The 288,358-nt window shown below is 44.7% G+C and overlaps 4 protein-coding genes and 1 long non-coding RNA gene across 9 annotated transcripts; 2 read left to right on the top strand and 3 right to left on the bottom strand.

Moving 5' to 3' along the window:
* The first annotated feature begins 9,954 nt into the window (after positions 1 to 9,954).
* On the top strand, positions 9,955 to 11,456 carry LOC146058968 (uncharacterized). The gene is made up of 3 exons (XR_014470068.1): positions 9,955 to 10,026; positions 11,030 to 11,134; positions 11,389 to 11,456. It is a non-coding gene; the product is annotated as an uncharacterized LOC146058968 (long non-coding RNA).
* Positions 11,457 to 24,881: 13,425 nt separating this feature from the next.
* PEF1 (penta-EF-hand domain containing 1) lies at positions 24,882 to 36,094 on the bottom strand. Its single transcript, XM_083173684.1, has 5 exons — positions 35,825 to 36,094; positions 30,794 to 31,088; positions 30,512 to 30,667; positions 28,497 to 28,640; positions 24,882 to 27,129 (listed from the first exon to the last, which is right to left on the bottom strand). The coding sequence occupies exons 1-5, from the start codon at positions 35,846 to 35,848 to the stop codon at positions 26,900 to 26,902; spliced, it is 849 nt and encodes a 282-aa protein (XP_083029810.1). The 5' UTR covers positions 35,849 to 36,094; the 3' UTR covers positions 24,882 to 26,899.
* Positions 36,095 to 36,162: 68 nt separating this feature from the next.
* Positions 36,163 to 37,186, top strand: IMP3 (IMP U3 small nucleolar ribonucleoprotein 3). Its single transcript, XM_083173685.1, has one exon. It carries the CDS (start codon positions 36,264 to 36,266, stop codon positions 36,813 to 36,815), a length of 552 nt encoding a protein of 183 aa, XP_083029811.1. The 5' UTR covers positions 36,163 to 36,263; the 3' UTR covers positions 36,816 to 37,186.
* An 18,952-nt stretch (positions 37,187 to 56,138) lies between these two features.
* On the bottom strand, positions 56,139 to 220,421 carry COL16A1 (collagen type XVI alpha 1 chain). 5 transcript variants are annotated; one of them, XM_083173686.1, is made up of 71 exons: positions 220,272 to 220,421; positions 212,037 to 212,146; positions 195,566 to 195,634; positions 189,063 to 189,180; positions 184,465 to 184,588; positions 183,269 to 183,544; positions 183,104 to 183,184; positions 181,156 to 181,299; positions 161,838 to 161,882; positions 159,872 to 159,907; positions 157,673 to 157,699; positions 146,448 to 146,510; positions 143,447 to 143,488; positions 143,266 to 143,310; positions 140,975 to 141,019; positions 140,839 to 140,901; positions 138,668 to 138,712; positions 137,273 to 137,368; positions 132,065 to 132,103; positions 131,858 to 131,902; positions 130,741 to 130,776; positions 130,111 to 130,233; positions 128,207 to 128,242; positions 125,645 to 125,680; positions 123,619 to 123,732; positions 119,729 to 119,773; positions 117,255 to 117,290; positions 116,233 to 116,286; positions 116,011 to 116,142; positions 114,131 to 114,166; positions 113,908 to 114,015; positions 111,108 to 111,230; positions 110,978 to 111,031; positions 109,677 to 109,718; positions 109,546 to 109,581; positions 108,112 to 108,165; positions 107,857 to 107,925; positions 103,978 to 104,031; positions 102,688 to 102,714; positions 101,944 to 101,985; positions 101,830 to 101,868; positions 99,981 to 100,034; positions 98,725 to 98,778; positions 98,448 to 98,486; positions 98,169 to 98,276; positions 96,539 to 96,565; positions 95,884 to 95,964; positions 94,352 to 94,396; positions 93,226 to 93,270; positions 90,853 to 90,906; positions 85,209 to 85,262; positions 85,037 to 85,090; positions 84,606 to 84,650; positions 84,471 to 84,524; positions 79,326 to 79,361; positions 78,680 to 78,742; positions 76,632 to 76,703; positions 76,499 to 76,552; positions 76,170 to 76,214; positions 74,971 to 75,015; positions 74,819 to 74,872; positions 74,676 to 74,729; positions 74,542 to 74,592; positions 74,365 to 74,454; positions 73,987 to 74,022; positions 70,304 to 70,348; positions 70,028 to 70,216; positions 61,723 to 61,789; positions 60,387 to 60,563; positions 59,801 to 59,878; positions 56,139 to 59,706 (listed from the first exon to the last, which is right to left on the bottom strand). In XM_083173686.1, exons 2-71 carry the CDS (start codon positions 212,113 to 212,115, stop codon positions 59,510 to 59,512), a joined length of 4,845 nt encoding a protein of 1,614 aa, XP_083029812.1. In that variant the 5' UTR covers positions 212,116 to 212,146; positions 220,272 to 220,421; the 3' UTR covers positions 56,139 to 59,509. The 5 variants fall into 5 exon arrangements, with proteins under 5 accessions (XP_083029812.1, XP_083029814.1, XP_083029815.1 ...); XM_083173688.1 differs by lacking the exon at positions 98,725 to 98,778; XM_083173689.1 differs by lacking the exon at positions 98,169 to 98,276.
* LOC146059293 (uncharacterized) lies at positions 200,336 to 203,436 on the bottom strand. Its single transcript, XM_083171404.1, has 3 exons — positions 203,169 to 203,436; positions 202,742 to 203,084; positions 200,336 to 200,426 (listed from the first exon to the last, which is right to left on the bottom strand). Exons 1-3 carry the CDS (start codon positions 203,341 to 203,343, stop codon positions 200,336 to 200,338), a joined length of 609 nt encoding a protein of 202 aa, XP_083027530.1. The 5' UTR covers positions 203,344 to 203,436.
* Positions 220,422 to 288,358: the final 67,937 nt, after the last annotated feature.

Raw genomic sequence — 288,358 nt, forward strand, 5'->3', positions numbered from 1 at the left:
AATGTAAAGCAGTCCTGTAAAGAATTCTGAAAATGGCCTTATGTAGGCTTTGTCAAATCAACAATGGGTGGAACCCAGAACAAACAGGCTGGGGTTAGCAAACCATTATCCCCAGCCATAATACATCCACATAACCACCATACAATGCATACATCATCCACATGACTGACATATATTTCAGAAACCATCCCAGTGACCGCCATGCACTAGAGCAGGGGTGGCCAAACCTGTCCTCAAGATCTACCAACAATTCATGTTTTTCAGGCAACCTGTGGATCTATAGCAGGAATGAATGCAGCATGTTTGAAAATGTGAGAGTTAGTAATGACTACAACTGTGCTGCAGCTAGGTGATCTTGAAAATGTGAACCATTGGTAGATCTCGAGGACCGGTTCGGCCACCCCTGCACTAGAGCAAGCATCCTAGTGACCAACATGCACTGGAGTGAGCATCCCAGTGGCATCCTTGCACTAAAGTAAGCATCCCAATGGCTGCAATGCACTACAAAGAGCATATTAAAGACCACTATACAATAAAGAGAATATCCTATTGACATTTTCAATGCAGTGAGCATTCCATATTGATACGCATTAAAATGACTGTAATAAAATATATTGAGAATGCCAGTGACCACTGTACAGTAAATTAAGCATTCTAGCATCTGCTATACAGCACACTTAGGATCTAAAGTACATCCCACTGACCACCATAAAGTAAATAAGAATTACAGTGCCTGCCATACAGTGCAGACAGCATCCCAGGGCCTGTTATACAGTACATTGAGTATCCCATTGACAATGCTACAAAATGCATAACTGTCAGAGCCATCCTGATGTGCCTTAACCATTCAGATATATGTAAAAGAACAAGCAGTCCCCTTAGATATCAGACAGAGGAAGGCCATGAAAATTCTCAGTGAAGCCTAAGATTAATCAACTCCTGATTATGTTAGACAATCTTCGCCATAGAGGTGTACTAATGATATTGGTTACAAAGCATGTTTTCTTAATTGTTCTGTTTTGTGAGCCTCCCTGCTATTCCGGGAAGGTAGGCAACCCTGACACAGAGGAAGCCCACACAAACACTGGAAGAATGTACGAACTCCACACAGGGCCATGGAGGGAATGAAACCTAAGTGCTGTGAAGCAGTAATGCTGACCATTACACCAAACATGCTGCCCAGATTTACTCCTTTAAATGGTCGACATACTCAAGGTTGACAGTGACAGAAAGTCAACATGAGCAAAATGTCAACATACGCATGGTTGACACATAAAAGGTTGAGCTGAGTATGTCAACCATTAAAAGGTGTCGACCTACCCACCGTCAACCTAGAGTCAATCTATTATGAATCCGGATACTGATCAGTATATCAGTATAACACAGTGATGCTCTTAAAAGCGTACCTTAGGACAAGAAGTAATTGTCTCTGTAGGTTTCTTAACACAGCTTTGAAATACAGCGTGGCACAATTGCAATGTAAGTGCTATAAAACAGGGCCTGCCATGTTTCTTTCATCTCCATGCAGCATGTACAGTATCATTGCTTTTCAGGTGGATATCATTTGAGCACGTCGGGTATGGATCATAGCGTTCACATGCATTAGGTCAACCAATGAAGGTCGACATGCATCAAGGTTGACATGTTTAAAGGTACACATGGTGTTAGGTCAACAGGGTCATTAGGTCGACACAATCATTAGGTTGACATGGCCATTGTCGACATGGAGTTTTTTACCTTATTATTCCGAATATCGACACAGTCGACATGGATACTAAAAAAGTGCACCGTGTCAACTCGTATGGCTCGCCGTGCTTCGCTACACTTGGTACACTAGTGGATGGTAGGGCATGAAATACCACCTGAATAAAAAGGCATGAAAACCCCCATTTTGGCATTTTAACTGTTGACCTAACCCATGGCGACCTAATGCATGTGTCGACCTAATGTCCCTGTTGACTTAACCCCATGTCAACCTTGATGCATGTCGACCTTCAGTGGTCAACCCAATGCACGCCAGCCTTCCTCTTGTCGACCTAGTGACCACCTACTGAGCACGTCTATAGCCAGGAGAGAACGAGGATGTGATGAAGGGAAATGAGCAGTTAGCAATTATTACTCCATAAACTCTGGTTCAAGGCTTATTTAGTAAACTATTAAAGTCCTAGAAATCTGTCTCGCTCTATCCAGGCAACAAACAGAGTCAGATCACACTAGAGGGCCGTCTATGGGGAGGCAACTTCTGCAAGGAGTGACAGTTGAACTATATATTCAGGGAGGCCCAAAAGCGGGGGTGACAAATAGGGTCTATGAAGTGGGACTTGTGGGGTGAAGGGATCTCTGTTCCAGTTGAGGTAAACCTTCACTGGTCACTGTGTAACCCTCATAGGGACTGCTAGTGTGGGCGCCAGGAGTTGCCACAATCAGCTGCACAGAACCTCTGGCTGTCGGTTCGCACCACTGTGAAGTATAGGGTCTTGGCTGGGGCAAACTGTCATGCGACCATGGGTTCTCAGGTGTCTATGGGCATCTCACATACCCGGCAGGCAGTCTGGGTTGGGATGGTAAGTGTGAGGTGATGGGGGCAGGGTGAGGTGAAGTACCTGTAACAACTGCGGTTGCCAGCTCCTGCCCGTCTCGGTCCCTGGCCTCCACCACAGGTGGGCCATCCACTGCGTTGTGTCACTGTGGAGGATACAAAGGGGCGGTCAGGGGGTGCCTCTCTGAGTACCTGTGCTACACAGCGTTTTCCCACTTGAGAAGTTGTATTGGTGACAGAAGTGATTTATAGCCAACCACTGTCTTGCTGAAGTTTTATGATTATTTTTATCATTTGTAAAATAGGTGGTCCAGAAACTACTTTCATTACTGCACTTACAGTGTAACTGCAATACCAAATATTTTGCTCTAAAGGACATACCATCTCCACTCCTACTAGATGATCTATTGCCTCTGGAGATTTATTCATTGCCCCTGATGAAGTCCTGAAGGATGAAATGCATTGGGCTGCGGATTGATCTTTTATGTGATACCTTTGAAAATGCTGATGAAATTACACATATTTGAAAATCTCTAATACATGTCCATTTTTTCTTTACTACAGTAATTATTGATTTATTGAAATTGAGTCACCATTTAAAGAATTGGTATTGGTGATACAGCACACCTCTATTCTGTGTGTATATATATTATATATAGGGTGGTCAATCCTGGGATCGGGATCGGCGGGATCCCGGGATTTGGCCCTAAAAATGCCGGGATTTGAATCCCGGGATTGGATCTTCCAATCCCGGTATTGCGGGATTGTCCTGCGCATGCGCAAATCTAATGTCGGGCAGCGCTGAGACCAGCTCAGACGCTGCCCGGCTTCTCACAAACCCCGGCGCGCAGCTCTGCGGCTGCGTGCAGCGTGACCTGATGTCAGAGGTCACGCTGCGCAGCCTGTCTGCGGCTCCGTGCCCGCCCACCGCCCGGTACCCGTGCCGCCTTCACTGCCGCCCGGCTACTCCAAGTCAGCCTCCAGTCCCAGGGAATTAGGCATTTTTCAATCCCGAATCCCGGGATTGAAAAATAGCCCCGGGATTGGCATCCCTAATTATATATATATATATATATATATATATATATATATATATATATATATATATATATCAGGTAGACGACCCCCAGAGTAAACTCCAGGAATAAAGAGTGGCACTCTCCGGGCTTTAGTAAAGTCAAATCAAGTTTTAGTGCAAATAAATTGTCATCGTCATCGTCAACGTTTCAAGGCCCAATGCCTTTTCATCAGGACGGGTGTACAAATAAAGTGCAGTAAGTGCTGTGCAAAGAGTTAGTAGAAGTCTTCTAACTCTTTGCACAGCACTTACTGCACTTTATTTGTACACCCGTCCTGATGAAAAGGCATTGGGCCTTGAAACGTTGACGATGACGATGACAATTTATTTGCACTAAAACTTGATTTGACTTTACTAAAGCCCGGAGAGTGCCACTCTTTATTCCTGGAGTTTACTCTGGGGGTCGTCTACCTGATATTATCTACTTGTGGAGGCACCCCGGCCCTTGCCTGTTTTAGCCCAGAGTGCCAAACAGCAACCCTCTCTATATATATATATATATATATATATATATGTGTGTGTGTGTGTCCAAAAGAGAAGGCACTCGGAGACTGTATAATAAGCAGAAAGTTCCTGTATTGTCAGTTAAGTATTTTCGGAAGTGTACTCCCGTCCTCAGAACCACCTACAGCAAAGGAACACTACAAACAATGCACATATAAATACCTGTAGCCAGATTAAGGTCTAAATGGGCCTGGAGCTGAAAATGATCATGGGCCTATTATGTGCAATAATAGGGGTTGTGGCCAGCACCTAACCAGTGTTCTGGTTGGGTGGTCTGCTCATGGGTGTGTCTATTTGTGTAAATACTTTCAACTAATTATATATGCCTGGAAAAGGCAGGGGGCTGGCATAAGAAAAATGCAGGGAGATATATTGGCGGGTGCCCTCCAAAGGTGCACCCGCAGGATGCCGATGTCCTAAGATACTTGCGGGGTGAGGCGGCACTCCAGTCATAAAAAAAATACTGAAAGCTGAAACTTGGTGGACAATATTTCAGCACCTTTTATGTGGTCACCTAAATTTACCACACCATATACCCCTTATACAAATCATGCAACACAATAGTAACCCCCTTATACTGTACTTGCCTCTTCCACATTATGCCACATGGATTGAGCCAAAATTCACACTATGGCACACAGATTAAGGCAAAATTCACATTGTGCCACATGGATTGAGTCAAAATACACACTATACCAGACATATCCAAACAGTGGCCCTCCAGCTGTTGTGAAACTACATGTCCCAGCATGCCTTGACATAGTTTTAGCATTCCCTAATAGCAAAGCTGTGACAATGCATGATGGGATTTGTAGTTTCACAACAGCTGGAGGGCCATAGTTTGGACATGCCTGCACTATACCAAACAGATTGAGCAATAATGCACAATATGCTTCATAAATAGGGGCATTGCGCGCCAAAGGCGCGCATTAAAAATTTACACCATAATGCCCATTACATGTTAAGACACACACCATAATCTCTGCTGCGCAACTCTGCCACGTACCACAGAGGGTAAGAGGTAAGGTAGTGGGACGCCGCTACTTACCATCCTTTACCCACAGCGTCCCATTGACTTTATTGCAAGCAGCACCGGACATACAACCCCCCCCCCCCCCCGGTCACAACACCCCCACCTTGGACTCACAGCCACCTCTATAAGACATTAAGACATAAGCCCATGGGCTTATGGTAGAAAGGGTTCTGCTGACACCCTGATACCCATCAGGGTTTATCTGAGGCACGCTGTTCCCCATCCACTGACACCTGCATGAGACATAAGCCCACACAGGTTAATGGTAAAAAGGGGCCTGCTGACACCCTGATTCCCCACGGGGCTCATCTCAGGCACTTTCACACCCCGTGTCCCCTTACCACACAATTTATATCTACCTGTACCCCATTACCACGTTATTGTGTTATGTTATGAATTAATAAACACCACTTGGTACAGAAACCAACATTGTGTCACGTACTGTACCCACGCACCACACACACCCTAGGCACCAGCTTAGCGCTTAACTATCATCCTAAACCAGTAGACCCTTGAGTCTGACCAACTCAGTTAAGCAGCTCCCGCCACACATACGACCAGAGCGCTGTAACCAACCAAAAACCAGCACACCATAATCTCCATTACATATTATGCCAAACACCATAATGCCTATTAAAATTTATGCTATATAAGTGTTGCTTACCTACATGCTCATTGCCAGGGGTTTCATGTTCATTGCCAGGGGTTCCATGCTCATTGCCAGGGGTTCCATGCTTGTTGCCATGTGGGATTACATGCTCATTTACAAGGGGGAATACATGCTCGTGGTAACTGGGGGACAGCCGCCGCCGGGCAGAAATGACAGCTATTGACAGCCAGCAGGGGGCTGCCGGCTGTATTCAGAGCACTGCTATTTTTAATAATACCCCTTTCACATGACCTGGGAATATGGTCCCAGGATCATGCAGGGACATTCCCGGACTGGCCCCTTTTACACCAGCCTAGTCCCTGCATTTTCTGGTGTGAGGGGGAGAGAAAACCACCCCCGCCCCCCTTTAAACAACCAGCTATATCTTCGGAACAAACTGACCCATTTACATGTAGACTTCGAATGATTTTGGTCCCGTGAAACTGGGCCATTTAGTTCCAGAGAAATCTGTCCTCAAACAACATGAACAGCCATGAAATTATATTTCAGAAATGAAAAAAAAATTGGTTTACCCGCAATATCTCTAGAACCAATGAACCCATATGGACCAGGTATCAGATTGAAGGCCCAGCGATTTGAGTCGACTGAGATCAACCTCGAGCTTCTGTGGTCTCGGAGAGGGAACTGGCAGCCCTTGGAATCCGGGTGGAGGTCGGAATTAGCGGGCCCCATGTTATCCTATGGGGAAAATGTTCCAGGTTTGCCTGGCGGTATCTCCGGTTCCCGGGGGGCTAGCAATGCGGGGCTGGGCTCGTTGGAAAGCCCTGGCCCTCAGATACAAAATGGGCATATTTGGAGAGTGGGCCCATTGTTAATCCGGCCCTGTAAATACCCCACTTCTTACCCGTTCACGGCGTCTCTCCCGCCGCACGGACATCCTCCCGGAAGCCTCCTTAGCCGAACTTCCAGTCTCCTGCACAGTGTTACCATGGCAACAACAAGCATGTGTTCCAGGGGCTCCAACTGTGCGTTTCACCGCCTAAAACAGTCAGATCAGGCTGGGCGGGATTAGGTGTCTAATCGTCAGGCTGGGAGTGACAAGCTGTCAGGGCAGCCTGTGGGTTACACACGGCACATACATGTACATCTCATATAAACATCTAAACAACCCAAACAAAAAAATGGTTATGAAAAAGACGGAAAAAAACCAGAAAAAAACTGTAAATATTCACAATACACCAAAAGCAAAAAAAAAAAAAAAGCTCGCTTATATGCTAATGCTCCATATCAGACAGTACACAGTGCACAGTACATAAAATATATTTCATACCAAGCTATTCCATGCGATCCGTTGTAATGGATCGCATGCATCCCTGCTTCCCGCCCACCTCGCCGCCATGAGGAAGGGGTGGTCGGAAGGCCTGCCGGTCCGACCACCTGGTCGGGTCCGATGTGCACGGGACCGCGCATCGGACCCGACAGCATGTCAGGAAGAGACGATTTGGTTCGATTTAACGGGCCGATTGGTCGCAGTGTATGGGGGGGCCTTTAGTCCTTTGTTCAAGACTTTCATCTCAGTCGGTGTCAATGTCCTGTATGATAGATTGAAAATCAAGTTTTCGTCACTGTTCCGGTTTTGATGGCCTCTCTTGTTTTGAACCCCCCTCCTGGTGGGAGCATATTTTTGTTTGCAGCACACTGTGAGCCCTCCGACCGGAAGGGAGGGGTTTGCCTGGGTCCTCTGTTTCCGAGAACAAAAAGTCACTGTCACTACTGGTTTTGTACTGATCACCTCTGTTCCCCGGTTTTCTAGATTTCCAAGGTCTGCGTGTCCTCCCCTTGGAAGGCAGAGAATGTGTCACTGCCTCCATATAGCCACGAGTAGATTTTATTTTCCTCGTAATCATTGTCCACTGCCATTTTTTTTATTACGTTTAAAATGTAACAAATCTGTGCGATATTGATTACATAGGGTTTCCAATTTTGTCATCCAATTGCTGTCCTTTTCTTCTCGCAAGATGTTAATGCATTCACTTTCCAAAGTGGCAATTTTGGTAGGAATAAGTTCCAGTTTCCTATTGGCTTCATTGACTTCTAAAACCATTAATCAAACGCACACTTGTTTAAAATCGTGATCCACTGCCGGACAAACTCAGGATTGCTCTTGCCAATAGTGGCAGGAGCAATCCTGCCACTTTTTTAACCCTAAACCCACACGGTATCTTATGGTCGATGATAGTTTGAAAGAGAAATACTGTGCAACGGATAGTCAATTTCTCGTTTTTTAGTTTTAAGTAACTGGTAGTATGCATTTTCTGTATTATATCCTGGGTCTCTGTGAACAACAGATTATTTAGATAAAATATCCTCAATTTCTGCAGATGAGAAACTAAGGGTGACATTCTATGGGATGAGATCTGCGTTTTTTTGGCGTTAATTAGACCACAAAATGGCGATATCGCATTTTTCCATCAAATCGCCAATTTAATGGGATGCGCTAAGGGACTGAAATCGCATATTATGTGCGTTAACGCATGCGGACCAAAAGTGCGAGATTAATTCGCATTTTTATCGCATTCAGATGTTTTCGTATAGAAAAGTATACAAATCGCTTATTTAATGCAATGCGTTTTCGCAAATCGCACTTTTTAGGTGTCTAATTATCGCACTTATTTCAGACCAGGTTCTGTTTGGCGATTTGGCCCAGAACTCATTTTGGTCAAGTGCACACATGGTTAATTTCACCACAGGTGCCCTCATTTTCACTCACAAACACCCCTACATAAACCCCAACATCTTTAAGGACACCTGTGAGGGTTTGAGACATGGAGATTTTGCAGAGTGGTTTGGAGTTGATGATTTGTGATGTGGCCCATTTGGAGGAGCTGCGCAGGAGGGAGGAAGCTGCGCACCAGATCCAGGTAGCCCCCCGACTACTGCGTACCCCATGTATGTATCGTGCTCGGCTGTACCTGGACTCCCTCTCGGATCAACAGGTTGTGGGGATGTTTAGGCTGAACCGCATTAACCTGTTGGACTTATATGAGCAGGTGAGAGATGATTTGGACCCTTTTGGGGAAGGCAACTATGCAGTGTCTGGGCTGCACAAATTAATGTGTGCCCTCTACTATTTGGCCACAGGCTCCACTCAGTCTGTGACCTCATGGGCCTTGGGGGTATCACAGGCCACTTTCTCTAAGCATTTCACTCAAGTGTTACTTGCTTTAAAGAAGTTGTGACGGACATACATCAGATTCCCCAGTTCTGAGCAGGAGTGGCAGGACCACAAGTTGGCTTTCTATAGACTCTCAGCATTCCCTCGCGTGCTGGGAGCTATAGACTGCACACACATTGGGATTAGGGCACCGCACGTGCGGGGACACGTCTACGTCAATAGGCGTGGGCGGCACTCCCTGAACGTGCAGGTTGTATCCAATGCTCATTTGAAAATCCTGAGTGTTGTGGCAGGCTTTCCGGGAAACTGCCATGACGCCTATATTCTGAGACACTCAGCCCTCTGGAACAGATTTACCAACCACCAAATGCCAGAGGGCTGGCTACTAGGTAAGTACCTTTTAACATATTACCCTGTCTGTCCCTAATTGTACCTGCTGCATTGTGTGTGTTTCCTCTTTCACAAGCATATTGCTCTTCTACCAGTGTGTCCTGTTTGGAAGAAACACATACCTTACCATATAAGGCAATCACTTCCTATCTGTGTTTTAGGTGACTCAGGATATGGTTGTGTTTCCTGGCTCATGACACCTTTGCGCACCCCAGAGGGCCCTGCACAGCACCGGTATAATGAAGCCCACATTGCAACCCGCAATGTGGTGGAGCACACATTTGGCGTCTTGAAGAGTCGCTTCCGGTGTTTGGACAGGTCGTCGGGTACACTGCTTTACCACCCTGCCAAAGTAGTCATGATTATCCAGGCTTGCTGCATGCTGCATAACATAGCCCTGTCCCAACCTGCCTATGTGGAGGAGGAACATGCAGCAGTCGTGCAGGAAGCCCAACCTACCACACCTCGGGTAGTGAGGGGTACGCAGAAGGGGAATCTGGTGCGCACACACATCATCAGCCGATACTTTTCTGGTAAGCACATGTGCCCTGTAATCCGAAATGTACCTGTGCTGTAAGTGTACTCATTAACTAATGTGTGACCAATACCATCTGCTTCCACCCACTTTTAGCCTAATACACAGAGCCCAACGGATGCAGATGGTGGTGCTGACCTATCCCTTGCTGATATCTAGCTTGTAAGTACATTTGATACATGTATGAATGATGTATGCAGTCAAACATGGCTCACTGGTGTTGTGGAACTACACGTGCCAGCATGCCCTGACACACTCTAAGCATTACAGTCCAAACCATGAGTGTCAGAGCCTGCTGGAATATGTAGATGCACAACCTTTGCCGGCCAAGGAGATACCCCACACTACTTTAGTGCAATCCCATTGTCATATACCATTGCAATATTTTATACTGCACACAATAATTGGTTTAAAAATAATACACAAACACAATGGTATGCGGCTAGACATTTTTACTTCTGTCTACTTTGTCAGACGCAATCTGCATTTTTGCAGGTGAAAAATAACAACTCTGGGGGCATGTTACAAGATGATTGGGAATAGAAAAAATAAAGAAACATATGTATGAGCTACCTTCTCCCAGCATCAGGCACCCCTACACCACTTCTAGACCCTGTACCAAGCCCACCACGGGTCCTAATACTCCGACGGGTTGGGGAAGTGGGGGAGCCACTTATTGGGGTGCTGGATACACTGTTGAGGGTGGATGCTGCGCCACCTCCCACATTGGCTTCCAGCTGCTGGATTTGGGCCTGCATAGCTAGTAACGCATTAGTCTGCGCTGTGCATGATTGGGTTAGTGCAGCAATACTTTGCGCCAGGCTGCCAATATGCCTATTCTGCTCCCTTACAGCAGCAGTTTGCTCAGCAAAACGGGTCAATGCTGTTAGCAATGCGCACATGAGTGCCTACACCTACCCGTACACTACGTGCCATTTTGCGTAACTGAAGGAAGGTGTCACGCATGTACCCCTGGATATTACCTATTTGGAGGCTTTGGGAGGCCATGAATTCTATCTGTTTTTCCTTGAAATTGACCAAGGAGTTAGCTACTTGGGAAGCAGAAGCTGCTGTATGGGGTGTGTGGGTGGGTGGGGGTGGGTTGGGAGACAACCCACTTGGGGGAAGATCACTCGAGGTCTGTATTTCTTCCTCTGCCGCAAAGGTGTCGACTGGTTCAAGAATGATGTCCATTTCGTCTAGCACCATCATTGAAGAATCTGTTTGGTTTGACCCTAGTTGTATAGCACCTGTGGATACAGATGAAGAGGTAAGTACTGATGCATATATAGGCCACACTGTCGTCTATACTGTTTTACATAGGGCTTGAGATGCTGGACGCACATACCTAGGGGTGTTATGTACTTACACATGTACCCCGATACAGCATGTAACATTGACATTAATAATATGTCACATGCCTAGCTCAGATGACATTCATTTCCGTTGCAATGTAGCAGCAGGAGATGAATGTGGTGTGAGATGTGTATGGCGTGTTTTTTGTTCATTTACCTGCTTCCGCAGATTCTGCAGCAACGGGCCTTCTGGTCTTGGATGCCGCAGCACTTCGGGATGGACAATCTGTACAAGGAAAGATGGGCAGGCATTATGGACCTTGCAATGGTGAAGCATTTTCTGCAAACATGCATTGAGATGACAATAATGGACAATACCCTTTGGACAAGGACTGCTTTATTTCTTCTCCACCATTTTTTTTATTTTAAACCAAAGATTTTTGTGTTACATTATTATTATTAAACTATTGTATACATGACAACTATTGGATAATCTGTGGTATGTAGGCATGGCAGCTAAACCACCAGTACACCTCTGGGTTTTTGTCCACATACATGTTAGGCTGCTAGAAAGAATGTTACAGTGTTAATCAATATGAGCAGTTGTGGAACTACAAGGCCCAGCATTATCAGCAATTTAAAAGTACTAGCAGGCAATTTCTTGTGCATGACCTTGCTGGGCTATGTAGTTCCACAGCAGCACTTTACTTAGCATAACAATACAAGTGAACATTATAGTTATAATACATTGGCATGTATGTTTAGGATTGCATGTGGTCACACTTACCAGCTCTAGATGGCGTTTGCGGCCTATCGGAATCCGCCACGTGCATGCCAGGCAGGACCTCAGGGGGTATGATGCGCTTCAGCTTCACCTCATACGCATTGTAGCACACAGTGGTGGGGCTTCCTCCTCCAGTCTTGGTGGCCTCCTCCAACTCCATGGCCATTTTATTTTTCAACTGCCTTTTGATGTCGTTAAATCTTTTTTTTCACATTGCGGACCAGGCGCTTGTGCTGACTGACAGCGTTCACCGCCTGGGTGATGTCCTTCCACATAGCCCTTTTGCGCTGTGCAGTGGTCTTGTGGTGAGATTTGCCAAGCAAACGGTCAAACACTGGCAGGATAGCCCGGACAAGTGCTGCATTTTCTTCATATGAAAAGCGGACCTTTCGGCCACTTTTTGTGCGGCCAGCTTCCACCTCCTCCTCCTCATTTTCAACACCAGCCATGTAGCACTTTTCAGCCTCCAAAACGCATCACATTACATATGCGAATTATGACTGAAAAGTGCGATTTCAAAAAGTGCGATTTGCGGCGATGTGGTGCGCTAAAAAAACATGCGCATTTATGTCAAAGCATAGAATGTCACCCATTATGTCTCCCCTGCTGGCATGGATATAGGTCCAAAACTGCAACTGGCTCCTTGTGAAGGAGTAAAATCAGTGTCCTGATCCATATTGGAAGCTCACTGACCTCAAATAAAAAAATTCCCCCCAAAAATTAGAAAATTACAAAAACTTAAAAGTTAAAAACAACACACACCACACTATGGAGGTTATTCTGATCGGAGCGGCCAAACGTGCGTACGGTCACTATTAGCGTACGCTCTCCGTACGCGGCCGTTGGGGTTAAGTCCACCCACAACTCAGCCGCATACGTACGGGCAGAAACAACGTCGAAGGGGAGTGGCGTACAATTGAGCGTACGCCAACGTACACGGACGGACCAGCCCTTACACTCCGACAACTGGCGTACAATTGAGCGTACGCCACCGTTTACGGACGTCTCTCGTCCGTCTTCCCACCGACTTCTTGCGGCTATCTGAGCGTACGCCAGCTTGCACGGACGGGTCCCTATTGTTTTCAATAGAAAACTCAGCTTATGTCACCGCTCGTGAGAGTGAGCGTACGTCCGTGTACGCTGGCATACCCTTCACATATATGGACCTGCAAATCTTGCCTTTCAATTATAATTATGAAAATTAATTAATTGATTGAATTAATTAATGTGCAAAATAGTGGGCATGGGCTTAAACCATTGCTGAAACATCCTTTGTAGGTGTTAGATGTGGTTTATGTTATTGTATCATAAATACAAAACCTATGTTTGTATTAGAGTGAACATGTTGACACATGTCGACTTGTGTAGATTGAGTGTGCTACTGTGTAAAGTCTATGAAAGCACGTAGTGAATGTGTATAACTGTTTAACAAATACCTACCTTAGCATATATAAGCAGGTCTTAAAAAGATTCTTACCTTAAATTAAACAAACCTTTAAATGTCGAGAAGTATAGAAAGATAAGCTTCCAATGTGTTTGAGTGCTGTGTGTGGCTTGCAGGTAGTGAAATCATGGTTTGGACTTAATAGACTGCAGCATTGCTTATTACATTCAGGTGTATGTGTTTGAGTAGTAATCAGCGTAAATTAGCAAACCCAGGCGCACGCTGGCATGCGGTATCTGTAGGGGTGGTCTGAGGTGGCGGTTGGCGGCCGCCTGTTTTGTGTCCGAAATGAACGGTGCTTTAGTCGATCGTGCGGTAGTAGCACCGTTAATTTTTGGTGCACACCCCCGTGTACGCCCATGTTTACGCCCATTTTCCCTCATTATTTCAGCCGCTCCCCTCAACACGCCCCTATGCCGCCCCCAATGCCCGTACTCTCGCGTACAGGTTTTTTCGCACGGAGAGACCCGTCCGTAAGCGTTGTGGAGTGTTCGCGCCTGCGCATTAGCGAATGTACGCATGCGCAGATCATGAAAAACCCCGGAACGTACGCGTACGGCCCGGCCGCACCAACCAGAATAAGGCCCTCTATATAGGGGGGTATTCAATCTGAGGGTCACGGCAGTCGAGCTTGCTCAACCGCCATGACCCAATCCTGTTCTTGGTCAGCTCGACCGAGAACATCAAAAGAGAATAAAGTAGCGCTTGTATATGAGGAATTTTTGAATAAAAAAATCACAATTTATTATACAATCATTACAATAAAAAACATGAAATATATGAACACTTCAGCAATAAATGAAAAGAAAATGGGGGGGGGGGGGGGGGTGAAGTTAAAAGAGAAATCTCTGTCAGTGCCCTCTGGTTGCCACTTTTCTGTATGGTTTAAGGATCCGCTCCTATGTAAACCGCCTGGGTGATAGAACAATGTGAAGGAAACTTTTCAAATTGGGAGAATGGATGGTAATATCCACTGGATTCAAACAATTGTAGGTAGGTATAATTACCACTGCGGGTCGCCATGGAGTCTTGTATCCATTTAGGATTGCTTCTGTAGCTGTAATCTCCTTGTGGTAATAAAGAAGAAACTCTCTCCGCTTTGGAATCACGATGCTGTGGACAAGAAGTTCTGTAGTTCCCAGAATAAAGTCACCAATATCAAAGATGGAATTAGGCGGCTGGTTGGATCCAAAACCTGTATACTGCATAAGTGGCAGTTAGGGGCCTGAGGGGTAGCAGCTCCAATGCGTTTCGCTGCCTCTAGGGGCAGCTTTTTTTGGGGGGGAGGGGCTCATTAGCATATGGGAAGGCCCAGCGTGCCATGGTCCTTCACATGAGAACGCTGGCCGTTCCCAGGCTCATACGGCTATGACGGACATGCGGGAGGCGGCCAGCTGACATCACCGGATGTCAGCTGCCCGCCCTGTCCTTGCACAGGGCGCCTGCAGTTTAGAGTGACTATATAGGTCACTCTGAACTGGATGCACGGGAGAAATCATTTGATGGTTGGCGGCCATCGAATGACTTCACAGCCTGCAAATGGATGATTATGTAAATCATACATTCACAGCCGGTTTGGGGCACGGCATGTGAGGAGGAGGCAGCCGGCACTGCGGGCAGAGGGCGGCGTCTGATGGACTTGCAAGGCTGCAGAATTCACAGCCTTGCAAGGCAATCAGAATAAGGCCCACTGTGCACGTTGGGTGCACTAGTAATGTATTTTTGTTTGGCATGTTACTTTTGAAGTTTTGTGTCTCCACCTTGCAGAATGTTTTCAGCCGAGCATTGTAAGCATAGTGTTCCCGTAGCAGGCCTGGATAGTTACCGAGCTGTTCCCCTGAGCAGAAGCTCTGGCCCCAGCGTCCCTGGCAAGCCTAGTTAGTGCCACTCACACAGCGCCGGAAACTGACCGGAGACCCTGCGTCAGCGTATGTCCCCCACTGAGACAGAATCATGGAAAGTGAACACAGGACACGTGCCTGAAGTGTGGCAAGCGCAGCAATACACATCAAGTAATCCATGTCCTCTCATGGGGCCTTATTTTGGTTCATTCTTTCTGACAAAATTCCTTCTTAGATGGACAAAACCATGTGCACTGCAGGGGGGGCAGATGTAACATGTGCAGAGATAATTAGATTTGGGTGAGTAATTTTGTTTCTGTGCAGGGAAAATACTGACTGCTTTATTTTTACACTGCAATATAGATCTCACTTTGAAGTAAAACCCCACCCAAATCTAATTCTCTCTGTACATGTTACATCTGCCCCACCTGCAGTGCACATGGTTTTGCCCATCTAAGAAGGATTTTGTCAGAAAGAATGAACCAAAATAAGGCCCATGGGCATTTGCTGCTTTAGCCATGCTTTTTGCTTGGTTCAGATGTCCGCTCACCACACTTCAGGCTGACTTGGATAGTGGGTGTGTTTCAGGAGCACATTCACTCCTGTCAAGTCAGGAAGGTTAAAAAGAGCTTTGCTTTGCCCACAATGTAATAATTTTTTTTTTAAATAAAGTTTTTATTAAGGCTTTGTGAAATAAACGGTACAGCGTTGCAGATACATGCAAGTAGAAAAAAGACATTGGCCCTTATTCTGGTTGGTGCGTATATTTCCGATTTATTTTGGAGAGGTCCGCACGCCACGCTGTGCGGACATCGTACGAAGAAACGTTCGGACGGACTCACTCTTTAAGAAGAGGGCGTGTTTACGGACGATATCCAAACCTTTGCATGTGCGGTGGACACACACATATTCTGCACGGTCTTACAGCGTCTGCACGGTCTTACCGCGTCAGAACGGACGGGAACGTGCCCGTACGCACCGATGTTATTGGTGAATGTAAAAGTGACGTGTATATTTATATTAGTGATAGGAAGTTCTGTCCATTGCTTGCAGTGTAAATGTGTGTCAAAAATGCAGCATATATTTGTGTGTTTAGTAATGGTCCATTTAAGCTGCAATGGTTCCAATTGAAGCAATGACAATAGTGTAATTAATGAGTAATGAGTAGAGGAGTGGATTGTATTGTGTTCAGCTGACATTGGTTGAGGTGCGCCCGTACTGATTGGGCGTTCCGAATGCCTAGCGCATGACCGAGTGGTGTCCACAAAGCAATACTTGCTTATGAAGACCGCATGTTTCCTGCCTTTTTGTTCGCGTGCATTCAGTGTCCGTACCATAATTAGTGCACTCCCTCGTGTACGCCCATGTTTACGCCCAGTTTAGCCCACTTTGAAACTACGCCCCTGTGTAGTTCCGACTGACGCCCATATTATGCCCATATTTCCCGAGTGAATGCGGTGCACATTTCTGTACGGTATTGGTGAGAACAAGTACGGAGACCTTGCGTGGCACATGCGCATAGCGTTGCCCACGCATGCGCAGACGGCTAAAAAACGCCATCCGAAAGAGTGCACCAAAGTACGCACAGAGCAGAATAAGGCCCATTGTTACAGTTATATGATTGTACAAAGAATTAAGGTGTGTATTATTTGTTATGATAAAGAAAGTTCACAAAATCTTTAAGAGTTTAATAAAATATGTAAAACATAATGAACCGTGTCAAAGTTGTATTATTACACCGGGGATTAAGAAGTACACTGTTGGTTTTGGTAGTTAGTAAAGACAAGGTAATAACTTTTAAGCGATGACACAACACTGAAGGACTATGCCATAACTGTGTCCCTCCATCTGTATTGAAACTACATGTCCCAGCATGACTTGCCATACTTTTAGTATTCTGTAAAAGCAAACCTGAGGCAAGCCATGATGGGACTTGTAGTTTCACAAAAGCTGCTGGGCCATAGTTTGAGCTTGCATGGACTTCGTTAACTGCATAATGCTGCACAAAGGGACACCCAGTCGCAGACACAAATGAATCAGTAACCATTATTTTTGATCAGTGCAAAAATGCATATAGGACATTATATAGTAAATAGTATAATTGAATATATTTGTTAGTTGTGTAAATATTTGGGTATTGTGATGTGATAGTGTACAATAGTGTTAGGTTCCATGAACATGCCTGATGGTGAAGAATAAGATATACTGTATAGTCAATTGTTTCTTATAATTAAACTGCAGTGAGTGGTTCCTCATAAGGTTGTTAGTAATAGTGTCTGGATTCTATATGACATTGTGCAAAACTATGAATAAGCATTCTCAAAAAAACGCTGGAAAACGTGTAAAAGGTGCAAAAACCGCGAAGGATCAGTATTACAGAGACACAAACAGGAGAAATTCTATTTTTACTGTTTTCGTATTATGAGTGGGAGAACTGAAGAAAAAATGCTATCCCAGTGATAACGAATGTTATTGATAATTGATAATCTTAAGGTTCATATGTATATATAAAAAAGGATGTATTCATCATTATATATATATTTGGGTTCTTCTGGCTGTATAGAGATTTATACTCTCCAAAGAGTGGATGCATGTAATAATTGATATAGCGGAGATATATTACTGACTAGAGTCATATTAGGCACACATAGCCTTCATGGGGATTGGATTTCAGTTATATGTAGTTTAGTATTAGTTTTAATATAAGGAAATATTAAAAATAACAGCTATCATATATTCCAGTAACGTCATAACATATATTTTGAGTATAGATCCTCTCAAGTATGCCCATTAACCCCTTGAGTGGTGGGTTTTGCTGGGGCAGGACAAACCTACCAGGGCAGGTTTGTCCTGCCCCAGCAAAACTCACCACAGGACTTAGGAAGGCGCACCCCCTTCACCTCCGGCGTACACCGCTGCCCCAGCCGCCAGTCACAGTCAGCAGTGGTGAAGGCAGCAGGTTCCGGGATGTTCGCAGCGGTTCGGGAGGAGTCGGATTTCCTGAGTGCTCCCGAGTCCCCCCGAGCCTGCCGCCGATATCACTGCTGTAAAATGAATGACGGCTGGGTCATGGGAGCTCCAGCGTACGATCGCCGGAGCAGAGGTGATGGGGGGGGGGGGGGGTGTTCAGGGGGCTGTGGCTCTAGAGGTGGTGCACACCTGGACACCACTGGCGCGCACCTATTCTATATTAGTGGTATGCCCAGAAATTATCCGGGACAGCCCACTGCGGCAGCGCAGCTGAGCACAGAAAATTTCCGGGCATACCACCCAAGGGGTTAATATATGGGGCTGGGTGTCATCATATATTGTTTGAAACTGGGGGAGGGAATATATTGGAGGATGAGAGTGTAGATTTCAGAAAATTATGGAACATTTTTATAAAAAGGCTGAATAATTATTCTCTTCATTAAGGGGGTTATTCTAGTTCATTCTTTCTGACAAATTTCTTCTTAGATGGGCAAAACCATGTGCACTGCAGGTGGGGCAGATGTAACATGTGCAGAGAGAATTAGATTTGGGTGGGGTTTTACTTCAAAGTGAGATCTACATTGCAGTGTAATATAATACAGCCAGTATTTACCCTGCACAGAAACAAAATAACTCACCCAAATCTTATTCTCTCTGCACATGTTACATCTGCCCCACCTGCAGTGCACATGGTTTTGTCTGTCTAAGAAGGAATTTGTCAGAAAGAATGAACTAGAATAAGGGGCTAAGTCCTTTTGGAGTTATGGTATCTATAAGGAAGATGAGTTCACTTTCTTGCTTGATTAGCTCTTTGTCTAAGTTCACCTTTCTTATACCCATCTCCACCTTTAACATTCCAAATGCCTGGAGTCCAGATGGATTTCCATGATGTTTTTGAGGAAATGTTTGGCAATGGGTGTTAGGGGTTTCATATTTCGTCAGTCTTTTTCTGCATTTTTGATTGTTATGTGCTCTAACATTCTTTTTTTCAAGGGCCTTTTAGTTTCCCCTATACAGTATATCAAAAACTGCAAAGACATTGTAGATGGTATACAATGCCTGCAGTGTTACAGGTAATGTACTCCTGAATGTTCCATCGTTTGTTGAACTTATCAACATAAGAGGTAGTTGTCACCATGATTGTGCATGCCTTACAAGTTCCACACTTATAGGATCCTTTCTTCCAGATCCTAGGTGTGTGGATTTTCTCGAAATAGCTGTGTACCAAAATGTCATTAAGATTGTTACTTCGTTGCCAACTGATCTGTATACGCTCTTCTAATATTTTGGCTACATCTTTGTCGGTTCTCAAGATATCGGCGTGTTTATTTAGGATGGTTTGTATCTCCCTCCATTCCCGGCAGAAAGTGCCAATAAAGTGTACAGTATCTTTAGTTTGTCCTTTTTGTTTGTCTCTGGGTACAAGTAGTTGTTCCCTGTTGTAATTCTCTGTTTCTTTAGCAGCCTTTTTATCTCTCGGTTGCTGTATTCCCTGTCCCTCAGTCTGTTGCCCAGTTGCTTTGCTCTTCTCTCATATGTCTCAGGTTGGAAGCAATTTCTCTTAGTTCGGAGAAATTCTCCCTTGGGTAATCCTTTAATGACCGACGGATAGTGGCGGTTATGAAGGAGTCAGTAATGTGGTAGGTATAGAGGTGTCAGTAGTGTAGTGGTGGGTATGGAGGAGTCAGTAATGTGGTGGGTATAGAGGTGTCAGTAGTGTAGTGGTGGGTATGGAGGAGTCAGTAATGTGGTGGGTATAGAGGGTCAGTAATGTAATGTAGTGGCGGGTATGGAGGAGTCAGTAATGTGGTAGGTATAGAAGGGTCAGTAGTGTAGTGGCAGGTTTGGAGGAGGCAGTAATGTGGTGGGTATAGAGGGGTCAGTACTGTAGTGGAGGGTATGGAGAAGTCATTAATGTGGTGGGTGCAGGCAGCAGGCTTACCCCCACTGCTTGTTATTATGAGGCTGTCGTCCAGCTTGGATGAAATATCCCCGGGAGGCCGGCGTCACTTTACTGTCAGAGCTAGCCGCAAGGCCTGATCTACGTTAGAGGAGTCCGTAGTGTAGGATAAAGAGGGGGTTCAGGTATGGAGGAGTCAGTAATGTGGCGGGTATAGAGGGGTCAGTAGTGTAGTGTAGGGCATAGAGGGGTCAGTAGTGTAGTGGCGGGTGTGGAGGAGTCAGTAATGTGGCATGTATAGAGGGGTCAGTAGTGTAGTGGCGGGTATGAAGGATTCAGTAATGTGGTGGGTATAGTGGAGTAACTAGTGTAGTGTAGGGCATAGAGGGGTCAGTAGTGTAGTGGCGGGTATTGAGGAGTCAGTAATGTGTCAGGTATAGAGGGGTCAGTAGTGCAGTGGCGGGTATGGAGGAGTCGGTAATGTTGCGGGTATAGAGGGTTCAGTAGTGTAGTGGCGGGTATTGAGGAGTCAGTAATGTGGCAGGTATAGAGGGGTCAGTAGTGCAGTGGCGGGTATGGAGGAGTTAGTAATGTTGCGGGTATAGAGGGGTCAGTAGTGTAGTGGCGGGTATAGAGGGGTCAGTAATGTGTCAGGTATAGAGGGGTCAGTAGTGCAGTGGCGGGTATGGAGGAGTCAGTAATGTCGCGGGTATAGAGGGTTCAGTAGTGTAGTGGCGGGTATTGAGGAGTCAGTAATGTGGCAGGTATAGAGGGGTCAGTAGTGCAGTGGCGGGTATGGAGGAGTCAGTAATGTCGCGGGTATGGAGGAGTCAGTAGTGTAGTGGCGGGTATGAAGGAGTCAGTGTGTGAAAAAGGGTGTTGGAAAACTGCGCTGTATACTTTAAGCGGGCCTGCTGCAAAGTGTGGGAGGTACACTACAAGATACCTCCGTGAGAAACAGTGTTTAGAAATTACACCTTATGGTGTCACCTTGCGCTTGAACCCACTTGAAACGAATGCCCCTTTCCCACTGCAGCTCTTAAACGGTAATTTGCCATTTTTTTTCGCCTTTTTAAACGGGTAGAGCTGCAGTGGGAAAGCTCCAGGTTGCTTTACCCGGTTAAAAATACCGGGTTTTTTTAAACGGGTGAAAACCAGAGTTTTACCCGTTTAAAAGCCTTTTTTTTTGGCAGTGGAAAGGGGTACCCCTTTTACCCGTTAAAAAAAAAACGGCGTGGGGTCCCCCCCCACTGCCGTAACCAGCACCAGGCTGAAAGAGCCGGGGCTGGTATTAAAAAATCAGGAAACCCGACAAATAGGGCTTCGCTGATTTTTTAAAACCAGCCCCAGGCTCCAGGTCCGGGACTGGTTCCCAAAATACGGGGGACCCCTAGTCATTTTGTCCCCCGTATTTTGGCTCCTGATTGGCCGCTAGGCCGCAAGGCGGCCAATAGCGGCATTCGGGGGCGGAGCCGCACGATGTAAACAAACACCGTGCGGCTCCTGCTCACAGTCCGTGGGTTTCGCGTTAAGCCGGTTTGTTATTTTGACAAGTCCCTGGGATGCTACATGGAAAGAAGAGGATGTGATCTTCGCCGGAGGACACTTGTAAGTATAGTTTCCTTCCACAGCTACACCTATGGATTGCGTCGGAACCGGACACCGACACCGGAGGAGGATGCCGACACCGACTGAAGGCTACCTACGGGCTCAAGATAGTTAAGTATCAGTGTGTTTGTGTAATGGATGTATTAAACTTTTATTTTTCACGTGTCAGTGTGTGTTTATTTAACTATTTCTTTTACTGTGGAACTACAAGTGCCAGCGGGCCCTTTAATGCCCCGCAGGCTGGGACTTGTGGTTCTCCAAGTCCCAGCCTGTGGGGGAGGCTTGCTGGGACTCATAGTTCCACAGTAAAAGACAATAGTTTTTATTCTATTTTTTAAACCATTCCATCAGCCCGATGCCCACCGCCCAGGGGCATCGGGGACAGCACCAGGCTTCAGCCTGGTCAGGTAAGTCCTGGAGGGGGGGGACCCCTTCATTGGGGGGGTCCCCACTCCCCCAGGCCAGGCTGACTGGTCAGTAGGGTTGAATGCTTTGGCCGCGGGAACTTATATCATAAGTGTCCCCCGGCTGTGGCATTACCCTGCTGGCTGGTTTGGCCTGGGGCTGGTTCTTAAAATACGGGGGACCCCTAGTCATTTTGTCCCCCATATTTTGGGAACCAGCCCCGGACCTGGAGCCGGTTTTAAAAAATCAGGGAACCCCTATTTGTCGGGTTTCCTGATTTTTTAATACCAGCCCCGGCTCTGTCAGCCTGGTGCTGGTTACGGCAGTGGGGGGGGACCCCACGTCGTTTTTTATTAACCCCCCCCCCTCCATCTTTACTATAATTTTAAACGGGTCTTTAAACGGGTAAGTGGGAATGGGACAAAAACGGCTTTTAAACGGTAATTTACCGTTTAAAAGCTGCAGTGGAAAAGGGGCTTTATGGCTCTTACACGTTTAAAGACCCGTTTAAAAAAACCGGGTCTTTACCCGTGTAGGCAATGGGAAAGCAGCATTATAATAATAGAAATATGCACATTTGTTTTTACTAATGAAAGATCAATTATTTATTTATGGCGTACATAAATCTCACTCTGGGTTTTAAAAAATATAGAAATATATAGGTATCCATATATAGATTATATTCTATCAATTTGATATTTAAAAATATATAAATAAAAATAAATGAATAGGTATAAATATATATATATATTGGATAATATGAGTAATTTCACACATGGAGTAAATAAATGGATGCTATCTGATACTGGTATACATACATACACACACACACACACACACACAAGGATAGGGTATGGGAAAGGGTCACAAACTAATGATGTGTACACACGGGGGCGATAGGGGCTATAATCGCTGGGAATATGGTCGCAGGCGACCATATTGCCAGTGATGGAAGTGTGCCCCGGCGATAAATCGCCGGGTGCGCGCTCCCGTTTTCTGCCCCATTGCTCCTGAGACCAGCTAATTACCTCTGTGGCTCCCCCAGCAGAGGTTCCTTTTCATCAGCAACCATCTCTGGTCGCTGATGAAAAGGAGACACTGAGCAATATATTGCTCAGTAATATATTGCAAGCAATATATTGCTAGCAATATATCTCCCCCCCGTGTGTACGCACCTTTAGACTGATAGTGGGATGGGATCCAAAAGAGAAAGAAAAAACTCATGAGCACACTCCTTTGTATTATGTACACACACACACACAAAAACATTTTTTTTAAGAGCAGTTGTAGTTGTAAAAAATCATGAAATTAAAAATTGGACAATTCAGAAGGTCTTTGCACAACATAGTCTTAGTCCTCTTTTAAAAGTCAGATTATACACACACACACACACATTCACGTATAATACAATATATGCACACATGATATATGTATAATTTAAACCTATATACTAGATGCAAACTAAGTAGAAACCTGGGACTGTGGCCCAATGAATCCCACTGCTAAGGAGACCGGACAGACCTGTAAGGGGAGGAACAAGGTAAGCATGTTAGGGGGGTAGGAACGGTGCTATGAAAAAGGGGTCAGCACAGCAGCGTGGAGGCTGGGCCTGACAGAGTGGAGAGCAGGGCAACTGTTATACTAATGGAAGTACCACTTGCATAATGCCAATAATTCCCTACCGAATACAGCAAATTAAATTTTAAAGTATATATACTCTTTTAGTGTTCCTTCTAGGAACAGGGGCGGGCAGGGCACTGCAGCACGGGGGCAGCGTCAAGAGAGCCACGCCGTGACGAAAAGGGACGGGCCTGGCCGCCATCAAGAAAAGGGGCGGGCCCGGCCTCCCTGAAGGCTCTCCACTGCCGGACAAGAGCCGGGCAACGCTATATACTGCGACGCTGGGCTTCCCCGGTATCACCATAAGAGTAGGAGGCAGGCTGTTTTAGCAGGGCGCTGCCAGAGGGGCAGGGCGCATTTTGCCCTTTAAAAATCGGGCAGGGCGCAGTGCCCCGCTAAAACAGTCTAGCGGGAACACTACCTTTAGATTCTAAGCATGTCTGTTGATTAATGCCCAGCCTTTGTTTCAAGTTGTTAAACAGTAGACTTTGCAAGTGCTATATAAAAAATTAAAGTAACATTTTCCATAGTGTCTTAGGGCTTGGTTGGTGGCCATTGCAGCTCTGACCCCGTACGCAGCTGTTTTGTGAACATATACAAGTGTTGCAGCCCCTGGGACTGCACAGAGGCACCCACTGTTGCCATCTCTGAACCACTGTTTTAGTAAGAACAAGCAACTAAAATTCGATGATCAACTTTCTGAGTAATCCTATGGTTGCACATAACATTGAAGCTTATCAAATTAGTAATGTCCCTCAAGTGATGAAAGGGAGGGTGTTCTAGACTAAAAAAGTACACAAAATAGGTTCTCCCAAAACATGGTTCCCTATAGTCGTACAACATGGCTGTCACAAGAAAGACTTCAGAGCCATTTAACTGCGTTCATGAACACAAACTGTGGCAGGTCACAGAACCGGCTGCAACATCTCCACCCCTCCCATACCGCTCACATTTGTACCATGTCACCCACTTTGTGAATAAATCCTCACTGTGACCATCCTCACAAAACCATCACAGCACATGCCCAGTGGCGAAAATGCAAAATAATGCATTGCATCTATCTCCGAATCAGGCCCATGGTACACATACTATAGGGTAGCTTACAGTATTTCTCGTGGAGAAAAAAAAATCCAGCTTTCGCCAAGACACATTTCCTTAACAACATATTTATTTCCTTGGCAATATTCAGTTCCTGATAAAGTAATGGATTTTTATTTATTTTTTTCATTTTTTTTTTTACAAAGCTTTTGCAGATTCAAAATATGGCAAATGTTACTAGGAAATGTACAAAGAGTATAGCTATTATAAAACAAATAACAAGGCTACATTATATCCCTCTCTCCACCTCACATACTGGTCAGGTGTGTGAACATAAAGCTGGAATGAAAGCTGGAATACAGAAAATCTTATTTAATGTAGGAATTTAAGTGTTAAAACCCAAAGATGCGTTCATTAGCCCGGTGCAATCTGGAAAATCGACCCACTAAACACTAACAAATAGTTGATTTCCAAGAAGAAAATTATATATTAGTAATCCTACAACAGGCAATGTCAAATTATAACATTTTAATAAATGTTTTAATGGTGTATATGGGTCACTAGAGTATTATTGCAAATTATTTAACCCTTTGAGTGCTGTTCAGCTAATGTGTTTTGTGTGTGTGTGTGTGTGTGGACGCAATATTTTAGTAAACTTCAATCAATTGACCTCAGATTATTTACCGGCAATAAATAAAGTGATTCATATTCCTTTATTACAGCCCTGGCATTTTTTTTAGGATATTTAGCGCTTCTCTGACAGCAACGCTGGCTCTCAAACGGTTAAATTATCTTTATACTCTATCAATCTGTAAGAGCCTGGTATAGGAATACTTTTTCTATGGGATTCTTTCGAATTCTATTCCTGGGTGCAAATCCCTGTTATAGTTGTAAGAGTATTTGGTATTGCTATCATCCTATATAGTAAAAGCCCAAAATCCCATACACACCGGCCAAATTTTTTCAGCTTGAAAGCCGCCCTGTGTGTATGGGGGCAGTGATGAGTGCTGATGTATTCTCCCACATCATTGCTGGCAGCCGCCGTTTGTCTGCTGGTGTTACCAGCAGACTGAACGGCTTTCCATCGTATCCTGCTACGGAAAACCGGTTACAGCAACGAAAATGGCTGGGCAGGGGGACAATCGGTCAGTGTGTATGCGCCGAGCGATTTTCAGCCCAGCGTTTTCATTGATCATCGCTATCCATACACAGAGGGCAAAGTGGCCCAGTGTGTATGGACCTTTACACTACTCCTCCCTATTGCTTCCTTCAGACGGGCATGGCCATTGCTGCTGACATTACTGTTATTTTGTTCCGTCTTTCTGCAGGACTGGTAACTATTATGATAGAATATCGGGGAAGGATGAAATTGATTATTCATGTTTTTAGAGAATTTTTCTTTTTCCCACTATAGATAGGTGTTCTGAATGGGGAACAACGTTCCATTGTGATTTCCAACTAGATTTTAAATGACAAGAGCTTAGATATATGCTGTGAATGTTACTGGCATGCATGCTAAATGGTATAACCTGTATTGCATGCTAGATTAAATGGGATTATTGAATTTAATATTTTTTACTTAATGTTATATTGGAATTTATTATCTAAATAGGTTGTAATTCTAAAGATGTACTGTTCAAATAAAAGTATCTATAATCTATGAGTATATTTGTACCAATGTCAAATGAAAAGAATAAAAGTTAAACCCCTCCCTTCCCCCCAAAATAAAGGAAACACCAAAGCATACATTTTCATGAATCATAAAAAATAAAATGTACATTTTTTTTCCAATGACATTATTCTAACTATGTCTCCCTCTAGTGGGTAAAGGTTACATGGCAACTGAGTAATACATATTTGTAAAATAACTCAAAATAAGTTCTACACGGCAAATAAAAAAAAGATTAGCTATACAGTACCATAGTACATAGGATGGTATGGGCACAGACAGTGGGGAAGAAGGCTGACAATTATTATGTCTGGATGTAGTAATCAGTCTGATTATGCCAAAGAATGTAACTTTGTGGGTATAAGAATTGTAGCAGCACCTCCTTCGTCTTGAACACTTTTTCAACACAAGAGGCAAGAACGGGAACGTGACGTGTGAAAGGTGTGCAGAGTCCGATGCCATTAAAGAAGACGTCCCACCGCCATGGTGAGGAAATCGTCATAGCTGAGCTTGGCATTGCCTGACCGCTCTGTATCCTTCTCCCGAAATGCTTCAGTCATACTCTGCAGTTTGGTACAAATCTGTATAAAGTGGTCAAGCTGCAACGTTGGGTTGTTAGACCGTGGAGCATACATGGACATTATATGCTGCACAAACTGTGGGCTGAGTTTATATCCCATCTGTGCGAGAGCTGAACAGAGACCAGAGAAGCATGGTTAGAGGCTGCAAACAAGGATCACACGGATATGAACAATGCATTCATCAAAGCAGGAAATGTGTACACAAATAAAAACAATAATAAAAAATATCAGGTAGAGTTAACAGGAAGACTTAAGGCCCCCATACACTATGTGACTTCTCCAAGGGGAGACGTTGCATACGATCCCCTTTGAGCCGTCTGGTACTTCCTGGCTGGGAGGATAAATCACATGCATTCTTCTGCATTCAATGCATTGTATGCAATCCCGCTGCTGAGAATGGGTCCGACTCAGAGGTTGGACGTGCAGCGCACCCGACCTCCAACTCCGATGCACATGGGACCGTGCATTGGATCGCATATGATACACATGCAATTTGGGCCGATTTCACACGATTTCTCGGCACGATCCGCAGGGCGCAAATTACATAGTGTATGGGGGCCTTCAGTGAAAATACTATTTATCGTTTCTAGAAAACATTATTTTCAATTCATGTAATTTGCTTAGCAGTTCTTTTTGTTTGGAAAATGGTGCAGAAAAAGATGAAGGGACACTGGGAACAAGGCATAGTTTGGTCACTGCAACGGCAAGACGTGAAGCACACAGGAGTAGATGTATTAAGCCTGGTGAAGTGATAAAGTGAAAGGTGAGCAAGTCAGCGGTTTGAAAAAAAAAATAAGGTTAAAAGTTGATTGGCTAGTGCATTATCACCTTAGATTTCACTTCACTAGGCTTAATACATCTGCCCCACAAGTAGATAAAATATCATGAACTTGTAACATTTTGTGTTGTAAGGCATAAATCTAATGGGTACTTGTTTCCTAGCACGGCGCCCATCGCATCGTATACCATAAGCCTTACAATGGTATGCAATGCGACGTGATGGCACCCAATGTTATACAATTTCAAATTGTATACCATTGTATATGGCATACAATGCAATGGTATACAATTTTAAATTGTATAAGCACCCTAATGGGTGCTTTCAATGTTAAATGCCCCCCCCCCCCCCCCCCCCCCCCAATAAGGTTATTAATTGTATAAGTACTGTAATGGGTGCTTACAATGTTAAAAGCACCCCCACTATCAACGCCAACCCTGCGCTGAATTTAGGACCCAGCTCATTCGGCTTTTGTAAACCGGTAAAATGGTTCTGCACCTTTCAGACCGCACAGATTACCGTTTTTAAGTGCGGTCTGAAAGGGGGCATCATTAAAAATCAAACATTTAACATGGGTAATTCTCAGATTCATATGTTAAGGCAGGAGAATGAAATACATACATTAAGAAAAAAGGCTATTGTTCCTATCAAAATATCCTATTGGTACAGGGAGAACTTCCTCTGGAATGTATGGTTTACCTTGGTACAATTCTGCATGGCTAATACTTCCAGACCTATCTCGGTCATATTGCTGGAATAGGTTCCTCCATTGCTGAATGTATGTCCACAGACCAGAAAATCCAGGAAGATCAATCCGGCCAGATTGACTTTTGTCAAACATATCTGCAAAAAAGCAACGTAACTGCTCAGTATAATCATACACACGCAAAAATAAATTGCTATGAATCACAACAGGATACACAATATATTGTACATATTGAAATAGACGTTTTGGGAATGATTGTAAGGAATGGGATAGATCGTGTGGTCAACACCCAATCTCGCACCCTTCGTGGGCTGATATCAGACTGCATTCCCACAAAATTGATGGGACCTCTATGGGGTGGCAAGCACTTTAGTGTGAATTTGGGCCATCGCAAAGTGTGGCCGTTGTTGCAAGAATTTGCACCCACTAATAGGATTGACCCCGAAGATTGGTTTATACATAAACTAAAAACACTAACAAATGCAAGCGTTAAAAATAACAGCAGGATATAAAAGACTGTTCCACCTCCCTCCATCTTATACCCCAGCACCTCTCTCTGTGATGCCAACTACATTCACATTTTAGACTGTTAATACAGTTTATATAGGTGCGTCTGCGGCTTCCTCTGAGGAAGCCGCCAACGCACCAGAGGCGGAGAAACGCGTATGTAAGCCTCAAGGAAGGTTACCAAATACCGCTGCTAACCGCAAATCATCCTGCACTGAGGAAATGTGTGGGGATATAAACTATCACCACTAGGTGGCGCTGCTCCACTCAACAATGAATTAACAATGAGGCAATATTGAAAAAGTAAAAAATCCTTCTTTTAATAAAAAGGTCATATATTATACAATAAAAATGCGCATTTCATGACACTCAAATAAGACCTACAAGACAGTTGGTGATTTTTCACCAATTCCTACTCCAAAAAAGTTTCTCTAGAGTCACAAAAACCTCTGACTAGGGGCAACTTGGACCCGGGTAATAAAAGTATCCCCCCATTTTTAATAGGAAATATCAGCGCTCGTGTGACATATTGTCACTCCCCCCAACCCAGCAGATGCGGTATGCCAAATATAGAAGCGATTCGGCAGCACTCAGTCCAAAAACAAAACAAAACAAAAAAAACACAGGGAACGCCAACGTTTCAATGTTTATCACATTTTCTGCCCTGACGAAAACATGATAAACATTGAAACGTTGGCGTCTATTGGCGTTCCCTGTGTTTTTTTTCTGAGTGCCGCCGAATTGCATATAATTATTATATAAATAGAATATCATTGCCTTTATTTGCCCTGCTGATGTTTGCTATTTAGCATTATTATAGATAAAATGTATAATGAATAGGATATTGAGTGCTGGAACAAAATAATAAGATTTAAGATGATTAGCAATGAATAGTTCACAGTACACACGTATGTATAGAATCATGCCAACCAATCATTTTTACCCGTGACCCAAAATCTGGTTGCCATGGCAACTTGGCCCCTGGGATATTTCTAACCATGTCTTACACAAAACATATTATACATAAAATAATCGAGCAATTCAGTTATCATACCAGCACCCCGACATTGCTCCTCATGTCAGTATCCCAAACATGTATGCGAGGGAAGGTTAAGGTTAGGCTGCGGGCGGGGATGGTTGGGCTCCAAGGGACATGGATTAGCATACTTACCTAAAAGGTGCCTGGATCCTGACCATCGGGATGCCGCTGTCAGTCTACTAACCACTGGCAACCCGATACCATCCCCTTTTCAGAAGTGGAACATTGGCAATTTGGAAAGGTCAAAAGAAATTGGCAGAAGATGTGGTGGAAAAACATTTACATTTAATTTGAATAAACACAATGGGCAACCTTCTGGGATGGTGGTGAAAAGACCGTACTAACAGTTAGTGTATAGTATGCCATGTTGTACAATGACAGCGAGTGAGGTTTTAAATGTTAACCTTCAATCCACCGCTTCATAAATAAAGCCCAACATCTTAGGTAGCCCCACTGACTTACTCATCATCATTATACATGTTTCATCATTAAATGTTGACCAGTTGGAATTGACCAGTGCTTGCTTCAGTTCTTTTAAGGTAATGTAACCACTTCTGTCGGTGTCCACTGTCTGGAACCAAGAAAAAGCTTCTGGGTCTACTCCAGGGGGTAAATTGCCTGTTGGAAATAAAACATACCATGATAAAAAATATAAATAAATGGGAGACACAACATATCACTCCTGGTGCACTGTTAAACACTTTGATAAGCACTATCTGACGGAACCAGTTGCACACAACTTACCAGGAACTCTTTGTCCATATTGGCTTTGTTGACCCCAATAAGGGTTGGATCCTGGTGTCTGATAAGGGCCACCCGGAGCATGGCCTCCATAACTCCCACCTGGACCACCTGGTGCAGTACCACCTGGTACTGGCTGTCCATAGCCACCACCTGAAGATGGTGATCCATATGGTGCTCCCGGTGCAGGTCCACCATAGGCAGGCTGACCTGGATGACTCCCTCCTCCATACTGCTGTCCAGCATAATAGCCTCCTTGGGGAGCACCAGGTGTCTGGCCTGCAGAGCCAGAATATCCCTGCAAAAACAAGACATCACCAAACCAATTTCACGTTAGGAGAACAAGAGGTAAGGGTTTTGTAAATTAATTTCAAAGATCAGCATAAAACAATATTCTTAGGTCTGCAGAAATGATATTTCAATAGTACGTTCATTAATTTAACTAACCTTGGTACTTGTGAGTTATCTGGGCGTCCGATTTTGGTACTAGATCGCATGCGATATCGCATGCGATTTGCGATTTGCATGCGATTTAGCATGCGATTTGCATAAGATTTGCTATTCATTTCATTACCCCACTATCCCCAAAGTGTGTCTATCAACGTGAACCCGAAGCGTGGCGAGCGCAGCGAGCCCGCGAGGGGCGGCGGTACGCGTCCTCCGACCTTTTCATGCCCTACTATCCACTAGGGCGTGGAGTGAGAATAGAATAGTGTGGCGAGCGCAGCGAGCCACCGAGCCCGAAGCGTGGCGAGCGCAGCGAGCCCCGCGAGGGGACGCGGACACCTTCACAGGTATCCGCGTGCCCTTGCGGGCTTCACAGGTGTCCGCGTCCCCTCGCTGCGCTCGCCACACTATTCTATTCTCACTCCACGCCCTAGTGGATAGTAGGGCATGAAAAGGTCGGAGGACGCGTACCGCCGCCCCTCGCGGGCTCGCTGCGCTCGCCACACTTCGGGTTCACGTTGATAGACACACTTTGGGGATAGTGGGGTAATGAAATGAATAGCAAATCTTATGCAAATCGCATGCTAAATCGCATGCAAATCGTAAATCGCATGCGATATCGCATGCGATATCGCATGCAAATCGTAAGTACCCAAATCGGACGCCCAGATAACTCACAAGTACCCTAACCTTTTCTAGCATCCTTTTTTTACGCATTGAGTTTGGTTACCGAAGATTGAAAAGCAAGAATTGGTATGCATATACTTATCCACCGTGATGTTAACTGAATACATGTATTAACCACTGTTTTATTACCCCAGGAGGTTTGGGATTTTATTGCAAACATAAATGTGTTATATTTAATTTATTAATTTGTGGTTCCTTTATAGTTGAGTGCCACTTGGTCTTTGCTTTATATTGAGTTTGGTGTGTCAGATATTTATTCAAAATATTTTACAGACTTAGGGGTATTCATGGGCAGCAAAACTTCTGGTTTTTTTTCTGAGACACATTCACGCGAAAACACATACATTCAGTGAAACCTGTGTTTTGGGCTGCTAAAGACCCTTTTGCGATATAAACGGCCTGCTTTCAGGAATTTTTATGTGCTTGCCAGAGGCAGGTGAAACAAAATCTCTGATAAGCCGGCGCAGGGCTAATACGATAGCTCCTGTAGGGGGCCAATTACCCATGGTCACCGATAATGGGTGACTGAATATCACTCATAAACTTTAAACATCTAGAGCAGGCATGTCCAAACTATGGCCCTCCAGCTGTTATGAAAGTACACATCCCAGTATGCCTTGCCATACTTTTAGCATTCCCTAATAGCAAAACTGTGGCAAGGCATGATTGGACTTGTAGTTTCACAACAGCTGGACGGGCCATAGTTTGGACATGCATGATCTAGAGCAGGCATGTCCAAACTGTGGCCCTCCAGCTGTTATGAAAGTACACATCCCAGCATGCCTTGCCATACTTTTAGCATTCCCTAATAGCAAAACTGTGGCAAGGCATGATGGGACTTTTAGTTTCACAAAAGCTGGAGGGCCATAGTTTGGACATGCATGATCTAGAGCACGGGTGTCAAACACAAGGCCCGCGGGCCAAATCCGGCCCGCCAGACCTCGTCTTGTGGCCCGCGCGAGGAGATAGCACGCAGGGGCAGTGTGTCTAAAACAGGAGTGCTGCGGGCCGCGTCCACGTCCACGGCCGCCTTACCTGTTCCTCCACTGCCGGCGGCTATGTTCCTGTAGGCACATATGTATGCGGCTACAGAAACATGGCCGCCGGCCTCCACGGCTACGTGGAGGAGGGCCCGGCCACCTGTTCCCTCTGATGCCCGGCAGTGACAGACACTGGGTGGGGACGTCATGACGATGACGCCGCCCGCCCATGCGTCTGTAGAGAAGTAGGAGCAGGCAGGGAAGCTGGACCGGGAGTCGGGGACAGTGTGGCCGCAGCATGCGGTGAAGAAAAGCTGGAAGCCGCAGCAGCTGCACGACAGACGGAGAAACAGTAAGTGAGGATGAGGATCACACTCACAATAAAAAAATATATATATCTGCTGTTTCCTGAGGTGTCCCCGTGTATAATAATAATAATGCCATGACACCACAGGCTGCTCCTCCTGTATAATCATTTATGTGTCATGGCATTACTTTTATTATATTATACAGGGGGAGCAGTCTGTGGTGTCATGGCATTATTATTATACAGGGGGAGCAGCCTGTGGTGTCATGGCATTCATTTTATATTATACAGGGGGAGCAGCCTGTGGTGTCATGGCATTATAATTATACAGGGGGACCTACAGATACAACCGGCCCTTTGAGGGTGACCAAACTGCTGATGCGGCCCCCGATGAATTTGAGTTTGACACCCCTGATCTAGAGACTTGTAACCACATTTCAAACTACTCAGATATGATAAAATAATTGAAAACAGATATGAGACGAGAATGAGGGAATTTCTCTTACATATTTGTTTTCAAATCTATTTGTCCATTGCAATGCAAAGCTCATTTTCCAGAATCTTCACATTAACAATACAGTTACATAATACTGGGATAGTACCTCCAAGTCATGTTTTGATAATTTCCTTCCATAGGAAAAGATAGATTCTGTGTAAAAAGAATTACTCATTTATTGCTTCACCCTCCTCGTATATGGCATTCACCTCATAGAACGGTCCCTATTTCATTCCACCCAAGTATTAAATACCTCTCTCACTGCGACACTCCGCAAAGACCCGATTAGGCTACCTATACCTTTCGAAAATCAAATCACCTTTAAAGTCCTCAATAAAACCATCCCTCCATAAATCTGAAACCTGGAAATACACTATCTTATACACTCTGAGCTTTGCCTTGCTTCCTTCTCTGAATCCATCTACAACACTTCTGTGTCACTACCCTTGGAATCCCCTACCAGGCCTGATCCGACTGTTCCCCATCATGTATTTAGACATTCCTTGAAAACCCATAATATTACTGTACCCTACTCCCACAATGATGTACCCTCACACCTGTCCCTGTGTCCCCTCTGAACCACAACTGTTTCCTTTCAGGGGCAGGGCCCTCTCTCTCCTGTGGATTCATGCATGCATTTGCCTAGCATGTGAATTGCCCACTTATCCTTCAACGGGATCTGCTGGGAGCTCTCATACGCGCCCATTCTTCATTCATTACGATCGCTAAAAAGCTTACGTCTTCAACTAATTTATAGGTATGACGTATTAAAAGCAGTCATTAAAAAGATAACAAAGAAGAAAGGAAGGATGTCTAAAGCTTACCTTTCATACCAAAAGTGGCCTACCATCCCTATGCACTAGTATTGTATTGGAACAAGCATCATCTATAACACGGGTTCTCAAAGTCGGTCCTCAGGACCCCACACAGTGCATGCTTTTCAGGTCTCCTCACATAATCAAGTGAAATAATTAGCTCCACCTGTAGATATTTAAAATTTGTTACACCTGCCAAGTGACCAGGAAAATGTGACCTGTGTGGGGTCCTAAAGACCGCTAAGAACCACTGATCTATAAGTTTTGGGAATCGAACTATAGTACCTGCATGTTTGTTCCTGAACCCCTGCTCCTCCAAAAGGACGAGAGAGCTGACCTGTGACCGCTCCAGCATGTATGTACTGAAACCTGGCATTGTTAAAGATTTTGGGACAGATGCTTTCGGCCCAAGCACAGGAGTGATACAGAACCATTTTGGTTATGGAAATATAGTGCAGTAGTACTATGTCACTCACATCCACTTCCAGTGAATCTGATAAAGAAAGTGTGCCAAACCGAAAATAAAGAATCTCAGTTTTCCGTTACTACAAATGCATCCAACTTGGATGTAAGGCATACTTGACTACCCTCCTGCATTCTGCAGGAGACTCCCTGAAACAGCAGCAATCTCCCTCATTAGTCTAGCAATCTCCCTCATTTCACCTAACCCACATTACACTGTTACATTTTGGGAGGAAAAAGGAATGAGAGCTAGATCCATTTACATTGAATTATCAGTACTATTTCCCAGCACTTTACCAAGTATAGTATCTCTTCCTAACTGCTTTGGTGATCATCTACATTTTAAAATATACCTGTCAGATATAGCACTACACGCCCACACTTCTAGGTGCCACATTCACAATCTCTCCATATATGGAACTAAACACGCCCTTTGGGCGGAGCCTGACACCCCCCCCCCCCCCCCCCCCTCAATGGGGCTCTATGCAAAATTATATTACCAACTATAATCTCCCAGAAACTAGTTTTCAAAAGTAGGCAAGTATGATGTAAGGGGGTAAATAAGGGGCAAAGTGCGGAAGAGTAATATAGGATTCATGTTTACTATTGTTCAAATATTCTTGCCCCCCGGCCTTACACACAGTACACATGCTCCTTGTATAAAGCTTTATAATGGGAGCAGCATAACTCAGGGATTGCAGGCTGGCGATCCCCCCGACCAGAGTAAGCGCCGCTCCCCCTCCCTGCTCCGCCCGTCCCCCGCCCAGCAGCCACTCTGACAGCACGGAACACACAGGCTTCTGCTCCTGTCAGTGCCCCGCACACCTGAGGCACCCTCACCTGGCCGTAGTGATATCCCGCCATCCCCACTCTCCCGGCGCTGGTTCGGGAAGCTGGGCGGCTGTGCTGCTGCTAGGAAGTGGCCACAGGAAAGGAAAGTCGGTCTCTCGCAGGCAGCTGCTCTGTACTCCTGACTCAGTGTGTGATGTAATACCCACCTAATTAATGTTACTGCCCTGTCCCGCACAGAGGCGCCATTTTCCCAGAGACACAGCCCTATTAAAGTTTAGAGAAACTGGTCTTTATAAATATGGCCGCTGACGCCTTCCAGTAAACCTTATGTAACCGGTCCCAGCAGTGCGCTGGGGCTCAAGAGAAGCGGAAGTAGCGTCATCTCCCGGCGCCTGCCTCACCGCACATGCTGCTGCTGCTGCTGCTGCTGACTGTCGGTCCGCTGCTACACTGACTGTGTGTGCTGTGAGAGTCTCCAGGCGGCGCCATGGTGCGGAAGCTGAAGTACCACGAGCAGAAGCTGCTGAAGAAAACAGACTTCATCAACTGGGAGGTGGACAACAACGTGCAGGAGGTGAGGGTGCTGCGAAAGTTCCGGCTGTCCCGGCGGGAGGACTACACCGTCTACAACAAGCTGAGCCGGGCGGTGCGGGAGCTGGCGCACAAGATCTCCGAGCTGGACGAGAAGGAGCCGTTCCGTGCGCAGAGCACCGCCCGCCTGCTAGAGAAACTCTACGCCCTGGGCCTGCTCCCCACCCGACAGAACCTGCAGCTTTGCGACACTGTCTCGGCCTCGTCCTTCTGCCGCCGGCGGCTGCCCAGCATCGTGGTGAAGCTCCGAATGGCCCAAAACCTGAAGACCGCCATCACCTTTATCGAGCAGGGCCACATCCGCGTGGGGCCCGAGGTGGTTTCTGACCCGGCCTTTCTGGTGACCCGCAACATGGAGGACTTCGTAACCTGGGTCGACTCCTCCAAGATCAGGCAGCACGTCCTGGAGTACAACGAGGAGAGGGATGACTTTGATCTGGGGGTGTAGCGTGGGCTCCCGGCTGTGCGGACACATGTGCTGCAGTGCAGAGCCCTGTCTGCGCTGGCACCTGTATAGCAGGCATGCTTACTGTGCGGTCTCTTCTAACGAGGATTTGGTTCCCTGTCTCCTATCCCGCATAGCCAGTGACAATAAACAGAACTGACATTCATACTGATCACTACTTATGATCGCGTTCATTATTCTAATAGTCATTTGCTGCCTGATGTGAGGCAGAAGTTGGCTGCTTATTTGCCATGCTACTTGTATGTTCTCCTGCTGCTTATTTATGTTATAACCGATACTTATATCGCACCATTATAGTCTGAAGTGCTTGGCACTAGGGAACAAACAGTAATAAAGTATAATTATAGACTAGAGGCACCAGCTCGCAATCTTATAATCTATTGGGAAATAGATAATTCTATACAAGCATAGGTGCTACACATGGCATATTGGTCCAGCTAAATTGCAGGTGTTCTTGGTCTGTATGAACCAGTCACACAGGTATATTGGCCAAGGGTCAGGAAGCTATGAAGAAAGAAAATATGTAGTGTTGAGTACTGTTTTTATTCTAGCACCCTGCTAATTTTAGAACCATAGTTGCTAGATCCTAATGGGCTGCTGCTGACTAGACATGTGAGGACAAGTTTGTTGGCCTAGCACTATCGCTAGCCACATCACCATCTATTGCCTTTAGTAACTGTTTGGCAAGTAGAGTGACTCATGCCTGAAATGTGGCAGGGTTACATTTCTCCTCCCATTGTTGTGCAATGCCATGTGCTTGTGACATCGGGTCCTTTAGCCCACTAGGATTTAGACTTAACCCTTTTAAAACCCAGGCAGTTCCTCTTTATTAGAAGAGATACAGAATATACACCCCAGCAAGGAAAGAGGAACTGCATGGTTTTTGAAAGGTACAGGGTGCTAGAATGGACACTGTAGAGTTAATGTAGTGTTCAAGCTAGGCTGTTCTGCAGCTGTTAAACAGCCTACCTGTGCCAACATGTGAATAAATATCTATTCACATGAACTAGAGAGCTTGGGGGAAGCTCAGCACCTATGTAGGGTCATGGGGGTGCCGCAAATCGCGGGGGGAATTGCGGGGGGTCCCGCGAATCGCGCGGGGTCGTCGTCGTCGCGGGAGTAATGGTGGCTGGGGAGAAATGGTGGGCGTGTACTGTAGCCCTGGCTGGGCAGGGGGAGGTGATGTCAAGGGGGTGGGGTGAGTAGAAAACTGGTCTTTTCCTTAGGGGGGGCGGGTTTGTGTATAACGTGGGCGGGAATGTTATACACATAGAACACTGGTCTTTTCCCTAAGGGGGCGGGTTTGTGTATCCCGCTAGGCGCGAACATTATATACACAGGGGATGAGTGACAGATCTGGCTAAATATTTAAGAGATGGGAGCAGGTAATGTGTGTGGATGAGACAGAGGTTGGTTAAATTTAAGCAGTGAGATGTATGTTAGTGTAATTTTGCTAATAGCCTTATGTGTAAGTAAAAGTATTTTGCCTTGAATTCAGTAGAATACAGGTAAACATTGGAGGGGACTGATGGTGTAGAATAGCAGAAGATGAATGTTTAGAAATGATCAGCCTTGCAGGTGCATTCAGTTTTATAGTAGTTGTGATAATCTATTTTCGGGAAGACCAACAATGTGATAATTGCAATAATCCATGTAGGTTATAACGAGCACAATAATATGTTTTTGCAATCTCTTGTATAAGATATGTGGCGGGATATGATGTAGTCAAATTTCGCCACGGTGTGGGATGCTGGCCAGACACTGACATTTCTTTAATGTGGCAATCATTTACAAAGTTGCTCTTGCCAAATGATTGCTGCTTTATAAAACATCCAGGTTTGCAAAGCATAATGCTTCTTTGGTATACTCTGACTGTATTACATCTGCCAATGGTATTTTGAATAAGATTCCTAGATTGAATTGTGACATGATTTGGAGACAGATGAATGTGGGGAACAAAGTACAGTTTGAGTCAAGGATGAGAACCAGGCAGTGAGCTTGTGGGGTCATGTTGGTTGTTGAGTTAAATGTGATAGTGACCAGCTTGGTAACTACTATTGGTCAGTGGAAATATTTGGGTTACACATAAGTGGTGGTGGGGGTTAGACTGCAGGAATGTAGGGATAAGGTAAGATTTTGGGAGGGGATTAGGTTTAGACAATGGGATAAGGAATAGGCACTATTGGGGAAGGGTTGGGGCACTACCTGTCATCTCTATGTGGTTTCAGAGGGCCCTACCTGTCTGCTGCTCTGGGGGGTGTAATAATGATGTGTGGCATCAGATTTTATTAGCTGATCTGCTGATTGTTTGTGGCCTTCTGCACGCTATTCACCCTCGACACAGTTATTCCCACTGCTGCCAGCAAACTAAGCATGACAGCAGCAGTGATTTGGACTGCCGCAGCTGTGCGTATAGTTAGGGGTAGGCTGCTGGGAGTGGTGGTGTATTGCCCCTGGGTATGTAGCTACAGCTGACACTAAAGTAGATTGCCCCAGAGATAGTAGACAGGCATAGGAAAATGATGAGCATGGTCAGTAAACTGGCAGCAGCATGGACTGGCATCAGTACTAGGTCAACTAGATTGGGGGGGCGGGGGCAGTCTGGAGTTGGTCACTGAGGTTGTTAACTGGTGGTAGGAGGATGTAAACCTTAAATACCCAGCACAAGCGAGTGCCCTTTGCGGACTAGGGTGGGGAATTATTGTTTGCTCTCACACACAAGATCATTTCATTCCAACCCACTAACTGGTTGGAACAGTAATGTTTGGACGTGTGGCCAGCATGAAGCCCCGTACACATTAGGCAACCCTGGCTGCTGCCGATATTTTATAGTTAATATGGTCTGTGGGTGATATTGAATGCACACACTGAACGATATTGGTGAACTGTATCGTTCAGTGACATCACTGGGTCCTGCTGAACATGTGGGTCGTTTGGCTATACAGATAAATTGACCTGCATGTTGAGCAGATATCCATGGTTAAGGATGAGCAGGAGTGTGCTTCATTAAAAATATTGAGTGTACCAGTGACGTGCGGTGAGGTTACTGGTCAGTGAGGCACTGTCTTGGTGGAGCCAGCACCGACGGACTCTGTGGGGAACGCTGGGTCCTGGTTGCTTCTGTGCTGACAGGCAGGTGTAGGAGCTGCCACCTGCATAAGCAGCAGAGACAGGCAAAACAGCTACTGCCTGTCAGCGCAGAAGCAACTTGGACCCAACGCTCTCCACAGACCCCGTCAGCGCAGGCTCCACCAAGCCGCCACCAAAATGCACTTAATACAGTATGTTACCTATAATAATTAGGCCCCATGTTCTCACACTATCCTCACAAGCTAAACCGCTAGTAGTACAGGTCGAGTATCCCGTATCCGAATATCCGTTATCCGAATTATTCCGAAATACGGACATTCCAGAAAGTGAAAAAAAAATTTTTTTTTGCTAAAAACTCACTGGGGACATATGTAACAGCATCACTGGGGACATGATATGTAACTGGCACTATATATGTGCAAGACAATGATTGCTTGGCATTCAAATTCAGTGCTGAGATAGTACACACATTTTGTTTCACGTTTTGAAACCTTGTTTTTTGAACAATTAAAATATGTTTATGTGTATTTTATGTGGTAATAAAATATATTTGTGTGTATATTATGTGTTTATACAGCATAAATGCAAGATACTTCAAAATACATCATTGAAATATTAAAATATTCCGAAATACGGAATAATCCGTTATCCAAAATTCTCCTGGTCCCGAGCATTTTGGATACGGGATACTCAACCTGTACCACTTACATATTATATAACCCTTATAAACTAGAAACCTACCACCCCTCAGCAGCTGCAGCAGAACATCAGCAGCTCACAAAAAAACTTGGGCTGTGAGAGGGTTTCTGGGCAACCAGAATGCCACCTCTGTGGGCTACAGCCCCTTATATAATACATAACAATCACCCCTAAAAAATACTACATACTACATACTTAAATACTACATATATTTCACCCAACACAACATACAGTATATATGACCCCTCCATTAAGTTTATACTACATTTATATCACCCCTACACACCCCTTGTATCCTAGATACCTATCCCCCCAAAAAACATCTCAAATACTGTATACCTATCACTCGCCCACACACTAATTTATATAATATATACCTCTAACCCCTCCACCACTGTGCCCCTTTTGTACAATATACAGTAACTTTCACCTTACCCCATATACCACACACCACCTACATGATGTGGCTGCTCTGCTCTCTCCCTAAAGGGCAGGAGGCGGAGCCAGACGGGTGATAATAAAATGAATGGGAGCCCAGCCAGGACTAGTGACGCTGGGTTAGTGCAATATGAATTGCTGCAGGCGCCTAGCCGGCGTCTGGCACCCATCGGCATCGTTAGGTAAGCCACAGAACTTCCCTGCTGCCAGCCCCCACTGCCTGCAATCCACACAGTGAGCCGCTTGAGCCGGCGGCGGTGACAAGGAGCGGGCGGCGAGTAGACAGCAGGCGGTGAGGAGCAGTCATCCAAAGGCAGTTGAGCAGCCTTGGATGCCAGCCTGTAGATACTCCACTGGAAGTGCCTCGGTGACAGACTTCAGGGACGTGCTTTCTCCGTTATGAAAGCACGCCCCTGTCACAGAGGCAGATGTGCCTGCCCAATCACATCTACCTCAGTGACAGAGGCGTACTTTCATATAGGCAGAAAAGCACGTCCCCGTCACTGAGGCACTGCTACAGGTGCCGTTTCTACAGCTTTTTTGAATGGGCTTTTACAGCCCAGTGCTCGGCTTCGCCCACTGCCCGCCCCCCTGAGTCTGGACATTTATCATTGTTAGCGGGAGGCACCGCACTTGGTGCCTCCTAGACCAATATATATATATATATATTTATTTTTTTAAAGGGGTAAAAATGATTATAATATAAAGCATATACTTATGACATATAATATGTGTCATAAGTATTTTCTTTGTATTACCCGTATATACTCGAGTATAAGTCGACCCGAATATAAGCCGAGGCACCTAATTTTACAACAAAAAACTGGAAAAACGTATTGACTCAAATTGGACTCTCACTCGAGTATAAGCCGAGGGGGGCTTTTTCAGCATAAAAAATGTTCTGAAAAAGTAGGCTTATACTCGAGTATATATGGTATTTTAATTATGGTTAATCATTAATGACAGGGGAGGCTCTGCCTCCCCTGACTGCACGTCCCTGGAGTGTACATAGTGGTAGTGCTGCTGCTTGGCCATGCTGAAACTGTGGCAAGGCATGCTGGGATGTGTAGTTCATCCACAGCTGGAGGGCCGTTTATTGTCCACCCCTGTTCTAGTGTATATAAGGCTTTAGACTAATTGGTGCTTTGTTTCCTACATCCAGTCCTAACCGCACTGATATCAGATCTGCCAACATAAGCCACTTTCAAATTTCCACTTACAATACTATCTGCACTGGGGACTATAAAGCTGCTTATGTGTGTGTGCACTGTATTTAAAAAAGTTTACCCATCAAGTGTGTAAAGGTCCATACACACTGGGTGACTATGCCCAGCGTGTATGGATAGCGATGATAGCCGCTCAGTGCATACACACTGAGCGGCTTTCCCCCTGCCCAGTGCCGTTGGAGGGGCGAGGACGGCGTTGCATAGCGCAGAGTTATGCAATGCCGTCCTCAACGCCGCTCATCTGCTGGTATAACCAGCGGATGAGCGGCTTTCCCGGCGATGATGCGGGAGTGCGCAGCAGTGCTCATCCCTGGGGCATACACACTGGGCGGCTTTCAGCTCCCAGTGTGTATGGGCCTTAACTCAACATTATTAATTGTGTGCTCCCGCAAATTAACCCCCTCCTTCTGCTACAGAGGAGGGGAGGACCTATTTAAGAAGTATACACTCCCCCCCCCTCCTCCTCCTTGCTGTCATCGCCAAGTTATTATGCACTTGCTGATGTTGAAGATGCACTGAGTAACAACTCCCTCCCAATATTGCTGGGGGCACACACCGCCTAGAGCTGGGGTAGCCAACTCCAGTCCTCGAGAGCTACCAACAGTTAATGTTTTCCAGATCTCCTCACAGAATCACAAGTGACGTAATTAGTTCCATCTGTGGATCTTTGAAAATGTTTCAGCGAGTAATGAGTGCACCTGTGCAGCAGCTAGGTTGTCTGGAAATGTGAACTGTTGGGGCTGTTTCACACAGTACGGTTCCTGCCGCACGGTGAAATCCCGTACGGCCAGGGAGCCGTGCCGCACTCAGCAGTTGTGAATGGACACTATTGTGTCCATTCACACGGGACGGCCACGGCCCGGCCGCACGGCTGCAGCCGGATCCCCCCACTGGAAGGGACGGCTGCCGGGCTGTGGCCATCCCTGCCATTATAAAATTCTGAGTGCGGCGCGGCTCCCTGACCGTACGGGATTTCACCGTGCGGCAGGAACCGTACTGTGTGAAACAGCCCTTGGTGTACGGCAATAAATATACTTAAAATGTATACATAAAAAATGTATCTAGCTAAATAGTTATGCTTCATATCAGACAGGAGTGTTATAATTATACAGTGTGGCTCAGACCAGATTCCAAATAAGTCAACAGAGTCCTGCTCAGTGAATTAAAAACACATACACAGTGTATTAAAACCACATAAGAGTTGAGTTCTACTGACTGGATGAAAAACATACTCAAACTTGGCATACTTTAGCTATGCAAATGTGCAACTACACAATGGAAGAACACCTGGTACCAACAACTTCATGTTAATCACAAAAGCAGATAACATCTGTATTTGATCTAAATTTGGCCATACACTTGGGTAAAAAAATAAAAAAAAAACGCGGGATGACAGAGCCAGCCGTGCACAGCTTCTGCACATGCGCCATGCCGCCATGAAGCCTGCAGGGAACCAGGCTGTTTGGGAGATGCTCTGTACCTCAAGGTGCGTACACACGTACAGATTTTCTGATCTATCTGGTGGGAACAAAAACCTGGAAATGTATGGGAGCATATGACGATCAAAAATTTCCAACCAAATGTAGGAAAACAAAAAAAAGATATGCTTTGATAATTTTGTTATATCAGAACGATTAAACAATTTCTGACTGATCACTGTCTGTTTTCAAGTGTTTGGGAACAATTTTTTGAATGTCAGTTGCTCCCATACATTTCCAGGTTTTTGTTCCCACCAGATAGATCAGACAGAAAATCTGTATGTGTGTACGCACCTTAAGTCTCACTGGTGCCTTGCCTGCATGACTGCTGTGTCCTCTCTGGTGCTGATCCTTGCGCTGGGCTACCTGAGCAGCTGACTGATCCACTCTGCTCCTATGCCTGCTAATATTTTGCCAACCATGTCCCAGGCAGCCTCAGTGAGTCATCCAACAGGTTGCTGTGCCCATAGACAGCTGCCTAATGGAAGCGCTGGTTATAGGGTTAGACTCGGGATGTGGGGTTTGGTTTAGGTGACTGGCTAGGAGGTTTAGGAACTAGTGCTTAAGGTCAGGCTGCAGGGAGGAAAGATTAGTATACCTGTCAGGATTCCCTCTGGGCAGTGTGGCAGTGGTCCCGGATCGAGCTGCAGCCCATCAGCTCCCCAGCACTGCCAGCAGAGGCCAACCTGGATTAAGCCGCAGTGTGTACCAGCTCTGTCATGGAGGAGAGGCTGTTGTACCGGTGCCTTAGTGAGTTGGAAGCGGAGGGGGCATCGGTCTGCAGTCCCCACGATCTTGCTCTCAAAAGGTGCACTCCCTGGCAAACAAGTTCGATGAGCTGTCCCTCCTCATGGGAAGCACAAGGTCGAGCATTGCAGGATCACCTCTCCTATGCTTCACAGACACGTGGCTGGATGACCACATTGCTGACCCCCCGGAGTCCCTGAAAGGATTTGGTCTCTACAGAGCTGATCGCTCCACGGTTCTCTAAGGGAAAACAAAGGGCGGCGGCATCTGCTCCTACATCAATGATAGATGGTGCACCAATGTCATGATCCTAGGCAAATCACGCAGCCCTCACCTGGAGATGCAATGTATCAACTGCAAACCCTTCTATTCCCCCCCGGGAATTTGCCTCAATTGTCCTAGTGGGAGTGTACATCCCCCCCAAAGTCTGCGCAAAGGAAGCCCTGCACCACCTGGCCACCAGCCTATCTGACATGGAGCAATAACACCTGGACTCTGTTCATAGTGCTGGGTGACTTCAACAGAACTAATCTAAGCCAAGAGCAACAAGTCACGTGCCCCACCAGGGAAGGCCGTAGCTTTGACCACTGCTACACCATTTTTAAGTCTGCCTTCTGGTCAAACCCCCGTGCTGCACTCGGACTATCTGACCACTGCCTCATCCACCTACTCACTAACTATACGCAAAAGTTGAGAGCGGCTAAGCCTGTCATCAAGACAGTTAAGAAATGGACTAACGAGGTTAAGCTGAAACTCCAGTCCTGCCTCGACTGCATAGACTAGACGCAGGCATGTCCAACGTTGGCCCTCCAGACGTTGAGAAACTACACATCCCAGCATGCTTTGCAATAGTTTTAGCATTCTCTAATAGCAAAACTGTGGCAAAGCATGCTGGGATGTGTAGTTTCACAACATCTGGAGGGCCAACTTTGGAAATGTCTGGACTAGAGGGTCTTTGAAGCCATCCTACACAACACATTTATGGCAAGCTGCTCAATCAGATTGTGATGTCACTCAGGTGCTAAAAGGGAGGGGTAATTCTGGTTAGGGGAAAAAAAAAATTTGTATCCAAATTGCACAATGAGTGAGAAATAACTACATAATAATCAGATAATACAGAGATCTTGGTTTCATATATCTGCAGATATAGGGCTAAAGCCCCAGGCCGTACGTCAAGGCGTCTGTGTCACTGGGGGTCCCTAATACTGGGTATGGGTGTGGGCCCCCATCATGCCGGCACAGGCTGATCACTCCAGGGCAGCACACAAATGAAGATTAGTGGGGGTTAATAAAAAGCACACAAGTGCTATGTAAGGAAGTGAAAGGTGTGATTAAAATACTAAATATATACAATGTGATAGGGAAAACATAAGTGTTAATAAAGTGTTAGGGTGTGCTAACCTCAAGTAGCCCAGCCATACCTAAACAGGGGGCACCACACCCCCAAACCTATCCCATAAACAGTAACAAATATGTCTGGGTCTAATAGCCCAGTGTAAGGCCACATGATAATGGCTTACAACATCAGGCGGCAGCATGGCCGCGCGCTACTTCCGGGTCGGCGTCCCCTCGCGCTCGCCACACTTTCTAAAATAAACTCCATGCCAATGTGGATAGTTCATACCCCCACTATCCACGTTGGCGTGGAGTTGATTTTAGATAGTGTGGTTAGCCACCGAGTACGAAGCGTGGGCGAGCCCCGCAAGGGGAAACAGACCCGGAAGTAGCACACAGCCATGCTGCCGCCGTGAAACTAAACAAGTACCAAACATTTTGTATCCCAATTGCACACTTAGGGGTAGATTTATTAAGCTTGGTGAAGTGATAAAGTGTCTAATTTTTATCACCGGCCAATCAGCTCCTACCTGTCATTTTTCAAAAGTTTATCACTTCGCCGAGCTTAATAAATCTGCCCCTCAGTGAGAAATAACTACATGACATCCCGCTGGAGCCGGAAAGTCACGGACTCCAGCAAGCGCACACAGCGGTCAGCCTGCCTAACTATAGGGTAAGCTAGGGAAAGTATCCCAGCACTACTCCAGCTATCTGGTGTGCTCCCCAACAAAATATCTCCAAAAGGTGTGTAAACATTTAAAGTGATACCATTTTTTATATACGTTTTGATTGATTAATTTTTACATTTATTTTTACATTATTTCTATTTATTATTTATTTTGCATTTAACCCCTTACTTTATATTGATTTATTTTTATTATTATTATTATTAATAATAATAATTTTATTTATTTTTATTATTTTTTTACAAGTGTTATCTATTTCCTCTTCTTTTAAAAACTGTTTTACACAGCCTTTTTACAAATATTAGAAACCAATTATCCGAGCAGCTACTGACTAACCGCAATCCTACCAAAGGAAATATTCCTTTCATCTACGTGAACTCATGAACACCTCACTGTCTAGTCATTTTATAACCCTTTGCACATAATCTAACATGGTGTCCCCTCGGAATAACTTTCTGTATGACTGTACATGTTCCCCCACCTGTTTATATTGTTTATACTGTTTACTTGTTACCCCCCTGGCTGTTGCACAGCAAACCGAAAACAAGTTCCTAGCATATGCAAATGTAAGAGGCACAGGGGCTGGGCCTGCACCAACACTTGCTGCACGTACACACCTCGCTATCCTCCGTCTCTCACCTTTGGGGCGACGATGGTCCTGGTACTTCCCTCTTGCTCCGCTGGGCTCCGATGCGACACTACCTGTAGGCAAAACGGGGGTGGAGAATCCCATTATGGGGGGGGAGGGGATGTAATCACAGGCACTGCTGGCCTCAGACTGGTTACACCCACTTGTGGAACCCGGCGGGTGTAACCCGAGTGGGGAAACGCTCCAGGGGAGGGGAAGGAGCATGAACAACGCAACACAGATTATACTCACCAGCCGTCTACCAGTCCCCTGACTCACTAAGGATACTGGTACCGGCACCTGGAAATGAACACAAGTAACCTCTTGCTCCCTAGGGCAGGGCAATACGCAAACTCACCTGCGGCTTAATACCCACAAAACCTGCGGCCGGAAGCTGTCTTACACAACCTGCGACCTAGTGCCGGACCCTTAGATACCACTGCCTAGCATTGCGCAACCTGGCGCCTAACGCCCACGCAACCTAATGCCGGCGCAACCTGTAAAAGAACACACTTTGCACAGGGACACAATTGCATGAACTAAAGTTCAGAGGAAGGATCAGCATGCAATACACAAATAACAAGACAGTGCAAGACAATCCTGCACCAAACACTAGAGAGGGCATACTTCCCTCTGGCTGCTCCCAGCCATACCACAGTAGCCACTGTGGTGATACCTGAGCCCATGGCCTGCTGCCGCAGGCCTGCTACCCCAGGCCTGCTACCCCTTCTGAGAGGCCTTAGACCTATGAGGGTCTAGGCCTAATACAGAAAAATGGCCTGAAGGCCTAAGTTACTTGGGTGCGGGCCAGGAGGGCCCCAACGGTCCTTGCCCACGGTCCTAAAGGACCACGCTGCCACCTACACATGCCAATGGGAATGAACATGCCTACGGCCTAATGCCCAAAACCCCACGGGCCTAATGCCCGACTATCTGGACCCAATGCCCAACCCAATGTAATATCCCCACGGGCCTTGTGCCCTCCTCCCATGCCACAGGCCTGGTGCCTGAAATGGGCCCGCGGATCTACTGCCCGGACACCTGGTGATCTAGGGAGGGCCACACATGGACTTACCTGTCCTAGGGGTGGCTGCCAGACCAAGCCTGGTCGGGCCACGTGTTCCGCCTTGTCTTCGCCGGAGGTGGGATGATTCCCACCACCTCTGGGCTTCCTGTAGTCTTCACCGTGGCAGCTTCCAGCGTCCCCGCTGATGGTTTCTGACTCCTTGTACTTTGCCCGGTGGGCGGCAGCATGTAGCACTTCTGCGCACACAGCTGTCGCTTTCCAGGGCTTCTGGCGCTGGCTGCCTTCATTCTTCAGGAGCTCTTCTCTGCTCCCTCTCGGCCGCCGAACTGAGATCTCGTGCCCGGTGCTGGCTAATCCAAACCAGTGCCAGGGGGTAGGGCTATGATGTGGTGAGCCATGATTGGCTTGCCACCGCCACTCCTGATTGGCCGCCAGGGCGGGAGCCGTGATTGGCTCCCCTTTTAGCGCCAGATTTGAATCGGCGCGCCGTGATTGGCGGGCTTGGATCCTGGAGGATGCAGGCCCGCCGCCATTGTCCACGCGGGGCAGCAGTGGGAATTAACCACTGCGCACACGCTTGCCAGCTGGCCGGCCGCCTTAACTGGGGACCTGCCTCCGGCTCCTCAGGATGGCTCCGGACCACCCCAGATAAGGAGGCAGGCACCCACCAGCAGCAGGGCCAGTGACCACACGAGTACACTGGCCCCGGCTGCAGGGTGCGGCGCCACACGGTGGGGGCACCGCTCCGGTGCAGGAGAAAGTCCCTGCACTGGGGTGTATTTCTACACAAGTATACCTTGCCAATAAAGTTGATTCTGATACTTGCATTGGTATTCTGACCACTGATATTCCATTTGCTGACAAACCATATATATCCTGTTCTAAAAAGTTAGCTTGGTTAACTTTTGGACTAGAGGTGCCTTGAAATAATTGATGACACTCTGGGGTGCCATGGTTTAATACAATTTGGAACCACTGACTTACTGAATAAAATAACCACAGTAGTATGGTTCTGATGTGAAGTATCCATATTGACTCCTTTTATAAACTCATTAGACTACTAATGGAACTTAATGCAATGAAATAAAGGTATTTTATTGCCCCAAATGTAGTTTCAAAGAGCTACAGGAGTAGATTAATCCTGAGGACATTGTGAGTGCATCTAAAGTAACAGCCATATACCAGTGTTTAATGCATGGCTTTTGTTGTTATTAAAAGCAGTTTCAAAGTAATTAGCATTGTGGAGCCTATTTAGCATTGATCTTACTGTTCTTTACACTCTGGATTTATATATAGATAAAATACAACATAATATTTTGTCAGTTGGACACAGTGCAATATCTTTTTACAGAATGGCGTCCATTAGGTTAATAATGAGACTCAACCCAAAATGTGCCCTAAAATAATTGGATATTCACAAAAAGACACACAGTGCATACCTACCTACTGGTGTTTTGGGTTGTCAGCACAGGTTGGCTCAATAAAAAAGTGAAAAACCCATGTCCACTTTTTGACTGTCAACCTAATACTTGTGTCGACCTTCAATCCATGGCAACCTGAAGAATGTCTACCTATTTCAGGTGTTGACCTAACCCATGTCGACATTCAGTGGTTGACCCAATGCATTTTGACCATATACCTCCCCAGTTCATCACAGTTTTGCTTGTATGTGCTCATGTGTGTTAACACCAGAGAAGGCAGCTGCTGTCCCTGCCACCAATGCACTGAACGCCTGGCCTCTATATAACTTACTATATTGATTCACAGAGTATACTTATCTATATTATATGATGATGCTTCAAAAATCTTATAGTCACAATCGATCTTTAGCGTCAGCGTGATCAGCTTGTACATGGCTGCAGGGCAGGTGACAGGGGGGTCAAGTGTGACGGGCCCCAGAGATCTGAAGGGCCCCAGAGTTTCCATGGACCGGTATGGCCACTGCCTGTACTAGCTGGCCTGTTAGTGACCTTGTGTGACTTACTCACTGTGTGCCACTGCCATCTACTGTGTGTGCACCCTGCCACTCGGCGCGCAGAGCCATCTACTCTATGTGTGCGCACAGCCTGGGGCCGCAGGCGCACAGCTGTACCCCCCCCCGCTGGTGCTGTGGCCTCAGTCTCTGGCTCCTGTACCATAGTTACCTACCCTCCTGAATTCTGCAGGAGACTCCCTGAAATAGCAGCAATCTCCCTCTCTCCCTGATTAGTCTAGCAATCTCCCTCATGTCACCTAGCCCACATTACACTATTACATTTTTAGGGAAAAAAGAATGAGAAACAGATACATTTACATTGCATCATAAGCACCATTTCCCAGCACTTTACCAAGCATAGTAGCTCTTTCTAACTGCTTTAGGGCTCATCTACATTTGAATATAAGTCATTTTAAAAGATTGGTACTTGTTTCCTAGCACGGCCACAATCTTATGGATCGTGTACCTTTAAGTTAAGGTACACGATCCACACGATGGACCCGATTTCCTTTGAAATCAGGTCCATTTGGCCGGCTAAGACACAATATCGGGGGCATCGCGTCGGTCGGGACCATTAACATTGGTCCCGACGCGATGCCCCCGATTTTTCCATAGGCTTCAATGTTAAAATATTTTTTAACATTGAAATCGTGAGAAAATGTGAAAAATGTGAAATGGGCCAATATGACCCATTTCACATTATAGATGTCCCCGTCGTCACCCCACGATAGACGCCAACCCGAAGCGTGGCGAGCGCAGCGAGCCCGCGAGGGGCGGCGGTGCGCGTCCTCCAACCTTTTCATTCCCCTACTATCCACGTCGGCGTGGAGTTGAGAATAGAATAGTGTGGCGAGCGCAGCGAGCCACTGAGCCCGAAGCGTGGCGAGCGGTCGCGTCGGGTCGGTCGCGTCGATCGCATCGCATGCGACCAAATCGCATGCGATGCGATCGACCCGATTTTTCCGACACGACCACCCCGATGTAAATCGGTGTGGCCGTGCTAGGAAACAAGTACCAAAAGATTCCTCTCAGATGTAGCAGTACACACTCACACTTCTAGGTGACACCTTCAAAATCTCTCTATATATGGAACTAGACACGCCCTCTGGGTGGAACATGACACGTCCCCTCAATGGAGCGCTGCGCAAAATTGTACTACCAACTATAATCTCCCTGAAACTAGTATTCAAAAGTAGGCAAGTATGTCCTGTACTTTTACTGCGCATACGCGGGTCATCTGTTCCGCACTCTGTGAAAGACCTGCCCTGCCTGCTCGTAGTGCTCAGCGTTCTTTTGTGAAGTGACAGGCCAGCAGGACTGAGAATGAGAGAAGTCTGCACCTGAAAGCAGGATCTGGAGCAGAGAAAGGTTAAATGAGGATCATGCAGAAGAGCGTTGTGTGGATTTGGGATTAGGTGGGGGGCCCCAGAAATATCATTGTACAGGGCCCCAAGATTTATGTTGCCGACCCTGAAGGCTGAAGTAGTGCCAGGCAGCTCTAGTGCGTGGGAACATCACATTTGTTGCAGTTTATTTTTCCCCACCCAGGGCCAGGTTAACAATGGGGAGAATGGAGCTGCAGCTCCAGGCCTACACAAAAAAAGGCCCACCACTATGTCAGTATGATTATCACCAGACAGAGACCAGCTGGCCACATGGTTACACATAAATCATAAGTATTAAAACTATGCAATTTTTGTACATTTATGCGAACACCAATGCGATAACACAGGTATAGGAGGGCGGGTAGGGGCTGGTGCAGGGGAATGTCCAGCGGCAGCGCCCACCCTGTTCGGTGGACTCCGTTGGAAATAAAAGTCACTTTGCACTGACTTTCATTTCCGAGGAGGGGTGGGGTCATTTGGGCGGGTGGCATTTAGTGGCGTAGAGAGCGGTCCTGAATCACCTCCTTAATCATGGTCCCATGAACAGAGGTTGTGAGAGCCCTGTGCTGCAGTCACAAAAAGGGTTAATCTCTGCTGATTGTCATAGGTACTGTACATTGTTGCAATGTTTGCAGAAACTGAGCTGAGAGCTGTAAGCAGTGACCAGCTGCACCTTACCAATTACTCATGTATAGGGATGCCAATCCCATAGGCTTCTATTGGGTAAAGCCAGCTTTTTGCTGTGTTACCCTCGGGGGCTCTGGTGCAATTGGAAATGCCGTAAAAACCCTGAAAATGGGGGGTTTACTGTATTTTCCCTTTAGCGCATCCTGACCATTTTGAGAAGTGGATGAGAGGAGGCCAATGCCATGTAGCCATGTATATAACCCATACACTTAAAGCTCCAGTGTCATTGCTGTGCTATGTACAGGAGTAGGGTGGCCCCCAAAATGCCCCCGGAATTTCGGGATTAGACTGCAGATGCGCAGTCTAATGCCGGGCAGCGCCTGAGCGGGTGCTCAGCAGCTGCCCGGCTTCTCCCGTCCCGGGCAGCGCGGCTCTGTGCAGCGTGATCAGAGGTCACGCTGCGCAGGCTGCACAGGCTGCCTGGCACCAACAGACCAGACCCTGCAGCAGACAAGGCAGACCACGGACCAGCCCGCTCACCTGCCCACAAGGCGACCAGCCCGGGCTGCATAAACCCAGCTTGTCCCTCCCACCCTGGCTCCATCTCCCCGTTTTGACCACCCGCACCACGCATCTGTATGTAAATATGCGGCACGGCCAAGGCGGGTTTTTTTTATTAGGGAAGCCAATACCAGGATCTCGGGAATCCAGGGATTGGGCATTTTTCAATCCCGAATTCTGGGATTGAAAAAATGCCCTGGGCTTCACTTTGAAACTCTGTCAGTGGGATCCGTCATGGATCCTCCAAGACTTTGACTGTGGTGCTACCCAACAGGCCCTTGAACATTTTCAGGTTCAGGCCCACGAGACCCTTAATCTGACCCTGCCCCCACCAGAGTACAATGGAACAAGAATAATCATGTTCTCCTATATTTAATACTTTGTCTAGGGAAATAATATAAATGTGCAAAATGTCATGCATGTAGCATTATCATAAGGATAAATGCAGCTCAGCTACTGATGAGAAATAAATCAATTAGCAATATACCGTACACTCACAGAGCCTGGCCAACAACTCAGTCTCTGCTCTACTGGTATACTGCCTACAATATACAGAGAAGAGTTTGGTGTAACCTTAATAAGAAATAAATCTAGTTTTCCCCTATCTCTAGCTCAACAAATGCGATTTTTTTTTTTTTGGACCTCAGAACAAATGTTATCCAGTACCACCATCTTGTGGCCAAAAGTGGTATAGACTGTTAAATGTATATAGCCCACTTGCTATGAGAGTATTAATGTAGTGACCACTGGATAAAGCCAATACTTGTTACTACATTGAATAAAGAGAGAGGCATGAGTTTTAAAGGAACACAGATAGTTTCCAGTTTCCAAATTTCCAGTACTTCATAGTAAGCCCAAAAATGGGCCATGTTAGCTATTAAGGGGCATACACACAGGTGGATTTTAGCCTGTTTTCTAAGCGATCTCATTGTTTAAAAATTAAGCACGGATCACTCCATGTGTATGCCTCCGAGCAATGGTGATGCACGGTCCCGCTCGTCGCCATCGCCTGACTACACTGACTAACACTGGTTAGCACAGATTGCCCATACACACATCGCTACAGGTGGATCTTGCTGCAGGGACATTAATGGGAAGTTGTCCTTCCGTAGTTGTCCTTTTAAAGCGCAACGGAATATGCTGCGCTATATAAGAAACTGTTAATAAATAATAAATACTAGAACTAGGGTTGCCACCTCGAACGGTCAGTACAGAGGGGCATATGTGTTCGCCCCTTACAGTATAACCAGAAACTATTTCCATGTCCCAGTGAAACTGCATTCACTGAGGATTTACAGACTGGAGTTCTTCTTTACTTTTCTATGCTGGGAAATGTGTGTGTGTGTGTGTGTGTGTGTGTGTGTGTGTTCCTTTATTTATGATTTCTAATAATGTGTCTGTGTTTTTTTAATAGAGTAAAGCAAATAATTTGCATACATGCCAATGGATATGCTGTACATTCAATTATCCAGGTTCTAGACATGTATAGAACAATGAAGTGAAAGTTATTGTTATCATTTATTTCCCTCTTACAGAAGATCGAACAGTTGAAACCTTGGCCCATGTCATTTGCAGGTTACAGTGCCACTATGTGGTTATCTGTGATACTGCAATCATTCTACACCAGCAAATGGCTCTCAGACCTTTGATGTTCTTTCCTCCGTGAAAGATTACAGTAGTAACCAGTAACAAGAGCTGCACTATTCCTACATTTAAACAAAACCTGCTTTGTTGTTGAGGCTTTATGTTCTACATTAGTATCAACATTTTAAGGCCAATTATTAAAGAATGCAGAAAGTGGCACCTCTGAGTATTTGGCATATTTGCATTTGCAATTGCATACCTCCCAACTCTTTTATCTCCAGAAGAGGGACACTTGTGCGGCGGAGCCAAAAGGGGGTGTGGCCTATGCAAATGAGGACGTGCCATTGCAAATCGGTGCCATCGGGCCATGCCTCCATTTTACGGAGGCATGGACCTTTACAGTAAGTGAACAACACTTAACATGTACACTTTCACACGTTTCCCACCTATTGTTCAGAAGGTTTGGATACAGGAAACCTGAAGTCAGGGTGACAATATTCAGAACACCATAACCAGCATGCCGACTGCCTGAACTCCCGGTAGGGGTCCTTATCCCTAACTCTCACTCAGAAACATGTTAATGTTCATTCTGATATCTATATCAGGGTTGCCGACCCTCCCGGAATTTGCGGGAGTCTCCCGAAAATCGGGTCCTTCCTCCCGGCCCCCGGAAGGGTGGGCAACCCTCCCGGAATCAGGGGGACCCCCACTGAGCCCCCCGATCGCGGCATTTATATGCCGCAATCCGCGGGTCTCAGGGGAGGGGGCGGAGCTAAAACGGCACAATCGTGTCGTTTTAGCCCCGCCCCCTCCATGAATATCAGTTATTTCTGCTATTTGATGTAATGGGGGCGGGGCTTAATGACGGCACAGTTAAGCCCCGCCCCCAAAACTCGTAATGCAAGATTCCTCTCCGGGCTTCTCCCGGAGAGGATTTTTTTAAAGTCGGCAACCCTGATCTATATTGTAGTGTAAAAATAAAGCAGCCAGTATTTACCCTGCACAGAAACAATAAGACACCCAAATCTAACTCTCTCTGCACATGTTACATCAGCCCCACCTGCAGTGCATATGGTTTTGCCCATTAGAGAGTGATTGTGCCTTTCCGAGTAAATCAGAATAACCCCCATACACTGATAGAATTTTCAGGGCATCAACACTGACTTGTTTAAACTGCTTTCTTTATGAAGGTATAAAGGTACAAAAAGCATTAGTACATGCTGCTACTCTCTGCCTCCTTGCTTATCCACAGAGCCTTCATTACAAATATTCTGTAATAATTATTAATAATAATTCTGGTTTATATGTAGAAGCATTTTTGTGTGCGCAGGGTAAATGATGGCTGCTTTTGCATGTAGCCCACAAAGATTAGAGCTTTATTCTTATGCTGCAATAAAGATTTCAGTTTGGACATACCCCACCCAAATCTAAATCTTTGCACACATTTGGGAAATGTAATAGGATGAGAGATTCAGGAAGTGAGAGATTTGGTACGAAATCTCCATTTTTTTTAAAGCGGCAATCATTTACACTGCAAAGCCAGTTTTATTTTGAAGTGTAAATGATTGCCGCTTTAAAGAAACTAGAGCTTTCTTACCAAATCACTCACTTTCTGAATCTCTCATCCTATTAAGTGTCACCCATTACATCTACCTCACCTGCAGTGCAGAATAGCTTTGCCCAATTGCTTGCTTTTTTTGCTGTACTTACAAACATGAACTCAGCCCTAACATGAACTCAGCCCTCTGTCGCCTACATTAGTGCATACACAACATGGACAGATACAAGTCATAAGATAATAAATAAACTGAAGACCAAGTTCCAGAATAATATAAATTATATTTTATAGATTGCTTTTTGTAGCGGAACAAGTATCTACATAACACGTGATTTTCTCCACAGAAATGCACATGTAGAACATTGGTACTGTATACAGCTGATACACAAATATCTCCTTGACAATAAGCTGGGGATACAGCAGGTTGCCACAATTGTACTGGAGGCCAACACTTATTTGGCAGCCAGTGACATCCAATGCTGTATGGGCTGGAGCAAAATGACATGAAGGCTGACATACTAGGGTATACGCTCTCTGTAGAAGTGGAAGCAGCCTCTTTGCAGAATGGCTGGTAAAGTACACCAGATGTAAGAGATGAGGACCATAGAAAGATACAGATCAGCAAAAAGTACAGTATAATGCCAGGCTCATTGGGAAGGATGTTACAAACTGTTTACTTATATTTACATGCTTTCTGCATTCATTGTTAACACATTTTACTGCAGCTCCTCACTGAGTTATAGATTGAGGGCCTTATTTTGGTTCATTCTTTCTGACAAAATCCTTCTTAGATGGACAAAACCATGTGCACTGCAGGGGGGGCAGATGTAACTTGTGCAGAGAGAATTAGATTTGGGTGAGTAATTTTGTTTCTGTGCAGGGAAAATACTGACTGCTTTATTGTTACACTGCAATATAGATCTCACTTTGAAGTAAAACCCCACCCAAATCTAATTCTCTCTGCACAAGTAACACCTGCCCCCCCTGCAGTGCACATGGTTTTGCCCATCTAAGAAGGATTTTGTCAGAAAGAATGAACCAAAATAAGACTCCTTTAACTAACCTGACAACATAGTTTTGATCATTTTCTAAGCAGACTCGGAGAAAAACAAATAACATTTTTATTTATGAAACACCCATACATTCATATCAGAGAAGGGACATTTTTTGGCCTTTAAAATGATGGCACTATCGTTTTATACACTATTAAATTAATAATTTTCCAGTATAAATCAATTCAAATATATATAATATTTATACAGCTTTTTGCTCTGTTTTACTAATGCCGGAAATACATTATGCAATTTTCAGCCTTATCCATAGATTTTGAGCACATTGAGTTAATGATGATCAGTCAGGTGTGCTGAAATCTTCCAAAATGCCCAATTGATTTGATAAAGTGTCAGCAGCATCTGGCAGTGTATGGACCGCCATTTCCCCTATTCCTTCACAGGGAGGGACGCAGATATCGTGAGATCATACACTATGAAATATCTCACAGTGTATGGCCACACTATCTGAGGGGTTTAGCCTGTCTGTCAGATAAGATGTCTGTCAGGCATTGTCCAGAGCTCAGGTGGTCCATAAATGACCTCCTAGGTGTGAACTCATTGGTCAGCTCTCAGTGGCTGCTGAAGGTGATACAGTAAGTGAGCCTATGCATTTATTTTACTAATGTATATACTATATACAAAATGGAGATGATCCAACCTATGGCTACTATGTGTCTTGCTTTTCCCAGTATAGTCCTGTATTGCACCCACAATATTTAACTTAAAATATATTACCATCGTGTGTTAAGTTTCTACAACTATGTTACCTCATTAGGAACCTAAAAGAAGTATTGGGTTTACTTTTTGTTCTGAGCAATCATCAAATCATATGGGCATCATTGTGTAGATAAGCATATATATACATGACCTTTTTTCCATTGAACAATAACTTGATATAGTTTGAGCACAGCAGAAAAGTTTCCCTGGGAAGTATAGTCAAATTACATCTGATATTACATAAAGTGCTTTGAACTGTTAGTGGCTCTCCTCCAATGGCGGCTGAGGGTTTGCAGGTGGCAGATTGTAGAGAATAACGCCATTTTTCTTGTGTATTATTGGCTGCAGATTGGCTATTAAAGAATTTCAGTAATTCAACAGATCAACTGCAAAGTGTCTGATACAGGTTAATGCAAACCTGGAAAACCTGGGGCTCTACAGGTGCTGTGAAACTGCAAGTCCCAGCATACCCTGCAAGGTATCAGCTTATTATAGTTTCACAACACCTGGAAAGCCAATAAGTTCCTGTTGAAAACTAGCACTGGTTTTAGCAACTGAAAAGGAAGTCACCCCCTTCCTTAAAACAATGGTCACTTTTGTTCTTAGGACACTAAAGGGCTGAGAAAAGATCTCTGTAAGAGCCTCACTTAAGCAAACTCTAATACTACTTATACCCCTTTCACTCCACACCTCAGGCCCATGGTAATTGGCGGGTACGTGATACGTCAACTCAGGTGTAGGTGAGGTATGAAACACCAAAGCTTATCACCCAGGTTAACCAACCCGGCAATTTGACCTGGGTTATAAGAAAGGTTATACCCGGGATGCCCTCTTTATAATGGCCAACCTGGGTTTAATGTGAAAGGGCTGGACCCAGGTCAGACCCGGGATTAAAATCCTGGCTCCGACCCGGTATAGCAATGTGAAAGGGGTATTAGGCATGAATGGGCTTCTCTCTGGTGAATGTAAGGCATATTATCCCCCTTGAAGACGGACATGAGCATCCAGATGATAACAGAGGAAGATTCTTATGGGCATTTAATGTAGTAGACAGAGCTCCGAGACTCAGTATTATAATTATGATCGTGTTCAGAGATTATCTTCCATTTACAAAGCACAAGGAATTAGGATGCCTGATACAAATATTAATGAGCTTGGACAATGGGCTTGTGTGTTCTTATGAAAAATGAACATCAAACATGATGTAGAATGGCTATAAAAGAAAAATATAAAAAGATAATTTTAAGGAAACATTGGCAACAACTCATAAGATATTTCAGTTCCATTGAATGATAACAATTTGTCTCCTTAAGGGAAAATGTCCAGAAAACACAATAAATTGAGAATAAGAACAATTAATTTACATCATGTAGGTAGAAGAACAGGCGGAATTGTCTGAGTGCTCAAAAAGAAAGGAAGCAAGAAGAGAAAGGGTCCTCACTCATCTGAAACTTTAGGCAAGAGGAATATCTACATTAGAGCTACAGCATAGAAGGGAATCACTATGTGACTGCAAGTAAACATTTCCGTTCTGAAGCACCTGACCAGTCAAATATTTTATGAAGCAATGAGGTCTAGTTTGTTCCATCATGGGCAGGGATACAGTTGTCTCAAGTGCTATGAGACAATGAAGGCACCAAAGAAAACAATCACAGAGGGAAAAAAAAGGAATTAAAACTTATACAAGGTGCATGGACATATCCTTCCACTTCTTTGCCAGAAAATCCTGCATCTCGATAAGGAGCAATATATAGAAATCAGTATATCGAGAAAAGTGCTGTTGGTCACTCCAGCAAGGAAACAGAATATTTCTTTGAAGATGCTCCAGTGAGACAGTTGGTGGGGTCTGAGGATTGGGGCAGATTATCGCCCTGGGCCTTTCATGCTCTTTGGTTGGTACTCTTGCACTGACATCATGCTGTAACAGTCCGATGGGTTGCATCTCCCTTCTTTGCCTGTGTTACCTTTTGGCCCAGTAGGTCCTGGGATACCAGGGATTCCTTGTTGTCCCATTGGTCCAGGTAAACCCACTTTGCCATATCCAGGGGGGCCCTGAATTCCTGATACAAGAAGAAAGGTTATAAATCAGTGATGGAAATTACAGGATGATGCTTCTCTAAATAAATGAAAACACCAAACTAAAAGTAATCATACCTGGTGGTCCAGGAGGGCCCACGTCACCCATAATACCAATACCATTGGTCCCCTTCTCTCCCTTTGTTCCAGGTTCCCCTGCAAATAAAAATTATAATTAAATGAGTATATGTAACTTAAATATGTGAAGTACACATATGTATTATCTCCATACTGATGTTCATATGTACATTTCACAGGTAAAACTTTTTTCAGCAGACATGAAGTATACTGTAATATTTCTAAATTAATATACAGTCATAGAGGGATATTCAATCCCGGGTAATGACTCTCGGCTGGCTCGACTGGTAATCAGCAGGCAGGAGTCAATGTCCCACCTGCCGAACGCCAAATAGGGGGCATGGCCGCGAGATACGGCAAAATGGGCCCAACTGCTTCTAAAGTCGTTTCCGTTCTGCTGAGATCCCTGTTCAATGCTGTTGGGAAAGACAGCATTGCATAGGGCCCTGATGCTATTTCCCCATCGGGAATAGTGGCGGGAGATTGAATGAGATAAGGATACATGAGATAAGGATACATCATTTGGACATATGTCTAGGTACACCAGTTAAAAGTTTCCACAATTCTACATGTACTTTTACTTCACCTCTCATTCCAGGGACACCTGGTCTTCCCTCACGTCCAATCTGTCCTGGGGATCCAGGAGCTCCTGGGTTACCTGGACGTCCAGGAGTTCCATCCTTCCCTGGAGTACCTGGTCTTCCAGGTGAGCCAGCCATCTCTACTGGTGCCTGCATACGTGATGTGTAATATGCCATCCTCTCTGTGGGTAAAAGGCCATCAGTCACAAACAAATACTGTATATAAGAAATAATTACTAATGCTGCTTTCCCACTGCAGACCCGTTTTAAGTACTGGTATTTTTAAACGGTATTTAAAACGGTATTAGCATTCCCACTGCAGCAGATTACCGTTTTAAATACAGTTTAAGTGCTATTCCCATCGCAGTGAACCATTCAAAAAAGAGTGCCTGTCTTTCATAACCCCCCCCCCCTCCCCTGGTACCTTTCCTGGACCCACCCTCCCTCCCCTGGCACTTGCCCTGCACCCCCCCTCCCTCCCCTGGTACCTGCCCTGCACCCCCTCCCTCCCGTGGTACCTACCCTGCACCCACCCCCTCCCCTGGCACTTACCTGCGTGGGGGATCCGGGCAGCGGGGTCCGGCATCATGGCGTGGGCACAGCACTTCAGGTCCCTCCCTGTGGCTGGTGATGGATGCAGGGCAGTGGGGAGGCAGCAGGGTGGGGTCCATTTGGGATCCGGGCAGTCCCTGGGGCTGATGGTAACTAGTAGTTCCCACTATGCGCATGTGTATTGAGCTCCCTGCATATAAATGAGCTGCTCATTACATATGTGCATATGTAATGAGCGGCTCATTTATATGCACGGCGCTCAATACACATGCGCATAGTGGGAACTACTAGTTACCATCAGCCCCAGGGACTGCCCGGATCCCAAATGGACCCCACCCCGCTGCCCTGCATCCATCACCAGCCACAGGGAGGGACCTGAAGTGCTGTGCCCATGCCATGATGCCGGACCCCGCTGCCCGGATCCCCCACGCAGGTAAGTGCCAGGGGAGGGGGAATTAGTGTGGGATTTTTAAATACCGTTTAAGAGGCATTCCCACTGCCTTAAAAACGGTATTTAAACTCTGCTTTTAAAACGGGTTGAAATACCGGTTAACTTTAACAGGTATTTCAACTCTGGCGCTTTCCCACTGCAGCCTTAAACGGTAAATTGTGGGGAAAAAACGGCAATATACCGTTTAAGAGCTGCAGTGGGAAAGGGGCATTTGCCTACCACTCATACTTTTTATTATTATTATTATTATTGTTATTATTATTGTTATTATGTGTTAGGTTTGGAGAAGTCACTTACATATTACAGATATGAATTCTGCCACATACAGTTAAACATACCATCAAAGAGCTTGAACATCTCTTGTCGAATCATCCTCTTAATCTCATCATAATTGATGGGGTCAGCCTAGTAATGGGAAAGCACAAAATATATTTTAATTGTGGAAAAATAGAAAATAAATAAGGCAGTTACTGTTTCATTTGTATTCCGCAGCTAATATCACCTTTAGTGTTGAATTTGGCCGTGGCATAGTATGCATACGTGCATGAAGCTAGCAGAATTCCCAAGCTTTACCGCTATATGTTATTGCTGTGACAATTGTCCTGTCTCCATCACAGTGTTAATTTAGACTAAAACTATTTGTTGACGAAGGTTATTCTGTGACTAAAGTTTGACAATAAAGAAAATAGGAATTTCTTAATAACAAAAATGTTGGCTATATATTAGTCCAAGTCGATGAAATGGACTAGACAAAAATGCTGTATCATTTTCGTATTGGCACCTCCAGGTTGTATTGTTCGGGATACGGTCATTTGGTCACCAGCATGAATCACTCAAACAATGGGTGTGGATCATTAGGTCACCAGCATGTTGGTCGACAGTCAGTAGGTCGACACCATTAGGTTGACAAGAGTCTAGGTCGACATGGGGTTTTTCAAAATTTTTTGGAGCCGGCATGTGCCGACAGGTGGTATTTCATGCCCTACCCTCCACTAGAGCATGGTGGGAGAATAAGATAGTGTGCCAAGCGTAGCGAGGCACTGTGCCCAAAGCATGGTGAGCGTAGCGCAGTGCTAAGTTTTTTTTTAAATTCCAACTTTATTTAAACATTTTTCATTGTACATGCTATAATTAAAATATTGATTTGAACATTTCTGGCGATGCTTAATTGTCTGTCCGTCTACATTGCAAACTCCAATCTATCGCATAGCGAGCTCCACACTCTCTCTTCTTATTTAGTTCTATTTTGTGTTTATACATTAATATCTTACATTTGAGCTAATCTCGAGTCCTTTACTAGATTGTTTTATTCAGTGCTTTAAGTGACACCTTACCTCTATTTCTATTTTTAAGTTTAAATATTTGCAAAGGTGCATAGTCTAATAGTGCATAGAAGAAAAATTACATATTTGTGTTAATTACACTACTCCTGTGATTTCGTTGTGTGATTTATATTTTCTTGTGCATTTGTTATATCCTTCCCTCTATTTGAGAGCCGTGGAGTTCGCCATGCAATTTCCATCTTATATCCAGCCAGGAGATCGCATGGTAAAGGATATTTTATTCCTCCTCAGGGGATCTCCCTGGTCTATATCTTTCAATTTCCGGGCAGGCTAGAGTGTCCCATATTTATTGTTTCAAATCATACCAAACATTATATAATTTATTTCCTACAATAACAATTCTTTATTTCCTCCTTCCCCCTCCCCCTCCCCCCTCCCTATACCCTCCCCTGTTAGGCTAATATCTATTCCCCTACTCTCAGATTCTCTGTCTCCAGAGTTCCTTATTCGATCATGTCTATATTCTTATTTCTAGGGGGTGCTCTCCTACCGAATCTTCCAGTTATTCCATACCCTATGGAAGGTGGGCTCCGTACCTCTTGCTAAGTGTGTAAATTTTTCATGTGACATGGTGGTCTTTACCAGGGCTTTCCATGTTTCTATATCTGGGCCTTCTTTGGCTAACCATTTTCTGGCTATACAGGTCTTTGCCAAAGTGCATACATTGATAACAATTGTTTTAAATACTTGTCCATTGAACCCCTTTCAATTATGGATATTATACAGGCTGGGGGAGTACATCTCTCCTTGGGGAATCCCATAGCACTCAACTCTTTGATTACAGCCTTCCAGAACCCAGCTACTTCTGGTCATGACCATATCAAATGCCAGAATGAGCCTACATTGCCAGTGCACTTAGGGCAGTTGGCATTTTGCCTCCCCCTATCCTGTATAATAGTTCAGAGGTTATGTAGGTTCTATGCACTTTATAAAGCTGGATTTATTGTAAACTCGCTTGATTGGTGGCTAAACGTATATCTGCTAAGGCCCCCTGCCATTCCTCCAGCGAAATAGGTCCTATATCCGTCTCCCATTTAGTTTTTAATTCTAATAGACCATCAACTTGGAGTTCCTGGCGAAGGGCCCTGTATAGAAAAGATGTTTCGTGTCTCCTGGGGCACCTTATTAATAACTTTTTAGTCATTGAGGGCTCGAGGTTAGGGATATCCTTACTTAATTGGACATTACAAGCATGACGTAATTGTATGTACCTAAACAGATATTTATTGGGAAGGGAAAATTCCTCCTTCAATGACTGAAAAGACCTGAACTCCTCATTCTCGTAAAGCTGCCCCACAGTGCTAATTCCTTTCGCTTCCAAAACTCTGGTTACTGGCAATTTCTTTAGTTCTTTTAGTACTTTTGCATTATTCAGAGGTGTTTCTGGGTCTATACCCTGACTCCCCAATAGTCCTTCCATTTGTTTCCAAACCAGAATCATCTGTTTAACTATTGGGGGCCAGTTACGTTTCATGTTGCCACTTAACAATAACTGCAAAGGTGTGTGGCCTGAGGACAAGATTTTAACCATTTCTATGATACTGTCATCTCTTGGCTCCCCTTGAATCAGATTTTTTAGATGGGCCGCCTGCACTGTGAGGTAATACAGCCAAAGGTTCGGCAGCGCCAGCCCTCCCTCATCTTTTGGCCTAGTAAGGGTTTTTAATTTTAGTCTAGATCTCTTATTGGACCAAATCAGAGAAGAAATCAGCCCCTCGATTTGCCTGAATATTCGTCGTGGAAGATAGACAGGGGAGTGCTGTAATACATACAGAACCTTCGGCTGTATAATCATCTTTACTAGATTTACCTTTCCAGTAACTGTGAGCGGAAGCCGACCCCAGGATTCTATTTTGGACTTTATATATTCTATTTGTGGGGTTACATTTAGTGCTTTAAATTTACAGGTGTCCCTTGCAACCCAAATGCCCAAATACAGGAACTCCTCCACCCATTTTAAAGGACCCGGGGCAGCTACAGCTGGAGGGCAGGGGCCCTCCAGGGGTAGAATGTCTGACTTATTCCAATTGATCTTCAGGCCCGAATGTCCCCCGAACCTCTCCACCATCTTCACCACCTCCGGCACTGCCTCAAGGTGATTGTGTACAAATAAAAGAATATCATCTGCATACAGTGCGATTCTGTCTTCCTTTGTTCCGATCTTAATACCCTCAATTGTTATACTCTCCCTTATGAGGCATGCCAAGGGCTCAATGGCCAGGGCAAAAAGGCCGGGGGACATCGGGCAACCCTGACGCGTTCCTCTTTCGATCTCAAATCTAGGGGAGATATAGCTGTTAACTGCAACTCTCGCAACTGGGGACTGGTATAACAGCTTAGTCCAGCTGATGAATGCTGGGCCAATCCCTATCCAGTCCATAACCTCCCATAAGTAGCCCCATTCGATGGTATCGAAGGCTTTGGCCGCATCAAGTGTGATAACAGCTGCATCCTCCATACCATCTTGCTGGGCTTGTAAATGTAAGAACAGCCTTCTCAGATTGGAAGTTATGGACCTTCCAGGGATAAAGCCAGCCTGGTCGCTGTGTATCACCTCTGTTATGACCTGATTTAATCTTTTTGATAACACTTTTACAAGTATTTTGACATCGTTAGTCAATAATGAGATTGGCCTATAGGATTCAACTTCTCTCGGATCTTTATCCTTTTTTAGGATTACGGTAATCAATGCCTCAGACATTGATGCAGGCAATTTCCCATATTTATACATATCATTAAATAGGGCCAGGAATTTAAAAGAGAAGAATTTACTGTGTTTTTTATATAGTTCCTGGGGAATCCCATCCATCCCTGGGGCTTTACCTCCTGGGATTGTCCTGATAGCATCCTCAATCTCTTCTATGGTAATAGGGGCATCCAATATCTCCCTTGATGTCAAAGACAGGGTGGGGTGGGTTATAGTAGAGAGATAGCTACGGGTTTCTTCAGCTGTATATAATTTGCACGACCTGTATAGTTGATGGTAAAATTGTCTAAATTTTTCCACTATCTCTGGAGTTTGGTATACTGAACTACCTCCACTTGTTTTGATCTCTGTTACCGTATTAGCTAGTCTTTCCTGTCTAACAATTCCCGCGAGGAAGCTTCCGGGTCTGTCCCCCTCTAAGTATCTCCTATGACCTGCATATAGCTCCCGATATTTCTCTTTGTCAGACAGATGTTAGCTCTTGGACAGGCACTGTGTCCATGCGTCTTGAGCCTCCCTCCATCTGATCTTATCTTCTTCTTTATCATCCTGAAGATATTTCCTCTCTAGACTACAACACATTGCTTCCATTTTCATTTCCTTAGCTCTAAATGATGCCTTAAGGCCGGCTATTTCTCTTATTCGAGTTCCCCTAATATTCGCTTTAAAGGCATGCCATATAACTTTTACTGGGGCAGAACCTTCATTGGCCGCAAGAAATTCATGCCACCTGGCCTCCATTTTCTCCCCCATCTCTAGTTGTGTTAGCCAAAACGTATTTAACTTCCAAAATGAGTACCCCTTTTTCTCTCCCAAATCTATTTGAATTAATAGTGGGGAGTGATCTGATATGCCACGTGTTAAATAGCTAACTTCCTGAATATTAGGGATACGTGACCAAGGCCATATCAATCCTTGAGAAGGAGCTAAAGGAGCTGGAGAAGCAAGAAAATTGTTGCTCGTCTGGGAATTTTTCCCTCCAGGCATCCCTCAACCCCATCTCCTTTTTCATATCAGCAAAGCCAGTCCTCCGCACTGCACTCCCAGTACTTTTCCTATCCAGTATCGGATCCATGATATTATTAAAATCCCCCATCATTATGACCGGGATACCGGAGTACGCTGCGGAGAACTCTGCCGCCGCCGCCTTAAGTACATCATAACTAAACGGTGGGGGTATGTATACCGACATTATCAAGATGGTCCTTGGACCTAACAGACACTTTATAAACACATATCTTCCCCACTGGTCCACTGTAACTTTGCCATAGAAAAGGGAACCCCCCTTCGGACCAGCACAGAGACACCCCTGGAAGCGGAGGTATGGGTAGAATGATAGGCCCAGCCTATCCATGATTTCTTTAGAGCTAATACCTTCCCCCCACCAGATGGGTCTCTTGTAGACATATTATGTCTGCTGCATGTTTATGGATATATCGCATAATCAAAGACCTTTTAATTTTATTGTTCATTCCCCTCACATTCCACGTGAACAGATTATAAATTTACAGACATCTGGCTTTCCTTTTTTTCCTTTTCCCTTCCCCCTTCCCCGGGGACCGACCTGCGAGTAGTTTTATCAGCCTAACTTCCCCCCTCCTTTTTCCCTCCCTACCCCTCCTCCCCCTCCCTGCATGACCCCTTCCTCCCTTGGCATGCCTCTTCCTATTCCCTCCCTCCCCCCACCTAATAATATACAGAAAAAAATGAAAAAAGAATACATCTGGTTGCGGGACAATCAATAAATGACCACCAGCTGGAGGTGCTCCCCCGCTCCTACTTTTAACTCGTTCATATTCTCCATTTCCCCGCCCCACCTTACGCCCTCCACCACCTCTATAGCTTTGACCCGAAGGGTCGTAATAATATCTTGTGGCTACATCAGACCCCATATCTTGGGTTACATTGGATCAGTTGGATCAATTCCCCCCCCCCCCCCCCCAAAGGAAAAATAAATAAATAAAAAAAATAAAAAATAAAAAACCAAAGGGCAGCAAAAGGAAGCAGCCCCTCAAAGTTTCCCTGAGTTCCTTTTTTTTTTAATATGTATTTTTTCCTTTGTTTTTCTCAAGTCTTTATCGGATCTAAAGGTGTTGGGATCTGACAGATAAAAGTTTTGGGAGTTAATATTTGACAGTAGCTAGTATCGCTAAAGGGGTGGAGTCATGGTGCAAGGGCAGGGCGATATTCACAAAGGGCGGTATTCACAAAGCCGATTTTGACTCGCCATGGGCAATTTTGACTAAGCCTGTAGGTGATTTTGACTAAGCCTGTAGGTGATTTTGACTAAGCTTATTTTGGCTTAGTCAAAATACACCGTAAATAGCGCTTAGTCAAGATTGTCTTGCCTGCACATTCTATTTGGCCAGGCGATAGCAACACCACGGGGCTTCACATTGCTATCGCCTACAGGGCAAAAGCATTGTACACATGGTGCAATTCTATCGAGTTAAAATTGCCCTGCCAGTCAAACCTTGTGCACACCCTTAAACTGCCTTCAGTGATGAAGAAGTTCTAGATTCATTATGATTGGTACTTTAGCTCTTGCAGTCATTTTCACTCATTAAGGCATACCTTTTTCATTAACAATCACTAGATCTTTATGGGCAATAGCACTGGCATGTTAGCTCTTGGACAGGCATAAGAATACCTTGCTGTTTACTGCCAGTGGAGGTAGTTGCCATGATTACGGTCCACTGAACAACCAAAACATCAGCTGAAGAATTGCATTATGTCATTTAAAGGAATAAATGAACCACTGTAAACTGCTTGGAGTTTGGTGAGTACCCTGTGTCTGAATTATTATGGATTAGCACCATTTAATGGAGACATCTATCTACTGTCATCTGCCGGGGCACCCCACGAGGATGATTTATAAACCGAGAATGCATTGGTATTTCAAGATATATATATATATATATATATATATATATATATATATATATATATATATATATATATATACCATATATCTATCCTTTTATTTTAGATATATATATATTTGTTGCAGAATTATACCGTTGCATTTTCTAGCTTGCATAAGTGCATGAATTGCTAAAAAAAAATTATATTTTCATGTTTACATTTCTTAAATAAACTTCTATCTACATAATTCCCATTTTTTTATCTACCTTTAGGGGGATATTCAATCTCCCGCAGCCATGGGAGATGGCTGCGGGGCCCTATTCAATGCTCTCTTCCCCAACAGCATTGAACAGGGGATCTTGGCAGAACAAGCCCGACTTCACAAGCAGTCGGGCTCGTTCTGCTGAGAACGGCCGGGAATTGACAAGCTCCCGGCTGCAGCTCGATGATTTCCGGCCGCAGCTCGCAGCCATGCCCCCTTCTCGTCCCACGGCAGGCAGGACATTGAATTCCACCTACAAATTCTCAGTCGAGCAGACCGAGAATGGGGCAAGGACATGGCTGTCGAGCTGGCCCAACAGCCGTGACCCTTGAATTCCCCCCTTAATCTGTTCATAACCAGGGCTATTTTTCAGCAGGCTCCAGCAGGAACTGAGGCCCTTATTCTAGTTCACTCTTTCTGACAAAATATTTCTTAGTTGGACAAAACCATGTGCACTGCAGGTGAGGCAGGTGTTACTTGTGCAGAGATAATTAGATTTGGGTGGGGTTTTACTTCAAAGTGAGATCTATATTGCAGTGTAAAAATAAAGCAGCCAGTATTTACCATGCACAGAAACAAAATGACTCACCCAAATCTAATTCTCTCTGCACATTTTAAATCTGCCCCCCCCTGCAGTGCACATGGTTTTGTCCATCTAAGAAAGATTTTGTCAGAAAGAGTGAACTAGAATAAGGGCCTCAGTTCCTGCTGGAGCCTACTGAAAAAAAGCCCTGTTCATAACCAATAGCGGTTTCTGCACAATAGGAGCGGCGAGCCCTGCGAGGGGATGCGGAATACATGTAAAGTAATACGCATCCCCTCACGCTTCGGGCTTGGTGGCTCGCTGTGCTCGCCACACTATATAAAGTCAACTCCACGCCGACGTGGATAGTGGGGGTATGAAAAAGGTCGGAGGACGCGTACAGCCGCCCCGCGGGGGCTCGCTGCGCTCGCCACGCTTCGGGTTGGCGTTCATACTGGGGGTGGTGTGGGGGTGCATTTAACATTAGGGTGCTTATACAATTTAAAATCGTATAGGGGGCTTATACAATTTTTAATCGCATCGGTGTGCATTCGGTGTATGGCATGCAATGCGATGCGATTAAAAGTCGTGCAACTTAATATCAGGGGCGCCGTGATAATACACAAGTACCGTCCGAACATCCCTGTGTTGTCCGGATAGCATCCTAAAATGCTGTGTTGCTGCCCATTAAACAGCGATTGCACTTTGAGCTTCACGCATGCATGCTGTGGGTGCTGCGCATGTGCATATGTGCGAAAATGGCTGTATGCAATTTCCGCACTTCTTCATGGGTTATTGAATTAGCCCTAATATTAATGTCATTGTTTTTCCTAAGGGGAGGTGCATTGGAATACTCAATGCTCCAGAATTCCACATTAACTTTCCAACTACCGAGACTACAAAATTCCACTTTACCCAAACAATTGTGTTACGCCATTATTACCATTATTCCAGGAGTTCCTGGGGTTCCTGGAGTGCCAGGTTGTCCTGGAGAGCCAGGAGGACCTCTCTCTCCAGAAGGTCCTCTAGGCCCCACAACTGCAGCAGAACTTTTTCCATAGCCATCTCCAGGTGGTCCAGGTCTTCCTCTCTCTCCCTGAGGTCCTGAAGGACCCGGAGCTCCAGCTTCACCCTAATGTAAGAGTGCAAACAAAACATACTTAAATGAGGTTACCATGTCTACTAAATGGCAAATACCTTATTATGAATATCTCCTTACCTTTTCGCCATTGGCTCCAGGTATTCCAGGCTTCCCAGAAGCACCCTTATAGAGAGATTGGAAATAGGCATGAGCAGAAATACAAATACAAATCAAAAGGAGCATCAAAAGCAAAACATTTTTACTAAACTCATAGATTACATAAAAAAGGGAAATACAAAATTATTGTAGATTTTTTTGTTTTGATCATTTTCTTAAATAGATGTTAATAAAATTGACCATGTAGATACTGGCATGTACCATGTACAGTACATAAATGCTGATGTACTGTCAATTACAGTGCTCTGAATAAGTATATTTCCTTGTCCGATTTTCTGCAATACCACATTTTCTGTTGTGTGTTATTAGATAAACAAATATTATGTGAAAGGGATCCTGGATTACCAGTCAAGAAAATATTGACTTTTTTTTTATATATATTTTATAAAAATATATAGAATACCCTTTGGAACTTGAAATTGTAACTAGATGGCACATGGACCTTTGTGAGTGTGGGCAGGTCCATGTGAAGTCATATAATCACGCATTAATACTGTCGCTCAATGCTCCTCTGGGAACATTTTGGATGGCCAGGTATATCTATTTGGGGACCCTTGGGACCTGCTGGGCCCTAGGCAGGCACCTAGGTTAACTTGCGGAAAATTTACCTCTGGGCAGCACTACAGCTTTTCTTCATATGTTGCATAATAAATCTGTATAGAAATTAGATTCCGTGCATGGGATACATACTGATCCCTGGCAGTCAGGATACTGATGCCAGCATCCCGAAAAAGGGACAGTCGACAGTCGCCCATAATCCTCCCTTATAGCAGCCTAACCCCCTGCAGCCTGTCCCTAACCTTCCCTGCAAGTGTCTAACCCTAACCCCCGTTGCCTAAACTTAACCCCCCCCCCCCCCACAGCGTATCCCCTCCTTTTTGGTGCCTAATCCTAACCCTACCTCCCCGCAGCCTAAACCTAACCGTTCCCTCCCTGCAGCCTAACCCTAAGCCCCCCACTAGTCCCTAAACACCCCCATCCCCAGCTGCACGCTACCCTGGCCTGCATACCAACTGATCGGAATGTCGGCTGACGGTAACCCGTGCAATGTCCCAACACTGGTCTTCTGAAGGTAGTTGGGATGCTGGTGTTGGTATACCATAGGTATAATTCCCATCAGCAAATGCCCATGGGAGAAGGAACCCATGGTAAGATGTGTGTACTGTTGCTCATTATTTAAGCTACTACAGTGCATAACAAAGCTAATGAGTTACTATTAAGCTTTAATACTAGTTATGAGCATTTGGCTGGCCTCCCAGCCACTGGTACTCAGTAGTACTAATGTTTGGGATGATACTGGGAATTAGTGCTACCGCTGGGGTTGTTCCAGCTGGGCTATACAGTAATATTGAGCATTACTGCTTCTGCTGGACATGTTACCCAGAATTATAATGAATTCTTTAGCTCTTGCAGTCATTTTCACTTTTGTATGGTATTATCACTAGCATATCTTATTTATTAACAATCACTAGACTTTGATGGGCAATATCATTGGCATGTTAGCTCCTGACTAGGCATATGAATACTGCTATTGTATTATATCTAGATAGGAATCATCCTCAATGGCATATTACATCTTGTAGTGCAGTCCCCGCAGGCTGACTGACCAAAGTCTAGAAACTGCAAACACAAATGTGGGTCGCGCAGTGGAATAAAATGCTTTTGTATCTTGAAAATAGATTTTTTTTTAAGCTAAACTGGCTACAGTGCCTCTAACTGTTCTGCAATATGGACTATGGGTCGACATGTATTAGGTCGACAGTCAATATGTTGACCACTATTGGTCGACATGCACTAGGTTGACATGGACAATCAATCCTCAGATGAAAAGGTTGACATGTAAATAGTTAACAGATGAAAAGGGTGACATGAGATTTTCATTTTTTTTTATTTTTTTAGAACTTTATCGTACTTTACCATCCACATGGGTTACAATTAGGAACAGTAACGTGGCCCAGAGCATGGCGAGAGACGCAGTATACTAATTGTGGGGTCTGTTTTCACATATCTAGAAACGGACTCAAAAAAGTAAAGCACTCATGTCGACCTTTTGATGTGTTGTCCATTTTCGTGGTGGCCTTTTCCTTGTGTCAATTTTCCACTTGTGTCCACCTTATGCATGTCGACCAATACACTCATGAAATATGTCAACATTCTTCTAGCCATACAATAGGTCTTATATAATATGAGACAGTAACACAATTGCACTCTGTTGTGGAAGGGATAAAAAAAAACCCCATCCATAATGTTTCATTCTTTCTTCCTCTCTTATCTCTTAGGTTTTAATACAGGTTGTTAAAGGTTACAGTGTGCATGTGCCACATACTCTAATTATATCTCAGAAGAGTAATCGTTTAGGTCTAAAATCTCTACACTGATAATGTAAAAGAAGGCATATTCATAATTTACAATATTCAGTTAGTGATTCAAAGAAATCTTTTGATTAGAGATCTAGAATGTGAAAAGTTCAGGAAACCACAAAGCACAATGTAAGTGATTGCTTCTGATCAGGGATAATGGTATTTGCATGAAATCACTGCAGAAGGTAATGCAGTGGAAAGGCAAGCAGACACAGGTTATATTTAAATGTATTTTGCTATATTTTAGACATAGGGCTCCAAATTACAGAAATACCCTTATTAGAAATTCACAAGTTCCACAAGCTTTCTGGAAAAAAAAGATTCTATGGCTGGTATCCAATTACTGTAGCTGTGGTAATTTTCTGCAATAAATGGATCGGCATGGAGCTATCCAATTAGCCCTGATAAGTAGAGTTATCGGGGGAATATGATTCCTACTATTATCTGTGATAAGCAGCTGCTTAGTGCTAACGCATGGGTCTGTGAACTTGGGTCACTACCCCTCAGATGATCTCTCCTCAAGTCCCAGTGGTGAATAACTCCAAAAGGCCCACAGCTCCTCTACCCAGGACTTGAGTAGGCATGTTGCCTGAGGAGTGGTGATCTGGATAACAACCTTCACCAGTCAACCTGAATTAGGACCAAAAATTGTGACCTAAAAGTCTATACTAAGAGTCTATCACTATTCGTGGGTTATTGGCTCAATGGGTGCTAACCATTTAGCCACTACAAGCCGGGGCTGCAGATGATCTGGTATTATGGGCCTGATTCTGATTGATTCCCTAAGCAGTGTATATTTGCTGCTTAGCGAGCCATCTAACATCACCCGCTGGGCGAGTGAATGCCCGTTCTCCCGCCGCAATGCAAATTTCTCCGCTGTAGTGCAAATGGATGTTTTGCATAAACATCCATTGGTAGGGGAGCGTACGGGGGCAAAATAATTTGATGGTCACCAACCATCGAATTATTTTTTCCCTGATCGCAAATATAAGTCAGTCTTGATGGACCTATATTTGCACCGTCGTGGTCTGAGAATGGGGCGGAAGGCTGACATCCTTTTTTTGCTCCCGATATTATATAGGGATAATTTTTATACTTGGATAACTTTCAAGTATAATATGTGTGTATTTGATGTTAAGCTTTATTGGAAAATGTTTATATGATATATTTATATCATGTTTAGAACAGGTATCTATAGTAATTATAGTCTTGTTACAGTCCTGTACATGTGGGGTACATAGGTTTGCATATATGTGAACAGAAGGGCTTATCATCAGTACATACCTCTTTTCCAGGTGATCCATCTGCTCCCATTTCACCCTAATGCGAGACACAAACATAACATTTAAAAATATTTTCTTAGTCTCTATTCATGATCTAGAATTTCGATACTTATATGTTAGTTGGGCGCCCACTATAGTTAGTACGCTCATACCCCCACTATCCATGTCGGCATAGAGTTGATTTTATATAATGTGGCGAGCGTAGCGAGCCCCGCGAGGGGGCAAGGAAAACTAAGCAAATAGCTTAGTGGGCGCCCAACTAACATATAAGTACCATCATTTCCTCTTTATTATTAAACAATATTGGGCTGTGCACACGCATCTTAGATTTAACTCAAATATATTATTTGATGACTGCAGTGATGATTGCTATACTTACAGCAGGTCCAGGATGTCCTGGGGTTCCTGGTTCACCTGGAAGACCCAATGGACCCCGCTCACCAGTGGAACCTCGTTCACCCTTTATGCCCTAGAACACAAAAGATTCAGTCAGGCAGATGTGGTTTGTATATAAATATATGTCTTTTGATATACCAAAGCATTACAAATGATTTACCAGTCCTGGAGATCCCGGGCTTCCTGATTGTCCAGGGCTTCCTGCAGGTCCCTAACAGAGAGGTGCCAAATATAGTGTAAGGTGGACAGTCGTTGTTGTTGTTGTGTCAGAATAAATTATATTCCTTTACTTACAATGTGCCCTGGAGGTCCTGGACGTCCTTGTGGACCCACGGGACCAGGGTCACCCTAAAATTAAACATAATTTTTTTTATCACAGGTATTGATAAATCAAGTTACATTTTAATAACAAGTGGCCAATGTTGCATTGAGCTTACCTCTGCTCCTGGCCTCCCAGCACTTCCTGGTGGTCCTATAGGTCCACAGTCTCCCTATGACATAAAGATCATCCAATAACTTTGTTCATCTAGTAACTAAGAGGGGTTACATAAAAAAGAACCGGAATCCTAAATATATTTATAAAATTTACCTTGGGGCCTGGCAGTCCTGTATGACCTGTTTTTCCTTTAAATCCCTGCAAATAACAAATAAAAATCAGGTTCTAAAAGCTAAAATAGCAGCAAATCCAGAAACCGACGATGTTCAGTACTCCACATAGAGCCGCGTAAATCTGTTCTACATTTGAGGGCCTCTACCACAATCTAATATTACAAAAAAAAGAGACAGTATGCATCAGCTTCATTGTATAAGCAAAATCTGCTACTGACCACCTTTAAATGAAAAAACAAACAAAGAAACAAAACCCCAGTAATTTATTGTGTGAGATACCTTAAAGCCTTTATAAATGATACAGTTCCAGACCTGCATGAGACCTTATAAGGCTGGCAGCAGGCCCGCCATCAGGAATTTTGAGGCCCAGGACTCATTTCCAGTCTGACTCCCGGCCCCCCTTGACTTACCGTAACCCCGCTCCTACTCCCCCATCTCCTCTTCCGCTGAGCTGAAGCCCGGAGGTCCCGGAGCGCAGGCTTTTTCAACTCAGGATGCCAGCGGCCAATTAAAATGCAGCACCAGCTGCTGAGCCAATCATAGCTTGCGTACCAGCAGCCACTCTGATTGGTTGCCGGTATGTGAGCTCTGATTGGCTCAAAAGCTGATGCAGCATTTTAATTGGCCGCCGGCTTCCTGGGTTGAATAAGCCTGCCCTCCGGGACCTGCAGTCGGGGGGGGGGGGGGGGGCAAAATTTGCTGCCCGGGCCCTTCCAGAGGCCGGGACGTGGGACAGCTGTACCCACAGCATCCCCCTATTGGCGGCCCTGGCTGGCAGTATCGGACTAAGACATGATGGGATAAACCAGGAAATGCAGTAGTAGGGGCTCAAACTTAATGTCGGATTTGACCAGCCATTTGCAAGACATGCAAAGACACTGTCCTTTTTATAAAGGAGGTGGCAGGGGTGTGTTAGGATTTTGATTGGCAAGAGAGTGTATCTTGGTGTACTTTCAAAAGAAACAAATCAATCAACTAAATATATCCATGATCCTGATTCACCAAGTTATTATAGATCTATAGTAACGTAACAATGTATAATAAAGTCCATCACCTGGAACCTGACCCTAAATAAAGGGGTGGCCTTCAGACAGTGGGTATACCTGGGATTTCCACTGTACCCTTTTGGACCAATCTGATTCTGCTGGCAGGACATAAAACATTTTTGTGTTAACTCACCGGTATACCGTTACGTCCAGGCGGCCCTGGAGGACCTGATTCTCCCTGCGTATAGAAGACATGGCAGGATAAATACACAGAACTAGCACTTTAATATGAAGTAATACAGTCATACCAAACATATAATACAATATAGGCTGCAGTCTAGTATAGATCTAAGCAGTTTAACAGTACTTCTACTTGTAACACCTGTAAAGGTTTCTGAGAGGCAAAAATTTAAACCAAAACTTTACATAATAATGTATTAACTGCTATATGATCTTCCAACAACGTGTTTAATCCATAGAATAAATGTTTCCACCATTGATTGTGTTTTATTTGGTACATACCCTTGCTCCAGGCTTCCCATCCTTCCCATCAAGTCCTTCAATTCCAGGTGGCCCCTGAAGAATTATATAGGATGGATTTTAGATTATTCTGACCTATCATGTTGTAGTTTTTTCCAAACCAAGTTGTACTCACTTGTATTCCAGGAATTCCTGGAGGCCCAGGTGGACCACTAAGTCCTGGAGAACCACGCTGTCCCTCAATGCCCTGCAAACAGGTAGAACGTAAAATGGAGATATTAAGGGTTTGAATGAATGGAAAATGAATACCTTTATAAATAATAAATAGTTTAAATTAGTATAATAGCTCTTTAGTACTCTACATTGCTTTCATTTTATTTTATTGACTCAAAATATGAAACCTTTAACTATGTCTCTATGGTAATCAACAGAACTCTTTGTATTACATAGTTTTACTTGTTAACATGTTTTACTTATAAATCATTTCCTAACACTGAGCTATTAGTGGATGACATTGATCTGTCAATTTCTCTGCTACAGTCACAATGAATGAAAGCAACAACAGAAATGCAGTGTACAAAGCTGGTTTTAATTGTCACATAAAGCAACTGCTTTCTCCTCAGGCTTATGTAACAGAACATAAAGTGGGTGTATTTAGTAAAAGAACAGAAGGCATTATGGATCATTTGCAAAATGTGGAAACAGCAAATTTACACAATGCAGCCCTGAAAATGCTGTTATATTGCTTCTTTCACCATGTTTTATACTAACTAGGTTTTATTTCACATGGGATGTTGCTATGGGCAACCAATCTGAATCTACTTCTTATTTATTTAGCACCTTCTAGAAGATAATAGATACTGTAGCAACATTCCATGTGAAGTAGAACTCCAATTTTAGTAAATTTCCCCCTGTGTGTCAAGACAATGGAGAATAGGAATTAGGGGAATCAATGGTTAGGTAGCCACTGGAAAGGATTCAACATCTGGTAAGAACAGTTCATCAGTATATACTTCCAGAGATGGAGTGAGCGTTTTTACTCTCTCTACACATGTTACATCTGCCCCATCTGCAGTGCACATGGTTTTTCCCATTTTGAAAACAAATTTGTCCTGCGACCACATCTGAATTAGACCCAATAGCCACTGTGACGTGCCCTGTCTAAGGCCAAAAGGAACCATCCATTTCCCCAATCAACTGATAATTGGATAGATAAAGCGATGAGATTTTTGCCCAAATGCTATATATTTGTAGATGATGCCCCCAAACTTAGTAACATTGATTTTAAAGTGCAGAACTTTACTCATTGCTACTTCCTCACTATTACTGAACTATAATCTAGCTTAGTCTAGTCATGTTTTCTTTCCATACTGCCAGTAATGCCATATGTTGACTAAGATAACACATTAGGTATTTTACCTATTGGCTGCAGTCCTGCAGCCCCCAGAGGTATAATCCGCTAACTTGCTTAGTGTCAGTGAAGCCATTTACAGTCCGTGGCTTTACTGTGACTGGCAGTGACTTACTATTGTAGAGTCTGTCAGTCACAGATACTACAGGCAGTCCTAGGGCGGGATGTTGTAACATCCGCGCCCATTATCGCCGGCTACCGCATTATTAATAACGGCAAATGCTGTAACATATGCCGTTATTAACGCAAGGGACAGCTCTTGCGATAAGAGCTGTCCCTTGCGATGCACGCTGGGAGGGATCCGTGACGGATCCCTCAAACAGCGCTGCGGTAAGAAGCCCATAGGCTTCTGCAGGGAATCGCCGCAGTGCCAGGGCATATAGCATATAGAAATGCGGTAAAAACCCCGAAAACTGGGTTTTTACCGCATTTCTGCTTTACAGAATCTCCCCCCCTAATGAGAGATGTTTCCTCCCTCTGGGACAACCAGACTGGGTCTGCATTAAGCAGAGAGCTGACTTTTTTTGGAAGCCACTGCCTGTCTTTTGCTCAGCCCATTCTGGCTTCTATGGGCTGCAGTCAAAGCAGTGCATAGATGCCGGGGGTTTGCATAGGCGCTGTAACTACATGCATCTGCGCATGCATCATTCCCAACACCTGCCAGATCCATTGAGCAGGTTACAGGACCAGGGGTTCACTTTCTCCCCTCCAGGCACAGGGGTAGTGGTAACTAAAAAATAAGTAGGAGCCACTGCTGATTAGGCTGCTGTCTAGTATAATATCAACAAATCCTACAAGAATATATAACTTACCTTCTCAGCGGGAGGCCCTGGTGGTCCAGTGGATCCAGCTTTTCCTGGAAACCCAGGAGGTCCCTGAAAGAAGAAAACACAGTCACATTAGTTTATTGCACTAGTATATTGACGAATTACTATATTATGCTGACAATGTCTTTCTCTGGTTCTCATTTCTTATACAGGTAGTAAGTTTATTTACCAATAGAGGGCCTGATTCAGAGGTACACACAATGTCAATGTTGTACTCAGTGGAGTGATTTTCTGCACTGCGCATTCCAGGCAACTGATGAGTGATGGTGGACACAGGAAGGGTTAATTCACAATGTGTGTCACAGCTAATGATCGTTTAGGGGAAGCAAAAACACTGGTGCATCACCAACATGACCTAGATATTTCTACTGTCCTCAGCATCTTCGTTGAGATGGACATTCTGAGATACCACTGGGTTAATGTTCTTAATGTTGCATCTTTTAAATGTACGTGTCGGATCTGAGATGCCGGCATTAAGATCCTCTGTAGACAAGACATTGACGGAATCATTAGCAAGTTTTCTGACTCCTAACTGTGAGCACCATTGAATCAGGCCGAGATTAATATATCAGAGGTCATATTATATATTAACTGCAATTCCCCATTTTAATGAACCCAATCTTTTACTTACAGGAGGCCCAGGAAATCCAGGTGGACCTGAAAATCCCTGTGTGGGAAAAAAAAACAGCAAAAGTTAGGGATTCATGAAATAAATAAAAGGTCCATAAACACTGGGTGTTTTTGCCCACCGTGTATGGCCAGCGATGAAGTGCACATCGCTGTCTGGAAAATTGCTCAGTGCATACACACTGAGCGATTTTCACAGGGGTGAACGACTTTCCATAGTAGGAGACTATGAAAATCCGTTCACTCTTCCTGTCAAACTGGATGACACCCGGTGATGATGCGGGAGTGTGCAACAGTGCTCACCGCCCGTCACTCAGCCATACACTAGGCGCTATTGAGGGTTATGGTATAGGGCAGTGGTGGCCAACCTGTGGCTCTTGAGCCTCATGCGGCTCTCCCCCTTGTAAAGTGCGGCTCCTGCTCCCACTGCTGCCCGCCGCCCACCGTCTGTCCAAGCCCCCCCGGCTGCCGGTTCCCTGAATCCCTTCTCCTTCTGAGGGGAGGAGAGCGCGCATCTCTCCTACCCCTTACTGTGCATCCTTGTGACTGGGCCGTCCGCCAATCAGAGCTCGTGGGCCAGAAGCCAATCAGGAGCCAGCCAGCGAGCTTTGATTGGTGGGTGGCCCAGTCACAGGGAAGTGAGGGGGAAGGAGACGCACTGTGTGCTGTGCTCTCCTCCCATCGGTGACATGACAGGAGGACTGCAGGGGGACACCAGACTGTCCTCTCCTAGCGTGGCAGCAGCAGCAACAACGGTGAGTGCTGCTGCTGGGAAATTTGCACTGTGGGGGCATAGCAGTTTGTGGCACTGTGGGGGCATAGCAGTTTGTGGCACTGTGGGGGCATAGCAGCTTTTTGGCACTGTGGGGGCATACCCGGCACCGTGTGGTGCATACCTGGCACCGTGGGGGGCATATGTGTATCTGGCACTATTGGGGGAATATGTGTATATGGCACTGCACTATTGGAGACATATTTGTATCACACCCACCCAAGGGGTCAAAATAGACTATGCCCCTTTTTTTGGCGCGTGCGCATGCTGTCGGCTCTTTAGCTTGACTACCGATATTTTTCGGCTCTTTACCTCTGACCGGTTGGCCACCCCTGGTATAGGGGGTCGACAATGTCTAGGTTGACAGTCACTAGGTTGACCAGTAATGCTTGACAGTGACTAGGTCGACAACTAAGAATGGTCGACGGTCAACATTTACAGAAGGTCGACGTAAACTTAAGATCGACATGGACATGGTCGACACTGACAAGGTCAACATTCCGTTTCTTGGGTTTTTGGTATCTATGGACACCGGGCACCGTATAAGTGTTCTGCATCCCCCCGCATGCTACGGGCACTATTATATTCTCACTCTATGCCCACTTGTAGAGTAAAGTATGAACCAAATTTGTATGAACCAAAACTTGTGTCAACCTTAACCTTCTGTTGACTTTCTGTCATTGTCAACAAGGAACAAGGCATGTTGACAATTCCAAGTTGTTAACCTAGTCACTGTCGTCCAATAGTGGTCGACCTAGTGACTGTCGACCTAGACATTGTTGACCCAGGGACTTGATACCAGTTTGGAACTGAAAGCAGCTTAAACGGCAAAAAGTGAAGGGCCTTAAGTGTGATCCATTCTCATGCATTTATCCTGATAGTCACAGCCTGAATAATAAGTGAAGCTTGCCAGTATCCCACCAGTGGTTCGTCCGAAGGTCTGTGTAGGACTCAATACAGTTAGGAACAGTTAATTTAAAAAAAAAAAAAGGCTGAAAATAGCATGCAGTATTTATTGGTATAGTGAAATACAGTTTATTTAACCCTTTTCGGAACAGGATTGCAATTTGTGGAAAATAATCTTAAGCAGCACTTGGAGGCTTTTTTTTTTAATTTACTTCCAGTATTTGCAGTGACTGTGCTAATGGGCCAGATGTGTCAAGCTTCAAAAAGTGATAAAATGGAGAGTGATAAACAGCCAGCCCATCAGCTCCTGCCTGTTATTTTTCAAACACAGTCTGACATGACAGGTAGGAACTGATTGGCTGGCTGTTTATCACTCTCCATTTTATCACTTTTGAAGCTTGACACATCTGGCCCAATGTCTTAAGGCCCCATACACTACCGCGCTTTGGTCCGATTCGCTCTCATTCTGGTTTGGTCACACAGCTGCGAATTTGCAACGGCACCCAGGAAATTGCGAAAGAGGGCAGCTTCCTGCGATATGTGGGTGGGCAGCTGATATCACCGGATGCAGTGGCAAATGCAGGATTTTTAGAGGGGGGTTTTCCGAATGTGATCCCCAATCTCCCACTCTGCAGCACATTGGAGTAAGTACGGGAATCTTGGGGAGCGGTAACAGCCATGAAAATTGATCTTTTTATACACAGGATACTATATGGAATATATGAACAGTACGGATGGTCTATAGCTGGGTTAGCCAACTCCAGTCCTCGAGAGCTACCAACAGTTAATGTTTTCCAGATCTCCTCACGGAAGTAATTAGCTACACCTTTGGATCTTTTAAAATGTGTTAGTGAGTAATGAGTGCACCTGTGCAGCAGCTAGGTTGTCTGGAAAGTGTGAACTGTTGGTTGCTCTCGAGGACTGGAGTTGGCTACCACTGGTCTATAGTATAGGTTGTTTCAAACAATTGAAGTGGTCAGGAAATGTTTAAATATATCATAATAAATAAATATTATATACCAGTGCTATTGTTTCGTAATTTAAGGAACTTGTAAAGAGTAGGGGGGTTTCCGGGCAAACAGAACCCCCCCCCCCCCTGCGTTTGCCTATGGGATGTCAGCTGCTCACCCTGTACACGGAGCAGAGCGCCGATAATCTAGGTCACCAGAGAGTTGCCCAATACATCAGAGTTTGCACACAGACTAAAATCTACCTGGACTCTACCCTTTCATTGGCTGGATATTTGACAGGGACCAGAGGCGTAGGGAGGGCGGAGCCACCGGAGCACACGCTCCGGGCGCAGTTTGGGCGCAGGGCGCCGCCCCCCTCCGCAAATGAGGTGGAGTCCAGTGCTGCCCTGCAATGATTAATTTCACACACGCAGGGCAGCGTGTGCCAGTGGCTGCCCTGTCTGGCGCCTTCCCCTGTCTGCCTGCTCACCTGGTCCCGGCCTGCCACCGCGAAAACGATGAGGTCACGTCACGTGACTCACTGCTCCAGTCCCTAACCAAGCTGCTGCTGCTGCTCGGGCCGGCTCCCGGGCAGCGCTGAACTGCAGACATAAGGAAGACTCCTCCCAGTCCCCTGCCTCTACACAGAATGTCTGTGCTGTGCTCCTTAAGGTAGATTTATTGTTTTTAAAAAAAAAAATAAAGATAAAGAATTGAGGGAATAATCATGGGGTCTGGGGGTTTGGTGGGGTCTGGGGAGGGGGGTCTCTCTAGTTTCTGCTGCCACCCTGCTCTTCTCAAGGTGGATTTTAGTATTTTACTAAAGATAAATAATTATGGGAATAATCATGGGGTTTGGGGGATATGTGGGGGAGGGGGGGGTGAATCTCTCTTATATGTGTCTTATATAGCGCAGCAGATTCTGTTACAGTGTCTTATATAGCGCAGCAGATTCCGTTACAGCGTGTTATATAGCGCAACAGATTCCGTTACAGTGTCTTATATAGCGCAGCAGATTCCGTTACAGTGCCTTATATAGCGCAGCACATTCCGTTACAGTGTCTTATATAGCGCAGCAGATTCCGTTACAGCGTCTTATATAGCGCAGCAGATTCAGTTACAGTGTCTTATATAGCGCAGCAGATTCCTTTAGTGTCTTATATAGCGCAGCAGATTCCGTTACAGTGTCTTATATAGCGCAGCAGATTCCTTTAGTGTCTTATATAGCGCAGCAGATTCCGTTACAGCGTCTTATATAGCGCAGCAGATTCTGTTACCGCGTCTTATATAGCGCAGCAGATTCCATTACAGCGTCTTATATAGCGCAGCAGATTCTGCCACAGTATCATATATTTCAAATGTAACATGCCAACACATGTTAGCCACGCCCCCAATTCCTTACCGGGGGGGGGGCGTGAAATATGACCTTGCTCCGGGCACCATGGCACCTAGCTACACCACTGACAGGGACTCCCATTTGGTTGATTACAAAATTGATTGCCATTTACTTTCAGGAGGTGCAGTATACAGCTAACTATACCCACAGTAATGTTTAAGGCTCTTTTTATATTAACTCATTTATGCATGTAATTTTAATACTATATCCCAATGTAATGCATTTTTATTTTGTTACCTAGCCGTGTTTAGTACTATTTTATATCTCAACATAGCAAAAGCGCTGTTCTTTTTCTTTTCATATTTTTTGATCTATATACAGCTGCTACATTGAATGTGCCAAGGTCTCTTTTGTTGCGTGTCTGAAATAATAACCATATTGAAGTGTATAAAGGGTGCACTAAGGGCCGCCGCCTGATTATGGTTCACTCGCAAAAGCAAATTCTCTAATGATGGACACAGCCATATGCACTGCAGATGGGGCAGATGTAACATATGCAGAGAGAGTTAGATTTGGGCGGGGTTTGTACTTCAAACTGATATCTACTGTATATTACAGTGTAAAATAAAGCAGCCAGTATTTACTTGTCCATTAGAGAGAGAATTTGCTTTTGCAAGTGAACCAAAATCAGGCCCTAAGTGTAAACATATTCTCAGATGTGTAAATAGAAATAGTGCAAGATATACACAGCAAGGGGAAGGAAAGAGTAGCCCATAATATTTATGTATAAAAGAATACATTTGTTATCTTCCAGAATGTTTTAAAACGAAGCCGACAAATTTACACAGCTATGTAATATTAAATGAGGCTATTAGACAATGCAACAATGTGACAAAGCATCTAAAAGACAAATAATGAAAATATAATTTTTGGGGATTTAAACAATTGTTTGACTGATGGAAGGAAATCTCTAATCAGAGCTTTTGTATGTTTTCTAAATAGTGTTTTTGGTCTATTTACCAAATAATTAGCCAATGTATAAAAACTGTTACACATTACACATATCGGACCTGCACAACATTGGGAGACCATGCTTGTAACATATAAATGTATTCTACTTTAGTAAAAGTGCTGCATGTAGAACCGTGCACAGCACAATGATTGGTAAGTACATCAGCTACTCACCTGGTCACCTTTCTCCCCAGAGCTTCCTGATAATCCTCGTTCTCCTCTTGGTCCCTGAACAAAAAGATGAGATCATCAAACAATCTGAACGTTGAAAAAAAGCACACCAGGAGGACATGCTGTATAAGAACTTACCGCAGGTCCAGCCGGGCCAGGAATGCCAGGAATACCAGGAGGACCCTTAGATGGCAAAAAGGTAATATTATGAAAAATGACATTTTATAAACATCATTATATTGTATGTGTCCAATTAAAGTTATATAAACTTCTGTTTGTAATTTACATAGATTAAGTACCGTAAGTGTATGCCCTAATCTTTTAGGTTTTCCCCATGTCATGTAAGACAATTGTTCAATCTGTAGGTCATGCAAATTATTTTACAAGAACATTCTTAGCCCAGATCAGACTGCAATATAAGGTGGTTCACTGCAGTATAAATCATATGCATCTTACTATTAGGCGAGTCAACTTTGACCCTAAGAAAGCATTTATTTTGACCCAGAAAGGCCTTAAATATGATATATAACTACTGGCTCTGCTCAGTAACTTAGGAAGTGTCCACTCACCGACTCTCCTTTCTCTCCTGCTGGGCCATGGTATCCTCTCTCCCCCTTTAGTCCCTGAAAACAATATTGGTTCAGAGCATTCAGTCATCCTGCACTTAAAGATTCTACATTATTCCTTCCTACATTATTCGATGCTCTTTTCATTTAACTCTTTTACAAAAAAAATACTTACAGGAAGTCCTGGGGGACCCAAAGCTCCAGGATATCCAGGAAGACCAGGAGGTCCCTAAATCAGAATGGAGAAAATGCAATAAATATTATAAAAAATATTACAGTATTACTTTATACATATACACAAGTATACATACTGTAGACTTATTTGTCCATTTGTACATCATGATGTGTTACTTTGGGGGTTATTCTAGTTCACTCTTTCTGACAATATCCTTCTTAGATGGACAAAACCATGTGCACTGCAGGTGGGACAGATGTAACATGTGCAGAGAGAATTAGATTTGGATGGGGTTTTACTTCAAAGTGAGATCTATATTGTAGTGTAGAAATAAAGCAGCCAGTATTTACCCTGCACAGAAACAAAATAACTCACCCAAATCTAATTCTCTCTGCACATTTTAGATCTGCCCCCTGCAGTGCACATGGTTTTGTCCATCTAAGAAGGATTTTGTCAGAAAGAGTGAACCAGAATAAGGCCCTTTGAGTCATTTATAAACCTAGCAGAACAGAGTAAAGTCTTTTTGATTTTGTAGTTATGCCACCTCCGTAATGGAGCCTACACAGGTAGAAACGTATCAGCATTATCTAAGCAATCTCACTAGATCGCTTAGAAAATGCCGCTACATCGCTCCGTGTGTGTGGGCATAGCGATAGTGATACGCACCAGCAGGGCAGCCGAGAGAGGGGGGGAGCAGGTACAAATTACCCGGGCCCAGGCTTGCTGGGGGGGCCCCGCAGGGGCCCTGGTCCGACCCCTCCCTTCCCCCTCCGTCCCTCCCGGGTAGCAACAGCAGCACACACTTTTACAGCATGTGCTGTGCATGTGTGCTGCTGCTGAGATTACAGTTTTTAGAGTTTTCTTTCACCCTCCTTAAAACATTTGGGGGCGTGGTCTAAGTGCGGGAGGTGCCCACACCTCCCACACTTAGGCCACGCCCCAAAATTTTTACCGGGGCCCGGAATTCCTCTCGGCTGCCCTGCGCACCAGCGATTAATATCCAGCATGCTGGAAAAATGTAGTAATATCGGTGGACAGATTTACCCAGCATGCCAGCGAACACTGAACCTCTGGAGAACACTGGCCCTGACACATCGCAGTGCGCTGCGCAATCTTGCTGAGCGTTCTGAGCAATCTAGCATCGCTCAGAACGCTCAGCAAATCGTTACTTGTGTAGGACCCTTTAGTGTGTTGTGCGTGTAGACTGCAAAATAAAAATGTGATGTGGTGGGCATATTTTGAGGTATTTATTTATCCAGGTATAGTAACATAGTATGGTCACATTGCTTCACCACCCTATAGTTGGCTTCAGACTCTATATTTACTGGGAAGCCTTATGTACAATGTAGGTGCATTTCTTAGCAGACAGATATCAGGGCCGGCGCCACCACTAGGCAAATCTAGGCATTTGCCTAGGGCGCCGGCCACTGGAGGGCGGTATTTCGTCCCCCCTTGCCGCCCGGGTACCTGTCCTGCGGCGTATATGTGCGTAAAAGCTGGCGGCGGCGGCAGCGGGGGGTCCCTGCAGTCAATAAGAAATAACGAGCGCTATCCGCCAGGCTATGCAGAAGCGCTTCTGTTTTGGAAACACTGGCCGCTGCCGCCGCCATCTTTACAGCGCCGCAGGACAGGTACCCTGGCGGCAGACAACGGGGCGCCCCCAACCCGACTTGCCTGGGGTGCTCTGGTGCCTTGCACCGGCCCTGACAGATAATAATCTATAGAGGTATGGGGGAGTGAAAATGACATCCTGAGGTGCAAGAATATCCAGTTGATAGAGCTACAGTGTCTAGATAGACAGTCAATGGGTCAGCACCAAAAAGCTGACATGGTCATAAGGTTGACAAAAGGACAACATGAAAAGGGTATCGATACATGATATGAGTTTTTCCAAATTGTTTTCATTTTTTGTACTTTTTCATCCACATGGACTACAATTGAGAATGGTAGTCAACCGAGTGAAGCGAGACACCAGGCCCGAAGCATGGTGAGTGAAGTGAGCCATGCAAGGGTACGCATTACGCTAATTGGGGTCCATGTCAACAGGTTGTTAACATCGACATGATAAATATTAGAAAAACTCATGGGGACCTTTTTATGTGTCTTTTCTGGTATTAGTTTATAGTGATGTTTTGGTGTATCAAGTTGAATGTAGTAGAGTTTGGAAATATCGTGTCGGCATCTGTGAGTGATTCTCCAAAACAGAGGCATCGGCACTGGTGCAGTTCTATAGAATATGATGAAGCTAAAGAGAATAGTAAGACAATGATAAGATGGTTGTCGGGTCACCTCCTGATATTCGAGATCCCTACCTTCAGTATAACGACATCAGAATCCCTACTGTTGAAATGCCTGGCAGTCAGGATCCCGACTGACAGGGGCTATTCTCCTGCAACCTCCATAGAGGGAGAATAGAAGCTAGCTCGCAGCATGGTGAGTGCAAGGGGCGTCTTTGTGCTTTCCTCCCTGTCAGAGTACCGGCGGTCAGGATTCCAATATCGGTATACTGTCCATCAGAACCCTGACTGTCAGCCCGTCATACCACACCCGGTAAGACCTGCATGTGTGTAGAGTGTTAAGTAAGGACTACACAATTTGGCTAAACCCTAAGTGCAGTTGAAATCAATATAAAATACTTTTACGTTGAGCATATGAGCATGATAATATAATGGATGCAGTGCATAATGAGCAGAGATAAAGCAAGAGAGTGATAATCTCACAATGAGTGTGTGAAGTGATGTACTACAGCCATAGGCGTGCACAGCACATTTCATTAGGGGGTGCACATTTCATTAGGGGGTGTCTTACAAGCCCATTGGGTGTGTCTAACACCACCAATCAGACGTGTCTACCATCAGCTATTGGCACTCACTACAATATAAAACATCTCTCAGTCACACCATAATCTTCTGCCTAGTTCAGTTTTAATCTTCTAATTACTCTGTGTAACAGTACATGCAAATAAAGTCATAAATATATATGGATGACGCAGGTATGTAGTGATATGACAATGGTCTGTTACAATTACCAATGCAAAACACACATACTTGATTGATGGGCGCTCGTTTTAATGCAATACCAGTTCAAAAAAGCAAAAGTATATAAGGGTGGGCACAGCATTAGGGGGTGCCTGTGCACCCCTAACACTCTATGTCCGCACGCCTATGCCTACAGCATGTGAAGTGCTAATTTGATTACTACTACCATGTGATATGATGAGACAGTGTGCACAGAGATGTAAAGCAATCTAACTGAACAACTTACTGCAAATAACTGATTTCAGCTGGAGAGGAAAATTGATATTAAACAGTAAATAAATACATGTTTATCATCCATTTATCAAATCATAAAATGTACATCATTTCCCTGCTCCGTCTGTGAATACCATCTCTTCTCTGGTAAATAAACCTACATGTGCTGAGACACCTAATGTGGACCCACAGGATCCTAAGGTGGGAGACATAGGTACAGTTGGGTGGTTAACATAAGGATGCTATAAAGTAGGAATTAAACCCAGGCACTCCAAGAAGATTTTTTGCATTATCACAATTTTGATTTTTTTTTTTGTATTGTTATGACATAAGGGCCTGATTCAGGCCTGAGTATAGAAATGTATCAAAATCCACATGCAAGAACAAGGTCTCTGACAAAGCTAATCCCTGCGATTTGTTAGAATAGTGGTCACTCCACTTTTGTTTTGTGCCGGATGGAGTTCCAGAGTAACCCTCTCCATGGCCTGTAGTGAATAATGCCATCTTCAGATGATGTTAGCTGCAAGAGGCAATCCCACAGAATGGAGCTTCACAGTTTCTATAGAAATGAAGGGGGCTGCAGCTGCTGTCAGAAATGGAGGGACTACGGCAGATATTGGATATATGTTATGCCTAACTCATTCATAAATTCAAGTGATCATTAAGACTAGTGTTTTAAGGCAATATGCCACAACAATTGGATGTAAGTAGGCCCCTTAGTGAGAAATACACTGTAGCAGATTTGCGTTTGCTTCAGACTGATATGTTGTCCAGAGTGCATAGGAATAGGAGAGAAGAGATGAGATTGAAGTAAAAACATTTGTAGGTTCATGTAAATAAGAAACAAACAGTAATTATATAGTAATGTTCATTCATCTTACAAAGCCTTCTTTATTTTTAATTGTTATATTCCTATAGTGTTCAATATGAGTGCAATTCTGTTCACAATGAGAAGGGTATTCAATGCTTTGATGGCGAGCTATGAAGTCGAGCAGTTCTGATAGCTCACCGTCAGAGTATTCAACTCCCTCCCCTTCACTCGCCGTTTCCACCTCGCTGGTTCCTTTCGGCGAGGTGGAAATGGCGAGTGTGGCCATTAAAACGGCGGGGTTCGCCACAAAATGCGGTGTACACGCTGCGTTTGTGGCAAACCTCCCCGTTTATGGGGATCCTCACCGTGATTGCTTTTCCTTGCCGAAAATAAGCCATCCGCGCAGTAAAAATACCCTCACCATGGCATTAAATACCACCCTTAGGAGAAAATTTAAGATGTGTATTCTACTTCACATGTGATGTTGCTATTATTATTTATTTAGCACCCTCTAGAAGATAGTATTAATATTATAATTGTATTTATAAGGTGCCACAAGTGTTTCGCAGCGCCGTACAAAGGAACAGTACAGGGGGACAAAACTTGGCATAACATAGAATAAATAACATAAATAGAGTACAAATAAAGAGCGCCACAGTTATATACACATTACAGCTTTAATATAAGTAGTGAGGACTCAATCAACATACTATAAGGGGCTTGAGGCCAATGATGGAGATGAGTATGCGGACGAAGATGGTCACTGAGTGTTTGAGTATAGGAGAGCTGTGAGTGAAGTGTGAAGAGAAGAGGACTTTGACAACAGGAGGGAAGAGGGCCCTGCTCTGAGGAGCTTACAATCATAGTAGACAGGATCTGATTGGTTGCACACAGCAACATCACATGTGAAGTAGAATACACATCTTAGTAAATTTCCCCCTTAATGTTATTCTCTTTCCCGACACTATGCGAAAAGAGACTCTCTTCTATATTCAAACTGAAGGGAGGCTCTATGGATAGGCTCTGTGGAGCACTAGTGGACCCATGGTGATGATCATAAAAGGAAACCTACTAGCAGTAGCTATATTATATAGTAATTTCACATATAATATGATAAAAAAATATTACAATATATATAAAAATCTAAATCTAAATGCAAGTAATTTCTTCTTCATAGAGACCTAAATTGAAGAAAATAAATGTAATTCTTTTCTACTATAATCTGAATCAATGATGCCAGCACAGTATTACTTTGCAAATAAAAATAAAATGCACATAAAACGAAATACAGTATCGCAACACTTGCCTCGCTTGCAAAATGCAAACAATAAAAGTGTTATATTACTTTAATTAGGTTCAGAGTTTTGAAGCAACTAATTTGCATAAACATAATCATAAGTGATCAGCGTGAAAGTGAGTTACAACCAGCACATATCATGCAGGATCGTAATGGCAGATTAGGAATTCAATTTTTACACGTATTAGAGTTCATACAGCTGTTTTCAGATGTTAATCATGTTCTTTTCCCCCCTAAACACAAAACAATCCTTTTTTGAATTCTACAACTTTACTCGCATCGTACCTGTTCTCCCTTATCTCCGCTAGGTCCAGGTGATCCTCTTTCCCCTTGCATGCCCTTGAAACAGGTAAAAAGTTAGTTAGATTGCTCTGTTGCGCTATACAGCCAGCACATTCCAGATACCGCCATTCCTCTGGGGTCAGATTCCACACAGGGACAGAAGCAATACTCACCTATTTAAATGATTGGGAGAGAGAAGACCCTTTCTTGGAATAAAACTCTTAAAGACACATATTTTGCTATGAAACCACTAACATTAATAAGTGGCACATTAATATCTTCTTTTAAACCCAGGAGAAAATACGTTTTTAAGACAATTTGATGACTGCACCATCGGGTGAAAGAGATACCTTTTTCTTTTGAATGCAAAATTTAAATATTAGTATCTAATCTAATATCGGTCATAGAGGTGAGAGGAAACATTTTAGCCAAAAGAACATCAGCGATACATACGTGAGTTAACAACAAAACAAGTTGTGTAGTGTGCGTAGCATAAGTTATAGTGGAAGAGGGATGGAGGGATATGTATCAGGCTGCAGTTAATTGTTGTAGAAGGCATTTATATGATAAATAAAAGCTTTGATCCCATTTATCAATACACAAAACTCTATGGGGTTTATGTACTAAGATGGGAGTTCTATTGAAGATATGGAATTTGCCCATAGCAACCAAGCAGATTCTATCTATTATCTTCTTCTAAAAGGTGCTATATGAAGAGGTTTCTGATTGGTTGCTATGGGCAACATTCTATCTTCAATAGAACATCCCATTTTCAATAGAATAAACCCCTATGCATCAGTCTGGTCTATCAATTATAATATATTTGAGAATTTTTTTTTTTACACTTGAATTATATCCTACCATTCCACACAATGTACCAGTACTAACCTCACTGGCTCACAAATCCTGGGACAGATCTATTAGACTAGATTTAGATCTGTCAAAGGTTTTGAGAGATAATAGACAACAGCCAATCACATAAAACTTTGCTTGATACAGACCCCTGTGATGCAGTATAGTAAAAGATACACCAAGCGGGCAGTGTAGGTAAGTCCCGCTCACCATAAACATATGCAAAACACAGCTAGGACAGTTTGGGGAATACAAATAAGAGTGACTAGGACAATGAGACAGTGGGCTCACATGAACACAGAACACATCAGGACAAAACGGTGCTCTCAGGTTAGGGGAGTGATGTAACACAGGACAGGCTGGTGTGCAGATGGGGTAAGAGGTTCTAGTGCATGGGTTACATATATTGTACAGTCATTAAAGGAATTTCTGGGAAAACCTACATATGTATATAGGGACTGATTCTGGTTTGCCAAGACACCACCCCACCGAATGACCCCCCCCCACGTGCCACTGATTCCCCTCGGGACCATGCTATGGGATGTGTAACAAAAGCACATACCGTCGCATGCCTCTGCTGCAACCATCAAATGATTTCTCCTGCCTTCACAAACAGAAGTCAGTGAACACTGACTTTTATTTGTGTGCGCCTGGCCGAAGATTGGGTGGGGGCGACTAACTTTCCTGTGACTTCAGCCACCCGCCCACCGGCAGGCATCGGCCAGCCCACGTGGGAATGCCCAGCATTTTCACAGGGATGCCCATATAGGCGCGCCCCATTCCTGCCACCATCCGCCCCTGGCCCACCCCAATGTTTGCGAACGGCTCAGCGACTATGCAAGTCGCCAATGCCATTTGCCAAGGGGCGCTGCACATACACAGCCCCATCCCCAAAACATCGCTAAACTCACTAGAGAATATGGGGAAAAGCATTCCTACAAAGTAATGTTATTACAAAATATGACACAGCTCTTGTCTGTACCCCTATAGGTATGGCTCACATGTGTACTAGTATTTACAACTGGTTGTCATCATGATGCCCAGAGTCATAAAGCATCTGAATTAAGAGAATAACACAAATATTACTGCAACTGTGCCAAATTGTCTAGCAACTCATACTGCATATATCTTTAGTATCTACAACTACTGTATATTAATATTAGTTCCTACATCACTGACCTGCCTACCACCTTTTCTCTTATCGTATATATATGTATATATTTGTATGGATGTATTTTCAAACCCACATATGACCTGGGCAAAGTGGCATGAAGGCTTACAATCTGAAAGTGCAGAGTGGGTGGCAGTTTGGGGAGGCTTTCAGAACACAGAAGGAGGGAATCTACATACACAAGGGGTGAAGACTGTCTCACAAGTGATAAGACTGTGGGCACACAAGGGGTGAAATTTGAAATCAGGTGTGGCACAAGAGACAGGTTTATTGGCACAGCATTGGTGAAGTTATATGGCACATTGGGATGAGAGTAAGCGAGCTAGCAGTTGGGAGGCGTGTTACTTTCTTACAGGTAATCCGGGGGAGCCAGGAGAGCCTGGAAAACCTGGGGGCCCCTGAGGGAAAAAATAGGGGTATCAATTTCCAAAAGCGACTGCTGGTGGAAGGAGGAGAAGAGCACCTGTATCCAAGACAGTGAAATGGCCTAACTCACTAGAGAGAGAGGAGCATTAACACTGTGATTAATATTGTTAGAATTGTTACATTTTGTTATACATAATTGTTATTAGAAAGAATCCCCATTAAAACTCTGTATAAATTGAGGTTCTCATGTCTTGCTTTGTGATGGGTGAGCTTATATTTTTGCAACCAAATAGTCATGTGACCATGACTTAAAGAACCCAAACTAGTGTTATTTCAACAGGATTTCCATTCAAACGTAGCCTTTGGATGGTAGCCTCTCCCCTTCACAACTATAGCTACATCCCAACTATAGCTACATCCCAGACTTTTTGATGCAGGAGTCACAGTGCCCATAAATAAGCTCGGGGCGATCCTCCAATCCACCATCAGGATGTGCCGATGGGCCGGCATTGATGCTCAGCTACGATGTCCTGATTGCACTATCAGTGCCATGATCGGTGGGATTGGGATTTTGAGACATGTGTAATATCCCTAATCCTATGACGTGACCATCAGGGGAACGGGAGATTGCCACAATACATTGTAGATGTATGGACACCTTTACTCAACTCAGTCCAGACTGCAAAATGCTGACAGCCAGGAAGTTTAGAGGTGAACAGAAGAAATTGTAGCTACTTATAAAAGCTGATGCAGCCAACCAGGACAAGTGATCCAGTGGTTTTAATAGTTGTAAAGAGGAGGTATTTGTGCAAATATTAAACTGAAGATGTAGTTCCCCTGTAAATGTATTTGATAATATTCTTTCATAATATTACTAATTTATGATTAACATTTAGTAGTTAGTAATATCTGCAAAGAATGTCAGGCCTGCCGAGATGATGTCACTTTGCTACCCCAACAATGCCAATTGTGCCTCACATCCCATAAAGGTACTGTATGCAGAAAATTGGTGATGTTGGGGTACCATATTTTATCTCAATGTGTGCGCACTGCTGAGATCTAAATGCGGGTCTAACAGTTGTATACATTATGAATTATAAAAACATGACTTACAGCTGGTCCTGGAGCTCCAGGAAATCCTCGTGCACCAGGAGGTCCCTGAAATTAGACAAAGAAGGAGTGGAACTAAGGGCCTTATTCTGGTTCGTGCGGCTGGGCCGTACGCGTACGTTCCGGGGTTTTTAATGATCTGCGCATGCGTACCATCTCCAATGCGCAGGCGCGAACACTCCACAACGCTTACGGACGGGTCTCTCCGTGCGAAAAAACCTGTACGCGAGAGTACGGTCATTGGGGGCGGCATAGGGGCGTGTTGAGGGGAGCGGCCGAAATAATGAGGGAAAATGGGCGTAAACATGGGCGTTCACGGGGGTGTGCACCAAAAATGAACGGTGCTACTACCGCTCGATCGGCTAAAGCACCGTTCATTTCGGACACAAAACAGGCGGCCGCCAACCGCCACCTCAGACCACCCCTACAGATACCGCATGACAGCGGACGCCTGGGTTTGCTAATTTACGCTGATTACTACTCAAACACATACACCTGAATGTAATAAGCAATGCTGCAGTCTATTAAGTCCAAACCATTATTTCACTACCTGCAAGCCACACACAGCACTGAAACACCTTGGAAGCTTATCTTTCTATACTTCTCGACATTTAAAGGTTTGTTTAAGTTAAGGTAAGAATCTTTTTAAGACCTGCTTATATATGCTAAGGTAGGTATTTGTTAAACATTTATACACATTGACTACGTGTTTTCATATACTTTACACAGTAGCACACTCAATCTACACAAGTCGACATGTGTCAACGTGTTCACTCTAATACAAACATATGTTTTGTATTTATGATACAAATACATAAACCACATCTAACAGCTACAAAGGATGTTTCAGCAATGTTTTCAGCCCATGCCCACTATTTTGCACACAATCTTTGTATAGTACCCAAAATACAGAACTGTACCACTTTCTGATCTGCTATGAATTTAATAAACAATAGAGACCCATCCGTGCACGGTGGCGTACGCTCAGATAGCCGCAAGAAGTCGGTGGGAAGACGGACGAGAGACGTCCGTAAACGGTGGCGTACGCTCTGTTGTACGCCAGTTGTCGGAGTCTAAGGGCTGATCCGTCCGTGTACGTTGGCGTACGCTCAATTGTACGCCACTCCCCTTCGATGTTGTTTCTGGCCGTACGTATGCGGCTGATTTGTGGGTGGACTTAACCTCACCGGCCGCGTACGGAGAGCGTACGCTAATATGGAACGTACGCACGTTTGGCCGCACCAACCAGAATAACCCCCTAAGAGACTCAATTAAAGGTAGGTGCAAATACAACAAAAAAATGCAATTTTACGTTGCACAAATCACAGTGTTAAAATAAAGTTGGCCAGTATGTATGTACTACAGTATGTGCCAATGCCGGGAGTATTTTCTCTACAAGACAAGAAAATATGCATCCAACAAATGGTTTGTCAGGTGCACATTTATAATGTTTATTGTTTGCGCCTAATTCTAAATGAAATCACAAGAGATAATAATCAATCACGAGTTCCCATAGCAGGATTTAGTGTCCTTACCTCTTCTCCCTTTAGTCCAGGTAATCCTGGGATTCCCGGGTGTCCTGGCCCACCTGCACAACCAGGATCAGGTTCATCTCCCTAAAAAGTGATAAATGGGTAAATATTTGGCAGGACAACACCGTGGCCCATGCACTCCCATGCATATTTGCACAGGAGCATGATGATTCCTAACTACGAATGCGCTGTGTGTGAGCGGCAAACAGCCAAATCGCCGGGGATGCACCCATGGGAATGCCCAGTGTTTCATGGGCATTCCCATGAAAACGCTGGGCATTCTCATGCTAATGCCTCAGTGATGCGGGTACCGGGGGTGGGCAGATGACATCACTGGATGTCCTCACGCAGGACACACGCAAGCCTAAGACACCTGAGAGTGTCTTAGATTTGCGTGTGCACAACACATCATTCGATGGTCGGCAACCATCAAATGATGTGGGTGTCACCCCATAGGCTGTGATTGGATGTTTATGCAAAACATTAATTCGCAGCTGTGCGGGCAAATCCACCCTGCGTAGGGGGGTGGGGGTGTGCGTGAACAGCGGGCAGACTAAAAAAGACACGCAGCACTGCAAACTTCGCAGCTCTGCCTGTCAATCAGAAAAACCTCCCATGTGTACAGGAAGACCAAAGCAGATGACAGTATAATACTCACCACTTCATCAGTCTTTTCCATATTACACTAGAAAAAAAAGCAATATAGACAGGTATAGACATTACATACAGTAGTAGAGAGAGACACATAAAACACATTGCATAATGGGGTTCTCATATTCCATCTCATTGTTAGTTATTACATGAAATATCCCAAATGATAACAGGTTAACATTGAATGTAAACATATGGTTAGACAGAGAGCTAACACAACGTGACGGAACACCGTATCAGTTTGTTTCTTATGATATACAATTATACATTACATTATTGGACAATATCACACACAGAACATCACAAAAGTGGACAGAAGGCTTTACACATAATGCATATTAACATTCAGTGCCATTCAATCTCACTATAAGTACAAAACAGCTCAGTCACAAAGCAAAACGGTGCCGGTGTGCCTAGATTTCCAGCAATGTAGGTGGATTGTGGAATAAAAATGGTGGCATTTGGAGTGGAGCAGAAATGTGCACGTGCTGTTAACAGTTAGGTAGGGCAATCCCATCTTTATAAATTGTGAGCAAGCATTGCATGATGATAAACATAATTTATTGGAGCGCTAATGCAACTAATCAGTGCCAGATTGACATAATAAGATACATGTGTGGACTGGGTGCATTTTGTTTCCAAAAGACCTCAGGGCACATTTTGCACCTTCTTCTTGCAATACAGCAGAAGAGCCCATTACCCAATTTAAACCAATCCACACACAAAAATGCCACAGGCATTCATTTCTTGATGTTCTCCCACTCGTGCTTAATTTAAGCCATAACTATGGATAAACTATATGAAGTTCTTTTGCTCAGTGTGCCACCAGTTTTTCCAACAATTTTAAGCTCCGTCCTAGGCAGATAGTAAAACCATAGTAGTATAATTTGCAGAGCATGGCGAGTGTGCTTCAGACATGATTTCCTCTGTATCATATAACAGCCACACAACCATGTCACTCAGATAAAGTCTCACCAAAAATGGTGGCCATTGTTCAAATTCTTCATACAACCATATCAATGTACACTGGTATTAAACAGGGCATTCAATCAACTGTGGTAAATTACCACATATAATTAATCCCTAAGTATATAGCCAGCACTATCAGGATTTTGTTTTACCTATCTGGAGGGTGTAGAAACAAAATCCCTAATAAGTGCTCTGTTTTCATGGCTACAAAAACACAAAGATCTGGCAACTTATACCAAATCATGTGTATTTTATTTTTTTGCAGGATTTTTTTTTTTTTTTGCATGATAGCGGTAAATTTAACCACAAAAAAAAGGCTTTAATGGAGTTGCTTGAAAAAAACCACATGGCAAAACATTGTGGTAAGATTTACAGTAATCAATTGAATTATTCCTAAATAGAATTGTTTCTGGTTTGTCAAGGTAGAGCAATAATTAAATTAATAAAACTCTGGTCAACAGAAGTAAATAACTTTATAGGTCTGATCAGTGATATGTTTGTTCAAGTGCCAGCAATTTCCTTATGAATAATGGAACTGCTGAACATATGCAGAGGTCATGCAGCCTTAAAACAACATCCATATTCCTCACAACAACAAGCTACAGCTGCAGCAGTCTCTGTAACAGCGCGTATTCCTAGTTATAGTCCCTTGTACAGCATCTGCATACCCTCTCACAGTCCTCCGCTCCGGAATTCCCAGGTTGGCCTTGCTCTCCCTTCTCTCCTTTCACGGCGGATGGAGTGTTCTGCCCATTGGCACAGTCCCCACAAATACTCTGTATGAAGCAGGGGGGTATCAGATAAACTATATCACCTCCAATAAAGAAACTGGTCCAATGTTCCAAGAATTTCCCACTAGACACACAAACTTAAAAAAGGTACTAAAATATATTAGACCTTTGTTGTAGTCCCACAATCCTTTTTGTCTTTCCCTATGACATCCTCACCTTCAGGATATCAATATTTCTCTCTGCAGCCAGGGGTCCCTGTGAGAGAAAATCAGATTGTTAGAAACTTGTAGGGGAGATGGAGGACACATGAGACACACAAAACTGCACAATGACCCTGCAAAGCAAAGTGACAAGATGAGGACACCAGAAAAGGGGAGGGAAGCTGTGAACTTGTCACAACTGCCCAAATTTCTCTGTGTGACAGGGGTTAGGGGTACATGTAGAGAGCGTGGCACTAACACACAGCAAAAGCACACCAGCGCTCTTTACCTACCAGTTCTCCTGGCACTCCAGGTGGTCCTGGCATACCATTGTGTCCGGGCAAACCCTATGGTCAAGGAAGAAATCTGGGGCTAAAGAATATGCGATGGGTCTCCTTCATCTGCACTGTGGGTCTCCTGCACCAACATAACGCACTTCTAATTCCAATGACACTGTGCTAGCAGGACACACAATGCAGAAATGAAGGGGGAGAGTACCCCTGTTGCCCCTTTTAATGGCTGACTGGCAACGTACTTGTTCTCAAGTGTTCTTTCCTTTGTATCTATGTCTGTGTTGACATCTGTGTGGGACTTCGTGCAAGCCCATCTGTATTTTTAAAGCGGCAACCATTTACAACCTGATTTTGCCATGTAAATGATTGCCTCTTTAAAAAATAAGGGCAAGCGGGCTTGAAGTCTTGCACAGCATGCAACTTGCTAGCTATTACATTTTACCCCTAGTATTTTTAGTTTTAGGTAAAGTTTTCTTACAGTAATTAAATAATTAAGGATGGCCTGAATGACCTGTATAGGTAGGGCATTACTAACTTTGTCTAAGGTATGTTAATACATGAAAACCAACAAGTTTAGCTTTAATTGCCCTTAAATGATTATGTATATATATATATAGATGTGTCCACATACATCTTTATTTATTTACAGATTCTTATATAGCGCAGCATATTCCGTTGCACTTTACAGTTGGAAACAACAGTGATTAAACATACTGGGTAGATACAAACAGACATGGAGGTAGGATGGCCCAGCTCGCAAGCTTACAATCTTTGTTTTATTGTGCCATGTATGGCATAATTTGGAACGCCTTGAACTCTGCAAAAGTCACACTTTATGATATTTCTAAAAATGTGTTTGTTTAATCTATCACTTTATAGATATACTACTGCTGCTGCTGCTGCAAAAAAAAAAAAAAAACAGAATCCATCTACTTGCTACATTTGGAAAAAAAGCTAAGCCTTGTTTTGCCTGTTGTGCCAAATTGAGAATAATAATCAAGATGTATGTGGACACATATATATACACCTCCATTGTATAACTAGATGGAAACTTACCTGTAATGTGATATGTAAAGTCATGCATCATGTGAATACCTTCTGTAATATATCTATTCGAGTCCCCTCTGTGATCAATGTGTATGTCAGGCTTTCTGGGGAAATTATGCTAGTAATCATATTAGCATGCATGGACATTGCTACTGTGGAGTAAGAAGAGGGCAATTTATCTTCCTAGTTAAATTAAGAGTACATCTCACCTGGTGACCGGGTAGTCCAGGAGGGCCGGGAGGCCCAGGTGGTCCTGGAGGTCCCTGATATAACACAATTAAAAAAACAACGAAGGGTAAGAAAGAAGCGTTGGTCTATAAAGATCTATTGATGAATGGGAGACAAAAATAATGCAAAATATGTACATATAAAAGGGAGAAAACATAGGAACAAGTGAAGGATCCCTTAATAGTGTTTCAGAGTATAAAATTGTTTCACCATATAGGTCTGGATATGTCACTAGGATTTCTATATAAAAGTAGGAAAGAGTTACCATGGTTTTTAAATGTTCTTAAAGTTTCTCACCATTCTAGTACTATAAACTTTAATGTTTTTGTACTTTTACTGGACTTTGTGTCAGGCCATTGTTCAGCAGCCAACTGAGATTCTGTGAGGATGGTTGCAATGTTCATAGGCAGGCTACCAAACAGGGGCATGATTCTGAGTTAGACACAGAAGTAAATGAAGCAGTGTCTATTGGCATTGGTTGCCCATCTGCAACTTCAAATGCTTTCCCTTGTGTAAATCCATGCAGTTGAATGTCTAAGGACGAAGAAGTCCACATTAAGCCTCTGTACACGCTATACTTCTGACTGGTGTGTCCTTAGATGCCACCATTGGTCACCCTATCAAAACTTGCACTATCCCTATGGCATCCATGTATAGCCATCTATGTGAGAGATCAAGTGTCTGTGTACGTGTGTCTGTGATACTCCCATAACATGGCCACTGAACACTGGTTATGTGCACACTACTATCCATCTCCCAGTTACCGCTTATCACTTTTCTACAACACTTCTGATACCATGCTTCTTGATCACAACAGCACCTTTGTGCATACACTTTGTGTAACGCATGCACCATAGGAGGTTTTAAGAATGTTGGTGTTACTGCTCTGGAATTGAGGCTATAAAGAACTGGATGGGAGCGTAAATTTCCTTGAATGCAGAGAGATCTTTTGCTCCAAGGATAGGGCTAATAAGTGTTCTCTGATGGTGATGACAGGTATGGAACCAAGTATACGTATGCTGAGCCTACATATAGGGATGGTCTTTCAGCAGAGATGTATATAATTCTACATAAGGGCTTTCACTTATTTATTTGAGAATGGTACTTTTTAAAATAAATACTTGATGTATTCACCTACAGTATTTCATCACGAGTGCCCTGTGTGAGCAGTCCAATTAATCAATTAACAATTTCTATGGTACTGTACTACTGACTTTATGGGGGTGATTCTAATCACCACACTCCCCTGCGTGTCCATGCAGCGGAGCGATGGTGAGCGACTGCGCATGTGCATATACTTTAATGCACATGTGCAGCCGCTTGGTGCGAGTGTGCATGGCAAACTGCTTGTTCGCCATCCCTCTTGCACCTAACAGTGCATGCCGGGGGCGGTGGTGAGGAGCTGCGCCCATGGGAATGCCCAACGTTTCATGGGCGTTCCCATGAAAACAATGGGTGTTCCGATGTAAATGGGTCAGTGACACAGGTGCGGGGGGGGCGGGCAGCTGATGTCAGCGGATGTAAGCTGCCTGCCCACTTCCTGCGACTAGCAGCGGTAAAATGACATGCAAACCTGTGAATTTCCCAGCTTTGCGTGTCAACCAGAATAACCTCCTATAGGTATATATGAGTACATAGCTCTTTGGCAATCCTACTATACATATCATTTAGGATACCACAGTGCACTGTCCAACACCAGCATGTGCTGGTACTAGCCATGCATTTTCCTTCCTAATATGATGATGGAATGAGTAAAGAATCAATGACAATAATAATTTTACAGAAACATATAAGTGGAAGAAGTTCAGAAAAGGGCATTCCAAAACCGACCTGAATTCCTAATCGAAAGAAATCATTCGTTGATGATTCCTGATAAACAAAAATAGGTTCTGTTAGGTAAAAAGTAATTGATGTCAGGCATTATCAATAGCAAGAGATACCTACCATCCATGGTCCAGGAGGACAGGAACAGACTCCACCCTCTCCCTAAAATGAGAAACACAACCCATCATGAAAATATACTACTACTTGTCTCAGATTAAGAGAAACAAAATGTGTTACTACAAATTTTAGATAAATACAGGTTTAGATTTGTTTGTAGACATTGTATTTATCTAAAGAAACTAATTGCAATGATAATACAATGATAATACAGACAATGCAAATGTCTGTTAGTGATCATTATTTAATGCCCTCAATAGCAGCTTTCTCAAAGGTCACCTTTGAAAAAACTGCTATTAAGGGGAGTGAAATGCATTAGTTGGTGACCTATTGAAATATCTTCACGTGAACCAGCCTGGAACATATTGCTGCCAGTTATGTTGAGGAGGGACATTAACCCAAGCGGGGACTTTCTCTATAATTTGGACTCAGTAATGTCTGCCATTATCTACTGGACACTTACTATTCAAACTGTTGCCTACAATGTATTTATTATTATCTGACACAATCTCTGAACTTGTCCCTGATCCTGTATGTTATCACCCAAAAACGGTCCATTTACAGCACAGTAAAAATAGGCTGTAATTCGATAACTACAGTAGATAGTACTATAGTGCAAAATTCAGTTTTTACTATGCGGTATATTGCCACATGTAATAAGATATCCCCTCTTATCTGTAATCAGCACAAAATGCCATTGAATGCTTAACACAAAAAAGATATTAAGGTATGACAGAATGCACTTACTTTATCACCTCTGTCTCCTTTGCTGCCCTGTATAGACATATGAAAGAAATTATAAGCACAGAGTAATCATAGCGATTAGCAATAACAAGCAGACCAGCAGTAATGGTCACAGAGTAGATACTGTATGAAGGATACAGCAAAGTTAATTTGGCTTTTTATACCAGGTTTATTTTCAGCTTCACAACTTAAAAACTGATAGATAATTCCTGATACCAAATGCTATTAATTAATGCTAATTATATAGTTACAGTCACTTTGGGGCAGATGTATTAACTTAAGCCTAGATAAAAGTGAGGGTGATAAATAGGGATAAATGTCCAGCCAACCAGCTCCTAACTGCAATTTCCAAAACACAGTCTGTAACATGACAGTTGGGGACTGTTTGGGTGGTCGTTTACCTCTCTTTATCACCCTCACGTTTATCTCCTTTTAAGGCTTACTGGGGCAGATGTATTAAGCCAGATGAAGAGATAAACTGGAGATAAAGTGGAAGGAGATAACACACCAGCCAATCAGCTTTGTTTGAAATATGACAGTTGGGAGTTGATTGGCTGGTGCGTTATCTCCTTCCACTTTATCTCCAGTTTATCTCCTCACCAGGCTTAATACATCTGCCCAAATATGTCTGCCCCACTAGTTTTATTACGAGTCCGCCCAAATACTCAATTTGGGCGGACTCATTAAGGCACCTTTACACATGTGCAGTGAGATTTCGGTGTTTGCTCTGTCTGCTGATGAGCAGGGCTGTAACTAGGTGTGTGCCAGCGGTGCCTTGCCCACAGCGCGCATCTGCCAGCACACACCCTCCAGCTCTGTCAGTGACATCTCCTCTGGGCTGCAATGTGTTTCCCAATAGCCTGCTGAGCAGAGCTCTGAGTCTAGGACACAGGGGGAGCTCCCTTCTGTATCCTAAACTTGGCGCTCTGCTCGACAGGTGGTTCTGTGATTGATTGAGGACTTTGAGTCACCAGTGGCTGGGAAACAGTGCAGAGTAGAGGGGATGCATAATGGAGGGGACATCACTACCATTGGAGAGCAGCAACAAGTGGCAACTGGTGCGTGACCCAACACAAGGGGGGGCACCAAAATATCTAGTTACGGCACCGACCATGAGTTACAGCTTTCCACACATCTTTCTTAGAATTCATACACATCTAGCTCTACAACAAGCCTTTGCAACAATGAGTTATGTAGGAAATGATAGAATGAGAAGACTGCTGAAAGTATAGTGATAAAAGCCTAAAAGCAAAATAAAGGTTATAATATACTATATGCAAGTGTGCTACTTACTGGTCTGCCATCACTTCCCATATATCCTGGTTTCCCTGGTGTTCCATCACGACCCTGTTGGAGGTACTATATTATTAGGAACTCATGGCATAACATTTGTTGAACATTTTCTAAAGAGTGCCAGTGTTTGGTGTTTAAACTTGTTTTGTCCATTTACCAACAAGGACGGCAACTTGGGTGCTGGCTGCAGCCACACATCGGCCCACAATCCTCAGTGCGCAGGCACCAGGTAATAACAATCATTTATTACCCTCTACAATATTATAAATATAAAGTATGTTGTAGGCAGGGCTGACTAAACAACATTGTAAGCCCCAGGCAAAGCAATGCACTTGGAGCCCCTACACACCCATTCACGGGACAAAATGGAAAAAAAAAATCATAACACATCCCTCCTGTGGTCCCATGCTATCTCTCTACTTGATCCATACAGCGAATTGCTGTCAGCACTCTGATTGGTGGATAGCTCCAGTCATCCACCAATCAGCATGTTGGAATAACATAGTTCAGTTCATAAGGGGAACAAACAGAAAGGTGAACAGTAATTAATGGATGGATCCTGCTCCCTATTCATACTGTGTCACATTAGAGTGCCCATCAGTTAAAAATATGCAAAATGTCAGTGCCCCGGTTTATATTATGCCTCACTATAGGGCATCTTTTTCATAATCTGCCACAATGTACCGTCCTCAGTTCTAAAGTAATATTGCAGATTCCTCCACATTGCAACAAGCAAATCAGATAATATAACACATTACTCTCCTTCATATCCTCCAGTGCATATTGTGCCATGTTACAGTGTCCTAAAGTTCAAATTATGCCACATATCAGTTCCACCATATCATTATAACATCTCCTACACACTCCTCTCACTGAAAACGTAATGTCACACAATTCAGGCTGTGCAGTGGATCAGACCCAATTGCTTAATCTGGAAAATGTATAATGTGGATCCAGGCCATCCTAAACCACTGGGCCCCATAGCAATGGCACACCCTGCACCCAACATAATTATGTCCATGCCCCTAGACTATGCAAAACATTAGGATTAATTTAAATCTGTATAATGTAGCAGGATATGACACCGGGATCATAAGTCTGGTAATGTATGCAAGCAAATGAAAATCAACCATGTGCTCCCAATCACTGGAGAAGAGACAAAAATGGTAAATCATCTTTGTTCTCTGTAATCTTTCTTTCTTACTTTTTGCAGGAAGTTTTGAGGCATCTTATTGTCTGTGTTTTATAATGTGCAAAGGTATAGATTTCTCTGTTAGGTTAAGCTTGGCTCTTCTTAATTACTTTGTTATATGATTTAGCGCTCTACATGTTGTTTTTGTGTGGTTATAATAAACAGATGTTTTTATTGCAAACACAGCATGAAACAATGAAAGAGCTGCAGAGCAACAACGATATATGTACAAATGGCAAAGGAGATGAGCAATGACTGCTTAGCGTAGTAATCCTATATGCGAGAATATGGAGAGTGGATAAATACATTTAGCCATGATGTGGGCCCCCCCTCCACTGCCGCCACTGTGCTCTTCGCTGCTGCCGGTCCCATCCGCCGGTCCCCTGCACGGGGCCAGCGCATGTGCAGTAACTTTATACATACTGCGTATGCACTAGCCCAAGCCTCCATCGGCTGCCTTTGGAGCAGCCCCCGGAGGCTTAATCAGATTCCCGAGTCCGTCGCACATTTGCGCACAGAGAGGCATCCTGGAGGGAGGGAACACCTCCAAATGGGACTGCCTTGAGTGACTGGTAGGTCGGACTTCCAATAGGAAGTCACTGCCAGTCACATTGAAGCCAGAGCAGTTTCACAGAATGCGTCTGGCTTTATAGGCAGAGAACAGTGGCGGATTTTACCTGGGGGGGCTGCAGGAGCTGCAGCCCATAGGTAAAAACCACCACTGCATTTAGTGCATACAGATAAAAACAGGACAGCATTCTATTGAAGTCATTGTAACAAGCCAGCTTTATTTAAATAATTATGCTAAAATGTAATAGACCCACATGATGGTAAATGCAAATAAATAGTATAAAACCACACTTAGGCCCTTATTCTGGTTGGTGCGGCCGGAGCCGCATATGCGGCTCCAACGCACCAGGCGAATCCCCGCCTTCCATACGGATCGCCACGGCCGTCCGTACGCGGATATGTGGCGATCCGCATGAAATTGGACGGGGATACGCCTCCTCCATGGTGGGAGCAGCCCCTGCATTCGATGGTCGCCGAACATCGAATGCAGGGCCGCACGCTCCACCAGGTCCCGCAACACAAGACCACACGGACACTTGTCCGTGTGAAATCTTGTATGGGGGCGGGCAGCTGACATCCGGCGATGTCAGATGCCCGCCCCGTACCAACGCGTCACGGCCTCATTACCATGCATACGCCCCGCGTTTGCATGGGAACGCCCATGAAACGCGGGGCGTATGCATAGGGTAATGAGGATAAGTAGACCCTCACGCCCCTCTACGCCCCCTGTGCGGCGTATAGAGAATCCTTGCGGCGAAATCGCCTGCACATGCGCAGAGTGACCTCTGCACATGCGCAGAAGATAAACATCGGCGGCCCGTACGCAAGCGGGAATATCCGCACCAACCAGAATAAGGGCCTTAGTTTGCATCATTGGTTAGATGTAATGGCTTGCAGAAAGAATGCAAGAGGAGCCTGATCGTGATCAAATTTAAGAGGTCTAATGGGCCCTACACACGGGGCGTCAGGAGGCAACTCCAGTGATCTGACTAGATTTTGACTGCATGCAGTCAAGATCTAGTCAGTCGATGGCGATGTGCACTGTTGCTCCAGCCTCCAGGGTATACACACAGAGCAATCCATGCTTAATTTGTAAGCGATCTGGTCAGATTGCTTAGAAATAGGGATGAAATTGATCTGTGTGTATGGGCCTTAACTGTTTATTTGTGTGTATTTGCCTAGAGCCACTGAACTATTATTTATGTGCCCATCTGCGGCTCAGCCCATTCCATGTGCACACCTGTCGACAGTCAAAAGGTCAACATGGAGTTTATAACTTTTTTTGTCCCGAATGTCAACACAGTTGACATGGACCATAATAAAGTACACCTCATCCCCTCGCATGGTTCGTTGAGCTCGGCATGCTTCGGGAACGGTGCCTCACTGTGCTCGGCACACAATTTTATTCTCCCACCACACCCTAGTGGATGGTAGGGCATGGAATACCGCCTGTCGGCACATGTCGACCTTCCCCATGTTGACTTTCAGTCATGTCGACCTAGTGATGTCGACTTAATGCTTTTCAACCTATTTGTTGTAGACCTAGTGACTATATCCCCTCTGCTGCAGCTGTGTGCTCTCACATAGGATAAGGGGGTTATTGTAGTCCATTTGCACGGGCCATTCGTTTGCATGGGGATTGGGCATATGCGCATGCGCAGCTGCATTTCTGCAGACAGACTGTTCGCTTGGTGCACACACCCAAGGTTGCGTCCGGGGGGCCAGTGACGTGGGCGCCGTCCATGTCCAAGCACATCTAAGGTTACCTCAGAGTAAGCTTAGATGTGCACGTGCCTTCGACATCATTCGATGGTCAGCGATCATTGAATGATGTGCGTGTTCCCCCACAGCCTGCAAATCGATGTTTATGATAAACATCGATTCTATCGCCAGCTGCCAGCTGAATGAGAGGCGCTACATTTGTATTCAGAGGAGTATATGCAGAGATCTGTCTGATTTCACAAGGCTTCTTTGCACTATGGATATGGTTAATGTGGATGCACGCTGGGAGTGATGGCAGCTGCTCTAACAAGCGTATGCATAGGTGGAGATCTGTATGTAGTTTGGATTCTGTACAGGGTCTCCGATCTATTTTTAAGAGGATTCACTGTACTCACCGGAGGTCCCATGGAACCCACGCCGGGAAGTCCAGGGCTTCCTGTTGCTCCTTTTTGTCCAATGTCACCCTAGGAATGAATCATTGTCATTAACATTTCACCAAATATCACTGTCAGTTACAGCTGTATTAGGGATGCAGTGAGAGTAATGGTATGGCATTAGGTGCAGCAAGTGGTGTGCACACTCACACAACACTGTACATTCATTACGGACCATGGTACGTGCATTCTGCTTCCACAACACTGTGTGCTCACCTTTTCACCTCCGGGTCCGGTAAACCCAGGGGGCCCCTGAGGTCCTGGTGGTCCCTATTATAATAAATGCAACAATTATGATATCATTTAATGTCATCTATATAATTGTTAATCATTACGTGGATAGATATTTCTTTATGAGACACTAGATTGCCTAGATTGCCAAAACCAACCCCCAAAAGTCAAACATGAAAATCTACAAAACTATACACTAAAAAAGTGACAGAGGTTTTTTACTTCTAAAACACATTCTTTTGCCAACACCCACATTATGGTGCCTAAAAAGAGTAGCAATTATTTTGTAGTTGAGTGGTTATTGGTAAATTACCCACTGCACTTGTGCCAACTCTAACAGCGATGCTGGTCACAGAGCATACTTTCATGCAGAGCGATTGACAGTCAGGCACCATTTATTGGCATTGACAGGCGAGTGGGGGTAACTCTGCAGGTGTGACTATGGCTGCACCTGCAAATTCATATTCAAACAGCATGGTTCCAACGTCTCTATTAATGTTATCATGCTACATGGCCACTTATTTATTCAAGCTCCTGATTATTGAAGGATCTGCAAGAGTGCTGCAAAAGTGTATATAGTTCTTGTGCCTTTGTGATGCTCCAGTAGACGTCTTTGTACCTTTCAGGCCTGCTGTGTTTTTTTTTTTTTTCATATTTCAGCATGGATAATCGCTTCAGAGATGGCTATAGTAAAGGCTCTATGTGACAGGTCCAAAATACAGGATTTTTTAAGAAATCAAGAAACACTTTAGTATCTGCACACATTTCTAATGCAAATCCAACCATGTGGTTCCCTGTGGCTGCAGGAATCACAGGTGTCATTCAGAGATGGAAGCAGTGCACATCATGGCTGTATCTTTGAATTCTCTCTCCCCTCCCCCCTCCCCAAATGGTGACAGTCTGCAACTTAGGGACCACTGCGTGCGATGATGCAGGACTTATTATACACATGCGCAGCAACTGTACTTCACAGTCAAGAATGTACACAAACCATCACAGGTACCCAATCATCAGATATGTACGCAAACCACTGCAGGGCTGTTTGAAAACCATCGAAGGTGCCCCATCATCAGATTTACGCAAACCAGAATTAGGGGAATCACAGCAGCATCTTGCATGTGGTATGTTTTGGCCAATACAAAATAAGTAGGAAGTGGTAGTCAATTTATGGACAATTTTTCAGTCTATTTGCTGTTGAATTGGAATTGAACTGACTTTACTAAAAACTAACTAACATCAGTTTTAAACAAAAAAATGATATTAATAATAAAATCAATTTTAAAATCAGTTGTTTAGTAAGTATGGAATTCAGACCGTGAAACATGCTGTTGATAGTGATCAATTTTAGATAATCTAAAATCGATCTTTAGTACCCCTTAGAGGCTCTATGTGGAAGAGAAGAGATAATACAGTACATACTGTTTTTCCTGTTGGCCCGCGTTCTCCTGTCTCCCCCTAAAAGCAGAGCAATGTATCAATACAGTGTCAAGAATGAATGTATTGCAGTATGCTGTATTATTGCAAACAATAATGACCACCCATTTACTCACCTGTGGGCCTCTCTTTCCTTCTCCTGGATACCCTGGCTCTCCCTGAAGGTCAAAATACATACAACATTACCACAAATTATATATTTATATGTCATTTGGAGCATGGAAAAAAGTAGTTAAAATACTGAAGGGACATGCTGTGTTCATGAAGGAAAGACTTAAATAGAATTGTCTGCACATTTGGAATGAAATAAAAATTGTTTGAATATTGTGCATTGTTTGTCATACATATTACTACCCATTAATGTTTCTTTAGACAAAGAGTGTCCTTATTTTATGAACACATGGTTAAATGAGTATTTTTTAGTGACTGGTGAATAAGCAGCATATGAGCTGATGAGTTCTGGATAGTTCTATATAAGCTCAGTACCACCACACCTTCCCATTTCTTACTGATATTAAACCAAAGACATGCCCCTTGATTGGAGGTTAAAAAGTAATTAATTTACTAATGACAATTACATAAAGCAGCATGGCTGACCAATCATAAGCATAGAAAAAATAAGACACAACAGAAAGACATACTTTTGCCAGTCAAACAGACTGAATAGGTGATAATCACCACCTCACTTTACTAGGCCAGTTCAAGCGTTATCCATGGAAGTGCCTCAATTCTCATCACAAGAGCAGGACCACACAACATACATACACACCACAAGCATCTGTGGGAATTAGAGGGTGGGGATCTCCAGTAAGAAGAGACACAGCCGTCCTTCCTCTTGACAATCAGAATCCTACAGCTCTCTCCTTAGCCTATCCTGGTTGGCTGCCTCAATTGAATGAAACATATTTACATCATTATGATATGAATATTGATATTGAGGTTGCCACTGAACCTACTGACACTTACATAATGTTAATCTGTTCAATATGTCGATATTATGAATGACATCATAATATTGATACTCCTAGTTTAGCCTAACCTTTACTACAACCTAAGACTTACTGCATCCTAATCCTAACCCTAATCCTAACTGCAGACTCATTTCAGCCTTACCCTAATGTCATGTAATCAACATTTGACTTTCAGAACAGACTGACATCCTGAGTTTCTCCTTGCGATTATTTAATTGCTTTGAAGCTATTAATAACTAATTGTTACCACTAGCATTTATATAATAATCAAGCATTGTAAACGTTTTAATCTACCGAAGATAAAGTTATGCTCAGGGTAAGTTTAGGGGCAGGAGAGAATAAAGGGAAGAAAGACCATTCGACCCAGCATTCAAAGTGTGTAATATATGATTAGACAATACAATTAATTTTGCTTGTGTAACAGTCAGTCAGTTTCCTTCACTTACCGCCTCACCCTTAATTCCTGGTAGCCCCTGAACTCCGGGTAGACCAGGTTGGCCCTAAAGACAGAAAGATTGGTTACAGAGAAGGCTCAGGGAGCTAACAGACAATATTATATATTAAATTGCAACTCACTGGTCTTCCTGTCTGACCCACTCCGGGAGGTCCCTGGTCTCCCTTAGCTCCGGGATTTCCGGGTATACCAATAGCACCAGAGAGTTCATCCAGAGATACTGGGCAAGAGGCACAGGCATCTCCCTGTAAACAAAAACATTGATGAGTAGTGGTACAAATCAGACAATATACTGTACATATCTGGCAACGCACATAATTTAAAGTCCTTATAATGTATATGTGGTGTTTACCCATTATTGATGTTACTACTGTCGTAAATTGTTCTACCCACATATGTACAGTATGTTCCTATGGATCAATGAATTGTCAAAGGCTACAGCCAGCACCAAACACTAGTAAAACTCAAATAAAAACCTTAAGGCCCCCATACACTAATCTGTGGTATCACATGCGGCCTTGCATGCAATACCTTCGCAACTGCCTGCTGGGGTGCCAAGTTCCCTGGCGGCTGGACCGCATATGATACATCGTATGCAGACTTTTAGCATATGATATATTGTATGTGACCCCTTAGCATCCGACAAATCTTATGTGCAGGGCCAGCTGTATGAACCTTCAAAAAGTGATAAAATGGGTAGTGATAAATAGCCAGCCAATCAGCTCCTAAATGTCATGTTACAGGCTGGCTTTGTATATCAACCTCCGCTTTATCTTTTTTGAAGCTTGATACATCTGGTTCCCCAGTCTGATATGCACAGGACCTTGCATCGGAATTGAATCGGAGGTTAGGCACATATGATTTGGGCACTTTACACCCAATTTCTCAGCCCGATCTGACGGAATCAGGTGAAAAGAGTCCAAATCATATAAGTGTATGGCCAGCTTTAGTTTAGTTTTTATGTGCCTGACGTGTTTTCACTTGTGTCAAACAATGCTAACACAACACTTATTGGTACCTGGCCAAACAAAAGTCATCTACAAAACTATGCAAATCCTCCACAGGCAGTCATCATGCAATGGGTAAGTCTACACTAATCTTGTTTTATTGGCTTAAACATCCATAGATTGAAGAAAAGAAAAAGCTAATTTACATTTCTAAATATGTATAACCGCTGTTAAAGCTATCAGCTGCTTCTTTGACAGGGCTGATTCAATCCTGCACAAAAGCAAAAATAGCAAAACTGCAACTGGTTCAGCAAATTCAGCATCATCACTGCCCAGTAAACTGTGATCACAACCTGAATTAGCCCCAATAAAAGTAATATTTGCAGCCCTCATGCTTCCGCTACAGCAGGGGAGAGCCAGCGTTTAACAGTCTGCACTGCTAAAGTAGACATAAATAAGCAATACCTTGGTGTTAAATTAGATAGGCATGGTATATTAGACAATGTCTAGGTCGACACTGGAAAAAGGTTGACACAAGCAACATGTCACAGGGCCACCTTAACATTGGCGGGGGCCCTTGGGCAAAAAATTACACCCCACATACACCCCCCTCCCTCCACATGACTACTGTATGTGCAGCGGTTTCTGGGTCGTGGTTATTTGCTGGGCGGAAAGCGCTGCTGATTTTGAAAAGACTGACTGGACGCTGATTGGCTGAGAGAATTATGGCTACAAGCTTCCAGTTGCCGATGCCTGAACCCCGCAGACGGCGGGTAGCCTGTGGCGCTATTTGGCGGGTGGCGGGGCGGGAAGCGCTGCTGAATTTGAAAAGACTGTCCGGACGCTGATTGGCTGAGAGAATTCAGCCAATCAGCGTCTGGACAGTCTTTTCTACTGTCTTCCCCATTGAGGTGGGCCCCATAGAATCCTTGGGCCCCTGGGCAACTGCCCACTAAACCTAATGGGAAAGACGGCACTGACATGTCAATACGAAAATGTTCGACATGTTCGACATTTTTTTTGTGTGTCAATGTCGACACCTGAGCATGTGGACCCGCAATTAGTGTACCACTTCCTCTTGCATGCTTTGAACCTCGCTGCGCTCGACACACTTTAACGTTCCCAATCGGAGCACATGCAAAAGTTAAAAAAATCACAAAAAACTGTACTTTTGCATATATAAAATTGACATTACATGCAATGGTAATGGGTAGTCATATCATGTATTACAAAAAACAATTAAGCAATGAGGTGACATTTATAATATAAAGGGACACGGATACGCTGTGAGGGGCAGTTGTGTGGCATCACCATCGTCTTCATTATAGTGTACAGTTGCAATGCCTTTTGCAGGTTCCTTGCATTTGGGTAACCCAGGATGCATGTTAACTGCCTTCATTGTGATGTGGGCATAAAGGGTTTTTAGAGTTAAAGGTATCACCTTTCATGTGGGACCCATTCACACTGTTTCCTTGCTAAGCAACACTATGGGGGTTATTTAATCCCCCGGAGGGGGAAATAGCAGCGTCTCTGCTGTCGTGATCCCGGCCACAGATCGCCAATCCGTGGCCTTTTTCTTGGCCATGCCCCCTTTGGGACAATTGGCAGATGGGACATTGAATCCCACCTGTCGTTCAGCTGTCGGGCTGACCGCAAACGGGCCAAGATCACAGCTGTCTGCAGGGGTCAACAGCTGTGATCCTAAATTGAATACCCCCTAAAATAGCGCTAAGCTATGTTTGGGTGATTTGTGAAAAGCACCGATGAAGAAAGGATCAAATGAAAACAGTAACATGGCTCTTACAATAGAAAAGTGCTAGACAGGCTGACTGTTCACATACACAATTTTACATTCTGACCATGTTGACAACTTTGTGCACGTCAATCGATTACATCCATGTCGACATTCTGGATGTCTGCATTAATATGAACAAAACATACTGTATGACAATTCCCCTGTACATCATACTCTTACCTTCTCGCCTTTGAAACCAATGGGTCCCAGAAGTCCTTGCTCACCAGGCAAACCTGGAACACCTGCCACCCCAGGGATGCCAGGATCTCCTTGCTTGCCAGACTCACCCTGTATAAGAAGCAAACAGTGCTGGTTACAGCAGTCTCGCACAACAGAAACTCGGCCAGAAGAAAGAACAAAGGTTTCATACAGTGGTATAGAAATCATTTCTGTCACCACTCACCTTCTGACCTTTCATCCCCTGGTCACCTGTCATTCCCTAAGGACATACAAATAAATAATGCTTATCATTAAGAAGATATTTAGTCAATGAAATACTCATTAATATACTACGTTATCAAAAGAAATCAATGCATAAAAATACACATTAAAGCATTTATAGTTGATAATATGGTATGCAGTTAAATTGCTGAAGGTTGCTGACGGAATCCCAGCACCAGAATCCCGGCTGCTATAAGAACACCAGAGCTGGAACTTTGACATGGATGAGTATATCAATGCTGGAATAACGACAGCCAGCATCCTGAAAGTAAGTATGCAGGGGCGGGTAAGGGTCAGGCCGGAAAAGGGGAGGTTAGGTTATATACTAGGGGGAACTTAGAGTTAGGCTGCAGAGGGGAGGTTAGGGTTAGACAGTGGGAATGGAGGGTTAGATATAGGCACTTACAAAGGGGGCTAGGGTTAGGCTGCAGGGTGGGATGGTTAGGTTTTTCTGCAGGGTAGAGGGGTTAGTGTTAGAAACTTTCATAGAGTGTTAGATTCAGGCTGCAAGCAGGGTATTATATAATTCCAATGGTAGGTACTTATCAAATTAACACAATATGAAAGAGATAGTTTCTATGTTTTCATTATACTTCAATAGTAGTAACTCATATATTCTCCCTCATTGCTTCCATCATCTACTATTAATGGTTGCAAATCAGGCCCTATGTGCATACACCTTCTGCATCTTATTCTCCCACCTGACATGCAGCATATCAGATGCTACTGTATGTAATAAATGACAGCTGAAATTAAGTATTGGGGGTACACTAAAAGATGTCCATCCATATTGGAACTATCTACGAGACTTTTTAAATAGATCCCACTATATTCACAAGACACCACGAGACTCCTGTAGGATTGATGAGAAAACTTGCAAGGGCATTTCTGCACCAAACAGGCTCCAAGGTGGGTAAGCAATGGTAGCACTGATAGATGCTATGGAGATTGAAATCAACAAGGAAGCCAATTTAAACCAATGGTGGAACTAGAAGAATAAGGCAGTCAGGAACAACACAAAAGTACACCAGATAAAACCAGTAAGTTGTTTCCATTGAGCCTTTTACATCTAGATTACCAGGAGGCGCAGAGTGAAAAAAAAAAATAACTTTAAAAAAAAACCTATTAAATGGTTAAAAAATGAACAATAAATTAAAAATGAAAAAAATCATTAAGTGCAACAAATAGCCATCACCCACTATCAGGGGATCTAAATGAAGGTGCATGTTCATCTTCTCTGCAAATGATTTTACTAAATAACCCTAACTCAATCCTAACCTCAACCCTCTCTCTCACCATAAACCCTAACCCTAATATCTTAACCCAAACCAGTAAACTAACCCTAATATCCTATTCCTAATACCCTAACACCTATCCCACTAATGCCCTAACTCTTAAACCAACTAACCCTAATACCCTATCTATAATACCCTAGCCCCATCCCCTAAAATACCCTAACCCAAACCCAACCTACTACATCAGGCCTGGCCAACCTGTGGCTCTCCAGATGTTGTGACACCACAAATCTCATCAAGCCCTGCCACAGTTTTCCTAAAAGTTAGTGTTAAAACTGTGGCAAGGCATGCTGGGATTTGCAGTTTCACATCTGGAGAGCCACAGGTTGGCCAGGCCTGTACTACATCATCCCTAATAGCCTATCCCTAATACCCTAGTCCAATCCCCTAAACTACCCTAACCCAAACCACTACATCATCCCTAATACCCTAACCTAGAAGGGCAGACTGGACAGGCCATTTGGTTCTTATCTGCCATATTCTCTATTTCTTTGTTTGTCATTGCCTTTAGTGTTGTAATTGAATCACTAGTGTACATGGCACTTACGTTTTTTCCTGGCTTTCCAATTCCAGGCTCCCCTGGTTCACCTTTGGCTCCTGGCTCCCCTGGAACAGCAAGGACTGTCTGAGGCTTAGGTAGTTCAGCTGGGAGAGATGGACAAAGAGTGCAAGGTTCCCCCTACAATTGTATGAGAGGCAGTGTCATACTTTATCAGTTCTTCCACCTGAACAAAATATTGTAGCTATAGGAAAATCAATGATTTCTGACCTTTTCTCCTTTCGATCCAACAGATCCTTTGCTCCCCAGTTCTCCTGGTAAGCCCTGAGGAATAGTCATATTGCTGAGGGTGTTGCTTAATCAAAAGTGCGAAACATATTTTCCTACTCTTGCAGGAGACACCTGATTTTCTGGGTATTTCCCTGCACCCCTGGAAAACTGGTAACATCCCAAATTCTGCCCACTTCCTAGAAAAGTGGTCTGAATGTGGAAATAAATACAGTAAATCTGCTGCCCCCGCTGAGGGGTGAGACCCAAGTACATGATTCTGTGCTAATCATGTCATTTTAGCCCTGCCCTCTATGCAAGTAGGATTTTTCCCCATCAGGGTGCGGCCTAATGACAATTAGCCAGACACTGGCCACCCCCATCTGCTTTTTTGGTAGATGCCCACAGAGAAAATATTAACTGTGGGTAAGTACATTGTAAAACCATTCCCACTGTGTTTGTATCTATCCCACTGACAACGTGGTGCTGATGCAGAATATGCTAAGTTGTGTAGTGTTATCTTTTGTGTAAAATATGCACTGTATATGCCTAAAAAAGTGAAAGCATCCATTTAAAACCTTACGAACAAAGGGGCGGAACAGGATGGAGAAGAGCTTTCTCATTTAGAAAATGTCCTGCAAGGGAATATTCATTCAAATTTGGCTTATGCCGGCCAACAATTATAGGACAGTTTCAAGTACACGTGGTAAAAATGATTTGTCATAAACTATGCACATTCTGCTGAAGTAGATGTATACGACTCTGCAGATGGCAGAGAAAATGCTATACCTGTATTTCTGAGTACTTATTATTGGAGTCATTTATGCCCTTACTAAAGCAGTATCAGACCCAGTGCCTTCAATTTAGACACCCTTATAACTAGAATGCCAGTTATGCATTTTTAAATACTGTATTCAGGTGTAATAAAAGGCAGGACACTACAACATCCCTCTCGGTTTCCCACAATTGGCAATGATGCCACTGAATGGCAAAGTATTAACAATGGAATGCAATATTGTACTTACTGGTACCCCAGCTGGTCCTCGTTCACCATAGTCTCCCTATAAAGAACATCATATAAATGTCTGACATATGTACTGTACATCTCAATATGTGAGACATGATAGCATAGCACATAAACTACTGGTGTAAAGAAAAAAAGTCACATTCACTAATTTAGTGCAGGTTATTTCTATTCACAAACAAACAGTGCCAGTCTGAAATGTTATTAACAGTGAAAATAGTTAAGGTGACTGATTGTCTGGTCAGTCATTTCCTCGCTGGGGCAATGTTGCGTTAAATACTTAACTAACAGGTTCCATTTACTGCCGAACATTTAAAACATGCCCATAGTGATCATGCACTGGCATCATACATAGGGGGTATCCTATAAGCTGTGTTAATCTTTCACATAGAAAAATGGACTTTTATATGAAACATGTAAGGCTACATGTTTAGTTTCACGGTGCCAGTAAATCGCATGCGATTTGCATGCAATATCGCATGCGATGCGATTTATTACCTGTTCATACCTCCACTATCCACTACGGCATGGAGTTGATTTTATATAGTGTGGCGAGCGCAAGAGCCACCGTGCCCGAAGCATGGCGAGCGTAGCGAGCTCCGCGAGGGGGCATGGATTACTGGACATGTATTCACTGAGCCCGAAGCGTGGCGAGCGCAGTGAGCCCCGCGAGGGGCAGTGGAATACATGTCTAGTAATCCGTGTCCCCTAGCATGCGATTTACTGGCGCCGTGAAACTACAAAAGTACCCACATAAGATCTGTGAAAACCTGTGGACCTAAGGGTTTTTTTGTGGCAGTGCTTGAACAAAAAAAATACATCCTTATCAGGAAATTGATTTTCCAAAAAGTGCCTGCTAATAAAAAACTCCTCTGTAATTTACCACGGCTTATTGGATACCACTCATATGGGGGCCATGCATAGATTTTCTCACTAATAGCTATCATGTGCATGTATCTGTCAGATATTGATCACTTACATGTCTCTGTCATATAATGATCATGTATCGGCCAGTACATGTACAGTATGTGTCATGTACAGATATCCTTATCTACTAATCTTTAATAGATCTCTCAACTAATGATCATTCACAGGTATCTCCCAACTAGTTATCATATACGGGTACTGTATCTCCCAAGTAGACATCACTCAGATTTATCTCTCATCTAGCAGATGCATACAGATATTTCTCATCTGTTGGCCCTATGCAGGTATCTCCAACCACATACATATACCAGTTAAGGTCCTCATACACTAGTGTAATCTGGTCCGATTTCACCCGACTCCAATGGATCGGGCCGAGAAATAAGGTGAAATTGGACCGTCACTTCTGCCGCCGGGGGGGTCTGTCTGTCCAGTTGCCTAGAAAACAGAGGATGCTGGGTGGCGCGGCTTTGAGACCTGGCTATTACTAAGCAGCCAGGATGCCGCTGTGTGTGCCCAGTGGCAGGTGAATTAATTAGGACATAGGAGGCTGGTCTGCTGGGCGGCTTCTTCCCACTGGCCAGGGGCTTCCTTTTAATGAAGCCAGGCCTGGCAGCAGACGCCGGTGATATTGGCTGTTCCTAGCTACTGGGTTGTTCCTCCTGGAGCTACTGCCTGCTGGTTATTTGCCTTTCCACTCCATCCTGTGGTTTCACCACCTCTGCCACCTGCTGGCAACTTCATCCACTGACTTGTTCTTCAGTCTGTGAGTTACCCATGTTCTGTGGGTTGTTGCCGTCTCTTTTGTGTGGTGTTATTTGGGTGTATTGTGTGGTGTATCATTATTATTGTATTTTGGCGTGGTATATCTATCTTGTGTATTGCGGGGGTTACATCCTCTGATATTGAGCAGCGATTAATCTTGTGTTGGCAACGAGGTTGCAGGTTTAACAAGTTATTGCGACGAGGTTGCAGTATTTTCAGTTGTTTGCGACGAGGTCGCTGCATTGTCTCTTGTTTGCGAGGAGGTCGCTTGTTAGTTAGCTTCCGCCCTTTTTGTGAGTAGCATTTAGTTAGTTCTCCTCTTGACAACCTCCAGGGAATTCCAGATCCTTGTACCACATAAGACCTGGTGGCACCGGAGTTGGAGCGGACCTAATTTTCCCCTTCAGATGTGGCTATTATAGGTGAAGCCTAGCACTGCAGGATCTGGTTGCCCCTGGGGAGATGCAATAGAGGTACAGTAGAGTAGGGTTTCGCTGTGGCTGTTCTAAACAGCGGTCATGGCTGCAGGGTTCACACCCTGGATCATAACAATAACCTTCATCATGTTGGAGGAGCTGGAGCACCCATTCAAAAAATATGCAAACACTAAGAGAACATAAAACCTCCACACAGATATAGCCTGGACTGCAATCATATCGATGACCCCAACTTTTGTAAAAAGATAATATGATACAGAAATTGTATTATATGAGATACAGAATTTGCACTTCAAAACTACAGGAGTAAGGATATGTCTAAATTAATTATACTGCACATGTATGTCACCTTTTCTCCTTTGGGCCCTGCAAGTCCAGCAACACCAGGTTTTCCCTGTTTAAAAAAAAATAACATATTAATTAATAGTCAGAATTTGTGCATTTTATAAACTGTGAATAATATTAGTTAAAAGATTGTTCACATTTGACTCAAAGTATGTTTCTTATAAACTTAAAAAGGGTTGGCCAGAATCCTGACACATCCTGACAAGTATTTTTACCCTATTTTTAATCTGAACTCTAACAGGTGCCCGTACACTTATCTGATCTGGGCCATTTTCCCTGAATCCCAACATATCGGGACGAGAAATCATCCCACATCGGATGTTTTTGACATCCCCTCAAACCCGATGCGCTGTCCCATACACATCGGATCAGAGTTGGACGGGCTGCTCCAAATCTATCGAATCGGACCCATCAGTGGCACATCGTGGGTACTTTTTTAGCATCCTCAATGTGTTGGGTCATATCCGTTGGTGTGTCAGATCCGTAGGTGAGTGCGTATCGTTTGTACACATGTAACAATATGTACCTAGTCATAGATGGCATAGGCATAATTTGACTGCATGTGCAGACGAGAAAGGGGGACGATAATAACCCGCAGGAGCATGCATAGTTATTGTTCGTACACACTGAACAATATGCACTATAATATCGATAATGATATCGTTATCCTGCATATTGTCTGCCTTTTTCACATAGGCCTTTATTCAGATCTGAGCGCAATACAAATTTGTTTGGAAAATGGGCAAAACCATATACACTGCAGGTGGGGCAGATGTATAGAGAGAGTTAGATTTGTGTGAGTTATTTTGTTTCTGTGCAGGGTAAATACTGGCTGCATTATTTTTACACTGCAATTTAGATTTCAGTTTCAACACACTCCACCCAAATGTAACTCTCTCTCTGCACATGTTACATCTGTCCCACCTGCAGTGCACATGGTTATGGACATTTTCCAAACAAATTTGTACTGGGCTCAGATCTGAATAAGGGCCATAGTGTGTACGGGGTTTAAGTTTTCATTTGGAAAATTAGGGCAATTCAAAGGTGGAGAATATTGAACCACAGTGATCAGGGAGAAATTACCGCAGGAGAAAAATGGTGGTAGCCTCAGGCTTTAATGCTAGAGGCTATTCAAGTAGATTACCTTTTTCTTACACTGTAAATTACCCTAATGATATGCGTTAACCCATAGAATCTGGGATAAGTTCCTAGACATTTGGTCACATGTTCACTGCACGCACAAATAGGCCCTTTAACTGCTCAGACTCAATAAGAAATCCTGGTAATCCATACCTGCCGACTTTTGAGCTGCCCTCCTGGGAGAGGGCAGCCATCTCTGTTAGGCAGGGGGCGGGGCCATATCCCGGAGTGAAAAAGAGGAGGTTCGGGGGCGTGACCACACAGATGCTGCCCTGTTGGGGGGCTTGCCTACAGCGTTGTGTCATTTTAGCCCAGCCCCCCGCCGTGCAATGTCAGTATTTCAGGCATTGCACGGCAGGGGGCGGGGCTAAAATGCAGCGATCGTGGCATTTTACCCGTGGACCCCCCCTTCGCCGGACACATCGTGGGAGCTGGGGGGGGGGATATGTGGGAGGATTGCCACCAATTTCCGGGACCCTCCCGGCCATTCCGGAAGGGTAGGCGACCCTGTGGTAAACTGATGTCTGCTGTTCACTGCTGGACCTATATGAATAGCCCCTCTTTAACTTTCTCCACTAAAGCATCATTTCAAATACAGATATAGTAAATGTTGCAGTAAATGTATGGCTTTGATAAGGAATTTGAAAATTGGATAGATGGGCCATTAGTTGTACACTGAGACAGAGAGTGAGGCAACATCAGAATTAATTTGTTTACTATTTTGTCATGCACATAAAGATGTGAAGTGCATTTTAATACTAGTATTAGTAATACTAGCATCAGCTAGGAACACATGCTGCATCAGAGGAGGATCACCCTCACAACCATCACTTGTGATTCCCAATGGTTACAAGCACACATAGAATGGCCGTAGGATACAGACACAACAGTCCAGGAAGTGTGGGTCTGACGACACAGACCATGGACTTATCACTCCTTAAAAATCTGTGCAACATCCCAGTTTTGAAGAACAGTGTCAGATGCCGCCCCCAAATGCCACAGCATGCTAATTATGCTGCAGGTGATTGGGCTACAGGACCCGTTCTGCACATATGCAGAATGGATACTGAGTCTGTGCAGACACCCAAACAAATAAGACATATTGTAGGTAAACATATGGAAAATAATAGCCGGTCCAAGTTGTATAGCATGCCTACTGACAGCTAATATGTTTTACATAAAAAACACATATTAAATCAATATACAGTACATTTCACAATTAGCCATTTCGTCCCTGGCTGAATTGTTTATGGTTTCTACCATAGGACGTGACAGGAGTAATAATGGTGTTACACAGGCGCTTTTCATCTCATGTTTAAAGAGCAGCATTTACAGGTTCCAAATGGAAATCAATAATTTACTTAAGTAAAATGGAGAATATGTGACACAGGCACTTTAGTCACTAAGGTGGTTTTATAATCCTGGCAGCTCTTCAGCTGAAGGGAAATATATTCCTACAGACCCTCTGCATGTATATAAAGAGTGAGATTTTATAGATGCAATAAAAAGGCTATAAACATTAGACATGCATAAAAAGTTCCCTCGTGGCACCTTACTTAAGCTTAGGTTTATATATTGGATACAATTGTGTCTACAAATGCAATACAAATATATTGGCATGGAAAACAGTAATACTCACTTTTGCCTATACTAGAGGCCTTACGCAGTGCACCCAAACTGGTTGCCTTGGAAGGTTCCCCCATGAGCAGGATGTGCTTCACGTGGATGTTTCCATACACTATATATCATACAACAAGCATCCCCTCTCCCATATATGCATTGTGTCCTTATATGGATCACTTCCCACAGTGTAACCTTCGTAGTGCACCCAACATGGCTGCCTCATCTGGTACACTTGTGGATGGGATGAGAACTACAAGGACCTGACTGTCTTAATGGTACCTTAAACTACACAGCAATCACTTCATTTTGTGTCATTTCTTCTAGAGGTAACCTACTCCACCCTGGGTAATCCTACGCAGTGCGCCTAAGATGGCTGCCTCACCTGGTACATTGTACACCAGTGGAAGCTATTAACCAAAAAGCCTGCACCAAAACTGCATTGTACCTACTGTGCTCTCAATGCTTTCTTTTATGTCTGTGTGACTTATCTATTGTTGTACTACCCAAATCCTATGTATTATGTGCGTTGTTTTGATGTCTGTGAAGCGCCTTGAGTCCTGTTGGAGAAAGTGCACTATATAAATGAAACTTACTTTTTGCCTTCACAACTATTATTAGAAATATAATCGGTTACAATTGGCCCTCAGAACTTAACATTTTTAGTATCCTATATAATAAAAGGCTGCTCTTTACGTCAATTGGGGGAATCCAAGTGTTTTCTTTGCACAGCTAACCACTAGATGGGGCCCGACAGAGCCATTCAATTGTTGCTCCATTCGGTCATGCACAGCCTCTGACACTGACATTACTGTTATGTTGTTACATAGTTACATAGTAGGTGAGCCTGAATAAAGACTTGCGTCCATCTAGTTCAACCTATGTTTACAGTAGCTAATCCTTTGTTGTATAGTATGTTCTGATACGACAGATTGTTTTGTCTAGTAGTTTATGCAACTAGTTTTCATAATGCTCCCTAATGAAGGTGAAAGTGGCATTTTCCTGTTCGGAGCAATCTTCCAACAGAGGATATTGTGTTCAAAATATCAGCTAGATAGATGGATGGCACGGAATGCAGTTGCTGAGAAGAAAGGAGAATATAGAATCAGCTAAATGGCTCACTACTTAACTAACCGTGAGGCCAACTAGACCAATTCCAGGGTCTCCGCGTTCACCCTTAGGACCACTTGGAAGAAGCTGTAAATTGGCTGCACCAGGAGATGTTAGGCAGGATGTGCAGGACTCTCCCTAGAAGAGAAATAAAGGGTGTACAGTAAGAAGCTTATGATTCCCTCTTAATGCAGATCAGAGGGTGAGAGGAAAAATGAAGCTTACATGCATCATGTGACCTCAGCTGCTGCCCCAAACAGGCATGGACTCGCCTGTGTTCTGATGCGCTCACTAAGCGTTTCTATGGGCACACCAATGAAACCCTTGGTGGACCCCAGCGACCTCTCACTGCCCACCACTTGGCTGCCCATCAATAAGCGGCCAGTTCGACATGCACTAGGTTCACATGGTGAAATGCTCGACTCAAGCAATATGTTGACATGGAAAAGGTAGATGTTAAAAAGGTCAACATGCCCAGCGTGTTTGGACAGCGATGATCACTGTTATCGCTGAGGGGGAAAGACACTCAGTGCATACACACTGAGCAGCTTTCCCACTGCCCGGCATTGTCAGCGGGGGAGAGCGGACAGCTTTGCATAGCGGAGCGTTATGCAAAGCCATCCACAAAGCTGCTCATCTGCTGGTAATACCAGCAGATGAACGGCTTTCCCGGCGATGATGCGGGAGGGCGCATCACTGCCGACCGCTCTTCGCCGGCCGTACACTGGGCTGATTTCATGCTAAAAGCCACTCAAATGAGAAAACTGAGCAGCTTTCATGTGAAAGTGGCCAAGAGTGCTCGGCATACTACTATAACCTTACTCTATGCCCACTTGAATAGTAAAGTATGAAAAATCACCTTTTAAAAAAAAAGTGAAAAACTCATGTCCACCTTTTTCACGTCAACCCTTTTCATGTTGACCTAATGCATGTCAACGTTTTCATGTGTTGACCTTTGTATAATAAGTGACCAATTTCAAAGCGCTAGACCCGGGCCGGCCCAGGATCCATATCCCAGGTCTGACCAGGTTTGCAATGCTGCACATTCCCCCACAATGACGTGGCTCGTGTTTGCGGCATTCCCATGAAGCTGCACCACCTTTTGCCAAGATCATGTCCCCTTTTTGAGCATGACAGGACTTGTGCACCCACCATGCTGAGAGGTATGATGTTGCAATGCAAGTGGTGCAAATACATACATTCTTTAAAATGCAGGATAGATACTGTCTGCTTTTGCATGTAGCCCTCAAATACTGAGCATTTTTTATTTTCACACAGTCTGGACATACCTCTTACAAATCTAAATAACTGCACATTTTCCATCTACCCATCCAGCAGTGCAACATGGTTTTCAAAGCTCTTTGTTGCTTTACTAACCTCTGGCCGTGGCCTTAGCCATGGAATGGAATTACTGACCACAAATGAATGGTCTATAACCAGAAATGTCATGCTTTTTGACCAAGCATTTCATTTTGTCTATTATACCATATCATTTCAGCTGGATTATTCATGTTCTTAAACATCAGCCTGGGCACAAGATTTAGCAAATTATATAGTAAATCCAATCTTGAATTTATAAGCTCAAATAGAGTCTTTTTTTGTGTGTGCAATTTATGTATTTCTAACCTGCTTGATATTATAGGGTATTTTCAATGTCCTTAAGGCGAGCTAGGACTACGAGCAGTGCAGATAGTTTGCTATCGTAGCTCGCCATCAGTATTCAACTGGCCCCCCTTCACTCGCCGTTTCCATCTTGCTGGTTCTTTTTAGCGAGGTGGAAATGGCAAGTGCGGCCATCAACGTGGCGGGGCTCTTCATGTGCTGCATTTGCGGCGAAACTCGCTGTTTAAGGGAGTCCTCGCCGTCCTCTGAAAGCAAGGATTTTCCCAGAACATTGAATACGATGAGAGGCCAGCAAAGGGGTTGGGCGGGAGGTTGGCATTTCCCCGCAAAAATATCCATCCTTGCCGTACAAACCCCCCTCACCACCGCTCGCTGACGACATTGAAAATACCCCTATATAGCCCCATGTAATAATGCCCTTTCTTACCTTTTCTCCTTTCAAGCCATTAAAGCCAGGTGATCCCTGCATCCAAAGGATAATAAAAAAAGATAGGGAACATTATTTAATGCTAGTGCAGTGTAATAAAGAGAACGTCTGTAAGTAAATTACAATGACAAACATCGTAATATCTTGAATTTATTGCCTTTTGCATGTCATCCTGAAGCTTCAACTAAACCATTACGTATAGCCTGAGGGCCGTGCGAAGAGGTGGAAATCCACTCACCATCAAATGGATTTTCCCCATGTGTCAATACTCTGGGCTTCGAAGGCCATGGGGGGAGATCAGGCCCTCGCAACGGCCGGGCATGTCTGCATTTTTATGCCGCACTCTCAGAAAGCGCTGGGATGCGGCCCAGAAATGACGGCTGGCTGTCAATCAGCCAGTGTATGGCCTACAATCACAGACCGTCGCTGGCTGTGGCCACACAGAGGGCTCATGCATGCACACTGCGGACCATGCTCATGCACGGTCCTCCGATAATCACCAAGGCTGCAAATTCCCAGCCCTGTGACCAGGGCTGAATCGGGCACTAAATCCCTTGATTATTTCATTGCAGCTTTGAAGCCTAGCACAAGCCAGCTATATTTTGGGCCTCAGCAGCTTCTGCTTGTGATGTCAAGCAGCCACCGCACCCCTCCCCCAAAGTGGCCCAGACACACCTGTGTTTTCTGGGCCACTCGCAGATAACATTAATGCCTGCCCCCCATCCATCCATCCATCCATCACATTCCCATTGCGGTCCGTCTGGCACGTGTGTGCGCATGTGCAGGTCTCTGAAAATTGCAATTTGCAATTCTCCGAGATTTGCTAATGGATTTGAATTAGGCCCTGTGCCCAGCACACAGATATGTGCTGTTCCTTACCCAAGAGACACACACATAAAACTCCTAGAAAAAACCTAGATTATAATCAGCTCCTACAAATCTATTTAAAAGAAGTTACTTGAGAACATGAACAAATTAATAACTTATGCAACAGTTAAAAATCTATATACGATTAGATAATTACAATATGCTATACTAATACCCATTCTAAATAATGTTCTTTGTTATCCATTGTGCTACAGTTACAATCAGGTGATTTTAAATGTACTTTCTATATTAGCAGTTTCCTTAATGATGTTTGTATCCAGTCAATGGGACGGCCAATGTATCAATACATCAGCCACCCCATATATATCAGTCACCCCAATGATATATCGTTCAGAGACACATTCCAATTCAAGCCATTGTTTACTGGGCCATCCCATCAAGTGAGCAGCATGCATGCAGTTACAGGCTTGGGGGGAGATTCTCTAAAGCGTTATCAGGGTTTTTACCGCATTTTATATGCAGCAAAACCTGCACGGCGGGTTTTCGCTGTGGGGGGTATCGCTAGCAAAAGCTGGCGATACCCCATAGAAGCCTATGGGCTTCTTAACGCACCCACGCCACCCCGAATGGACCCCCGCCGCCTCGCACCGACACCCCCCCCTCACCTGTGTCCAGGCAGCACAGCGCTGTGCTGCCTGGACCTATGACCTTCTCCTCCCTGCACTGTATCCTCTTCCGGGTGAGGGAGGAGGAGGAGAGCCCACACACGCATGCAGCAGCAGCCCCGGGTAATGGAGGGAGCCACCGGGACCCGCAGCACATCGCCGGCAAGATCGCAAAAGACAGCTCTTAACGCAAGAGCTGTCCTTTGCCATAATTATCACATATGTTAGAGCATATGCGACAATTAGGTCTGTGGTAGCCGGCAATGTGTGGCGGACAGGGGGCGCGGATGTTACAGCATCCCGCCCTTGGTTTGAAAAATGACAGATAGGAGCTGTGATAAAAACCAGACACTTCACCGAGCTTAATAAATCTACCCCATAGTCTAAGGTGTGCCCATTACTGTGGGCTTCCGTGGGTTATTTGGTGGGTCGGTTTGTCAGCATGCTGCTCACTTGATGGTATGGCCCAGCAAACAATGGCTTGAATTGGAATGTGTCTCTGAGCGATATATCATTGGGGTGACTGATATTTATGGGGTGGCTGATGTATTGATACATTGGCCGTCCCATTGACTGGGTATAAACATTAAGGAAACTGCTAATATAGAAAGTACATTTAAAATCACCTGATTATACTGTAATTATGGCACCCAAAAGTATTATCATGTTTTTATACATGATAATACTTTTGGGTGCCATAATTTAAGAAAGTTGGGAATCATTGTCCTATAGGGTAGGTACAACTGTTTGATCATGATATCGTGAGCATCAATACCCACTGAACTGCAACGGTTCTGAGATAACATCACATTCTACAGATTTCTACTTTCAGTACTGACTCCTTGATGTTGGATTACACAGAATTATGAATAATAAACCCATGCAGTGCAAAGGAGAACTTTCCATAATGTGTTAAAACCATCCATCCATATTTGTCATTGTAATCCCTATGCTAACACATAACTTGAATAATGCCAGTTTACAGGGAATGTAAAGTGATCTTCAGGCACTGCTCATGCCTAAAAAAGAATTGCCTGTTCTTTTCCTCTGCAAACCACGCCAGGTATACCTGTTCACCTTTTGGTCCTAGTCCGCCTGTTGTTCCCTGAAAGAGATACATATATTACAGTGTGAAAGGAGAAGGGGAAATGGGATATTATATTGGTGAGCCTGCAACTACAGATACTGTATAAAGGCATATGTAGTCAGAGCCGGCCCTAGCCTAAATGACGCCCTAGGCAAGATTTTGGATGGTGCCCCCTAGCACCGTCACTAGTTCCGCCCTGACCCTTCTCCCCTTTCCCAGCACCATCAACCCTCATCATACTCTAGCAGTCATCATTTTGGTGCTCCTACCTGCAATATTTTAAATAGAAACAGGGCACACATTTGGTGCGCAGCCCAAACAGAGGTGTGTTCTTGCTGGGAAGGGGCATGGCCACCCAATAGTACCCCCAATTCAAATTATGCCACACAGTAGTGCCACTTTAGTCACATTATATCATGTGATGGTGTCCCTTATTCACGTTACATCACACAGTGATACCACTTTACCTTATGTACATTACTCCTCACATTATACCCTTAGAAAAGAATCCTGAGAAAATATTGTATTATAAGCACCTCCATGGCCACACTGCAACCCAGCACAAAGCAGTGTGTGCTGGGCAGAGGAGAAGAGCTGCAGCTGCTGCTGTCACTTAAGGGGAGGGGGCCTGGGGCCCCCACTGGGCCCTTCCATCAGACTTTGGCCTGGGTACTTTGTACCCCCTACCCCTTTCTCTAGGCACTCCTGATAATACCACACAGTAATGCCCCTTACACATAACACACATTATTAATGTCCTTATAACCATAATGCCCCTTACACATTATGCAAACCTTTATTAATGCCGTTCATACACATAAAGACACACATAATGCCCCTTACACATATGTTGCACATTATTAATGCCCTTATACACATGACACACATAATGTATGTTACACATATGTTGCACATTATTAATGCATTTATACATGACACACATAATGCCCTTTACATATGCTGAACACTATTGCACAACCAACCCACCCGCAGACAGCACTCGCACAGCCGCTAACACTGTGACCTCTGCCTCTGCTTGGATACAGATGTTTCCTCATACATCTTGCCTCAATAGTCCATGCAGCTCCTGACCAGTTCTGCTAACGTTGGGTGCCTTTTTTGCTGAAAATTCATCTTATTTGCATTGTTATGACCAGCACACACAAGGAGCTTCCGATGATTAAAATGATATGCGGCATGCCTATATTCTGTGTGCGACTGTGGCTGTACCTCCATACAGAATGCTACATTACAGTGATTTCCACAAATACATTATGCAGATACAGCCTCACTCACACACAGAATATAGGCATGCCACATATCATTTTAATCAGCAGAAGCTGCTGATGCCCCTAGGCATTTCAAATGCCCTAGGCAATTGCCTAGTTTGCCTATGCCTAAGGCCGGCTCTGTATGTAGTAGGGTTCGAATATGCCAGAGGTGCAGTATGCTTACCAATCCCTAACACCTTTTTAAAGCGGCAATCATTTACAAGGCAAATCCATGCCACGTAAATAATTGCTGCTTTAAAAAAAATGTCCACAATATGCTGGCATCCAGCACCTGCAACAGACACAGACCCTATTTTATATACCCTATGGTTTCGTTTATAGGCTTGCGTATAGTATTCAGTATTAGAAGCCCACATAACCTGGGCGATTCTCTTTAAAGACAGCATATATATTGTATGATATTCATTTTCTTTTTTTTATTACTAGATGGTCTGTATAATGCAATTATTTCTGCAGTTGCAAGAGGCGGCGATGGTATGTATGGACATATTTGACAGATCAACTCATTTAGGCCATACCAATTTCCAGTTGGCTCTTGAAGTAACATATGTTAGACAATAACATAGCATTATGCAACATATCCTGGGTACTCACAGGTTTTCCTGGCTCTCCAATCCCAGGGAGACCAGTCTGTCCTTTCTGCCCCTTGGCACCTGGCAGACTCATAACCTTTGCCCCATCCTCACTTAGGGCTGGGCAAACCTCACAAGGATCACCCTGTAAGAGACAAAGAACATTGGTTGTACATGTTATTGTATGTAAGTTTAAGTCAATGGGCGGTATTCAATTCCGTGGTAAGGGGGTTTTCTACGGTGAGGATGGTTTATTTTGGGCAAAAAAATCTAACCCTCTCGCCATATTCAAAGTTTGGCCAGAATCCTCACCATCAAAGGCCAGCAAGGATCCCCTTAAACTGCGAGGTTCGCCACAAATGCAGTGAGTCTACTGCATTTTGTGGTGAGCCCCGCCATTTTAGTGGCCACATTTGCCATTTCCACCTTGCCAAAGGGAACCAGCGAGGTGGAAATGGCAAGAGAAGGGGAGGGAGTTGAATACTTCACTTTGAGCTATCTGCACTGCTCGCCATCATAGCTCGCCATCAGGAACATTGAATATACCTCTATAAGTACAGCTTATATAGTAGTTGCTGCAAAGAGCAACATCTGTTCAGATCCCAAAACTGTTATATACAAACATAAATGTATGTAGAAAATTATAGATTACCTTCTCCCCTTTCAGTCCTGATGTGCCTGGTTTTCCCTGCAAAAATGACACATTATAAACATTATAACATAAAAATGCAAATAAAAATATCAGTACATATACATATTGTAGCAAATGTACATTGGGTCTGCTCCATTGCCTAGCCCGAATTGTGCGACATTAATTTTTTCAGTGAGAACTGTATAATTTGAACTGGAGACCACTTTAATGTAGCACAGTATGAACTGGATGGCACTGTAATGTGTCATAATCTGATCTGCTTATTGTTATGTGGATGGCACTATACTGTAACATAAAAACTGGGCAGTGTAATGTGGCACATCATGAAATAGGCACTATAGTGTGATATAAAATGAACTTGGGCGCAGTTACGTGACATAATTGGAGGGCACTGTAACGTGGCACAGTATGCACTGGGGGCAATGTAATGTGACATAATATGAACTGGGGCCACTGTGTGCGAATGTGAATTGGAATATCATGTGGCATAATGTGTACTGGCTGCACTACAATGTGACATCATGTAAACTAGGGCTCTACTATTGGGCATAATATTGACTAGGGAACTAATATGGTTCAGAAACTTAACCAGGGCACTATTATGGGGCATAAAATGAATAACTGCTGTGGAGAGGTGTCTCCCACGAAGCAATGGGATGGGGGACCTTAAATATGTTGCTATGGGGCCTGCAAAGTTCTGGTTATGCCTCTGATATTAGAGATATGAAAAGGGAACAAAAATAAAGATATGTGGATTTTTCTAACTGGTTAACTTGAGAAAGCCTCAAAGCCTTTAATTAATTTACATGCTGGAATCCCAAATGTGCAAAGTATAAGCACAAAGGTCTTATAAATAAGTTTCAAAGTAAAACCAATTCTTTGCATTTTGTTGGTATACAGTATGCACAAGTATTACATATACTGTAATTGACAGTTGTTTATAACCTGAAAACAGTAGGTAGATGCTTATCTAATAACACAGAGCTGAGAGAAAATATGTTTATTTGGTAACCGATGACAACTGGTTTACAGTACAAAAAGCTCTATAGTAATTCCCCATGGAGTTCGGCATCAATGCGATGTATATTTTATAGGTAGACAATCACTGGATACTGACCGGTTTTCCTACAGGACCCTCATTCCCAGAATTTCCGGGTGGACCCTGGTCAAGAGAAGAAAATAATAAGTACTAAAAATACTTGACAGGCTATATTGTCATTAAGCCTATCCTTACCGTGCATGTTAGAATATGACATTTTACTTTTGAAACTTCTAAGATCTCAGAAATAATCCTTTTATTTTAGCAATGGACAGGTTTTCGTACCTTATCTCCTGGAAGACCAGGTGGACCACCGGGATTACCCTGAAAACATAAAAGGACACATAAAATGATTTGTTACAAGTGTGTATATCTGTAATATAAATATATTGAATATTTAACAATGCTGAATGTTTTAGATCAATTGAGATCAAGTGAGCAAAATGAAGGGTACTTGTGTATTTTGGCGGCGCCCATCGCATCGCATACCATAACGCATACGATGGTATGCGATGCAACGCGATATCGTACGATAGTGCACGATGGCATACAATTTTGAAATTGTATGCCATTGTACATGGCATACAATGCCATACGATGCGATGCGATTAAACATTGTATAAGCACCCTAATGGGTGCTTATACAATGTTAAGCACCCAAATGGGTGCTTACAATGTTAAATGCACCCCCACGCCACCCCCCCACTATAAACGTGAACCCGAAGCGTGGCGAGCGCAGCGAGCCCGTGAGGGGCGGCGGTACGCGTCCTACGACCTTTTCATACCCCCACTATCCACGAAGCGTGGTGAGCGCAGCGAGCCCCGCGAGGGGACGCGGATACCTGTGAAGCCCGCGAAGGGACGCGTTTATCTGTGAAGGTATCCGCGTCCCCTCGCGGGGCTCGCTGCGCTCGCCACGCTTCGGGCTCGGTGGCTCGCTGCGCTCGCCACACTATTCTATTCTCATCTCCACGCCGACGTGGATAGTGGGGGTATGAAAAGGTCGTAGGACGCGTACCGCCGTCCCTCGCGGGCTCGCTGCGCTCGCCACGCTTCGGGTTCACGTTTATAGTGGGGGGGTGGCGTGGGGGTGCATTTAACATTGTAAGCACCCATTTGAGTGCTCAAAAGCACCCTTTAGGGTGCTTATACGATTTTTGGTCGTATAGGGGGTCAAAATCGCGTCGCATCGCATCGTATGCCATCGGGTGCATGGCATGCGATGCGATCTGTTCGTCGTACGACGGACATCGGGGGCGCCGCCAAAATACACAAGTACCAAATTAAGTCAAAATTAATATATCTAAAATAAAATCTACATACTTTTTGAAAGTTTTATGTGGGGTACACACCAGGACGACCCGCTCACGATGCACATCGTGGATGAGTTGTCAGTGTTTCTTTCGACCAGCTCACAATGACGCAGGGTGCACGACACGCTCACGATGTGCACCGTGAGCGGGTCCGATCCGATGGCGACCCGCACCCAGGAGAATGGTTGTTTCCAGATCCTACCTGCTGCAGGTAGGATCTGAATAATGACCGACTGACCCATCCACGGGACCGCGCATCAGATCGGTATCGGACCACACCAGGACAGAAAAGGGCCCAATCACCACACACAATCGGTCAGAATTTGATCTAGATTGATGGGATCGGACCCTTGTCGTCCTGGTGTGTACCCAGCATTAGGCTCGGTACACACTAGAACAATCTTGGCCAGATACTGTATGTTGTTTCCTACCAAATCCGGATGACATATTGGCAAGATCGTGTACACATGATTGCACACTCCACTGCTGCAGGGCCAACCAGAAGACATTTATAATGATACCATGCTGCCAAATGCAGCATGACATAGTCCATTGCTCTGTTTTACCCTGCATTGTGCAGGTGCATAGGCACTTGCCGATACAAGGCCCTATCACCTGCCGGATCAGCTGACTGCACGTTGTTCTAATGTGAAGATGGCCTTTATTTTACATATTGTAGCATGATCTATTTGACTCTCGATAACTTTGAGGAGATTGAGACTTTTACTTTTCTTGACTGATTTGGACTGGACTTTATAAAAGCCCAGCACTATATTATCTCTGTACTGTAATTACTACAAATGCAGATTGCAGCAACCCTCCTGATGTTCTCCTTCTCAAGCCGCCTCAGATGTGTAGAAATATATTTTTTCATTATGGATTTTATGTGTCTTTTTAGTTCACTCAACCCTTAAAATAGGCATTACCCAATGACTGGTGCACTTACCTAATCTGACAACGGAGTCTGGCCCTATGATTGCCTTCCCTTCTGCTATGTGCACCAGGATTACCTTTAGCTGCATAGGGTATTCTTAATAGTCTTGTTAGACAGCCCTGCATGCTGCAAAACTACTGTTGACCTGTGTTGAGTTTTAGGAATCATATATATCTCTTATCCCAATAATAATGATTGAGAGTGAAATATTATATAAAATATATTTATTATATCTGGTATTGATATAACAACATATATATTTGACATCTGTAATTATATTCTAATAGACTTTACAATACAATAAGCAGAATACTGGACGTAACCTGATTCCCAAAATATAATATGGTAACACCCGTACCACTGCTTCTGGGTCTGTCTCAGTGGCGGATCCACCAAGGGGCGACTAGGGGCGGTCACCCTGGGCCCCCACACATCAGGGGCCCCCACACTCCAGGTGGGTGGGTAGCAGGCAGTGGGGTCCGGGCAGCGCGTCCCTGGGGCCCAGGCACCGCAGGGCGGCCAGGGGGTCCCTGCGGCGCCTGGACAGTCAGCAACCTGCTCTCTTGTCACACTGTGTCCAGAGGGACCTACCCGCCTGATCACTCTGTGTCCCAGGCGCCATGAAGTGGCCATGCCTGTGCAGCAGCTCAGATTCCAATGGGCAGTGAGAATAAGTACTCCGTTGAGTGCTGCGTGAGGGGGGGGGGGTGTGAGAGGAGAGGAGGGGGAGTGAGCGGAGGGGGAGGATGAGAGGAGGGGGCTCCCACAATTTTTGTTGTCCAGGGCCCCCATAGACCTTAATCCGGCCCTGGTCTGTCTGAGTCTGAGACTTAGATGCTGTTGTTTCAATGTCCCAATATTGATGGGACAGTCCCGAATCTAGCCAGAACTTTTTGTCTTTACAGTTGGGACTGTTGGGAGATTTGCCATTTGCTACTGCTGAAGACAGATATACAGGGGTATTTTATACTTTGAATAGAGGAGTTTGATAGCAGCCTATGAAAGTATATTTGAAAGCATACCCCTTGTGTAAGCAGCATGCCCCACTGAATGATTATGTGTGAAAAACAAAAATATTGTTACTCTAGTGAATATTAAGCTTTTGATGCAGAGTATACAGACTAGTTATTATGAAGGATTCAGTATTGAATCCCGGCGGTCGGGATCCCGGCGTTCAGAATCCCGACGCCGGAATCCCAACAGCCGAAATGCCGACAAGGGGGGACGTGGATCGCCCCCCCTTGCGGGCTCGCTGCGCTCGCCACGCAGCGGGCCCGGTGCCTCGCTATGCTCGGCACACTAATTTATTCTCCCTCCAGGGGTGTCGTGGACACCCACGGAGGGAGAATGTGTCGGCATTTCGGCGGTCGGGATTCCGGCGTCGGGATTCTGAAGCCGGGATCCCGACCGCCGGGATTGTAACTGCATCCCATTATGAGTATTGCAGCAGATGTCAATGATACCTGAATAATCCTTGAATTTTTGATTGAAGAACCAATACTTTCTATAGGAACTGTATCAATTTACCAAGCTCCAAAATACTTTGGATCTCTCTCCAACAGCCTATACCTGCACCTGTTTGGCCCAATAGCCACATAGGCTCACTGGGCCAACCAGATCTGGAAGCGTCAGTAAGGTGATAGTCAGCTATCGATTTATTATTTCCTGCATCTTCTTTATTCTGTTATTAGCCCATATTGGTGCAATAAGAAACGATATTGACGGCAATTGCATTGTTGATAAATCATAGTAGGTAATGAGTGACTAAAATGCACTTTAGAATTCCTGTCCAGTAAACATAGTTAAGCGCATTGAACAACTTACAATGCATAATTATTATTATTATTTTATTTATAAGGCGTCACAAGTGTTTGGCAGCGCCGTACAAAGGAGCAGTACATGGAGACAAACTTAACATTACAGTAAATGAATAACAAAATGTAGTATAGGTAAAATGAATGCCACAATTATTCTATACACATTACAGCTTAATTGTAGGTAGTGAGGACTTGACCAATGTGCTACTAGGGGCTGGTGGCCAAAGATGGAGATGAGTATGTGAACAAAGATGGTCACTGAGTGTTGGAGTATAGGAGAGCTGTGAGTGAAATGTGAAGAGAAGTGGGCTTTGACAACAGGAGGGAAGAGAGCCCTGCTCTGAGGAGATTACCATCTAGTAGGAAGGGGAGACAGACAGATTACATTAGGAGCAATGGAGTGGAAGGTGGCTTGATGGCAGGATGTAAGCAGGCAGAGATTGTCAAGGCGTGTGGCAGGGGTCGGAGAACAAACCTCAGAACTAAGGCCCTTATTCTGGTTGGTGCGGTAATATCCGCGTGCGTTCGGGCCGCCGATGTTTTGTGTCTGCGCATGTGCAGAGGCGTTTCTGCGCATGTGCGAGCGGGGCGTACGGCCAAATCCCGCATGAAATGTGAACACTCCGAACAGGGGGTGGAGAGGGGCGTGAAGGGCTATTTGGGCTCATTACCATATGCATACGCCCCGCGTTTCATGGGCGTTCCCATGCAAACGCTGGGCGTACGCATGGTAATGCGGCCGTGACGCACGTGTAGGGGGCGGACATATGACATCGCCGGATGTCAGCTGCCCGCCCAGATCCCTGCTTTTGCACGGAAAAATATCCGTGTGGTCTGAGGTTGCGGGAGCTGGTGGACCATTCGGTCCTGCAGTCGATGAACTGCGACCATCGCATGATGGGGGAGGTTCCCTGAGATGGAGGAGGCGTATTCCATGAAAAATACACGTGCGGTCCGTTCGGCCAGCTTCTTACCGCATTCGGACGGAGTGAGCGATCCGTACGGAAGGCGGGGTTTCGCGCGCGCGGTCCTGGCCGCATATTCGGATCCGGCCGCACCGATCAGAATAAGGGCCTAAGTTATGCAGTGGAAGGGTACGCTTTGATGAATAGGTGAGTTTTCAGTACCCGTTTGAAGCTTTGCAAAGTCAGAGAGAGACTAATGGAGTGAGGGAGTGCGCTCCACTTAAGGGGTACACAGGTTTGCACTAAGCTACATGTACACAGGTTTGCACTAAGCTACATGGAATACATAAATACAATGTGGAATTGCAGCTGTTGATGTCTGCTACAAAGGGTCTGCAATAAGCAATTATGGTGTGCAATATATATCCTATATGTCAATACTGAGGGATTAGGGAAATATTCAGTGACATACTATGAATACAAGAATGTTCTGACTGAGCATACAGGAATATTATGCAACTTACAGGTTTGCCTGGTTGTCCGATCCCAGGGAGTCCTGGTTTTCCTGGAGGTCCAGGTTCTCCAGCAAGACCCTCAGGGCCAACTATTCCAGTTTCCCCCTAATATAAAGGAATGCAAATTCATGGTTAATTAAAATGCTATAAGTATCAGTATGTGTTAGCTATATATGTAATAAAGTTTTAGTATTATGGTAGTGTGTTTATTTTACTATTTGTATTACTGTGGAACTATAAGTTCCAGTGGGCCCTTTAATGCCCCACATGCTGGGACTTGTGGTTCTCCAAGTCCCTGCATGCGGGGCAGGCTTGCTGGGACTCATAGTTCACCAGCAATATACAATAGTTTCTTCAATTTTTTACAACAAAATTAGCCTGCTGCCCACCACCCAGGGGCAACGGGGACAGCCCCAGGCTTCAGCCTGGGCAGGAAAATTCTGGAGAGGGGACCCCTTCATTAAAAGGGGGGGGGGGGGTCCCCACTCCCCCAGAACCCCTGCCCAGGATGACTGGTCAGGGGGTTAATTCTTGGCCAGGATGCCTTGTATAAAAAGTCTCTTCCCGGCTGTGGTATTACCCTGCTGACTGGTTGGGCTTGGTGCTGGTTCTTTAAATACGGGGCACCCCTAGTCATTTTGTCCCCCATATTTTGGGAACCAGGATTGGCCCTTGGGCCTGGTGCTGGTTTTAAAAAATCAAGTGAACCCTAGTCGTTTTTTCCCCTGATTTTTTACAACCAGGACCGGATCTGTGAGCCTGGGGCTGGTTACGGCTGTGGGGGGCGGGTGAACCCACACCGGTTTTTTTTTTTATTTTCTTACTTTTCTTTTTTTTTACACACTGAAACCTGCATGGATCTGACTGATCCGTGCAGGCTTCTGCCAAATACACCACAAAAATGAAGTGTATTTTCCTGGCGTATTTGGCAGGCAATTAGTGTCCGTATCATTTAGCGGCCATATTTTCAATACGCTTAGTAAATTAGGAATCAACATTCTTTTGAATGGTGATTCCTATTTGTATTCTGTCAAAGGTGTATACATTCATATTTGTAAATACAAATACGAATGTGCCATGAATACGAATTAGCGTATTTTCAGGATAGTAAATCCTGAAAATACGAATACGCCTAAAAAAATAGTATTTTACTATACAAATAAGATTTTTTTGAGTGCTGCTCCTTGATATACTACCTATGTAAGAGGGGACCAGGCAAAGATAACTATGGATTAAAGGAACAGAGTGTCGGACATACATTGTATCTATCTAACTATGTAGATCATGTACTGCATAGAATATCATGTATAGTTGTGTACTGGTGAGTCGCTGTGAGCATATACTCGTGTGTTTAGCAGGGGAGCTACATGTGTATTAGCCTAGTGTTTGCATGCTGTCACTTACCTTTTGTCCTTTCGGTCCCACAACGCAAATTTCACCTGGTCTTCCCTAAATTAAAAAGGTACGGTTATATAATGCATTGTAAAGTATATATGTACACACACACACGCGCGTTTACAAGGCCATTGTACACCCATTTTAACATGACTTAAAGCTAGGTTTGCTTCAAGTTTAATTGAATGAGTTATCTCATTTTGACAATGCAAACAAATATTACTTTATATTCCTACCTTACATTTGATATCTACCAACTTCAGAATGATACCAGGATAGACACCCGCATGCGCCGAAGACACATGTCCGCAATTTGGGTGCGTGACCTAGTGGCAAGGGGCTTGACCTATAAATCACATCACTCCCGCGAGGCCATGCCCCAGTTTTGCCGCTGTGGGGGGCATGGCCAACGGCTCTGTGAGCTGCTGGCCATGCCCCCAGCCCCGCTGCCTGCGGGAATAGTATGTGCATACAGATGGAGCTGCTGTAGTCTTTGTAGGGGCTGGCGAAACTATCGCCAGCCCCCACCAGCGGCCAGCTCCCGCCAGGTGGCGCACGAGATGCTTGCGCACCTCGTTACAACGGAGCTGCCCACTGCCATCCGCCGCTTCCCCCGCCGCCCCGACCCCCCCTAACCCTGCCCGTCTCCCCGAAACTCCATGATACTGGGACGCATGTGCACGTGAGACGCACGCGCGTCCAAGTTCCTGTCCGCCGGCGCTTGCCAGAGGGGAGGATATGGCCGGTGCCGGCAAAGGATTACAGTGACTCCTTCTGTATATTCATATGCGTGTATTCACTGCTGCTCTAGTTAGCAGAGCAGAAAGTAACAGTGGGACCGTCCCCATAAAAACAGGACGGTCCCATACCTCCCAACTTCAGTCCGGACGAAAAAGGGACCGAAAAGGAGGCGGGCGTATGCAAATGAGGGCGCGGCTTATGCTAATTAGCCGCGACCTCATTTTCATACGAGAATAGACGCTGTGCGCATGCGCACAGCGTCTATTCTACTACATTGGGGGGTCTCCCAACTGCCACCCCCCGCAGCGGGACAATGCCTGCCGCGGGTGGGACAGCGGGACAGGACCCGAAAATCGGGACTGTCCCGCTGTAATCGTGACAGTTGGGAGGTATGCGGTCCTGTGAAAATTGGGAGAGTTAGGAGGTATGCATTTGCTATAGTAATGCTTACATTAAATAAAGGGTAATACTAATAGACAATCTCCCTCCCCATGCAATTTCACTATGGGAGGATTTTCCCACTGATTTTTGAGAAGAGAATGCAAACAATTTCAGCACTGCTGAAGCATGAGCTCTGTGTGCATGCTTTATAGCACCCTCACAATAACTAGGTAAAGATACAATTTAGAAAAAAGTGTCAGGAAGCAGTGGCTAGGTATTTTGACATTTAGTTATTTATTAACAGGTTCTTATATACTGTAGCTTACACGTATTCAGCAGTGCTTTAAAAGCCAATTGAAAGCAAATTGAAAGCAAATAGGCAAACTAAGCCATTGTTTGAGGCCTTCACAAATGAATTTGTAATTTAGCATAATTACATGGTTATGGCATAATAATGTAGTTGGACTTAAAGGTTATCTTTCTGTGCAGAGGTGGATTTTCCACATATGGGGCTCCGATAAAGATATCCTGGCCATCCAAAACATTCTCAGAGGAGCATTGCACAATTTATCATTTATTGGTTGACTGTGAATGCGCCAACGTACTCTATCGATGCTGACTGAGATCAGCAGCAGAAATATAGTGCTATGGATTGTTTTAGCAAGATAGGCCCCAAATTGGTATCTTGCTTAGTGCCCCATGAGGTCTAAATCCACCTCTGCTTCTGTGTATTAAGATGGTCTTTGCTATATCTACAGTATATCAAATCATGAAAGAGCAGGGAGTGGTGCAGTATCCTTAGGCACAAGCCTTGGCCAACCCTTCCTAGTATCAGCACTTTCTTCTCTGTATACATGAAAGGAAAGCCAAGTGGAGGAAGGTCAGTCAGATACTACTCTATTCCAAACAAAAACCTTGCAGAAATGCTGCAAAGCCTCTTGCCCAAATATATTTAGTATATCTAAGTTATGAAGGATGTGATAGGGAGTCTTATCAAAAGAGAATTAATCATAACCATGATGAATAGAGGATAAAAGAAAAAAGTACCAGATACTCACATCTCGACCTGGAGAACCTGCGAATCCTCTCACTCCTGTGTCTCCCTTATCGCCCTTCTGCCCCTAGGTAAAAGGAATTACTTTATGAACATCTGATGTGCAATATAATTGTGATGTTCCAACAAATGTAACTTACTTTCTCTCCATCTGGTCCAGATGGTCCCTCAAATCCTTGTGGCCCCTGTTGGCAATAAGACAATCATTTTGGTATCTGTAAATTGATTTTATTACAAATGCTAACCAAAGCACTTCTGAGAGCAAGCTGATTCCTCTAGATGAGAGGCTCCGAGCATTATTTTGCTACAGTCCTAGTTCTGATTCGAAATCTACATGTCAGTGTGGTTGTCATGACAATGGAAAGGATACTGAGTAAAAGGTGTAGAATATCTGTCTGATGCGCCTTCCAGGCAGTCTCTGATGATCGGTTTAATCTTGTTTAATCATATTCAACCTCAATATTAAAGAGTTATTAAAATAACTCATGCATATGACATTTTCTATGTTAATGGTCTGCTGCGTTAAGTCATACTATACATTGGGGCTGATTCATACCTGCTCGTTCAGGTCCAAATTTGGCCCCACCTCCAATGGTGGGATCTGCACGGAGGTGCTAATGTGCATGTGCAAGCCCCTGCAGCAAATGCCTTCCGCAAGAGTTTCCTGGCGTATTTGGCAGGCAATTGTTGTAAAAGTGAGGTGTGTGTGTGTGTATGTAATAAAGTTTTACTTTTCTGTGTGTGTGTTTTCTTTTAACATTCTTTTTACAGGTGGACTACAAGTCCCAGCGGGCCCATTAATGCTCCGCATGCTGGGACTTGTGGTTCTCCAAGTCCCAGCCTGCCGGGGAGGTCTGCTGGTACTTGTAGTTCTCCTGTATAAAGCAATGTTAGGATTGAAAGATTTAACCCCATCAGGCCGGCGTCCACTGGCCAGGGACGCCGGTGACAGCCCCGGGCTTCAGCCCTGGATGGGTGAAACCTGGGGGGGGACCGCTTTATTGGGGGGGTCACCACTCCTCCAGGTACCCCGTCCAAGGCTGACCAGCCACGGTGCTCATGGTACGGCCGGGGGACCTTATGTAAAAAGTGTCCCCCGGCTGTGGCATGACACTGTGGGCTGTTGGAGCCCGGTGCTGGTTTCAAAATACGGGGGACCCCCAGTTTTTTTGGAACCAGGACCGGTCCAAGAGTCCAGGGCTGGTTTCAGAAATACGGGGGACCCCTACGCTTTTTGTCCCCCCGTATTTTTGGAACCAGGTCTGGCTCAATGAGCCCGGGGCTGGTTATGCTCAGGAGGGGGACCCCACGCAATTTAAAAAAAAAAACAAAAAAAAAAAAACACATTTTTTACCACAGAACCATGCACAGATCTCAATGATCTGTGCAGGGTTCTGGCCAACTCGCATATCAGAACCTGGTCTGATTTTTTGGCGAATTTAAGACACATTTCCCAAATTCACATCTCATTAAATATGCGATTTGTATACTTTTCAAAGGGAAAACATCTGGATGCGAGTTCTCATTAAATATGCGAAAACGGGATTTCAGCCGTTTTTTGCAAAAATTTCGCCAAATAACACAAATCTCATCCCATAGAATGTCACCCACAGCATCTGATCAGCATAGTTACCATCACGGAAAACCTTGGACCTCTGAGCAAAGTTTGCTCTGAATCACCACTACAACCAGTTGAGGCCAGTAAATCTATGTCTGCAGACACAGTCCATGTCTGGGTTGGGCAAAATCTTATAGCATGTGCATAACTTAATTCATAATTCTTAATGGAATAGCTTAGAAAGTATTTTATGTGGATATGATTAGTGAGAAATGCATTTTATTACAGTTGTCAACATCTGAAATTCATTTTAGGAACATGTTACGCTGCTTCTTTACTCGTCACATGTGCTATAAGCAAAACAGAGAACGTGGGACAATGTCATGCCCCACGTGATCATTACACTATTTTATTGTATATCAAATATTACACAAGTCATTTAAAAACACCAAATACAGCCTAAAGAAAACTGAGACCTGCACCTACTGTAAGTGCTTATTCAAAGATGGACATATGCCAGTTTTGTTGCGTAAAACACTGTACACATATCTGCATTTCATATATTATGTGTAATAATTTATTTATATACAGGTTTTTTTTGTTATTGTTGTCTTAAAATTGTATGGCCATTTAATTATTGGTTTTGAGCTGTACCCATTAGCAAGTACAGTATGTATTTTTGCGTGATTATTTTCCTACATTTTGGAGCACAGATGCGTCCAATTCCCGAGAGTACAGTATTAGAGAAGTTTTATTGGTCAATATGAAAAGTACATAGACTTCCAGAGACTAAACAGCAGACACTGTCCTGAAAAACAGGGACATTTGGCAAGACTGTTTAATGATTTCTTCAAATATACAACACAAGCTCACCTCCACTCCTCGCTCGCCCTTTTCCCCTTTTACACCCTCAGCACACTGTGAAAAAGATAAGAATAATGCTTAGATTTGTCTCCCTTATAAACATGCTTGTATTCAGAATATTATACCACTTACAGCAGCTGCAAAACACCATCTGTAGGGGAATGGGGGAATGCCAGTGTGGGGCACTTACCTGTAGAGGTCCTCCTGGTGATGTCTGGATGCAGTCTGCTCCCTGATGTGAAAAGGAGGAGAATTAGGGTGAGAATGATAGAGGCAAAGGCATATATCCTATGTTTCACATCACATAGCATGGGGACCCCCAGTGTTTCCTGGGCAGTCCTACAAGAAAAGGTGGGTACACCCAGAAAATGCTTGGCATCATGTGAACGCAGGCGTGCCGAAGCCTACTCGGGGCAGGCGGCTGATGTCACAGGACGTCAGACGCCGGCCCTTCTTTGACCAGATGCTCGCAAAGAAAAAGTCAGCATAGACTGACTTTTATTTGCGAACGGGTGGCACAATCATTCGATGGTCGCCGACCATCAAATGATTTTTTTCACCCGTACACTTGCATGAGAATGGATGTGTGAGCATACACATCCATTCACATGCAAATATGACCATATGCTCGGCGAAGGGGGGGATGGCCGTTCGCAAAGCTCACATAAAACTAGTGACAGCAAGAGCTGGCTGCCAGTGCCAGTGTTGATAAGAGAACAGAACGAATAGGACTGCCATGATTAAGATAAATCTAACCAAAAATGTCCCTTCTGTGTAGTCAGGGGCGGATTTATGAATGAGGGAGCCCCTAGGCACAACAATAATGTTTGCACCCCCCCCTGCCTAACTGTATTATTTTTATTGATTACTTATGAGCCCTCATTTGATAATAGCCAATATAATGGATTTACAAAAAAAAAGCCACTAACTGTGATATGTTCTTTTATTATGGATACATATTACTAAGTAGGACAGTTTACAGGGGCAGTATCTGCATGTCCCATCCATTGACACTCTATTTAAGATGGAATATAGTACAGTACAGTGGATATTTTGCAGTTATTGGTACATTTTGGGCTGACTGTACTATCACAGGCATCCAAGTGCCATCCCCAAACATGTGCCGCCCCTAGGCACGTGCCTCACGTGCCTAATGGGAAATTCGGCTCTGTGTGTAGTAACTGTAACGTGTAGGGACAGCAGAAGCGAGGACTGTTGCTGCATATGACATCCCCAGCATATTGGAGGAGCCTTCCACACTGTCAAAGGACTCTCTCAGAGAAACTGACAATGTGTACAGTGTCAGGGCCTGATTCAGGTTGATTCGGTCCCCTGCAAATTCGCTGCTTGGGTCTGCATATGTGTATCGGTGAATATACGCATCTGCATCCCCATTGTGCGAGCGCCTTCGGCAAGGCAGTCGCACACATCGGGGCGGGTAGTGGACGGGCATGGGACTGTTGCATGGGGTTACACCAGGGTTGCCGACTTTTTTAATTCTCCTCTCCGGGAGAAGCCCGGAGAGGAGAGTTCCAGCAGCCGCTCAGGGGGCGGGGCTTACGTGTTACGTCCCTAAGCCTCGCCCCCATGATGTCAAACTGCCAAATTCACGGATCTCCGTGGAGGGGACGGGGCTAAAATGATGCTATTGTGTCATTTTAGCTCCGCCCCCTCCACTGAGACCCGAGGATTGCGGCATTCTAATGCCGCGATCCGGGGCGCAGGGGGGGTCCATCCTGAACCCGGGAGGGTTGCCCACCCTTCCGGGGGGCCGGGAGGGGGTCCCGATTTTCGGGAGACTCCCGGCCATTCCGGGAGAGTCGGCAACCCTGGGTTACACAGCGTTTCCTGGACCTGCCCACAAAAACAGTGGGTGCACCCAGAAAACTGCTGGGCGTCCCCAAGCAAACGCAGGCATGGTGAAGCCTGCATGGGGCATGCTAGTGCCCGCCTCGTTCTCAGCCATTTCCGAGGCAAATAATAGTCTGTTGACATTGACATTTTTTGTGAACTGTTAAAAAATCATTTGATTATTCGACCATCAAATGATTTTTTGCCTGTACATCCGCATGCAAATGGATGTGTCAGCGTACACATTTATTCACATGCAGGCGTGGACATTTGCTCATCCAGTGGGAGGCATTTACCTACTCGCTAAGCAGGGAATGTATGCTGTTTAGCGAGCCAACCTGAATTAGGCCCTCAGTTTCCAGATGCTATTTATACTGTAGTTACACAACTGATCAGAAGAACCTTCTCCTGTCAGACTGCTTCCATAGTGGCTTACTGTATGCAGGTGGCGTGAATCATCAGGGTCAAACTCAGAAAAGCTCTCCATTCCTAGCCAAACTGACAATTGGCACACATGCATGCCAGGGACGTGCAGTCAGGGGAGGCAGGGGAGGCAGTGCCTCCCCTGTCATAATGATGTGAATAATAAAAAGATATTTATATATCTTCTTTTATTATTTTCATCATTTCTACCTCTCCCCCTGCCTCCTACCATCTTACACTGCAGCATGTGAGGGTGGGAGGCAGCGGGAGAGGTGCCTCCCGCTGTTAACATTAAAACACCGGGCAGCGGGGGGCGGGTAGGGGAGGGCAGGAAGCAGGGTGCAGCAATGGGCTGTAAAAGCCCATTGAAAATGAATGGGGAAGCGGCACTCATACTGGTGCCGCAATGACAGGGGCACCAGTATGAATGCACGCCCCCAGATGTGATTGGGTCAGCGGATCCAGTGATGGATCCGCTGTCCAATCACACACATGCAGGGCCCACATGCATAGGATGCAGCAGCGCGACAGCGTGGAGTCCGGCGCCGCTGTCACCGCCCTGAGGTGAGTCCGCCGGGGGAGGGGGGCGCATGTACGCCCTGCTGCCTGTGCTGGGGGGGGGTCCCGTGCGGGGAGATCAGTGCCTCCCCAGGCAATGACCTCACCGCACGTCACTGATGCATGCACTCACACCCTCATACACTCACACATTCATCCCCTCATTCATTTACACCCACACACATTCACTTACACACATGCTGCAAAAGGTCATATGCAGTTAATTTACTGAAAAATTTGGATATGAATGTACATAAATAGGTGCACAACACATAATCAAATAAGATCTGTATCTACAGTAGATACCAAGTACAAATGACATGAAGAATGAAAATATACCCTATCTAAATATTACTTACACGCTCTCCCCTCTCCCCTTTTGGTCCATAAGCTCCAGACTGTCCTCTTTCCCCTCTGAGACCCTGTCGGAAGGTAAGATGATACAGTTATGCTCAAAGACTGCCAAAATGCAATATAGAAAACCACTCCAAGACAAACATATATCATTCTGACATAAAACCACACAAATTACTGTTATTCAAAATACATTGTATACATTGTAATATATCGATAAGTGCAGATTTCACATCTCAGAAGAACCACAGTCCGGATAGTGGGTCTGATTCAGAAGTTCAAGCAAGGTCATTGCTGGATGTAGCAAAGTAGATTATTTCCCACTGCGCATGAGTCAAAGCCGCAATATGCATGCACTGAAATTGATTAGTGCTAACGCAAGAACAGAGGTTTTAGAGCAAGACGTGCGAAGCCCTAAAAAGCGATAAAGTGGAGATTGATAAAGAACCAGTTTGTAACTATCATGTTGCAGACTGGGTTTGAAAATGACAGATAGGAGCTGATTGGCTGGTCATTTATCACTCTTCACTTTATCACTTTCAAAGCTTAGTATATCTGGCCCCACAGTACAGCCAATCAGAAGCAAGTCACTTTGATTGCGTATTGAACCCTTCACTCATTTGTGTTGTGGCTCTGCTAGAAACAATGATCTTCATTCATTTATATTCTTCAACTTTTACTCCAATTGAACTACTCCATGAACAAGAAATTATTCCCTATGGATTAAGGAGAATAATAGATGGGAAAAGCTCTTTGGTAGAGTGCCTATGTTAATTAAATTACTTTAAAATCTGTAGTTTTTCTATTAAGAATTACTCTGGAATGATAAATTCCAGAGAGCCCTGGCAGCCTACAAATGTCGGCCATTGTGGTTCCGTAAATCCAAGCATGCTCAGCAGCCAATGCCAGTCCCATTTCCCTAGGGAATTGTTCCCTGTGATGTCTGGGGCAAGTTACTAGCAGTGACTCCTACCTCTTGATTGAGGAATATGCCAATCTGAATGTTGGGTTTGCGATCCCGCAAATGTGTTCACAATGACATACTGTACAGTCCAGACTTCTAGGGACTGATAGACCAAATAGGACTGATGTTATAGCAGGGGAGGGGAGTGTCAGTACAGACAGGCAGTCCCAGGGGGACAAAACACCTTCCCACCTGGAACAGCCTGTACAGCTGTGATTAGCAAGGAGCAGGGCTGGATTAAGGGAGGAACGATAGGGGCAGCTGTCCACTTCTGGTCCCCCACAATTTAAGTCCCCCCCCACATACTTAGAGCCTTTCTGATGAGCCGCCCCAGCCACAGATCGGTAAAAGATCCTTGACCTCGAGGCTCTCCTCTACAGTGAGAGACAGCTAAGCCACCAGCACTATATAGCAGAATAGGGCAGCCGAGCGGCTGACTGCTCAGCTGTCCAATAGAATGTAAAGCAGCAGCCTGCTGCTGGGCCGGATCATGCGCAGTAGATACATTTTTCATCAGGAAACAACTGGTCACACTGAAAGGGTTAATCCGGATGTGGAGACTTTTCTGCATTTGTACAAAGCTTCCACTCAGGATGATTCACAGCTATAGAAGCACAAAAATGTGTTACTTCTCATCAATTCTCTATTGTGTAAAGACTTGAATTATTCCAGCAAAATAATGAAAAGGGGACTTTTGCTGTAGCGTCGTTGTATCTGATCACAGTGGGTTAACGTGTTTATCAATAGATGGCATGGCGTTTTTCCCATTAGCGCATGTGTAGTGAATGCCTTTGTATGATTGATTGCTCCAGATCAGTGGCAAAGAGCTGTTATCTAATTTCTTGTGCTGGACACAAAAGCATCAAGGACTTGCCACTGCTCGAGCAGGGGCAAATTGTCACTAACCCTTCCACGAATTCGGCTGTGAAGGATCTCATTCGTCAGAATCGTCAGATCACCACAAGTAAAATTGATGCTGTACTGCCAATAAACAGCACTGAGCATCACATAATCCACAACCAGCCTGGTTATGGCAAAGTCTGTGCACAGTGGGTGCAAAAGCATCTGTCAGAGAATCAGAAGTTGTCGACAATGGGTGTTTGTTTGACCCATCTATTGGTACTTGTAATGTTACACATGTAATAAAATATTCTTTAATTAAAATATTCTTCACATACAACCGTAGTCTTCTTTTTATACAACCGTGAACTTATTTTTATTTGGGCAAACCTTATAGTTATAGTTGTCTTGTTCCCTTTAAATCTAAGTGTCTGTGATCTTGAGCCTACACTACTTGAATGGAAGTCCTGGCAGCCACTGAGTAACAATGAATGATTGTAGTTCTGGGAAAGGGAGTTGTTATAGGCAAAAGCTCTTGGCAAGTATGTTCTGTAAACTCAATATCACAGTGGGCACTCATAACTATAAGAGGGAGAGGGGTTCTGGACTGACACATATGTAGCAGACTATGGCACATTCAGGGGTTCTGGTCACAGACAAAACTTATATTGGCTACATTTTATTTGATGTGTTAGAACAGTTTTCAAACTGAAGCTACTCAAACATGATCTCACATCCAGCCTGCAACAGAGATAGGGCAATGGCTCCTGTAGCTGTTGAAATTGATAGCTGCTGGTCAGAGCTGGCCTTAGGCATAGGCAAAGAAGGCAAATGCCTAGGGCATTGGCCAAAGCCTAGTGGTCGGCTTCTTTAACATTGGTGATCAGTGGGGCATGCATCCGATTGTCAGCACCACCACAACGGGCAGCTCTGCTGCACATTTGAGCTGAGCCGCCCTCCCATCATATGGGCGCTGCCCATAGTTAGATGCGGTGCTGCTATGGCTGACGTTGGGTCTGCCCCTAAGAAAAATAGAAGCGGGTCGCACCATCTTGTAAAGCCACAGGCCCCACATTCTGTTCACGTGCCAGGATCATTTGCCTTAAACAAACTCTCAGGGCTCTGGTATCTGGTGTCCCTGGCTGTGGCAGGAATGAGCCAGTGGAAGGGTCAGGGAACTGGAAAATGGGAGGTTTGAGGTAAGAACAGTTCATAGAACACTGGGCATTGAGTTCACATGAACATTAACAGAGGCACAGAGTCTAACCCCACCGGTGGTGGAAGCTGGTGGAAGCTGGAAAGCTCAGACCTCTTATCCGGAAGCTATGGATGCTGTTAGCTGGAAGGTAATCTGGCAGATACATGGTTAACCAGGGAGCTGTATTAGCAGCAGAAGATTGCAGGTGCACACCACAGGTAACTCTGGAACAGGGAACTTGGAGCCTAGAATAGTGACTTCGGGGGAGTACTCAGGGATCAGACAAGTTGTTCAAGGCAAGGAGAAAGTGCCAGAGGCCTGACCTATACCCCCCTGCCTGTCTGTGATTGGCTGCAAGTCACAGCATCAATTAACCCCAGGAAGTACCTGTACACACCTTGATCACATGATCAAGTGCACAGGTCAGAGAAACAAGGTCATAGGGAATTCATTGGAGGAATCTGACATGAAAGTGTCATGGCAGCACCCATGCAGCATGGGACCGGGTTGGGATGATGACTAGGCCTCAGGGAATCGCCATGCACATCACGCCACGGAGCGCCGTGATTTTTGACAGGTCCTCCTTCCATGATCCCTTGCAGAGTCAGTCTGACTCCAGGTACCACATTGTCACCACCCGTCCCTCCTCTCACAGCAAATAACATGTTCAGACATGGATCTAATCCCAGCCCAAGCTTGCACTTCTTATAGTAAGTAAAAAAACGCATAAATACAACATATATGTATATTTATATATACATGCATGTGTGTGTGCGTATATATATATATATATATATATATATATGTATATATATATTTATATGCTGCTTCATCATGGTGGAAGTGGGTCGGTATTCTGTGTTATGGCACACCGGCACTTCTTTAACACTGATCAGGAAGTGCTTTTTTCACTGTTTAGCACTGTGCAACAGGAGGCTGAACAGAACTTACAAGAGGCAGCGCTGGGAACACTGTGTGATGCTGGTCACCTCCCCTCATTGGTCTTGCATCTCCTAATGCTGCCGCTGGGTGCCCTGGCACCCCTCCCGCCGCCACATCACCACCGGGTGCCCTGGCTCCTCTGCCTCCTCCCGCCACCACATCACGGCCGGGTGTCCCGGCTACCCAGCCTCCTCCTGTCGCTGCAGCAATGCCAAGTGACCCAGCTCCCCTGCCTCCTCCCACTGCCGCATTAGCACCGGGTGGCCCCGCTCCCTTTGCTCCTCCTGCTGCCACAGCTACATCCACAAATAAGCAGATGCACCTTATATTATGCATACAGAATGACTGATACGGCTGTGTTGGTATCATTTTTAGTAGCAGTAACATTTCCCTGCTCTGTGTTTGGGGTATAATTAATATTATTGGTTTTCATCTTAGTTACACATTAAGCTGTTGATTACAGATTCTGAACACTGTCACTCTCCCTTCTCCCTGCGTCCCCCTGACATGGTCACCGCATCCCCGCTGTTGCCATATCCCTGATGTCACTCGTCCTTGTCCCCGCTGTCACTCTCCCTGAGTCCCCACAGTCACTCTCCCTGTCCCTGCTGTCACTTTCCCTGTGCCCTCCCTAGCTTCATGTGTCTCACTACACCAGCGTCTCACTTTGCACTCCTTAGCTCCCTGCGTCTCACTGTGCCCTTCCTAGCTTCATTCGTCCCCTTATTGCTACGACATCCCTACCGCCCTGCATCTCACTACATTCTCCCTATTGCCCTGCATCTCACTACATCCTCCATAGCACCTTGTGCCCCACTACATCCTCCATAGCGCCCTCCATCTTACTGTGCCCTCTCTAGAATCCTGCTTCTCCCTACCCCCTCCATACTGCCCCCTGCATCTCACTACATCCTCTCTAGTTCCCCGCATGTCACTACTCCCTCCCTAGCACCCTACATCTCCCTACTCCTTACCTACTGCCCCCAGCATCAAGGCATTGTAGCGTCGGTGCTAGGCGGCACCAGTTAAAAATCTTTTCTAGGGCATAAAACTGGCTAGGACCAGCTCTGCTGCTGGTGGTGGAATAGGTGCGGTCCTGATTGTGCATAAATTGCGCTGCCTATTGGCGTGCTATCTTTAGCAATATAAATAGGGGCGGATGGCACAATCATTATGAATGCACATGACATGAGTTGATAGCACTTCTCTCCCATAATGACAATAATACATCAAACCCTGGAGTGTTAAAACCTTTGGGGGAAATTTACTAAGATGAATTTGTGAAAAAAAAATCGTATTTTCATAGGAAAATACAATTTTTTGGGGCGTATTCATATTTTTGGCATTTGCTATGCCAAAAATACAAATTTTCGTATTCGTATTGATGGGACATTCGTATTTGTATTTACAAATACGAATGAATACACCATCGATAGAATACGACAGGAATCACCATTTAAAGGAATGGTGAATCCTGATTTACTAAGCGCAGTATGGCCGCTAATTGGCGTAAAATGGACGCAAAAGGTCAGGCAAATACGCCAGGAAAATACACTTTATTTTCCTGTTGTATTTTGCAGAAGCCTACACAGATCAGTCAGGCGGCCGACAGAATCATTCGGAGGAGAGGCGCTGAAGATGAAACATCAGCGTCTCTCCTCAGTCCGCCGCGGGTACCGTGCGGAATAGTCGGGTGTTTGTTTTTTAAAGAAGACCTGGACTACGTCGGACAGAAGAGGATGTGATCTTCGCCGGAGGACCTTGGTGAGTAGGATTTTCTTCCACAGGTACCCCTATGGATTTCTTTGGATCCTGGACCCCAGACCCTGGACCATGGAGCCCCGGACCCTGGAGCCCCAGACCCCGGAGCCCCGGACCCAGGGACCTACCTACGGGCTCAAGATAGGTACATATCAGTATGAAAGGGCTTTGGATGTATTAAAGTTTTATTTTTCATGTGTCAGTGTGTGTTTATTTTACTATTTTGAATACTGTGGAACTACAAGTGCCAGCGGGCCCTTTAATGCCCCACATGCTGGGACTAGTAGTTCTCCAAGTCCCAGCATGTGGGGGAGGCTTGCTGGGACTCATAGTTCCATAGTATTAAACAATAGTTTTTTCCTTTTTTTTTACACCAGTTAATCAGCCAGGTGACCACAGCCCAGGGTCACCGGGGACAGCACCAGGCTTCAGCCTGGTCAGGTAAGTCCTGGAGGGAGGGAGGACCCCTATATTGGGGAGGTCCCCACTCCCCAAGTGCCCCTGGCCAGGCTGACTGGTCGGTAGGGTGAATGTTTTGGCAGCGGGACCTTATATAATAATTGTCCCCCCGCTGTGACATTACCCTGCTGGCTGGTTGGGCCTGGGGCTGGTTCTTGAAATACGGGGGACCCCTAGTCATTTTGTCCCCCGTATTTTGGGAACCAGCCCCGGACCTGGAGCCTGGGGCTGGTTTTAAAAAAATCTGGGAACCCCTATTTGCCGGGTTTCCTGATTTTTTATTACCAGCCCCGGCTCTTTCAGCCTGGTGCTGGTTACGGCCGTGGGGGGGACCCCACGCCATTTTTTAAATGTATTTATTTATTTTTCTATTTTTTTTTACCACACTGCAGCCTGCACGGATATGACTGATCCGTGCAGACTGCCTATACGAATTCGTATTAGCGGCCGTATATACTGTATGGCCGCTAATACGAATCAATATGACATCGGAGGTTTACAAAGCAGTCGTATTTGACTGTTTTGTAAATTACCCTCCGGAACACGAATTTGCATAAGGCTGAAACAGACGTATGCAGTCTTATTCATTCGTACTAAGAATACGAATGCGATATATCGTATTCGTATTCTTAGTAAAATTCCCCCTTTGTGTTAGAATGAGAAAAAAGCCTGACAGTATTTTCAGAAACAGAAAATATTCCCCTCAATTTTTATTTATTTATAATTTGTGGGGGTATTGTTTAAAAAAAATAATCTGTGATATTGATGTTGTAACTTTAAAATATGGACTTAGAACTGTGGTGAGAAAAACCCCCTCAGTAGCAAAAGAGTTAAAAGGGCAAGAAAATACAATAACACCATATGGACTAATATATTTGTATGAAAAAAGTCATAAGAAATCTGTAATGAATTACATTTTTATTAAATTGCGCAATAAGTTGGTGTTGCTACTGCAGTTTCTTCTTTGTTATGAAGCTGTTATCATTTTCCACTACATTTCACAAAAACAACTGAAACATGATTATTGCATAAATTCTTTTTTACTTCCATACTAAACTTTAGACACTTTAAATAGGTGTTTGTTTTTTGTTTGCAGTTGTTTTTATCTATTTTGTTGGGATAATAAAACCTCCATTACGGCTGAAAATCGCTAGAAAAGAGAACAAGGACAAATATTCCATGGAACACGTGTACAATTATTCCAAGGTTTCTAGATTATATGAACCTTGTATATACAACACTTGCTCAATGTCAGTTTGTTAGATGCTAAAGGAAATTTTCATTTTGTGGTTAAAGTTAATAAAATACATTTTAACATTTTATTATTGTGACTCCAATTATACCCCCTTTCACACTAGCAAGCGCTTGCAAGCCTGGATGTAAGCAGGTACAAAATCCTTGGAGGTGGGGTGGTGCTGTGAGATGTCAGCATCTTCCAGCAGCTCCTTTAAAGTGCTATGAACGGGACCAGGGTCGCTTCGACCCGGGTTACCAGTTCACACTGCCCCTGGACCAGTGTGCGTCCCGGGTCCAATTCTAGTCAAGACCCAGGCTGAAATCGTGGGAACGTTGGACCTGGGACAATCTTTCAGGACCCTTTCACACTGAAAAATTTCCTGTGTTGTTGCGCGTTAATGTTCAATAACCCGGGAAATATTTGTAATTGTGAAAGAAGGGGTATAACAAGGTTCTACCTTCACTAACAGCTTATATATATATATATATATATATATATATATATATATATATATATATATATATATATATATATATATATATATATATATATATATAGCGTTGTTTTTGAAGCAGGCACTCACCATAGGCAATTTTGAGCAAGTTGGATCAAATTTTATTTCAAGACATCAAAAGTTTGGTCGACGTTTCGATCCTCAACAGGGATCTTTGTCAAGACAAGAATAGGTCACATCTCAGGACAGGCAGCACCAGGCAGTGTCTACACTGCCTGGTGCTGCCTGTCCTGAGATGTGACCTATTCTTGTCTTGACAAAGATCCCTGTTGAGGATCGAAACGTCGACCAAACTTTTGATGTCTTGAAATAAAATTTGATCCAACTTGCTCAAAATTGCCTATGGTGAGTGCCTGCTTCAAAAACAACGCTATATTATTGGGACTGATAATCCTCTAAAGTGGAGCACCGCTGAGTTGTCCTATGTTTTTCCAGAGTGCGGTTCTAATTCATATTATATATATATATATATATATGGAATTTAACATTTGTGGATTACCTGTGCCTCTGCAGGTAACAATTCCCCCCCGCGGTACCACATACCTTATACCTTAATACTGTAAATGATAAGTCCAACCTGCCATCTGCAGGAAAGTCCACCAATAAATTACCTTAATTTACCCCACCACACTAATAACTGGTAGGGAATCAGTGATGCCTTCGCGGAACAGTAATGTTGAAATGCATGCCAGAGAATTGTGAGGGGCTTTAAGGGGGTTATTTTGGTTCACTCTTAGAGACAAATTCCTTCTTAGGTGGACAAAACCATGTGCACTGCAGGGGGGCAGACTTAAAATGTGCAGAGAGAATTAGATTTGGGTGAGTTATTTTGTTTTTGTGCAGGGAAAATACTGACTGCTTTATTTTTATATTGCAATATAGATCTCATTTTGAAGTAAAACCCCACCCAAATCTAATTCTCTCTGCACAAGTAACATCTGCCCCACTGGCAGTGCACATGGTTTTGTCCATCTAAGAAGGAACTTGCCAGAAAGAGTGAACCAAAATAACCCCCAAAGTTCGTATATACCCCCAACTCAGGCACCTACAGTTAGCTCCATGCCACTATAGCTCTTCCTGATTTGCCTCTTTACCGAGGCGAGCAGAAGCACCCCCCCCCCCCCCCCAGCCAGCTCCACTGGTCATGTGAAATAATTGCAGCCCAGAGCCAGAAGCCGCAAAAGCCACAGAGAGTGGCAGTGAATGAAATAAATGCTACTGACCATCCATACATTGGCCAGCACATCGTCATGCTATCTTAAGGGTGCACAAAGCACACATCTGCACATGGGGTGGAAGTGCTGCCACCCCCCCCCACCCCCCCTCCCCCATAACTAAAACAAGAACCACAAAGTTTGTCTTTATGGCGTTTATTTTGATGGATTGGAAAATGCTAAATATTCTGCCCCCCCCCCACAAGGTATAATATATGTGGATACTGCATAAAACAATCTGTGATATTGATAGTGGAATGTGCCAAGCACTAATGTCAGAAAATGGCCTCAACAAAGGGGTGAGATAACCATCCGCAGGAAAATGGCTGATTACCTGGACCTGGCCTTGTACATCTCAAGCTTTTAAAGTGGATCCAGTTTTCCAGTAATGTAAAATTGTAGCAGATCCTGCCTCCAAGTAGATGAAAGATGCAGAATCCGAAAGATAACCATAATACTGTACTGGCGATACACTTATTATTTTACATTTACTTACAACAGAGAGTTGCCATTAAATCAGAGACAGATTTAGACCTAATGAAGGACTAGGTAAAATACCAGTTAGGATCCCCTCCTCTTCCCAATTTTTTTGAATACACTATAGGCTGTGGCGTTCAAATCTAGGTGTGCCATTGAGATGCGTTTAGTAATCTGGCAGTCAGAATGCCGGCGTTCATAATACCAACTCTGGCATCCCAACTAGCACCAGGAAACCGGTGCCTAAATCTGATTGTGGCTTGCCCCCAAGATGCAGCAGTGATGCAAATAGCATCCATCTCTGACTGAGTAACCCCATAGATGCCTCACGCAAGCTTCTGTTTTCCGCTGCTGCATCCAGGGATGCTGCACCAGATTATCAGTAAAGATATTGGCATCTGAGTAACCCTCAGATTATGGGGGGTGGGCAAATAGGAGTGCATACCCTATTTCAAACCCTCAGGTTGCCAATGTTTTCACACCAAACCATAGACCCACATAGACCCTCGTCCCAGCGCGCCTACAAAGTGGGGTCATTCAGCATCCACAAATGGCCATAACATATTATGCTATGCCTTGGATGCACTGTGAGGGACAATACGGGCCCTGTTCTCTACATTGCAGAACAAGTCATGCATACAGTATGTGCAGTCTTCCCGATGTTGTACACAAACCATGGGGTTTGCATAGAACCTTGAATCCCTAACTTAATTTTTTGCACTGGAGCCCCATGTTTGCAGTGCCAATTACCATATTTTCCACATTGTTCCTTGTCTGATACACCATGCTCATTCATGTCTCTTGCCCCCTCCATTATATATTGGGTACTTTTTCCCCTTGGCCTTCTCACAACATTTATTCCTCCAAACTCCCCATCTTATTTGTATACTTTACATATATATCTATATCTATATCTATATCTATATATATATATATATATATATATATATATATATAAAAATATATATATATACTGTATATATATATATATATATATATATATAAAACTTTTCATAGTTGTATGTGCGTGTGGGTTCTGTGATGTTCTGTTGCTACAATTCATCAAATTCTATAATCACTGTGTGAGCAGCATTGTCACTTGCTAGAGTTGGGTCCTCAGCCATAAGCTTGACGGTTTAAGACCTCACAGTGTTGGATATTGCACTTTGAGCCTTAAGCATAGGTAAAAAAAATCATACAAGCTAAAGGGGGGCTTTGTGAGAATAATATTTACATGAGCAGAAGTGAGAACACATAGCTTGGAGCCTTATCAATGTGATGTCAAGGGAATGCACATGCTAACCAGTATACATTTTTGCCCACCATATAGCAAAATAATAAAAACATTCCAAGTGAGAAACAAAAAACCTTTACAAAGCATAACATAGATTTCACAAATTCTATGAGTAAAAGGATTTTTGGACAAACAGGCAAATACATAGTAATACTTTGGCACAGTAAAATAATATAGCTTTAGGAATACAGATGTGTCCTTAATGGGAGGCTGTGAGTAATTGCACTCGTGGGTCTCCCATTTAAGTGTATGCATGCCTCGATGCATCCAACTGAAAGGAAACATCTGTCTATTTCTATGTATGAATTACCTCAGAATACAGACACTTACCCTGGGCCCTGGGGGTCCCACTGTGACCTGTAGAGAGAAAAAAAAATCATCTTACACCTTAAGGGAAAGCAAGTGTTTACATAAACACACATAAAACAAAAACATACCAGGCCTAGAAGGCAAGACTGGTCATGCTGCATCATAGGTATTTGCTTGGGTAAAATATAAGTAGGGGTGAGGTACAGTAAAAAAAAAAATCTCAGGATATTCTTTCACATACTTTATGGTAATTCCTCATCTTTGCGGCCACCGCTACGCTAGTTACGTTAGCTGCTACTTAACCGCTACGTAAGGAGCACCATTTTCCCCTCGCGGGCTCTCTTCACTCACCATGCTTTGGGCTTGGTGGCTCGCTTTGTCACCACAACTTCACTAAAGGTACGAGATGGTTGCGTGGAGACAGGAGGGAGGCGTGGACCCAGGATGGTGGCTCACTTTAGTACGCAGAGTAAATAAGTAGCCGTACCGTACGTAAGTTCCATAGCGTAAGCGGTGGCCGAAAAGATGAGGAAATACCTCATTTATTATGGTCGGTGACCATTGAAAGATGTGGGACGGTCCCAGTGGCATGCGAATGGATGTTTATGTAAAACATCTATTCGCAGCCATTGTGAATGTATGTGACTTGCGAATGGTGGTGCAAGGATGCAAATTCGGCACTGCAGCCACGGCTGGACTTCATATTATGCTACGTGCCATGTGCTGTTGTGTCCTGTTCATGTCTGCTTTTTACCAAACAGACACAAGCAGAAAGTAAGCTGAGGTGGACAAGCCGATACTTGAAATGCTGTTGAGTGTATCCAGTAACCGTGTTCTACACAAGAAGCTGCAATTATTAACGACTTTGTTATTTCTTACATGGAGATGTCTGGATAAAGCACATCCATTGCCTACAGGCATATATAACCACGAGATGACCCGGCAGAAACAAAGCATGCAGACAGATTATTCACCCTGCCCTACAATGCATGTATAGAGTGTATATATCAGACCCTCCCACGGGTGAATGACACCTGGTGGAAATCTTTCAGCTGCATTTCTTCTTACATTTTTTCCATCTTATCTCTGTGGTCTAAGTAGTAATATAATAAAACCACTCATGCTCATGTCATCATACCTCCCAACTTTTCCATATCGAGAGTAGGGACACTCCGCATGAGCGGCCGAAAAGGGGGCACGCTGCACATGCGCACAGCGTCTATTCTGTCAGATGGGGGGTTTCTCCCAACTGCCCCCTCCCCCCACAGCGTGACACTGCCAGCCACGGGAGGGATGCAGGAACGTCCCCAAAAACCCTGACGTTCCCACGTTTAGCGGGACAGTTGTGAGGTATGTATCATGTCGAATTTATTACAAGTACAGATCTACATCTGTTAACTTTTTTACAGTTCTGGATGTCAGGAGACTAACAGACTTAGGGGGGGTAGTCAATCCAGGATTCTGACTGTCAGAGTGTCCCAACAGTTGGAATTCCAGTACATTTTCATCCAATCCGACAGTAAATTGACAGTCGGAATTCAATGTGTTGGAAGTGTTGGAAAGTCTATGGGTCGGCAAAAATGCCCGACCCATGCAATCTATCGGTGGATGGGCATGGTCTCGGGTAGAGGGGCGTGGTCTAGAACAGCAACCCCTGTTTTCTCATAGTTATCAGGGGCACATAGACACACCCAATACGGTTACATTTATGATATGAAATATCATTTAAGTTCAATTAACACTGGAATTCTATTTCACGAACAACAGTAGTTGTGTCTGGAACACACAGCATGTGCCCTCAGGAAGTTAGATTTGGGTGGGGTTTGTACTGCAAACTGATATCTATATTGCAGTGTAAAAATAAAGCAGCCAGTATTTACCCTGCACAGAAACAAAATAACACTCAAATCTAACTTTCTCTGCACGTTACATCTGCCCCACCTGCAGTGCACATGGTTTTGTCCATTAGAGAGAGAATTTGCTTTTGCGAGTGAACCAGAATCAGGTCCTTTGTGTACTGTACTAAAGAATGTTAGGAACTGTAGTACAAATGTGAAAGGATATTGAAGCCTAAACCATATGTTATAAAGCCAACATCACCTAGGTTTCTTGAGTATACTTGTTTTATTGCATGCAGATTTGAGAGGTAATGGAATCTGTCTGTATGGACATTTGAGACTTGGTCAATAAGTGCAGAGTATGTGATGGTAATCTACTTACATTGGGCTCTGGGAGACGGAATGCACATGATGCACACTGCAACACAAAGCGAAAGGCACATTATATCCATTGAAATCAAAGCTTTTACAAATCAAATAATCTAAACAGGAGGAATTAACATCAACATGACCATTCATATCCTTACATTCAGAGGAGTGATGCCATCATAGCTGAAAAATGATCACCCTTACAGTTGCTAGGAATATTCAGGGAGATGTATTTGGTGGCACTTATACCGCCGTAGCTCTTCCTGCTTCACTTAGACAAAGCAGAAAGCAATAATGCTGATATGGAGTGGGGGAGAGAATACTTTAGCTCATCTAGGGATCCCTGCGAGTCTAGCAGTGCATCAGCCTAGGGCTAATGTGATCACCCAACAATAACATCATACGTTTTGGAAAAATTATATGGAATATTTTATAAAATGAATACAATGTTTTAATAGGTTAGCAAATGGTTAAGAGAAATACTTATGTTGTGTTCACTGTTCAGCTTCATCAAAAAATTAATTGGAATATGCATAGTAGTATTTATTTGTAATTTATGCTTGGGGTGTGCCCAATACTTTCCAAGCTGCAGGGCTGCCCCAAGTATCTCTCGTCACTCTGAAGGTGGTCTGAGAACATCCATTCCCTGCCCTCCAACCTTTCCCCTACAGGACACTGAGGCCTGCAGGTGGGATGGTGGGACAAGAGGACTGTCTTACCAAAACTGCATGCTACAGTATATAAACAGAAGACATACATTTACCTATTAACTATTAACATTGGGGCTTCTTATAGAAGCAACACTGTTCTTCCTCAAGTGCCATCATGCTCAGTAAGCTTAGACACTGTTGACCATAGCCATGTTGACCTATTTCAGTTGTCCACCTAAACACTGTCGACCTTCCCTGGTCCACCTAATGTATGTCAAGTCGACCTTTATAGGGTCGAACTAATGACTGTATCCCCACTGAGACCGACAAGGGTCTCCTCCTCTGATAAATGCCTAAGGCAGTGGTTCCCAAACTGTGCGCGTAGGCTCCCTGGGGTGCCTCAGGACACTTGCAGGGGTGCCTCAGGACACTTGCAGGGGTGCCTCAGGTTGACGATCCAAGACCAATTCACATTATTTATGGTCAATTATTTATGAACAAAACCAGTTCTGGTGACTACCAATCATAAAATTTGTGTACAAACAGAACCCTTTACCATATAACTGAACCTAAGGATCACATATAAACACAAGTCATTTCAAATTCATTTAATTTTATATATTATTTCTAAAAAAATTTGGCCTAGGGGTGCCGTGAATCAAAGCTCTTGATTCAAAAAAGATTGGAAACCCCTGGCCTAAGGATTGAAATGTACTCCATGATTGTGCATGCTTAGTACACCTCTGTGTTAAGGGCCCCATACATCAGCAATTAATTGTGACAATTTTCAGATATGGAGATGATTGCCACAATTAATTTTAGATGTGTGGGCTCCCCCTTTTGGCAATCGATTGCTTAATCAGGTTTTTAAACAGGTTTAATAATCTGGTATTATCTGCAGATCTTTTTTATATGTGTGGGCATTCCCAATTCGTCTTCTTCATCTATTTACATTATGAACAGCTGAAATGACAATCGATTGGGCAATTTCCAGATATGAAGATGCAATCTTTAGATGGAAAAATCTGCCGATCACTGAAATAAATCTGTAATGCGTGGGCAAAGTCAGATAGATTGTAAAATCCATCTATCTGGCCAAAAAATCCCTGTATCTGGAAATCCATAAATTGTGATTGCTGATGTATGGGGCCCATTAGAGTACATCTAGTTGTGCCAGAGCCCCAGAATTACTTTCTAGCTAGTATTATTCTCAACCATTCTTTGCTCAGAAAACAGAATCTTGAATTAAATCTGTCGGCCTAGTACTGTAATCTAACAATAATTCTGCAGTTAGAGAAAAAAAATTGCCTTTTAAATCGTCTCACTCACCTCTGGAGGTAGGTCTACAGACATCCCCGATGATACCTTCTCGCCCTAAAGATGGAAACATAACATATACATTCATATTACATTATTTTAATTATAAATCTCCAACATTGTGCACATTCTTTTAAATTGTGGAGATCCCAATATAAATACATGACATAAATGGAAAAGACTTAAGAGGTGTTAGATACATACACTTCATACATAAGGGTGTTGAGAATAAATGTTCATGTGTATGCACTCTGTTAGTCCCTGGCTTCATGCAGTTGATTATTATAGCTACAGCTTCATGACTTTAGGCAGTTGATGATTGGATACACTCTGTAAGTTTCAAAGATGTTCAAAGTTTCCACTGTGCTAAGCCACAAAATTGTGTATATAGTACAGTAAATACTGCTTTTACACCAAAATCAAGAATACAACCCGGTATTTGCAACAATCCAGGTCTGATCCTGGATTTGCTGCATTTATACTACAGTACCGACCCTGGATATTCCCGGGTCAGCACTGTTCACATTGCACACAGGTGCAGCATATTGAAGGCCAGTGCTTGGAGATGGCGTCATCTCCAAGCGCTGGTAAACCTGCCGATTGGCCCAACTGCAGTGCCTATGTAATGCTGGGTCAAGCCCAGCACTTGGGAAAGCTGCCGGGCCTCTGTTTAACCCGGTACTGCTGTCCTGGCCACCATGGAGGAGACAGAGGAGGCAACACCTTTGCCATGGCAATGCTGCTGTCCGCTTAATACAGCAGACCGCAGCGTAGGCTACATGCACCCTGTCCCATCCTCTCCTATCCGCTCTGCTAAAGCTGCCTCAGCCCTCACTGTCACTGCCTGCATGCTGCCCGAAGCACCTGTCTGACAGCGGGTGGCAGTATGAAAAGCTGATCCCTTACCCCGAGTGCACACACACACACACACACCTCAACGGAAGGTCATCGGAAGGTCATCGGACTATTGCGCTGTGGTAGGCATCACTTTAATAACAGTGAGAGTGCGGGGCGGCAGTGCCTGATTGTTTCCACCCCCTGCCCAGTGTCTGTACAGCCTTCGCAGCCATTTATTTTTTATATTTATTTTGATCATGGCTACTGGCTGCCGCAGCCTGTCAAAAATTGTGACAGGCAGCCAGAAGAGCGACTCCCCTCACTTACTGACACTGTGAATGCCTGGATGTGAAGTCCGGGTCTGCCCCTACCCATTGCTCCCTGCGCCTGTCAATCAAGTGACAAACAGGCAGCAACGCCGCCTCTCTTCATCCCTCTTCTCAGTGTGCAGTGCAGCCCATTTCTCAACACTCCGCCCCCTCTATCTTCTCCCCTCTTCTTACATCTCCTCCATCTCTCCCCTCCTTTCCCCTCCAGTCTGCTAGGGGAGTAATGCAGGGTTGCAGACTTTTTCTGTCTCCTCTCCGGGAGAAGCCCAGAGAGGAGACTTCCAGCTGCATTTCCGGGGGCGGGGCTTGAGCATTACATCTTTAAGCCGCGCCCCAGTATGTAAAACCCCCCAATTCACGGATCTCCGTGGAGGGGGCGGGGCTAAAATGACGCGATTGTGGACATGTTAGCACTGCCCCCTCCTCTGAGACCCGCAGCTTGTCGCATTTAAACCAAGAGGTATGGTGGAACACACTGCAATTCGGGATCCTCCTGGCCATTCCGGGAGGGTAGGCAACCCTGGAGTAATGGTTGTCTTCAGCGTCCTGCCTACGCAGAGAGAAGAGGAGGGACTGTACAACATTTAAACAGCAAAGAACAGTGAGTCTTTTATTATACAGTACATGTTTATAACATATTTTTTAATAATTGTATATTTTTTTAATATTAATCTAGACACTTTTTTGCGTACACAGCACTGAGATGCGAGTGGTTTGCTACACAGTGAAACATTTGCGCAGTATCGGCTTCACCCTAGCTGTGCAGCCTACAGTAGCTGTGAAGCCAGACGCAGGCCGGCCATGTTTTGGTTGTGTGCGATGTCACCCAGCTGTCGAAGCACTCCACCTGACATGCCTGCATTGTCTCGACCGCTCGCATTAAAAAAATGCTGAAGTAATGCCCCCACAACAGGCCATCGGCTGCGGGGAGGTCGGGCGTTGACGGAGGCTTGCATGAAATGCTGAAGTTATGCCCCCGCAACAGGCCATAGGCAGCGGGGATGGTGGACGGTGAATACGCTCCCACAAACGGGCTGCAGCTTGTTGCAATGGCAATGTGAAAGGTCGCAAAATTGATGGTTTGCAGGAGGGCGCCGGACACCCTTGCACCAGCACCGGCCCTGGCCCAGTTATCCATTTACACTGCTGCCCTTGATTACGGGTCTTTCCCATGTACAATACAGAGCATTTCCCAACTTGGATTGCCACTTCTTTGGACCCGTGTTATTTTTAAGGGAGCCTGACCCAGGTCGACCTGCAATAACCTGGGAAATAGATTACTTCCTGTGTAAAAGGGGTAATAGATTATTTTTAAGAGGTAAAGCAATTTGTCACTGCAATAAATGGGTCAACACAAAAATGTAAGAACATATTGCTTTGTCTGTGCAGAAATGTGAATCTGTATGCCGGAGCAGAATGTATCTTATAAGTACAATCACTCATACACAGAAATATACAAATACAGCAGATGATGGCAGATGACCAGTTGGCCTGACCATTTCTTTACCTTTTGGTTGCCATTTTATCCTTAGTTCTTTGTAAGTATTCCAAGCTTGTTTAATTCGCTCTTCTGTCTTAACTTCTACCACCTCTGACAGAAGGGTATTCCACTTGTCCACTACCCTTTCTGTAAAGTCATTTTCCTCAAGTTTCCTTTGAACCTACCTCCCTCCAGTTTCAGCACATTTCCCTGTGTTTTCATACTTCTCCTTTGAAGTAAGTTTCCCTCCTGGACCTTATTAAAACCCTTGATAATATTTTAGTCTCTATCATGTCCCCCCTTTCCCTTCTCTGCTCCAAACTATTCATGTTAAGACCTTTTAGTCTTCCTTGGTAATTAAATTGCAGATGAGGGGGTGAAGAAGATCATTAACTGATCTCTGTATCACAATGTAATAGGAGCAGGATTCTGAGGGAAAATGGGCATGAAAAATCGGATGAAAAGTATCCAAATCGCATGTGTTTGACATCAGGTCCAATGTGATACGCGGTTGCTTGAGCATCGCAATGGAGCCTGAAGATAGCACAGTCTGCACAATATTTTTATTGCATCGCCAAGCCTTCCGTCAGGGTTGACTGGGACTGCATACAATACAACATATGCAAAAGGACTGCATACGGTGTATTGTATGCAGTACACAGGTTCCCGAGTGGTTCAAGGGGGATCGAGGGCGACTTTTCTCCTGGGAGAATTAACCATAGTGTATGGGCTTCTTAAGGTACAGTAATGCTTCTCCTCATTTTGTCATTATGGCAATTATTAGTAATGAAGGCGAGTTCGGGACACAATGACTACATACCATACGGAATGTACTGAGTGCTTTTGCATACAGCTTTGATGGTGTCATGTACAAGGGGCTCTACTGTGTGGTGTAATGTGAATTGTTACTATTCTGTGGCCATACTGCCATACTGATTTCTCACAAAATCAAAACCTTTATTTTGGGTGCAATATGAGGGGGGACGGGGCTCCAAATCTCTTTATGGGACAGGACACCAAAATATCTAATACTGGTTGTCAAGTTCTTGACCATTCCTCTAGTCTACATAGATCCTCAATAATTTGTTTTACCCCTCCTAGTGTGTTTACTCTATTGTATACTTTTTTGTCATCTGCAAAAATGCATACTGTACTTTCCCTTCAATACCATTTGCAATGTCCCTAAAAAAGATAGTACTGGTACAGATCCCTGGGATACTGCACTCGTAACATTACTCTCCTGAGACTGCACTTCATTTAACCATCTTGGAATACAAGTCCAATGCAAGTACAACAGTTTGGAACCATATCAAAAGCCTTATTAAAGTCACATAAATGGAGTATAGTAAGGGCATGGAGATAAAGGGCAGCCACACCCTCATACAGATGTGTCTGATTTTGACATATATCTTAAAATGACACTTTTCAGAAGGCTTTACTGTGCATCTCATTATCTGGTGTAAGGTTCTTAACTGATAGCTGCATTTTTCTGCAAGATCGAACTACTGTATAGCTATACATTAGATCAGTGGTTCCCAAACTGGGTGGCATGGCGCTATGGGTTGGTGGGCCAAATTATGATTGTTCAATGTTATAGGAAACAGGAAGATGTGTGAACAAACAGTATTGTAACCCTGTCCAACACCACACAACTGAACATAAACATGATAGGTATGCACAATATACTTAATGTAATACTTTTTTTTCTGAATATCACAACTTTTGGCTTGTGCTATGAAAACAATGCTGTACTAAAGGGTACTGCGATGCAAGAAAGTTTGGGGACAACTAACACTTACCTACTTAACAAATCTTATTGGGAGGAAGAAGCCTAGTCTCAGAGCAGGGGTTGTGGAGGAGGCTGTCCCGGGGCATGGAGACATGATCGCACCATCATAGTCCAACCCCACATTACCACTACTCTATCCTATCAGCCCACAATATCCGTTCATCACCATGAAGAAACAACATAATTTACAATAAATCACGTCACTGGCTTGTAAACCTGATGGTGAGCAGATAGAGGGGGGGTAAGTGTATAGAAGGCTAGGGCTGGGCAGGGTTTTGAGGGTGGAGCAAAATGCAGGAGACTTTCCTGCTTTCCTGGGAGGCCACCTCATTTTTTTAATCCTTCTGGCCGTTCCGGGAGATTAGGCAAGTATTAGACTACTGCATTACTGAAGATTTAAATTACAGCATCAGGAAAGGAATGTAAGTGTATGGACTCATTATATTAATTTTACATTTTGTGTAACTGTAAAGCCCCATACACACTGCACGATACCAGCCGTGGGGGATATAGTTAACAACATGGGCAGCAGCTTGCCGATATTGTGTGTACACACTGAACGATATCATTGAACAATATCATTCAGTGACATCACTGGGACCCGCTGAACATGCGGGTCGTTGGCTATGTAGACAAATTGACCTGCATGTACAGCCGAGAGGGGGTTGTTTACCATGCACAAGAGGGCGCACTGTTAACAATGTTGAGAGTCTATACGTTTATACTAGAAGATATAGTAAAATACATCACTCAGCTAGCTCTTTCTGAGCAATATCTTTTACTACAGTATATCCTGTACTGTATATGTGGCTTTAATGAGGCCCTGTGTGGTATGCTAACAATTTTGGGCATGGTATGACAATTTGTATTTTTCTGAGTGAGCTGACACATTAAAGTCGTTTTCATTCCTTTGTTATAATCCAGCTCTGCTCGGGAATGATTTGTGCCCACACACAAAAAAACAAAATGTCCATTCTTCTTTTCTTGGAAGCTTCTGCAAGCACAGAAGCTGGACCCTTTCCCTCCCTTCTTCTGACAGTAAAAAACACTCTCCCACCTTGCTTCAATTTCTGTCCCTCCTCCCGTGTGTTTTGGCTGGGTATTGCAATGGAAAATGTTATGTATTGAAAAAAAGGGAAGCATTAAAGGAGCTAGTCTGCACAGTTATATGTAGGTTTTCCTGCTTGTCGACCATTGAATAAACCTCAGGATTTCTCGCTTCTGGAATTTACTCTCTAAATATTTCCAAATCTAAGTTATTTCCAAATAGGTCCAGTTTAGGTGGACCTGATAAATGGGGATGTCGGGAACTGAGGCTGAGTACACACTAGAAGATAAATCTGGTTATACCTATGGACGGACCGGGCAGTGTGTTCTCCACACACATTCCCCGACCCGTTACATGTGCCTGCCTAGTTGAGCTGTCAGTCATCGTTGGCTCCTGAGGCGGATGTATTATTTGCTTTGCTATTAACCCCACCAAAAGTACTCTGTGGTTCTTATGCCATACATCTACGACCAGATTCCACATTCTGCTGTTCCACAAACAGCATGTTAAAAATCCCTGACTCGGCAATACCAATCAAATGGCAAGTCGAGGATTTTCAAAATATTACTATTAGGAACCCCATTACTTCAGCATTAATTAACAAGACGCAACACTATACATCTCTATTTTAAAAATAAAGTCAACACTTAAAAATTATAGTGCATTAATGAATAAAATTAGTAGGAATAATATGGTTATCCAACAAAGCAGGGCCTGATTTAATAGGCTTGTTAGGCTATAGCCTGGAGCACTGGGACCTTAGGGGGGGGGGGGGGGATTTGGAGTTTTAACTAAAATGTTTAGAATTCAACTTAAGGTGCTTATACATGTTCTGGGCTAAAATAGCATCGCATCGCATTGTGCATACGTTGTGCATGCAATGCAATGCGATGAAAAGCAAGTTCAAAAAGTATGTGCAGCACAAAAGCGCCATCGGGGTGTGCGGCAAGTGCCTTGTAGGTGCTGCGATGCTCTATCTGCGCTGTTGCAGTGACAGGCAGTGAAGCGCCCATCAGGCGGCAGAGACGGGGAGAGTGGCTCTTCTGGAGCAGCATGAGCTTTCGGGAGCCGAATGTCACGGGTGCACTGTGCACCGCCGCCGCCGCAGACAGTCTTCCGGTGACCTGCCTGGCAACCCATGAACTGCCTTTTTATTATGTCCCAGCTGCAGTCTGTTCTGCCACCGGCACCCATGGCTCACACGCACAGCCTTCAGGCCAGGAGCAGCAGCTTCACCCAGGAGGGAGCAAGAGCACCAAGTGGGCCACTGATGAGCTCTACTTTGTTGTTTATTCTTTTGGTGGGAGTATTGGCTGCAGAGGGTGATGTCTGCTCTGCAGCACAGCTAAAGTGACATTGCTGTGCCAGTGCAGATTGCCACATCCCATGAGGGGTCATTTGTCCACCCTGCATCTCTCTACCCCCTCTGTGCCATTCCACAGCTCTCTACCCCCTCTGTGCCGCCCTGCGTCTCTCTACCCCCTCCATGCCATTACCCATCTCTCTACCCCCTCTATGCTGCCCTGCATCTCTCTACTCCCTCCCTACATCTATGTGTCCCCTCCCTACCACCCTGTGTCTCTCTACCCCCTCCATGCCAGCCCTGCATCTCACAATCTCCTACCCACCACCCTGAGTCTCACCACAACATTCCTACTGCCCTGTGTCTCTCTCCCCCCTCTCTATACCACCCTGGAATCTCCCCACCCCCTCCCTGCATCTCACTATCATCCCCCTGCATCTTGCTCTCTCTCTGCTCCTTACTGCCATGCAGTCCGGAATGTGCACCCTGCTTGTGACTCCAAATACCTATGCAATGGGGCTGAGTCCTGGGTCAGGTTGTGGGATGCCAGTCACTGCCAGTGACTGGTATCCCACAACTTGACCCAGGACTCAGCCCCAGTGCATAGGTATTTGGAGCCAGGGTGCACATTCCAGACTGCATCCTGACTTATTCCATCCTTGCTGGCTCCAAATACCCTTAGGGGTAAGAATAATTTGGTACTTCTTTACTTTCACTGCGCCACTAGATAGGACAGATAGGATACTAGATAGGATACAATTTTGTATGCGATTTGACATAAGATATCGCATAAGATATAGGATAAGATTTACTATCCATTTCATTACCCCACTATCCACTAGGGCGTGGAGTTGACTTTATATAGCGTGGCGAGCGCAGCGAGCCACCGAGCCCGAAGCGTGGCGAGCGCAGCGAGCCCCGCGAGGGGACACGGATGTTGTTTCAAAGCAAGTCCCCAATATCGCATGCCATTTGCATGCAATTCCATAAAATACATTCCGTGTCCCCTCGCGGGGCTCGCTGTGCTCGCCACGCTTCGGGCTCGGTGGCTCGCTGCGCTCGCCACACTATATAAAATCAACTCCACGCCCTAGTGGATAGTGGGGTAATGAAATGGATAGTAAATCTTATCCTATATCTTATGCGATATCTTATGTCAAATCGCATACAAAATCGTATCCTATCTAGTATCCCATCTGTCCTATCTAGTGGCGCCGTGAAAGTAAAGAAGTACCAATAATTTTTATCACATGATTTTAAATGTTTTTTATATCTAATGCTTTTTATGTCAAATTAAACTTTGTTAATTTCCAAATACTTTGGCGCCCATATTCATTGTCACACCCACTCCTTCCACATCCCCTTGCATGCTAGCAAAGGGTTTTGGCTGCCAGGGGAAGGGGCTGCTGTTCATCTCACTGATCTGTGCATGGCTCTGGGAAACTTTCCTGCCAGAACCAGGTTCTGGTGATTTTTGGTAATGTATAGGGTGCGATCGGGATGCCGGCTGTCAGTATTCCAACGTCGGCTTTTTCATCCTTTGAGGTCTTCTGACAGAAGTCATAATGATGGTATTGGTATATTAAAGCCTGTATCCTTACTGCATGTGTTTTGCCCATACTTGATGTTCATGTAATAGTGAGTAGAGGAGTGGGAGTGGGTGTTGCAGTATTTCTGCATAGACTGCATCTTGCTTGCTGACCAAGAACCATACCGCCCAACTGTCCCTCTTTACGCAGGATCGTCCTGGTTTTCTGGGACGTTCCAGCATCCTGCCCGGGCCAGTGGTGTCCCACGGTTGTGTGTGTGTGGGGGCAGTTGGGAGCGCCCCCCCCCCCTCAGCGCGTGCTGTGTCCCTCTTCCAGTTTGGCTAATGCTGGAAGGTATGCTAGAACACACATGTGCAGGACCGACGCTTAGTTGGAAATTCTGTTAAAATATTTCTAGTACATGGACCAGACACGTTATTCACCTTAAGTGGCGTCTCCAGCTGCTGTTTACGAGAAGTTTCAGTAATATTCAGCAGGCACGCAGAGAACTGAGTACTAATGTGTTCAAATCACAGGAATACATCACAAGATCTACCACAAGTTCTACCTAATAAATGCCAAATTTTGCTTTTACAGATGAAAAGCATCAAATAGTTTAAATAAAGTTTGGTTGATCAGATGGATAAATAAAGCAACAATATAAACAATGTACTTTTAATAAAAAGAAAATTGTAGTTGTTGGTCAACTGCAGCCATTCCATTTGGGCGATATTCCTTTTTTCTAGAACAGGGATGGGGAACCTTTGGCACTCCAGCTGTTGTCATCCCAGCATGCCTTGTGATAGTTTTAGCATGGGCAAATAACAAAACTGTAGCAGGTCATGCTAGGATGTGTCAGTGGCGAATTGGTAACTAAATCTGGCCCGGGAAAAATCTTGAAGCAGCCCGCGGGTGGGGTGGGGGGTGGGGTGGTGATGGTGGTAAAACTGCTGACCCGGCCTTTGGGGGGGTACCCCAACTTACCCGGCATTGGTGCCACGCTGCAGCTGCTTCCGCCCACCGCCTCTCTTCGCATTGGTCAAAGCTGCGGCCGGCCCCAGCCATGTTTAATTTGGGCAGCCAGGAGTTGATTGCTGTGGTAGTGAAGTTTATGGCCCAGCCAGGGGGGGAAAGCGGCGACCCAGCCAGGGGGGAAAGCGGACAAATCTGGACTGGCTCATCAAAAAATGGCCCAGTTTCCCAGCGGACCAATCTGCCCCTGGGATGTGCAATTCAACAACAGCTGAAAGGCCAAAGGCCACCCGGCGGGGGGTCCCCGGGACAAATGACGCGAATGCAGCTTTTTAGCCCCACCCCCCGCCATGCAATGCCTGAAATACAGGCATTGCATGGCAGGGGCAGGGCTAAAATGATGAGATCATTATGGACACGCCCCTAATAGGGCAGCCACCCCTGTGGCTCCACATCCAAACCGCCCCTTTCCCCCTCCCGGAGATGGCCCCGCCCCCCTAAGCAGTGGCAAACGCAGGATTTTCAGAAGGGGGTTTCCAGAGGGGTGGAGCAAAGCACAGAGATGGACACTTAGGTGACCCAGTATATGCCGGGTCAGTTAAAATATTATAGATAGACCAAATGTATATAAATAATAATAATTAAATATATATATATATATATACTGTGTATATATATATATATATATATATATATATATATATATACATACACACACACACATATTTATATATATATATATATATATATATATATATATATATATACACACAGGGGCGTCAACAGCAGTGTAGACCCCTGGGCATAGCAATGTATTGGGGCACCTACCGATCCCCCAGCGGTAGGGGTGGGGGAATCTTTGATGTCCCCCGGGTGGTAGGGGGTATTATATCAACCGCTCAGCATGTAGGGCCTGGATCAGTAATTTCAACTAATTACCCCTTTACTGCACAGATGGTGGGAGATGGGGTGAGAGAAGGGGGCATTGGACTGAATGAAGGGGCCCTGATACATAACTTCCAGGGTGGTAGAGGATGTTTAATATGCAGAGGAGGGGTGTATAGTGGAGTGGGCTTATTATTCATAATTTTCTGGTGGGAGGACAGCTTGCTTGACTGCAGATATCTCCAGTTCCCAGAAATAGATTTCTTAGATTTTAATGGAATTAAAAACTAGAGGATCCCACCTACCAATTGGTATTAGGGACTAGGGGATCAGAGTTCAGTAGGCAGAGCAATCTGCCAACGAGTATATAAAACTACATACTAGGTGTGTGGAGCTGGAGCAGTAACCAGCCCTGGAAGGCTGATATCTCTGGTTTTGGGAACAGAAGCGACAAGCTACTAGTGTCCATCAAAGGGGGGAGAGTCACAGCTTTTGGAATATACCCTCAGAAAAACTCTAAGTCAGACAGAACCTAAAATATCTGACTGGGAAGAGCAATTAACAGGCTTGGATGGGGACCGCTGCTTTGAAGTCAGATATCTCCGGTTCCCAAAGGCCGATTTTTAAAATTCTTGTACAAATGGAAAGAGGGGACCCTCAGCTTTCAGACTCCTGGGTACTCAGACCCCCCCCCCCCCCTGCATGCGCTACTGCCCTACTTTATTGAGCTAGCTGCCCTCTCCCGAAGAAGGCAGCCAAAAAGTCGTCAACTATGGCTTATATAGAGTAACAGCAGCTGGCTTTTTCTTTTTCAATATTGCAAAAACCCAGCATTTGGGTTTTAGACCATGTGAAATGTGGTTAAAACTTTGATAATGGAATTTTTGACGTATTTTCCCTTTAGTGCATCTCCATACACCACCGTAGAGAGAAATCACTTTCTCTACATTATCTGCAAACAATTTCCCCAACACCATACTATTGTTTGGCGACATAAAATTATCCAGAGGTATTAAAAAACGATAAGAACACTTTGCTGTACATTGTTTTTTCACATTCTGGCAGGTACCCTTAGACTATTTCTGCGTCATTATCATTCACCTCTCAGTGTTTGAGACGTTGCCTAGCATAAATGAGGCCCATACTACTGTTACTACTACCCAGCATGCAAAATGGTTTCAATTTAGGCGTACATATGGCCACAATTTGGCCTTTTTAGTTAACAAAAATTGTGGCTAATTGTGTATCTTGCCCTAAGGGACCCTGAAAATGATTTAAAAATGTTGGCAAGAATGTGTTTATCTATAAAAACTGACACGGTTGACCTAGATATACAGTATTGATTTTGACACCTTGAGAAGCAAACATGCTCTCTATAAGGAGCTGTTCTGTTTAAAAATATCTTAATTGCACCTTTTAGATCTAGTTATGAAAAAGTATTTCCCTTTTACAGTAGCCTCAAGCTTACTCCTGGGCATCATTATACATAGATGTTCAAAGGTCATTTCTTTCTAAGAATAGCTATGCTAAAGACAGTGCAGTGTATAAAGGTGCAGTGACAGTTATTAAATAAGGTTGCTGAAAGGTACACATCTGTAGTTAAGCCTTCCAACCAATCAGCAGTTATTTGTAAATATCAGCAATGTAAGAAAATAGCCCTTGTGCTGGGTACAAACTATGTGATAAATTCTACTGATCCGATAAATGAGTGAGTCAGATCGATTAACTGATTGGTGTGCAGTGCATCTGTACACAGTGTCTAACAATTCCGATGTTTGTTGAGCTGGGCACCATTGGGACAAGTCTGGCTAAAGACACTAGGTGAGTGACAGTGTCTGCAGGGCCTAATTCAGCATGGATTGCTAATCAGAAAAAATGTAGTAAATTGCAAATAGAAAGCCACCGTCCAGGCAGAATGAAAAAAAAAATGCTCCTTTTTAAAATTGCGAATGCATCGCAAATAGCGATGTATTCACATATCCGTTCGCAAAGAACGATCAATAAAACCAATTTTTTTTTTGATCATCGCTGATGTCACAGACCCTCCCAAAATCCCCTGGGCACACCAGCATTTATACAAACATGCCCAGAAATGCCAGCCTCCTATCATTCAAACTGTGGTTACTCTGCGATTTCTATGTGTATGGATATTTTTTTATTAATTTGATAATCGCTTGATTTACAGATGGAGCCTTCCTCAACTAGCTTTCTCCGGATAGCCATTGCTCACCAAGGCCTAGTGTTCTCAGCTGCAATACAATACATAGAAAAATACAGTAGGGCATTAGCATAGGATAAAGTCCGACAGCTCTGGCTCACTTAATCCTATTAAAGGGCTAGATGAGGATGGCTCTATCTATACCAATTCTTTGATTAATGATCCATGCTGAATTAGGCCTGGTGAGGGGGTAATGATGGGAAACAGTTAAAAAAACTGGGTTGGGTCATTTTCCTTTTGTAGGCATGCCAAGACGTGGGTTTGCATCTTCTGGCGCAGCTTCACTGGTCCCAGCAGCATGATAACATCGGCCATCCTGAGTAACCTGAGGGTAACTCAGATGTCATATGTTCATGCAGAACAACTCTGCATCAGTAGAGATGTGTGGGTTTGGTTTTACACGGATTTACTCGGATCTAAAAGCGAGATCTTATTGGCTATCCATAACATGAGACAGCCAATAGCCAATCAGAAAAATCCAGTGGGTGCTCAGATGCTGCCCGGAATTAGACTGCACATGTGCAGCATGGGCTATGTAATGATTAGCATTACTGCCTCACAGCACTGAGGTCATGGGTTCAATTCCCACCATGGCCATAACTGTGCAAAGTTTGTTTATTCTCCCCGTACTTGCGTGGGTTTCCTCCGGGTACTCCGGTTTACTCCCACACTCCAAAAATATGCAAGTTCCTGTAGGTTAATTGACTCCCAACAAAATTAACCCTAGATGAATGTGTGTACATGTACAGTATATATGTTAGGGAACATTGATTGGACTGATGTGAATGTTAAACTATTCTATGTAAAGCACTGTGGAATATGTGTGCGCTATATAAATAACTGTGAATAAAAATCATATATAATCCAGAAATCCCTGCAATTTTGGGGCCTCCAATCCTGGGATTGAAATCCTGGCAATATTAGGGTCAAGTCCTGGTATTCCGGGATTGGCCACCCTATGCACCACCAACGAACCACAAAATGCACTGTAGGCAGATACCTCCCAAAGTGGTAACGCCAACACAACAAGGATATCCAGATCAATACACACACATTGACTACGCATCTGAGAGAGTGAGGCCATTTAACAATGGTGAGTGCACTCATAAAGTATACTTTTACAGACTAATGATCTGCTATTCTTTCCTGCCCAAAATAGCCAACATGAGACAATTAGAAAAATCACCAAAAGATGGAGAAGGGAATCACCAAACAAAGAGATGTAGGCCATTCAGCCCCCACCTTAACTATACTGCCCTAAACACACCCCTTCAAATGCCATAGGCTGAACCAAATTAAATGACCAGCTACTGTATAAGCCCGCCCCAGTTTACTAGGACTACATTAGAATGCTCATTTTGTCCTCAGACCTGCCTCTCTAGATAATGGTTGCAGTATGTGTTACCATTGCTTAATTCTGCTTAAACACATTCAGAGCATGCATAGAGCAATTCAAAACAAGAGACATAACCAAAACTTGCATAGATCCCAATCTGCACAAAGCCCAATATGCATAACACCACTAATTGTTTCTGCTGCCTTATAAATGTTTCATTACAAAATTGCTACTTCCAAACTTCTGGCCTTGGCTCCTAATTTGTTAATTAATATCTCCAGGCCTGAATACGGTACATCAGAGCCAATGGCACGTTGCTGTGTTAAATTTGTAGAGCTTCAGTGCAGCCAGGAATTATTCAGTCATCTTGCCCGGCTTATTCTTTGCCTTTCGCTGGCCAGTTTGTGCTCCTGAGCACTTAGGTTACAGAAATCCTGCTAAGTCAGCACTGAGTTGGAGCAGTGAGCGGAAGATTCCTTTCCAGACCACTAATGCTGTTGGAGGTTTGCATGTAACTTTTTGGAAGCCACATAAATCCTTCATTTTTATGTCAGCTCCTTCCTCACTCTTTCTTTTACTTCTTTTACTCATTTTCCCTCCATTCTCTTAGCTCATTTTTTTACAAGAATTTATTTAGGCTTCCACACACATGGCTATTAATAAAAAATAAAAATAACATTCAGACCTGTTGCTAGGCTGCGACCAGGTAAACGCTGCCCGGCAAAACGCCTCTCCACATTTTGCATGGGTCCGCATGGGCAAAAAAAATCATTCGATGGTAGCTGACCATCAAATTCTTATTTTCCTATTTGCAGATAAAAGTCAGTCTAGACTGACTTTTATCTTGACCGGAGATGGCCGAATTCGGGGTGGGCGCTGACGTCATGTGATCATCGACACAGGGGAACGCCCAGTCTTTTTATGGGGCTGCCCATAAAATGATGGCTGTTCCCCTTCTCCAGGCCCCGTCCCTTCCCTCACTGTACGAACGTCTCGCCGAGTGTGAAACACGCAGAAGGCGATCGCACAGGGGGTTTAACATACCCATATTCTCCATTCACAGACCCTGACCATCGGAGACAGGGCCGAATTTGGCCCATAATGAATGGTTCCGAATCGGCCCCTAAATTCTGTGATAATATATGAATACATTTATCATAGGTTTAAAACCCATATGAAGCAAGAACACAATAAGACAAAAAGTCATATTTAAATAAATCAAAGGACCTTTGATAAAGTCGTGACATCACGACGAAACATGTTAGGCAGCACTTTCTACTTTTAACTGGACTTGGAAGAATCTCTGCCTCTGCTGCCCCCCCCCCCCCCCCCTGCACTCTCCTGGAAATTTTCCCTTTCATTGTCACCATTCCGGATTGCCCTCCACACCCCTACCCCAGTTGGGGAACCTTCTACAACCACACTGTGGACTCCATCATTCGCAACATCGTGAGGACCCTTCAATTATAAGGAATTAGATCATCCTCCAGCGAGAAACCAACCACAGTTCCCCCCCTAAAATCAGTGCAACATAGTGAGGACCCCAGAATTGGGAAACAGACCTTCCTCCAGCGTTCATTTACACCATCCAGGACGGAATCCTACCAACCACCATCTCCTAGGGCATCACTCAGTGAGTAACAGCCCCCCATTTCCAGGGACATAACGGCAGCAACGCAGAGACATAAGTATCGCCTTCCTTGTCCATTTCTTTTATTGTCATTGTCACTGACATAAACGTTATTGTCTATTCATATATTGTTTTAAAATTTAATTTTAAATATATTAAAATTGTGATATCCAATTGATCCACCTAGCGCTCCACCTTTTTTTCCCTATTTCCCCACAGCTAATTGAACATGTTGCCCGATTTAATTAGCAGGAACCCTGTGCGCTTAAGCCCCAGAGGATGTATTTATCCGTGCAGCCTCAGGATCTGTGAGGAAAAATTGACATTAAAATGCAGACTGATAGTTTAGACCTTGGTAAAACATAGGGAAAATGGCATACAATTGAATAGCTCTGAGCGTGAAACCGGATGATTTTCCTGCATGGAAAAACCTGAGCTTAATTGCATTCAGCCTATAATGTGAAGCATATACTAATTATTATTACTAGTTGTTCTAATATATGAATCTTCTAATGTCCTGTGATATGACAAGAGTTAATTATTTTCTTTTTAATAATCAAATTCTTCTTCCATGCACTGTAGGGCTAACAAGAGACCACAGTATAGTAAAGTAATAGATTGAGCTGTCTACCCGGTTTGCATTTAGCTTACCTATAGCATGGGTTGTCCTTGTCACAAGGGAAATGAAGGACTCTCTGGCTAAATATTTGTAAGAAAGGTAATCTACAGTTACAGTGGCTAATCCACCTAAGCAGCCTACATAGAAAGCGAAGCGTACTGCTTACATTATTTAATGGTTAATAATTAGTATGGAGTGTCTAATGCAGATATCGGATACCCTGACTGTAAACAACCATAATACTAAATGATCCACAATTATTACTAATTATTACTATAGATAGAGGTGTAACTTCATATAAGTTGAAATACATTGCAGTGTGCAAAGGGGAGTTCACAACCAACACCAGCAGTACCCAGAGTTGCTTATTAGCTTTTATAGCAGTGCAATTCCCAAAATGCACTGCCAGAATGATCAACTACTAGACACTAGTTTAGCAACAGTAAATACTGACCGGGCTATGTAGGTAATTAGAAACAGTATCCTACCAACCAGAGCAGGGCTCACATTTTGGGATTTGTAGTAAAAATAAACAACATCTCACGTAGCACATTACAAAATATGTACATGCTATTATATATGACTGTATATACAATTTTCTGCAATTTTGTTATCCCATGTTTGGACCTTGTCCCTCCCCCTGTGACATAAAAGGTCCTTTTTCCAACTATGGTGGAGACCTAAGCATGGCAGTATTGCTTTCAGAAGCAGCACAAGCTCAGTAGCTCACTTAACATTCGCTCTTCCATCTCCTAACAAAACATATTCGCTTCCTGTTCCTGCCCTCACTCGCTCCCCTTATGTCCTTCCTTCTGCCCCAAATGCTGCTGCAACATGTAACTGCTTGCTGGTCCGGAGCAGAATGAGGTGTACCGACAAGAGGGAATGGAGGAGATAGAATGATCATATTCAGAATTGGCAACCGGACGGGGAGGCAATCAACTCCATTGCCTCCAATACATACAGGCAACACTGCACTCTTAATTCAGAACATTGCTTGCCAAAGGCAGATGTACAAACACCCAACCTTTAGAATGAAGTATACTGTACTATCACAATTTCCCCAATGGAAATAAAATGGCTATTTTTGGAAGATTTATGCAATTGTTATATAATGTATATAAAAGCATGAACTAACGTATAAAACGTATTCTATGTTTCTATGTAACGTAATTCATAAAAAGGTGTAAAACATGGTAAGCCGAGAAAAAAATGGAAATATAATCAGTTTAATTAAAAAAGAAAAAACTATTCACAAGCATGAGCATTTTAAACAAAGTTAAGCAAAGATTTACTCTTTGCTAATAACCGTTTTACTTTGTTTTAGTTTGTCCTTCATTTTGCTGTTAGAAGCACTTCAGGCTTTCGTCAGTATTTAATTATTTAATTAACACTTTATTACAAGCTGTGTTAATTAAATGGAGCATTTCAGAGAGCAGCCTACCATGACATGTCTCTGGGGTATAAGAGTACTTAGATACAGCGAGATGGTTTTTCTTTTCTTTTTTATATAGTTAGAGGAGGAGGGTTCCAATTTGCACATGCTGTATCTAGAACAGCTGTGATACTCTTCTATACCAAATATAACAATGTTCAGGGCCTTAACCAGGCATACTCTTGATACTGGATCGAAGACATCTCAGAACTTTCTTTTATGATCACCTGTTTCACCCGCTACAGAAGAAACTGCTCCAGTTTTTACAATATAAGTTTTAAATTGCTGTTAAGATCAATAAAAATTGGAGAACAGCTACTATACAGAAATGTACCTTCATGCATTTTGTATGAATCCCATGCGACCCAGTTTTTCTCAAATGTCTTTGTATTTGGCACTTAGTTAGGATTATTTTCTCAAAATTCACTCATGAGAAAACATCTCAACACAAAACCATATCTATATATATTCAAAACCAGTGCTCAAAGTGGGGCGGTATACAGCGGTATGACATACCGCCACTTCCCGCCGCCACTTCATTTTTGTCCATTTCTACACTATACCAGCGCTAGGATAAAATAAGGGATCCCAGCGCTGAACAGTAGCAGCATTGTTAGAAGAGGTGTCCCTCTAGGTGTCCCTCTTGGTGGCAGCAACACGCTGAGACGGGAGTCAGGATGGCCGTACCTGGTCCCCCCTGCAGCATGAAGAAGTCACCACCGGCTGCTAGCCAATCCTGGCTCTCACGGTCTGGCTGCCAATCAAAAGAAGGGCGGATTGGCATTAGGCCAATCACATCTCATGGCCACCATCCAATGAGAAGTTGCTAAGCGGGAGGCATGGGAGCTGCATGAAGTGGTCGCCGGACTCAGGGGATGGAGGCTGGAGCGGGTGCTGGACCAGCAGGGCAAGGAAGCTGCAGCAGTCACTGGACCCCGGAGCGTGAGTGAGTCAACAGCGTGCGTTGAAGGCTGAGGTGGGAGCTAGTCTGGGGGTCTGGCCTGCAGGAGGACTTCTGCTGTGGTGAGCGCAGCTCCGTCTGAACCCCAGTCTGTAATATATACTCAGTGGCCACACAGAAGATCAGGCATCTGCTGGATCCTCCAGCAGCTGCACCCATCACAGATCCACACTATAGCAGTCCATAGCCTAAGCCCAGCTGCATTCACAGCAGGTGAGCTGCTGCTGTATGGCTTGGGGGAAGTAGGGATCAGGTGAGATGCTATGTGTCCTTTGGAGGGATAGGGAAGTGAGGGTCCCAGGAGGGATAGGGAAGTGAGGGTCCGAGGGGGGGGGGGGGCTGTTTGGTGAGTGAGGGTCCTGGGGAGGGGGTTTAAATTTCCATACCCCCACTTCTAAAATTCCACTTCGAGCACTGTTCAAAACAATAATGGTTTGGCATCTTGGTACTCTACAGCCATTGGAGGTACCAGATTACACCTGTGTTCCCCGGATTGTCTGCAATCCAAATGAATAAGAATGCGGAGTCCAATTCATTTTATATTATTAAAAGTCTTTCATAAAATTCAAATAGTTGTGCAATTTTAGCATAGAAAACTGTTTTTCATCCCCTTTCCAAGTTTCAAACAGAGCATAACCAACGCATTTCATCTAGTACAGACTTCTTAAAGGGATACATCTTTACTTGAAAGCATTATGCAACAACAATTATTAGTTCAGATAATATGGATAACATAGTCTCGGTTGAAAATGATAGTGGACAACTCCAAACGTTGTTGGTACAACGGGGATAGTCCTACATAAAAAAGTGCTATAGGGTGTTGCACCTATATCAAACATTCAGCACTGTTGACCATATGGTGATGACTTATTGACTGTCAGCCTAGAAATTGTCAACCTATTGTACCATCCGGATCCCACCACATTTATATGTACATTGAATCTTAAATTAGCTCTTACCGTTTTGCTCAATGAATCCTCAAGGCAGAAGCATCGTGTATAAATCTGGTGCTTGGATTTTGCAGGCAGTTCTATGAAGTTACTGTTCTGCACATTCTCAACACCCTCCACATTGCGTCTTGTCTTAGCAGCATCGGGATTGCACTGTACATTAGTGTGTATAAGAGAGAAGATATATTAAGCACTACAAATATATCAGTTATTCACATTGATCTCATTCTTTGTGCATACGTTTATATGGTGCTGCATGACAAGACATAAAGGTTCACTAACACTATAAAAATTTATTTTCCTATTACATATGTATGTTTTAAATTGGATTGAATTGATGCAAATAAATGGCATCACAGATCTATTCTTTAAACCCCTTGATTTAAAGGGGTAGGCTTTTCAGTAACCTTCAGTATTATGTTATACTGTAGAGCGACATCTATTAAGCAGCACTTTTTCTTCTTGTGTGTACCTAATGACTGAGTATAATTCATCATGTATTTATAGGATAGGCCCATCTGTCAGATGTTCAAACTGTTGGAAGGTTTCCATCAGTCAGAAGAGAATAAGGGGGTATTCAATGTTGGGTCAGCCGTGACCCTGTCCCGTTCTCGGTCTGCTCGACCAAGAATTTGCAGGTGGGATTCAATGTTCTGCTTGCCATGGGATGAGAAGGGGGCGTGGCCGTGAGCTGCGGAAGGGAATCGGCAAGCTGCGGCCGGGGGCTCGTCAATTCCCAGCCTTTGTCAGCAGAATGAGCCCGACTGCTTGTGAAGTTGGGCTCGTTGATCCCCTGTTCAATGTTTTCAGGGAAGACAGCATTGAATAGGGCCCTGCAGCCATCTCCCCCAAGTGCCGGTATTTGCGACTGTCAGAAATGTTCAGACAGTCGGAAATGAGTTTGAATACCCCCCCCCCCCCCTTCCTGTCATCTTACATACTGTGTTTGAAAAATAACAGGAGCTGATTGGTTGGTACTTCATTTCTGTCCATTTATCTCTCTCTCAAAGGTTTGATAAATCTCCCAATGTAATGCTAACAAGATGGACACTAAATAACTATCTCCATTTGCCTCACTTTAGAGCTTACATGATCTGGATTGGCACTTGCAAAAGTATGATATAAAATAGGAAATTAAATAGGAACAAACATCAGAAACGAGGGATAACAGTGTTTATGGAGGTTAGGCTGAGGCCTGGGAAATGTATGTAAATTCTGATTGTGATAATCACAATACTCTGATTTGGAATTACTGGGATGATTATTATGCATGTTAGTACACAATGTGCAAGATTACCTGTATCAGATTGTGCACTTATCATTGTGATGCTCATTATCAAATTGTGCATTTAGCTGCTCGACACACAAAGAAGCCCTCGTCAGGCTAAATATGATCTAAAGGCGCATCCCAAGTACTGACTATTTCATCATAGTAAAGAGAAGCAGGATTTATACAACATTTTAGAACTTAGATACATAAGGGTGGACAGTAGGGCTGCCAATCCTGGGACCAAAGTCTGTGAGATCCTGGGATTTAGGGCATTTTTGGCTGGGTTTGGAGGCTCCAATTCTGGGATTTTGGTATTGCAATCCTGGGGTTTCAGTATTGAATTGTTCATGTGCATTTAATCCCTTCACGCCAGGCAGATCTTAGCACCAGCAGCGATCGGCTCATGTTTTGACTGGCAAACATGTTGTATGGCTGTGCAGTGTGATGTTAGGGGTCACCCTGCACAGCCATGCACCATGCCACCCCCTCCGCCATGCCCACCCAAGTGCAGCGTGTCATCAGGAGGCCAAATCTGGGAATCCCGGAATTGTCAGTTTTTCAATTCAGATACCCAGGATCAATAAATGGGCAGGAAATGGCCAACCTAGTGGACAGTTGTAATCTAATTTGTTCTCACATAGATGTCAAATACTTCAAATTCAAATAAATGATTCTGGTTATACTTACACCTGATGGAAGGATCTCACAGCATCCTTCTTGCATTGCCATTTGTGGATCACAGTATATAAGGAATTTCTGGATGTCAATCTACACAAAAAGGACAAAAATAGTGTGAGGCAGGTCATATTGTAATAATAGTTGATATTATGCCACTATTTGATTTAAACCTACATGTACTGGGGCTCCATTGACCATGTCCAGCCCAATAAAAGTATGTCCTTCAGCAGATATTGATGTTCTGGGTTCAATTGGTTTGCTTGATATATAGCTGCAGTCAATATGAATGGATACAACCCTCTCTTGCACGCTCAGCACGATCTTGTGCCACGCATTGTCAAACAGAGAGTACACGCCGTGTCCAGTGAATGTGCACCCCACATATTCTACATCACGACCTCTTGCGCGGAATTCCAGGCTTCTGTCCTTGCCATTGAAACCTAGGGAGATCTGTAGAAGATTATGATTAATTTACTATGTGAAGTCACTGCTGAAAATGAGGGTCAACCTGTTAAATAATTATGATTACTGAAAAGACGTACTCAGAAACAGATATTCGATGATCTCTTAACTCGCCTATGTTATTCACAGTGATGACCTAATGAAGACTGAAGAGCTATATGACAGCAGAAGCATATTGTTAATTACTAGACTACAGAGGATTGTGTAGTAGATAATTAATATCAATGAGTATAGGAACACCTGCTTCCCAACACAAGAATCACTTTAGATTAAAAATATTAATTAATGGACAAGCTCACAATATTTTAGGCCATATGCACCATAATTTAGCGCGTACTTCACACTAAGAGCCTTATTCTGGTTCACTCTTAGAAGCAAATTCCTTCTTATATGAACTAAACCATGTGCACTGCAGTTGGGGCAGATGTAACATGTGCAGAATTAGATTTGGGTGGGGTTTTACTTCAAAGTGAGATCTATATTGCAGTGTAGAAATAAAGCAACCAGTATTTACCCTGCACAGAAACAAAATAACTCACCCAACTCTAATTCTCTGTGCACATGTTACATCTGCTCCCCCTGCAGTGCACATGGTTTTGTCCATTTGAGAAGGAATTTGCCTCAGAGTGAACCAGAATAAGGCCCTAAATTGTGATGATTTCCACCTCAGACTCTAGAATGGAATCTAGACTTAAAACCATGACATTGTTACTCTGGGCTGCACTTATATCAGCGTTGAAACAGCTCAAACACTATTAAGACCCACTCATATTTGTTTCCCAAAGATTTCAGAGGGTAGAACCCACATTACACATTCCATTCAATTGGATATTGAATATCTTCATTTACAATTAATGCAGCATTGTAGAAAGGTAGTAAGGAAGGATCATGGTCAAATTGACAGGTACCTGCGGATATCCCAGCTGGTCACTGATTTGAAAAAGGTACCAGTCTTCATCTGTCACCTGTTTCTTCAGCAATAGGGTTGTCACCAACGTGAACTCATCAGGTAATCCGAGAGGGAACACCTGTCTGAGATGAGACAATAAACATCCCAGTTTAACTGCATTTTAAAGATGTTCTTTCTGTGTTGTCCTAATTCCCATTGCGACATTACTCTAATGCACTGCACACATTACAGTCACTGGAGTATTATTGCTTCTCTATAATAATTTAATTAAGGATTGTTTAATGTGAGTGGCGGATTGTGTAATTCTTCTGTACACTCTTGAAGCAAAACAAAGCAGTTAGAATAGTGAAATGCGTGTGAGGACTATTAACACAGTCTCTTTTCGCAGTAGCTTTGATGCTGTGTATTTTGCTGAGATTTATGGTCACAGGTCTCTCCTGAAGATCCATAAAAAGATCAAAACTTCTAAACAAGTTAGATATAAAATAGTAAAGGTGCAGACAGTTTGCACAATGCTGTCATTTTGTTGGAAAAGATAGTCAAGGCTTGTGGTTTAATTACAGCTCAGAGAATAACTAATTACACTTTCAATCTCATTATGATGCCAAAAGAGAAATTGGCATTAACTAGGTCTCCTGCCTGCGGGAATTATCTAATGTATTGCAGGCACTCCCAGCCATGAAAGGGTTGATCATGTGAAACCGTATATACTGATAATATTAATAACATAGTGACTTTGAACAGGGATATCATGGATTCACAGGAATAAGTACAAGTAATGAATAAAGGGCCTGATTCTGGCTGGCTCGATAAGCTTTGAATACACTTTGCCAGTGTTTCGCGTCGCAACCATGGTGTAACGGAGACCCATTGTCTCGCATGCTGGCTCTGCAGGAGGAATCATTCAATGGTCACCTTTGCAAAGAATAGTCAGTCTGAACTGACTATTATTTGCGTGTCTGCCAAAAGACGGGTCGGGCAGCTGACATCCTGTGACATCGGCCACCTGCCCCTGGCAGGCATCAGCCCTTCTGGGCAACCATGGTAACGGCCAGCATGTTCATGGGGCACCCATAAAACGCTGGGCTATCCCCGTCCACGCTGCTGACAGCCCCCGGCCCTCCCTCTCTGCTTCGAACAGCCCGGCGAGTGTGTAACTGTCGCTGTCGGGGGCTTGCACATGAACAGACATGTGCAAACCCCATTGTCTCACGGCATAACGTCAACACACTTGATCTTGCTGCCTTCTCAAACACGCTGTGTCCTCTTCTCGCCCCAATCGCCCTCATGTCCTGCCCGAACCTCGCCGCCTCCCTCTATAATGACACCCTATCTTCGGCATTGGACTCTGCCTGCCCTCCCTCCTCTATCCCCCTTCGATGCTCCAACCCCCAACCATGGCACTCGCCTATCACCCGATTCCTTAAAAAGTGCTCTCGCACTGCTGAGCGCTTCTGGATGAAATCACGCTCCCTTGCGGATTATCTCCATTTCAAATTCATTCTTTCCTCCTTCAGCTCTGCCCTTGCTCTGGCCAAGGAATCCTACTTTAAGTCCCTCATCCTTTCCCAATCATCCAATCCCCGCAGGCTCTTCGCCACCTTCAACTCCTTGCTCCCCCCCCCTCCTCCAGCTCTTCCGTCCTCCATCGTAGCCGCTGATTTTGCTACCTACTTTTCAACCAAAATCTCCTCTCTCAGGACTGCCAACACTGCTGCCATGACCTCACCCTCTCCCTCCTCCCCTCCTACATCTCCACTCCCCTCCTTCCAACCCCTGTTCTCATTTTACCCCACCACTGCTGAAGTCCACTCTATCCTTCAATCCGCTTCTCCCTCCACCTGCCCGCTCGATCCTATTCCCTCCAATATTATCCGTCGTCTCAGTCCGTCAGTCTGCTCTCACCTGGCTCACCTCTTTAATCTTTCCCTATCCTCTGGGATCTTCCCTTCCTCCTTCAAACACGCTCTTGTCTCCCCAATTCTTAAAAAAAACAAATCTGGACCCCAACTCTCCATCCAACTACAGGCCCATCTCCCTCCTCCCTTTTGCCTCCAAGCTCCTAGAATGTCTGACCTATAATCGTCTCCTAAGCCACCTTACTGCTAACTCAATTCTAGACCCCCTCCAATCCGGGTTCCGCCCTTTACATTCCACTGAAACTGCCCTGACCAAAGTCACTAACGATTTACTATCGGCTAAATCCAAAGGCCTCTTCTCTATCCTTATCCAGCTTGATCTGTCGGCTGCCTTTGACACTGTTGACCACCCTCTCCTGCTCAACACCCTACGCTCCTTTGGCATCACTGGCACAGTCTTCTCCTGGTTCACCTCATACCTCTCCGATCGCTCCTTCTCCGTCTCCACTCCGAGCTCCTCCTCTCCTACTACCCCGCAGCCAGTCGGTGTTCCCCAAGGGTCAGTCCTTGGCCCTCTCCTCTTCTCCCTCTACACCACCTCTCTGGGCACCCTCATCAGCTCCTATGGTTTTCATTACCACCTTTATGCTGATGATACCCTAATCTATCTCTCCTCCCCCGACCTATCCCCATCACTCCTGTCCAAGGTCTCCGAATGCCTCACGGCCATCTCAGCCTGGATGACCCAACGCTTCCTGAAACTAAACATGGCTAAAACTGAACTTCTAATCTTCCATCCCCCGAACATCCCCTCTTCTCCCACTATCTCCATCAGCATTGGTGAAACCGAAATCACCTCCACCGACCAAACGCGCTGCCTCGGTGTCATCATTGAATCCTCCCTCTCTTTCACCCCCCACATTCGTGCTCTCTCACAGTCTTGCCGCTTTCACCTACGCAACATCTCACGCATCAGACCATTCCTCTCCACTGACGCGACCAAAATTCTCATTCACTCTCTTGTCATCTCCCGCCTTGACTACTGCAACATCCTTCTCTCTGGGCTACCTCTCACCCGCCTCGCACCTCTCCAAACCATTCTTAACGCTGCCGCTTGGCTCATCTCCCTCTCCCGCCGCTCTACCTCCGCCTCCCCCCTCTGTCTATCTCTTCACTGGCTCCCCATTCCTTTCCGAGTTCTCTTTAAACTCCTCACCACCACCTACAAGGCTCTCTCCTCCTCCACCGCTCCTTACCTCTCTTCACTGATCTCTATCCACACTCCCTCCCGTCCTCTTCGCTCCATCGCTGACCGCCGACTGACCTCTCACCTAATCACCTCCTCCCACTCCCGTGTCCAAGACTTCTCTCGCCCTGCCCCCCTGCACTGGAACAACCTCCCGCCACCCATCAGGCTTTCTGATTCCCTTACCTCCTTCAAGCGCTCCCTCAAAACCCACTTTTTTCGACTAGCCTATCCCTCCTCCTAACCTCTTTTGATCCTCCTATCCTGCCTCCGTTCCCCTCCGTTCCTACTTATCCTGTTGTTTTTCGTTTGTCCACCCACCTATTTTTAGTATGTTAACTCTTATGAGTAGGGTCCTCCTGCCTCACGTACTCACCCTACCTCTTTACCTCACCTGTCCCCCTGTCCTGTTCTTCCCTTCCTCTACTTCTTCTTCAGTCTCCTCGACAATTTTGACACCTACTTCTGAACTGATGCTGATTTTATTTCTACCAGCTATACCCCTATTTATACTGTATTTTTCAACACACCCTGTACGTTACCTTGTCATTTGTTTTTTGTTTGCTATGTACGGCGCTGCGGACACTTTGCGGCGCCTTATAAATAAACGTACTACTACTAAACCCCCACCATCGAGGCAGGGGCCAAATTTGGATCACTGTGTGTGATCCAGAGTCGGAAGCAAAATGCAATTTTAAGCCTTTAATGTCATTCTGTGGCCTAGCAGGACACACTTTGCTCCCCAACGTTTATGTCTATCAAACTTATCAAAATCAGGACATTTATTTGCTTGGACTCTCCCTAAGATTATTTTATTATTTAGCTTGTATACTGCTGGTGTTTTTGTGGCATTCTTTGGATGTCAACTAAATTCTATTAAATATAAAACAAAAGGATATATACCAGAAGGTTACAAATAATATTTTCAAACCAATATAATTTTTTTTAAGAGTCCGCTTGAAGATTTCTTATGACAACACCAGTACTCAGTGTGATCATGATGTCATATTACGTTTTCATGATAATGTTCCAAAAAAGCAATATGTAATATCCCGTATTGGAAAATAGTGTTTTTTTTTTTATGAATCTGGGCTCCTCAAAACCATTATTCATCCACCCAAGACCATCTGGGAAATATGCCAAGATTAAAAAAAAAAAAAAAGCTTTCAGTTCTCCATTGCGTAATGAGTTGGAGTGGTGCCCAGGCTGATTCTGCGCCTGAGGCTCACTTTCCAGGATTAGGAAGAGTTTTTACGAGAGCGTCAGATAGCTGCCTTCAGGGTGCACACCTTAGCAATATCAATCTTAACAGTTGCTTGTCGCTCTGGAGTGTTTGAGGTGGGATGTGATTAAAACCATCTCAAACATTTGAAGTGGACCAACTTTATTGACAACTGCTTTTAAATCCACACAGAGACGTCTGGCTAAAGCACAATCAGTCTGAGCATACATATTATAATCATGAAATCATTGAAATAATGAAAAACTCACGCTGTCTGCTCTACAAGCCGGGCCCCCCCAAGTCGCATGATCAATGGTCCTTTGGGATTCCGAATTTTCTTTACAGAGCTCATTTTCTGGAGAGAAAATCTCTTGATCAAATTGAACCCTGAATGAGAAATGAGAAAGATTTATGTTGCTTATTAATAGTTTAGCATTTGTCATAGTGAAAATGCATACATTTCCTTGAATTAGTAAACTAATTGTCTTCTGTGTGTCTGCTGGTGCAGTAGTTTATAAACTGCATTTACCAAGAGAAAACTGACAATCACCATGCATCTGGGTACATTAGTAACACAAATTATACATGTCAAGGCACACATCCCACAATATTACTGCAATTTATCAATGCTTCAAGAAAATATCCTAGTGCATAATAAACTGAAAACAAAATGCAAAATAGGCTGCAGAGATTTCCAATAAGAAACAGAAGTTTTTTACTTTTCTGTTGAGAAAATTAATCTTACGTTCCAAGTTCAGATGTGAAAGATGATTTAGAAATATTGAAAAAAAGTAAACTAAACTCACTAAATATTGTGATTAACAGATCAAAGGCGTTTCCTGATTGCTGGGTATTTAGAGAGATGTACAGAGGGACACATTTGTGGTGCTTTTTACATGTTAAGGATGAGTTGAATGTAATTTAAATATATGTTCAGCTTATCATAGTGCGTTCGAATATCGACTGGTAATACCAGGTATTTAACTATATATTATAAATGTAGCTATTGGGGAAGTATGAACAGCTAAAGGCCCCCATCCACTAGGGCTGGTATTGCATGCGGTACCTTGCATGCAAAACCCGGCCAACTCACCCAGGAGCTGCCGGGTGGCAGGATCGCATATGATACATTGTATGCGGCCCTTTTGCGTAAAATGTATCGTAAGCAATCCTAGCAAGGGCTACAGGCTACAACAAACATTCAAGGCAGCCCATCTGATCTGCAGTCACAGCAATGCTTGGCAATCACATAAAAAGTGCCCACATCGCACTATTGGATAGCCGGTTTAAGGCTGTAACTAGTATCAAGTAAAGACAGGTTGACTGGTAACAATACAACAAGCTACAGTAGTAAGCGTTTGCTTGATAGAGTCTTAATTATAAACAAAAACAAATTCAATGTTTTCAACTATTGGTTCTAGCAAGTCAAGTTATGGGTGGGACTGTTGGTTCCAGCAAGCCAAGGGAGCTACAAGTACCAGCATAGCATAACTCCAAGAACACATGGATGTGTGTAAAACTAGAAGTGCCAAAATGCCTTGGTATCCATAACCTGATAAGACCTGTATTGCTACATAGCTATCAGCATGATGATAGTTATCCCTATGCATAAACAGGCTGTGGCTTTATTCCACTATGATAGGATGAACCAATGTTGCCAAACCTCCTATGGCTAAATCATAGAATAAGAAATATTACATGTATAAAAATTCTTATTCCACAATCCCTTTAGAAAATGGCTGAGAATATCAAATAATGTATTTTTCACATTTTAATTTCTCCAGTTCCCTGATGGATTGCTGATCATTGCTGGCTGCTGATAGGAGGATCAGGTCTGCATATCAATAGTGCCAGTGGACTGGGAAAATGTGCAGCCTGATGTACAGTCTTAAACCAGCCTCTTCTTGCCTATTACTTGTTGTGTCTTTCGCAGAAGGCCTCCATCTATTAATTCTACTCCATTAGTGGTAACAAGCCCAACCTAAGAGTGTTGGTGCTTGGTTCATTTATTTGAGTTATTTTGGTGAATCTTCAGCAGCACAGATCTTTGATATCCCAATAGATCGTAAGTGTAAGATGCGGCCATATCAGTAACAAAATATGTATTTTTATGCAAAAAATGCATGAATCACTTAATGTTGGCAACAATATAGTTGGACATGTTTTGTCTTTATTTTATCATAAGCTCTGTTTTTATAAAATAATTTAGGATTCTCCATCCATCTTGAACTTGATACTGTCTCTAGAAGACATTCCTCTTGCAGTTTTTATGATACCATCTTACTTAGCTACTAGAATTGTCAGGAGCTTGTGGGCACTCTTACAAAATATTTGTCTGTAAATGAATTCCCTGCCGTATCCCTTCTGTGGTATGGGAAGCAGACAAAACCACAAGCAGGGATAAGCTTATTTTTCTAGCAGCGGCCAGCGGCCAGACAGAGGAGGAAAAAGAGTTGATCTGCCAGTGTGCATCTCAGATCCTCTTTCTCCTCAGGCAGCACCAAGGATCAGGTCAGCTCTGATCATCTAAAGAACTCTCCTTAGTGAGGGGCCACCTCAGTGCGGTTCTGGTTAAGAGAATGATAGGTACCCTAAGTGAGTACAACAGTGTTCTTATGAAAAGAGCAGTAAAGTGGACATGCTTCTTGTCAGAAGACTTAGGCAAACTCATAATCACATTTCCCGTATAAAGAATAGTACTGTGTAGACTCTTTATCACCCAGATAACATTTTGAAGGAGTTTCAATACTTTTATTCCTACCTCCACCTATAATCTGCCCAAGCTTCCTCTCACGGCCCAGAAGTGGGTGTGGTATAGGGTTCCAACAGTCGGGATCCCGACAGTCATTAACCCAACGTCGGGATCCCGACTGGCCAGACTCAGACAGCATGGCGAGAGCAACAAAGCCCCTTGCGGGCTCGCTACGCTCGCCACCTATTCTATTCTCCCTCTATGGGGGTTGTGGACCCCCACAAGGGAGAATAGCCAGTGGCCGCCGGGAACCCGTCTGTCGGTGTTCTAACAGTCGGGATCCCGACATTGGGTAAATGACTGTTGGGATCCCGACTGTCAGGACCCTGTCCGACACCGCCAGAAGTAGGCGTCAGTCCCGCTTCCTGATGACCTCCCTGCCTGCTACTACAAGAATGTGCCAGTGTGCTGGCTGTTAAATGCACACCCTTTTTAATGCATTCTTAGGTTTGTGGAACCTTTGATCAAGATAAGTGCTAAGATCTCAGTTATGCCTAAAGAGAGGATACATGCCTTCATGTGAGTTAGATTAGAGTTTTTTATTCCTTTTTATTTACTTGAAATTGATATGTGCATTTCTTAACTGCATTGCTTGTTTATTTACCTGTTTTCCTTTGTAACATAACCCAGGAGATATTTTCTCAATAAATCCTAAAAATTAATTAGCGTTATATCCGTGCTCTATGGTAAAGAAATCCTAAAATGGGAGTTCTATTTCACATGGGATGTTGCTATGGGCAACCAATCAGACTTTGCTTATTTATTTAGCAACCATCTAGAAGATAATAGATAGTATCTGATTGGTTGCCCATAGCAACATCCCATCAGAAATAGAACTCCCATGTTAGTAAATTTCCCCCTATAAATTCACCTGCCTGGAGAGTTCAAATGCTGCATACTGTAATATCTGTGGATTTTTAAATGTCTAGTGATGGCAAGAGCACTTTTTTAATACTCTTCGCGGTAGCAGCATTTGAATAAACCAACGGGGTGAACGCCCATCTGCATAAGGTTGTCATAACTGAGTCCAGGCTGGGGTGCGGCTTGTTTGTGACAGCCCTGGTGGAGGAAACAACCATTTTTTCACAACTCTGGCCTCATTTTTAATATTCTTTCCAGCAAAGTTTCTAGAACTTTTTTGTAGCAATGTTTGATTTTTGCGCCTTCTGGTACCATCTTCCAAAATAAAATGAATGATATCAAAGAATTAATTAGCATGGCTTTGAATATGGATTTGACTTCCTTTCTTCATTGTTGGTGATGATGGAGGTCTCCAGTGCATGGACTGGCCTATGTTTCAGGATTGTACTGGAATATCCACGTTTCATCACATGTAATAACTCTATCTAAAAAATGCAAATCCACTTGAATTTGGTGCAAAACACATTTGCTTTTGATTTTCTTTCTGCTCAGCAGTGAGAAACCTTGGAACCATCTTAGCACAGACTTTTGTCATGTTAAGATCTTGATGAAAAACTTGCCTAACCATTTCTTAGTCAATGTTTACCATATCTGCTATTGTCGATGGTCAATTCCAACAATATTTAAAAATTTCCATTTCTGTTTCTTTTTGATGTGATATTCATCGGATTTAACCTCCTCACGACCATCTCTAAATCTTGTGTGCCACTCAAACACATGTGCAGGTAACATACAATCTGCCTCGTGAGCCACAGTTCTATCACGTAATTAAAGTAGCTTCTGGGATAATTGTAGATGGAGAGTAAGTTGTGATGGGGCGGGTTTTCATTCTGTCTGGGCGGTGGCTAAGTGGTGGATAAGCCCCAGTATGTGTGGTGAAACTTGCAAAACCGTGAGTCCAAGGTCAATGTTCCCCCTCTCCCCTTTAATCATGCAGCAAGGTTTATTGTTATTTAATAGACACATGTACGCCTCAAGGAACTTAACTAAGGCCCTGACATTGGAAAAAATAAAAATGATTGAAAAACATTGAAAACTTAAAAAAATACTTTCATTTAGAATAAATTGTATTTTTTTGTGATTTTCTTCTGTTGACGAAATCCTTTGATAACGATAATGAGAAAAGAACTTGTACCACTGTGTTCTTGTTAAATAAGCTTCCCAATGTTTTGCAAAAGCTGGCAAATCTTATCATTGGGGCTTTGATGTATATCACCGGCGAGAACACCTGTTCTTACTGGCCATAGGGCTTTTCTCCACATGATAAATATTCCACAGTGACTTTATAAACAGATGCTGTATATTTTCATTATGTTTTCCAATGTATAAATAGCTTAACATGTAGGTGTAAAAACTTGTATGCCTGTCTGACATTTCCTCTGTCTTGGCATCAACAATTTGTACCCAGTGGCACAAACCTATGGAGATAATCATCTCCAAGATGACTTAAAAAAATAGGGTTGTTAGCAGGCAGAAAATAATGTTTTTGCTGGTTAGCAGAGAACACTTGCTGCAGCAGAAATACATGTATCACAGCGTGTCACCTTCCAGACATTTACTAATGCACTGCTGAGACTTCTACGGAACATGTGCAAGAAAAGCTGAAGCTGAAATGAAAATAACACAAGACACAGGAAAATCTGACATAGCAATTTACATTCTAGAAACAAGAAAATACTTCAGAGAAATAGTAAAAGCAAAAGGCGGGAAATCAGTAGGAAATAAAAGAACAAACAACTACAGCTTGACGTCTCCCACATGACTGTAAAGTTGAAAATGCTTCACATAAATAATTAGAAACACAAACACACACGGCAAGATACTGGAGTGGAACAGAGTTTTTATAGGGGGGAAAAATATAAAATTAATATTAAAGTGAACATAACAGCTGAACTGTGTGTCCCTGAAGAAGTCAAGGTCCTATACATAGTTAGAAAACAAAATTCCTGTGTAAAACACATTCTCCATGACAATATTTTCCACTACACAATTCTCACCAGCTATGAGGGGGCACAAGTTGCATCACTACTACCCATAAGGACTATTGAAAATCAATAGACGATATACAATGCCTGTGGGTAGTTGTATATCTAATTATTCAGGATAATCCAGTGGGGGTTTTGGTTTATCTGGGATTTTGTTTTACCTGCCTGAGGCAGGTGAAACAAAATCCTTTAAGGCAGCCCCTTGTTTGAGTGAAAACAGGGCCGTGGCAGCGAAAACGTACAGGTTTCACTAAACCTGTGTGTTTTGGGAGACAATGTATTTGTGTATAAACTATAAAAAAAAATATTGGTAAAACATAGGGAAAAATCGTGGAAAATGGAAGTTTTTTACCCACTTAGATTTTTTGTGTCTAATTGGATAACACCCATTTCCAAGACCTCATTCTCCATCCTTGACAGATCAGGGGCATGACAAAGTAACAGCATAAAAAATATGTAAAAGTAATAAGCAGATACCCCATGAGACCAAACCTCTGAACCTTATGAAAGACACCAGCATTTTGGTACTCCAAATCCATTCATTCATTTTACTAAGTCCCCTAAAATAAATCTGTCAATTATACTATCAATAAATTACAGAATATATGGAAGACTTAATACAACAGGCAATTTCTGTCTTGTAACACTGTGTACACATTATGCGATTTTATGGACAATTTATGTGAATTGTAACAATAAATAGCTCACATTGAATGTACAATATGCTCACTCCCATGGGTGATAATGTGGACATGCTGCATTCCCTCATTGACTCTGACACATAAGGCAGTGTAAAGGTGCCCATACATGCTGCGATAGCAGCGTGCGTTCCGATTCGATGGGATGCGTGCTCCCGCGGGCATCCCATCGCACAGTACAAAAAGTTTGGGCTGCACATACTTTTTGTACTGCTTTCGGATCGCATCGCACGCACATTGCATGCAAAACGCATGCCGCGCGATGCGATCTAGCCCATAAGGCATGCGATTCTCGCAGCGTGCATGGGCACCTTAACCGTTATGTCGCACTGATCCGCTGGATCAGATGACATATCATCTAGTGTGTACTCAGCTTTAAGTAACAGCTGTAGGGGAGCAGCAATACACCTACATACCAGTTATATTTGTGCTTCCTTCAATTCCAATGCTTTGTCCTTCACTCTGTAAACTTGGGCAGGGATCACCTGTAAAAAAAAAATATGCTTTATTGTGTGTTTTAGATAGACTATGGACCTTATTCTGGTCCGTTCATAGCGGCTGCTCATTCGCACGAGGACCGATGTTATGCGGATGCGCAGCCGCATTTCTGCACATGTGCATACACCGGGTTCGTGCAGACACGGCGAACAGCCTGTTCTCCAGTTGCAAGCACCCAAGATTGCAGACAGGGAGCGGGTGGTGGTGACGGATAGTCGCGACATGGGAACGCCCTGCGTTTCATGGGCGTTCCCATGAAAACGCTGGGCGTTCCCATGGATATCGCCCAGTGACGGGGGTGGGTAGCTGACATCACTGAATGCCATCTACCTGCCCACTTCCCTCCGAATGTCCAAGCAGATCTGAGGTTACCTCAGAGTAACCTTATATGTGCGTGTGCCTTCCACATCATTCGATGGTCATCAATCATAGAATGATGTGGGTGTTCCCCCACAGCTCGTGGATGGATGTTTATGTTAACCATCCATTTGCTTCCCGTGCGTACGAAAGCGGCATGCGAATCGGCATTCGCAGGGCGGTGTCTGATGGCCGTGCGAATCAACCAGGCTCTTATATGTGGCCTGTTACATACAATACATAGATAACATATATCCAGAAATGTTTCTAACAGGCACAGCACGTGTCTGCCTTTGAAAAAGCATTTGATGGTGAGTCTGAAAGCAATACCTATGTGTGTGGCAGTGTTGAGGACATTTATATCCCTACCTGCCTACTCTTTCCCACAATAGTTGGGAGGCTCTGGAAAATAGGGTGGCTTGAGTGAGCAAGTCTCCTGGAAGAGACTCCAGGCCCCTCCCCCCTAAGTCAGCACACCTCCCAGCAATAGTTGTCCGGAGGGGTCAAAGTGTGTGGGACGTGAGGCCAAATGTCACGGATCCAAGGGCATGACATTGAAAATTGTATTATCATGGCTACATCCGGTGTAGCGGGGCGGGGTCACAGAACAAAATGAAAGAAGGAACAGCCCTACAATATTCCTTAGGGATCCTTTTCTTTTCACTTCAGGCTAAATCTTACAATTTACCTTTATTCTTTTATTCAACAGGACTGTGATACTTATATCATATGTATTGACCAGGGCCAGTGCTAGGGTGTTCGGCGCCTCCCTGTAAACTAAAAAATGTGCGCCCTCAATGCCTGTTGAAGGCGCATGATGAAAAAACACATAATGGGCTTAGTAGCAGCAATACCATATGTAGATATGTAGACATTTTGGTGCCCTGTGTTAGAAAACAAATTGGTACCCCCCCCCCCCCCCCCACACACACACAGACACCAAAACCAGTGATAGTACACGCCGTAGGTGCGTGGCACAATTTACACCGTAATTTACACTGTAAATCCTATTACACCTGATTGCCACACACCGTAGTGCCCATAACACATTGTCACACACACCATAATTCCTATTACATGTTATAACCCACTGTAATGCCTATTACACATTATGCCACAACCGTAATGCCTATTACATATTATAACACACGCCATAATGCCTAATCCATATTATACCACACACCGTAATGCTAGTGATAGATTATGCCACAAGCCTACATACCTACATGCTCATTGCCAGGAGTTACAACCCCCCCCCCCCCCCTCCCCAGGGGTTTCTTGCTCAAATACAGGGGTTACATGCTCCTTTCTAGGGGTTTCATGCTTGGTGCTACGGAGTTACCATTAAATGCTTATATGGTAAAGGTAGATAGCAGCTTTGGCAGTACTGGGAGCAAGGAGGGGGTTAGGGTCAGGCAATATATATATATATATAGATAGATAGATAGATAGATAGATAGATAGATAGATAGATAGATAGATAGATAGATAGATAGACAGACAGACAGACAGACAGACAGACAGACAGACAGACAGACAGACAGACAGACAGACAGATAGATAGATAGATAGAATGATGTCTTACATTTAATTGGTGTGGTTTTAGATAAGCATATTTAATAGCTTGTAAAATAAGCAGTTTATCTATTATAACTCTGCTTTCCCTGGTAGTCTAGGGTGAAAGCACCTAGCAAGTGTTTATTGCCAGACAAGCTACCCCTCCCCCCTTTCCCAGCAGTTTTGGGGTTGGTGGCAGCCAGCCCACTACACCTACCCCAGGCAGTGTAGTGAAACCGGGGCTGGTCCATGCTGTAGCTGCAGCTCCAGGCGTGTCCCGCACATGTCACACAACATTGCAGCTGCCCCAGCGGTGTCCATGCTATTGCTGAAAATACTGGTAACTGGGACACTTGCGGTGGGGAAGACCCGATTAAGTGATAGCCGATGTGATAGTCAGCTCTGCGTTGTTGCTGTGCTTGTCGCGGTCTGTATGACAGGCGCAGTACAGGAGGCACCGTGTCCCAGCAGAAGCAGAGTGGTAGTGCAGGGAGCAGGGCCGGATTTGTCACTAGGCCAGTGAGGCACGGGCCTAGGGGCGGCACCTGTCATGGGCGGCAGCCGCCAGGCACCTGCTGTCAATCAGCCTAGCTAGATCAGCTGGCGTGTGCCGTAGCCAATGTAACGGCTAAACCCTCACAGCCTGCTCGCGCACCTCTGCAGCGTTGCCTCCTGGATCTCCTCCCTCACATCAGTCTCCTCCGGCGTAGGGAAGGGGCAGCGTCACTTCTTATTTTTGATTGGCAGCTGGCCAGGCAGCCAACTCAGTCCGGCACCAAGAGGGAGATGCGGTGCTCATCGCGGCTTCCTAGCTAGCTCTGTTACTTTTACAGAGCTGGCGTTCAATTACCGGCTACTGTGCCTGTGCGCTCAGCGCTGCTGCACATGTTACACACTGGGCAGCCTGAAGCTAGTAACATCCCCCCTTCCCTCCGAGCAGTGCATACAGGCAGTATTTACTGCCTGCTCACACACTTGCACCGGGAGCTCCGGAGTCCGTCCACACAGGCTGTACAGTCACCTACTATTGTTTTATGTTCCTTACAACAAGGAACTTTTCTCCCTGCAGTGCACACAGGTTACCGAGCCCTCCCTCCTCTCATCACGCTGCTGCACGGAAAGGAATGTGTCCGGAGCAGACAGTTAACTGTTTGAATCCCTTTTATTAAACAAACAGCAAGTGCTACTTTCCTTGTGTTCCAGAGCTATTTATTGTGTACATACTTCCCAGAGCCAGAAGGGACAGTTTGCGTGCCATTGTTTTTTTTTTTTTTTTTGGGGGGGGGGGAAATATTTTGTGCCTAGGGGCGGCCTGACCCCTAAATTCGCCCCTGGCAGGGAGAGGCTTGAGCGCCTCTTCAGTCCGGCGCCTCCCTGCACCCAGGGCTGGCGCCACCGCTAGGCAGCTCTAGGCATTTGCCTAGGGCGCCGGCACCTGAAGGGCGGCAGTTCGCTCCCCTCACCCACAGCATGTGCATATAGCTGGCGGCATCAGCGTCCCTGCAGTGCTGGAGCGGGCAGAGGTGTCCGTGCCGCGGGGGTACCTGCGGCGCTGTCACTGTGTATAAAGCTGCTGTTGGTGGCGGCGGCGGGGTCCCTGCAGTGAATAGAGAATAACTAGCGCTATGCGGCGGCGCGGGAAGCGCTTCTGGGTTTGAAAACACTTGCCGCACGCTGATTGGCTGAGATTCAGCCAGTCAGCGTGCGGCAAGTGTTTTCAAAATCAGAAACGATTCCCGCGCCGCCACATAGAGCTAGTTATTCTCTATTCACTGCAGGGACCCCGCCGCCGACAGCAGCTTTATACACATTGACAGCGCCGCAGGTACCCCCGCGGCACGGACACCCCTGCCCGCTCCAGCACTGCAGGGACGCAGACGCCGCCAGTTTTATAATACAGGTACCACCCCCCCACCCCCGGGGCGCCCCCACCCCGACTCGCCTGGGGCGCTCCGGTGCCTTGCACCGGCCCTGCCTGCACCGCAGGAGCCGCTGAGTGGGTAGCACAGGCCCTGGTATTGACATATCCGATTAGAAGGGTAACTTTTAGCGATCAGCGTATGAACAGAAGGACACCACTGGAATGGGATCACAATAGAAATGGAGGCACTGTGGCCGAAATGGAGATATGGGTTGTGGTCCCTCCATGGTTTTGGGTGTTTTCAATGCGTATACCACAAATATTGAATAAAAGCCCCCTTATTTAGTGGTGCTCATTGCAGCACTATTCAGCATAAAGGTATTCACCAGACTATGGAGGGTGCAGGGTATGCAACTGCTATGGGGCCCGGATGCTTGGGGGGTCTGAAGACCCAGCAGGCAATCCCCTGCACTCTTTAAAGTTGTTTTTTCCCCATTCTTTTTAAAGAAGTACTGCACAGTCAGGGGGCAGAGGCTGCGGCGGCACCGTCATAAGCAGCGGTGGATACATAACCCTATGCCTCACTCGCCCCCTCCTCCTGTCTTACCTTACCTTTCTCTTATCTCTTTTTCTCTCCCACCCTAAACCCTCTTCCCTTTTTCACTCTGTCTCATTCTCTGGCACAGGGCCAGATGCACTAAGCTTCAAAAGTGGTAAAATGGAGAGTGATAAACAGCCAGCCAATCAGCACTTGTCGCGTTAGGCTGAGTTTGAGGAACTGGTGAGTGATGAGTAGGTGAGGAGGCATCACTTAGGGTGGGGTCAAAACTTGAGGGATGAATGTAATGCTTTTTCATGTGATATTCACTAGAGGGTTTATAAGATGAGGAACTAGGTAATTGTTGACTGTAGCTTAAAAACTGTAAGTAATTGAAGACTGTGGCTTTAAGACTTGTGAGGAATTGAAGACTGACTTTAAGTCTGCAAGAAACAGAATACTGTGGCTTTAAGATGAGGAAAATGATCACTGTGAAAAGGGAAGACTCGCCAGAACCAGAGTTCACCTACGAAGCAGGATCAGCGATAACCGCAGCGACCAATGAACCCAAAACGAACCACTGGATGGCAACAGCTGAACAGAAGTACCAGGGGTTAATCTGGGAGCGCAGAGCTAGGACACCCTACCACAGCAAGTAACTTGAAGCACTGGCACTGAGGCTCAAAACTAGGCCCCTTTTAAGGGAGAAGAGTGTACCATTTGGCTGAGTGCACTCTGGGATGTTATTGGACTGATCTGGTCACCAACATAGCAGCTCCCTGTAGAGGAGGCACATGTAAAACCCGGAGTCAGCCATACCTGGTCTCTATCTCCCGGCGCCAGTGCCCCAGCACCAGGGGCCTTATTCTGGTTGGAGCGTCTGGGCCGTACGCGTACGTCCCAGGGTTTTTAACGATCTGCGCATGTGCAGATACGCTAATGCGCCGGCGCGAACACTCCACAACGCTTACGGCTGGTGTCTCAACGTGCGAAAAAACCTGTACGCGAGTGTACGGGTAATGGGGCGGCATAGGGGCGTGTTGATGGGAGCGGCCGAAATAATGAGGGAAAATGGGCGTAAATATGGGCGTACACGGGGGTGTGCACCAAAAATGAGCGGTGCTACTACCGCACGATCGACTAAGGCACCGTTCATTTCGGACACCAAACAGGCGGCCGCCAACCGCCAGCTCAAACCACCCCTACAGATACCGCATGCCAGCGTGCGCCTGAGTTGGCTAATTAACGCTGATTACTACTCAAACACATACACCTGAATGTAATAAGCAATGCTGCAGTCTATTAACTCCAAACCATGATTTCACTGCCTGCAAGCCACACATGCAGCACGCAAACACATTGGAAGCTTATGTTTCTATACTTCTCCACATTTAAAGGTTTGTTTAATTTAAGGTAAGAATCTTTTTATACGCTAAGGTAGGTATTTGCTAAACAGACACATTCACTACGTGCTTTCATAGACTTTACGCAGTAGCACACTCAATCTACACAAGTCGACATGTGTCAACGTGTTCACTCTAATACTAACATAGGTTTTGTATTTAGGATACAATAACATAAACCACATCTAACACCTACAAAGGATGTTTCAGAAATGTTTGAAGCCCATGACCACTATTTTCCACACAATTTTTGTATAGTACCCAAAATAATGACCTGTACCACTATCTCATCTGCTATGATTTGGATTTGACTACACTCTGGATGTAAGATGCCACCAATCACATTATTGCACTCTCATCTCTCTAACAAAGGATTCCTACATCTGCTTATGACACTGTCAAATCATATATATTTAAAAAGTTAGGCATGTTTGTTCACAAGCTAATTTATCATGTTTGGCCCATTCACACATCTTTTTTTAGGGAGGACACATATGCATTCCTACACAAATGTACCTTTTCACCCTTGTTTGTCTGCCTCACCCACTCCATGAGGAAAGCATTGTTCTGGACCTGCTTTTACCTACTACTGTAGGAGCTACCTCACCTGCACACAAACTGCTTTCTCACCTATTAAGTTGCTCTGCACATGTGCTGACACAAACTAATTAGCAGGGAAAAGTTGGATAGGAACATGGGAATGGCCATGGAGAGGGTTACACATGGGAAACTTCCACCACACTTCAACAAATGTTCAAAAATACCCTGGTCAGTAAGTACACATAAATCTAGTATTTGTTTCACACAAGAAATTACACATACCACAATTTTGTTTTAATTTGTCAAATAAATTTATTTGCTGTTCAGCATCACAGCTTGACACTTTAATGTGAGAAATCAAATAAACAAATAAAATAGACACACAAATAATAAAACAGCCAGAACAAGAGGTTGCATATCTCCAAACATGTGTTACCCTGCAAATGCAATGGTGAAAGAAATGGGGACACCAGAATACCTACTGCAACAACCAGGGTGAATACTAAGCAAGATACACACCACCAAAAAAAAATATCCTGCATTTGTAGAGGTCAAAATACGAACTTTCATGCCCATGGCACGCAAATGGATCGATGGGCAACTCAGGAAGCGGATGTCCAGTGCAATTTAAACCTTTGGCCTCCAACCACAGAGGAAGTGAACCAGGTCTCATTTGGGCCCTTTTTTGCCCCTTTTAGATGGGGCCTTGGGGACAGGGGCCTTTGGGTCAGCTGGCTTGCGGCGTCTTCCCCTAGTCGACACAGGAGGGTCAGCCGAGGTGGAAGGTTGGGGAGCAGCTTGGGGTGGGGCAGCAGATGGGGGATTGTCCCTTAGGGACCTGGCGGTGGACAGCTGCTCCGCAAGAAGTTCATTCTGGCGGCTGAGGTGTTGGCCAATGCTTAGCATGCCAGCCGCCAGAGTTTCATTAATGCGGTTCAAGGCCTCAACCTGCAGCTGGTTTGTGGCCTTCCACTCCGCCAGAAAATCCGCCACCTGCTGCTGACGGATCGCAGCATCCACCCCTTGCTGCTCGATCCTGTCCAGCGTCACCAACAGGCTCTCACTCCATGTCTCCTGTGGCTGGGGCTGGGGGCGACGTCTTGGTGGAGGCTGGACCACTTGCTCCACCTGTGGCTCTGCAGAGGAAGATGCTGCCGGTACATCCTGACTTTCTGCTTCTGCTAGGATAAGAATTGAAAACAATGTCACCATCACATACGCAATAAAAAATATCTTTCTAAATACAATGCATTACTGTGACTTACCATCAAAAGCAGCAGCAAAGACCTCCGCCGGGAGCTCACTGTCCATATTGGAGATCCCCCTGATCTCCCCCACATCGATCACGTCACAGGAGTCCAGCTCCAGGGGGGTATACTCCAAATGGTCAGGCATAGGACCGCTCCCGGTGGACATGCTGTGGTTGTACCGGTCAGTCATCTTCCTCTTCAGTGCACTTTTGAAGTCAGTCCACCTACAAGTTTAAAAATACAAATATCACCATGAGATATGTGCACCACTGTGCTACGTGTAGGGTTACCACCTAGTCCCTTTAATTCCGGACACATGTTACTTACACAGGTTCTGTGGCAGTTTAAAATTAGGTGAAGTGGAGTCTTGAAGTCAGCCAGCCACAGAACCTGTGTAATTAATATGTGTCCGGAATTAAAGGGACTATGTGGTACCCCTAGCTACGTGACATTTCCTAGTGTGGGTGATCTTATGTTTTTTTGCCATGTGTGGCCAAATATTTCTTTGATGGACAAAACCATGTGCACTGCAGGTGAGGCAGGTGTAAAACCCCACCCAAATCTGATTATCTCTGCACAAGTAACACCTGCCTCACCTGCAGTGCACATGGTTTTGTCCATCTAAGAAATATTTGGGCAGAAAGAGTGAACTAGAATAAGGGCCTCAGTTCCTGCTGGAGACTGCTGAAAAATTGCCCTGACAAACACACTAACCTTTTCTTCACCGCGTCCCAAGTTCTGACCACTGGTGACACCTGGTTCACTTCCTCTGTGATCTTGTCCCAAAGGTTTCTCCTTGCACTGGCACCCGGCTTCCTGGTTGCCAATTCAATCCATTCGCGTGCCCTGGGCACTAGAATTCGCATTTCGGCCTCTACAAATGCAGGGTTTCTCTTTCTGGTGGTGGTATCCTGCTCAGTCATCACCCTAGATGTTGCAGCATGTTTTCTGGTGGCCCCAGTTCTCTCACCATGCACCTGCTGGGTCACACCTGTTTGGAGAGATGCAACCTCTTGTTCTGGCTGGTTGCTTGGCCCTTGTGGAGCTGGTGGAGGTTCACCAGGGCCTGTTACTGAGGGGCCCGCTTGATCTTGCAGGCTACTCCTCTCTTGGGCCCTCCTTCTCTGCTCCTGTTCCCTCTTCTGTAATGCTTCAAGCAGGGATTCTGCTTGTGCTCTCTGCAGAGCGTCCTCTGCTGCTGAATCGTCAGAGTCAGACATGTTTGCAGCAATTGTGGCCTGCATCTGACTGAATATTTATATGTTAATTTCCCGCCATGAACAAGGGGGCGTATATTTTTCCACGCAATATAGATGCAAATTTACGCCGATATTTCCCGCGATAATTGCCGCTTAAATTACGCAGGTCTCAACGCACCTGACCAAACACCTGAATATGCACATACACAGGTTGTGGAGCATTGTGCTACATCGTGAAATGTGGGCACCTGTCATTCCAATGACGAGTGTTGTCAGCTGGTATCTGTTGGAGTTCGTGTATGCTTTGTGAGTCACATTTCAAAACATCACGTTATAATGCTTTCCTTACATATGTAATGTGTATGAAATTGTCATACAGCAACATGTTGCATCGTGCCCCCTTTAAGCAGCGTAGTTATAAGTAGAGGGTTGCGTGTATTATTTTCCGCCTACTGTATATACAGTACTTCTCTGTATGCATATCGGTGCATCGTGCCCCCTTTAAGCAGCGTAGTTATAAGTAGAGGGTTGCGTGTATTATTTTCCGCACACTGTAAATACAGTACTTCTCTGTTCATTGAATGCATGCTGTTGGTTGTGGTGTGTGTATATCGGAACGGTCCGCGTAAGTTTCTATTCGCATCCAGTTTGTTAATGTAAGAGGGATTAATAAAGTTAATACCAAACAAACAATTTTTTCGACCAATCAGCAAGCACCAAAAGTGATATATGTACCTGCAATTAATAACTGCGCCATTGCCAATATGACTTGTCCAAGAGCTAGGCCCTTTTCCACCTCAGAGCTTTTGGCCCTGGTGGAAGTGATGGACCGTCACCTGGGGCCCAGGGGCCCTTATGTCAGTAATGCCGACAAGCGGCGGGCGTATACTGCTGCCCGCCGCCTCATCTTCTCTACGACCGGCGTCCGCAGAAGCCTGGGGCAGGTTGAGCGGCGCTGGTCAGACCTGCGCCGGCGGCAGCCGGTTTTACTCAGCAGCCTTCGCCGCCATATTGCCCGATGTAAGTTTTGATTACTAGTATGTCAGCGTTTTTTAGCAATGTTTTGTGTACTTTTTATAAATATGTTCCTGAGTATGGGGGTGTATATGGGGGGTATATGGGGGTATATGGGGGGTATATGGGTGTATGGGGGTGTATATGGGTGTATATGGGTGTATATGGGTGTATATGGGGGGTATATGGGTGTATATGGGTGTATATGGGTGTATATGGGTGTATATGGGGGGTATATGGGTGTATATGGGTGTATATGGGTGTATATGGGGGGTATATGGGTGTATATGGGGTGTATATGGGTGTATATGGGTGTATATGGGTGTATATGGGTGTATATGGGGGGTATATGGGTGTATATGGGTGTATATGGGTGTATATGGGTGTATATGGGGGGTATATGGGTGTATATGGGTGTATATGGGTGTATATGGGTGTATATGGGGGGTATATAGGTGTATATGGGTGTATATGGGTGTATAGGGGGTGTATAGGGGGTGTATAGGGGGGGGTTTAAGTAGTTGATCAGTTTTTGGGTGTAGGATATCAAATAGTTTGCATGATAAATGTCTGAAATTTCACAGCAATGATAATTTTGAAGGTTATGAGCATGACTAATGTGAATTTTTCTTTCCCCCTTTTTTATGAAACCCAATCTTCGATTTCTATGCCATCAACATGAACATTTCAGCACGGGCAAGGGCACGCATTGAAGCCCGGGAGCAGGCAGCCCGGGACCAGGCAGCCGAGGAGGAGGAGGAAGAGGAGGAGGAAGAAGAGGAAGAGGAAGAGGAGGAGGAGGAAGAGGAGGAGGAGGAAGAGGAGGAGGAGGAGGAGGAGAAGAAAGAGGAGGAGGAAGAGGAGGAGGAGGAAGAAGAGGAGGAGGAAGAAGAGAAGACCCAGGGTGCAGTTTGGACCCACACAATTTCCCCATCCCCTTCCCCCTCCACAACCCCCACCCCCTCCACAACCCCCACCCCCTCCACAACCCCCCCCCCCTCCACAACCCCCACCCCCTCCACAACCCCCACCCCCTCCACAACCCCCCCCCTCCCCACCCCATTTCCAACCCCCCTACACCTCTCCACCACCCACCCCCAAACCTCTCCACTCCCCACTCACACCCACTACCTCGGTCCAAACTGCAGGACCATCCCCCTTGCTCGTGACCCCCCCAAGCACTGCACAGCCAACCAGCGGCGACCAGGATGGCTCAAGTAGCCGTAAGTAAATAATGTGTCTAATGTTGACCTACACATTTCTACACATAAACAATCACAACAACCACATATGTGTATCCAACATCAACATTAGTTGCAACATATCACTGCAGGCCGACCATGAGGTGTGTCCTGTCCTTCTCCAGGAACAAGGCTCCCCTTGGTGGTTTTTTTGAGTGTGGCCATGCCTCACCCCTTGAATAATTGACATAACAGTACATCCAATGAGATATCCGACATTAGTGGTGTGGTAGTTATGTGGCTCCAGGTGTTGGGTAACTCCAGTTCCCAGCATGATGTGCAACACAGGGCCGGATTATAATGGAGGCGCAAGGGGTCAGTGCCCCTGGGCCCCCCTCTAGCTAGGGGCCCCCTGTGGTTGTCATGTATTTTTTAAAAATAAAATGTTTAAGTTATGTTTTGTTTTTTTTAGCTAAATGTTTTGTGCATGGGTGGGGTAGTGCTGCAGCTTGACCTATCTGCCAATGTGACAATGATTTATGGTGCTGAGCATCGGGAGCCAAGGCACACTGATTGCACAAGTGTGCAGTGCATTTCTGGGAGTTGACTAAGTCCCATGACACTTTGCACCAGAGGACAGAGGCTCAGAAGTTTGTGCTGAGCTCTGATTGGTGGAGCTCATTACATGCTTCTCAGGTCCATGGAGAACAGCAGCAGCAGCTTAGTCATAGGAGGGTTTTTTAATCAGAGGCAGCACTAGGACTGTGAGGTCTCCTCCAGAGTAAGGGGCAGAGGGACAAACACAGGCTTTTCATGTGGTGTGTGTATGTATATATATATATATATATATATATATATATATATATATATATATATATATATATATCCCCTGCAGGTAACCATTGACCAAGTTTATTCTGCCTTTACTGTGTGTTTTGACAGTATAATATTCGCCCATGCAGTGTGCGGCCATTAATGACAAGTGCAAGGGGGCCCCCCGCTCTAAAGTACCCCGGGCCCCCCAAAGGCTTAATCTGCCACTGGTGCAACTTAAATGTAGAGATTGTTTTGTTCATAGTGTGTGAGGCCATGCGGATGCATGCTTTACAAACATAGCTGTAGGCCTATAATTTGTACAGCAATGTCCTAAATTTAAAATAGTAAGGAGTGCTTAAGCCACAACAATGTCATAACCCTTAAATAGCACAGGCTAATTGTGAGGTTAGAGGACAGTCCCCCAAAACCAAAGTACCAATTGGGATACAGCATACATTCATTGATGAAGGAGTAATTGAATTAATGTTATTTACTATGTACAGTATGTGTGTGTTAACATATTATTTTTTAGTACTGTGTTTACAGCAGACCCATCTTCAATGTAGTTTACAAATGTATGTGGCCTTCACACATAACTCTGAACTTTTTATTATGTACAAATACAACAAACATTTGTGTATGTTATATATTTTTTTTTTTTTTTTTATCCCTTCACTACAGACACTGAACAGCAGCAGGAGGAGGTGGCAGCTCTTATTCAGGAGATATTCAGGACACTCCTCTATCTCCAAATCCTTTTTGGGCTTCTGGAGGCCCGCATTTAATTTATTTTTATCCCCCCCCCCCCCTTATTATTTTTGGTCAAAATAAAAGTTTATATTGTCTTATTAATTGCCTGTGTTTTTACTAATAAATATGTTAGAGGGCTTGTAAGGGTAGGTACATACAGATGTGTACTGTAAGTTATACTTGTAATTTGAGGTGAGGGGTAATGATTGATGTGTGAATGTGTGTGCTTTTGAGTAAAATAACACATAGTGAAAATGCATGAATGTTTAATGTTGTTCGATTAAAACATCACACATAACATGAGGGTAGGTATACATGTTACACATTTTGGACAAACTAATTATGGACATAATTTAGTACATATACAGAAACACCAACATAACTTGATTTAAAAGTAACAGCAATATGGGGACACATAGATAGTGATTAAAATGCCACATTAGAACATAACAAATATACATGTAATGAGGGTTCAAATGTAGTTTTATTAGGTCTTTATTAAGGTAGACAATTGAGTTAATAGAAAACAATAAGTGAATAACAAATAGATTAATTAATCAATTGTCAGATTAGTAGTTGAGAGGCAAGATTTGCAGGTCCATATATGTGAAGGGTATGGCAGCGTGCACGGACGTACGCTCACTCTCACGAGCGGTGACATAAGCTGAGTTTTCCATTGAAAACAACAGGGACCCGTCCGTGCAAACTGGCGTACGCTCAGATCTCCGCAAGAAGTCGGTGGGGAGACGGAGGAAAGACGGCCGTACACGGTGCCGTACGCTCAGTTGTACGCCTGTTGTCGGAGTGCAAGGGCTGGCCCGTCCGCGTACGTTGCCGTACGCTCATTTGTACGCCACTCCCCTTCTACGGTATTTCTGCCCGTACGTAAGCGGCTGATTTGTGGGTGGACTTAACCCTAACGGCCGCGTACGGCTAGCGTGCGGTAATGGCGAACGTACGCACGTTTGGCCGCTCCGAGCAGAATAATGCCCCAGGACCCTGCCATCAAGCTGGTGGCGTACTACCTGGTCCACTGGCAGACCATTGCCTGCAATAGAGGTAAGCCTCCGGTTTCTGACAGGACTCTCTCTCACTCTCCTTGACACCCCCCTCTCTCTCTCTGTTGTTCTCTCTCACTCTCCCTTACACCCTATCTCTTTTTCTCTTTCACTTTCTCCCACCTCTCTCTAGATTTATTAACTGACGATCAGGGGAATATGCGCTATCCCCGTGCCTTATGGCAGGAGCGGGTGTCTAGCGTGTGGCGGTATGGGGCAGTAGGCATAGCGCAGCTACGATATTTCATAGTGCGCGCCTGCCTCCTGCCTATTTTATGAACGTCAGCATCGCTGACCATTCCGCCACCTGCAGCTATCGACAGCTGCAGGCGGCGATGCCCTATGCCCACAGCAGCGCTGTCCCTGCTGCTGGCCTTGAGCTGCGCTGGGGATCTTGCAAGAGTAACGAGATCCCGCGCATGCACAGGGCCGGCGACAGGGGGGGTCAAGGGGGACATGTGTGACGGGCCCCGGCGATCTGAGGGGCCCCAGAGGCCGGCCGCGGCCCGTCTGTAAAAGCCATACAGCTTTTGTTTGTGTTACCTCCATGGGCGGGCCATCTACTGTGCATACCTTACAGCAGCTCGCCGCCACCGGGTCTCTCCTGCACTCCTGCTGTGTGTGTTCATCTGTCTTCATACAGTGCTGCAGGCCGCAGCCCCTCAGCGCTCGGAGGCTGAGTCGGCTGTTTCCTGTCACTGTGCACTGCGCAGGGATCGGACGGCCTTTCCCGCTTAATGTGCATGAGCGGCACCCTGGCGATCTGCTCAGCGTTCTGTGGCTGCCTCCTGCGAGTCCTGCTCTGCCTTCTCGTCGCAGCAGCCAGCAGGAGACGGACTGACAGTCCCTGTCACTAGGTTTGTGCTGCTGTGAAGTCATGCTGTTTCCTGGATGCCACCTCATTAGAGATACAGTGTAATAACTCTCAGTCAGTGTATTTCTCTACTATATTTCCATTGTAATTAAATCTCTCTCCTCCTCTATATCCCTGCTCTCTCTCTACCTCCATCACTTTCTATCTAAATCTCTATCTGCCCCTCTGTCTCCTCCGCTCTCTCTCCCTATCACACACACTCCCCCTGTCTCCCTCTCTTCCGCTACCTCTCTCTAGCCGCTTTCACCCTCTCTTTCCCTCCATCACATGTGCAGTCTCTTCCTTTGCCTCTCCCTCTCAAACACTTCTTTCTCTCTAACCCTTTCTTCCCAATCAACCCTCTATTTTTTAGTTTATTTCTATTCATTCAGTTTTATGACATGGGTGATATTACAGGGTGCCGGACGACTCACCGACAGTCGGGATTCCGACAGTCATTACCCCGACGTCGGAATCCCGACTGCTCCCTTGTGGGGGTCCACGACCCCCTTAGAGGGAGAATAAAATAGGTGGCGTGGGCAGCGAGCCACTGTGCCCGCAGCATGGCGAGCACAGCGAGCCCGCAAGGGACTTCGTTGCGCTCCCCCCGCTGTGCAGTCGGGATTCCGACGTCGGGCTAATGACTATCAGTGTGTTATACCACACCTGATTTTACATTGTTGTCAAGTGTATGCAATTTTTGGATTGTAAGGGTCATTGCTTTTATGTATTTGTGCACTGCTGTAATTTACAGTAAGTACTATATTGTGGTGACATGGTTAATCTGTTCATAGCATTGCAGAAATGAAGATGGCAAGTGTGTGATGTTGTGAATCATGTCACACTTGTGACATCACAACCCTGTGGTACACACAGAGCAGAGGTGTGTGGGTTTGGTGGATGAGGTGGTGGTGGCAGTGTGTATTTATTGTGAGGGGGGTCAAGGGGTGCCCACAGGAATGTCAGAGTACAGGGCCCCAAGATTTCTGTTGGCGGCCCTGCCGGCCCGGGGGGGACAGCGCATCAGTATTAACTGATGCGCTGTCTCCAGGAGGGGACATCGCCGGATGGGGGAGTTCCCGCTTCGGCCGGCAAGATATTGATATATCTTGTCGGTGTTTCCTCCTGCTTCGCCTCGCTAATGAGGCGAAGCAGGAAGTGTTATAGCGGCGCGTTTAGCGCCACTATTATAAATCTACCCCTCACTTCCTGTCCCTCAGATATCTACTCACCTCCTGCCCCCTCCCTGTCTCACTTCTTTATCTCCTCTTTCTTTCTCCCTTGCTCTCTTTCTCCCTGCCCCCTTTCTCACTTCCCCTCCAACTCTCTGCCCCTAGTCTATCTTTATCTCTCTCTCTGCTCCATGTCTCTCTCTTTCTCCCCACAATTCCCCCTATCTCTATTCTCTCTTTTCCACCCCCCCTCTTTTTTCTCCCTACCTGGCATTCTCTCTCTCCCACATTCTCTCCCTGATACCCTCTTTTGTTCCCTCTCTATCTCTGTCTGTTCACTCTTCTCTCCCTTACACCCCCTCTCTCATGTTCTCTCACTCACTCCCTGTCTCTCCCAGACTCTCTCTCTCACTCTCTCTCACGAAAGGGGACCCTTTCCAGATTTTGCTATGAGCCCACAAAGTTCTAGATACGCCCTGACACCAGATCATATTGTGGATTTTCTTTAGCAACCACAGAGAAAGATATTTAAATGCTATAGAGCTTGTTATTTCAGGATTGAACACTTAAGGGTATAAATATTTTAAAACCATTTATCACTTATATGTATTAACATACCTTTTGTCTTTTAGCAATCATGATTGGAGGAATTATATGTTGCATAAACAAAATACTACATCAAAGTAAAGAGACTGGAGATACAGGTTCTTTAATTTAATTCAACCGCAGGCAGAAGTTAAGAATTGTGCGTCTAGACTCATGTACATCGCTGGGTCTTGCTACATATCACCCAGAACAAGGAGAGGGGACAGATGGGAACATGCAACAGAAGGGTTTTACCTGTATGAGGTAGGATTCTTCCATTGCTGTACAGAAAGCAACTGATCAGGCACATTGCAGATGTCCAGAGAAGCCCCATGTTGCCAGTCGGTCACTTTGGTTCACCTTACCTATTTTGTAATGTGATAGAATGTTACATATTGGTTATTTATTTGCATTGTAAAAAAATACTAGAAATACAATAAATGTAATGGGTTACTGGATCTTGTCATTATATAATTGCATTTTTCAGCCCAAACCTCTAAAAACAACAATAAAGAGGTTGCTTAGAACACAGCATTTACATCATTATATCATGCCTCACAACTGTCCCTCCATACCATTGAACCTTAATCCACCTGGCCATTATTCTTACATGCTTATTTTGGGTTATATGCCTTATTCTTAGCAGCATACAAGTACAAATGAGGTGATTCAGGTTCATTCACACATTTGGTTTGCTAGTGGACAAAACCAGGTACACTGGTAACATGTTACATCTGCCCCACCTGCAGTGCACATAGGCCCTTATTCTGGTTGATTTGTTTGCTTACATATTCGCTCGCAGCCGAGCACATGGACCGCACATGCTCACTGGGAGCGAAGGCACGCTTATAACAAACCCGTTAGGTCGGATCAACACACGAAGGGGAGTGGCATGCTAATGCACGTACGTTACGGTGTTTACAGATCTTAGCCTGTCCGCTCGAACTTCCAGCATGCGGACGGCTGGACGGGTGAGCGAACAGGCTCGGCTGGTGTTTAACAAGCCACAGCATAATTAAGCTCGGTTATGATCAAACCCTTATACAATTACCCAAAGTGTATGTTTATTGCATTCAATTATCTAATTACCTTCCCCAATTGCAATTCAAATGAACCCTTATTATTAGTTTGAGAGTTGACACATGTTGACTTGTTGTAAATGTGTGTACTATTGTCCTTACATGACAAGCGCACTTGTGTGTTAAGGTTTGAGTAACAGAATTGGCACATAATAGCAGTTAAGAATACTGCTGCATTTGTGTGTAAAAGCCATTAAATATATGAGATATGAACGCAGAGAAGTGTATATCTGTTAAACTGCAAAAGTGTCCTTCCCACGTTGCTGCCATGTAGTTAGTTAATTGATAAATGAGAGAAACATCGATGCTGCATGGGTGTGTATTGCGTGCAGCTGAAAGTAATTGTTTGTCTGAGCGAATGCGGGCCCACTGAGGCGGCTGGGCTGAGTTTCTTTTGTCGTGCGAGTGTTTCTCATGTGAAATGGCCAGAGAACTCGGTGACTCGAGTGAGGCCGCTGACCAACACTTGCTGTCACCACCCATATATACGTCCTAGTTGTCGCCCAGTTTTGCCTTGTTTTCAAGCCACACCTTTCAATACACACAGTGTGCTCGGCAGGGTATTTCTGTTTGTTGGGTCACGTCTGTGCACGGCTGAGTAAACTGCACATGCGCATAGCGAACAGTACACATGCGCAATGGTCTAAGAAATGCGCTCCGAGTGAAGTTGTATTCGTACAAGTTAATCAGAATAACCTCCATAGTTTTTTCCATTAGCAAAGCAAATGTGCTTTGCGAATGAACCTGAATCAGGGCCATAATCAGACACGTCTAGTTATCTGTGCAAACTGTGGCTACTTGAGGAAACAGTTCTCTCTCTTTTGAAATGCACATTGCTGGGTGTCATCTGCACTTTGTGAATGCACATGAGACGTCCAATTCATGGGAGTGTCAAGGGCATGCACCCAGAGTTCCAGGGACAACATGGTACAGTATATGTGTAAGCGCCATTGTTAATGGTGACAATTGTGGCTCTGTATGGAAAAGCATTGGTTCCGGGAAGTCTTATGGATACTTTCATTAGCATAAGATTGTTGTCCACCCTTACAGAAGCTTCAAGCGCTACTCAGAATCATGCCCCAGATCTGTACGGTTACTCTTTTTTGATATCTCTGAAATGTTCCTGTTTGGCTTCAAAAGTATAACAGCACAAACTCTGCAAATTATTACGAGTTGTATTGCTCTATAGCAACTGTAGCTGTGTATAGCAAGCTATGTGTAGGTGTGGGACGGGAGATATCAAGATATTGTGGAAAGGCGCTTTGATATGAGTGTGCTCATGCCAAGCAGTAGTATAAAAAGAGGGGTAGCCCAATACAATAGAGAAAAACACAGGAAGAGGTTTAACTGCGCTAAACTAGTCAGGCATGTGGCATATAAAACTAATATCACTGTTTACATAAATAATAATTAAGACAGATAGTCACCCATGTTGACCGCCAGTCCTGAAACAGTCATATTGTAATCCACACAATACTGGGATAATGATCCGATGGCCTTTAAGGAGTTGGTGTTCCTCCAGAAGATTAAATATTTATTTTTATATGCCACATGCCTGACTACTCACTATTTTAGCACCGGTAAACCTCTTCCTGTGTTTTCTCTATGTGTAGATGTACCTGGGTATAGTGAGCTGTGTGTGGGTGTACAGTAGCTGGGTATAATGAGCTGTGTGTATGTGAAGTTGGGTATTGTGACCTGTGTGTAGGTGTAGCAAGGTATATTGAGCTGTGTCTGGTATATTGAGGTGTAGTTGGGTATAGTGAGGTATATATACCTCAATATACCTCCAATATACTACCCTGCTCCCCTTGAAGAAGTCCATAGCTGGACAAAACGCTTTGGGCCAATCCTCCAATCTTCCATGTTATTAAGCCACTATTTGTGGTCTTTTAAACTGAATGCCAAATAGATTATTAAGCCACTTTATTGCTTCTATTCCCCCATCCCACCCCTCTCCCACTTGTGTTCCTCACCAATATACCCATGTATGTTTTATACATTTTTTATATATCTCTTTTCATTATAAATGTTATCCTTTTAAAAGAATTTGTGACATCTTTACAGTCATATTTTATAAGTAAGGTTAAGCGCCTGTTTTCTCTCTATACCTCATATATATATATATATATATATATATATATATATATATGTATATTGAGGTGTAGTTGGGTATAGTGAGATATGCGGCAGTGTAGCTGGGTATAGTGAGCTGTTGTAGGTGCAACTAGGTGTAGTGAGTTTTGTGTAAGTGTAGTTGGGTACAGTGAGATACGGTATGTGTAGGTGTAGCTGGGTATAAGTGAGCTGTGTGGAGGTGTAGCTGGGTATAGTGAGCTGTGTGGAGGTGTAGCTGGGTATTGTGAGCTGTGTGGAGGTGTAGCTGGGTATAGTAAGCTGTGTGGAGGTATAGCTGGGTATAGTGAGCTGTGTGGAGGTGTAGCTGGGTATACTGAGCTGTTTGTAGGTGTAGCTAGGGATAATGGGCGGGATGTACTAAAGGGAAAATGCGGTAAAACGAGGGTTTTACCGCATTTTCCTATGTACTATTACCCGTCCGCCCCGTGTTCGCCAGGCAGGGTATCGCCACCCTCTGGGTGGCGATACCCTATAGAAGCCTATGGGCTTCTTTTCGCCGCCTGCCGCGTCGCCGCAACCCTGCTGCCTCGCCGACCCCCCTTTCCCCCTCCCTTGGGCTTACCTTCTTGCAGGAAGGTAAGCCCTTCCTCCCCCTATCAACGCAGCCGGACGTCTTTCCGGCTGCAGGGGGGAGGAGGAGGCGCCGGGGACAGCCTGCTTAGCTGTCCCCATCGTGTAGGCATCAGGAGCCGGCAGGGAGGAGATGGAGACCCTCCGCAGACCACAGTACAGGTATCGCGGGGGGTCTCCGTTACTGCACCGCGATGCCAGACGCATATGTTAGTACATATGCAGCAGCATCGTGGCGGACACCCGGTGAAGGACGGCGATGTATATTAATTCATCCCGCCCAATGAGCTGTGTGTCTATGTAGGTGTAGTTGCATATAGTGAGCAGTGTGGAGGTGTAGATGGGTAAGCTTGTGTAGGTGTAGCTGGGTATAGTGAGCAGTATGTGTAGTTGGGTATAGTGAGCTGAGCTGTGAGTATGTGTAGCTGGGTATACCAAGCTGTGTGTAGGTGTAGCTTGGTATAATAAGCTGTGAGTATGTGTAGCTGGGTATACTAAGCTGTGTGTAGGTGTAGCTGGGTATAATGAGCTGTGAGTATGTGTAGCTGGGTATACTAAGCTGTGTGTAGGTGTAGCTGGGTATAATGAGCTGTGAGTATGTGTAGCTGGGTATAATGAGCTGCATGCGTAGGTGTAGTTGGGTATACTAAGCTGTGTGTAGGTATAGCTGGGTATAATGAGCTGCATGCGTAGGTGTAGTTGGGTATACTAAGCTGTGTGTAGGTGTAGCTGGGTATAGTGAGCTGCATGCGTAGGTGTAGTTGGGTATACTAAGCTGTGTGTAGGTGTAGCTGGGTATAGTGAGCTGTATGTGTAGGTGTAGTTGGGTATAGTGAACTGGAATTATGTGTAGCTGTGTATAGTGAGCTGTATGGTTGAATATTTATATCTCAAAAGACTTGTGCTGGTAAAAATAATACCTCTTTTTTTTTTTTTTATACAGGGATTATAGCTTGGATTTCTGAGAGCTGTAAAAAGTTGCTTGGATTGTGCTTATAGTAAGGAACACATGTTACCATATATTCCAGGATGTGTATAGCGGTGACACTGTGTTGATGATAGACCAGGGCCCTACAGGTACTATATAGTAAGCCTTGCGTACAATGTTTCTCTGCTGTGAATCAATGTTTGTATAAAAAAACGGTACTTATGTATTATCTGGGCTCCCATGTTAAATGCACCCCATTTTTTCATACCCCTACTATCCAACTACGCATGATTTTATTGATTTTATATAGTGTGGCGAGCGCAGCGAGCCCTGCGAGGGGACGCGGTCTCATAAGAAAAACGGGAGCCCAGATATTACATAAGTACCAAAAAACCTTCTAGCATGTGTGATGAAGCAGGATTTATGCAAAATATCAGGTGTTGTACATGTATGGAAAGGCATATAGTATAATAGTAATTTGTACATACTGTGTATGGGTAAATGGGTAAATCTAAAAATGGGTAAAAAAACATTGAAAAAAACCCAATGCGTGCTTTGTAGACATTTTGGTGATATTCTTCTGATCAAGTTTTCATGCAATAATCATTTGTAGTAGTTTCTACCTTATGCTAAGGCTAGTATCCACATTGCTTTATGTGTATAGTCATACTGCTAATTCTTATTCTGTCCGATTGAACCATAATTAGTGTCGGCACTTATACCTGTCCCATGCTGGTTGTAAAAGATGTCTCTTCGTCATACCCATCATCTATATATATATATATATATATATATATATATATATATATATATATATATATATATATATATGTCTAGTGTCCATGAATCTCCGAAACACTGCCATCTGCTGGCAGAGAGTGAAACTACATCTCTTTCTCACACAAGCACAAACACAGAAGGTAGCAGACTAGCTTTTGAAGCTTTTCCTTAGAATGGGCTTACAAGTGGTTTATAATAGCATTGCGTTGTCCTCCCGCAACAGTCCTATGAAACAGATGTCTTGCATGTGTTCGCAAGGTAACTGCGTAGCTGACCTACAGAAATGGCCGACCAGGCACGGAATCGCCGTCATTTTTTATACAGTATGCACACACACATGCATGGTGCAGCGCTAGCAATTACTAGATGTTTCGGCTTTTGAACTTGCATGTGACACAGAATCAGGCTTACAGATGTATTATGCTGAAGAATGAGGCTAATGTAGGGTACACACCAGGACGACCCGCTCACGATGCACATCGTGAGCGGGTCGTCAGTGTCTCGTCCGACCCGCTCACTGTGACGCGGGGGGGCACGACCCGCTCACGATGTGCACCGTGAGCGGGTCCGATCCGATGGCGACCCGCACCTGGCTGTATGGTTGTCATTGAGATCCTACCTGCAGCAGGTAGGATCTCAATAACGACCGACCGACCCGCGGGACCGCGCATCGGATCGGTATCGATCCACAGCAGGTCAGAAAAGGGCCCAATCAGCACACAATCTACACCCAATTGATCGGAATTGGATCTAGATTGTGGGGATCGGGCCCTAGTCGTCCTGGTGTGTACCCAGCATTACAGATGTATTATGCTGATTGTTGGATCTGAAAGAGTTTTTTTGCCATGTACACTAGTTTATATATATGTCGGGGATCATGTATAAATTGAAGTAGTGTATATACATTTATTTCACAGTACAGATGGCAGAGACTAATACCATTGTGGGACTTAAAATGTTTTCAAATAGACCCCAGGCTATATATAAAGGAATGTACAGAAAATATATTGTTTCTAGACTAGTGTCATTTCTATATGCAGACACAGAGACAGCTTAGCACTACAGTATCTGAGGAATAAAGGACATTCCTGCACATTAGATATTTTGCCAGTAGAATATCAGTGAATATGTAAATAGGGCAGGTTTTTGTGACACTAGGTGATGAGCCTGTACTGACAGGTCTCCTCCTCCAGGATCATTAGGGACAACAGACAGGTAAGTACTTGCTAGGATCCCCACCTGCATACAATACCTGGGGCCTTGGGCGTATGACCTCTGCTCAGAACGCACTTAGAACGCAGAGCAGGGAAATATAGCCACAATTGCAGTGTTAGTGTTCAATACTCATTGTGGAGTTATGACAAAATATAACTTCTGTCGGAAGTTTGAAAATGTATCCCTAAAGGGGATATGGTCGCCAGGTCGACACTATGAAAGTTGACATACATTAGTTCGACCACTAAAAGTCAACAGGGTCAGAAGGTTGACAATGAAAATGGTCGACAGTCAAAAGGTTGACATTTGTTTTTCCCTTATTTTTTGAGCCGACTTGTGCTGACGGGCGGTGTTTAACTTACCCTGCCATCTATTAGGTCGTGGAGGGAGAATATAATAGTGTGCCGAGTGCAGCTAGCCATGAAAGGGGATGCGGCACACTGATACCTTGTCCATGTCGACTTACATCGAAATTCCAAAAGTTAAAAACTCTAGTCGACCTTTTGACTGTCAAGCTTCCCATTGTCGACTTAGTGCTTTTGTCGTTATCCACGTCAACCTATTTTATGTGTTGACCTTAGCCCTGTCGACCTTTAGTGGTCGACCTAATGTATGTCAACCTTGGTACAGTCGACCATATGACCTTGTTGCAGAGTTAAAGCAAAATATCACTTCTGTCTGAAGTGTGAAAATGTATCCGTAAAGTTTGAACTTTAGAACAAAGTGGACGAGCCACAGTTTTACGATTCTCAAGTGACTTCTTATAACAATCTGATATGACTGTAAAATAATATTAATACTTTTGGCCTGCCCCATATTAATGTACTGCACAATAGTGATTCTGTGTAAGATGGATATGCTAGGATTCCAGCATGCTTAGCTTGAAGCCAAATTATTTATTACAGTTTCCGCACAAACACATTTTTATTACCTGGGAATTCCAGATATTTCTTTTTTCCTTTGAAACAACTATGATTTTCTAGAACACAAAGGCATTAGCAGGAGAGGATGTGACATGTTCTCTGAGACTAGAGTATATCACGACTCCGACACACATTATTTCTCCTCCTTCTTCATACAATCATCCAACAAAATGCAGGAGTTTTAAGGTTTCCCTTAAAAATCATGGAGTTGGCAGCTCTGATGTAATTATTTTAGCAGAGACTGTTTCCACAGGAGGATCTCCAGACAGAGGCACATAAAAAGGCTATTGGTGGACTGTGCTATATGAATGAATAATTCCCCATTGAAAGCAAACTTCCAAGAACGGACAATCTTAACCCAGTATTAAACAATAATCGAAATACAGAACTCTCTTGTGACATTGATGTCAAAAGAATTCTCATTAAACCATTATACAGACATTGTAGTGTAGTGTGTTATACTAGTAATATACAAGAGACAGAAGCAGGGTTGACAAGCAGACTTAAGACATTAAAGTATTTTGCACAGAAAGCTTGCTCTCAAACCGTGGTAGTTCTGTTTATATGATGCAGAAGCCACTTATTTGGATCAATATGTACTTGGATGACTGAGATATGTTATAGGTACTTGTGACACTGAACATACTATATTGCAAAGGCTTCTAATTACTATCATGCTCAGGTAATCCTACCACAGGCAGCGTGAAAGTTCACTACTATCAGCAAGGGGTGTCCCCAGTACGGCTTTGTGTCTGACGTCGCTCTAACATGCACAATCAAGACAGGAGATGCTGCCAAGTGCGGACACTGCCCTCTCTGTCTACCAGTACCCAGGCCACACAGTTCTCATACTCACCGGTCTGAGAAGGACCTTCCTCAGGCACAGGAGTTTGCATCCATGTTGCAAAAAAAAAAACCCTTGAAAACTCAGTGATATTTTCCCCTCTGCACTGAAACTTCACTCAGTCCCAGTCTTCCCTTCCCCTCCTGTCTCCTCCTCCTCTCTCAAACTTATTTTCCTCCCCTCTTTCCAAACTCTCAGCCCCCTCCTCATCTCTCTATCTCTTAATGTGTCCATCTGGTTTTTTCATGTATATTGTCTCCTATTATTTTCTTTACCAGTGTCTCCAAGGACATTATAGGAATACTTTACCCTACAGCCCCTGAGAGGAGGATGTCACTTATTATTCCAATATTTTACTAACACTCCTGAATTACATCATCTATATGTGTGTGGCTTTGGTTACTTCACAAGGGTCAGGATGCACTTTAGAAAAAATGTGGTAAAAACCCTGTTTTTTTTTTAATTTTTACCACATTGTACTAAAGCCCCACCCGGCGGGGCCATGCTGCGGAGAGTTACACCAGCAGCGAGGCCTATGGATTCTCTCCGCAGTGCTACTGTGTGTGGGATCTGACACGGATCCCTCCCAGCATGCCCTACAGCCGCAAGCATCTCTGCGCATGTGCAGAGGGACTCCCGGGACACAGACTGAGATGTCCAGGTAGCTGCGGGGATCGCAAAGGGCAGCTCTTATCGGAAGAGCTGCCCTTTGCATTGCTCATTGCATATGTGAGTACATATGCAATGAGCATCCCGACAATGGGCTGCTTGGTACATCTGGCCCAATAGAATGGAAATGTTTGCCATTCAGGGATGTATGCAAATACATTTGCAGTTGCAAATTTGTATACGTGGAAACGTATACAAATTACTGATGTCGTTGCCATCTATATTTGTATCAAGATGATATCTCCATAACTGTTGACACTACTAAATCTCTTATCCGTGCACTCATTATATCCCGCATTGATTATTGCAATAGTCTCCTAACTGGTCTTCCCAAGAACAGGCTCTCGCCACTACAATCCAGTCTAAATGCTGCTGCTAGGCTGATCTTCCTTGCAAGACGCTCATCGTCTGCTGATCCGCTCTGCCAGTCCCTCCATTGGTTACCTGTGTTTTACCGTATTAAATATAAAACACTCGCATATAAAGCTATTAACCATACTGCACCAGCTTATATCTCTTTACTTATCTCAAAATATCTCCCATCTCGACCACTCCGCTCTGCACAAGATCTGCGGCTCTCTTCTGCCCAGATCACTATCTCCCATTCACTATTACAGGACTTTCATCGGGCTTCACCCATCCTATGGAATGCCCTTCCACGCACAATAAGACTGTCCACTAGCCTCCAAACTTTCAAGCATTCCATAAAAAACTCACTTCTTCAGGCAAACCTATCACATTAAAGTTCCACGCGCAAGTTCCCTCTGAGGCACTTATGTATTATACAGCTTCCCTTCTGGACTTGTAACTTGGTGGGACTGCTATGCTATTACTGGTGCCTGCCCTTGTGTTTTCCTCCTATGTCCCTATAGATTGTAAGCTTGCAGCAGGGCCCTCCTACCGCCAAGTCTGTCTGTTACCCAGTTTGTCAGTGTCTACAATTGTAAAGCACAACGGAATCTGCTGCACTATATAAGAAACTGTAAATAAATAAGTAAAATCAGTAGATTATGGAAGTTCTTTCTGAGTAGTCCTATTGTTGCACAGCAAGGCCGTAGGATGTAAGATGCCAGAGACATGGAGCTCACAGTAGCAGTCTCAAACACGTGCCCAAAACAGTTGCGATTTTGCTTGTGACATCCCATAAACAGTCCCTGACTGTCAATCACTTTGACTGATCTTTCGGCACTTATGTAGTATCTGGGCGTCCGATTTAGAAATCGGATCGCATCGCATCGCATCGCATGCGACCAAATCGTATGCGATGCCATGGTCAAGATTTTTCCATAGGATTCAATGTTAAAATGGTCTGAGTCCATTTTAACATAGAATTCAATGGGAAAAAGGAGTCCTTTTCCTTTCCCCACTATCCAAGTGGGCATGGAGTTGGATATAAACCTGTGGCGAGCGTAGCGAGCCACCGAGCCCGAAGCGTGGCGAGCGTAGTGAGCCCCGCGAGGGGACACAGAATACTTTTTAAGAAATATGCGTCCGCTCGCCACGCTTCGGGCTCGGTGGCTCGCTGCGCTCACCACGCTATATAAAATCAACTCTATGCCCACTTGGATAGTGGGGAGATGAACAGGACCTTCTTAACATTGAATCCTATGCAAAATCGCATCGCATCGCATCGCATCTGATTGTATGCCTTAAGGTAAGGCATACAATCACAAAATCGGACGCCCAGATACTACATAAGTACCGATCTTTCTGATAAGCATACATTATCTATTGTGCTGTTCCAGATAAAACCTTTATTAGAGACATGTTAAAAGTTTTAATATCTACCTACAATGTGTGAGGTGAAACAAAATGATTGCAGGTTGAAAGCTTAAAGTGTGCAGTAATGGACAGATGAGAATTAACCATGCTAAATCATGGAATGTCTCAGTGCAGCTCAACCTGAATGTGGACAATGGAAGGTACCAAATCTAAAGCACTGAAAGTTCTAAGCTGCAAATTGTTCATACTGTAGCTAAAAACAAGGGGTACAACAGAAATATTCTAGGAATCAATATATACACGTGTCATTATTTGTTCTAATCAGTGGAAACATTGGGCCTAATTCAGTCCTGATCGTAGGACAAATTTGTTGTCAAAATGGGCAAAACCATGCTGCACTGCAAGTGGGGCAGGTGTAACATGTGCAGAGAGTGTTATGGGTGAGTTATTTAGTTTCTGTGCAGGGTAAATACCAAGTCTATTTACAGTAAGCTCATTACAAGCTCCATGAAATACTACAATTCCCATTATTCCATGTTTGCTGAATGTTGTGCTTGTGTGTTTGGAATCTCCATTGCCTAACAAGTACCAGCAGCAAAGGAGTTAATTGACAGGCAAAGCCTTGGACCACATAGCCACCATATATAATCCTGAGCAGTTTGCCAGTGATTGGCAGCTGGGAAAGCTCCATCTTCCAGCATTCCTGAGTGGCAGTCCAGAGAGCATCTGTGCAGAGCCACCATCATATTCCCTGCTAGAGGGACCAGTATAAACCTAATGTTTACTAGCATTGAAAGCCTCCTGGTACCACAGGCTGTTGAATTCCATAGAGAAAATGTAAAATAAAAGAAAGTGGCACCTATAGTGGTACTACAAGTGGCAGCAAGTCCTGATAGAACATGAGTGTTAAATGGTGGTGTTATTAGAACTTTTGATCAACAGTGTTACAGCTTCCTCCTATTTAGCAACAGTGATTAATACATTATCCTATGGTCTCTGTATTTCTGAGTCTGCTCAATTTAAAATTCTGCTTTGTTTAACAAGTGGTATTACCCGACAATGCAGGACCTATGGAACTTTGCTAGGTCCCGCTGCACTAATACTACTGTGTTCTGCTGGTCACACAAGTGCTATTCACAATGACAGGCAGCAATGCAAGGCTGCTGGTGAAATAGAAATAGTTCTTTGTCTGCCGTATAATTCCATGCCTGCCGCCATGTGTGCCGTATCAGTCCAGGGGTGCTGCCATCTGTGCCGTATAATTCCATGTGTGCTGTATCAGGTCAGGGGTGCCACCATCTGTGCTGTATAATTCCTGGGGTAAGCCAAGTCTGCCGTATAATTCATGGGGTGCTGCCAAGTGTGCTGTATTAGTCCAGGGGTGATGCTAAGTGTGCCGTATCAGTCCAGGGGTGATGCTAAGTGTGCCATATCAGTCATGGGGTGAGCCAAGTCTGCCAAATAATTCCTGGGGTGAGCCAAGTCTGCCGTATAATTAATGGGGTGCTGCCAAGTGTGCTGTATTAGTCCAGGGGTGATGCTAAGCGTGCCATATCAGTCCAGGGGTGATGCTAGGTGTGCCGTATCAGACTAGGGGGGATGCTAAGTGTGCCATATCAGTCCAGGGGTGATGCTAAATGTGCCGTATCAGTCCAGGGGTGATGCTACCTGTGGCATATCAGTCCAGGGGTAATTCTAGGTGTGCAGTATCAGCCTAGAGGGGATGCTAAGTGTGCCACAATTTGGCTTAATCACAATCTGGCATGGCGTACTTGTTAGTTTACTCCAGGCGGTGTGTTTTGTGCCTCAAGAGCTGGTCGGCCACGGTTTTTCATTCCTCTCTTCTAACATGTGTGGTGTTTGTGTGCGGTGTGTCAGTTTGTCGGCAGCTCCCTAACCTCTCTATACATATTTCAGGTCGACAGGACGTTAAGTCCGTATGGATGATGGGACATTCGTTTGTGTTTTGGGCTTCGCGGGCGACCATCGCCTCTGATGTATGTGTGTTCCATCAGGCTGGGGAGGTTAGGTGGCTGGGTGAGAGAGGTATGAAATGGAATGGACTGCAAGCTGGGCTGATTCGAGACCTGCGGAGGTTTGGGGTCGCGAGAGTCATTATATTCCACCTGGGTGGTAATGACTTAGGGCGGGTATCCGCTCTTGAGCTACGCTCTGTGATTGTCCGGGACCTCCATATCATTGCGCAGTGTTTGCCAACATGTCGGTTAGTGTGGTCCTCCATTATATCCAGGATTGTGTGGAGAAATGCTGTTTCCTGTCCCCCCCCCTGGAGCGTTCACGGAAGAAGGTGAACGCTGCAGTTAAGAAGTATCTGCTGACCAATGGCGGGGGTGATATTCGCCATGATGCCATCGACTTTCAGCGGAGTGCGCTGTACAGAAGCGATGGTGTTCATTTGAGCCCGGAGGGCGTGGCTCTGTTTTTAGGTGATGTTTTTGGCTGGTTGGATACACAGTGCTGAGCGTTTTGTTAGTTGGTGGCCGTGCTGCGGCTTAGGGCCTAGCTGTGGCGGTAAAGAACGGTCATCCTTGTAAGATCTTGGTGTGTGTGTGTAGATAGTGGGGTGTCGCTCTCCCTTGACATCTATGGTCATGGACCATGCTTCTGCCCGGGGGATGGTCACCACTAGCACGACTGGATGACCGGGGAGAGTGATCACCAGCGATGGTGTGTATGGTAGACATCTTTAACCCCACTTTCCTATAGTGACCGTTCTTTGGTGCCGCCACCATTTATAGTTTAGTTCATTGTCAAAATAAATTTGACATTCATTTATGAAACGCCAGCACTTGTGTCCGTGTCTTTTTTATTAGATAAGTTTAGTTGTTAAGGTTTAAGTTAAAGTTATGGTGAATTGTAAAGTGTGGACCTGGGGGATACCCGATGGGGAGTTTAAGAATCACGAATGCTGAATAAGCAGTGAGGGAGCATAAACCACTGATGGGTTCCCCAGGTTACACTTGGAAGGGCATGTGATATGTTAATCAGGATGGGCACAAGGCCTATCAGAGCAGTGGGAGGGTTTAGACAGTGTAAGAAAAGTCACATGCTACATGTGAAGCTTCCTCTGTCCGGAAAAGCCCCACCCACCCTTCCCTATTCTTCTCTCTTCGGCGGCGGTAATGAACGGTCATCCTTGTAAGTTCTTGGTGTGTGTGTGTAGATAGTGGGGTGTCGCTCTCCCTTGACATCTATGGTCATGGACCATGCTTCTGCCCGGGGGATGGTCACCACTAGCACGACTGGATGACCGGGGAGAGTGATCACCAGCGATGGTGTGTATGGTAGACATCTTTAACCCCACTTTCCTATAGTGACCGTTCTTTGGTGCCGCCACCATTTATAGTTTAGTTAATTGTCAAAATAAATTTGACATTCATTTTTGAAACGCCAGCACTTGTGTCCGTGTCTTTTTTATTAGATAAGTTTAGTTGTTAAGGTTTAAGTTAAAGTTATGGTGAATTGTAAAGTGTGGACCTGGGGGATACCCGATGGGGAGTTTATTGCTACAAGATGTTCAGGTTAATTAGGTAACAGGGATGTACCTCAGTTTTTAAATACTAGCCAAAGCTTTGCTGATCAGGGCGTTCACTGTCACATTATAGGACATTGACGTTTCATTTCCTGATCTACTTCAACTAACTACTGTATACACATGCATAAGCAAAGTCAAAAATGAGTAGGTATAAAAAAAGGGTACTTGTTTCCTAGCACGATTTTCATCTTATGGCATCTTATGCGATCGCATTGAATCGCATGCCATATAGCCGCATACAATGCGATGGTATACGATTTTTTATTGTCCAACCACCCTGATGGGTCCTTACAAGGTTGAATGCTTCTCCATTGTCAATGCCACCCCCAGGATCAACACCAACCCGAAGCGTGGCGAGCGCAGCGAGCCCGCGTGGGGCGTCGGTACGCGTCCGCTGACCTTTTCATACCCCCACTAACCACGTCGGCGTGGAGTTGATTTTAGATAGTGTGGCGAGCGCAGCGAGCCCCGCGAGGGGACGTGTATTACTTTACATGTATTGCGCGTCCCCTCGCGGGGCTTGCTGCGCTCGCCACGCTTCGGGATCGGTGGCTCGCTGCGCTCGCCACACTATCTAGAATCAACTCCGCGCCGACGTGGATAGTGGGGGTATGAAAAGGTCGGAGGACGCATACCGCCGCCCCTCGCGTTGGGTTGGCGTTGATCCTGGGGGTGGCATTGACAATGGGGGGGCATTTAACATTGTAAGGACCCATCAGGATGGTTGCACAATAAAAAATCGTATACCATTGCATTGTATGCCATTGTATGGCATATGATGTGATACGATATTGTATTGTACACACACCGTGACCTATTGTATACCATATTTAGTCTTATGGTATACAATGCGATGGGCGCCGTGCTAGGAAACAAGTACCAAAAAAAGATATGGGCCTAAAATCACAGTAACTTATTTTTTTGTGACGCAAACATAAACATGATTATGTTTACTACTGACTACTGCATTTCATGAAAAGTTACTGTAGGATATTTTGTTCCCCACAAAGAAAACTAAGAAACAATTGATCTGGGAGTATAGACAGAAAAAACTGCATGAAGTAACAATGTACAATAAAGCATGCTATTTATACAATGACTTAACAAAAGCTGTCAAAATAAGGCTCATGTATGTATGTATGTATGTATGTATGTATGTATGTATGTATGTATGTACTGAACAAAATAAGAACCTGCACTACTTTTTTAACAGGCAAGTGTGCCTACTCGTCCCTATAGTACACTTTATGTTTGCAAGCCCACTTCCAAATCTATATATTCTGCTCTGTAAAAATGAATTTGAAATAAGGTTTAGGGGTTTATATTACATGAATGGTGGAAAGAGTGAATCATCATGACTTATGACTTGTGTATGTTCTCTGAAATGTGAATGTGCTACAGTCATGCTTCTTTCTCCTACAACATCTGAACAAACTTACACATTTTGGCATACTGTACCACATCTCAACCACTTTCCAAGTGAAATGATCATGACAAATAAAGTTATTTGAATTGAGTTGCATCTTCGTGGCCCTGCTCTTGATGCAAATAAAGTGCTGGAATAGGCACCTCTGAGAATATAGGGGGAAATTTTTCTTAGAATACGAATACGATATTTCGTATTCGTATTCTTAATACAAATGAATACAAATGCATACGGCTGTTTCAGCCGTATGCAAAATCGTGTTCTGGAGGGTCATTTACAAAGCAGTCAGATACGACTGCTTTGTAAACCTATGTGGTATTTATTCGTATTAGCGGCCATATATACGGCCACTAATACGAATTTGTACAGGCAGTCTGCACGGATCAGCCAGATCCGTACAGGCTGCAATGTGTAAAAAAAAAATTATTGAAAATGAAATAAATAAATTTAAAAAACAGCGTGGGGTCCCCCGGCCCCCACAGCCATAACCAGCACCAGACTGAAAGAGCCGGGGCTGGTAGTAAAAAATCAGGAAACCGGCCAAATAGGGCTTCCCCGGTTTTTTAACACCAGCCCCAGGCTCCAGGGCCGGGGCTGGTTCCCAAAATACAGGGAACAAAATGAGTAGGGGTCCTCCGTATTTTAAGAACCAGCCCCAGGCCCAATCAGCCAGCAGGGTAATGCCACAGCCGGGGGACACTTATTATATAAGGTCCCGCGGCCAAAGCATTAACCCTAAAGATCAGTCAGCCTGGCCAGGGGTCCGGGGGGAGTGGGGATCCCCCCAATAAAGGGTTCCCCCCTCCAGGACTTTTGTAAAGAAAAGAAAAGCTTGTCGCTTTGTAGTGCACCTTAAAGAATTTTATCAGTCCTAAAATGTAACCTTTATTGGGGTTTGATTAAAATTGCGGAGTATAAGAAAACACATACAAACATATCAGTGAAAACAAACACCATAATTTGTTTAAAAGCTGTGTGTGTGCGCTTCCTGCACTCAATACTGCCAATCTTGGATTCAGAGTGGCCAGCGTCTTTTATAGGTATCCAAATATTTTCACATTCAATGCTTCTCAGCTATTATACTGGATACAAATTCAAGTTGATCTCTGCCCTTAAATCTCTGCTGGTTGTTGCTCTGGAAGCAAACCGATACTTTGTTGTTTGATACTTTATACAATGTTCATGCAATAAATTGGATGGATTTCCTGTGTATCATTCTATACATAATAAAACAAAGTACAGTGCTGTGGATGTCTCGCTGATATAACCTCTATTATTATCAAATGATTAGGAAAAACCAGGTCAGTGTGCTTGGTGCATTAGTAACATATTCCGGCAACCGTGTGCCTTTAGCGTGCTTTTATGTTGTATGTAAAACTGATTGGTCAGATTTTCCATACAATGTCAGATTCGGTACTCTTTACCTAGAAGGGCGCCAACGATCAAAATCGTGGTCATCGCGGGTAAAAATCGCGGTGATCGCGGTAATCGCGGGCATCGCGGGTAAAATTGGATGGTTGCGATGCCCGCGATGACCGCGATCACCGCGATTTTCCCATAGGGAACAATGTTAAAAAAGCTGATTGACCGCGATTTCACTGTTAAATGGCTCAATTGACCCGATTTGGCCATATTAACCCTGAATTAGGCCCAATTAACCCTTAAATGTCCCCCCCAATTTTTGACGCCACCCCACGATCCACGCCAACCCGAAGCGTGGCGAGCGCAGCGAGCCCGCGAGGGGCGGCGGTACGCGTCCTCCGACCTTTTCATGCCCTACTATCCACGTCGGCGTGGTGTGAGAATAGAATAGTGTGGCGAGCGCAGCGAGCCACCGAGCCCGAAGCGTGGCGAGCGCAGCGAGCCCCGCGAGGGGACGCGGATACCTTCACAGGTAGACGCGTCCCCTCGCGGGCTTCACAGGTGTCCGGGTCGCCACGGACACCTGTGAAGCCCGCGAGGGGACGCGTATAACTGTGAAGGTATCCGCGTCCCCTCGCGGGGCTCGCTGCGCTCGCCACGCTTCGGGCTCGGTGGCTCGCTGCGCTCGCCACACTATTCTATTCTCACACCATGCCGACGTGGATAGTAGGGCATGAAAAGGTCGGAGGACGCGTACCGCCGCCCCTCGCGGGCTCGCTGCGCTCGCCACGCTTCGGGTTGGCGTGGATCGTGGGGTGGCGTCAAAAATTGGGGGGGACATTTAAGGGTTAATGGGCTCTGTGGCCCATTTAACATTCATTCCTATGGCCAAATCGGGTGGATTGAGGCATTTAACACTAAAATCGGGTCCATCGCGGCTTTTAACATTGCTTCCTATGGGAAATCGGGAGCATCGCGTCGCGGGCATCGCGGGTACGTTTATGGCCGGCCGCGACGCGACCGACACGATTTTCATGTTTTACATTGATTTCAATGGGAAATCGCGGGCATCGCGTCGGTCGCGTCGCGGCCATACATAAATGTACCCGCGATGCCCGCGACGGGCGCCGTACTAAGTAAAGAGTACCTCAGATTCTTCTGGCAAGTGTTAAGGTTCAATCAGTATAGGGTTACTATTATTCGCAGGTAGGGTGGCCAATCCCGGGATCGGGATCGGCGGGATCCCGGGATTTGGCCCTAAAAAGTCCGGGATTTCAATCCCGGGATTGGAGTATCCAATCCCGGGATTTCGGTATTAGACTGCGCATGCGCAGTCTAATACCGGGCAGCGTCTGAACACTCGCTCAGACGCTGCCCGACTGTTCTAGACCCCTGCGTGCGGCCTGCGCAGCGTGACGGTCACGCTGTGCAGGCCACGCACACCGCCCACAGCGTCACTCCTCCTGGCCGCCCGCCCCCACCTCTTCTCCTGCGCCGGCCAGCCCGCCCCTTCACCGACGCCGGCGCGCCCGCGCCTTCCTCCCGGCTGCAGTGATGATATGAGGAGGTGCACGAGCCCGACGGCACCGTGCACCTCAGAACCCACACCACTCCCGGCCGCCCGCCTGCCAATGTAAGTAAATCTGCGGGTCGGCCGGTGTGGGAGTGGGTATAGGGCACATGCCAGCAAACTAAGGATGCCAATCCCGGGATCCCGGGAATCCCGGGATTGAGCATTTTTCAATCCCGGATCCCGGGATTGAAAAAATGCCCCGGGATTGGCATCCCTATTCGCAGGCTACCGTTCCTGCACAAATCTATAATGCACATTTATTTTGTATAAAGCTATCACCGTTGTGAAACCTCGTGTGGCGGGGAGGGAACGGTGCACAAGGCAGGAAATGTAGGGGAGTTAGAGAATGCCTCGCATACTCACCATTAGGCGGCCGCACGCCTGGTTCCAGCATTAATACGGCAGGGGCCATACGGGTTGTGTGCCAGGTAGGGTGAGGTGCAGATTGTAGTTGATCCCATAATGGTAAGGGGCGTGTTCACGTGAGTCACATGACGGTGGCTGGCATGGCCCATAGCGTGTAAGGGGCGTGTTCACGTGAGTCACATGGTGGTGACTGGCACGGCCCAGGCAGTACCAACTTGGTAGAGGGCGTGGTCGAGTACCCACGGCGGTGGAACGGACACGTCCCAGGGGTACCACATTAGCAGGAACAGAGCGCACCGCTCCCCTTTCTATCCCTTGCCCTGCAAAAGTGTTTGGTTATGATTATGGATTTGTGAAATAAAGCTGTGACCATTTTAATTGCCACAAACTATGTCGTCATGTTTCCATTATTTCGTTGACCAGAGCGGGGTGCCGGTAAGTCGCCCTCTCCCGCCTTATTAGAATGTAACCTTTGGAAAACACCAAAACACTGACGTGCTTCGCTGCAGTAGCAGCTTTAATAAGGTGAACTGGATAAAGCTGCTACTGTTTTGGTGTTTTACTGCAGCGAAGCATTATTAAGCCAATAATGTCATGATGTTGAATCACAGGAGCAGGGCCACCAGTGGCAGATCTCCCACTAGCCACGTGCAGAAGGTCACCATTTGATGGGGTGCCATAGCTGAAGGGAACTGGAGAGAGCTATGAAAGGGAGAAGGTTATGGCAAGATAATGGAAGGTGGTGACAGGAAGAGACCAATAATGTTGATCCTAGTGACGGCCTGACCCCTAAATCCGCCTTGGAGGGCCACCAGCACCATAGGTATGGCACAAATATTTCTCCTCTCACACAGCCCTAGTTGTAACTCATGGTGTCACACCCCCATGGACTTCCTCCTGCATCTGTGCATACAGAAACCCTGAGAGCAGAGGCCAGTGCTAGGGTGTTCAGCACCCCATGCCAAATGACAGATTTGCCCCCTCACCCATAATAAAGGGACAGTGCATAGCCGAAGGCATGCCCACGACACCATTTTTCCTGTCACTTCCTCCTGATAACACTATACACTTAGTGATTAACTAAAATCTTTTGCCCTCCCTATGGAATTTTAGTACAGCTTACACGTGACATAATGCCTCCAGTAGTGCCATTCACATAATGCCCCCAGTACGAAAATAACATAACACCCAGTAGTACCATACACAGAATGCCCCCCTGTAGTGCCAAATACAGAATGTCCCCTGCATTGCCTTATAGAGAACACCTCCAGTCATACCACCCAGCCTCTCCTTCCTCTGCTTCTTCTGAAAACCTCTTCAATTTGTGAGGATAGAAGAGCCCAGACTGCGATTCTCCCAATCGTTGATAACTCCGGAGGCCAATTCACATATACCACTGGCTCGTAAAAAAGTCAGATTTTGCAGCCCGACAGCCAATCACTCACTGTGGCTGTCTGCATGTGAGCTCTGATTGGTTGGCAGCCGGCACTGCATTTTAAATCTAAAATATGTGTAAAGCCAGCCATGGTGTGAGCATCCCCCGTGCCCCCAAGTCACTGCAGGGGCATTGAGGTCAACATGACTGAATGTCGACATGGGTTAGGTCGACAGGTCATTAGGTCAACACAAGCATTAGGTCAACATGGGGAAGGTCAACAGTCAAAAGATTGACATGGGGGTTTTCACTTCTTTTTGAGCCGACGTGCTAACATGCTGTATTTCATGCCTTACCAACCACTAGGGCGTGGTGGGAGCATAATAGTGGGCCAAGCATAGCGAGGCACCTTGCCTGAAGCATGGCGGGCGCAACAACCTTTCTCATGTCGACCTAATGCTTGTGTCGACTAATGACCTGTCGACATAACCCATGTCGGTCTTCAGTCATGTTGACCTTCCTGCATGTTGACCTTCAGTCATGTTGACCTTAATGCATGTCAAGCTAGTGGTGTTGACCTAATGCTTGTTAAGCTAGTTGCTGTCTGTCCAATGATCCATACCTCTCCCATCTGGTACCACTTAGCCTGTGCTGCAGCAAGCGTCATTATACCTGCCGCACCGAGATGGGACCCACTGGTGAATAGTGATTCTGAATGCTCATGAATCTGACCTAGTGACCATTCTCACGTAGGACTGATCCAGACCTGATCACTGTGCTGTGTGTATTCGGAGCCCAGCGAGCACAGATTAACGTCGACCCGGCAAACACACACCTCCCTCCGCCATTCAAGCCCATATGCAGGGCTGCAAATGGATGTGTACACATCTGTTCGCATGCAGATGTGTCATTAGACGTTTACAGTACATACCATCTAAGGATTTCTCCTCCTCTGCTCGGCGCTCGCAGCCACCATGTGATCCAGAAATCACTCGGCGGCTGCTCGTATGGACGCAATTTTGGGGCCCACCATTTTTGTGAGCACGCCAATGAAACATGAAGGTCTCTTTACGCCTGAGTAGATGTGTTATGTTATGGAAGACTACTTGCACTGTGGGTTTGCCCTTTTGAACATTTGGGAATGAGCCATGATGACATCCGTCTGATAATAACTTTAATAATCGAAAAAGTGCCTCCAATTTTTTTTTAAATGCACAAAGAGAGATGAGGTGGCGGCCACAAAGCATATCATAGCGGTATGGAAAAGATTGCTGGAAGCCTCATACTCTTTGACAAGCTCTAGAACATCGTATAGAATGCCAGCTATCATAAAATAAGATTAACACTTGGAACATATTCCTAAAAGAAACAAAAAAGGTTCTGAAATCTGGTGTCTGTTTGTGCTTCTTATTTCGGCTGTTTGTAGATACAGTTGAACAAAGATTAACACAGCAGGCTGTGCCATATACAGCCTTCTCCATCAGCAAAGCAGCTGCGCTCCTTTCCTTCTGCATGGCTGCTGACTCAAGGCTTTCCCAGTAGACCTCCACGAGCAAACGTTTGTGTTGTGACAACTAGTTTTAGATAAAATGAATTCTACAGCAAAGTGTCTAGTACACATCACCCTGATGCAGAAAGTACTTGTCCACACAAACACTGTGCCAAGAACTGCAAGGATAATACTTTAGAGTTGTGAGCTATGAATACAGAAGGCAAATACTACTTAATAACTGTATGGGTAATATCAGCAACACCTCTCCTGCATGCCTATCTAGCACAGGAGCAGGGTTCCATGCCCAGGATCAGGCATTGCATACCTTCCAACTGTCCCACTTTCCGCTGGAAAATCCTGTTTTTTGGGGACGTTCCCGCCCAGGGCCAGCAGTGTCCGCAGTGGCGGGGGGCAGTTGGGAGTCCCCCCTAAGGAGATGCTGTGCGCATACCCCCACAGCGGCAGAAGCGACCACAAGCGAACACATCCTCTCGCATGTGGCGAAAACATGTTTTTTAATATTTAACTGACTTGCCGGTGATATTAGAGAAGTCGTGTATTTTTAGTATTTAAAAAAAAAAATCTGTTGATAAATAAATTCTATTCTTTTTGTTGATTCCTCTATTTGGCCTTTTCACAAAATGGGGGAAATTTACAAAAAAGAAATTGTGGAAAAAAATCGTATTTTCATACGAAAATACAATTTTTTTTGGTGTATACGTATTTTTGGCATTTATAATGCCAAAAAAACTTATTTTCGTATTCTTAATGATGGGACATTCGTATTTGTATTTACAAATACGAATGCCTACACCATCAATAGAATACGACAGGAATCACCATTCAAAAGAATGGTGGTTCCTGATTTACTAAGCAGCCGTACTGATAATACGGCTACTAATTGGCGTGAAACAGCCACGAAAATACCCCAGGCTAAACCAGCCAGCAGGGTAATGCTGGGGGGAGACTTTTTATACATGTCCCCCCGGCCAAAGCATTAACCCCCTGACTGGTCATCCTGGCCAGGGGCCCTGGGGGAGTGGGGACCCTCCCATTAAAGCCCCCCCCCTCCAGGACTTACCTGACCAGGCTGAAGCCTGGTGCTGTTCCCGGTGACCCTGGGTGGTGGTCCCCGGCTGATAAAATGGTGTAAAAAAAAAAGAATAAAACTGTGGAACTATGAGTCCCAGCAAGCCTCCCCCGCAAGCTGGGACTTGGAGAACCACAAGTCCCAGCCTGCGGGGCATTAAAGGGCCCGCTGGGTCTTGTAGTTCCACAGTTAAAAAAATAGTTAAATAAACACACTGACACACAATAAAAATAAAACTTTAATACATACATTACACACATACTGATACTTACCTTGATCCCGTAGGTAGGTCCCAGGGTCTTGATCCGGTACCTTGTCCTGGTCCCGGATCCATGTCGGCATTCTTCTCCATGTCGATGTCCATGTCGGCGTCCTCCGGTCCGGGGTCCAAAGAAATCCATGGGGGACCTGTGGAAGTAAATCCTACTCACCCAGGACCTCCATGGATCTGGAGTCTTGATCCGCCGTAGTCCTGGACTTCTTCAAGCTCACGGCGATTCCTGGAGCTCCCCGCGTCGGACTGAGAGGCGCAGAGATCTTTCATCCTCCGCGCCTCTTATCAGAATGATTATATTGGCCAATCAGAAAAATCAGGAGCTGAGAAAGTCTTTTGAATGGCGATTCCTGTCGTATTCTATTGATGGTGTAGACATTCGGATTTGTAAATACAAATACGAATGTCCCATCATTAAGAATACGAAAATACGTTTTTGTTGGCATAGTAAATGCCAAAAGTACGTATACACCATAAAAAAATGTATTTTCGTATGAAAATACAATTTTTTTCCACGTTTTTTTTGGTGTAAATTTCCCCGATGTATGCAGTCGTATTAATTTGTATTAAGAATACGAATGCAACTTTTTGCATTCGTATTCTTAGTAAATTTCCCCCAATATGTGTCATTAATCTATGTCCTTGTGTCTTCATATTAGTAAATTGGCTGTATGTGTCACATACGAGTCTTTACTTACAATTTAAACTATTCTAATTTCATTACCTGATCCAGTGGCGTAATTTGGGCTCCGCAGCCCCGGCGGTGGCGGGGGGGGGGAGCAGGCACCTCCGGGGCGCAGGTTTTGTGTTCTAATGTAGCCCAAGAGCAGTGTGCAAGCCGGAAGGGCAGCGCTCTCTGGCTGTCTGTGTGAGGACGCAGAGACAGGGTCACTGAGCGTCCTCACACAGCCAGCCAGACAGCGCTGCCCTTCCGGCTTGCATACTGTATTTCCGGGCTCCCTGTAGCCAGGCGGACGGGGATGGCAGGTTACGGGACAGCTGAGACAGTTTTTCTGCCTGCCTCGCCACTCCTGGCCACAGTGATCAGATAGGCTGTCTGATCACTGTGGCCAGGAACAGCGCGGCTTGTGGAAAACGGCGGCAGGAGCTGTCAGTAGTCACGTCAGGACGGCGAGGACGCGGTAAGCAGGGGGGGGGGGGGGGGGGGGAGAGTGGAGGAGAGAGATCGCCAAGCCCCAGCGCTCACCTCCGCCGGCTAGTATCCCCCGCCAGCTACCGTGTGTGTGTCACTCGTGTTGGCGTCCAGCCTACCCCGCTACCCAGTGCCTGCTGACATTTAGGAGGGGAGGGGGCGCCAATTTTTTGGGGGGGAGCAAAATTGCTAGTTACGCCACTGACCTGATCCAGCTTAGATTTGTACATATTCTTTTAATATTCACATTTAAACCCTTTTTAGTCCCTCATCGTCTTGTTAGACCTGCATTCTAAAATGTTATAGGGCCTAGTGCAGTGGTTCCCAAACTGTGTGCCAATGCACCCTGGGGTGCCACGGAGCACTTGTAGGGGTACCCTTGATTGGTGGTTCAGGAACAATTTTAATTATTAACGGTAAAACCAGTGCTTTTGACTTCCAATTATAATTTATGTGGACAAGCAGAAGCAAATTTTGTGTCTCACCACATATTTAAACCTAAGAATGGCAAATAAAATTGTCGTGGGCCTTATTCTGGTTCACTCTCAGAGGTAAATTGCATCTCAAATGGACAAAACCATGTGCACTGCAGGTGGGGCAGATGCAACATGTGCATAGAGAATTAGATTTGGGTGAGTTATTTTGTTTCTGTGCAGGGAAAATACTGACTGCTTTATTTTTACACTGCAATATACAGTAGATCTCACTTTGAAGTAAAACCCCACCCAAGTCTAATTATCTCTGCACAAATTACATCTGTCCCACCTGCAGTGCATATGGTTTTGTCCATTTCAGAAGAAATTTGCCTCTGAGAGTGACCCAGAATAAGGCCCGCTGTGTGTTTATACACATGCGACTTAGCTAGGCCACAATACAGATGCATATGAGCCATCAGGAGACATTTATCTTGTGGGTGCTTAGTACGCACTGATGATCGACATCTGCTTTAGTTTGGCTGAGTGTATCATGCTCCCTCCCACTGAGGTTATACAAATGATTAGTCTGACTGCTGCCATCTAGTCACACTTTTTTAATTGACATTTTCAAGAAAGAAGATTCCCATTTGATTTTTAAAGAGGAACAACAAAGATGTCTATTTATTTGAATTAATGTATCTTGCACCTCAATTTAATGAGAAGTGTGTCTTTATTGTATATAAATGACACAGTATTATGTACTCTAGATATAACACTCCATTAAACCACTTTAATGTATTAATAGAAAAATTGCATACTGTACTATTGCGTTAACTACTACTGCATATCTCCCAACTGTTTTAAATGCAGCAGGGCAGTTCTGCTATTTGGCCACTGTCCCATACATGGGTTGCAGTGCCCCACGGGACCATCTACACTTTATAGCGGTTCCCCACTAATCCTTTTGCTTTAATTTTTCACACATCTGAAGCTTCAAAATAGATATTTGCAATTCTTTACTTGTGGGGCATAAAATCAACAATTTTAAAGACAGCATGTGACACAGACAAGACACTTTACGGTACAGTAAACATTTCTCATATGATGTAATTTACAAGTTCTTGATGGTTTTCATATTAACAAATAATGTTTTTTCATGCAACTTATGTTTATTGAAGACATACAGTATACGACAAATCAAAAGATCATATTAATTACTATGGTACATAAAAGGCAGCAGAAGACATTGGGCGAGATGTATCAAACCCCGGTTTTACCGCATTTTCCAATGTATCAAAAATGATAACGCATTGAAGAGTATCGCCACCTTTGGGTGGCGATACCCTATAGAAGCCTATGGGCTTCTTTTCGATGCCCGCCGAAGCAAAGCCGCCGCCTCGCCGACCCCCCCCCCCTCCGGCTTACCTTCCTGAAGGGTCCTCCTGGACCCTGGAAGGTAAACCCCTCCTCCCCCTAGTGAAGCAGCCGGACATCCTTCCGGCTGCAGGGGGGAGGAGGAGGCGCCGGGGACAGCCTGCTTAGCTGTCCCCGGCGTGAGGGGAGAGCCAGGCGGCAGGGAGGTGACGGAGACCCCCCGCACACCAGAGTACAGGTATCGCGGGGGAGCTCCGTCACCGCACCGCGATGCCAGCCGCATATGATAGTACATATGCGCTGGCATCGCGGCGGGGGGGAAGGGGCACGAAGTGCGGCGATGTATTTTAATACATCTTGCCCATTGTGCCATATTTTAGTTAAACAGAAACCAAACAGTGCTGATATCAAACATGAATAAATGTTTTATTTCATTATATAACTTGAATTGTAATTGTCAGTGGCATAACTATGCTACCGCAGGTGGCTTGGGGGAGCCACTGCGCTTTTTGGGTTTGCAGGGAGCGCTAGGCAAAAAACTGCAGTGCAAGAATGGTACTCTCCCAGCTCCGCTGCGCCTGACGACTGTCAGTAGCGACGCCATCAGCAGGAACTCTATGACCCTTCCACCTCACTTTATGGCATTTTAATAATGAGCTCCACACAGAGCCGGAGCTACCCACTGACTATAATCTGCAATGGAGGTAGGCACCGCCGGCCCTTGTCCGCATTGCAGACTGTGTAGACTGACGATCTCCCTGCTCTGCTGTTTGCTTGCTCCTGTCAAACAACTGACAGGAAGGCGCAAGCTAAAGCAGTGTGTCGACTAAGCGCTGCAGCACAAGTCTCATTTGCCGGATTCTTATTTCCCCTCCCTCAGAAGCAGACACCAGACAATTATATGTGACACAGTCGGCAAGGCATATGGTCAGGAATGATTGAAGCAAGGGCAGGCAGCAGGTGTAACAGAGAGGGGGCTGCAGTCAGATTCAGTTAAAACTCGGCATAAGGGGGTGTTACAGGAAGTAGTGGCTGGCACAGGGGCCACTGGTCTTGATGATCGCAGATACATTCAACATGCTTCATGTCCACACTAAGTTACCCCTCTCCTACTCTGGAGTCGCAGGGTACTCACTCTAGACTGGCTCCACTACCTCTATATTGTGGCCTGCCCCCAGGTCTCCCACATCTCCACATCTCTCCTTGCTTCCAATAGCTGGGCTAAATAGAGGCTCTCAGAGCTGTACCTCTTACCCACCCCATGTTTTCCTCTTTCCCTATATCCCAATGAATGCCCCTGCTTCTAATCTCCCCATATGTGCCTATGTCTCCATATTTCCAGGTGTGCCTCTTTCCCCTGTACCATCTGTTCCATTGCCCCTCCTCCTTCATCAGTACCTCTGCTAATTTCCCTATATACTCTGATGTCTTTGGAACTTTCTTTATCCTTGCCTCTTTCCTGCCCATCTGTGCCTCTGATACTTCCTCTGCCTCTGTGTTCCTGCTCTCCATGCCATCTTTACCTCTGCCATGATCTCGATTGTCCCTCTAGCCACCCAGCTCCTCTGCTACCTCCTCATCTGTACCTCTGCTACCTCCTCATGTGTGCCTGTGCCTCCCCATCCATGGCTGGTGGCTGTAATCAAAAGAGGTAAAGACCAACAGAAACAAGACAGCACCATATAATTAATCGAAATCATGGCAGGTAAGTACAATTTACTATTTTATATATTATTACGTTGAGGGGCGTATAGTGTACGATGCAATACGGTCAGGGGGGACAAAAATGTATAGTTAAGCCAATGGTAATTGTAATGATGTAAGAGCATAAAACATAAATAATTCAGTGTTCTGATCACATTCCCCATGTTTTAGGTGTTCTTTTGTTCATGCGTTATCTGTCAGGCAACAATTTAAGTAAAATCATAATGTTTTCCTTAAATATAAGATGATTAAATCTGAAAAAAGCATAACCAAAACAAGACCAAAGGAATTCCACAATATGCTATAAAACATACTTTATGATGAAATCAAATAATAATAGTATAAGATGTATATAGCCATCTTTTCCCAATAGGACTCAAGGCCCTCAAAAGAGAAAATGAACATAATACAGTACAGTACAGAAACAATGAAGAACAGGAAAGCTTTTCAGAAAATATAGAGAGCATGAAGAACCTAAAACCATTTTTCAAGTGCTCAAGCATTATCGCATGGTCCACAGTACCAAACAATGAAGAGAGATCCAGAAGGATTAAGATTGAACAATCACCTCTGTCGCATGATATCAGAAGATCACATATAGCGCACATACTGTACCTGGACTGTTTCAGTACTGTCTACGTTTACATCCTGACTGTAATGGATCATAAATATCATGGCTTGAAACCACTTTTGCTAGAAAAGATTTGATAAGGATTAATGGGTCATGCAGTTCACAAGATTTTGGAGTGTTTTTGTGGGAATTTGTGTCCATTCATTCTGTAGAGCATTTATGAGATCAGGCACTGAGAAGGCCTGGTCCTTTATCTCTGTTCCATTTTAAGCCATGTCTTTGCTTTATACAATAGGGCACAGTCTTGTTGGAATAGAAAAGGGTCTTTCCCATACTGTTACCACAAAGTCGTAAACATTGGGTGAAATTTAATAGGATGGGAGATTCAGAAAGTGAGAGAATTTGTAAGAAATCTCCAGGTTTTTTAAAGCGGCAATCATTTACTCTGCAAAATCAAACTGGTTTTGTTGTGTAAAGGATTGCTGCTTTAAAAAAACTGGAGCTTTCTTACCAAATCTCTCACTTTCTGAATCTCACATCCTATTAAATTTCACCCATAGCTCTGTACAAAATGACTTGGTATACTGAAGCATTAAGATTGCCCTTCACTGGAGATAATGGTCTAGCTCAGACCATGAAAACCAGCCCCATACCATTATGCCTCCTCCACCAAACTTCACAGTTGGCATAATGCAGTCAGGCAGGTAACGTTCTTCCAGCATCTGCCAAACCCAGGGCCTTATTTTGGTTCATTCTTTCTGTCAAAATCCTTCTTAGATGGACAAAACCATGTGCACTGCAGGGGGGGGGGCAGATGTAACATGTGCAGAGAGAATTAGATTTGGGTGAGTAATTTTGTTTCTGTGCAGGGAAAATACTGACTGCTTTATTTTTACACTGCAATATAGATCTCACTTTGAAGTAAAACCCCACCCAAATCTAATTCTCTCTGCACATGTTACCTCTGCCCCACCTGCAGTGCACATGGTTTTGCCCATCTAAGAAGGATTTTGTCAGAAAGAATGAACCAAAATAAGGCCCCCAGACTCACCCATCTGACTGTCAAAGAGAGAAGTGTGGTTCCACACTCCACACTCCATCAATTTTCCACTGCTCTACAGTTCAGTGTTGGTGTTACACCACTCCATCTGAAGCTTGGCATAGATCCTACTTTAAAACAAGTTGGATCTGTTTTGTTGAATTCGGCCGCAGATTGTCGAATTCACTGCGGTTTTTCAACAATCCGTGTCCGTTTTTTCCAATCCTTGGACTTTCATTGAATTCTGTCTGTCGAGTTACTGTCGAACAGAATGAAAACAGACCAAGATTCCGACTATCGGGATGTTCTGGATTGAATACCCCCTTTATCTGCAAATAAGTACGCCAACACATTACATCTTGATTTGGAGAGGACTGTATAAGGAAGCCGGCATGCTGGCTTACAAGGCATCGCCACATCTCCAGATATATGCATATACTCGCTGTTAAAAAGTAATTATTTTGTCATTATTGATTTTATATTGTAATAAAATATTTTTTATGGTCTATCAGTCATTGCCCCTTATTAACAGCCATAAAAAGATGCAGGAATATACAGTATGTTTTATGTGCAATAGTGATTATAAAATAAGAGATTGTTAGACGCACGTGGAATACTAATTAAATGTGTCAGTTACTATGTTGCAGACAAGGGTGCACAAGATACACCACTGTCGCACTCAATGGTTCCTTGAAAGTGAGGAATATCAGAGGGAATGTAATGGTTGGGGAGATAAGGACCATAAAAGTGAAAATAACATGTTATAATGTTATTGAGTGTAAAATGGAAAATAGCTTTTAGATAAACAGACAAAAAAGAGAAATAAAGTACATAGAGCATGGTGTCACACAACCATCCTTGTCTACCCTCCTGGAATGGCCGTGATGCTTCCAAAACTTATGTGGCCCTTACGGCCCACGGAAAGGCGGGGAAACCTCCTGCATGCCCCTCCCTCTACATACGTCAAATACTGGCAATCATTTTGCATAATTTTAGCACAGACTTGCAAATCGCTGCATTTGCTTGTGATGGGGACAGGGCTTGATGATGTCAGGCACCGTCCCTGCTCACCTAACATGTAGGTAAGTATGCATACAACCAGAGCTGTAACTAGGCAGTTGGCCTGGCCGAGCCAGAACACTGGTGCCAATGCCCAATTTGTTGATCCAGTAGAAATGACCATTGGTAACCAGTTTCAATAACTTTGCCAGGTCTGGTACGGGGAGGGGGGGGGGGCAAGGCCACTGAGGAAGGTGTGGCCATTTCCCCTCCATAAATAACAATAAAAATAATAGTTTCGGTTGCACTGGGTGCAGTGTCGGATCCAGTGGACGCATGGACGGGGGGAGGCAAGTGCTTCACTGCCGGGAAAGAGGTCAAACTACTTCTGCGTGTCTTGCTCCCCTGCACAGAAAACATTAGTGTTGATTTGTGCTGGACTGGGAACAAGATCAGTTCCCTGTCTCTCAAATTGAAGTATCAATGACTGCAAAGGGGGGGCACACACAGGACACCTTGCACCCATTTAATCATACTTACATCAATGTCAGTCTGGCAGCGCATTAAAAATCACTGGGAAGATGGCCACCGCTGCCATTTTCTGGTTATCCACACATGTGCAATAGAGGAGTCCTCAGGAACACGGTGTGGGCACCATGTTACCATAGACATTTCACATTTGCAACAGACTCTGGTACAATGCCACCACTGGAGAGGGATGGACCCAATCAGAGCCTGATCATAGGCCCCCTCCTCTCTTAAAGCACCCCTGGGAAAGGGAAAGCAACCGGATACAGGCCTCTCCAACTAGCCTGGGCCTGCACAACGAATATCTGCTTCCCCAGGGCTTAAAATGGTCTTGAGGAGCTGACATAACTCATCTCCCCCAACATGCCCCCCCCCCCCATTATTTTGTGGCAGGATTTTTGGCACCCACTGCAAACTATACATTACTCGGTACTTATATGTTAGTTGGGCACCCACTATAGTAAGTACGCTCATACCCCCACTATCCATGTCGGCATGGAGTTGATTTTATATAGTGTGGTGAGCCACCGAGCCCGAAGCGTGGCGAGCGTAGCGAGCCCCTCGGCGGGACGCATAAAACTAAGCAAATAGCTTAGTGGGCGCCCAACTAACATATAAGTACCCATTTCTCCCTTATTTTCCATATTTTATAAAGGAACAGTGGTCTCATAAGGAATGGGCATGGTTAGACAGCATATAGTGCCCCTGCTTTATATTACACAACATAGTAGAGCACCTTATTCCCTTTATGACACACAGTAGTGCCACTTTTTCACATTACATCACTTATTAATGCCCTTTATTCATGTTAAGGTACACAGTAGTACTCCTTTTACATGTATGCCACATATTAGTGTTACTTATACACAGAGCCAGATTAAGGGTGGGGCCCTGGGGGTCAGTACCCCATGGCCTCACTTTCTGAGAGGGCCCCCCGCCACAGTTTGGATCTCTCTTACTGATCTGCGCAGTTGCATTCCAGGGATCTGGCTCCCCTTTGTCCTGACAGCATTATGCTCTCCCCTCCTGTCTGTGATCCGATCTGCGGCACGGAACTATGGTCCCAAGTACAGGTTCCCCTCTGCCCTGACAGCTGCCTGCTCTGAATAGCATGGCATGAATAGCATAATGGCTGGCTCAGATTTTTAATAGTATCTGCAGCAGCCTGCCATCTGCCGTTCAGTGAGAGGCTGGGCGCACAGGATTCAGGAAGAAAGGAGCCAAGATTCCGGGCAGAGCAGAATGGAGCCAGCGGAGCTGTGAGAAATGATTTCCTTGCTATTATTAAATACATTTTAGGCTCTGAATATATCTGTGGCACCATTTTTGTTGCCTGCTGAGGTGGAATTCACTCAGGGGGTCATTCTAGTTGACTAACCGCAGCTCCTCCCCACCAGCACAAATGCCCCCCCCCCTACCCCCCCCCCCCCCACACACACAGAGCGAATTATCCCCTCACTCATGCGAATGGATGTTTTGCATAAACATCCATTTGCAGCCTTGCGTGTGGGGCTGAAATCATTTGATGGTCGCCGACCATAATTTCTCAGCTGCCCACCCTCGGCACCCACATCATGGTGTTATTAGCATGGAAACAGCAAGTGTCTGCATGGGAATACCCATGAAACGCTGGGCACGACACGTGCAAACAACTGCCCCCTTTCTGATGATGGGGATGTGATGCTCCAAAATGTTGAAGTAAAAAGTATACAGGGGCGGATTGGCCACTGGGAAACCGGGACATATCCCGATGGGCCGGTGCAGATTTCCCCCTGGCTAGGCCGCTGACCGTTCCACCAGGACCGGTGCTGGCGTCATCCTGCGGGAATATATGCGGCGGCCATATTTGATTTGCGGACGCTGGTCACTGTTGTGATGTCGGTCAGCTGCAGTGTGGATGGAACCTGTGTGGAGCGCCCCCCCCCCCCCCCCGGTCAGTAGCATTTCCATCACCCACCCCCCCGGCAGTAGCATTAGCAAACACCCCCCACCCCCGGCAATAGCGTTATCACCAGCACCACCCACGACAGTAGCGTTAGCACCCCCCGCAGTAGCATTAGCAACAACCCCTCTCCCAGGCTGCTTCAACATTGTTCCTGGGCCGGATCTTGCATCCAATCTGCCCCTGAAAGTATACACTTGACCGACATATTTCTACTGTTTTTGTTGCTTGCTGCACATGCATCATGGCATGGATGTTGTGGCTAGTGTGCCCACAAATGGGACACATGCTCTCCCAGGTCACTGTAATGGGCAGCCACTGCAACTAGCAGCCCAGAAATAGTGTGGCAGATATGTATAGGTATCCCGAAGAGAGGAAAGCGGTACTCCAATGACTTTAAAATGAATGTAAATCTGTTCCATGAGGAAAAAACCCATAGAGGTCTTGAAATATTGGTAACTATGATTACAGAGTTACACTCATTTAAAAGTTTAAAAGTCCGTGGAGTGCCTCATCTTCCTTTCTATCGGAAGCCTATAGCTACATATTAAAAAAAAAATGTGTCAAAAAAGGTGTCAAATATGAAATAATAAATATTCTATTTATGATGGAATTGGTTTGAAAGATCTTTAAAATGTACGCTATATTTAAATTTTAGACCTTAGGGCACCCACATCTTAAGTACCCCGGGCCCCCCAAAGCCTTAATCCAGCTCTGCTTATACACAATGCCAGGGCCGGTGCTAGGGTGTCCGGCGCCCTCCTGCAAACCATAAATTTTGCGCCCTTTCACTTTGCCATTGCAACAAGCTGCAGCCCGATTGTAGGAGCGTATGGAACATGCGTTCCTATGGAGGATCTCGGGTGCATGTACATGTATGCATACACCATCTCAGTGCTGTGTCCGCAAAATGTTGCAGGCACTAAAGGTGCCCATACACCTATGGGCTAGATCGCATCGCACGGCATGCATGCAATGTGTGTGCGATGCGATCCGAAAGCAGTACAAAAAGTTTGTGCAGCACACTTTTTGTACTGTGCGATGCGATGACCGTGGGAGCGCACATCGCATTGCATGCTGCTATTGCAGTGTGTATGGCCACCTTTAAGCACATAACCAAGCCCATTATTTAAAAAGTGTCTAAATTAATATAAAAAAAACTACAATTATTAAAACATTTGTTATAAACATGTATAATAAAGGACTCACTGTTCTTTTGCTGTTTAACTCTTGTGCAGTCCCTCCTCTTCTATCTGCGTAGGCAGGACACTGAGGACGCCAATACACCCCTCTCGTGACTGAGGGGGAAAGGAGGGGAGAGAAGGAGAAGATGGAAGAGGGGAGGAGATAGAGGGGGCGGAGTGTTGAGGACTAGCAGTGGCACTGGCACAGTACACTGAGAAGAGGGAAGGAAGGGCGGCGGCGCTGCTGCCTGTTTGTCATTTGATTGACAGCTGACAGGTACAGGGAGCAATGGGTAGGGGGCAGATCCGGACATGACATGTCATCCAGGCATTCACAGACAGTGCTACATGCCTCAGCGCAAGTGTCCATGAGGAAGAGGGGGCAGGTCACAGGAGGAGGACAGTGTGTGCGAGGTGCAGGGAGCTGCTCAGCCTCTCCATACTGCCGCCTGCTGTCAGACAGGCACTGCAGGCGGCGTGCAGGAGGCAGTGACAGTGAGGGCTGAGGCAGCTTTAGCAGGGCAGGGAGGGAGACAGCGCCTTTTCAGCATGGCGCTGACTTCTGTGCTTTCCTTTGTGGAGATTTTTTTATTTTTTAATAGAAAGCTGTATCTCAGTAGCGCACGCAGGGGGGGTTTCTGAGTTTTATATGAATTTTTTGGTCAAGTAGCGTGGCGCTTATCAGATTGGGATCAGCCTGGTCTATTCTATAAGGATATCCCAAAATATCCAAAATAGGCAATAGTATGAAGTTGTTTTAAGTATAGACAGCTGGGCGCTCCCTTTTGTTCGAAACCAGAGGAAAAAACAAAAATGAAAAAAGGATTTTTAACCCCTTTTCTTCTTGCTCTGTTCCTTCCTCTTTGGGTGTTTTTCCTCCCGTCTTAATGGATCATGGCTCCGAGAATGAGAAAAATCTGAAGAAAAAAATGTGAAGTACAGCCTTAAATAGAATTTGTTATTCCAATCAAGTATGCTTCTGTACGGGAGTAGATTGGCGTACCAAACTCACACAATATTATGTATGTTCACACACATCAAGGTATCTTTTATATTTATAAACACGGTGGCATACCGTTACTCACGATCAAATGTGGATATAATCGCTCATCAAGGTTTCTTTTCCTTTGTAAAATTTATTCCCAATACAAACAAGTTAAAATGTGCATAAAAAGCGGTCCAGAAAAGTGTTAAGGATAACAGCGCTCAAAGTAATTCTAAAAAATGGGTTCTATCCGGATATCGCCCACTACATAAGAACTGATTGCCAGAAAGTCTTCCACACCTCTCTTCCGCTGAAGGTCACACTATGTCTGGATCTAAGTACCCAGAACCCCCCCCCCCCCCCCCGGGAGTCTCAGGGCCCTAGGCTGAAAGCTGAGGGTCCCCTCTTTCCATAGGTACAAGAATTTTAAAAATCAGCCTTTGGGAACCAGAGATATCTGACTTCAAAGCAGTGGTCCCCATCCAAGCCTGTTAATTGCTCTTCCCAGTCAGATATTTCAGGTTCTGTCTGACTTAGAGTTTTTCTGAGTACATTCCAAAAGATGGGACTCTCCTCCTTTGATGGACACTAGTAGCTTGTCTCTACTGTTCCCAGAACCAGAGATATCAGCCTTCCAGCAGCTGGTTACTGCTGCAGCTCCACACACCTGGTATGTAGATTTATATTCTCATTGGCAGATTGCTCTGCATCCTGAACTCTGATCCCCCCTTATTTCCGGGAACTGGAGATATCTGCGGCCAGCAAGCTGTCCTCCCACCAGAAAATTATTAGTAATAAGTAGAGATGAGCGGGTCCGGATCCCCGAGATCTGACAGATCCGAATATCAGGGATCCGGGCCAGATCCGAGCCGGCTCGGGAGTTCCCGCCTGAATTCCGGACCAATAACGAGGCCGAACGTCATCATCGCGCTGTCGGATTCTCGCGGGAGCGGGATCTTATAAAAGACACACGCTCGCCCCGCCATCTTCACTCCAATCTTGGAGAGGGAAGAGGGTGGTTGGGAAGCTCCGTGTGCTCTGTGCCATGTGCTCTGTGCCATGTGCTCCGTGCTGTGCTCCGTGACCTGCCCTGTGCCCTCACTGCCCTGTGCTGTGCACCATGCCATGTGCTCCGTGCTGTGCTGTGCTCCGTGACCTGCCCTGTGCCCTCACTGCCCTGTGCTGTGCTCCGTGACCTGCCCTGTGCCCTCACTGCCCTGTGCTGTGCTGTGCTCCGTGACCTGCCCTGTGCCCTCACTGCCCTGTGCTGTGCTCCGTGACCTGCCCTGTGCCCTCACTGCCCTGTGCTGTGCTGTGCTCCGTGACCTGCCCTGTGCCCTCACTGCCCTGTGTTGTAGACTTGAGAGTCAGTGACTGTTTATAGGCCTGAGCCCTGTAGTGTGATTTAACTAACTAGGTGCTGCAGTGCTCACACGCAGGGGCTACAGTGTCCACTGTCCAGGGGCTGTACTGTGGCCCGTGCCCTGTTGTGATTTATTTAGCCCTAAGCCCTGTGTTGTAATTTATTTAGCCCTGAACCCTGTGTTTTTTGTGATTTAACTAACTAACTCAGTGCTGCAGTGCTCACACGCAGGGGCTACAGTGCTGCTGAGTAGTACATTGTGTACAGGGGCTGCAGTAATACAAGGGGCTGTGTCCAGTGTGACGGCCTATATCTTAGCCATTGTCCAGTGTCACGAGTCACTCACGACATATATCCTGTGTCCAGTGTGACATGTAACCATTGTGTGACGGCATATATCCTGGGTCCAGCGTGACATATATCCATTGTCCAGTGTGACAACATATATCCAGTGTCCCGTGTGACATATATCCATTGTCCAGTGTGACTACATATATCCAGTGTCCAGTGTGACAGGGGCTGTGTCCAGGGGTTGTGTCCAGTGTACAGGGGTTGTGTCCAGTATACAGGAGCTGTGTACAGGAGCTGTGTCCAGTGTCCAGGGGCTGTGTCCAGGGGCAGTGTCCAGTGTGACGGCTGTGTCCAGTGTACAGGAGCTGTGTCCCGGGGCGGTGTCCATTCTCCAGGGGCTGTGTCCAGGGTAACAGGCTGTGTCCATTGTCCAGGGGCTGTGTCCAGGGTGACTGGCTGTGTCCAGTGTCCAGGGGCAGTGTCCAGGCTGTGTCCAGTGTACAGGAGCTGTGTCCAGGGGCGGTGTCCAGAGGCTGTGTCCAGTGTGACGGCTGTGTCCAGTGTACAGAAGCTGTGTCCAGAGGCTGTGTCCATTGTCCCGGGTGTTGTGTCCAGGGTGACGGGCTGTGTCCAGTGTCCAGGGGCAGTGTCCACGGGCTGTGTCCAGGGGCAGTGTCCAGTGTCCAAGGGGCTGTGTCCAGTGTGACAGGCTGTGTCCAGTGTAAAGTAAGAAAAATAAATAAAAGTAATAAATAAAATAAAAACACATTTTTGGAGGATGATGGAGGAGGAAATAGTGGGAGATCAGCAACCTGATAGAAGTGCTGAAGCTGCTACCACCAGTTATGACAAGGCCGATACCCCTTTGTATTTGCTCTTTGGAGCATTTCTCTTTTTTTGGGATAGTTTATTAAACTGCCACCCTGTCTGCCCCTGCAGTGACGCTCTGCCAGGTTGGAAGTGTAAGGTCCACATGTATGTAATGCCGACTGCTGTCGCTTAGCTTAGTCATCCAGCTACCTCGGTATACCCTTTTGGCCCAACTACAGTAAATGATAACAATTTTGTAAGCTGTGAAGTGATCAAAATTGACTAGAAATGAGTGGAAACTAATGTTATTGAGGTCAATAATACTTTAGGGGCAAAAACAGGCCCAAATTCTGTTATTTTTGCCATTTTTAGCATTTTTTAATAAAAATCCAGATCCAGATCCAAAACCAAAACCCACAAGGGTGGTTTTGCCAAAACCAATCCAGATCCAAAACACGAAGGGAGATCCAGATCCAAAACCAAAACCCGAAAAAGTGGCCGCCGCACATCTCTAGTAATAAGCCCACTCCACTATACACCCCTCCTCTGCATATTAAACATCCTCTACCACCCTGGAAGTTATGTACTAGGGCCCCTTCATTCAGCCCAATGCCCCCTTCTCCCACCCCATCTCCCACCATCTGTGCAGTAAAGGGGTAATTAGTGGAAATTACTGATCCAGGCCCTACATGCTGAGCAGTTGATATAAGGGGGTATTAACCCGCGGGACATAAAAGCTTCCCCCACCCCTACCACTGGAGGATCGGTAGGGGCCCCAATACATTGCTATGCCCAGGTGTCTACACTGTTGTTGATGCCCCTGTATGTATAAATATGTTATTATATACAGTATGTATATATATGTTATTATTATTATTTATATACATTTGGTCTATCTATAATACTTTAACTGACCCGGCACATACTGGGTCACCTAAGTGTCCATCTCCGTGCATTGCTCCGCTCCTCTGGAAACCCCCTTCTGAAAATCCTGCTTTGCCCCTGTATCTGGCTATTTGCAAATGAGAGACACTACATTTAAAGTACATACAGTATAACAGCTCTGAAGTAATACAATTTAAATAGAGGTCTTATTGTATGCATGCAGCCAAGTAAGGGTTCCATCTGTGCATATGATTATCCCCAAAATAGCCAGAGTTTGGACACAGTACAGCTACTTTATTAGTTATGTTACATTACATTGGTAGTAATGTGCTGAGCAATCTAGTTAAGCACAGATCACTCAGTACACATCCCTCAGCACACAGTGCTGCACCAGCGATGTGTACTGAACATTCTGTCACGGCTCATGTTCTCAATTTAGAGAACACTGGCGATGACTAGATTTATATTGCATGCAGTATAAATCGGGACTGTGCATCGCCTTAGCCGGGGCCATACATGAGGAACGATCCATGCTTAATTTCTAAGCGATCTAGCAGGGCCGGTGCTAGGGGGTTCGGCACCCTCCTGCAAACTATAAATTTGCGCCCACCCAAACTTTACAAAGGGAGGGGTGTGGCCACACAATAATGCTCCCACTCCAAATTACACTACACAGTAGCACAATCTTATTCACCAGTGCCGTAAGTAGCCATTTCGGTGCCATGTGTGAAAAAAATAGGGACAGTGCGCGCCGAAGGCGCGCGCAAAATTATAGAAGCGTGGCTTCATGGGGAATTGGCGTGGTCATATAAAAGTACCAATAACACCTCAAAGCCCATAACACATTATAGTAACCACACACAGTAATGCACATTATTCGTAATGCCACACATCATGATGCCCCTTGCACAATATGCAGAACACCATAATGCCCATTACACATTATGCCACACACTGTAATTCCCCTTACATAATATGCCATGCACTATAATGCCCATATGACATTGACACACATTATGCTACACATAATGCCCCGAGTAATCCTGCATATGCCCACATTTGTAGCGTTGCTTATTCATAACACCCACACCAGTTGCGAAAAGTAGTTACTCTGCTTACAAGTAGTGCCCACACCAGTTGCCGACAGTAGTAGTGCTGCGTAACCATATACCCACTCCAGATGCTGACAGTAGTACCTCTGCTTATACATAACACCCACACCAGTTGCCAAAAGTAGTTGCTCTGCTTAAGCACATGCCCACACCAGTTGCCTGAAAGTAGTACCTCTGCTTAAACGTAGTGCCCACACCAGTTGCCGACAGTAGTATCACTGTGTAACCATATGCCCACACCAGTTGCCGACATTAGTAGCGCTGCCTGTACACATGCATACACCAGTTGCCGACATTAGTAGCGCTGCCTCTACATGTGCCCACACCAGTTGCCGACATTAGTAGTGCTGCCTCTACATGTGTCCACACCAGTTGCCGACATTAGTAGTGCTGCCTCTACACGTGCCCACACCAGTTGCCGACAGTAGTACCGCTGCCTACACACGTGCCCAGACCAGTTGCCGACATTAGTAGCGCTGCATATAGACGTGCCCACACCAGTTGCTGACATTAGCAGCGCTGCCTATACATGTGCCCACACCAGTTGCCGACGTTAGTAGCACTGCCTATACACGTGCCCACATCAGCTGCCGACATTAGTAGCGTTGCCTATATGCGTGCCCACACCAGTTGCCGACATAAGTAGCATTGCCTATATGCGTGCCCACACCAGTTGCCGACATTAGTAGCGCAGCCTACATATGTGCCCACACCAGTTGCCGACATTAGTAGTGCTGCCTACACGTGCCCACACCAGTTGCTGACATTAGTAGTGCTGCCTACACACGTGCCCACATCAGTTGCCGACATTAGTACACTCACACTTTACAATGGTGGCACTGGCAGCTCATCCTCTCCTGTTTCCTGGTGTCTTCTGTCAGCCTTGCTCCCTTGTAGCTCCGCCCCTTCTGGTCCGTGTGGCCACGCCCCCTCCGTCCGTGTAGCTCCTCCCCCTTTCGGACCCTGCCGATGACCAGCTGATAATGAGCAGAAGGGATCTCTGTGCCTCCGGCGCTGATGCCTGTGATGAAGTGTGACAGGCGCAGCAGCAGCCGGCAGGCACGGAGGACAGCAGAGGATGTACAGCAGGGACAGCGCCTCTCCTGCACGGCGCCTACCTGCTTTGCATCCTCTGCTGAGTGGGTAGCGCCGGCCCTGCGATCTAGTCAGATCGCTTAAGGGGCCTCCACATGTAGAGATTTTTCTGAGTGATCTGAGCAATGCTACTGTAGATCGCTTAACAAGATCGCTCACCACACAGTGCTGCATAGCGATGTATTAGCAATGTTTTCTGAGTGATCTGTCAGGACCAGTGTTCTTCTGTGAAAACACTGGCACTGGCTGGCTATCTAACTAGATTTATCCAGCATGCTGTATCTTAAACACCTGGCAACAGTGGCAGATTCAGGGGGGATGGCACCTGGGAATGTGCCCCCCCGTAATTTCTTACATAGCTCAGCTGTAGCTGAGGACTGGGGATATCCAATGAGCCCAGCCTTGCTAGCCCCTTGGGAACCAGAGATACCACCAGGCAAACCTGGAACATTTTCCCCATAGGATAACATGGGACCTGCTAATTCCGACCCCCACCCAGACCCAATGGTTGCTGGTTCCACCCCTGTTGGGAAAGGGGCCAACCCGGGAATGTCCCTGCATGATCCAGGGACTATATTCCCAGGTAAGACCCTGCATTTGCTGGTGTGAAAGTGGTTTTATTTCAAGTATCTGGGAACTGCAGTGCTCTGAATACAGCTGGGAAGCCCTCTGCTCTCTGCCCAGCTGTCAATGGCTGCCACTTTTGCCCGCCGGTGGCTGTCCCCCAGTTTCTGTGAGCATGTTCTGTATTCCTCTGGCAATGAGCATGTTATCTCACATGGCAATGAGCATGGAAGCCCTGGCAATGAGCACGTAGGTAAGCAGCACTTATGTAGGATCATTTTTAATAGGCATTACCAGTGTTTGGCATAATACGTAATGGACATTATGGTGTGTGGCTTAACGTGTAATGAGCATTAGGGTGTACATTTTTGATGCATGCCTTTGGTGTGCAGTGTCCCTATTTATTAAGAATTTTGGCTGAATCCGTGTAGCATTATGTGAATTTTGGCTCAATCCGTGTGGCATTATGTGAATTTTGGATCATTCCATTTGGCATCATGTGTATGGGGCAACATAGGTGTGCGCACATTGAGTGTTAGGGGTGCACAGGCACCCCCTAATGCTGTGCCCACCCTTATGAACCCCTCCTGCCGCTAGCAATATCAGTAATACCTTTTACCAAAGACTTGCTTTTTACAACTGTATTCCATTAAAAGAAGCTCTCATCAATCAATTACTGTATGTGTGTTTTGCTTTGGTAATTGTACTAGACCATTGTCATATCACTACATACCTGCATCATCCATACATGTTTTTGACTTTATTTGCATGTACCGTTACACAGAGTAATTGGAAGATTAAAACTGGAATAGGCAGGAGATTATGGTGTGTCTGGGAGACATTTTATATTGTAGCGAGTGCCAAAAGATGATGGTAGACACACCTGATTGGCAGTGTTAGACACACCAAAAGGAGCTGTGTTAGACATGCCCAGTAGGCGGTGCTAGACCCACCCCTTTAACGGTGCACCCCCTAATAAAATGTGCTGCGCACACCTATGTGGGGCAATTATAATCAGGACTAGTAGTGGTATATGATGTGGTACACTACACTTAAGGACATGCCCCTTTTTGAGTGGCCACACACCCTTTTCCTGAGCGCACGCCACTTCGGCGCACACAAACCTACATCCTTCACTTTGTACGCCGAGCTGGGCCTGTGTACTTTAAATGCCAGGGCCTATTTTTAATCCCATTCCCCCACCCTCTCTCTGCTTTCCTCTCTCTCGCCGCTCTCTTAGCATGTACTCTGGCACCACTAACACCCCCCTCCTCCTCCCATCCCCTCTCCTATCATGGTAACCCCTCTGTCATCTTCTCCTTGATCCACCCCTACCTGGCAATAGCGTTGCACGGAGCCACACATGCTATCACTATGTCCCCTACACATAGAGAGATGTAGGAGAATGTCTTAGTCAAATTAAGTCAGATTGCTTACAAAAAATACCCTGAAATCACCCCGTGTGTATGCCCCATAACAGAGATGTACTGCAGATCAACACTGCTATCTTAACACAGTCTTAACTAAGAACGGAATATTTGACATATACAAATGAAGACATTTTTATTCACACTTGAGTTTTGTCCAACCATTTCCTAAAAGCGTGATGCTACTGTCCTCAGCAACCTTTGCTAGAAGGCCTCTGAGAGAGCTGCAGGCACGTCACACAGATGTTCTTCAGCTACTACACATTAACCTACAATCTACATTTACAATTACCTGGATTTGTGTTTTTTTTTACAATGAATCCAGTTGTGAATACATAATGCCACATGTTTCAACAGATCACAAAAACGCAAAGGTGTTATGCTAAGATGTGTGATACTAAGATAAGTGGAAGGAGTGGTTTGGCTATAATATAACATCTACAAACTGGAATATAAAAGTTTTGTCTTCTTGTGTTCACACTTCTCCTAGTTTTTCTTTTTCTATGACACAAAATCTCATCTATCCCTTCATTGTGGGCTCCTGGCTGTTTACATCTCAGTGTAAGATGTTGGCAGGAGCTGTAGCTCTTTTGGAAGACTCAGATCTTTGCTCCCTCCCTGTGTCTGCTACGGGCCCCCTCTGTGTCTGGATCCAGATGTGTTTTACGTATTAGATTATTCTCCACGCACTCCCAGCTCTGATGTCAGGGGGTTGTGTATGAAAGCTGCTTCAATTAAACTATCCCAGCGTGGCACTGGGCTGCTGCTCTGTATTTTGCTATTGTGACAAAATATATATTAAAAAACACATTAACAGAAATAGGAAGACAGAAGCATTGTGACAAACCAACGTACTGTAGATAACAAAATAAAAAGCACAATGATTGCTACAAATGTGTTGTGTAACTTCAATGCTCGTCCAAAGCCCAACTCCCACTGGTTTCCTTAGAATGTCTCAGTGTGAATGTGTGATATAACCTCATTTGCCTTCAAATTGTATTCTATCCAAGCCATTCTTATTTCCTAAACTGGAACAAGCTAACAAAAACACTATTTTTCAATGCTACAATGTGTGTAGTTGGCTTAATTACTTTTAAACGGAACTACGCTCATTTTAATCCAGCTATTTTTCGACTTTTCTTGTAAATCAGTACAAACACCAAAGAGCAAATTTCTATATATTATATGTGAGGACAGTTTGTGGAGTTATTGCAAAATTTTTAGTGAAAACAAAAAAACAAGGTATTTTTTTGTATAAAGCCCCGAACACCTGGGGCGACACCAGACTCCGTGCTGAACATCGTGCTAAGCACAGATCGCTCAACACACATCACGGCACGCAAGCGATGAACACTTAATGTATGCTGAGCAATCTGTGCTGAGCGGGGTTCTGCCTATTGTTTATAGCAAAACCCTATAATCTAGCAAGATAGATAGTGCATGCATTGTCTATCACTGCAGGCGATAGTGATGTATGGGACCGCGCAATCGCCGTCGCCAGGGGTCATACACATGGAGCGATTTTTTCTTCTTTTCTAAGCAGAGGAGTAACTAGAATGATGTGGGCCCCATAGCAAAATCTTGGACGGGCCCCCCCCCCCCATTGTTGCTACAATGCCCATAGTTTGCGCCAGAAGAAAGAGTTAGAGAGGGTGTCGGGAGAGAAACAGTGCTGGGTAGAGTTGGGGAGAAAGACTGTCAGAGAGGGTGTTGGGAAGAGACAGAGAGAGAGAGCACAGGTAAGAGTTGAGAGAGGGGTTGGAGACAGAGGAGAGAGAGAGAGAGAGAGAGAGAGAGAGAGAGAGAGAGAGATGGAGGAACAAGAGAGGGAGGAAGCATAGGGAGGAGAGAGGACTAAGACTAGGTGCAGAGAGACAGGCGTGAGAGTTTGGGCTGAGAGCAGGGAAGAAAGAGGGGGAGAGGGCACAGGAGAGAGAGTGGAGAAAAGCAGAACAGGCACCCCCCCTACTATAGATGGTACTATAACTTCTACTTTACCTCCAACACTTGGAGGGCCCCCCCCATACCCAGTAAAGGAGCCGCTGTGTATGCACCACCAGGACAGGTGACGCTACCTCTGGCGGTGTGTGTCCTCTACACCGAGGCTTCACCCTGACGGGTCTCCGCACCGTCAGGTCTCCACAGCACACCACTGATCTCCGCCACGCCGCGCCTCCGCGTCATGAGCCGGAAGCTGGGTCTCCCAAGTCCTCACCGCAGTGCCGGAAACTGCACAGGTGCGTTGAGCCCCAGGAGTCTGTACTACCGCTACAGTGCTGCGCTGTCCCTGGGACACGGGACAGCTGCACTGTCAGCCTACCACTGCCCGCAGTGTTATTTAAACATTAAAAAGGTGCAGGGGATTGTTAGCTTGGGCCCGGGCCCCCCCAGCCGCCGGGCCCCATAGCAACTGCATCCCCTGCACCCTCTATTGTTACGCCACTGTTTCTAAGCGATCTAGTCAGATCGCTTAGAAAAGGGGTTAAAATCGTCCCGTGTGTATGACCCTTAAGTCTGACTTAAAATAGCGCTATTGATGCAAGGTGATGAGAGCAAACATGAAATACTGGGCTCAGCACAAGCATGAGAATACCAAAAGCAGCAAAGGGGTTAATGGGGATGTGGAAATAACATTTACTTTATTAAAAATGTTAATTTTGTTCTACTAGATTCATCAAGATATCTAAGAAAAAAAAAAAACGAAATTGCAATATGCAGCCTTTATACACCATACTGTGTCTGAAGATAACATATCCACACAGAAACATTTCTGGAAATAGTTTTACATGTTAGGCCTTTAAGTGGCATCGGAATGGCATACCTCCCAACTGACCTGATTTTCATGGGACAGTCCTCTTTTATTGGGACTGTCCCACTGTCCTACCCATGGGGTGGCAGTTAAAAGACCCCCAGTCACTCGCTGCTCAGTGGTGAATAGAGGCTATGTGCCACCGTATAGCATGTATTCACAGGAGACAGAGGGACCGGAGGCATATCCAGCACCTCACAGATGAGGGAGTACAAAGCAAAGGCTCCATTTTTGTGGATGACACCAAACTGTGCAGGATGATCAAAAAGAAAAGACATGGATGTCTCCACGCTACAGAGGGATTTAAATAAACCAGATGAGTGGGCATAAAAATGGAAAATGAGGTTCAATGTTGATAAATGTAAGATTATGCATGTTTCTAGGGACACATCAGCAATGTGCTACTTAAAATCTAAATGGGGTAAAATTAGGTCAATCAGATATGGAAAAGGACCTAGGAGCCAAAATTGAGAACAAATTGGGGTGCAGTGCTCAGTGTCATGTAACAGTCAATAAGGCCAACAAGATACTAGCCTGCATTAAAAGGCATGGAAGCTAGGGACACCAACATAATGATGCCACTGTACAAGGCACTGGTTAAACCACATCTAGAAAAAGGACATGACAGAACTGGAAAAAGTCCAGAGAAGGACAACCAAGCTAATAAAAGGGTTGCAGTCATTAAGCTATGAGGATAGTAGCTGAATTAGGAATGTTTACAAAATAAATGTTTACGGGGGAAACGCTTAACATGTACAATTATATCAGGGGACAATATAATGAACTGTCAGACACCCTATTAACTTTGAGGTCGGAGACTAGGACAAGTGGGCATGCACTCAGGCTGGAAAAGAAAGGATTATTTTACGTTCAAGATAGTAAAAGTATGGAACTCTGTTCCAGAAGAAGTGGTGTTGGCAGACACAATAAATACATTTAAATTAAGGTTGGACAAACATTTATTGGATGAAAACATCCAGGGGTACAAGCAATAAACATAATTTAGCCCAGAGTGGATTTGAAGTAAATAAAATTCAAATGGGTATTTAACATCTAGACAACACCCTCTAATAGTCCTGCATAGGGTTGAACTTGATTGGTGTACAGTAAGTCTTCTTTTAATCTAAACTACTATGTTACTATGTTAAAGGGAGGGTGTGCAGTCAGTTGATAGACAATGCCTAGGTCGACCACTAGTGGTCATCAGTGACACCTAAAAAAAGGTCGAAATACCTTAGGTCAACAAAGCCAAAAGGTTGACACAAGCTCATGGTTGTCAAAGGTTCGAAATGAGTTTTTTCCAAAAGAAGTAGTTTTTTCATACTTTACTATCCAAGTGGGAAGTGGGCACAGAGTGAGAATATAATAGTGTGCCTAGCACAGAGAGGCACCGCGTCCGAAGAATGGCGAGCGAAGCAAGCCAAGCTTGTGTCAACCTTTTGGCAGTGTTGACCAAATGTATGTCATCTCTTTTTGGTGTCAACTTAGTGATTGTCGACCTAATAACTGTCGACCTAGACATTGTCTATCAGCTATACTGTAACCAAATGAAGACCCTCTTGATATCAGCAACTGCATAGGCATTTATTCACACAATTAACAAATATTTATAAAACCTTCACCTTAAACCATATTTAAAAAAAAAAATCTTATTCAAAGAATAAAACATATGTTTTCCTCCCCCTTCCTTTTTTCTATTTTGCTCCTTGCCCTTTATCAGTAAATAAAGAGAAGGAAGACAACGGGCCTGCCTCTTCCTGCAGTGCTCCACGTGGAATTCTTCCAGTGGTGCTGAATCTATTACTGCAGGAAAGATAATGAGCACCAGATGCACCTCCACGTCACCCTACTCCGGCACATGAGACTTAACCTTCTCCATTCACTATGTACAGTATAGGCAGTAAGTAAAATGTGGTGCCTGGCAAGTATTCAGCTTAGTTATAACCACAATGCATCCAGTATATCACTGAAGGGATGACTCCATTATTTATAATCAGCATTTACTTTTGCAGTATATACAATCTAGTAAGCTATTTTAAAAAATGATTCTGTTTGTAAATCACTATATTGCTGAAATGGGCTGTGTATCTTCTTGTCATACTGCTAAGGTAGCAGCCGAAGAGACATATGGCAAGACAATACTGTTACTGTAAATTGCTCACTAAGGAAGCACGATAAAAAGTATCATGAATGAAACATGTTCTAATTCTGCAAGAATCTTAGAGATAAAAATAGAAAAAGACTGCAGGGTATCACCTAGGGAGTAGTCTGGCGTTCTACAAGAGCTAGGAATCCTAGCAGCCAGAAAGGAAGTTTGATGCTTCGTGTACAAAGCAATACATTGGCAGCTTTTGAAATGAATGTTCTCATAGGCAAAAATCTGGGGCCAAAACAGTGATCACAGCTGATACGTTTTGAGTGTGTGACCACTATCACACTTTGTATTACATGGCGGTCAGGGGTGATACATAATGGACCTTATTCAGGTCCACTCTCTCCCCTGCGCATTCACAAGCTATATTTGGCGTCAGCGCATGTGAAGACGCAGGTTGCAAGTTTGCCGTCCCGTTCACACCCCTCAGTGTGGGTGGGGGCATGGGGTGGTGGAGGGTGGACCCCCCCATGGGAACACCCAGCATGTCATGGATGATCGGGATCCAGCTTCTTCTTCAATTATTATTGTCTTCAGTCCAGTGTCCTGGTGAATTGTTCCGGATCCAGCTTTTTCTTCAATTATTATTATCTTCAGTCCGGTCCAGTGTCCTGGTGAATAATTCCAGATCCAGCTTCTTCTTCAATTATTATTGTCTTCAGTCCAGTCCGGTCCAGTGTCCTGGTGAATAATTCCACATCCAGCTTCTTCTTCAATTATTATTGTCTTCAGTCCAGTCCGGTCCAGTGTCCTGGTGAATAATTCCGGAACTAGCTGCTTCTTCTTCAATTATTATTATCCCCAGTCCAGTTTGGCCCAGTGTCCTGGTTAATTATTCTGGATCCAGCTACTTCTTAAATTATTATTGTCTTCATTCCAGTCTGGTCCAGTGTCCTGGTGAATGACTTTGGATCCAGCTTCTTCTTCAATTATTGTTGTCTTCATTCCAGTCCAGTGTCCTGATATACTTTTCCGGTCCCAGCTTCTTCCCCAAGTTAAAATTTACAGCCCACTCCTTGCGAGCTTCTTCAGAACCGTTCCATATAGTATTCCTCTACCTCAGAGTCCGGGTGTCCAACGCCATATCCATCTGGTCCTGGCCTAAGTTTCCTATGTGCAAGAATGATATCTGTCCTTCATTCATATCACCAGCTGCTAGAGAACTGCAAACCCAAGGCCCACAGTCAGATTCACAAAAAACACAGATCCTGACAGTAGTATTTGGTGGTTAGAGCTGTTACTATATGTGTGTGATTACTATCACACTTTGTATTACATGGTTTTCAGAGCTAATAATTTCTGTGTGTGAGACCACTGTCATATTTTGTAGTGCATGGTGGTACATTTGTAGTGCAGCTAATACATAACATTATGTGTATGTGTGTACACCTTCTCCCCAAGAGCACACTTAAGGTACACACTGGCCAACAAAGAAATATTTCCTAGGAATATACAGGCGCTTTGACATGGGTTGTTGCCCCAATACACTGGCCAACATACTGTATCAGCAGTTCTATTGACTTGCCAATATATATCTGTAACATCATCCAGTGTGTAACAGACATATATCCGTGAGTATCTGTGTGTAGAGGTGATCCACTGGTCGCCCATACACACGCAGAGGAGCCGTCGGTTATTTTGATGTCTGGCAGGATGAATCAGGCAGTGTGTATGGAGACCACGCTGACCTACCCAATGAGAGATATATCTGCAGATCAAGCGATCTGCAGCTATACTGTATCTTCTAGTGTGTACACAGCTTTTTACTTTCTGTACATCTTAAGAGAAACAGAGGGACTGGGTGGGAGTGGAGTGGGTTAAACCACAAGTCTTCGACACCATGTGTTTAGTATGTACAGTTATGGGTATGGTTGTGTAGTTATGTGGTATGTTATGGTTTGTGTGCTGTGACAAAGCCTCTTTGTTCCTGTCTTCCCACTTGCTCTGCCCAATTCTTGTTGTTTTGATGGTGCTTTTTTTTTTTATTAGTTGTTATTTTTATGTGGGGAATACTGGCAGGATGCAACATGTGGTTAAGGTGATTAATGTTATATTTTTGGGTACACTCACCTTTGTTGACATGTTTGTTGGTTGGACCACCCTAATGGGCTTCGACATGATCCTACCTGGTGGGTATTCATGTTAGATGGATAAGTGGATACATATTGTTGGTTTATTTGCACCCTTAGCGGTATCAGTCAGTATTACATGGTTATTTAGCACATTGTAGGATTGGGCTGTTTATAGCCATCCTTTCTTTGCCACCAGGGCCGTTTCTAGACAATTTAGCTCCCAGGGCGAAGAAATAAAAATGCGCCCCCCCCCCCCCCCCCCCCCCCCACACACACACACAGAAATACATGACATGGCATTAAAGAAATTGTGCGCGCCAAAATAGAGGGTGTGGCTTAATTTGAAAGGGGTGTGGCTTAATATAAGGGCGGGTCTAGCAGGAAAACAATTACCTTACATGACACTTTTGCAACCTGCATGACCAGACATTGGTTACCGCAGGAATTGTCATTGTCCTCCCACACTTAAGTTGGCGGGCTGAAGGCCACACAGTGACATAAAAAATATAAAGGCCCACACAGAGGCCTAGTACGCCTCACAGATCAAGGCCAAACGATGACAGGCTACTTAAATCATTATACACTATTTATCCGAGATGCCAATTACACATTACGCTGCACACTGTGATGAGAATTTCACATTACGCCACACACTGTGGTGACAAATTACATATTACGCCGCACACCATGATGACAATTACACATTATGCCCCACGCGCCGCTACCGCACAACTGATGCCATTTACTAATATGCCCCCATAGTGCCACACATATATGCCCACACAGTGCCACACATATATGCCCTAACAGTGACAGCTATGCCCCCACAGTGACAGCTATGCCCCCACAGTGACAAATATGCCCCCACAGTGACAAATATGCCCCCACAGTGCCACACATATATGCCCCCACAGTGACAGCTATGCCCCCACAGTGCCACACATATGCCCCCCACAGTGCCAAATATGCCCCCACAGCGCCACACACATACACTCCAACATCTGAGGGGAAGAATTCGGTACACAATAGGAAAGGGGGCATAACCACTGGGAAAGGGGGCATGGCAAAGCCTCCTTTCCTATACTTTCAATGGTAAAATCATGCAGCCTGGCTAAGCACCCTGCCCCACGGCTGAGCTCATGTCACATGGTGGCTTTTTGGGCTGCTGGCATATTAAATAAGTATATTTAATATAATTATTTAATAAATAAGTATATTAATATACTTATTTAATATGCCAGCAGCCCACCAAGCCACCATGTGACATGAGCTGCAGGCAAACAGGGGCTGGATAGACAAGAGAAGACTGAAGTGATTTAGACAAAGTGCAGCCTGGCTGAGCCACCTACTTGCTGCACTGTACTGGATCATCATCTGCTGTGCTGACAAGTTAGTGGCAGGCTCCGGACAGTCAGCTGTGAAGATGTTGAGGAGATCCCCCCTCACGTTTGCCGGGGCTGGCCACCGCACATCTCTCCCTCAGGCGAGGGGAGCGCATTGCACGTGACGTCTCTCCTTCCCCTTCACTGTACCTGAGCTGTCAGCCATATCTCGCGGGCTGGCTCCTGATTGGCTGCTGGCCCGCGAGCTCTAATTGGCTGACAGCCCAGTGAGCGAGGGGGAAGGAAAGACGCGCAATGCGCTCCCGTCCTCTGGGATTAATCAACTCAGCTGTGGCGCCGCGGCAGCGGACAGGGAGAGCGGAGAGGGGGAGGAAGGGAGGCGGCGGCATCGCTGTGGGAGCTGCCGTGCGCCCCAGCTGTTAATCAGAGGCGGACAAGCCGTGCGGCGCCCCGGGCTGCTGCACGGCTTGTCCGCCTCTAGAAACGGCCCTGTTTGCCACAATACTTTAACCCCTTCCCGACATTTGACGTACATTTACGTCATGGCCGGGATGTACTTCCCGACACATGGCATAAATGTACGTCATGACTTTAAACTGTCACTGCGTCTCGAGACGCAGTGACAGAGGGACGATGTCTGCTGTCCCTGACAGCAGACATGTCCCTGCATGCCCAGGGGGGGCTGCGATGTCGCCCCCCCGTCGGCGATCGCTGTGATTGGCTGTTCAGTGTGAACAGCCAATTACAGCGTTTTCCTGTGTTACCAGCGAATCAGACGCTCGGTAACACAGGTGTCAATCACCGCCGGGCGTCAGGGGGCATGAGGGGGTCATCGGTGACGATGACACCTCACCCCACCCTCACCCCACCTGCCCCCAAGGCTGTGATTGGTCCGTGGGACCCACGGACCAATCACAGCCAAGGCGCGACATTTAAACTAACGGTGACTGCGCTGCAGACGCCATTCCGGTCTGGAGTAGCGTGCAGAGCGGTCACCGTGCCTATCTGCCGTGATACTGACCTGATCCTTGCTAATACTTACCTGATCCTTGCAAATACCTTACCTGATCACTTGATCACTGCTTGTAGCGTGCTGGACGCTTCCTGGATCTGACTTCCTGAGACTTCCTGCTGCTGCTGCAGTGTGATAGAGAGATAGAGAGAGAGAGATAGAGAGAGATAGAGAGATAGTGACAGAGAGAGCTATATTTTGTGTCTGCTACCCCCCCTTTTTGGGGGTGCAGGGGTTTTTTATATATAAATAACTGTCGCTGCTGCTGCAGTGTCATAGTGATAGATAGTGATAGATAGTGAGAGATAGTGATAGATAGTGAGAGATAGAGAGATTTGTGTCTGCTACCCCCCCTTTTTGGGGGTGCAGGTTTTTTTTTTTATATATATATAACTGTCAGTGCTGCTGCTGCAGTGTCATAGTGATAGATAGTGATAGATAGTGAGAGATAGAGAGATAGAGAGAGATAGTGACAGAGAGTGATAGAGAGTGTATATTTTGTGTCTGCTACCCCCCCTTTTTGGGGGTGCAGGTTTTTTTTTATACATATAACTGTCAGTGCTGCTGCTGCAGTGTGATAGATAGTGATAGATAGTGAGAGATAGAGAGAGATAGTGACAGAGAGTGATAGAGAGTGTATATTTTGTGTCTGCTACCCCCGCCTTTTGTGCTGATCACCATATCTGAGGTGATCAGCAACTTTTTGGGGGCGCAGAGGTTTTTTTTTTATATATACCTGTCAGTTGCTGCCAGTTGCACCAAAGGTTGTGCACCTGCTGCCCCTCACTGGTAATCAGTGTCGCATCACTGATCACCTTTTTTTTTTTTTTGTGGGTGCTGTGTGGTCTTTTTTTAATTTTTTTTTTACACACACACTGTGATTTTGTGGGTGTCCTGTGGCCACTGTGCGCTGATCAGTGACGTACATCACTGATCAGCTTTTTCGGCACAGGGTTGATCTATATTTTTTTTTTTGATCAAATTCCTGTTGCCTTTGAGCGCTGTTCAGTGACAGACGTTACTGACCAACATCTGTGCTCAATTTTTGGCGCAGGACCTTTTTTTTTTTTAACCCCTTCAATTTTTTTTTTTAACCCCTTCAATTTTTTTTTTTTTAACCCCTTCAATTTTTTTTTTTGGTATAAAGTATTTTTTTTTCTGCACTACATACACATTACACACTACATTCCCCCCAGGTTGAAATAAAGTTTGTACCCCCCCCTACACTATACACGTGTTGAAACATTTCACTACCAGTAACACAAAAATAAAAATGGCATCCCAAATGTCCTCCCAAATGTCCTCCCAAATGTCCTCCCAGTCATCCAGGAGAATGTATTCAGTGGAGGAGGCATATGCCATGCTTGCCTCTGACTCTGACACAGCCAGTGATGCAAGCGGGGAATTTGAAGGATTCGTCTTAAGCTCCTCTTCCTCCTCTGGTGATGAGGGACCCCCTCAAAGACGCCCCCGTAGAGCAGCTGAGACCCCCCCCCCAACAATTGATCTCGTATGGACCCCACCACCAGACAATTTTGAGCCCCAGGTTCCTGAGTTTTTGGCCATGCCAGGAATCCAATTTGATTCCACAGGTCTCAGAGAAATTGACTTTTTCAAATTATTTTTCTCTGATGATTTTATAAATTTAATGGTGGACCAAACTAATTTATATGCCCAGCAGTTTATTGCTCAAAACCCCACGTCATCATTTCCTAGGTGGACCCCTGTAGATGCAGTAGAGATGATGACGTTTTGGGGTCTGGTGTTTCATATGGGCATAGTAAAAAAGCCAGAAATTAGGCAATATTGGAGTACAGATGTTCTGTACAGTACTCCATTTTACCGTATGGCCATGACCCGGACTCGATTTGAGACAATTCTTAAATTTATACATTACACCGATAATGCACAGTGCCCACCCAGAGATGATCCCACCTTTGACCGGCTATTCAAAGTCAGGCCGGTCATTGATCATTTCAGTGCCAAATTTGAAGAGGTGTACATCCCTGAAAAATTTATTTGTATCGACGAGTCCCTTATACATTTTAAAGGAAGGGTTAAATTCCGCCAGTACCTTCCCAGTAAGAGGGCAAGGTATGGCATAAAAATGTATAAACTGTGTGAAAGCACCTCAGGGTACACCCACAGGTTTAGGGTTTATGAAGGGAAGGATTCAAGAATTGAACCGCCAGAATGCCCCCCCTCCCTCGTAGGTGTTAGTGGGAAAATTGTCTGGGATTTAGTGCACCCCTTCCTGGATAAAGGTTATCACCTCTATGTGGATAACTTTTACACTAGCATCCCCCTGTTTAAGGCCCTTGGTTCAAGAGGTACAGCAGCTTGCGGTACTGTGCGCAAGAACCAAAGAGGCCTCCCAAAAACGCACATTGCCCAAGTAACGAGAAGGGGTGAAAGCAGGGGAATATGCAACGAAAATATGTTGTTGGTCAAATATAAGGACAAGAGGGATGTCCTTATACTGACAACAATTCACGGAGACAGTACCACCTCCGTCCCTGTACGAGGTACCAGTACCCACACCTCAAAACCTAATTGTATCCTGGATTACAATAGGTACATGGGCGGAGTGGATCTTTCAGATCAGGTACTGAAGCCGTACAGTGCTCTGCGGAAAACAAAAATCTGGTACAAGAAGGTGGCCGTGTATATCATCCAGATGGCACTGTATAACGCTTACGTGCTATTCCGTTCTACCGGCCAGAGGGGGACATTTATGCACTTTCAAGAGAAAGTCATAAAGGGCCTAATATTTGGGAACCAGCAGGCAGAGGGCCCCAGTACTTCTAGTACTGGCCCCCGTATTGTACCAGGGCAGCATTTTCCTGATGAAATCCCCTCCACTGGAAAAAAGGGCAGGACACAAAAAAGGTGCAAAGTTTGCTATAAAAAGGGAATAAGAAAGCAAACTATTTTCCAGTGTGACACTTGCCCCGACAAACCCGGCCTATGTATAAAGGAGTGTTTTAAAATATACCACACATCTATGGAATATTAGGTTCATAATTTCACCGTGCTTCGGGGGTCTTGCTAATGCCACATAGCACCAACATAGCACCCACCATTCATTCCACCAGAATCTGAGCCGCAAAATCCAAAAATCACTCCTTCCCTTCTGAGTCCTGCCATGCACCCAACTGGTATTTTTTGGCCACATGTGAGGCATTGCCGTACTTGGGAGATATTGGGGCACAGATTTTGGGGTGCTTTTTCTCCTTCATTCCTTGTGAAAATGAAAAATTTTGAGCCAGAACTGCATTTTTGTGTAAAAAAATGTAATTTTTCATGTTCACTGCCCAGTTTTATCAAAATTGGTGAAACCCCTGGGGGTTTGAAATGTACACTATACCCCTAGATGAATTCCCTGAGGGGTGTAGTTTGCAAAATGGGGTCACTTGTGGGGGGGTTCCACTGTATTGGTGCTTTGGGGGTCTTGCTAATGCGACATAGCACCCACCATCATTCCACCAGAATTTGTGCTGCAAACTCCAAATATCACTCCTTCCCTTCTGAGTCCTGCCACTTTTTGGTCACACATGAGGCATTGCCGTACTCGGGAGAAATTGGGGCACAGATTTTGGGGTGCTTTGTCTCCTTCATTCCTTCTGAAAATGAAAAATTTTGAGCCAGAACTGCATTTTTGTGTAAAAAAATGTAATTTTTCATTTTCACTGCCCACTTGTATCAAAATTGGTGAAACCCCTGGGGGTTTGAAATGTACACTATACCCCTAGATGAATTCCCTGAGGGGTGTACTTCGCAAAATGGGGTGACTTGTGGGGGGGTTCCACTGTATTGGTGCAACATAGCACCCACCATTCATTCCACCAAAATCTGTGCTGCAAAATCCAAAAATCACTCCTTCCCTTCTGAGTCCTGCCATGCACCCAACTGGTATTTTTTGTTCACATGTGAGGCATTGCCGTACTCGGGAGAAATTGGGGCACAGATTTTGGGGTGCTTTTTCTCCTTCATACCTTCTGAAAATGAAAAATTTTGAGCCAGAACTGCATTTTTGTGTAAAAAAATGTAATTTTTCATGTTCACTGCCCACTTGTATCAAAATTGGTGAAACCCCTGGGGGTTTGAAATGTACACTATACCCCTAGATGAATTCCCTGAGGGGTGTAGTTTGCAAAATGGGGTCACTTGTGGGGGGGTTCCACTGTATTGGTGCTTTGGGGGTCTTGCTAATGCGACATAGCACCCACCAAAATTCCACCAGAATCTGAGCTGCAAAATCCAAAAATCACTCCTTCCCTTCTGAGTCCTGCCATGCACCCAACTGGTATTTTTTGGTCACATGTGAGGCATTGCCGTACTCGGGAGAAATTGGGGCACAGATTTTGGGGTGCTTTTTCTCCTTCATACCTTCTGAAAATGAAAAATTTTGAGCCAGAACTGCATTTTTGTGTAAAAAAATGTAATTTTTCATGTTCACTGCCCACTTGTATCAAAATTGGTGAAACCCCTGGGGGTTTGAAATGTACACTATACCCCTAGATGAATTCCCTGAGGGGTGTAGTTTGCAAAATGGGGTCACTTGTGGGGGGGTTCCACTGTATTGGTGCTTTGGGGGTCTTGCTAATGCGACATAGCACCCACCAAAATTCCACCAGAATCTGAGCTGCAAAATCCAAAAATCACTCCTTCCCTTCTGAGTCCTGCCATGCACCCAACTGGTATTTTTTGGTCACATGTGAGGCATTGCCGTACTCGGGAGAAATTGGGGCACAGATTTTGGGGTGCTTTTTCTCCTTCATACCTTCTGAAAATGAAAAATTTTGAGCCAGAACTGCATTTTTGTGTAAAAAAATGTAATTTTTCATGTTCACTGCCCACTTGTATCAAAATTGGTGAAACCCCTGGGGGTTTGAAATGTACACTATACCCCTAGATGAATTCCCTGAGGGGTGTAGTTTGCAAAATGGGGTCACTTGTGGGGGGGTTCCACTGTATTGGTGCTTTGGGGGTCTTGCTAATGCGACATAGCACCCACCAAAATTCCACCAGAATCTGAGCTGCAAAATCCAAAAATCACTCCTTCCCTTCTGAGTCCTGCCATGCACCCAACTGGTATTTTTTGGTCACATGTGAGGCATTGCCGTACTCGGGAGAAATTGGGGCACAGATTTTGGGGTGCTTTTTCTCCTTCATACCTTCTGAAAATGAAAAATTTTGAGCCAGAACTGCATTTTTGTGTAAAAAAATGAAATTTTTCATTTTCACTGCCCACTTGTATCAAAATTGGTGAAACCCCTGGGGGTTTGAAATGTACACTATACCCCTAGATGAATTCCCTGAGGGGTGTACTTTGCAAAATGGGGTGACTTGTGGGGGGGTTCCACTGTATTGGTGCAACATAGCACCCACCATTCATTCCACCAAAATCTGTGCTGCAAAATCCAAAAATCACTCCTTCCCTTCTGAGTCCTGCCATGCACCCAACTGGTATTTTTTGTTCACATGTAAGGCATTGCCGTACTCGGGAGAAATTGGGGCACAGATTTTGGGGTGCTTTTTCTCCTTCATACCTTCTGAAAATGAAAAATTTTGAGCCAGAACTGCATTTTTGTGTAAAAAAATGTAATTTTTCATGTTCACTGCCCACTTGTATCAAAATTGGTGAAACCCCTGGGGGTTTGAAATGTACACTATACCCCTAGATGAATTCCCTGAGGGGTGTAGTTTGCAAAATGGGGTCACTTGTGGGGGGGTTCCACTGTATTGGTGCTTGGGGGGTCTTGCTAATGCGACATAGCACCCACCAAAATTCCACCAGAATCTGAGCTGCAAAATCCAAAAATCACTCCTTCCCTTCTGAGTCCTGCCATGCACCCAACTGGTATTGTTTGTTCACATGTGAGGCATTGCCGTACTCGGGAGAAATTGGGGCACAGATTTTGGGGTGCTTTTTCTCCTTCATACCTTCTGAAAATGAAAAATTTTGAGCCAGAACTGCATTTTTGTGTAAAAAAATGCAATTTTTCATTTTCACTGCCCACTTGTATCAAAATTGGTGAAACCCCTGGGGGTTTGAAATGTACACTATACCCCTAGATGAATTCCCTGAGGGGTGTACTTTGCAAAATTGGGTGACTTGTGGGGGGGTTCCACTGTATTGGTGCAACATAGCACCCACCATTCATTCCACCAAAATCTGTGCTGCAAAATCCAAAAATCACTCCTTCCCTTCTGAGTCCTGCCATGCACCCAACTGGTATTGTTTGTTCACATGTGAGGCATTGCCGTACTCGGGAGAAATTGGGGCACAGATTTTGGGGTGCTTTTTCTCCTTCATACCTTCTGAAAATGAAAAATTTTGAGCCAGAACTGCATTTTTGTGTAAAAAAATGTAATTTTTCATTTTCACTGCCCACTTGTATCAAAATTGGTGAAACCCCTGGGGGTTTGAAATGTACACTATACCCCTAGATGAATTCCCTGAGGGGTGTAGTTTGCAAAATGGGGTCACTTGTGGGGGGGTTCCACTGTATTGGTGCTTGGGGGGTCTTGCTAATGCGACATAGCACCCACCAAAATTCCACCAGAATCTGAGCTGCAAAATCCAAAAATCACTCCTTCCCTTCTGAGTCCTGCCATGCACCCAACTGGTATTTTTTGGTCACATGTGAGGCATTGCGGTACTCGGGAGAAATTGGGGCACAGATTTTGGGGTGCTTTGTCTCCTTCATTCCTTGTGAAAATGAAAAATTTTGAGCCAGAACTGCATTTTTGTGTAAAAAATGTAATTTTTCATTTTCACTGCCCAGTTGTACCACAATTGGTGAAACCCCTGGGGGTTTGAAATGTACACTATACCCCTAGATGAATTCCCTGAGGGGTGTAGTTTGCAAAATGGGGTAACTTGTGGGGGGGTTCCTAAATTTTAGCATCTTATGGTGCCTAGAAACCTACATGGTGCCTAAAAAATAATCTCATAAAAAGGAGGCTCCAAAATCAAGTACGTGCTCCTTCTATTATGAAGCCTGTGGTTTGGTCAACGTGCACACTAGGGCCACATATAGGATATTTTTGAAAACAAAAGAATTGGGGGAATCAATTTTTAGTCACATTTCTCTAGTAAAATGTACTGTGTTCCTTAGAAAAATGTATTAAAATTGCAAATCTGCAAAAAAAATGAAATTTTGAAATTTCACCTACACTTTGTTTTAATTCCTGTGAAACACCTAAAGGGTTAACAAACTTCCAAAATGCTGTTTTGAATACTGTGAGGGGTGCAGTTTTTGAAATGGCATCATTTATGGGGGTGTCTCACATACAAGTCCCTCAAAGTCACATCAGAACTGAACTGGTCCCTAAAAAAATCAGTGTTTGAAATTTTCTTGAAAATTTGAGAATTTGCTATTCATATTGTAAGCCTCCTAGTGTCCAAAAAAATTAAAAGGAAGTTGAAATAATGATGGCAACATAAAGTAGACATATGGTCTATGTGAGTTATTAACTATTTTGAGTGGTAAGATTATTTGTCTCACAAGCAGAAAATTTAACATTTTGCAAATCGCTAAATTTTCCATTTTTTCACGACATTTTGGTATTTTTCACAAAAAAACACAGACTGTATCGACCCAAATTTACCACTAATTTGAAGTACAATGTGTCATGAAAAAACAATCTCAAAATCACTGGGATAAGTAAAAGCAAAAAAAAGTTATCCCCACTTAAGTGAGACATGTCAGATTTGAAAAAAATGGCTCTGTCAGGAACGCAAAAACTAGCTCTGTCAGGAAGGGGTTAAATTGCTTCAAATTGGTCCTTACCATAATTATTTATCTGGAGGACACTCTTTTGCAAAGGCAATCAAAATCTTGTCAGGCAGGCAAAATGTATTCAAAGTTCAGTCTGAGTTCACAGTTTTGAAAGCAGAATAGCCAAGCCACGTTTAGGCAGACAGCAAACAGAAAAGCAATCAAACAAAATAGCTGGGGTCAGATGAGGGAAATTCAGAATAGTCAAGAGACAGTGTAATGCAACAGGAGATCAAAAAGAAAAATTGCTAGCTCAACCCAATCAAAGGGCAATGAATAAACACCAATGAATAGCTATAAACAGAGTAGACTAGCACCTATTCAACTCAGCTGGGTACCTTCCTAGATCCTGGCAAAGAATTCAGAAGTTCTTCCATGAAGTCACTCCAGCATGGCTTGTAAACACAGGACTGTCCATCTATTTCATCTTTTTGGTCCAACTCTTTTCCTAAGGTAACTTTACCAAATAGACTTGTATAGTTTCCCTGTGCTTGCGTGGGTTTCCTCTGGGTACTCCGGTTTCCTCCCACAATCCAAAAATATACTGGTAGGTTAATTGGCTCCCAACAAATTAACCATAGAATGTCTGTGTGTGCGTGTACATGTGGTAGGGAATATAGATTGAAAGCTCCACTGGGGCAGGGACTGATGTGATTGTTCAAATATTCTCTGTAAAGCGGTGCTGAATATGTTCGCGCTATATAAATACAGTAATTGGTAATAAATACATGTTTAACCCCTTCACGACATTGCCTTTTAAGGTAATTTTTTTTTTTTTTTCCTCCTTGCGTTCAAATAAGCGTAACTTTTTTAATTTTCCGGCTATATAGACACATGAGGGCTTTTTTTTTGCGGGACAAGTTGTACTTTGTAATGGTACCATTTACTATACCGTATAATATTCTGGGGAATCAGGAAATAATTCAATGTGGGGTAAAAAAAAAAAAAAACGCCATTGCACAATTTTGCGCTGGTTACGGTTTTTTTGGAGTTAATAGTTCGTTTAAAATGATGGGTTATCTTTATTCTATGGGTCGTTACGATTCTGGCGATACCAAACTTATATAGTTTTCGTTATGTTTTACCACTAAAAAAAAAAATCGCAACTTTTACGGTTTTTCTAATTTGCGTTGCGTCGCCATGTTCTGCGGCTTATAACTTTTTTATTTTTCCACCTACGGACCTGGGTGAGGGCTCATTTTTTGCGGGCTGAAGTGTACTTTTTAATTAATACCATTATGGGATATGGGCGACTTTCTGATCTCTTTTAGTTATTTTTTTTTGGGTACGCGATGCGACCAAAAAACGTAGTTTTGGCGTTGGGGATTATTTTCCGTTTACGCCTTTAACCGTGCGGGATAACTAATGTTATATTTTAATAGATCGGACTTTTAGGAACGCGGCGATACCAAATATGTTTATTTTTTTTATTTTATTTTTATTTTTATTTGGGAAATGGGGAAAGGGGGGTGATTTGAACTTTTAATATTTTTTTATTTTTTTTTATTTTTAAACTTTTTTTTTTTTTTTTTTTTTACTTTTACTACAAGGCCCCCTAGTGTACTTGACCACTAGGGGGCGCGATCGCCTGTACTAGGTTCAGCCATAGAGCTCTATGGCTGAACGTAGTGATTTTATGCACTTCCTATTACATCCTGCCTGAGGCAGGATGTAATAGGTATGCATATACGGCCAGCACAGGGGTCTACATTAGACCCCTGGCTACCATGGCAACCGATCGGCACCCTCCGATCTCGCTGCGGGGGGCCCCGATCGGCGCCGGAGGGGGGCGCCCCCCCTCCGATCAGCTATTTAAGCACTGCGGGCGCTTTGCCCGCGGTGCTTAAAGGGTTAAACGGCCACGATCGGCGAACTCGCCGCTCGTGGCCGTGAGAGCAGGGACCTGGCTGTAATATACAGCCATTACCTGCTCTCTGTCAGCTGGCTTGATTCCCCCGCAACGGCCATATGACGTATATATACGTCATATGTCGTGAAGGGGTTAAAACAATATGTAGTTATAAAAAAAGTCAAATATTTTGCAAGTCCATTAGGAAACTTTAATATACTGTTTATCTGATAATGAAAGACCCACTTTCAATCCAAAAGTGCTCAAATATTGTTTACTTTGTAGAGGAATTTCCAAGGATATGTTTCATAATTATTGGGAAATATCCAAGGAAAAAAATATATCACATTTTGTCTTAGTGATTCAGTCTGTAAGCGTCATCAGGAAAGAGAAGCTTATACAGCTTCGCCAGAGTTGCACATGCAGCAGTGTTTTGTCTTGATACAATGGGCCTTATTCTGGTTGGTGCGGTTCTGTTCACGCGCGGACGGACGGCTGTTTTTTTCTTCTGCGCATGCGTACAGTTCACAGTGTGCATGTGCAACGCATGCACACCGCTCGCGAATGGACCTCACCGATGTGGGGGTAATGTGGGCGTATTTAGGGGAGAGGCCAGAAAAGAGGGCAGAACTGGGCGTATACATGGGCGTACACGGGGGCGTATTCTCAAACTATTCTCAAAGAGTGCTCCATGCCACTCTTAGACAATCCGCCTGTGTACGCCCGCAATTGGTCTGCTAATTAACGCGAACACACCCAAATTACATACACCTGAACCCAATATTAACCAATGCTGCAAGCTATTTAGTTAAATCCATCATTTGAGTACCTGCAAGACAAACACAGCCCTGAAATACTTTGGAAGGTTCACTTTCTGCACCATTACAAGGTACATAGAAACAGAGAAACGGTGATCCACAAGATATGGAACAACGTTCGCAGAAAGGATTCCTTTTTGGAGGCACACTTTTAGTATAACTAATGAAATGTATAATGATTATATTAAAACTTAACTTTTATTTCCGAAATAGTCTAAGATAATTGAAACTCTTATAGAGAAATAGAAAAAATGATTAGCCTTTATATGGCAAAAAAGAGTTATTCATATAAATTAAATAATTAAATTTATATGAATAACTCTTTTTTGCCATATAAAGGCTAATCATTTTTTCTATTTCTCTATAAGAGTTTCAATTATCTTAGACTATTTCGGAAATAAAAGTTAAGTTTTAATATAATCATTATACATTTCATTAGTTATACTAAAAGTGTGCCTCCAAAAAGGAATCCTTTCTGCGAACGTTGTTCCATATCTTGTGGATCACCGTTTCTCTGTTTCTAAGTACAGGTCGAGTATCCCGTATCCGAATATCCGTTATCCAAATTATTCCGAAATACGGACTTTCCAGAAAGTGACATTTTTTTTTTTTTTTGCTAAAAACTCACTGGGGACATTTGTAACAGCACTACTGAGGACATGATATGTAACTGGCACTATATATGTACAAGAAAATGATTGCTTGGCATTCAAATTCAGTGCTGAGATAGTACACACATTTTGTTTCACGTTTTGAAACCTTGTTTTTTGAACAATTAAAATATATTTGTGTGTATTTTATGTGGTAATAAAATATATTTGTGTGTATATTATGTGTTTATACAGCATAAATGCAAGATACTTCAAAATACATCATTGAAATATTAAAATATTCCGAAATACGGAATAATCCGTTATCCAAAATTCTCCTGGTCCCGAGCATTTTGGATACGGGATACTCAACCTGTATATTGATACTTGATTCCTGGGGGCACCTCCAACAATACATTACTGTTATATTCTATTAACCATATCATTGTGTAAGTTGGTTCTATAACTGTTTATTGGCAACCCCTTTTCTCCGTCCTGTGCAGGATATCACCCGACTTTGTTACCATTACAAGGTACAAATATTTCTATAGTTTTTTAGTTCAAAAACACATGTTGGAATATGTGGATTTAGGTCTATTTTAAGTACCATCTACAACAGAGCCGGCCTTAGGCATAGGCAAACTAGGCAATTGCCTAGGGCATTTGGAATGCCTAGGGGCACCAGCAGCTTCTGCTGATTAAAATGATATGCAGCATATGCCTATATTCTGTGTATGAGTGAGGCTGTATCTGCATATGAAATAGTGTATTCATGGAAATCACTGTAACATAGCATTCTGTATGCAGGTACAGCCACAGTCGCACACAGAATATATTCATGCCACATATCATTTTAATCATCTGAAGCTCCTTGTGTGTGCTGGTCATAACAATGCAAATAAGACAAATTTTCAGCAAAAAAGGCACCCAACCTTAGCAGAACTGGCCAGGAGCTGCATGGCCTATTGAGTCAAGATGTATGAGGAAACATCTGTATCCAAGCAGAGGCAGAGGTCACAGTGTTAGCGGCTGTGCGAGTGCTGTCTGCGGGTGGGTTGGTTGTGCAATAGTGTTTGGCATATGTGTAAGGGGCATTATGTGTGTCATTATGTGTATGAAGGGCATTAATACAATTTTGGCATAATGTTTAAGGGGCATTTTGGTTATAAGGACATTAATAATGTGTGTCATGTGTAAGGGGCATTACTGTGTGGTATTATCAGGGGTGCTTAGAGAAAGGGGTAGGGGGTACAAATTACCCAGGCCAAAGTCTGATGGAAGAGCCCAGTGGGGGTCCCAGGCCCCCTCCCCTTCAGTGACAGCAGCAGCTGCAGCTCTTCCTCTCTGCCCAGCACACACTGCTTTGTGCTGGGTTGCAGTGTGGCCATGGAGGTGCTTAAAATACAATATTTTCTCAGGATTTTTTTTTCAGGGTGTAATGTGAATAATGTGAGGAGTAATGTACATAAGGTAAAGTGGTACTACTGTGTGACGTAACGTGAATAAGGGACACCATCGCATGATATAATGTGAATAAAGTTGCACTACTCTGTGGCCTAATTTGAATTGGGGATACTATTGTGTGGCCATGCCCCTTCCCTTCCTGTTTGGGCTGCGCACCGAATGTGTGCACTGTTTCTATTTAAAATATTGCTGGTAGGAGCACCAAAATGATGACTGCTATGATGTGGGTTGGTGCTGGGAAAGGGGAGCAGGGTCAGAGGCGGAACTAATGGCGGTGCTAGGGGGCACCAGCCAAAATCTTGCCTAGGGCGTCATTTAGGCTAGGGCCGGCTCTGATCTACAACCTTAATGCAAGTATGTCTGTCATGTTAGGACAACAGGACACACAATTCACAGGAGTCGACACATGTCAACTTTTTCATTGCTACATAAACATCTACTTCACATTAATTTTATCAACACTTCTATCATGTCTAACAGCAACAATGTTTTTTTGTTACACCTTTTTTACTTGCAATGTTTTTGTCCTGCTCATGCACACATTCTGGGAAACAATCTTACCCATTGGGGTCCATTGTAGACAAATTAAGGGTGACAAATATAATAATGAGCAATTCAAACATCACACTTAGGATAATTGGGAAATTGCTAGAAGGCAACTTCAAAGGGAATTCAAATAATTGCTGGTCCATACAAGTGATGCGTACGCTACCGTGATCGGACGTACGCAACTGCTTGCTATCAGAGCAGTGCGCTGTCTCCGATCACTAAGGTTGAGAACCGTCCATACACGTTTGCGTATGCTCAAATGCACGCCACTCCCCATTGTCGGATGTTCTGTCCAGCCGTGTGCAGATGTTTTGTGGGCGGAATCACACTTGCTGTAAGAGTGCGGAAATCTGTGCGGTCAGTCCGTACACACGTCGATCCGACCGCACAAATCAGAATAAGGCCCAATAGTAGTATATGCACCGGGCTCACAATAACAATAGTATAAACATTTTTCCTTTAAGGAAACTATTGGCAACAAACAGAGAAACACATCAAATTTCCCCTACACTAGATGATCATCTGGGAGCACCTTTCATTTGTAGTGGCTGATCTTCCTTCCATCTCCAGGCGATTGGAAACACTGATCAGCAAGATGCATCAGGACAGTGTGAGGTGTATATTCTTTCTTGTCATGGCTTGCTGATGCAGCTCTGATTGTTATCTCTTTCTGTTACTGTGTGCGTGATACAGGGCCTGATTCATGTATGCAAACTCAACGGTTGGTGTACAATTCTGATGGTGGGAGAACTGCACGTGTTTAATCAGATGGTGATTTTCTGTATTTACAGCAACGTATTAATTTGCACTATACAGGTTTTTTTCTGGAACATACTGTAAATGGTCAGATTAATAACGGAGGATATAATGATCATGCTGTTTACTGATTGTACTTTTATGGCTACTAATGACCATTAAACTGATTACTGGAGGGACTAATGCAGCTTTTCATTTCCCTTACACTTTAAATTGGAAAAAACATTGAGGTAGTTTCTCTGCTTTTCAAATGTGGAGTTACTAAGATAATTGGATTGTTTGTGCCTACTGTACCTCCCAACTATACAGTTTTTTGCGGGACCATCCTGTTTTTGGGATGGCCCCACACCCCACCTGGGGCCAGCAGTGTCCCACAGTGGGGTGGGCAGTTGGGAGTCCCCCCTGCCACACCCTGCTCTGCCAAGCAGAGCAGCGGTGAATAGACTCAGGCCCTAAAGCCCCATGCAAACGGAGCAACTATTGCTTAGCATGTGTGAAAAGCAATGTAGTGTGGGCCATTTCCTTTGAGCTTCCCAGCTAGCTAGATCGGCCATAAACACATAGCTATGTGTGCTGGGCGACCTGTGCTAACCATTGTGTTCTTTATGCACATGCAGGTGATCTGACTATATTTTTACTGCATGTGCTATGGGATGTGATTTGATTTGTGAGTGATTTGTGCTTAATTTATAACTGATCTAGACAGATTGCTTAGGAAAGAGGCAAAATCGCCACATGTATGCCCCTTAATGCAGATCTGTGAAAATCGCTAATTGGTGATTTTCTCAGAACTGCGCAGGGCGGTCATGGCAGCATGCATGCATCAGCCCTGAAACAGGATCACAGGACAAGAGGTATAGGATAGTCCGCGCCTACAGACCGCAGCACTGTAAAACGCCAGGGATTACCAATCCCAAAAACACAATCCAGAAAGTACAAAAGGGGCGAGTACACTTGCGCTGTCCGAAATCAATACTCTGCTGATTGCCAGGTGGATAGTTCTTCACCGAATGGAATGAGCAGAGGGGGGGCAAGGGCAAAGGGTCAAAGAGATTATCAATGGGGGTATCGCCCCCTGCAACTGACCTCTCTGCCGAGCCCTATAGGCATGTAAAGGTATCTTTTATCCACAAGGTATTCAGTCTCTAATTTTCAATTGGATCAGAGCTCACCTTATAGCGGTGCCCTATGGGCATGGAAAGGTTTCTTTTCCTGTCCTTTCAGTTCGGAATGGTCCAAATCATCACCAGTCTCAGGTCAGTGAAAAAAGGTGCTTTTTATTCCAATCACGAACAGGTAATAACAATAAAAATGAATTTAAAAAAAGGGGGTTAAAACAGGCACTTGATGAAATCCAACGGAACTACGTCCGACCACCTCCACCTCACCCGGGTTCAGAGGATCACAGGAGATCGCAGTTTCAATGCTGGCTTGTGGCGGCAACGGGGCGATGATGTGGTGCTACAGGGGTGTGATGCAGCGTTTTATGGGAGCTGTCCTGATAATACAGGCTTGGCCAGACCGCTCTGGGGTAGAGCCGCAGACGCTGTGTGGACACATGCAGCCACTGCGACCCAGAACATGGCGATCATGCGCCTATATTTTGGGTGGCACATCATGGGCTGGGCCTTGGCATATAGGCCCTGTGCTGGGACCCCCCTGCAGCCTACTGCCGCTAGTTGCAGTTTCCCAAAACGGCAACTGTCTCTGAACCACGCCCTTAGTCCCTTCTTAGATTTTTTTTATCATTGCTATTGTCTGTGAATGTGCATTGTAACTCCTGTGGGTTTCATCGGTTGTATGCCTATTTAATTGTTCTGTCTTAATAAATCTATTAAGCAATACAAAGTTTTGTTTTTGATTTATTGTTAATAAACTGAATTTACCTGCAGTTTGTGTGTTAGCTATACTTATAATTTTTTGCTTTTTCTTAATTCTGTTTTGGAAACAACATCCTTTTGGGCAGCTGCCTTTGCACACTTGCAGCTTTTCTTCTATTTCGCATCTTTAATTATTGTCTTTTGATCACTTGAAATTGTTTATGCAGCATCGCAGCGGGCAGTCTGCACTGTCTGGGAAGTGCTGAGTGGACACTGCAGACAGCGACGGCAGCATTGGAATTTTTTTTTTTTTTAAAAGACAGGCCGGCCATTGATTGGTGATGATGCCCCCACACAACCCGGGTGCTTTACGCAGCTGGACTCCATGCTGCCCGCCCCTTCACAAAGGAGTGTGCCAGCGATGCTTCACTGAATCTGAACAACACATCATGGATGCTAAAAACCACCAGCAATATGTTGCTGATGGGTCCAATCAGACAGACTGAACCTGCAGCAGGTTCAATCTGTAGGGTCTGACCCGATGTGCACAGGACTGTGCATCGGGTCGGACATGGAGTTAAACACATCCGATTTGGCCCGATCCATTGGATCCGCCAATTCAGATAAGTATATGGGCACCTTAAGAGGACAGTCCTGATCTAAAAATGTACGCTAATGCATTCACATCTGTGGTACCATATGTACAAATATTCTAATGCCTCTGCCACCTGGAAACATATTTAGATCCAAGCGACTGTGTACAAATATGCAGCAATGACAGCAGATCCTTTGAGAAAAGGACTCCTTGAGTAACCCAGTAGTAGCATATAATGGCCACAGCACACTGGTGCCATGTTTTCTGCGTATGGTATTCCAGTGGCATCCCAGTTGTAGGCTTGCCCCAAAACCAAAAACTGGTTGCAATATGCCTGCATTTTTGCCACCAATACCATTTCTCTCATCAATGATTTTGCACATAAATCCTTACTACAAGCAGCATCCCTAAGCTACCCCGGGTGCATGCATAGTGCGACCATCATACATGTGGAGATAATACCTTAACTACAAATCAAACTCAAAATTTGCATTTGCCTAACGTATATTAATGATTTTTTTTTTTTACAAAACACTATGGATAATAAGGACATCATACCCACCAGCTCTATAGTCAGTGGCATATTTATAATGGGTGCAGTGTGTGCATTGCACATGGGCCCCTGAGTCCCACAGGGGTCCACACCGCACACACTGCACCCATTTTCTTAATACTTACCCGCGATGAAGGCAGCAGCGCTGACAGAATCACCGGAAAAATGGCCTCCGCACCATTTTTCCAGAGCTTTGCACATGCCCAGTAGAGTCTGAGGGCTCTAGTGCTTGGACTCTACCATGATGGGTGGTGCGGCACTGTGGCAGGCAGATAGAAGGGGATGCTGCACATGGGCCTTCTCTCTTAAAGTTCCCCTGTCTATAATGCCCACCAACTCTGGTGATAAGAGTGTAAATAAAACAACTGCAGCGGGCGACACCCTGGTGCAGCATGCACTCCCCCTTGTGACTTTACTCACTGTAGTAGCAGAGTTTGGGAAACTCTGTACTACAGAATTTTTAACCCTTTGAGGGCCAACGTTGCTGTTAGCAATCCTCAAAATATCCACTAAAAATACCAGCATCTCTCACAGCTACTGTTATTTTAGTATAAATAAATACAAATACAGCCAAGTCAATTAATTGAAGCTTAGTTAAATATTGCACCCAAAAGAGAACAGTCGCTGTAAACAGCGCTGGCATTTTTAACAGATATTTTGAGGATCTCTTACAGCAACATTGGCACTCAAAGGATTAAGAAATGTCATAATTTGAAATAAACAAAATGGTTTTCTGTAAAATAAATTGAAAAGATAAATCATAACTGTAATTATTAGAGATGTGCGGCAGCCACTTTGTCGGGTTTTGGTTTTGGATCTGGATCTCCCTTTGTGTTTTGGATCTGGATTGGTTTTGGCAAAACCACCCTTGCGGGTTTTGGATCTGGATTTTTATGAAAAAATGCTAAAAATGGCGTAAATTACATAATTTGGGCCTGTTTTTGCCCCTAAAGTATTATTAACACCAATAACATTAGTTTCCACTGATTTCTAGTCAATTTTGATCACTTCACAGCTCTCAAAATTGTTTTAATTTACTGTAGTTGAGCCAAAAGGTTATACTGAGGTAGCTGGATGACTAAGCTAAGTGACAGCAGTGGGCATCACATACATGTGGACCTTACACTTCCAACCTGGCACATCTTGGAAGCAGATGTGCCAGGTCTGTTTCCAAGATGTGCCAGGTTGGAAGTGTAAGGTCCGCATGTATGTGATGCCCACTGTTGTCACTTAGCATAGTCATCCAGCTACCTCGTTATAACCTTTTGGCTCAATTACAGTAAATGCTGGGGCAGACAGGGTGGTAGTTTAATAAACTACCCCAAAAAAAGAGAAATGCTCCAAAGAGCAAAAAATACAAAGAGGTGCAAGATGAAATTGTCATTGGGCCTTCCCACCCACCCTTATGTTGTATACAGGACATGCACAGTTTGACAAACCAATTATTTCAGCGACAGGGACTTCAGCGGCAGGGACTGTCACATGTGGCTGAAATGATTGGTTTGTTTGGGCCCCCACAAAACAAGCTGGCAATGGGCAGTGCACAAACTGGCTTTATAAGACGTCATCCTAAAAAAAGAAAATGCTCCAAAGCGGAAAAAATACAAAGAGGAGCAAGATGAAATTGTCCTTAGGCCCTCCCACCTACCCTTATGTTGTATACAGGACATGCACAGTTTAACAAACCAATTGTTTCAGCGACAGGGACTTGAGCGGCAGGCACTGTCACATGTGGCTGAAACGATTGGTTTGTTTGGGCCTCCACAAAACAAGCTGGCAATGGGCAGTGCACAAACTGGTTTTACAAGATGTTATCCTCAGCATTCGATTCCTCACCCTCATCCTCTTCACACACAATTAATTAGTCGTCGCTGGAATCAACCAATAGGAGGACTGTGTGTATTAGGGCGTAAGTGCTGGTGAAGGAGGTCCAGTTAGTGGAATTTGAAATTCATTTTTATGAACATCATCTTCTCCACATTTTGTGGAAGTAACCTCCTACACCGATCGCTAACAAGGTTCCCAGCTGCGCTGAAGACTCTCTCAGAATATAAGGAAAAAGGGGAGTTTTGGGTCAATCGCACAAGACTTCGTATTGAAAGGACCCCTATAAATTAATTAATTTATCTGAACAGGGGTGTGCTACCCCAGGACATAGTTTAAAGACGTATAAAGAAAACCTGCCTGCCACCTTATTTTAATGTGTGTCAACCCACCCCTGTATGTTATATGGTTTTAATATTTTCGCAGCCTTTCAGGTAATATTAATAAAGGTTAAATTTTAATAGAATTGTTTATTTCTTGAGGTGCACCCACCCAAAGGACATTCTACTCTTTTTTCTTTATTTTTACGTCTCTCAGAATATACACTGGAGGGTGGGCAACTTAAATAAAGCAAAGCCAGTTTGTGCAAAGGCCGCCACATTGCCTTTTTTTCTTGCCAATAATAGAATGGACAGTCTGACATACCTATATCGATGCTATCGGGAAAATGTAATCATCCACCATTCTTTCAATTGTGATAGCATCATAGGCAGTAGCAGTAGAAACGTCCATTATGGTAGGAAGCTCCTTCAGTCCGGACCAGATGTCAAATATATTTCCGGACTGAATAGCAGTGGGTCTCTTAGGAAAATTTAGTTTTTTTCCTCACAACCCCAGTGGGAGAAACTGAAGGAGGAGTTGTGTGCCTGGCATGTTCCGCTTCAGCTGACAGTTTTTGGACCAAGAGGTCTTTGCACCTCTGCAGATTTGTGCCCATTGGTAACAAAGACACAATGTAAGACTTAAAACTAGGATCCAGTATTGTCGCCAAAATATAATGCTCTGATTTTAAGAGATCGACGACCCTTGGATCCTTGCAAAGTGAATTAAGGGCGTGATCTACTAGTCCTACATATTTAGCAGATTCACTCTGCTTCAACTCCTCCTTCAATTTCTCCAACTGCTTTTGCAAAAGGCCTATCAAGGGAATGACCTGACTCAAGCAGTAGCTTTGGATGGCCTTTTGCTGCTCCGCACTGCTGAGCGCTTCTGGAAGAAATCGCGCTCCCTTGCGGATTATCTCCATTTCAAATTCATTCTTTCCTCCTTCAGCTCTGCCCTTGCTCTGGCCAAGGAATCCTACTTTAAGTCCCTCATCCTTTCCCAATCATCCAATCCCCGCAGGCTCTTTGCCACCTTCAACTCCTTGCTCTCCCCCCTCCTCCAGCTCCTCCATCCTCCATCGTAGCCGCTGATTTTGCTACCTACTTTTCAACCAAAATCTCCTCTCTCAGGACTGCCATCACTGATGCCATGACCTCACCCTCTCCCTCCTCCCCTCCTACATGTCCACTCCCCTCCTTCCAATCCCTCTCCTCATTTTACCCCACCACTGCTGCTGAAGTCCACTCTATCCTTCAATCCGCTTCTCCCTCCACCTGCCCGCTCGATCCTATCCCCTCCAATATTATCCGTCGTCTCAGTCCGTCAGTCTGCTCTCACCTGGCTCACCTCTTTAATCTTTCCCTATCCTCTGGGATCTTCCCTTCCTCCTTCAAACATGCTCTTGTCTCCCCAATTCTCAAAAAAACAAATCTGGACCCCAACTCTCCATCCAACTACAGGCCCATCTCCCTCCTCCCTTTTGCCTCCAAGCTCCTAGAACGTCTGACCTATAATCGCTAACCACCTTACTGCTAACTCCATTCTAGACCCCCTCAAATCCGGGTTCCACCCTTTACATTCCACTGAAACTGCCCTGACCAAAGTCACTAACGATCTACTATCGGCTAAATCCAAAGGCCTCTTCTCTATCCTCATCTAGCTTGATCTGTCGGCTGCCTTTGACACTGTTGACCACTCTCTCCTACTCAACACCCTCCGCTCCTTTGGCATCACTGGCACGGTCTTCTCCTGATTCACCTCATACCTCTCCGATCGCTCCTTCTCCGTCTCCACTCCAAGCTCCTCCTCTCCTACTACCCCGCAGCTAGTCGGTGTTCCCCAAGGGTCAGTCCTTGGCCCTCTCCTCTTCTCCCTCTACACCACCTCTCTGGGCACCCTCATCAGCTCCTATGGTTTTCATTACCACCTTTATGCTGATGATACCCTAATCTATCTCTCCTCCCCCGACTTATCCCCATCACTCCTGTCCAAGGTCTCCGAATGCCTCACGGCCATCTCATCCTGGATGACCCAACGCTTCCTGAAACTTAACATGGCTAAAACTGAACTTCTAATCTTCCATCCCCTGAACATCCCCTCTTTTCCCACTATCTCCATCAGCATTGGTGAAAGCGAGATCACGTCCACCGACCAAACGCGCTGCCTCGGTGTCATCATTGACTCCTCCCTCTCTTTCACCCCCCACATTTGTGCTCTCTCACAGTCTTGCCGCTTTCACCTACGCAACATCTCACGCATCAGACCATTCCTCTCCACTGACGCGACCAAAATTCTCATTCACTCTCTTGTCATCTCCCGCCTTGACTACTGCGGAATGGGATCATTCGTCAGACTGCATTTAGGTCTACAGTCATTAGGTCGACCCCACTAGGTCGACTGGCAGGAAGGTCGACCTGACTTAAGGTCGACATGGGCCAAGGTCGACATGACATAAGGTCGAATTTGCATAAAGGTCGACATGAGGAAGGTCGACTGGTCATAAGGTCGACATGGGTTTTTCACTGTTTTTTTATCCGAATGTCGACACAGTCGACATGGACACAGTTGGCAATGAGAATCGGACCCTCGCATCACTCGCTTCGCTCGCTATGCTTCGGGCACGGTGCCTCACTGCGCTCGGCACACTATTTTATTCTCCCACCACGCCCTAGTGGATGGTAGGGCATGAAATACCGCCTGTCGGCACATGTCGGCTCAAAAAACAGTGAAAAACCCATGTCGACCTTATGACCAGTCGACCTTCCTCATGTCGACCTTTATGCAAATTCGACCTTAAGTCATGTCGACCTTGGCCCATGTCGACCTTAAGTCAGGTCGACCTTCCTGCCAGTCGACCTAGTGGGGTCGACCTAATGACTGTAGACCTAAGTTCATTCTAATAGATGACCGCATCCCACTACTGCAACATCCTTCTCTCTGGGCTACCTCTCACTCGCCTCGCACCTCTCCAATCCATTCTTAACGCTGCTGCTAGGCTCATCTTCCTCTCCCGCCGCTCTACCTCCGCCTCCCCCCTCTGTCTATCTCTTCACTGGCTCCCCATTCCTTTCCGAGTTCTCTTTAAACTCCTCACCACCACCTACAAGGCTCTCTCCTCCTCCACCGCTCCTTACCTCTCTTCACTGATCTCTATCCACACTCCCTCCCATCCTCTTCGCTCCATCGCTGACCGCCGACTGACCTCTCACCTAATCACCTCCTCCCACTCCCGTGTCCAAGACTTCTCTCGCGCTGCCCCCCTGCACTGGAACAACCTCCCGCCACCCATCAGGCTTTTTGATTCCCTTACCTCCTTCAAGCGCTCCCTCAAAACCCACTTTTTTCGACTAGCCTATCCCTCCTCCTAACCTCTTTTGATCCTCCTATCCTGCCTCCGTTCCCCTCCGTTCCTACTTATCCTATTGTTTTTCGTTCGTCCACCCACCTATTTTTAGTATGTTAACTCTTATGAGTAGGGCCCTCCTTCCTCACGTACTCACCCTACCTCTTTACCTCACCTGTGCTCCTGTCCTGTTCTTCCCTTCCTCTACTTCATCTTCAGTCTCCTCGACAATTTTGACACCTACTTCTGAACTGATGCTGATTTTATTTCTACCAGCTATACCCCTATTTATACTGTATTTTTCAACACACCCTGTACATTACCTTGTAATTTGTTTTTTGTTTGCTATGTACGGCGCTGCGGACACTTTGCGGCGCCTTATAAATAAACGTACTACTACTACTCCTCCATCCACTGAAGCATATAGAGGGTGGAATTCCACCTTGTGACCACCTCTTGCTTCAGCTGATGGCAGGGCAAATTTAGCATTTCTTGCAAGTGTTGCAATCTCCTGCACGCACTTGCAGAATGGCGAAAATGTCCACAAATTTTCTGGACAACTGCCAACATCTCTTGAACACCCCTGTCATTTTTCAAGAAATGTTGCACCACCAAATTTATTGTGTGAGCAAAACATGGGACATGTTGGAATTAGCCCAGATGTAATGCACTCACAATATTGGTGGCATTATCGGATACCACAAATCCTGAGGAGAGTCCAAGATGGGTAAGCCATTGCGCAATGACTTCCCGTCATTTTTCTAGGAGGTTTTCAGCTGTATGCCTTTTACTGAAACCGGTGATACACAGAGTAGCCTGCCTCTGATTGACAATGGTAAATGATGTTGCTGCTGCTGCTGTTGCTGCTGCTTCTGAAGGCAATACATCTACCCAGTGGGCAGTCACAGTCATGTAGTCTTTAGTTTGCCCTGTTCCGCTTGTCCACATATCCGTGGTTAAGTGGACAGTCGGTACAGCAGCATTTTTTAGGACACTAATAACGCTTTTTTTAATGTCCGTGTACAGTATGGGTATTGCCTTCCTGGAGAAGTGGAACCTAGATGGAATTTGGTACCGGGGACACAGGACCTCAAGCAACTGGGTAAAACCCACAGAATTAATTGCGGATACTGGATGCATGTCTAATACCAACATAGTTGTTAAGGCGTCGGTAATACGCTGTGCAACGGGGTGACTGCTGGCATACTTCATCCCCCTTGCAAAGGATTGTTTTACAGTCAGTTGCTTGGTTAACTGATCAGGACTACTATTCCTGGTCCCCTTCCTGGAAGCAGCACCAGCAGCAGCAGCAGAAGCAACAGGTGTAGCTCTTAAGGATGCTTCTGAGAAATCCAGGATAGGAGAGGATACAGTCAGGCTCATGTCATTGGGTGCAGGACTACTTCCCAATCCGATAATCGCTGAGGATGTGGATGATGCAGGTGTTTGAGGAGATTGCAGGCCCTTGGATCTAACAGAGACAGGGGAGCAGGACGGTGACGCTGGGCAGGCTGCTACATGTTTGTTCACAGTTTCTTTTGATAAAAACTTCTCATGGATGCGCTGCAAGTGACGTAACAGTGAGGAGGTCCCAAGGTGCTGCAGGTCCCTACCTCTACTTATAGCTTTGCAAATGCTAAATACGGCTTGACAGTTGTTGTCCGGATTTGGGTAGAAATAATTCCATACATACGAGGTGGATTTTTTTGTCTTTTGCCCTGGCATGAGAATGGGCTTTTTCATATCCCCGACAACAACTGTCTCCGTCGGTGCCTTGAAACAAACAACATCATCCTCAACATCGTCATCATCCACATCCTTCTGTGTGCCAGCTACACCAACAGAACCCACATCCTCATCCAATTCCTCAGAAGCATCCTCAATAACCAGGTCAGCATCTTGACTGGAGATGCTCTTCCACACACTTGCAGAGGACACGCAAATGGTGGAATGAACCTCCTCTTCATATTCAGTATTTGAAAGGTCCAGCTCATATATGGCATCCGCGGACACACTTAGACTCTCCTCTGGGATTTGTGACACTTGTGAACTTGCCTTTGTCTTCTTAACAAGTTTCCTTCGTTTGATTGTA

The sequence above is a fragment of the Crinia signifera genome, chromosome 2, assembly GCF_055691185.1.
Source record: "Crinia signifera chromosome 2, ASM5569118v1, whole genome shotgun sequence".
NCBI lineage: Eukaryota > Metazoa > Chordata > Amphibia > Anura > Myobatrachidae > Crinia > Crinia signifera.

Coding starts and splice junctions, on each gene's coding strand:
- LOC146059293 (XM_083171404.1), bottom strand. CDS start 203,343: ATGACTGACCGGTACAACCACAGCATGTCCACCGGGAGCGGTCCTATG. Junction 203,085..203,168: donor CTTTGCTGCTGCTTTTGATG/GTAAGTCACAGT, acceptor TTCTTATCCTAG/CAGAAGCAGAAAGTCAGGAT. Junction 200,427..202,741: donor GAGCAGCTGTCCACCGCCAG/GTCCCTAAGGGA, acceptor CTCATCTTAAAG/CCACAGTATTCTGTTTCTTG.
- COL16A1 (XM_083173686.1), bottom strand. CDS start 212,115: ATGGGGCTTCTCTGGACATCTGCAATGTGCCTGATCAGTTGCTTTCTG. Junction 195,635..212,036: donor AAGAATCCTACCTCATACAG/GTAAAACCCTTC, acceptor TTTTTTTTACAG/GTGATCCCTGCCCAAGTTTA. Junction 85,091..85,208: donor TGGGTCCCCCAGGACTTCCT/GTAAGTATTTTT, acceptor TATTGTTTTCAG/GGACTAAAGGGGGAGAGAGG.
- PEF1 (XM_083173684.1), bottom strand. CDS start 35,848: ATGGCGGGATATCACTACGGCCAG. Junction 30,668..30,793: donor ATATGGACAAAGAGTTCCTG/GTAAGTTGTGTG, acceptor TATTTCCAACAG/GCAATTTACCCCCTGGAGTA. Junction 28,641..30,511: donor AACATGTATAATGATGATGA/GTAAGTCAGTGG, acceptor GCTTTTTTGCAG/ATATGTTTGACAAAAGTCAA.
- IMP3 (XM_083173685.1), top strand. CDS start 36,264: ATGGTGCGGAAGCTGAAGTACCACGAGCAGAAGCTGCTGAAGAAAACA.